This window comes from Stigmatopora nigra, chromosome 19, assembly GCF_051989575.1.
Source record: "Stigmatopora nigra isolate UIUO_SnigA chromosome 19, RoL_Snig_1.1, whole genome shotgun sequence".
Taxonomy (NCBI): domain Eukaryota; kingdom Metazoa; phylum Chordata; class Actinopteri; order Syngnathiformes; family Syngnathidae; genus Stigmatopora; species Stigmatopora nigra.
In genome coordinates, this window is record NC_135526.1 from 10,305,355 (window position 1) to 10,549,137 (window position 243,783).

At 41.5% G+C, this 243,783-nt stretch overlaps 5 protein-coding genes and 1 long non-coding RNA gene across 15 annotated transcripts; 3 read left to right on the forward strand and 3 right to left on the reverse strand.

The window, feature by feature from the left end:
• Nucleotides 1-2,750: 2,750 nt before the first annotated feature.
• On the reverse strand, nucleotides 2,751-17,247 carry rars1 (arginyl-tRNA synthetase 1). Its single transcript, XM_077740890.1, has 15 exons — nucleotides 17,072-17,247; nucleotides 12,874-13,011; nucleotides 11,205-11,393; nucleotides 10,985-11,093; nucleotides 10,496-10,596; nucleotides 10,272-10,393; nucleotides 10,071-10,191; nucleotides 9,866-9,995; nucleotides 7,175-7,279; nucleotides 6,666-6,844; nucleotides 6,475-6,584; nucleotides 3,726-3,831; nucleotides 3,311-3,483; nucleotides 2,994-3,241; nucleotides 2,751-2,906 (listed from the first exon to the last, which is right to left on the reverse strand). Exons 1-15 carry the CDS (start codon nucleotides 17,117-17,119, stop codon nucleotides 2,797-2,799), a joined length of 1,989 nt encoding a protein of 662 aa, XP_077597016.1. The 5' UTR covers nucleotides 17,120-17,247; the 3' UTR covers nucleotides 2,751-2,796.
• Nucleotides 17,248-22,809: 5,562 nt separating this feature from the next.
• Nucleotides 22,810-57,968, reverse strand: wwc1 (WW and C2 domain containing 1). The gene is made up of 22 exons (XM_077740464.1): nucleotides 57,119-57,968; nucleotides 43,334-43,443; nucleotides 40,177-40,380; nucleotides 39,952-40,028; nucleotides 39,783-39,862; nucleotides 37,258-37,387; nucleotides 34,943-35,089; nucleotides 34,808-34,878; nucleotides 34,482-34,727; nucleotides 33,012-33,101; nucleotides 31,063-31,733; nucleotides 30,774-30,885; nucleotides 30,160-30,327; nucleotides 29,867-30,059; nucleotides 29,637-29,765; nucleotides 29,496-29,542; nucleotides 27,945-28,134; nucleotides 27,683-27,853; nucleotides 27,511-27,603; nucleotides 26,536-26,766; nucleotides 26,312-26,430; nucleotides 22,810-25,563 (listed from the first exon to the last, which is right to left on the reverse strand). Exons 1-22 carry the CDS (start codon nucleotides 57,235-57,237, stop codon nucleotides 25,497-25,499), a joined length of 3,465 nt encoding a protein of 1,154 aa, XP_077596590.1. The 5' UTR covers nucleotides 57,238-57,968; the 3' UTR covers nucleotides 22,810-25,496.
• LOC144212515 (uncharacterized) lies at nucleotides 56,624-58,049 on the forward strand. The gene is made up of 2 exons (XR_013329779.1): nucleotides 56,624-57,652; nucleotides 57,711-58,049. It is a non-coding gene; the product is annotated as an uncharacterized LOC144212515 (long non-coding RNA).
• An 8,620-nt stretch (nucleotides 58,050-66,669) lies between these two features.
• LOC144212777 (pannexin-3-like) lies at nucleotides 66,670-83,174 on the forward strand. The gene is made up of 6 exons (XM_077740901.1): nucleotides 66,670-66,712; nucleotides 66,900-67,092; nucleotides 77,010-77,152; nucleotides 79,862-80,076; nucleotides 81,327-82,078; nucleotides 82,722-83,174. The coding sequence occupies exons 1-6, from the start codon at nucleotides 66,710-66,712 to the stop codon at nucleotides 82,778-82,780; spliced, it is 1,365 nt and encodes a 454-aa protein (XP_077597027.1). The 5' UTR covers nucleotides 66,670-66,709; the 3' UTR covers nucleotides 82,781-83,174.
• Nucleotides 83,175-93,326: 10,152 nt separating this feature from the next.
• On the forward strand, nucleotides 93,327-186,855 carry opcml (opioid binding protein/cell adhesion molecule-like). 4 transcript variants are annotated; one of them, XM_077740686.1, is made up of 7 exons: nucleotides 93,327-93,689; nucleotides 98,941-99,176; nucleotides 147,198-147,323; nucleotides 154,555-154,692; nucleotides 155,248-155,368; nucleotides 156,163-156,314; nucleotides 186,529-186,855. In XM_077740686.1, exons 1-7 carry the CDS (start codon nucleotides 93,532-93,534, stop codon nucleotides 186,705-186,707), a joined length of 1,110 nt encoding a protein of 369 aa, XP_077596812.1. In that variant the 5' UTR covers nucleotides 93,327-93,531; the 3' UTR covers nucleotides 186,708-186,855. The 4 variants fall into 4 exon arrangements, with proteins under 4 accessions (XP_077596812.1, XP_077596814.1, XP_077596815.1 ...); XM_077740688.1 differs by lacking the exon at nucleotides 186,529-186,855 and adding an exon at nucleotides 163,501-165,888 and having other exon boundaries at nucleotides 93,335-93,689; XM_077740689.1 differs by lacking the exon at nucleotides 186,529-186,855 and adding an exon at nucleotides 159,137-159,250 and having other exon boundaries at nucleotides 93,335-93,689.
• On the reverse strand, nucleotides 172,252-211,927 carry ntm (neurotrimin). 7 transcript variants are annotated; one of them, XM_077740685.1, is made up of 8 exons: nucleotides 211,646-211,927; nucleotides 206,984-207,216; nucleotides 204,035-204,160; nucleotides 193,465-193,593; nucleotides 190,693-190,813; nucleotides 188,761-188,912; nucleotides 174,138-174,169; nucleotides 172,252-172,828 (listed from the first exon to the last, which is right to left on the reverse strand). In XM_077740685.1, exons 2-8 carry the CDS (start codon nucleotides 207,063-207,065, stop codon nucleotides 172,727-172,729), a joined length of 744 nt encoding a protein of 247 aa, XP_077596811.1. In that variant the 5' UTR covers nucleotides 207,066-207,216; nucleotides 211,646-211,927; the 3' UTR covers nucleotides 172,252-172,726. The 7 variants fall into 7 exon arrangements, with proteins under 7 accessions (XP_077596811.1, XP_077596810.1, XP_077596808.1 ...); XM_077740684.1 differs by lacking the exon at nucleotides 211,646-211,927 and adding an exon at nucleotides 211,159-211,618; XM_077740682.1 differs by lacking the exon at nucleotides 211,646-211,927 and adding an exon at nucleotides 210,837-211,134 and having other exon boundaries at nucleotides 204,080-204,160.
• Between the last annotated feature and the right edge of the window lie 31,856 nt (nucleotides 211,928-243,783).

The window sequence follows — 243,783 nt, forward strand, 5'->3', positions numbered from 1 at the left end:
GGGCGGTCTCTGCCATGGCACCGCAAAGTGAGCAGACATGGACTGGCCGCCGGTCTGCTAGCCATCAAAGCATCTTTTTGAAACAAACATAATGAGATGTGCAATCAGCTGTATTTTATTTATGCTAAATAAAAAGATAACTGCGGAAAGAATGACAAACTCAAAGTATGAAAAAATTGAGAGAACACAACCGATTTCAAGGAGACGGCAGCAGTTTTAAAGGTAGTTTCAATGTAAAAAACAATTTAAAGTAGCACATGTATACATTTCAGGGTCAAAGCAGCATTAGAAAAAAAGAGCGAACAGGAAAAAAAAGCAGGCATTAACAAAGTTGTCAATCACTCTAGTCACCTCTGGTGTCAATTGATGACACCCACTCGTTCCTTATTTACACACATTTCAATATATTATTGGAATGGTACACAGATACTGTAATTCCCTACATCAAAAATTGCACGGACATCGTCACTATTAATAAACGGACACAGGTATTATAGCCTGTATTATTTCTTGAAACATGGAGAAATAATCACAATAGTGATTTGTTGTTGCTTCCTCAATGCAGTTTTATTCATCAATAACCGAATACCGTTATGCATCCAGTCAATACTAGTTGCACATCCCCAACATGCACATCTCATTATGATCGTTCATGGGGTGTAATTTAAACACTTCAGCATGTCACACTCTCCCCCACAAAACAAATGTTGTCTCGACATCAGTACATTCCAGGTATCTCTCCACTTGTTGGTTGTCATCCTGGACAGTCTTGTTAACTTGTCACTTCACATCCTCCTCTGTGAGCTGATAGTCATGAAAAATCCAGACAGCAAGGGCCACAGTTCAAATTACAATCCACAACTCATATGGTACACGTTTACTGGATGGAAACTGTAATCACAGTGATAGGTTCATAATTAATTACCCTTCCGATGTAATTATCAATCAATGCAGGCAGATATCTTATTTAATTGTTGACATTTAATGAAATAGATTGCATCATGGATAAGGACCTTAAGGGAAGATACAGCAAAGCAACAAGACTTCCCCGTTGTCTTCAAAGTATCCTCTCGAACAGTAATTTGCATACGGCTTTAAGGCCATAAATCAAAACAATTACAAGGTTGTTGATTAATTCAACATGCGTAAGCAAAAACAACATTTGTAACTATAATAACAAACAAGGTATTTTAACAATAACAGAACAGGAAACTAAAACCAACCCTCATTTGGATTAAAACAATCACGCCTTCATTTGACCTAACAATCATATAACAATTACATAAAGAAGCCCGAAGTGCGTCACGAGGTATGCACACTATACGAGTGTTATGGAAGTGGCAGATATCCCGAGTCCTTGCTGCCTCCCCGGAGCCTGATACTGGCTGAGAAGTAGGATAAACAATCCTTGAAAGAAGTCTGTTTAGGGACCTCGAGCACTTTTTGAACAATAGGAAGAATAATTTAACAAAGAAATGAATTACTACACATATATGTATAATAGTAATACAGAAAAAACCCAACACACAGTCTAACAGTCCATGCCAGCATGAGACCTGTCACCCTTATTGGCTCAAGTCTGTTGGAGTCCATACATAAAGGGTGGTTGAATGTAATATGGCTGCAGGTGTACTAAATAAGGGACCACTCCTGGTGCAGTATAAGCAGGTAGCAGCTGATGTGGTGACTGGGTACTGTAACAGGAGGGGACACCGAGCCGACCATAGGTCGTGCATCGTGGTGGATGTCTCTCCCTTCTTGGCCGCTTGTAAGTCAACGCTTCAGGTTCAGTCACAGCGGTTGGCGGAGATGTCTTTCATAAATGATCATCATGAGGATCTCCAACATCCAGGTTTGTTCCCTCACCAGGCAGGTCCTCCACAGATGGACCATACTCCTCCAGTTGATAGTCAGCTTCTGCTTGTAGTGGTCCGTAATTTTTCTTTCTTCTGGTGTTGCCTGAACGGGTAAATGGTCACAGGACATAAGATTTCTGTGCAGAACTCTGGAATGCCCTTTACATTTTTCTGGCCTAACTTCAGAAATTGATAGGTCAGATCCCATCTGCCTCACCACAGTGTGAACTGTATATTCCCAGCAGTCACTGAGTTTTCCAGGTCCTCCTCTTGGCGGCGGGGTTTTTATCAGGATGCGCTTTCCTGGTTGTAGCACTGAGCTTTTCACTTTGTCATGGTGTCATGGTGCTTTTTACCTCGAGTTAAATTTCAGGCAAATATTTATCTTGAGATACTAGACATATGATACATTAGTATTTAGATATACGGTCGCAACTCCCTCTTGTAATGTCTCTGCGAGTACTGGGCAGAGCGTTGCATCTTTTCAGTCTTTTTTTTTTGTTATCCTATTGAGAGGACATTTGTGTGCATATTTTTTGGAATATTTTGAAGGGAATACAAAAGCAAACTACCGTCGATAGGCTTAATTTGAAACTCAGGGCGCAAGCGGGGCAAGCAGAGCCAACCCAGCCGGAAAAAGAAAGGTACAAAAATGTAAAACTAAATTAGAGCCAGCGTTCGTTTGAGTTACGAGAAAATCGACATACCAGCTCAGTCCTGGAACAAATTAAGCTTGTATCTCGAGGTACCAATGTATTTTTATAATCTATTGCCAGCCAATATGAACTTTCCAACGGGCATAGTTTGGACATCCCTGCACTAATGCTTTAGTGTATATATTCATTCTGAGCAAATACAACTGTCGCAAAAAAAAGGATTTATGTCAAGCAGATGTTCCCATCCAGTTTTTTATTGTATATAAAATTGTATGGAGATTATGTCACATCTTCTGGACCGCATTGATGCCCAGGATGTCGAAGCCTTTTGCCATGATGGTCGCCGTAGCTTCACAGAGCAACATACGGCACATGTTGACCTTCACCACCTCACCTGCAGGACAAATATTTTTGCATGTTTGAGAAACAAAAAACCTATTTGTCAAAAGAAAAAATATACACTCTCGTCATCGTTCATTACCCGTTTGTCGGTCCTTCTCTACGCAGTAGCAGTTGTCGTAGAACTCTGTAAAGGTGGTGGCTAGCTCGTAAAGGTAGTCGCAGAGTGTGTGCAGCAGCAAGTCATCCAGAATCTTCTGCAGGATCTCGGGGAAACGCAGGATGCACTTGCCCAGCTTCCACTCCTTTTCGTGATCCAACAGCACATCGGTCGTCTCGGCCGCTTTTTTCAGCGCTGCCGCGTCTAAGTTAGCCAGACGGGCGATGGACCTAAAGGCAGGCAAGAAGGTGAGTTCGCGGTACGAATGGACGATGTACTTACGGACACGGGGCTCTTACCGAATTCGGGTGAGGGCATAGAGGAGGTATGCCGCCGTGTTGCCGCGGTCATCTAGCATTTTGTCGAAGGAAAAGACGTAGTCGTTGATGCGGTTATGCGACAGATCGGCGTACTTGATGCAGCCGAACGCCACAGAGCGTTGGGCTTTTGTCAGCTCTTCTGCCGTCAGAACCTGGACCAGAGGCCCAAATTTTGGGAGGGAAAATTGGTAAAAAAGATGCTGTTAAAAGTGAAAACTATTTATTTATTTTTTAATGACATGGCCTGATTTGTGAACACTTGTAAGTTGGCAGGCAGCACAAATATCAATGAGATGATTTTGCCTGCTTTGGTAACTTGACTCCACTTGCACAATTTCCACAATTGAGTCACTTTACACCTTTTTTTCACAGCCAAAGGAGGAGCTTTTGTCACCTTGTCTCGTTCTTTCTCCTTAAGTTTGTCCATGGATCTCTTGAGCCCCTCATCTAGCAAGTCCATCAGCCGCACAGTGTCTCCAGAGCGAGTCTTAAACTTCTTCCTGCAGAGATAACAATACAGGTTTGTTTTTCAAGTTAGCCAGTAAAACACCTCATACTCTCAACCAAGGCTTTCTCGATTCCTGACAGAAGCAGCAGATAGAATGAAATGATAGGAGCCACGTTGTAATGGCCACTTAGTGCGGAAGAGGCATGACTAACATAGCACTGATGTAAGACAGCATGTAATGACTGGCTTTCAACCGAAGTCTCGCTCTCGGCACGCTTGTAACATTGAGCTGAATTTTTGAATGATTTGTTTTGCTCATTACGTAGATCGCGATCGACCGGTCGATCTCCTTGGCACTACTGGTAGATCGCCCGAGAGTAAGGCTTCAGTACATTGCAGATTCAATATTAGGTATTTCTATATTAGCAAATATTTGGCTTCCCCTACGTTGTCACGTAGTTGCGGTTTTCTGTTGACGTTGGTGTTAATAAATTATCATATAATGTTAAAGGCCTTGTGTGCCTGTCTCCTCAGTGGCTGGTTTTTTTTTCCTGCTGTGGTAGTTGCGACTCCCTGGTACATCTTACCACCAGAGGGAGTCGTAACAGTAATTCATAAATGGAGTGTGTCATTGAAAAAATAACACGTCTACAATAAACAGGAGTTAATTAGCCATCACTTCTGTTCATTTCGGCTCTTAATGGGTCAAATGGCCTTTGAGATATTTAACAAATTGTTCATGAATCGCTCAGGGTGCGGCGCGGTCGGACCCAAAGGTATATCAAACAGTAGGGGTATATTAAATGGCGCACAAACGGGAGGGTACGATCCACTACGTACTCTGTGATGGGGTGCATTAATGTTTTGCAGACTAAAACTACTTACTGCTCAGATTAAAACAGGGTGTCTCAAAAAATTTACTCACTTTCAGAATAAAATGTACTCCCTTTTAGAATGACATGAAAACCTGTATTTATGAACATAGAGTGAAGTGAAATATCATCAAATACACAAGACAAATGCAATTGAGGAATCATGTTCGCAAATGTTCAAAGTGATGACCATTATTGTCCAGACATCGCTGATAACGCGCACCAAGGGATTCGCAAACGTCGCGAAACATGTCATTAGGAATATCACAACATTGTCTTTAAATTTCCAATTTCAATGCATCAATTGTCCTTGGTTTGTTGCCATAAACGTAGTCTTTTAAGCATCCCTACAAAAAACACTGGGGTAACACTGCACCAAGGTAAGCTCGTACGTTGCGATGGTAGTGTGTGTGTGTGGGGGGGGGGTGCTCCATCTTGCTGAAAGTAAATCTGGCCGTCATCCCCAAACATCTCTGTAATTTGTGGACAAACAAATTCCTGAAGCAAGTTGAGGTAGCTCTCACCATTGACAGTTTTGTTGAAAAAGAAAGGTCCTATGATGCCCAATGCAGATATCCCACACCACACTTACTCCTGGTAAGTTTACATGGCATTCAATTGTTACGCGAGGATTTGCAGGACACCAGTACGGGCAATTATCTCCAACCACCTTGCAGTCCGGTAATAAACCTATTTCCTATTTAAAATTGATCTCACTCTTTCTTAACCTGCTCCTGAAGTTGTATTTTCAGATCTATTAGAGACGACAGACGCGAGTAATGCAGCACAGCTCGACTGACTGACTGAAACCCAAGTGGGGTGTTCTATTGTTGGATATCTACGCTGGTCATGGATTGAAAATAATGAACACCATGTGTTTGCATATTTGCACGAGGCCGCAGTTCGATGATGGACTTTGTGGTCTGTCATCGGACCTGCGGCCGCACGTCTTGGACACTCGGGTAAAGAGAGGGGCGGAGCTGTCAACCGATCACAACCTGGAGGTGAGTTGGTCCCAATTTGGTTCGCGCCTTGACATGAGGAAATAGCGCCGGGGGACTCTCATATCTCTGGGCTTGAAGTCACCGAGGTGGTTAAAAAGCTCCTCATTGGTATGCCCGGAGTTTCCAAAGCCCCTGGGTGTTGTGGGGCTGTCTTGGGTGACACGCCTCTGCAACATTGCGTGGACATCGGGGACAGTGCCTCTGGATTGGAGACCGGGGTGTGTGTTCCAATTACGAGGGATCACACTCCTCAGCCTCCTTGGGAAGGTCTATTCTGGGGTACTGATGAGGGTCCGCCGGGATGTCGAATCTCGGATTCAGGAGGAGCAGTGTGGTTTTCATCCTGGCCGTGGCGAAGTGGATAAACTTTACACCCTCGGCATGGTCCTTGGGGCGACATGGGAGTCCCCCCTACCAGCCTTCATGTGCTTTGGGGAGGCGTTCGACCATGTCCCCCCCCGGGCAGTTTTGGGAGGGGTACTCCAGGGATATGGGGTTCTGGAACCCCTGTCATGCAGGGTCCGGTACCTTTATGACTGGTGTCAGAGTCTGGTCTACGTAGCCGGTAGTAAGTCGGCTCCGTTTCCAGTGGGGGTTGGACTGCGCATGGTTGAAGACAGGGGTGCTATCACTCAACTCAGGTTACTTATCTGGTTTTTGATAAAAGCGACATTATGTTTTCCCCTTCATCATGTTTGGCTGGTTCGACCAATCCTCAGGTGTTTTATCGTCCGAAAAATACGATATTTAAGTAAACAATGGCAGCAGCAACAATCCTGGAGCCAAACTCGGCATGAACTCCAATGTGTTTTGTCTTACTTGTCTTCACCAAGCACCACTCCAAATCCAGCATGCTCCACCCTGGTCACTTGTGGGTCATACCATCCGATCATGCGGGCGGCTGCGAACACCACCTGAAAGTGGGTACCCTAAAAAGAAAAGACAAGTAGAATGATTTTTTGTGTGTGTGATTTTTTCCCACACTGCTAGCAATTGCTCGATGACCTTACCTGTCCACTGTCCACAACGTAGATGATGATGTCGGCTTTTTCATCAACAATGCGTTGGCGCAGGGCAGCCAAGTCGGACGTGTCGTACGTGTAGCCGCCGTCTGATTTGACGATGGTAAGGGGGATGGACTGCCCAGGGGCGAAAACGATCTTGCGGCCTTCGTCCAGCTCGGTCAGGCCTGGTGAAAGACATGTACGGTAGAAATACTCAAAAGATGGAAGACATGCTAGGGAAGATACCAAATTTGCATGATTTATCTCATATGATTTTTAAAAATTGCTGACTCCAAAATTGACATTCATTTCTCTAGTTCAGATCATTTTTTGCGAGTACATTTCATTATTTTATTTTAGAATTGTCCAAAATTAGCCGAAAAATAGTTAGTTTTTTCTGCCTGGAATCTCAATCTGATTGAAAACACGGATTGTACGTTGAAAATATTGTGATAATTCAAAAAAGTAATGGATTCCAAGTTGGGGATTGTTTTTTTTTTTTTTGTTTTGGTTACCTTTATCCTCAAATTCCTTCACTACACCCATCATCAAGTCCTGGTAGAATGACTCCCCCCGCTCGATGATCTGCACATCCAGGTAGTCATAAACTTTCTGGAACTCTAAAAAGCACAACAATGTAAGGACAGCACTGGTTCCCATCCAATTGTATAGCATATACAGTGGTACCTCGACATACAATCTTAATTCGTTCCGGGAGTGAGCTCGTATGTCGTAACTCGAGCGAACGTTTCCCATTGAAATGAACTAAAAACAAATTAATTCTTTTCAACTCTGAAAAAACACCAAAAACATATTGGAATGGAAAAGATTTTTATTTGTAACAATTCGCCATAAATTGACAAAGTAACAACTAATGAGTGGTTTAATAGTACTTATCTACGGCAACACACGTAACCGAACAAAAAATTTAAATTAACATGGATTAATATATACAGACACACTCAAACATTAGTTTGATGTAACTTTACACAAACCTGAGCTCTAATTTTGTTTTAATCTTTTTTACCTTTGTTCTACGGGTTGACTCCACCTAGACGTTCAGCCAGTCTTCAAAACGGGTGCATCAAGAGTCGTTTGTTTTTGCATTCCCTTCAAAATATTTCGAAAATTACGCGAACGAATGTCATCATAACACGATAACGCGCGACCACTTGCCAGCTTGTCAGGGTGCCTCTTTTCTACAAATTCTTGCCACTTCGCTAGCATGTCTTTGATATCCTTTGTAGCCAGGATACTTTTATACCCCCGGTAGTGCCTTCTCCTCTGCCATGATGAATGTCCGCCTGGGCATTTTCTTCCAAAATAGACCAGTGTTATCACAGTTGAACACTTGTTGGGGGATATAATTTTCCTGGGTGTTAATCGAGGCAAATGTGTCAATAAATTTCACAGCGGCTTTCTAATTGGAACTTAATGCTTTCCCGTATCTAATAACTGAGTGTATTCCAGATCTTTTTTTCAAATTTTCGAACCAGCAATGACTCGCTTTAAAGGGTTCTAAAGGTGTTGAAGGCTCCCCCTTTCAGATCCTTTTTGTTATTAAATCCATGTAAAGTCCGCTGGCTTTTTCCACATATAGTTGACTCGGTTACGCTATCTCCTGCTGTTTATGTTTTAAACAAAATAAAAGAAAGCTCTCCATCTCGTCATGACTGTCACTGCGCCGGCGGGAAATTATAGTTAGTCCTTCGGAAGCCCTCTTCTCCTTAATTGCGTCCTTCTGCTTCAGGATGGTGGATATGGTTGACGTATTCCTCTTGTATTTACCAGTGCGCGTAGATATTTTTTCACACGAAAGAGATGCGGCAAAAGACCGGGCTTTCTCGCATGTCGAAATTTTTCTCGTATCTAGGGCGAATTATTTGATCAAAAATGTCATCGTATCTCGAGCATCTCGTAGTATGTCAAGGTACCACTGTATTTTGGAGAAGTAACCATTCACAAAGATGTCCAAACCTACCCCTAGGAAAATTTCATCACCAATCCAAACCCAATAAGATCCCTACAAGAAATCTGAAATGTAATTTGAAATTCTTAAACTGACAAGTTGGCGACTCGTCGCATAATACTACCACCACTGTGCTTGAGGGTAGGTATGTTGTACTTGGGATTAAAGGCTTCACCTTTTCTCCCCCAAACATATTGCTAGGCATTGTGGCCTAACAGCTCAATTTTTGTTTTGTCTGACCACAGAATTTTCCTCCAGAAGGTCTTATCTTTGTCCATGTGATAAGCAGCAAACTTCAGTCGAGCCTTAAGGTGCCGCTTTTGGAGCAAGGGCTTCATCTTATTGCACGGCAGCCTCTCAGTCCATGGAGATGCAAAACACGCTTGACTGTGGACACTGACACCTGTGTCCCAGCAGCTTCGAATTCCTGGCAGATCTGCTTTTTGGTGATTCTCGGTTGAATCTTCACCCTCCTGACCAACTTTCTCTCAGCAGCAGGTGATAGTTTGCATTTTTTCCTGATCGTGGCAGTGAATTAAACAGTGCCATAAACTTTGTAGTTACAAACAATTGTTTGCACTGTTGCTCTTTGGACCTGCAGCGGCTTTGAAATGGCTCCAAGTGACTTTCCTGACCTGTTCAAATCAAGGATTCACTTTTTCAGATCCATGCTCAGGTTCTTTGACATTCCCATTGTAGCGTTTGTGGTTGGTTGCATCCAATGAGCCCTATTTAAATGGCCTCAAAGAAGTCACCAGCTGTAGTAAATCATAATCACTCACAAGTTAAGAGGCCATGCTATGAAGCTCATTTCAAATGACAACTTTCCAAGTCACCAAAATTGCTAATTCGTGTTGCTGTGTCTTTTTTGTCCAAGCAGATTTGATCACTTTTTCTGTTAACCCATGATGAAGTCAAAAGAACCAAACTTCGTGAATGTTTTTTGTGACAAAGTAGTATCTGTTCCAATCACTTTCGGAGAAAAATCTGAGTTGTAAAAATAACTAGAAACTCAAGAGAGCCATGACATTATGTTCTTCACAAGTGTATGTAAACTTTTGACCACAACAGTAAGAATTTCCGTGTTAAAAAATGTTAACCTGATTTTTTTTACTATTGGACCAAATATTCCATGAATTGTTTAACGATATGGCAGAAGACTCCCAGAAACCTTTTTGCAAGCGAGGTCATCTCTCGTATTTCCAATGACAGTAAAAAGAATGAAAGCGTCACTCACCTTTCCTGGATACATCACAGATGAGATTCCAGGCTTTGAGAAAATCAGATTCTCTACTCTGTAGTCGGACCACGCACTGATAAGCCCGCTTCTTGAACTCTTCGTCCTCATCAAAACGTTTTTTTGATTCCTGCACGAGACCAGTGATCAGCAAGGAGGAACCTGTCGAGTCTCTGTTTATGGACTCTAAAATTCCAAGACGGACCTTGTAGAAAGCCTGCAAGTCTCCGATGGGGGGCGACACGATCAGGTAGTTTGGGAACTTGTCCTGCAGGTGCGCGATCAGCATGCCAAATTGCGTGCCCCAGTCACCGACATGGTTCAACCTGTGGAGACATCATTAAAACCGTGCTTAAGTTGCATAAGGTAAGCTATGGAGCATGATGAAGATTCCATTTTCAGCTACCTAAGCACGTCATAGCCTAGGAACTCAAAGAGTCGACACATGCTTTCCCCAATGATGGTGGAGCGCAGGTGGCCTACATGCATCTCCTTGGCAATGTTGGGGGATGAGAAGTCCACCACAACCTGAAGGAAACATGCACACAGACAGGGTAGAATCAAAGTAAAGATGGTGCAAAAAGATGATGGAATTATTACGAGGGTGGTGTTTTGGAAGAGTGGAGCTACCCTTTTCCTATAAGCAAGTGGAGGCGGTTGCACACCATTGACCAGAAGATTGCTCAAAAGCTTGGACACAAACGATTTCTTCAGGTGAATGTTGATAAAGCCTGGACAAATAAATAAATGCAACAGAAGATGTGCAATTCATTTGGCAGGGTCTGACACTGCTCTCATTGAGCTCTCCTAAGATTGAAGAAATGTGTAATGAAAGAAAGCTTCCAGTAGATGGGTACAAAACACCAATTTATGTTCCAGAAGTCTTAAATTTATTCATACTATCCTGGCTTCTAAAGATTAGAATTCCTGTTAAAAAAGAACTAATTGTCATAGAATTGCCTCTCTAAAAATGGCTGGCGTTAAAAAGGTTGCTTCTCTTGCAAAATGTCAATATATTCGAGTGGACCAAATCTATCCTCATTCTATTGTTGCCCTGCAGTTGTGAAACCCAAGGACTCATCAAAAGTAAGTGTTTGTCACAGGTGATATTTTTCATACCTGGTCCTGCAATTTCCATCTTCTGGATGAGTTTGTTTTCCGGAATGTTGTGAATAATCTTCTCTGCGATTTCTCTCGGGTTGACTTTCATGCCTTTTGCTTTAAACATCTGCCAGAGGACAGGGGATGGAAAGAGAGGCCCACTTTATTGTAGCGTTTTCCAGTTGCCAAAACTGTTCAAAGTACTCGTAATTTGAAAGTGAGGAAAAAGGTCATCTACCTGCGTCATGGCCATGACACTGTTGCACTGGTAGTCACCAAACTTTGCCTGCTGGTTGGGCGTCACGGAGAGCGGCGGACTGTCAAGCTCAGGGCAGGCGGCCTGGATAGCAGGGCGAAAAATGTCCTGCAGCCGCTGGTTGATATTCAACATGGCGGTCCCGCAGCATGGGGCTTCCTCCTGCAGAGTCTAAAAACAAATGCGGCAACTTTATGTTGGAGTTTAATTGATTTGTTTTATTTTTATGCATGTCATGGTGGCTTCAGTGATGTAAAGTCAACATCGACTGGACAATTTTAATATAATGTTATAATCAGAGCTGCCACACTCTTTCCAGAGTGAATGCAATTCACGTAAGATCGATATAAAAAGGTAAAAAAAAAGGCATAGGACAACTTAAACAACAGTTATCATGTTTTTACATTAATTGAAATTGTGTTTTTGCAAACTACTGAAAAAGTACAGCATAATGAAAATACGTTTATCTTTGTGTTTGGGTCCTTCTACGTCTGTTTTACAGTCACTAATTCCATCATTTTTAGTTCATTTCGTTTGAGTTACGAGGAAATCGACATACAAGCTCAGCCTCAGAAAGCATTAAGCTGGGATCGCGAGGTACTATTTTCACACTAGTGAAAAATACTTTGCACTACAGAGAGCATCAAAGTCAAGAACGTTCTAATCAAAAGAGATCAAATAATAACATTGGACTATTATTTGTTGATGAAAATCAAATATTTAAATATCATTTGTTGAAAACCTTATTTGGAGATGCACAATATATTTGCCAAAAAATGTTTTCACTAATACCTCTCATATGATCTTAATGTTGGTTGCCTTTGCTCAAATTGGGAAAAAAGACATTTGGACGTGGTATTTTTCCCTCCTAAACAAATTTCCGAGCTATCGGATGAAGCCTCGGTTTTTGACATTTAGAGAATCAGGATCTACTCTGACTCAACTGGCATGCAAAAATATGTAACCGCAATATCTCTAATATGAATAGCACACCTGTCAACTTATAGGTTTTTCCATATTTTATGTTTTTCTTGATCCTTTCAAATTGTGCACGCCGTTATACATTAGTATTTTTTTTCAGTACGTTTTTTTTGTAAGACCGATCTCTTACCCATTTTGGCTCTAATCTGGATCGTCTCACGGGTCAGCAAGCAATGTACCCGGACAGTCAAGGTGTCAGCGTTATACAGCGACATCTACAAAATCTTGAATTTAGTGCATACAAATGGATCACAGCCTTATTGGGAACCCCGTCCACCTTAATGGAAAATTTTAGACTTTTAAGTGCGCTCTATGTGAGTAAATATGTACTATCGCTCAGTAAGGGGAATTGCAATCATCAATAAAGGGGAGCAAATGGCCGAGGTTGACAGATATGGAATAGGAAATTTCAAACATTGTTTTTGGATCGAGGGGGTCAAATATTAATTTAAAATAAATTCTAATTTTACTTTAAATAAACATTATAGGATTGTAAAAACACTAATAAAAGTATTTACCATGTATAAGGTATAAAACATTGGATTTTAAATCCAAGAATGTTTATTGTGATTTGTGAAGCGCAATATTAAAGTTTTATTCAAGTTTTAGCATTATAAAAACTTAATGTGACATCTGAGTTTTAGAATATTGAGACTTGATTCCACCTTACCCTTTTGAGGATGTTAAGGCGATAGTGCAGCCTGCTGTTCTCCTCTCGTAGCTCATCAAGGCGACAAGAAGACGGATTTGATTTATGAGAGTTTTTTAGACATTCCAGCTCAGCAGAAAGATTCTGGATCTCGCATTCCTGGAACAAAACATTGGAATCAAATACTCATAGTAGCAGACCCATAAAAAGTATATAGAGCAATCCCTCGATTATTGCGGTTAATGTAGACCTGACATGGCTGCGATAAACGAAAAACTAGGAAGGAAGGCTAACCCAATTTTTAAAAAAAGTGCTGGGTCCTAGAAGAAGGCGGAGGACAGAGAAGTGGCTTCCGCTCGCGAGTTTCAGCGTGAATTTTCACATCTTTCTGAACTTTAAAAAAAAAAAATCCCCAAGAAAGAAATTCGAGCTATTGAAACCGTGAATGGTGAAGCCGTGATATTCGTAATTAAGCCATCTGAAGACTGTAACAGCATAAGTTATAATTCACTCCATTTAATTAAGGCCAAGAACACCTATCAAGATGAAAGAATATCAGAGTAAACAAAAACAAAATGTATACATGCAACAAGCTAATTTTATCGAACAGAGGTGACTGTCTAAAGAGGATCTTACAGAAAAAATCAAAGGCTTCAACCAGCATTTGTTAAACAGTGGATCAGAATCGGGTAAAAAAAAAAAAATAAATAAGAAAAACACGGGCATTTTTAAATTATCATTTGTTTTTATTTAAATATCTCATTTGCTGCCATCGGCGGTGAAAGACATCCTATCCATTTTAACTACGAGGAAATAAAGATCGCCATCATAGTCAAATTGGATTGCCTGATAGACATTATCGAAGAATTGTCAGTCAATGACAGCATTCCCATTTAAAAATTTATTAGTGGTTTATAACTTACCACATATTCATATTTAAGCTACTGAATAAAAAACTGTGGAACAAAGAAAATGTTCACTGAAAGCAAAGAATAGATTTTTTAAAAACAAGAAATTCACAACCGCTCAATTTTTCGCATAAAAATTTAAAGATGATTTATTCATTGTTAACAAAATGTTAAAATTAGTTTCCTACATTGATTTCAACATTTTGTTAGATTGTAACCCTTAAATTTAAGCAGATGCATTTTTAATTGACCTAGTGTTCAGGTTGTGAAGTATAACAACATTGGTTGAACTCAAGCTTCTTGTTTGGTTCATAGTCAATAATATTTTCAGAATTTTCAGCAGGCCGCAGTATGGACAACCCTGATTCAAATCACATTTGACACATTTTCCCCAGAAAGTTCTTGTGTATTTTTATTGAGATCAGAACATTAAGTTTATCCAGGGCAAGTGAACAATTTTGGGAAAAAAAATACAAAACGGCAAATAAAAGCTGCATTTAGGCCAACACAAGTTGCTCAAGTGCTCGTTCGCGCGTGTGTGGGGTCAAAGTAAGATGCCAATAAATACTGTGCCAATTTCTCAACGTGCACATAGCTTGGCCAAGTGCAGTTTCACCAAATTAATGTATGTTTTAATGGGAAGCGCACTTCCTTTTCACTGCACATCAACATTAGTACTTCAGCACACTCTGTGTTGTAAGGCTGGAAGCTATCGGTTATGATGAAATCAGGCATGAGGGTTTTCGAAGAAATCAAGATCCAACCGAGGTTGTTGTGTTTTTTTTCTTTGTATGCATGGTATGGCAATTAATAGTTTGAGCGTGGGGTAAAACCAATAAAAATGTTTCTCCATTCTAATATCCATTTTTTGTGGGGTTTTTTTCTGAGTGGGAACAAATTAATTGGTACAGTGGGACCTTGACATACGATCGTAATCCGTTCCGACACTGAGATCGTATATCGAGCTTTTAGTAACTCGAGCGAAGGACTTTATCCACGGCACTCGTAAACCAACAAATTTAAATTAACTTGGATAAATGTATACAGACACTCAACGTCTAATTTAACTTCACACTGAACTGAATTCTAATTTTGTTTTAATCTTTTTTACCTTAGTTCTACGGGTTGACCTCACCTGGATGTTTTGCAGTCTTCAAAACGAACGCATCAACAGTTTGTTTTGGCCTCCCCTTCATAATATTTTGATAATGACGCACACAAATGTCATCAAAATACTTGTAATCCAAACTTGGGAATTAGCACGCCACATAACTTGTAGGTTTTCTTTCTTGATGTTGTGTCTCTTGAAAGCACGCGGGATCTCCGGATTGTATACCAGAGGCAGCTTAATTTTACAGTCACCGCTGCTATTGGCACACAAAGCTAGAGTTAAGCGGTCCTTCGTAGGTTTATGCCCCGGTAATGCCCTTTCCTCTGCCATGATTGGATTGGATTGGATAACTTTATTCATCCCGTAATCGGGAAATTTCTTTGTTGCAATAGGAAGAGGGTGAGGATGCAGGAATAGGAAAGGCATTATACACAAATGGGTACTTAATAGTAAGTTGATAAATAAACACATGAATAAATATATAAATAGGTAACTGTGTTGGTGAGATATATATATATACATACACATACATATATATACAAGCACATCTACACTGTATCCGAATTCAGGAGGTCCTAACCCACAGCCTTTTTTGAGTTAAAGAGCCTGACGGCTGATGGGAGGAAGGATCTACGGAAGCGCTCCTTCCTGCAGTGAGGGTACCGCAGTCTACTGCTAAAGGAGCTTCGAAGGGACTCCACCGACTCGTGCAGGGGGTGGGAGGTGCTGTCCATTATGGACCTCATCCTGGTCAGCATCCTCCGCTCTCCCACTTCCTCCACAGAGTCCAAAGGACAGCCCAGAACAGAGCTGGCCCTCTTGATCAGCTTGTTCAGCCTGTTCCTGTCCCTCTCCGTGCTCCCACTTCCCCAACAGACCACTGCATAAAACACAGTAGATGCCACCACAGTGTCATAGAAGGTCCTCAACAGTGACCTGCACACACCAAAGGACCGTAGGCTCCTCAACAGGTAGAGGCGGCTCTGGCCCCTTCTGTACAGGGCATCTATGTTTGTGGACCAGTCTAGTCTACTGTTGAGGTGAACACCCAGATACTTCGAGTCCTCCACGATTTCAATGTCTTTACCCTGGATGTTCACCTGAGTGGTCTGTTGAGGTGTCCTCCGAAAGTCAACGACCATTTCCTTTGTCTTACTGGTGTTGATGTGCAGGTGGTTTTGCCTACACCAGTCGACAAAGGCTGTGATGACTCCCCTGTACTCCAGGTCGTTCCCGTCAGTCACTCGTCCAACAATGGCGGTGTCATCGGAGAATTTCTGGAGGTGGCAGGTGTCTGTATTATGTTTAAAGTCTGACGTGTAGAGGGAGAAGAGGAGTGGGGAAAGCACTGTGCCTTGTGGGGCCCCCGTGCTGCAAGTTACCACATCAGACGTACAGTCCTGGAGTCTCACATATTGTGGTCATTGTGGTCCGCCTAGCCTTCTTTAAAAAAAAAAAAAAAAAAGACCAGTTTCGTGGGTGATAATCAAGGCCAAATCGGCTTTCGAATTGGAACGTGTCTGTTTACCAAGTGTATTACAGATCTTTTTTAAAAAATTAGAACCAGCCATGACTCGCTTTAAAAGGCTCTGAAAGTGTTGAAGGTTCTCCTTTCGTTGTTATCAAATACACGAAAGAGGTGCAAAATGATAGTACCATGGCCACCTGGCTTGGTCGCATTTCGAAATTTTGATCGCATCTCGGGCGGATTATTCGATCGAAATTTTGTCAGAGCCGGGGAGAGCCACGTGTATATGGTGAAAATATGACCCAAGGCAAAACCTTGCAATTATCAACAATTTAAGATAGACCCCTGATTATTACCACTCCGGTTTAACTATTTAATAGGAAATATTTATACAGAATTGTAAATTAGGACAGTTACGTACGAATATTCGCAGAAACTTTTGTGACAGGCATTAACGTTAAAGGGAAAATTTGGAAGTCGTCAAAGCGCACACAAAAATTGAGCTTAAGCAAGTCCGACATAATACACATTGTATTTTCACGTTAAATTTAAATTTTAAGGAATCTAAAAGTACATAAGACATTTTGACTAGCATGCCACCTAACTTCAATTGTTACGATTATATAATTGACCATGCTGGTTTCTGTCAAACCTGCGACGAGCGACTTTGCCTATCGTTCGTGGACCTATTGAGCCAAATTGGAGCTACTTTTTGTCCCAGCCGGGCCTCACCTGCTTCTGCAACCGTGTCGTGTAGTTAGTTACACAGGCTCCGTCCATTTCAAAGCACTGTGTTGATGAAAGACCTCCGCAATCAGGTTTATTAGGTGTAGTCAGTCGCGTGGCTGATGAAACAAACTCATTAACAGCGGCAAAGGGGAAGCACGTGACAACATTTTCCGCTTTACTTCCGTGAAAGGGAGGAGAATCATATACGTACATTGTATCCAAATATAAGTAGACGTCTAATACTCACTTTAAACCAACAGAGACAAGCGTCATCACGTATATGCCATCTTGCGTCAGACACCTTAATTTTTGTCACTACAACTTGCCCAATTCTTGAGCGTTTTTATTTAAAACCTTGGTTTTCATAAACGTTACAGATTCAATTAATTTAATGCATAATTTGAATAATTATAACCTGCATTTAACACTATTCTGATTCATGGATATTCTGAACCGCTTTATCCTCACTAGGGTCGCGGGGGGTGCTGGAGCCTATTCCAGCTGACTTCAGGCCAGAGGTGGCCAGCCAATCACAGGGCACATGGAGACAAACAAACATTCACGCTCACACTTATACATAGGGCCAATTTAGAGTGACCAATCAACCTACTGTGCATGTCTTTGGAATGTGGGAGAAAACCATCGTACCCGAAGAAAACCCACACAGGCCCGGGGAAAACTTGCGAACTTCACACAGGTGGGGTGACCTGGATTTGAACCAAGGTCTCCCAATATGAGGCAGACGCGCTAACCACTCAACCCACCGGGCCACCAGGCAAGTTAATGTTGAATTGAACTGAATTAAATGCATTTGAATTTAATTGCGTTTATTGTCATTATAAGTATATATAATGAGATTTAAACAGTGACGGTCCGTGCATATTTTCATAGGGCCCTCAACGATTCAATCCAATCCTCAAAAACGACTTTTGGCTATAAAACCTCAACTGCACCTACAGCTGCGACATAACAAATAATCAATGCACAAAAAATGGGTAAAATCCAGTTTCTAGCAGCATTTATTGATTAAATACAAATACTGGAGCTTTTCAGACATTAAAACCGTACCAGAGGGGTGATTTCCCAGGGAAAAGACTGTGATGGACGTAAATGGTGAAACGGCAAAAAAACTAAAATGGGTTAAAATCAACTTCCTAGCAGCATTTAGTGATTAAATGCAAACACTGAAGCTTTTCAGATATCAGAACCGGACCCACAATTGAAATGTTATTTAGGAATATGTATAGCCAGATTTTACTCACCAAAAATTGTTTTTAACTGTACCATCCTACTTTCTTTCTTCCTTCTTTTCTATCGCCATCAAAGCTAATGATGAAGGTGGAGCCTGTCTTGTCATATTTCTGGCATAGTCCGTCTTGAAAATGGCTTTAAATCAACACACAAATATATTTGCTCGTGCAGATCACTCCAAATAAAGCTTGGTAGCTCTCATAGTTAGCACACTGAAAGTGGCGGACACACCCTTTTCCTGGCTGTAACAGGCTTACTAGCTTTGGAGTTGACCGCCCTTTTTTAATGATGTCCATTTTTGGGGGGAAAAGTCAGCCTGGAAAAAACTTTGTGAGAAAATCTGCAACCAAATTCATTTGTTTTCCTCTGTCTGCCATTCTGGGTGGAGTTTGCGATCTCTGGCTGGCTCACTTTTGGCCTACTAGCCAATCATAGTTGGTGAAAGTGATGACGTATCCCTCCGCCTGCAAAGTGGCCTTGGTTTCACCAAATCAAATTCTGATTGGTTAAAGCAACAGTTTTATCGATGCTTGTTTAATGTAGCAGAGCACGCACAACTGATTGTGAAGGCCTTGAGGCAGATTTCTGACCCTGGCAACAAATAATGGCTGAAATGTGATTGGTTAAATGCTTCAATATGAAAACACACACCTGGAAGCAGTACAACCAGGGGGAAAGCAATGAAAGGAAGCTAACAGACAATTTGGAATTATTTAATACGTATTGATGGACAAAATATAATATATGATCCAGATATTTCTTAGGTCAGCAGAGAAGGCCTTGAAGTCCCTGACAGCACACCACTGTCGATAAGTATGAGTTTTATTAAACTGCAAAATATGGTAGATTGTACTGTTAAATTAGTAAACTTGGTTAAGGTACCGAAATCTCTTACACTTAAAGTGCAGCCTTTATTTTGTTTACTAATGAAATAGATTAAGGTTAATCCTGTTACATTACCTACTTTAACCTAATCCAGGTATAGTCTGCAAAATGTTGATGCACCTGATCGAACGGATAATAAACCCATGCGCCGTGCGCCTCAAGCTCCCACCGCCCCTCCACATCCAGCCCACCTTCCACGTTTCCCAAATCAGCCAATCACGACTGGACCTTTGATAGTATGAGAAGAGCAACCTCCCATCTGTCGGGCCCTGGGCGCGACACTAGCTCTCGTCCACATGGTCGCTTTGATTCTGTTCTGATGAAGATTATGAAATAATGTCTGTAACTCTTGGCTAATTTGCTTATCGTTTGAAGATGTAAAAAAATCTCAACAAATGTATTTTTTTTTGTCTTTATTCTCTCAGGAGGGTGGTACTGAAACTACGTACGGTTGGGATTTCCCATTAAAACAGTACGCTATTGTTATGAACCGGCAAAAACAAGATAACTAGAATATTTCTTCAGGGACGCACCAACAAGTTGGGCCGTCCTCATGCTTTCAAAGACAAGAACAAAGCCTCTGTTTGAGCAGTGGTGGACCGTCACGCTCTGCAAGGCCTTCTCTGCTGGCATGAAAGATATCTGAATCACAAGCTGATGTTAATTACTACATTTTGTCCATGAATACTTCAAAATTGTCTGTCAGCTTCATTTTATTGCTTTTCCCCTGGTTGTGCCGTTTCCAGATATGATTTCATATTTAACCAATCACATTTCAGCCTTTGTTGCTAGGGTCAGAAATCTACCTGGGGGCCTTCACAATCTGTTCTGTGGACCTTGTAGCATAAAATAAGTATCGATAAATCTGTTGCTTTTACCAATCAGATTTCTAATTGGCGACACCAGGTCCTTCTCGCAGGCGTTGGGAAACATCAGCAAACGAGGATTGGCTAGTGATGGAGTGTACTCACCAGAGGTCTCAAACTGTATCTGTAGCACGCTGCACAAGCAAATATATTGTTGTGTTGATTTTGGTTGTTTTGTCAACCCACAACCCACACTTAATTACCACCATTTGTGTTGGATCAAGAAAACACTTAAATAGAATGTGTCAGACAAAGTGAAGTAGAAGACCAGAGCATCATGCCATGGTCCAAAAAAATCAACATGAAATGCAAAAAAACTGATGCACATCTATCAGTCTGGAATAGGTTACAAAGCTATTTATAAGGCTTTGGGGCTCAAGTGAACCACCGTCAGAGCCACTATCCACAAATGGAGAGAACTGGGAACCCTGGGAAACTTTCCCCGGCGTGGTTGGCAGGTTAAAATTGGTTCAAGAGTGCGACGACTCATCCAGGAAGACACAAAAGAACCTAGAAAATCATCAAAAGAACTGAATGCCTCAGTTACAAGTCAATTTTCATGTGCTCTACTATAAGAAAAACACTGGCCAAAGCTGGCATCCATGGCAGAGTTCCAAGGCGAAAACTATTGCTGTCCAAAAAGAATATAAAGGCTTACGTTTGCCCCAAAAAATATTGATGATCCTTCATACTCCTGGAAGAACATTCTGTGGACTGATGAGTCAAAAGTTGAACGTATGGGAAGGTGTGCGGCCCATTACATTTTGGCAAAAAAAAAAAAAAAAGTACGGCATTCCATCAAAAGAACAACAATGAAGCATGGTGGTGGTAGTGTGATGGTCTGGGGCTGCTTGTTGCCCCAGGACCAGGAACACTTGCTGTAATTGATGGAATTTTGAAGGAGAACATCCAGCCCTCAGTTTGTGTGGTCAAACTCCAGCGTTCTTGTTACATGCAGCATGACAACGATCCAAAGCACACCAGCAGGTCCACCTCTGAATGACAAAAAAAAAAAAAAAAGGATTTGGAGTGGCCAAGTCAGAGTCCAGATTTGAATCCTATCCTTAAATGCTCTGGTGTTTTGAAATGGGCTGTTCATGCTAGAAAACCCTCTGATGTTGTTGAAACAATTCTGCACAAAAGAGTGGGCCCAAATTCCTCCAAAGTGTTGTGAAAGACTCAACACAAATTATTGTAAACGCTTGATTTCAGTAATTGCTGCCAAAGGTAGCACAACTCGTTACTAGATTCAGAGGGAAATTACTTTTTCACAGAGGGCCAAGTTTGTATTTTTTTCTGCCATGGTAAATAAATATTATCATTTAGAAACTGCACTTTCTATTTCCCTGGGTTGTCACGGTGTCATACTAAAATTGGTTTGATGATCTGAAACCTTTGTGTGATAAATATGCAAAAATCAATAAAGGGGCGGGCAAATACTTTTTTTCACGACACTGTAGCCCCACCGATTAGTCATTACCTTAACATGGTGGTAGGGTTTGTGTGTCCCAATGATCCTTGGAACTATGTTGTCTGGGAACATGTGTCCCTGGTAGGGTCACCCATGGCAAACTTGACTGAGGTGAGGGACCAGACAAAGCATGACTCAGAAGACCTCTTATGATGAAAAACATAATTGGAAAACGTCTTCCTTCGGCTGGTGGCCGGCCCAAAATCAATGGGGCCCGGCACAGCCTGAAGAGGTGACGTGGGTCCCCCCTCACATGGGCTCACCACCTGTGAGAGGTGCCAAAGAGGTCGAGTGCGCCGACAGTTGGGCGGAAGCCAAAGGAGGGAACCTCGGCGATACGATCCCTGGCTGCAGAAACTAGCTTTTGGGACGTGGAATGTCACCTCTGGTCGGGAAAGAGCCTGAACTGGTGCGTGAGGTTGAGTAATTCCGGCTCAACATAGTCGGGCTCAACTCGACGCGCAGCTTGGGTTCCGGTACCACTCCCCTCGAAGCAGTTTGGACACTCTTCCACTCTGGAGTTGCCTGTGGTAAGAGGCGCCGAGTGGGTGGGGGCATACTTGTTGTACTAGTGGTGTCCTATTGTTGGATTTTTGCGCTCGTCGTGGATTGACAATAATGAACACCATGTTCAAGCATAAGGGTGTTCATACGTGCACTTTGCACCAGGACATCCTAGCCCGCATTTCGATGATCAAGGCGGCCTGGCGGCTTGAGTGGTTAGCGCATCGGCCTCGTGGTTCTGGAGTCCTGGGTTAGATCCCAGGTCAGTCCTCCAGTATGGAGTTTTCAAATTCTCCCCAGCTTGCATAGGTTTTCTCCAGGTTGTCCGGTTTGCTCCCACATTCTAAAAACATCCATGGTGGGTTGGCTGAACACTTTAAATTGCCCCTAGGTATGAGTTTGAATGTGAATAGTTGTTTGTCTTCTCTTCACCAATTCAGGGTGTCCCCTGCCTGTTGCCCAAAGTCAGCTGAGATAGGCTCCAGCACCCCCCCCCCCCCGTGACCTTTGTGAGGATAAGAACTTCAGAAAATAAATAGTGAAAATAAATGAAAATTTTAAGATTGCATTTTCTATTCCTAAAAAAACTAATTGAATTCAATTTTTCCAATAAACACAAACTGGAATTTTAAATTCAGACAAATGTTTCAAATACGTACTGTACTTACAAAAATATAAATATTGTATAAATATTGGAGGGGCCCTGTATCCTAGAAACAAACGGCTGTTAATTTTAAAACATCAGCAACAACATAACCAGACCATTCAAATATAAAGATAACATTTTATTTGTTGTGAAACTACAAAAGTTGTGTAATTTGGGCTGGTGAAAAATTTACAACTCTGGCCGACAGTACAGTGTCTGAGGATTCACTTCACAGCTTTTCGGAATATTTGAGGAGAGGGGAAAAAAAAGGAAGAAAAAGAAACAGGAAAAGTACACCCCAATCACAAAAGTGCAATAAATAAATGCTGGTTGCTTCGTAATCTCTCTCTCATACATGAAAATATACATGCGCGTGCGCACACACGCGCACGCACACACACACACACGCATACACGTAATCTCCCTCATTAGCTTTACACAAACTGATTCTTCAGTAGGGCTCTCACAAAAAACAAACATGAATTAGATCATTTGTCATGACATTGTTTGACTTCTTTTTCAACATTCGCGTGGTAAAGACTACATTCCTTCATCTTCTTGTGAAAAGAAAACCAATTGAATGGATCATGATTACATTCACTTAACAAAATGTTCACATTAAAAAAAATCCTGCCTATACATTTTTCATAAAACATCATAATCCACTCTTCTTATTTGCAGATTAGACAAAATTCTACACACCCTGGTTCAAATACCATTTTTGGTGATCTATTTAAAAAAACTAGACAAAAAAAATTAAGACGGAGAGAAACTAAGCAACTAAAATTTGGTGCCTAAGTATGCACACCCTCTTTTGTTAAGAATTGATCCACTTTCAGCAAAAGGAAAACAGCCCTAAAGCACTCTGCCATTTGTATTGTAGTATAGCTTTTTAAAGACAATTTGTGTGTTTTCTTATGGATCATGGAGATACGAAAGCACATTAGGTGAAATTTCTCGCAGTATAACACACACAAACTAATTAAAGACAACAAATATACGGACAATTGGAATGACATCAGTGCAACTGGAATCATTGCTGGCAAGATGGAGGATCTTTACAATCAGACAACATTTCGGGGTCGGTCAAGCTGCTCTGTGTAATTTGAGCATTACAGCTAATTGAAAGTATTTTTACCCAGCAAGCAGGTACTTCTGTAATTGACATTCCAGCAATAACAAAAAAAAAATACAAGGGGAGAGGATTACAAAATGAGTGAGCCCAGGTCTCTTCTCATCAGATGTTTACACTATACTGTAATTTATTCAGTCTAGTCTCTATTTATTATACATTTTAATGAGAGATCAATGTTCCATCATGATTTTTTTTTAGGAAGAAAAATAGTTTTGGTGGTCTCCCAATATACTTAGATTGCATAATTAACAACCAGGGTTTCAAATTTCTATGACATCTCAATTACTAGGAATGCATCAAATTTGAAGTGGTCCAAATGACGATTTTTTTCCGGAGTTGCAATCCTTTACTTGAGAGATTTTGTGCCCTGTTTTAAAAGCAAAAACTTGAATTATGGACATGGACGTGAAAATAAAAATAGGTATTGTAATGCCCTCTAAGTACTATTCATTTACCATTTTACACCAGAATTGATTTATCCTCAATGTATTGGTACAGCCCAGTTGCTTTTCATCAATTTTAAAATGTTGAATATTTTCAAAACATACCACCGTAACTTTTCATGGAAATTCTGCAAAAATGCCCAACACTTTGCAATTGTATTATATGATACTTTGTTGTATCCGTGTGGCCCAATGGTCCAGTTATAAATGGAAAAAAAAGTCATCCAGTTGCATCAAGTTCAATAATCAAACAGCCTATAAGGAGAAAGAGCAACGTGCGGGTGGGCTCCATTGGCTGGTGTTGACTGGCTTTCAAAATAAAATTGCAATATTCGTATTCATGCTACCCAGAAAAGGGTGTTGGTTCCAGCAAGTTGTTTTTTTTCCTCTTCAGCATTTCTACACTGGTCACATTTAATAAATGACCACGGATTATACTATAGTGAACAATAACAATTTCCTTCCTATGTGAGAGAATGTTTGTGTTGAGTCACATTGAATGCAAAAGACATGACGACAAACATCAGTGCTGTCAATAAGATACAAACATTCATCCATCTTCTATACCACGCATCCTTGTAAGGGTTACAGGTTTTGCTGGAGCCTATCCCAGCTGACTTCGGGCGAAAGGTAGACCACACCCTAGACTGGTCGCCAGTCAATTGTAGGGCATACAGAAAGACAGACAACCATCTACACTCACAATCATACCGCCACCAGTGGGAATCAATCCTGTGCCGGCCCACACCCAAGTAAGGGGAGTGAACCTCTGCACCAGTAATGCCCACAAACAGCATTTTTTAAACAATTTCTTCTGCTGGCAGGGATCAAAAATGGAAAATATTGTGTTAAAAATTATCTACTTTTAAAAAAGGATGTGTGGCTACTCACAGCAATGCATGCTGGGATTTGCAGTCCCCACCCCACCTTAAAATAAAAGAGCTTTATAACAGAAAATTCTAATATTACCGCAGTCGTCATTTGTTGCTTCAGTACCATTGCTGATTTGAATTTTGATATTTGTGTTGGAATGGTTTTAGAGGTGTGTTAGTAACAGAAAACACAAAACAAAAACCCGAGCAGTGTCTTCATTGTATGTACAAAGGCTCAACAATGCTGAGTGGTCATGATAATGTTAATTTTGTGTGTATGATATCAAATTCTTTATAGAACGTTATTATATAATTCACTTGCGTGAGGGGAATTAAGACTTTTTGAAATGCTTGGCTACACGTCATCAGCCGGCAGGTCGGGGATGGTGGTCTTGGCTCGTGTGAAGAATGCCATCTTCTCTCTGGAAATACGCAGCAGGCGAGACAGTTTGAGCAAAAGTAGGAAGGTGACGGTGAAATTTGGCACTTTAAAATAGATGCTTTCAAGAGCGATGTTTTGCTTGAATTAAAAAGACTTAACCTAACGCAGAAAAAAAAAAATAATATGTCTATATATATCTATATACATATATTTTTTAGATATATATACCTATATATCGATCTATCTATATACATATTTTTCTATATATATATATATATATATATATATATATATATATATATATATATATATATATATATATATATATATATATATATATATATATATATATATATATATATATATATATATATATATATATATATATATATATATATATATATATATATATATATATATATATATATATATATATATATATATATATATATATATATATATATATATATATATATATATATATATATATATATATATATATATATATATATATATATATATATATACATATATATATATATACATACATATATATACATATATATACATACATACATATACCTATATATATATACATATACATATATACATATAAATATATATATATACATATACATATACATATACATATATATATATATATATATATATATATATATATATATATATATAGAGAGAGAGAGAGAGAGAGAGAGAGAGAGAGAGACGTACACTTATGCATACACATATGTACATACATATATACATACATAGCCATGATACCTTACCTAAAGGTGTGCATCTCGGGCACTTCGTTACGGCTGCGGCCCCTTATCTTGTGGACGTCCTTTACAGCCGCCCTCATCATTTTCTCAATCCGCTTCTCATGGAGCTGTTCCTCATGAGTCTGCCCAGCACAATAGCAAGGTTAGTGTGTGAGCCCTGAGCGTGTGGAAAGCTGTTTGAGCATTCACTGGAATGTTCTGGTAAGAGTAGCGGAAAAGGGCTATACCTGTTTTTCAGCGTGCTTGAGAAGAAAGCAAAAGCGTTCATTTTTCCGAACCCACGCGGGAAGCTCGCGCCGACCCTGCTGCCGCGCCATCTCCAGCTGCGCATTCAGCTCACGCAGCACATGCAACTCATGAGCCAGCCGCGACTGGCGAGTGCGGGAAAGCTGCAGGTCCAGTTCGAGGTCCAGCGAAGTGCACAGCAAGCCATCCAGACCTTTCACATGCACCGGGGGCTGGAGGACAAACAACTTTAGTTTGTATGCCATCATGGATATTGTATATTTTCTTTTATGGGGAAATTGATTATTTTTTGTTACAAAATGGCAGATAAAAAGAGCTGTACATTCATTTTCTGTACTACTGATCCTCACAAGGGTCACTGAGGTGCTGGGGGCCTATCCCAGCATTGGGCAGGGGAGACCCTGAATTGGTGGTCAGAAAATCACAGAGCAGAATGTAACAGACGACCACTCCCGCTCACAATCACACTGCCACTAAGTGGGAACTGAAGTCAGGCAGAGGAACCAGGGTGTCCACACCACTATCCCGAAGTCAGGTGGGATTGGGTCCAGCAAAGCAACCCCCCACCCCCGTGAGGATAAAGTGGTTCAGAAAATGAATACAGTGATGAACACACGAACCGTATGACACAAGACCTAGGAATATGACAAGTTGTCCTATGTCCTTGGTAGGAAGTGTTTATCATGGATAGCGATTTGACATGCTCAGGCATCTCTCTCATTGTGCCTTGAATCACATATGTATAAACTATAATAGCAAAAATATTTAACATTAATTCAAATGATGAAGTAATTGCCAACTTTAAAATATATTTTCTCATAAATTTGTATCATATTTATACAACACATCAGTTTTATGAGGGATATCATATTTCTGAAGTACATATGATAGGTTGTTATCTGCTGATTTGCTGTTTTGATCGACTGATTGTAAGTTGGGTTAGTTCTGTTGTGTACCTTCTTCATCCGCATGCTACGTCTCTCTGAGGCGTTTCGCACAAACGGAGACTTCCTGGATAGTGTGGAGCTGTCGCTGTCACTACGGTTGATCTGTCAAAAAGGCAGATGAATAAGCGCAGCCGTGCATTAGCCCCAAATGGTAATGTTGGCTTAGTGAATTGCTTTTTACCCTGCAAATATACTGGCTCTGCGGTCCTGGTGAGAATGTCTTGGAGCGAATGATGGCATTGCCCCTCATGAAGGTATGCTGCTGTGGCAGTTTGGCACGTCGTTCTTTGGGCCTAACCACTGAGTGGTGACTGGATGGAGATAAGCCTTCCACACTGGTCTCCTTGTTGACCTTAGCCAAGCACAAACATAGCGAGTTGCTCAAATAAAATATAGGTAGCTGATTGTTCAAAAGTAACTGTATTTCTCTCCTTTTTTTTTACCATTTCTTTAATAGGGTCTTGGAGAGGGATGTCTGTCTCCCTCTCCTCATCATCTTCATCTTCTCGCTGCTCCTCCTCTGCCTCCCATTGGGCAGCGTCAGCATAGAACAAGTCTCCTTTCTCCAAGGGCTCTGTCGCCGAAGTACAAAGTTCTTCCTCACCGTTATGCTGCTCCAGCAGACCACCACGCCTGAGAGTGATGGCCACACATAGTTAGCGAAAAAAAGAACGCACAGCGAATAAGACAAACTGCACAAAAACATTAGCAAATTTATATATGATAATGGTATCTTAAATGCGAACTTCAATTACTTAAAGGAGACAGATCCCCCTACTTGAAATATTTACATGATCTATATAATCCTTTCTCTTTTTGCTATACCCATCTATCTATTAGTGATGGGTCCAGCGACTCAGACGCGCCAGTGTGTGCACTGAGCTCCTTCGGAAAACCCTGTGTCGGTGCGCGTGCCGCTTTAAGAAAGTCACGTGACCAATGACAGAACTGTGTCGACACGGCAGTCGTACAAACTGTGTTTATAAAGCAGCGCATCTGTCAATAGGATGTAGGCGCGAAACGAGCATCGAGTTATTAACGCCTTCAAAGCAGGAGAAATTGCGACGAAGAAGGGAATTAAAAACACATTTTTAATTTACGGAACAATAAAATGTGAATGCAAAGATGTAAATGATGGAATTGGATACAATAAGTCATCGAATCAGTGTCTGTTGAGTCTGTCAACTGTTTCCTGTGGGGACTTTAAGTCATCCAGGTGTCAGTATTCAGCAACGCAGTATGTCAATGTCGAAACAATGTGATGCCTCACAAACCCATCACTAGCGTCTGTCTATTATGTACTATATTGCCCTGACTTGACTTAATTAATGTCTTCGGTGTTTTGGAAATTAAATCAGCCTTAAGTATGTTCCAGAACAAGCTAAACAGCATTCCGAAAATACTTTTCTGAGAATTTCATCACGCCAAACCCATTTCTCTGATTGCTGTTCTCTTCACATCCACTTTCATGAATAAATAAGAAATGTTTACTGCAGAAATGCCCAATATAGTATTGACAATGATATGCATAAAAGTCACCACCCATGGGTATGGATGATGGTGTAGCACAAAGTCAACAGTGCATTGGAAAATTCATATCAAAAGGTATAATTATTTACATTTAGTTTCTTATCCTTTCTTGGCTTGGCTTCTCAACAATTGCCGGCATCTTTGTTAGCTACTTTACAACACAAGACAAAGTGATGGCCCAGGGGCCAGATCCGGCCTGCCAAAATTTGGCCCAAGAAAGTAAACCAAAATGTGACAAAAAATAATTTAGAAATATTTGTTTTCCTCTTTTAGTATAAGTAAAAAAGAATCTGACAGAATTTGAAAGTCATATAAGCCATAGAGTAGACATTACATTCCCCTGTGTTTAGTAAGTATGAAATATTTGATTAGACTTTCAAAATGAACTTCAGTTTTTACTGGTTTGCTTATTTGTTAATGAAAAATGCAAGCCAAAATAACAGTTCTAATGGGAAGAAACTCACAATGCTTCAACGTCATCCATAAGTCTGTTGCTCCTGGCTGCTGTGGTCTGTAATATAAAATATTTGTTTTAAAAATTTCATCACTGCACTTCATTAATTTCTTTTTTTTGTAGCCTCTACAAGGCTTGTGTGAACTCCTACCCTGTCCAAACCACTAGCTGCAGAAAGGTCCTTGTTCCTGATTTTAATCTCAGGCATCCGCATATTGTACCACTTGGTTCTTCTTTCTTCTGAAAAGCTGAATTCAGCCAGGCTGATCTGAGCTCCGGCCTGTCGGGTGAAGGGCGAGTAAGAAAAGTTGTCTCACTGAAAATCTAACAAAGCTTACCGTGAGTATAAAAGCAAGCTATTGTAGAATACAACTTACTTACCAGACATTGTTCATGGGCCGATTTGGTGGTATAGCACATGTCCACCCTAAGTGTCTTCTGCCGCAGTGCGCTGAGTGACAACTGTACGCCGAATACTTCATTGAAGTCCATAACGTCCAGTGGCAGGTAGCCACAAGTTCGGAAAAGGCAGCGTGTTGTCTCCACGCAAGGAAGCACAGCCATGCGAACATGCCTGCGTATAACATTACGATTTAGTTTTGCCACTATATTGGGAAATAATCGCGAAGAGTCGGATTAACAGGTGTTCCCTGCAATGACGACAGTGTTCGTACAATTTCTGATCAGCCGGGGGACAGAGCGAGTTGCAGTTGGACATACGCAGGACGGACACTGTAAAGCGCTGGTCTCGGGGCTCATAGCGGAAGCCGATCTGCACTTGAGTGCAGCTCGAGTGTAGCCTATCCTCATCTGTTGCCAGGAGGTCTAAAGGAAGTCCAGGCCTGAAGAATGACACACGCAACATACTTAAATCATCCCGACACGATAAACAACTGCCAACCATCTGTTCATTCTTGGGCTAAAATTCTTTATACTCAAGTGAAACTCATTTATGGGTTTCTCACCTCTTCAATGTGAATTTCTTTGGCTGGTGCAACTTTACTCAGTTGTATCTTGTTGTCCAAAAATTACAGTATGCTAGATTACTTATATACCATGGCTGGCAGTAATTTAGTCAATCAGATATATTGTGAAATGGGCTTTCTTTTAGCTTGTATGTAAATACAAATAATGGTTCTCTGGTGTACCTTTGTACACATAAGGTGAGAAATGAACCCCTCAAAACTGTATATTTTTGGCAATCCTAACTATAAAAACACTCCCATTTCAACAAGGAAAATATTATGGTGTGAAAATGCTGTATGTGTCTCATCGTTGGTATTGGTACCTGCCCTCAGAAGGTTCGTACACACCACTATCCCCAGCGACAGATTCGTCAGAGACAGCTGAGATGACGCCCATCTTTTTCGGCCCTACTGCCGTCACTTGCATCTCTGCTGCTAAAAGCATGAAAGAATGCGGTTGATTGACTGTGCTAAGAGATGCTTTTGATAGGCTTGTTTCAAGCATGGGCGAGGGGTAAAACTACATATTACAATGGCCGTTTCAATCTTTAGTAAGGTGGCTTTAGAACATATCTTCACTATAAACAAAGTTTCACTGGACAAGAACTTTACCTTTCACTTCCTCCACCAGCCCACCATTTTGTTTCTGTTTCTCTTCCAGCCCAGCCGGGATGCTGCGCACCTCCCGCCGCTGCTCTTGGGAGTCCAGCCTGAGGTCCAGCTCTGTTAGTCTGCTCTGGAGCTCAAGATCCAAGCTCAACCCGCCAGGCCCCACTTGACCAGTAAAGGCTTCCCCGGACATGAAGGCAACATCTGAAACCAGCGGTGAGCATGGAGGCGAGAGCGAAGAAAGCGACGAACGTGGTGATAAAGAGCCCATAGAGCGAGGGGTCTCTGAAAGTCTGAAAGTTTGAATTCTGGCTTGTCCAACCTCCCCTACAATGACTCCTCCCACACATTTGTCAGCGTTCACACCCAGCAGCTTTGTCGGGCCTTCAGGCCTGTCAGTATGCCTCACGTCGCCACCTGTCACGACTTCATGTTCATGTATGGTGGTGATGGAGTTGGAGGGACGGAAGCCCATCTGGCCGCCATCCTGTAGGAGGCTATCCAGCTTATTTTGGAAGTCCGGGTCGGTCAGTTCCGGCTGCTCCAAGTAGATGTCGGTGAAACTGAGGGAGGAGGTGGAGCCAAGGCTGGAGGTGGTGGCCAGGGAACCGTGGCTTGACGTCAGTGAGCCTCGACTGCTGCCGGAGGAACACGAGAGTGTACTGGCGGACAAGCTGGAAGAGATGCACAATAAGAACATCTGTAAATGTAAGAACATCTTAACTATAATCCTTATAAAGCGTGATTTATGGGTGCGCTGGTGTGTGAGTGGGTACTCGGACGTTTGGTCAAAAGATGTTTGGTCGACGGATGTTTGGTCGACCAAACGTCCGGTAACGCAATGTGGAGTTGAAATTCTATGGTGGCCAGAAACGACTGTCGGATCATAATAGACGAGTGATTGCATTTCTTCACCTTTTTTCTACCAGCGAGTTTCTAGGTGCTCCCCGAACACTTTTTTTTCTGTCGTGATGGGAGTTATAAAACATCTACCCATACATAAATCACGGTTTATTTATTCTATGATCCTTCTATTCTATAAAGCGTGACATATGGATGGATGCGTTTGTGCGTGTGCACCTAGAAACCACATTGGAGGGTTTATTCTTAGTCATTTCCACTTTAAGTTAGTTGCATGAACCACGCAAGAGCATCGCTAGTTTTATTTTCGTCATATTTTCTCACTTTGGTTAACAATGTTTTACCAAAAATAAACATTGCTTAAATAGGTAAAATTAGTCAGCCTTTCTTTTGAAATTGACCGTCAGTTTTCCTTACTTTTTCCTAAAAGGCGTACTCATGCTTCTGTATATATATAATACATTCCTTTCTTGAATACTTTACATACGTTTGTACTGTCACTTTTCAGCACCTCATCTTATTTTCCGAACCGCTTTTATCCTAATTGGGGTTGCGGGGGTGCTGGAGCCTATCCCAGCTGACTCCAGGCAAGGGGCAGGGGACACCTGATTCAGGGGAGAACATGCAAACTCCACAGAGAGGACCCACCTGGAATCAAACCCTCGACCACAAAACTGTGAGGCTGATGCGCTAACCACTGTTGAATTTATTAACATTAGTGGTTAGGATGGGTGCATATTATCCACAAGGAGCACTCTCCAGTACCCCTTCCAAAGATTCCAAAAAGGGTGGGTACACTGAACTGCTGTTATATTTTACTCAATATTATAGTAGTATTATCTTGAGTGGAGTTTCTATGTTCTCCCAGTGATTGTTTATTATCAGGACCCTGATTTCCACTAACAATACAAATATATACATTGTATGTTTAATGAAAAGTGTTTCAAAAATATTTCTGGAATGTATTCCTAATGGATCGCTGTTAAAACTGTGGAAAATACTGACCTGGCTAATTTGTTTCTTTTTCCCTTATCAATGCTGATGTGAGTGTGTTATTTGTTTTGTGGGTGAATTCCCTCAGAAGAACCCACCTTTTAAGCTGAGTTTGTAATGATGTGGCCAGTCGCACCATCTCCTCCAGCTCCTTGACTAGCATGTTCCTCTTGCAGTGGAGTCTCAGCCTAGGAGTAAAAATAATAATAATAATTTACAAAAATGTTTAAGGACATTTTCTCCCATTTCATTTCCAACAAGGACTTTTATGCAAAATGTCCAAGTGATGGTGTCATTTGAAATCAACCAAGTGTTTTTGTTTGGAGGAAGGTGGGCATTGGCAGCTGGTCACATGATCTAGTTTTTTTTATTAAAGGAAACAAGCCAAAGAAAACCAAGGACAACAGCAGTGGATCGTGGCTTTTGTTCAAACCGATCCACTACCGACAATTTAACCAATAAGGTGTCTTCTAAAATAAGCATCACCTAACTGTAATCAATGGATTACACTTGACAAGGGTATATATCCACTTGTGACATTTGGAATGAAAACCTTCATCCACTGTGGCCCTTTGAGGACCGGTTTGACACCCCTGGTTTTAAAAAACAGACATGGGTTGGCTAGACAATCAGAAACAGCTGGGCCACACAAGAGGCAGCAAGCAGCAGATATACCAGGAGTGGGGAAAGGACACGTGAACTCAATGGACAATCACAGAGAAAACAAAACTAAACCAATCCCAGACCACACTTCTTTTAATTTATGTTTTTAACCTTCCATTTTCAATTTACATATAGTCCTGCGGGCTGCAATTGGCCCCTGGGTGCAAAGTTATAGAGCCCTATTCGTATGGTGGATTGTAATTAAAACATTTAATATAAAAATCCTAATTTATGCAGGAAAGTGTTAAATCACAATTTCACTGCTCAAACTGTGTACAAGGTTAAAATGGGTTAAAATAGAAGAAGGGTTCAGGGTCCAGCATAGTCTGCAATTTGTGATAAGGATTGCTGACGTTTGACGTCATGCGTGGTCAAAGGACGTTTGGTTTTCAAAATGACCGTTTTTATGTGTTCTGTTCTTGTTTTGCATCTGCGACAGAAAGTGCAAATGTTTGCATTGTTTCGTTTTTATGTGTTCTGTTCTTGTGTTGCATCTGCGACAGAAAGTGCAAATGTTTGCATTGTTTCGGTGGGGAACTTGTTTTCCAAAATTAAATTCACAGCATGTTGCGCCACTAAGTGTACACAGTGCTCACAACTACAATTCAGCTTATTTCTCAGTAGAGTCGTAACTGCTGGGGCTTAAAACCGGTTTCCTAGCAACACACATTCTCCTCGGAGACAGTACTTTTTAAAATCATTTCTTTACGGGGGTTGTAAAAACATTATTATTTTATAAATAAGAAATTAGTTTGTCTTCACACTGCTCTTCTTTGTCCAACCTGAAGGTGCTTTAAAAGCGGCAAGTGCTTTACTAGTTTATTTCCAATGGGTACATTAATAGTTCAATCATGGTAAAGTCATTGTCACTTAAAAATTACGACCAAATTATGAGGGCTCCCCACCTTTCGGTCAAAGCCTTGCTCTGGTTGTCCCTGGCAGCTTGCAAATCAGTCTCCAGGCGCTTCTTCTCTGTCTCCAGCTTCTCTGCGTCATTGGGTTCGAGGCGTTGGCGTGGCCTCACATACTGCAACTCCTTCAGTAGCTCTTCCTTCTCGCTAATGAGGATGAGGCGGTCCCGCTCGGGGTCCAGCAGGCCCGGCCAGGCCTCACTGTCCAACTTGGCAATCTGTACCTCGATGGTGGCAATCCTGATAGGTGTGAAGACAATTAGAATAAGGGGCTGCAGTGATCAAACCACAAAAAATACATTAAAAAGCCTGACATATACCTTTGTTTGGCCTCCTCGTATTTCAGACTCATACGGACTTTTTCTGCCAGTTTATTGGAAATGCTCGTGGGCTGCGTACAAGCGGAAAGCAACTTTACTAACGCCTTTTTCTCGTCGTTTCTGTTGCCGACTCACCTCGGCGGGGATGTCAGTCTGGGATCCGGCGTCACAGTAGCGCCGAGGTATGGAGAGTTCCGAGTTAGTCAACGATGGACTGCTGCCCCACAGATCCTGCTGTGAGCCTGAGTCCAGCTGGAAAGCATCCTTCAGAACTGCCAGTTTCTGTGTGGCAAGGGTAATAGATACAAAAATGTTCCAAATCATAATTTTCTAATGGTGTACATAACGCCAGACCACGTCTTGACTCACAAACCCGATTTTTTGTCAGATTTCTTTTAGTTAGACTGGTATGACCATTTTGGCCATTACTACCTTACCTAAAGTGACACAAATGCAAAATCCCTCATGACCAATGTTCCTTCTGAGCTGTGCGTGTGCGCAATTGCGCAGTACTCTTGTCTTCTCTGCGCAGCAACAATCAAATGGCGCGCAGTAAATAAAATCCAAACGTTTTTTTTTTTTTACCCCTTTCCCCATGATGTCGCTGTTTACGCGCCAGCCAGTGGCAGTAACTCTGTCCACTCTTATGTTTTTCGTGTTTTACAGCCCTTCTATCAAGCGGTGAAATCGGGTGAGAACTGTCTAAAACTACTGTGTGTGTGTGTGGTTATGTGCGTGCGTGCGTGTCTAGAATGTGCTATCGTTTGTCTTCAACCTACACAATGGACTACTAATGGAAATTAGCCCTCGGCTACAATCTTACATATATGTTTATTAACATGAATATATTTATGTTCATTAATATGTGCTATCCCTTATTAAATAAATCAAAGCAAAATCATGGAAAGGTATTGCATATAAATGGAAACTTGACTATCTCAAGTGACACGTTCAGCAGAAAAGTCATTTGAATAAGAATGAGAGGTTAAAAGGACAGATGTGTAAAATAAGGTAAAATTTAAGTCGGATTTGTGCATATTCTAATAACATTTATGAAGATGTTTTATTCATAGATATTTCTTCATTCATTTTCTGAACCGCTTTATCCACTTTATCACTCGCAGGGGGTGCTGGAGCCTATCCCTGCTGACTTTGGGCCAGGGGCAGGGGCACATGGAGACGGACAGCCACACTCAGACCCATACCTACGGGCAATTTTAGAGTGTCCAATCAGCCTACAATGCATATTTTTGGGATGTGGGAGGAAAACGGAACTAAAAGAAATAACACGCAGGCCCAGGGAGAACATACAAATTCAACACCGGTGGACCGACGTGGATTTGAACCCAAGACCCCAGAGCTGTGAGGCCGACGCGCGAACCACTCATTCGCCGGGCCGCCCATTCATAGATATTAATCATTACATTTTATTATTACTAAATCATGTGTAATAGACATGCACCTGCTTATGGCAGGTGTGATACTGGTGTGTGCCCATAGCGAGCAATGATGATGTTGCTCACATTGGTACTCAGTGTGCTCAGGGAGGCTGTCTTTGTGCCCAGACAAACAAAAAATAGAGGGAATATTGCTCATGACTACAGAATGAAGAATAATTCCGAACATAGTCATTGCGTTCAGAAACATTCACTAATTCCCGAATCTCTATAGCAGGGGTGCCAAACTCATTTTTTGTCACGGGCCACATTGTAGTTTGGATTTCAACCAGGGGCTGTTATGTCTTCCCAATACATCTATATTCTTTATTTGGATTTGATCATTAAACAGAAAGTCAGCACTCATCATTTACTTTCTCGGGCCACAGAAAATGAGGCCACCACTTTGACATCTGTGGGCTATAGTGATTTTGAACATACTACCTACCGTATTCCCTCAAATATTTCAGCTTCAACTATCGCGGTTTCACTACATCGTGTTTTTTTTCCGGGGGAAATTTTTATTGTAAATTCATAAAAATGTGAAAATCCACGATGAAACTCGCAGGCGGAAGCCATTCCCCTGTCCTCCGCTTGCTACTAGAACTCAGCACTGAGTATGCCCCCTCACCCCCTTCAAAATCCGTATAATTTTAGTACTATTAAACACATCAGTAATATTAAACCACTAGTTATGTGTTGCTTTGTGAATAGATGGCAAATTAGAACAAATAAAAATGTTTTTCTAATCCAATATCCTGTTTTTGGTGTGTTTTTTTCAGTGGGGTGGTACAAATTAATTTGGTTTGAGTTCATTTCTATGGGAAACGTTCGTTTGAGTTACGAGAAAATCGACATACGAGCTCAGTCTGGGAATGCATTAAGCTCGTATCTCGAGGTACCACCGTACACTATTGAGTAAAATATATAGACTACCGGATCAATATTTGTATAGTAAGTAAAAGATGAAAAACAGAGCCTGAGTGAGGCATTATTGTAACAGTGATTTTCCACCTGTATAAGGTCTTGTTTCTCCTTCTCGCCGGTGCTGATGGCATCTCGGATAGAGCGCACCTCGCTGAGGATGGCTTGTGCCTCTTGCAGCTTGAAACCATATGGGCAATTGGACACTTTCTGGTCAATCCTGACAAGCACAACATTTAATTTTATACTTATATATAACACTGCGCTTCGGTAATTGTATAATGACAGAAAATGAATGAATGAAATATGTTTAAGCTTAGTAATTAAAAATAATAATAAATAAAAACAGGTCTTTGACTTTGTTTTCAATAGAAAATGTTAAACAAAAAAATATTACATTTAATAAGTAAAATTTAAATGTATAACAAGAATACAAAGGAAATATATATATATATATATATGTATATGTATATGTATATGCATATGCATATGCATATATATATATATATATATATATATATATATATATATATATATATATATATATATATATATATATATATATATATATATATATATATATATATATATATATATATATATATATATATATATATATATATATATATATATATATATATATATATATATATATATATATATATATATATATATATATATATATATATATATATATATATATATATATATATATATATATATACATACATACATACATACATACACACACAATCACAAAAAATACAATAATAATTGTTAATTAGTTAGTTAGTAATATTGAAATAAAGTACAATTGAGAGGCTCAAAAAAGGATTTGGACAAATTTGGGTGACCAATCTCTCTAAATGATGGACCAACTGTCAAAACAGTTGTTGATTTATTTGATAATAAACTAGACATTGATTACTCGATTAATTGCGACAGATCTAGATGGCAGACATACTGGTCCTCTAAAAGAAACCAAATGAAACCAAAAATGACTGACACTCCTTAATTAAGAGATGGAGAAATGTTCAGCACTACGGCATACAGCCTCCAGAGGCTGCCGACAAGGTATTAATGAAGTCATGCACGTGTCACACTAACAGGTCATTCTACATTCTTCAAGGAAGGAGAGAGAGAGCACAACATACATGGAGAATGAGGAAGTGAAAGGCGGGGAAAGAAGCCTCTAATCCTCTCTTATGTGCTTCTCAAACAAGGCAGTGCGGGAAGAGTGTCATTGCCAGTTTCAAACAAATGCGCATTAGTGTAATATTTAATGAGGAGTGTGTAGGACTTGTATGAAATTAAATCATACAACATTCTATCTGACTTCAAACATTTAGTTGACCTGGGAAAGTTTCTCAAAAGAATGATTATAAATAAAAAATGTGTTTATTTAAGAATGACATCCCTTAATTCCTTCATTCTTCCTTCTCTCTTGTGTTTATGAACTATTTTTTCTGGCTTGCCACCATCACCGCTTGTGTTAAACACCCCATAACCAGAGTATTTCTGTTTGAATGTTTTAAATTTTATTTATTTTGTTTTACCAACATTTTATTCTCCAATAATCTTTTTTCATTGCGGGGCAGTGTGACTTTGCCCAAGTGTCCTTGAGGGAGATACTGAACCCTGTGTTTCTCCTGATACCGTGTCATCAGTTGATAAATAACGACTGTTAAAGTGCTTTGGGAAAGTATAAAAGCGCAAGTCTATATACCATTTATTCATTAAAAATACCTCCATTATCAATTTTGAAAAATTATAAATGTAATTGAGGGCTTGGGCCCATATATGTGAAAATAACATTTTGGGTCACTAGTATCTTAAAATTTTGGTAAATGGTCTGTATGCAAAATTTTGAACAAGTCTCATATGAGCCTGTAATATTGATTTTTTTTTTAAAACTCAAAAGATGAGTCACTACTCTGTGGCTGATATTTCAACAAACATGTTTCCCACACATTTTTTTCAAGACGCCCAAAAATTTCAAAACACACCGAGTATTTGGCCAAATCTTATCAGGAAGCTAGTGGCCGCATTACAGCCCTAAGCCTATTTTGTATTTGCGCAAGTGGCGATAGGTCGCCAAGCGCCGTCTGGTGACTGTAACAGGAGAGGGATGGTGGGAGGTGGAGTCATGAAGGAATGTTGTTCGACTACTCAGCTACTCATTAATCCTCCTGTGACACTCTCAATTGCGAGAGCAGGTAGCAGAAATTCGTCTTGTGTCAACTAGGATTTGACAGCTAATTTGCCAGAGAATAAGAATCACATTTCTAAAATTAACTCATTATGGCGACATTGTTGTTATGAGAGAAAGAATGCCTCTGCCTCCATCACCTTGACTGCTGCAACTTGAATTTGTAGTCCAGTTATTCTCCTCAGCTGGTGTTTTTATAGAAACACTCATGTTTAATGACAGTAAGGAATGTACGATAAATGCTGAGGCAACAACTGAGGCGATAAGGAAACATTTCCTGCTTAGCCTAAATGATGTTTGTACTAATGTCTTAGTCACCGGAGGGAATCTACACTTTATCAAGTATTTGAAAAAATGGCATTGAGAAAAATGGTTCAATAAAACCAACAAAAGTAGTAAATATTACTCTTTGAGGGTCTCGAAGCCTTGTTCTTTGTATTGTAGCTCTTGCTTCATACAGGCCAGGTCCCGCTTTAGTTTGTTGACCTGAGAAACACACAAGAAACAAAAAAGGGATACTGCAGTTATATAATTTCAAAGTGATTCTTAAAATAACGTTTGGGACTTTCTCCTACCCGACTTTTGGCTGTGGCTATTTCTGCTTTGAGGATGTCCGGGTCGTACTTGCTGGAACTGGACGTTCTGGAATTCACTGGAATGATAAGAGTCGCAAAAATATGTAAAGAACAATTCTGTAGTTTGATAGAGACTAAAAACTGGAATTGACTATTCAAAGGGTGTATGAAAGAATCTCAGTTGACCAAAATGAGTTTTAGTCATTCATTTGAAACAACACTCACAACTGGTCTGTGATGAGGACTTGTCCCGCCAGCTGTTGTTGAGCTGCAGGTACTCTTGTTGAGCGAGATGGAGCCTCTGCTCTTTCACCTGGTAGATTTCCTTCTGGGCACTGAGGGCGTCACGGGCCACGGCCAAGTACTCCCGCAGCATCGCCTCCTGTTCCCGCTGCCACTGGGACCGGGGGTCCTCCAGCTGGGTACTTTCTGGGAGAAAGAGTTTAAAATCAGATCAAATATTAGCTGGCGGAAAAATTCATTGTAAATATACAGTGGGGCAAATCAGTATTTAGTGAACCAACAATTGTGCAAGTTATCCTACTTGAAATGATTAGAGAGGCCTGTAATTGTCAACATGGGTAAACTTCAACCATGAGTAAGAATGTGGGAAAAAAAACAGAAAATCCCATGTTTTGATTTTTAAAGAATTTATTTCCAAGTTAGATTGGAAAATAAGTATTTGGTCACCTTCTAACAAGCAAGATTTCTGGCTGTCAAAGAGGTCTAACTTCTTCTCACGAGGTCTCCACTTGTTACGTGCATTAATAGAATGTTTTAACTCATTATCGGTATAAAAGACACCTGTCCACAACCTCAGTCTCTCACACTCCAAACTCCAGAATGGCCAACACCAAAGAGCTGTCAAAGAACATCAGAGACAGAATTGTAGACCCGCAACAGGCTGGAAGACTGAATCAGGAATGGGTAAAACGCTTAGTGTAAAGAAATCAACTGTGGGAGCAATTATTAGAAAATGCAAGACATACAAGACCACTGAAAATCTCCCTCGATCTGGGGATCCATGCAAGTTTTCACCCTTTGGAGTCAAAATGATAACAAGAACAGTGACCAAAAATCCCAGAACCACACGGGGGACCTAGTGAATGATCTACAGAGGGCTGGGAACACAGTAACAAAGGCTACGACCAGTAACACAATTTGCCGCCAGGGACTAAAATCCTGCACTGCCAGACGTGTCCCCCTGCTGAAGCCAGTACACATCCAGACCCGTCTGTGGTTCGCTAGAGAGCATTGGGATGATCCAGAAGAGGACTGGGAGTATGTGTTATGGTCAGATGAAACCAAAATAGAACTTTTTGGTAGAAACACAGGTTTTCATGTTTGAAGGAGAAAGAATACAGAATTGCATCTGAAGAACACCATGCCCACTGTGAAGAATGGGGGTGGAAACATCATGCTTTTGGGGGTTGTTTTTTGCAAAGGGACCAGCACGACTGACCTGTGTAAAGGAAAGAATGAATGGGGCCACGTATCGAGAGATTTTGAGTGAAAATCTCCTTCCATCAGAAAAGACATTGAAAATTTTCCATCAGAAAAGACATTGAAAATGAGACTTGGCTGGGACTTTCAGCATGACAATGATCCCAAAGACAGACAGCCAGGGCAACGAAGGAGTGGCTTTGTAAAAGCATTTCAAGGTGCTGGAGTCGCCTAGCCAGTCTGCAGAACTCAACCTCATGGAAAATATGTGGAGGGAGTGGAAAGTCTGTGTTGCCCAACGACAAACCCCAAAACATCACTACTCTTGAGGGGATCTGCATAGAGGAATGGGCCAAAATACCAGCAACAGTGTGTGAAAAGCTTGTGAAGAGTTACAGAAAACGTTTAGCGTCCGTTACTGCCAACAAACAAACAAAGTATTGAGATTAACTTTTGATATTGACCAAATACTTATTCTCCATCTTGATTTGCAAATAAATTCTATAAAAATCATTTTTGTATGAGAGCTTCTTCAATTTGCCTGGGGCGACCTCGGGATCGTAACATGTCACCGAGTCCTCGTTCCGGAGACTGTTTACTGGAAGATAGGACTGACCTTTACACCAGAATGCAGACCTGGCAGGATGCTTAAACTAATGCAGTGTGATCGCCATCCAAATACCATCATGGTTACTCGCATATTTTCGTAAATCGTGACGCTCTTTTCACTTGATTATGGAATTGTTTTGCCGAATGGAGGCTTGTTTGTTTAATTTCCAATGGAGTTGTTTTTGAGTTCCGACTTTAATTGATATTATTGAATACCTGATATGCGATGATTGTTACAGGAGTTGTTTTTGCGAGAAAGCCAGTTGGCCGTGGCATGAGAGCCTGTTTATCATTGTAGCGCACTGTCTTTTTTTGCTGCATATCTTTCATGTATAACAGATATCTATGAGCACTGAACGATTTATTCAGACGAGTTTCTCCTACGAATTTTTAAATATGGGCATATAGCGGACGCAAGAGGCTGCTCATAAGAACATCATGGGCACCCGTCTTTCTCCCGGCAACTCTTTTTTATCAGTGTTGTCTTTTGCCCGTTAGTCACTGCAGGATGGTGCTTGCTTGGCAATACGAGAGGATTACTACTTCCCGGGGAAGTTGGCAAGTGGTGATCCTATTGTGAGGACATTTGAGTGCATAACTTTTGGAATATTTTGAAGGGAAGACAAAAGAAAACAACACTCGATAAGTCAGGGTGGAGGCTGGGCAAACAGAGAGAAGAAAGTTTTTTTTTTATTTACTTGCTTTAAAACAAAATTGAAATTAAGTTGAGTGTAAGGTTAAATCAAACTTATTTTTGAGTGTCTCTGTATTGTAATCCAAGTTCATATAAATGTGTTTGTTATGTTACGAGCATGTTGCCATGCAAAAAGTCTCTCTAATTTTAGTACTATGGTGAATTAGAACAAATCGAAATGTTTTTTCATTCCAATATCCTGTTTTTGGTGTTTTTTTCGGAGGGTTAGAATGAATGAATTTTTTTGTTCATTTCTATGGGAAACGTTGATTTGAGATACAAGTAAATTGACATATGAGGTCAGTCCCGGAACACATTAGGCTCGTGTATCAAAGTGCCACTTTAATTTTCCCTCATTTTTGTGTTTCATCAAGTTTCATAAAAAATTGGGACACTTTGACCAATTTTAAATGGTTCGGTTGGTTGTTGTGTGAGGACTATGGAATGAATTAGAGGATTTACATATAGTCTCTACTTACGAAATTTTCAAGTTACGAAAAACGTTTTGGAACCAATTTATTTCGTAAGTAGAGATACGACTGTATTTATTTATGTATAATGCAAATTAACGACAGAAGGCATCTATAATAAAAAAACATTAACATTGATAAAAGTGTCTGTGCTTTTAGGACTCACTTGTATTGTGGTCGACATAGTATGCCCCAACCACAGGGTCAAACACCTCCTCCCAACCGACTGGTAGCTCATCTCCGATACAGTCGGCAAACGTCAGAGGCTTCGTATTTCTGTGGTGGAGAAATAGAAAACAGTATTTGTTGCTTTAACCTGTATGGACAAGATATGTAATAAGAATATTTTCAAAATATAACTAGGGCAACCAGTGTTTTTTCATTCATTCCTTCATTTTCTGAACAGAGGAGACAGACAACCAAACACACTCACTTATACCTTAGGGCAATTTAGAGTGTTCAACCAGCCTACCAGGCATGTTTTTAAAATGTGGGAAGAAACCGGAGTACGCAAAGAAAACCCACACAAGCTCTCAAGCACTTTAAATCAATTGGAGATTTAATGTTGTCAATTAGTTAATTTTTGGGGCAAGTGAAAATGTGATGCCCCTGATGTGGATGCCAGGTCTTCATGACGTTGTGTTTTAAAAAGAACCAAATATAATCACTTCCACTATAAAGGGTTGGAACTAGTACCAAGTGTTAAAAAATAATAATAATTTGACTTCCTTGTGCTCATTGCACTTTTAAACCCCCAAAACACTCTCAATACTCACCCCCAAAACACTCTCAATACTCAAATAAACAGAACATTAGACCTATATAGAGGAAATGCCTAACATGAATGACAACAGAATGTGGGTGGGAACACTTGGAAAATGGACTGAAGCCATACATCGAACTCAATTTAACAGCGTGGAGAAACAGCTTTGTGAACAGCTTGGGAGTGATGAATGTCGGATGGCCACCAACACAGTAGTACAAAGACGGGTAGGCAGCGCTGCATATGTTACGTGGCGATTTGGAATGGATTGACGATGGCTGGGCAAAAGTGCCGGCGAGCACTATATTTTGAGCTTAATGTCATGCCTCCCACATGCTCTAAAAACATGTAAACATCTTATACACTGAAATCATTGGCCATTCACTGATGGTTGTGCCTACCCTTCCTTAATCAATCTTGACTAGCTATTTTTTGCTATAGTTCACATTTATTGCTTTAGTTTTCGAACAAGTTTTGAAAAACATGCATGGGAGACAAAAAAAGTAGAGGGTGAAACGATCGAGGTCCCTTCTGCAAACCACAATAGGAGGAAACCGACCCGCGGCATTCCTCGAGAACTACCAATGCATCGCTTGGAGGTAACTAGGGCAACCGTCGGCCTTCCAGCCAGTCAGCGCAGTCGTGTTTGTGTGTGTGTCTGTGAGTGAGTGTGTGTGTATGGGGTGGGGGGGTTTCCCATTTCTGTTTTGATGCAACATTTGTTTCTTTACTATTTGTCAAAATTGTGTTTTTCTAATGATGAAATATGGACATAAGCAAAGTCCAAGAGAAAACGCTATTCATTTTTAAAAGTGAAAATGACTCGTGTATAGCTGTGCCTGTACACATTAAATGGACTGTCTAACAAAAGGCAATGTTTGAGGCAATTTAAGTCTTATATTCTAACTAGTTTATTTTGTCTCCTAAAATGTCCTTTAGTCACCAAAGTAAAATGTAAAAATCAGTCGTAAATTTTTTTTTAGGATGTTTAATTATTAATGTCAAAAGTGGTTAGTCGGCATCAAGTATGAACAGATTGCTTTTAAAGCCAGTTATACTCTTTGGAGCATGGCTAAGAGTTATTGCTTGGTTGAATGGCTTTCCAAGCCAACATTCAACTAACAATTTCAAGTACGTCAAGTACTGCTTCAATGAAGGGGACAAAAAGGAGAGGAAGAGTCAACAATGCTTCTTCAGGTGTTTAGTGAATGGGAAGGGTCACATCACGTGTTTCAAAATATTTGGTCAACAAAATTATTCTGACAAAATACAATTCCACAAGTGGGTGTTTCTATGCGCATTCCCATGACGCACCTCCTGAACTGCGCCAGTTAAGAGTGAGAAAATAGTCAAATTTGTTACTTGAAAGTACAAGAAGAAGGTGACCCAAGAAAAAACAGTAAGTCTTGATAGAAAGTAAACTGCATCCTTTTCACTGATGAATAATAGGAAAAAAAGGGGCCAGGATGAGACCCCTTCACCCTCAGCTTGGCTCTAAATTTAGTTTCCTGACAGGGCGACACAGAAACTGCTGCCAATGGTTGGTTGGCCCGACACGTCCCTGTTCTTTAATTCTCCATTTTCACACTATCACCCTCTGAATCCTGTCCTCTAATGGCTGGAGGGGCAGTGCTGACAGCCGACCCGTACTTGGGGCTCTCCATTGCCTTGTGAGTGAAGGCCAGCTGGTTGCAGCAGCCAGGTCACCATCTCTCTATTAATCGCTCAATAGCCACCTGTCATCATCCTCACATGCTCCACTGATTCACAGTTTGGTTGTACCAAATTAAATCTCCAATCATCTGGCCTCTTGGCAGGCTCCATTTCTTATATCTATAATAATATTGAAAGTGTTGTTCAATAGTATCCAGGATACATCTGTGTGGTAGAACATAACGTATTATGCGGTTTATAATGCCCCCCTCCCCGCCATTTAATATGCCCAGGTATATTAAACGGCAGGGGTATATTAAATGGTGCACAAACGGGAAGCTACCATCCACTACGCACGTGACGAGGTGCATCAACATTTTGCAGTCGATACCTGTATTAGGTTAAAGTAGGTAATGTAACAGGATTAACCTTAATCTATTTCATTAGTAAACAAAATAAAGGCTGCACTTTAAGTGTAAGAGATTTAACCAAGTTTACTAATTTAACAGTACAATCTACCATATTTTGCAGTTTAATAAAACTCGTACTCATCGACAGTGGTGTGCTGTCAGGGACTTCAAGGCCTTCTCTGCTGACCTAAGATATATCTGAATCATATATTATATTTTGTCCCTCAATACTTATTAAATAATTCCAAATTATCTGTTAGTTTCATTTCATTGCTTCCTCATGGTTGCACTGCTTCCAGGTGTGTTTTCATATTGAAGCGTTTAACCAATAACATTTCAGCCATTATTTGTTGCCAGGGTCAGAAATCTGCCTCAAGACCTTAACAATCAGTTTGCAGGCTCTGCTGCATTAAGCAAGCGTCAATAAGACTGTTGCTTTAACCAATCAGAATTCGATTTGGTGACATCAAGGCCTTCTCGCAGGCATAGGAATATGCCATTGCCTTCTCGCAGGCATAGGAATACGTCATTGCCTTCTCGCAGTCGTAGGGAAATGTCATCGCTTTCACCAACTATTATTGGCTAGTAATATAGCAGGCGGACCAAAGCCAAAGTGAGGCAGCCAGAGATCGCAAACTGCACCCACAATGGCCGACGGAAGAAAACAAATGGATTTGGTTGCAGATTTGCTCACAAAGCCATTTTCCAGACTAACTTTTCCAGAAAAAAATGGACATCATTAAGCAAGGGCGGTCAAATCCAAAGCTAACAAGCCTGTTACAGCCAAGGAAAAGGGTGTTAAAGAATTTTTTTAATAATGCTGCTCTTTGTGTACAGGTATTTGAGTCATTTTTACAAAAAATAAAGAAAGAAAGGGGGAATTCAGAAGGACCTTTTAGAGCAGGGGTGCCTTTTTGACAAAGAGAGCCATAAACAATAAATATTTTCAATTACTCCTAAGAGCCACACAGAATTTAAAAGTAAAAATACATGAAATCATGTGCAATTCTAAGTCATTTCACAACTTTTGAAGAAAAAAAGTCTGAATTTTTTTTTAGAACATTTTTACGCTGTTGCTAATCAATGAGTAAGCATACAGAAGAGTGTAATGAAGAAAATTATGATGAAAAAGGTGCTATAGATAGTGTCAGTGCCACAGTGTTTCTCCTATTCGTATGTTCGGGTCTCAGATCCCTCACTAGCGGTTCCCGTATTTTACTCACCAGAGAGCCATATATACACCCATCAAAAAGAGTCACATGTGGCTCCCAAGCCACAGGTTCCCGACCCCTGATTTAGTGGGTCGGCTTGCCTTTATCTCATGATCGTTCATTTTGGGTGTCATTGTCTTTTTGCGTTCATGCTCCTTGTTAGCCTCTGTTGCTAATGATGGTAAAAACACCTTCCTCAGTATCCTCTTCTTCTGAGCGTTGGTCTAGACCAGTGATTTTCAAACTTTTTTGGCCACCGCCCCCTTCACCGCCGGGCCAAAATGCCAACGCCCCCCTCTTTACCCCTTTCCAACGAACGAAGCTTAAATAAATAGAAGACAGGCGCCTCAGATATTATTCGCTAATTTCGTTTCTTTTAATAGACCAATGCGCAGTTCACCTCGAATCATAAAAATTGATAGCTGATGCATTAAGCCGGTCGCTGTGCGCATACGTCTGTGGTTAAGCGTTGCCGGCGCGCTATTGTGTGCTCCTCTGCGGCTGACTGGATGGTGGTGGTTTCCCCAGTCGCCTGCATCGACGATAAACTCGCGACAATTCGTGATATACGGTATATGCGCGCTGCTCGTGAGCGCTCGAGCAGACAACGTTTCTTGTTTCAATAAAGCTTGTTTTTTGTCGACTTTTTATTACAGACAATCAATTTTTCCAGTCTTTCTACAAACACCAACGTCACATTTTACTGTAATTGCTCCATCGCCCCCTTCACTATTTCAACGCCCCCCATTCGCCTGTTTATTCGTCAGCGCCCCCCTGAAAGTTCACACCACCCCCCGGGGGGCGGTACCGCCCACTTTGAAAACCACTGGTCTAGACTCTAGAACTAGCGTCCACATTGCAACAGCGCTCCCGTCCTGTGTGGTCGGGTGGTGTAATTGCAGTTTAAAATTATCACATTTTATCGAAAGCTTTTATTATTATTGGTGACAAAAAAATAATCACAACAATTATTAATTATCATAAGAATTTTATCGCCCAGCTGTAGTTTGCAGTCATAAAATGGAGTAACAACTAATAGTATGTCACGCAAGAAGATTTAGGAAAGTGATATTTAGCAATATGCTATACTTGACGATTATATGAAAAATACTCTCCAATCGGTGCAGATTGACTATAAGCAAGTTTGAAAACTTCTCATTGAATGGCATCAGAAAGTGAAGCGTCACCAAACTTTTGGTTGATTCTGTTTATGAGTCACAAAGAAGCTAGGAAGCTCCTCCCGTAAATGTTTCAATGAAAATGCGCACAGGACCAGTTTCCTGATCACATGATGGTCTCCTTGTTTTTAACACAAAAGGAAAGAACTAAATATATTCCATAATGACTTTGCAAAATACCACTTTGCATGCCCCAACGCAAACAACGCTGTGGCCGGGCCTTGCCGTACAAATGCAAACTGACACACGGCGCGATGTAGTGCAATGGGTGCCCGGACGTTTGGTCGCTGGTCTTTTGGTCGCCGGTCTTTTGGTCCCCTTTGGTCGGCGGTCTTTTGGTCCCCGTTGGTCGCCGTTAGGGTTAGTGTTGTCAAATATACTTAAATATTAAACCCTAACCCTGACCCTAACAGCGACGATTGGGGTCCAAAAGAGTGGCGACCTAACGTCCGGTCACGAGTGCAATAGTGCCGAGGCTGAGCTGAATAGCTGAACCCTGACTCAGGTGGTGACGGTGTGGGGAAAAATGTTCGTACTGGGTTGAGTCCAAATCCCTTGTATCAATGTTAGAGAAAAACATCTATGCACAAATTGCATTCTGTCCACATTTAAAAAAATAAAAATAAAAGAAAAAGAAAAGAATATCAGACGACAAGCTCATACGCGACGACTACGCCTTATCTGGCTGACAACATTCCTGTGCCCTGATGACATGTGTTCAGTGCGTCACTGCAGGCTGAATGGATGATATTGCACGCTGAAGAATGTATTTAAGGCAAAGTGTGCAGGCAGAGCTAACTTGACAGGGTTTCTTCAAAACAAACACTTTTTTCCATTCCAAAATGTAACCAAAATTCTCAGTCTTCAATAAACCGGTGTCAAAATTATGTCCGCTTTGCCGGCAAAAAGTCAAGACTCGTTCCCGCTAAGGCTTGAATTTCACCAAGTGTACCCTTTGTCACTGATTCTGTGTATAACTTTTATGGAATATCTAGGCACAGCAGGTGTTGAGGGAATCAGGTATGGGGGCCGTGTTTTTTGCAGATGATGTGGTTTCTGTTGGCTTTATCAAGAAGCCACACTTTTCAACTCTCTGGTGCAGTTTGCAGCAGAGTGTAATGCGGCCGGTATGAGGGTCAGTACCTTCAAATCTGAGACCATCTCTGAGTTAAAAGTCCTTTCCTAAGTCAAGGAATTGAAATATTTTGAGCTCTTGTTTACGAGTGGGGGGCAAATTCAACGTTCACATGGGTCCTTTGTGGTAAAGGAGGAGCTGAACTGAAAGGTGAAGCTCCATTTACGGTCAATGTTCGTGGTTACCTTCACCTATGGTCACAAGCTGTGGGTCGTGAACAAAAGAACAAGATCTCAGATAAAAACGGCTAAAATGAGCACTCTCAATATACAGTAGTGGCTATCAGACAGTGAATGTCAGTAGAGCTGGTAATCCTTCGCATCGAGAGAACCAAATAAGGTGGTGCGGACATCTAATTTGGATGCGTCCCGGACACCTCCCTGAATAAGTGTACCGATAAACTCAGAGGAGGTTTCCGCATTAACCTATGACACGCTGGGGTCATTATGCCAACTGACTGTCATTTGATTGCCCACCTGACAAGGGGAGGACCTTTTTACAATTTTATGTTTTGCTCCAAGGGAGGACACTTGTCTGGCGGCATTCTAAAGCCAATGACGACCAGCACTACTGGTCGGTGCAGTTTAAAGAGAAGAAACAATGCTAGTAATCTAAAATATTCAATCACAAAAAATTTTGTTAGAGTTGGCCACTTGGTTACCTTCAAGTTACAGGATTGTTATTTACTGTACATTTCCCCTCATACAATGTTATACTGTGAGCTGTGGTTGATATCAGACACATTTAAACAGTTACAAAAGAGAAGTTAGTTTTAAAGTATTTTGGGCTACACAGAAAAGCAAAAAACCAGAATAACCCAAAGGCAAAAGATGTATTTTATTCAAGGTTACAAAATTAAAATTTTAGATTATAAGGTTAAAGTTGTTATTTTGGGGGTTTTCTCCAGGTACTCCAGTTTTCTCCTTCATTCCAAAAACATGCATACTCGGCTGGTTTGTCTTCGGTATGAGATTGTGCGTGTACATAAAAGGCGACCCAATAGAAGTAGGGACAAGTGTCGCTACACTGTAGTTTACATTAAAGGAAATTCGCCAAAACGTCAAAAAGCAAGGGATCAGCAGAAATAAATTGTGAAGCTTTCGTTTAACTTTGTTATTGTTGTTTTTTTTTAAATAATGGTTAAATAAGTTTTCCACAAATAACCTCCTTACTTGCCTCTATGAATAAGTTCATTTGAAATAAATACAGATATAAAGATCATACTATACTATACATACTATACTATATCACACTTGTTTCCATCGTGGCGGAGTGCTAACAAGTCTGAATATGTCAGTTAAGGGGTCTTGCCTGGGATGGCGGACCTGTGGAGAAGCACTATGCAATTTCGTCATACGCAGCTGAGGGTATGATGACTACTAAGCTTTTTGTCAAGTCAATGATGACGACAATGCCTATGTCTGATATATAATAAAAATAAAAAAATCCCTTGAGCACAAAGAGATGAAAAACCATTCATGGGAGTACCCGAAGAAAACCCACGCAAGCCCGCTTCCGGTTGGAACAGGTAAATGCCAAACTGGGATCGAACCCTCAACCCCAGAACTGTGTGGTCAATGTGCTAACCACTCACATGCCTGCTGTTGTAGATAATATATTTAACCCAAAAAACTCAACATCAATTAAATTACAAACATTTTCCCTTATCAAAAGAAACTACTGTAACTAAATATCTGAGCCTATGACGGTATTTTCTTCAAAAGTGAAATCTTGTTTGCGGTTATACCGGGGGAATTAAATGTGGAAGCCGTGGCAAGTATAAAGATGTGTTTAAGCTTTGTCAGTTATATATTATATATAACAGTCTGTGGTGCCTCATCCTGAACTTTGAACCTTGATCGGGGAATGAATCGGACGCTTGGCTGGCGAGTGCTAGTCAACCCTTCATACTGTGTGTTTCAGTAATATGTAGCAGTGCTGCCAACCCCAGTCGACCCCATTTCAGGAGTACCCTTGTCGCATTTCCTGAGTATTTCCGGAGTGAATGTGATTGCGATGGTATGAATTTTGTGGCATTTAAATTGGAAATTTGGTGGTACTTTACCGAAATGGTTGCTCAAAAAAAAAACTCATTGGGAATTTTTGGGGGGGATTTCCAGAGATTAGGGAGGTTCTCCAGAGTCCCGGAGTTTGCGTTACATTTTCAGAGAATCTCCTGAAATCCCGGAGTAGTTGGCAGCCCTGCTGTAGGCATGCGTGCATGAGAGCGAGTGAGTGAGCAAGCGAGTGTGTGAATGTGAAGGATATGTTCCAAAAAATGAAAAAGCGTGAAGATCAGCAGGATGCCACGATGGCCAGACGTAAGTAGATGTCTTGGTAGCAATTACCATGTCAGCACATCCCAATACAGTGGTACCTCGAGATACGAGCTCAATTCGTTCCGGGACTGAGCTCGAATGTTGATATTCTCGTAACTCAAATAAACGTTTCCCATTGAAATGAACTAAAAACAACTTAATTAGTTCCAACAGTCTGAAAAAACACCAAAAACAGGATATCAGATTGGAAAAATGTTTTATTTGTTCTAATTTGCCATCTAGTAATAATGTATCAAATGACTAGTGGTTTAATAGTATACGAAGATGTGTTTAAAATAACTAAAATTAGACTTATTTCGCGGAGGGTAGAGAGAGCGACAGAAAGGGAGGCGAGCGGGGGAGACTTTTTGCACCGGTGAATCGTAATATAACAAACTAATTTAAATCAACTTGAATTACGATGCATTGACACTCAAAAATAAATTTAATCTAACCTTACACTAAACTTAATTCAAACTTTGTTTTACATTTTTATACCTATCTTCTCCCGGCCGGGTTTACTCTGTTTGCCCCGCCTCCAACCTGAGTTTCAGATGCAACTTATCGATAATAATTTGTTTTTGTATTCCGTTCAAAATATTTCCCGAAAATTATGCACACTTATATCCTCACAAAAGAGATTTAGACATTAGAAGCGAATTGGTCGCCACAACATATTAAACTTCTGGTAAGAAAATTGTAATTTAATTGTTCGTTAAAAAGCATCAGGTTATCATCAAGATAGACTTATTTCTTTTTTCAAATTGAATAATTTGATATTTTGCATTTACAAAGACAGGCATACTAACTTCCTTATGGTAATGACCCTAATAATGCGCTTTTGCTTCACATAGTATCTCAGAAATACCACGTGCAATGATTTTTCTTATGTTCCCTTCAAAGTAACACATTGGTACTCTATTAAAACCATGAATATGGAGGTGACATTGTGACTCAGGGGGGCGGCTTTTACGCGAGAAATTGTAGAACTCAACAAAAGGGTGTGGCTTATACGAGGGGGGGCTTATATGCGAGTAAATACGGTAACAAATTGTATTCAAACACAATTTAGCAGATTGGATTGTTGTAAATAATTTGGTTGTAATTGCATGTTTTTGTGTGTGACTGTCTGTTTTGACAGGGTCACTCACTGCGTGGTGCGGCTGTTTGACTCCGTTTGAAACGTTTGCTCTTTGTGACTAAATTGTTCGCCACCCTTGTCATAAGGCAAATAGTTATAACACTAAGACGGTTGGACATTATAGCGGCGGAACATATTGATTGAATTACATCTGTTAAATTGTAATTGTTTTTTTTTAAATGTGCCCTCATCAATCAATTAATTGTCAACTCTTGATGATGAAATTAAGCAACAATTGATTTGAAATATTATTGGTTATTTAGAGCCCGCGATGGTACAGTGGATCAGAAGCCTGACTGCTGCATGGACAGTTTGGGTTCAACTCCCACTCGGTGGAGGTGTGATTGTGTGTTTTTTGTTTCATTATGTGTCCTGCGCTTGGCTGGAGACCAATTTGAGGTGTCGCCCACCTCCTGCCTGGTGTAAGCTCCAGCACCCCCCACAACCCCTGTTTGGACAAGTGGTACAGATGAATAATGAATAATTGTTTAATCCTGACTCCCAATAAGAAATGTAACATAATTTATGCTGTATTTCATTAAATCATGGCGGTCCGGTGGAGCGAGTGGTCAGCGCGTCGGCCTCACAGCTCTGGGATCTTGGGTTCAAATCCAGGATTGGTCCACCTGCGTGGAGTTTGCATGTTTCCAAAAAACATGCATGTTAGGCTGATTGGACACTATAAATTGCCCCTAGGTATGGATGTGAGTGTGCATGGTTGTCCATCTCCTTGTGCCCTGCGGTCGGCTGGCCACCGATTTAGATGTCTCCGCCTCTGGCCCGGAGTCAGCTGGGATGGGCTCCAGCACCCCCCACGGCCCTAATGAGCGGTTCAGTTTGAAACAATCCCTTCTGTGGAATAACTTCGGGGTGTGCAATAACACTGCAATATCTTAGATTGTGCAATATTTTAGAATTACTTTGCCCAAGCGTGACTTTTTAGATTACTTACATATGTTTTTACTGGGAAAAACACACTTTGTGGAGTAGCACCACCAATTTCGCTGTGTATAATGACAATAATGGCTTTTTTATTTGATTTGAAAATGAGACTTCATGTAATCAGACTTGTTTACTTCATTCATTCATCGTTTCAGCTGTGTATCTTCACGAGGTACATGGGGGCAGTGTTCTCGTTACCTCTGCGTCCTGCGTCTGATACGCACAGCTTTTCTTCCAGACGCACAATTTCAAGTAATGTGCTTTTTTCGGACGCAAAGAAATTTGTATCAAAAAAAAAACCAAAACACATATATCCGATAGCAAACCAATTTATTCCACATAATCTTTGCGAAATAATTCTCGCGAGACTAGCAGACACTAGCAGACGAAGGAGAGAAAGCGATAGCAAGAGTTTCGTAATAGTGTAAGAAAGATAAAAAATGTTTCAGAAAAAGCAAAACAGTCTGGATAGTTATTTCGCAGTTAAAAATACAACTAGTAAGAAAAGAACTGCAGAAGATTCGATCGATGATCATGAAGCAAAACGGGGGAAGCAAGGAAAAATACGCACATTTCAAAAGACTTTTGGCTGCAAAGAGAGGAGGATCTACGAGCTGAAAGACTAGTACAATGATAAATAAACCCTAACCCTAAACCATATAATAAATAAATTAAATCTGAATGTTTATATATCGTTGTTTATGTTTTATTTGCATCCGTAGTATGTTGGGACTCGTGACAAGTTTCCTGGGACGCACAGTTTTCAGACAAGCGAATCCCTGGGACTCGCAGTGTGCCAATTGTAAAATTATCACTGTGGGGGTTCTGAAACCTACCCTATCTAACTATGGGCAGTCATTTGCAAACATCTGCTTTAACTTTGGGAAAACAAAACTAATAACTTACAGATAATATCAAATATTTTAAAGAAAGGATTGAAATTTTAAAATGTTTCTCTGTAAATAATTGATTAATGCTGCTAGTTCAGAAGGATTCCATTCATCTCACCTTTAATTCCATTAACACATCATCGATCATTCACTGCCAATCTCCCCAGTGGCATCACACAATAAAGAATTAAAAAATGACTTCAAAATGCTAATGTTCACGCAATGAAAAAAACATCAGCTCTTTGAACTTGACCATGAGACCAGAATCCAGCAAAAACCATCAGCCCTGACCAAAACCCCCTCGCCTTTTGAGCGAGTCGTGAAACAGCCCAATGATCGTGTACTGGAAATCCACCACAAGCGTCTAAAGTTCTAGACACGAGGCATGAATGGGACTTAGGTGACAAAGTCTGAGTGGTCTTAAGTAAGTGTTAAGAATAAATTGGAAACCAGGCCTCCTCGCTATGGGGTGGTTTTGTACATTCATCACTGTGCACTAAGCCTATTACCAATACCTGACTTAATATTTGCAAGGGAACAGAAAATATCTCAATTCTGTTCTGCGCAGAAAACACAAGAATGAAGGTTTGCCCACCGCTCAAAAGAATGAAGAAACCATAAGCGTTGCAAAAATTGCGTCCAATATCAATAATTAAAACTATCGTTGCACAGATACCAAATGTTTAAATGTAAATGTCAGAAAGTACTACAGTGGTACCTCGACATATGAGCACCCCAACATACGAGTATTTTGAGATCCGAGAACATTTTTGAGCAAATAATTATCTCTAAATACGAGAACATTTTTAAGATATGAGAAAGCCTATCGGACTGAAGTTGACAAACTTGTAAACACACGATCCGGGGGTGGAGCGAGCGGACAAATCCCGCGGCGGCGAAAATTTCGCCGCCTAAACGTCCGGTCGGCGAACAATCCGGACGCCCAAACCTCCGGACAGCAAGCTGTCCGGCGCTTAAACGTCAGTCGCCCAAATGTCTTTCGACGAAGCGACAGAGTACCCTCTCTCTCTCTACCCTCTGCCAAATCCATCTAATTTTAGTTCTATTAAACACATTTTAGTAATATTAAACCACGAGTTAAACGTTACTTTGTTCAAAGATGGCGAATTAGAAAAAATAAAACCTTTTATTCCAATTCAATATCCTGTTTTTGGTGTTTTTTTCAGGGTGTTGGAACGTATTAATTTGTTTTTAGTTCATTTCAATGGGAAATGTTCGTTCGAGTTAAGAGAATATCAACATACGTGCTCAGTCCCGGAACTAATTAAGCTTGTATCTCGAGGTACCACTGTTTAGTCAGGAAATTAAGTTTTATGAACTGACATTGACAAGAGCATCTGTAAACATTTGTAGCTTTGTTAGGAGAAAAGTAGGGTAGTGATATTGTTCGAGTCTCGTACACTTCAGATTGTGTAATTTGTAATTTACAAATTACACCAATTTCCGAATAAAATGTAGATGTGTTGCTCTGTGTGTAAAAAGTGAATTGGGAGCTTCTAATTATTCTCTGGCTAAAGTTCTCTTGAGTTTTCTGGCTTCTCCAGCCAACACTCACATAAACTACCCAATCATACAACCTTCAAATGTTCCTCTTGTTCAAGATTCCCATGTTTATTGAGAACATGTGCAGAAATTATGTATTTTATTGACAAATTTGCCACTCGTTAAATCGTCCAAACCACAAAATATTCATCGTTATGAAGATTTTCACCTTCTTCTAGCGAGAAGTTAAACAAATTCAATTTTAAAATCCTGTATTATTCAGTGTAATAAATTGACCGCATTTTTGTTTGGAATTCCTTATTTTCTTCATTTCAAAGCCTCCTTTGAAATCATTGTTTATTATGATTCTTTGCTGTGATGGAGAACATAATGGTATTTTTTTAATAGGGAGTATATTTTTATTGAGGGCGTCCTCCCACATTCCAAAAACATACGTGGTAGGCTGATTTGACACCCTAAAATGCCCCTAGGTATGGGTGTGAGTGTGCATGGTTGTCTCTCTTTTTGTGCCGTGCGATTGGCTGGCCACCGATTCAGGGTTTCTGTCCCCTGCCTATGGCCAAGAGACAGCTGGGATTGGCTCCAGCACCCCCCGCGACCCTAATGGGAATAACGTGGTTACGAAAATGAGATGAAATTTTCAGTGAATGTTGCAATTTTCCTTTTCTGATTAGCAACGGGTCCTCCTTTTTTGTGTTGTGGAAATGGCCACCGTAGATTACGACATCAAATGATTTAGTATTAAATATGTAGCCATGCCATGTGGGCACCATCGACCTACTTTACCTGTCTCTGGGATCGATCCAACTGGTGTTATGGTTGATGTGATCAATGTAATAGACTTTGCCGTCAAAGTCTCTAGCTTCTTCCCATCCGTCGGGTAGTGGCAACTCCGTCCTCGGCATGTCAGCCGAGTCTCCATGTAATGAACTCCCTGCTACTACTTAAAATCCCATCGAGTGGAAACGATCGCTTTTCTTGGTCATCATCGTCTTTGTCATCAACGGTGCTGATGGTTATTCCCAACTAGTGGCCTTTTGGCTCACCAAAGCCATCGTGATAGTAATAATACCGTCGTACTCCAAGCAAAAAAACACAGATGAACAATTCCTATAAGTGACGCAGGCGGTAAAGCGGTCCCATCAGGCTGCACATGATTTCTCCAATGTCGCCATGTTTTAACGTTCCAACAAGTTGAGGGCAACTTTGATTGCCAAATTGCTGCGTCCTGTACTGGGATCCCCTCCCGTTAAAAGGGGACGCTTACGGGGGGCTCGCCTTCAACGTCTAAAAGCCACACGGCGAATTGCCGAGGCGAAGGTAAGAGAAGACTCGCGAAATGTGGGTTTAAACTGTTTCGTCGTCTTCTTGCCCACAGGACAGATCACCACCATGTTCGACCGAGGTCCGAGAAGGAACCGACGGGAGCCCGCCAGACAACCGAACGAGGCATAGAAAGAGCAGAAGTCCAAAAGGCAGGAGGCGTCGGTACCCAAATAAATTTTAAATTCAGCAATTTAAAAAATCGTCTTTCGTGGTAGAGGACGGAAAAGGATTCGAAATATGTGATGGACCTGGTGGATGAAGTGCTCGCACAGTTCCTAGGGACTTCACTTGTCGTCTACCGGGCAATGTAAAGTCAAAATATTTGTGTAGCGACTATGGAGCTTCACTGTGGTTCCGGTTTCAAAATAAAACCTGATATGAATTATAACAACTGAGATTATTCATGTTTCAATCAAATATTATAACGTATTGCTCTCATAAATAAATCGTAAGGTTGCCATATGATTGTGTTATTTAAAGCCAAAGAAATGCTTTGGATACCAGGACGGTATAGTACTATGGAAATCCTGTGGCATCCTCAAGCGGCCAATTGACGCACTTACATGAACTATTCAGATGGATGGTGATCTTTCAAACTGTATTTTTCAGAAAAACTTATTCGTGGGCGACCAGGTGAAGGCTCTGAGGACCCGGATTCGAATCCAGGTCACGTCCATATGTGTGGAGTTTGCATGTTCCCAAGCCTGCATGGGTTGCCTCCGGTTTCCTCCTCTATTCCAAAACATGCTCAGTAGGCTGATTGGTCACTCTAAATTGCCCCTAGTTATAGGTGTCAGTGTGAATGGTGGTCCATCTCCTTGCCCTGCGATTGGCTGGCCACCGATTCAGGGTTTCCCCTGCCTGTGGGCCGGTCAGCTGGGATCCAGTTTGACAAAATTTAATGGTTAATATCTGTGAATAAAACATCTTAATACATGTCAATAGAATAAGCACAAATTTTACTTATTCAAGTCTGGCCTACTTATGTCTCATTCTCATTCAAATGACTTTTCTGCTGAATGTGTCACTTTAGAAAGTAAAGTTTCCATTTATATGCAATATTTTTCTAATGGAAAACTTGCTTCCAACTTTAGTTTTGCTGCATGTTTTGCAGAGGAGACCCTTTTCACCTAATTTCACCGCTTGTTCATCTATTTGCACATACTCCGACAGCCATTCCATCTTAAAATAACTGCATTTCATTTTTACTTTGGCTTGTTGAGGGACTCTGCCAGAGCCCGTTCATGAAAAAGGCTAGGAAGCAGCTCCACCAAACCGTTAGCTATATAATAACCCACAAAACACTGGCACCTAAGCATAACGTATAATTAACCCAGCCAATAAATGTCGTTAACTTCTTTTTTTATTTTTACAATTCAGGTTGCATTTTATTTTGTGCTCCATATGTTTGCTGTGCGCGGAGAACATGAGAGTAGGGCGCAATTACGCACATGCGCAGCTTAGAGGACACATTGGTTGAAATGTATGTGGTCACCTATCAGTCCTAGAGACAGACAACCTTTCATACGCACACCGCTATGGAGTGGGAATCGAAACTACACTGACCTTACCCCAGTCAGGCGAAAAAGCCACTGCTCCACATCGTAACTGTGGTCAAAGGAGCCATCCTTTCTATTTGCAAAGTCAAGCCTGTCATGTTTTGTTGCCAACAGTTGTTTTTGGTGGTTGGGTGGGGGGCTTGTTTCCTCTGTGTGTGTTGTCCCCGTGATTACGAATGTGTTTCACCTGCTGTGTCTTTCCGGCGCGCCCCTTCTCTTTTAAGCCATGTGTGTGGGTTAAGGTCGTCTTGTCCACCGTTGTCAATGTATATCAAGCCTATGTCTTTGTGAGTCAGCGTGCGATTATTTACTTACGTGTCTAGTGGTAGTGTTAACTAAGTTTGTTCTGTAAGATTAAAGGACAAATGATAGACAAAACACATATTGGTCTCAGTGATCACTTATGACTGGTTTATTTGGGAAAATGGCATGCTTATGTTATAATCTGACTCCAATATTAAAAATTTCCCAGTGGGCATTAACTTAAACATTTGTTGGGGTAAATTTTTTACAGTTACGACACTTCTCTTTGAACTATAGGAACAGGATATTTGGACACATGTAAGGAAAAGCTTTTACAATGTTTTGTCTCCCTTTGAACAGATTTTACAACTGTCAGAACACAGGAGAAATTGTTTTTCACTGAAAACCAGAGCCATATACTATAGTCACCCATTGCTGTGAAGAATCTGCCATCTATCTGACCATAAATGATCAGATAGAAGCAATCACTTTGATCAGTAAGCATGAATATGACGCAAACGGGAATGAATATTTTGAATATATAACAAACCGCCTGTTTACACATAAAACTGTGAAAACACTAGCAGTGGCGGGGCTTGCATTTCACACCTAGGCCTTCAGTGTTACAATCGGGGATGGAGGACCCCAAAGCAGGCAAAGGCAGCAGGTCTGGATGTGGAACTTTCTGTTAATTGAAAGCGTCCAAAAGACGGGCAAAGGCACAAAAGGGAGTAGCATAGGCGAGCCGTTAGTGGTGGCAGGAAGGTTACAATGTGTGGGAGCGAGATTGTGGTCCATGGTCTGTGGTCGTGGGGCTACGCGTGGTTGGGATCCTGGGAACAAAACAAGAGGTCAGAGGTCAGAGATCAGAGATCAGTAGAAGCAAGCAAGGAGCCCTTAGGAGAGCACGTGAAGGTACTTAACAGTAAAGTGATCAAGACAATCCAGCAGCGTGGTCATTATCTCGCTGGCTTTAAATACTCCTCATGGGCTGATGAAACACACCTGGAAGTGCTTGAGTCATTGGGGTTGGAACTGTGATTGGATGGCAGGCACAACCGGCCACCAGTCTGGTCCGGGGCCTGACATTCAGTAGTGCTATGTCTAAATCGATCCAACCCTCAATAACTATTTTAAGGCTATAAAACCTTAAGCCACATGAAAAACATCAATAATAACTTCATAAAATTGAAATATTATTCAGGAACATAGCCACATTTTACCAAAAATCTTTTTTATTTGTATTTGAAATCCATCCTCCTTTCTTTTCTCAAGAAGATTTCCATTACTCTGTTGTACAGATAATCTGTGCGTTTCAGTTCCATCATGTTATTTCCTATCGCCATCAAAGCTAATGCTGAAAGTTGAGTCGGTTCTATCGTATTTCTGGTACAAATTTTTACCCGATTTAGAGCTGAAAATGTCCATTCCCGATTGTGACAGGCTTGCTAGCATTGGAGTTGCCTGACCTTTCTTAATGATGACCAGCTTTTCTTGAAAAGTCCGTTTTGAAAATGACTTTGACATTAAATATGAAACCAAATCCATTTCTTCTCCTCTTTTGGCCATTGTGGGTTGACAAAACCACTATAAAATAAACACAACCATATATTTGTTTTTGCAGCTTGCTACAGATACAGCCCCTGTATATTAACCGTGAATGTGTTCTTACTTGGGCGGCAGACACCACAGCACTTGTCAAGGAAGCGCAGCATAGGCTATATTTCCTGAGAGTACTGTGGAAGGAGAAACTAAACACCAACCAGTTGGTGATCTTCTATGGATTATCCACTGTGAGCATGCTGACCTGTGCTGTGTCAGTGTGCCATTCAAGCCATAAAGAAGCTGACAGGGCTGCAGAGGGTGATCAACACAGCCCTAAAGATCATCATCTATCCCTCTATCTACCATATCGAGCATCTACAAATCCGAGTTCCAAGGAGGGGCAGTGTTTTTGGTGTTTTTGGCAAGACGTTGTGGCGAGGTAATGAGGAATTAGGACCAAATCACAGAGGATGAGTAGTGCTTAACTTAGGCAGGATCTTAGAAAATAAAAAATAATTAGAAATCACAAAACCAAACCTGACAATGGGAGATACAGGAAACAACCAGGATGTCATCTATTGGTTCAATGCCAGCTATGCCCGCGAGAGGTCTGTGCTTTTTGCGTTGGTAGATCTCCGGTGCTACCAAAACACTGAATAGCAGCTTGAGTCACCTCATGCGGCCCCAGGGCGTCCAAAACCTCGTTAAGCGACTGCTTTCCTCATCAAGTCTGCACTGTAGGAAAGCGTCGCAGGTATCAACCAATGTAAATATTTGAGCCTTGGTTAGCTTGTACAGTACATCTTCAAGCGTTGGCATGTGATAGTGAGACCTCAGTAATGCTCGGTTTAAGGCAGGGGTGTCAAACTCCCTTTGGTCTGCGGGCCGAATACAGCTTAATTTGAGATCAAGTGGGCTGGACCAGTAAATTCATTGCAAAATTACATAGAACTAACAATAAGCCCACTTTTTTCCTTTTATTAGTCACTAATACTAATAATTAGTGCACAGAATGAGTCAATTATCAAAATGTTTATTAAAAGAATGTTCCTTTTACATTATGAACAAAATATTATGAACAAGAGAATAACATAATTTTTTTCTTTATAGGACTAGGTGTTAAATATCCCTAATGTTCAGCACATCAATTGACAGAGATTGGAGATAACGTCTTACATGGGGTGGGATTTGGCTAGGATCACGCGGTGCCACCTGCACGCCACATCATCAGTTGTTTGCCCCACACGTCATTGGGTGTTTCAGCCACTTATAACAAGACACCCTCTGCAGAGGTTGGCCCACCACAGGATGATCAGCCCCAGGTGTGTGGCGCAAGGTGGAACCACGCGGTCATACCCCAAATCCCTCCGAACCATAGCTCCCTTTCAGGCCTTCAAGAAGATGGACAAGGTCTGTGTCGGTGGACTCATGTCCGTTGGTGGATCCGCGCTTGGTTGAGCTTCGTCTGGGGTTCTGATACCCTGTGAACTGTGGTGAGTGTCCCGCCACTGGGCTTCACTCGACTTATTTGTCCTACCTCTGAGGAAGTAGTGGTCAATGCGAGGCCCCTCGCTAAGCTCTTCCAGGCACTTTTTCCTGCCCTGGTGGATCTTGAGACCCCTCTCTGATGTAACCTTTTCCCGGCCACAGATGCAGCTTTGTATCTTGTGTCCTGCCAGTGCTGTTACTCCGTCAACTGTTGTGCTGATCATCTGATTCGTTGTCGTTTCCTTTGCAAGGTTCGTTACCGTGTGGTCCGCTGATGAGTCATCTTCCGCCCCCGCTCTCGCAGACTCCAGGGGTGTTTTTCCTTTAGAAATCTTCAAAGCAATAATTGGGTGGATCCAAGACACTGTGTAGTGAAAGGCTCCTGCCAGCAAGGGTAGCTAACCCTTGCCAGCCCCGTTGGGGTCTATTCCCTCCTGCCAGCAGTCTCTTCAGGCCGTCACCAGGTCTTTCCCAGGTTGTCAGCTGCCCTTTCGCAGCGGTCACTGGTTTTGACACCAGACATCAGATTTCTTTATAGGACTAGGTGTTAAATATCCCTAATGTTCAGCACATCAATTGACAGAGATTGGAGATAACGTTCTTATTTATAAGAACATAAATAAATGTCAATTCATGTTGTCGGCACGTACTAAAACACTGCGCCACCTGGCGGCTAATACAAGAACTACATTTTTAAAAGAAAATTCATATTTTTTTTATACAATGCAGCTTTCTTCCCCGGGCCGTACCAAACCACCAGACGGGCCGGATCCGGCCCACGGGCCGTATGTTTGACACCACTGGTTTAAGGGTTTAGGGTCGATACACAGTCTTATTTTTCCGGTTTTGCGACTGTTACCCTATTACTTATCCATGCAGTAGGTTTGCTCACTGGTGCGACATTGCCTGCTCTGATGTGTCTGTCTAGTTCATCCTTGACCCTCTCCCTTAATGCTACAAGAACATTCCGAGGTGCGCACTGTACTGGGGGTACATTTGGATCGACCTCAAAGTGTATTTCACCTGGCACTGACTCCACAAGGTCATTGAAGATGTCAGCATACTTGTATAGCAGCTGCTCTTTAGTGAGGGGCATGCCTTCTCCTCCCTCTACTTTTTTCAGTTCCTCGGGTATTGTGAATATCAATAGGCCCAGGCGCGCACATGTGGCCCCAGCGAGGAGGGGCTCTTGGTGCGTTTCCACCACCTCAAAGACCAGCTCTTGCTTTTCTCCTTTAATGACGCATTCTGTATGGAATCTCCCTTGTGATAGCATAGTTTCCCCGGAGTAAAGTCTTCGCCTGGTTAAGCTTGGGTGTAGGGCTGTACCCGGCGACAATTTCTCTTTTGTCCTACTGCTCATGATGTTAGGAATGGCACCGGTGTGTAGCTGTCATGGGTGTCTTTTCTTGTTCAATCGCAGGTGCACAAACCATTTCCTACCTTTTGAATTCACTGTGCTGATGCATTCTGTGTCCATAAACATATTATCCACATATCCGTCTTCATCTCCATCTTCATCTCTGCCCTCTCACTCTACAGCTTCCAGCACATTTACTTTCTTGGTCCTGTTAACCGCCTGGCATACCTTGGCAAAATGATTTGCGACACCACATGCCCGACAGACTTGCAACCCCGAGCACGAAAAACCCAGCAACCCTAACAGGCAGAGAGCATCGTAAAAGACAAAATACATCCTGGCTTCCACCACTTCAATCTGACGCCCTCTGGCAGGCACTAGATCCCTCTGGCAGGCACTAGATGGTCACAACAGCCAAGACAAAGAGTCTCAAGGACAGTTTCTTCCCAAGAGGCATACCCATTTTCAGTTCGAGTTCTGCACCTAGATGGACCTAGTAAACTTATTTTGGACTAAAACTCCACGTGGTGAAGCGTTAAATTCATTATACTTGTATAATGACAATAAAAACCATTCCAACATTTCAACCTCCTGCCTTCTGGCACGCGCAATAGGGCCATAATAGCCAAGACAAACAGACTTAAGGACAGTTTCTTCCTAAGAGCCATCACAATACTTAACCTGAGTTCTGCACCTGCACTTTAGTCATTTTGTACCTACCGTATTTTCACATCTCGAAAACGCACCATGTGATACGATCTCATTTGCGAGTATATTTTCAGTTTTTTTTGTTAATACATTGGACCGATAGGCTATTGTATGTTATACTAGCTGCTAATGTATGTTATACTAGCTGCTAGTGTATGTTATACTAGCTGCTGGTGTATGTTATGCTATACGCTAGCATATGTTACACTATCTGCTAGCATATGTTACGCTATCCGCTAGCATATGTTACGCTATCCGCTAGCATTTGTTACGCTATCCGCTAGCATATGTAAGGCAAGCGTATGTTAGGCTTGGCATAGTGTGATTTTTTTAAGACTGCACGAGCAAAACTAAAATTGATAATGCTTTATCTTGGTCAAAAGGTACACTCTGATATAAAGAGTTCGGCGTTTAACATCCTAGGCTCCACTGTCAGTCAGAGTTGTGTATTCCAGGAAGTTGATTCCAGCTTAAGCTCGAACAACAGTGCTGGCCGAAACCTGAGCCAAGTCAGCCACAATCAATTGTAACTCTCGACATGCATCACTCCCAAGCCTTTGATTCTCCTCGCTGTTATATCGCCTTCGACAATTCATTCCAAATCATCACGTAACTCGTGCGACGCTGCCTGCCCGAATTACAATGGTCGCCATCCGTTGGAAATCCATTAGCAAAGCTGTTAAATTGTGTTCGATCCATGGCTTCAGACGATTTCCCAAGCGTTCACCAATATTCTGTTGTCATTCACATCAGGTATTTCCTCTGTGTAGCTCTAATATGCCGTTTCTTTGAATATTGAGAGTTTTTTTTGAAGGTTAAAAGAGCTGCGAGCCCACGGAAGTCAAATGCCTAGCCACTACTCTGGGATGTTTTGAATTGATTTACCGTAATGCTTGTAGTCCGCGGGGAGGCTATTTTTAGGGTGAACATCCGCTGGGTTTATCGCAATAAATAGCGTGCTGGCACAAAATGAAACCAGTCACTCAAGCGGTCAGGGCCATAGAAAAATTTACTTTAGTGCACAAACAAAACGCTCCGACTGTTTGGGCGCATCGAGCATTTTAAAGAAAATTTTAGACGGTTAAATGCGCCCTATAGGTGTGAAAACACGGTACTTGTAAATCTGATCACTTATTCATGTGACACATGACTATGTTGACTAATACTTAATTATTATGTTGACTACGTATTCATCTATTACTTTACTTTTTCTTTATTGATTATTAATTTATCACTACTATTTTTTTATTATCTATCTGTTTGTTTATTTGTTGTTGAGAGGCCACATACACTTTCTTGTCGTTTTTGCATCGTTATCCATTCAAGATAAAATTACAGTGTTAGGTTATTCCTTCATTTTTTGAATTGCTTATCCTCACAGTGGTTGTAGGGGGTGCTGGAACATATCCTGTTAACCGAGCTGAGTACACCCTGAATTGGTGGCCAGTCAATCACAAGACATGACGAGACGGTTAACTATTCGCGCTCACGCTCATACCTCGGTGCAATTCAGGGTGTCCATCTGGCTGATGGATGAATGTATGAATGCATGTTTTGAAGATGTTGGAAACTGAAGTACCAGGAGAAATCTCACGCAAGCCTGGGGAGAACATACAAACCCCACACCTTGAGGACTCACTTGAGATTGAGCCTTTGACCCTAGAACTGTGAGGCTAAGGCGCAAACCAGCCCTCCACCTGGCTGAGATGTTACATTACATACTGAATAAAACATGTTCTTCAACGTTCAGCAATAAGTGATCGGAAGAGATTTTGCTCTTAACAATATTAATAATGTCTCACAAATGACATATATAACCAACTGGTCTTCACTCACTCATTTAGAATAAGACCGAACCAACATCCTTAACAGGGTGGAATGGCCAGATAATCATCTGCATTAACAGATAATTGTATAGCTTGGTGTAATCTAGGAGAGGTCTGCTGGGATAAGTGCCATCTGGGTGGTTCTCTGGTACCAAATGTGCTCCCTGTAATTTGCGTCGGATTGTGCTAAGTCTAGTTCATGGGAAATCCAACCTCTAATTTAGGGAAACACGCCCAGAATACTTAAAGGCACAACTTTCCAAAGTGCCTGCTTTGCATCTACTACTTTCTATAAGCACCACCGGAGTAAGCTGAAAGACATATGGTAAGTGTTTGTTTTTCCTAAACCTAGCATGCGTGTGGAAAAAAAATCTTGGATATCTTGTAACACATACAAAATACCAATTTGTGTTATATAGAATATGAGTGATGTATCAAGTTTCTTAAAAAAAGACTAATAATCAACATTAACAACACCTAAATATCGTGATTGGACTACATGTTTGAAACAGGCGTTCAAAATGTCCATTGCCAAGGAAGCGGCAAAGGCCATGCTATCTGATGCCTTATTGCCGGACAATGCTGCACTAAACCGAATCAACCATCTTGAGTTGGAACTTCCCCTGGACAGGATCATCAAATTTGTATCTGTTGGCCTCCCACTGTTGCTCGTCTGCATGGCCTTTACACGCGAGGTGTCCCTCGGTAAGACACGCACCCATAAACACGCACAACCACACTGAATATATATACACACACACACGCACTCGCACACACACACACACACATATATATATATATATATATATATATATATATATATATATATATATATATATATATATATATATATATATATATATATATATATATATATATATATATATATATATATATATATATATATATATATATATATATATATATATATATATATATATATATATATATATATATATATATATATATATATATATATATATATATATATATATATATATATATATATATATATATATATATATATATATATATATATATATATATATATATATATATATATATATATATATATATATATATATATATATATATATATATATATATATATATATATATATATATATATATATATATATATATATATATATATATATATATATATATATATATATATATATATATATATATATATATATATATATATATATATATATATATATATATATATATATATATATATATATATATATATATATATATATATATATATATATATATATATATATATATATATATATATATATATATATATATATATATATATATATATATATATATATATATATATATATATTTATGTATTTATTTTTTCTTCTGAAAAAACGAGTCCAAATTAGAAAATTGGCCGCGGTGCATCCAAATGGGCGTAAATTTGCCAACTATCGGTGAATACCGCATTGAAATGGGACTTACGGTCTCGTCTCCATTGCACCCATATATATGTGACTATCATAAAGTAAAACAAAAATAGCAAAAACTGCGTTGGCGTGAAAACCTAGGATTTGGCAAAACATGCTGAAAAAACTGAAATCGCAACATCTAGCAAAAAATAGGAAACAAAAAATACAATACATATACAGGCAAGAATTTGAAGGAAACAAAGCAAAAATCCAAAAAGAGCAAATGGGGAAAGATGTACTAAAATATCGAATTCCCGTAATGCGCCGCAGGTGTTTTATGGTTCTGCCTATCCAGCTAAGTTAGATGCTGTGACGCTTGTGTGTATAAGCAGTAGAGAAAAATAATTAATTAATTAATTAATGATTCAGAATGATTCAATTCAACACATTTCAAATGATAACAAATACATTTGATTTTTCATCTTTCAATAACACACATTGTGTGTTTTAGCAAAGCCAGAATATTTTACAAAATGCTTTCGGTCTACTCTGTTCTTTTTCACTGCTGAATTTTCAGGGTCTTGTGATTCTTGTGCGGATGGGGCTTCTACGATTTGTAATTATACTTGACTTTCCCTAAGCCACATCACATAAACAACGCCCACCAACATGTCATTCTATAATTATACTTCACTCGGACACAGAAACTAGGGAGGTAACATGCCAAGACTGCACCCAACCTATACTGACTGAGCCTCGCAAACGGAAACATAGGGCTTCTATTTTTGAAATGTTGATTCTACATCTGCACACTGGGAGCACACTCTCTCTAATTAAATCTTGCAACTACCACTAGTGTTGCTCAATAAAGGCAAATAGTGCACTGTCTTCATTCAATACGGTTGTAATTTCAACACAATTTTCAATAATAATTGAGCATACTTATTGTGATAGTAATCTTTATTATTTATTAATAGGGTTAGCGCAGGTGTGGGCAAAATTTTCAGCCCGGGGGCACAAGATACGATACATATAAAAGACTGCATCTGTTAACAGTACATATGAAACATGAACAGAAAAAAGGACTAAAGTATTAACATCATCATCACTCATCATTAAAGTAAAAAGTATAAAATACAAAGTAAAGTAAAAAGGAAAATATTAAGAAACATTAAAATGTAACTTAAAATAAAGATAGAGGTGCTGTAAAACATGAAAAACAAATAAGAGTGGACAGAGCTACTGCCACTGACTTCCGCGTGACTGCGCGATCTTGGGAAAAAATAAACACATTTCAAAAAATTAAAAAAACATTATTTGGACAACGTCGGCGGGCTGGATTAAAAAGCCTAGCAGGCCGCATGTGGCCCGCGGGCCGTAGTTTGCCCATGATTAGCGTTACCCCACATCAGGGGATGCCCGGACATTTCGACGACGGGCAATTAGCCGCTGGACACTTCGTCGCTAGACAGTTTGTCGACTGGACATTTCGTCGACCGGACATTTCGTCGACCGGACATTTCGTCGACGGGCAGTTCGTCGAACGGACATGTCGCCGGACAATATGTCGAATGGATATTTAGTCGAGTGTTTTTATTTTGAACGGTTGCTTTCTCGCATACGATTGTTTTGTTGCATAACTAATTTGTTGAAAGCAATCAACCAGGTAATCTCTCTCTCTCAAAATTATAATCACCCTAAATTTAACCACTAACATTAACCACTAACCTTAATCACTATCCCCTAACCCTTATCCTAACCACTAACCCAGGGGTGGCCAACCAGTCAGAGACCAAGAGCCACATTTTTTACTGTGGTACCGCAAAGAGCCACATTTTTTACTGTGTTACCGCAAAGAGCCACATCATACACATACCTTTGCTCAGCCAGATTTATTGTAAATGTCACACACCAGCATAGTAATGACATAAATTGACTCCTACAGCACTAACAGCACAGGCCAGTCATTATCAACAATGAACATTGTGTGCATTGTCTCACACAGACAAACTCTCAGTTCAACCAAGTCCACAAACAAAAATATAATAATTTACAATAGCGTTTTTCTTTTGCTATGCATGTTACTTAGTGGGACTTCTGGCATAAAATTAGAGCCTATTTTTGCGCAACATTCGCTCCTTGTGAGCTCTCATTTATTATGAATGGCTTTTAAGTAGCGCGCCCACCACGTGGTGTACGCCTCACTCTCCTATTGGCTGCTCCCGGCTGAGCACTCTCGCCTTGGTCTGCCTCGCAGGGGGTGTGGCTTTTTCAGCCGACGCTCGATCTTTGGGATACTTTGTGTGTGCGCGACGCTGTTCATTGTCGCTTCTGGTTCACGGGAGCTCTCCCACTCTGTTAAAAACGTTTACTTAAATGACCTTGCTCCTACTGGGAAACTTTGAGGTATTTTCATCCCGAGCACATGCGCATTGGACGAAAATACCGTATTGAACTCAAGCGAAGCGCACACGCAAATAAAAATAAAACACAAATACAAACTTTGATATGGACGTAAGAGCCGCATGAAACCGGGCAAAGAGCCGCATGCGGCTCGCGAGCCGCGGGTTGGCCACCCCTGCACTAACCTTAACCACTATCCCCTAACCCTTATCCTAACCTCAACCACTATCCCCTAATCCTAACCACTAACCTTAACCAGTAGCACTTAGCCCGCGACAAATAGTCCGTCGACGAAATGTCCGGCGACGATATATCTGTTTGACGAACTGTCTGTTTGACGAACTGTCTGTTTGACGAACTGCCTGTTTGACGAACTGTCTGTTTGACGAACTGTCTTTTTGACGAACTGTCTGTCTGGCGACGAAGTGTCCGGGCGATGAATTGTCCGTTGATGAAATGTCCAGTCACGCATCAGAGTGCTCAATACGTAGATCGCAATTTATCAGTCAATCAGGATCAGAAAAGATAGGTACTTACCTTGTTTAACGAACACCTTTTGGCTTTTCAATAACACATTTCATTTATTAATTATTCATTTATTACTGTAATTAGCACCAAATATCTTACATAGCTACCAAATCATTTGATGTATTGGCACCAAATTTAAAGAAAAGATAGGTATTGATATAATGACCTTCCCTGATGAACACCTTTTAGTTTTTAAATAATTAATTTATTACTATTATAATCCTTATAAAGCGTGACTTATGGGTGTGTGAGTGTCTGTGTGTGTGTGTTTGTATATTAAGATTCTCTCGCTATGTTTGTCCAAACCGTGCAACGTGGAGAGTTGAATTTTTGGTACGAACCGATTACGAAAAAGATTCTAGAACTAATTGATTTCCTATGTAGAGTTACGAATATATATACATAGAGGGTAATGGTAAACAGGTGGAAACAATCAGGGATGAACCACACCATGGTGTGAGAGCCTCATAGTGTAATTCCATGAGCATTAAATGTACTGTCTGGAAATACCTACAATGACTTTAACACCTTTGAGCTATAATCCTGATAAAGCGTGATTTATGTATGTATGTATGTGTGTGTGTTAAGATTTACTCGCTAAGTTTGTCCAAACCATGCATCGTACATCAAGTTTTTTCATCGAGTTGAAATGTTTTAGGTGGCCAGAAACGCCTGTCAGATCCTAGTAGACAAGGGAATTAATCTCTTCGCCTTCTCTAAGTGTGTAAACTCAAGCTTTTATTTGTAAAACCTGAAAGCAAAGTTGATGTATGAATCGTTGTTTTTACATGATATCCCTTAATGTATACTCGGCAAGACACAATGCTGCTTGCCCCGCTGACCCAATTAAGTTGTAAGGTATTATGACTTTCTGCGTCATTTTCAAACGTTGTTTTTGGAACAATTTCCGCCAGCGAGTTTCCAGGTGCACACACACACTAATCCACCCACCAACCCAAACATCCATCCATAACTTATGCTTTATCAGGATTATAGTAGAAAAGATAAAGCATGATTTATGGATGGGTGGTTGCTGATTTTAACATTCTCACGCTACGTTTGTCCAAACCGTGCATCGTAGCGAGTGGATTTTTTTTTAATGGCGGCCAGAAACGAATGTCAGAGTCGAATAGATGAGTGATTGAATTTCGTTACCTCCTCTAAGTGTGTAAACTCAAGCTTTGAGTATTTGCAAGGATTATCGATGAGTATGCCTGACAAGAAATATGTTAACTTGCTACACTCCTGTGTTAGTTTTAAGCATTACACTGCAGATTTGAAAAATCCATACCTACCTCAGTGCACACTGCAGTGCTTCCGCTTAGTCATTTCCGCTTGAAGTCAGTTGCATGAACTACGCAACAGCACCACTATTTTCTGAGTTTTTATTTTCGTCATATTTTCACTTTAGTTTACAATGTCATAACAAAAAACACCCAAGCATTGCTTAAATCAGTAAAATTCATCCTTTCTTTTGGCTATTGACCGTCAGTTTTCCTTACTTTTTCCTAAAATACATACTCCTGCTTCTGTATACCTGTAATAATTGTCTACATATTTGCTGTGCTATGCATACACCTGAAATTTTCCTTAACATTGCTTAAATCGGTAAAATTTGTCATCCTTTCTTTTGAAATTGACCGTCAGTTTTCCTTACTTTTTCCTTAAAATACATACTCCTGCTTCTGTATACCTGTAGTTATTGTCTACATGTTTGCTGTGCTATGCATATACCTGAAATGTTCCTTTCTGATCCAACCCATTTTTCAAAAGAGCGCAACAACAGTCTTCTGGCTCTAAACAAGCAGGTTTGTTACCTCTATTTTAAGGCAATTTTTTTAAGACTATTAAAGGACTCACAGGAACCCTGTTTGAAATAGAATGACAATATGTAAAAGCAAGAAGAGAGAGTGACTTTTAAAATGTATTTATTGATAAACTGCCCCCTTGCTTGTTTAAAATCAAAAGACAATTGTTGCTCTATTAAAAAAATCCCTTTTGAAAAATGGGTGTTAAACAAATAAAAGATTGAATTTACACACTTAGAGAAGGTGAAGAAATGCAAATGTCTATTAGGATCCGACAGACATTTCTGGCCACCATAAAACATTTACAAGTCTCTACGTTGCACGTTTTGGACAAATACAGCGAAATAATCTTAACATACACACCCACACCCATTCATAAATCACATAATAATCATCATAATATCTATAAGGATTATGATATTAATCATTACATTTTATTATTACTAAATCATTTATGTGTAGTAGCACCTGCTTATGGCAGGTGTGATACTGGTGCGTGCCCATAGCGAGCAATGATGATGTTGCTCGCACTGGTACTCAGTGTGCTCAGGGGGGTTTTCTTTCTGCCCAGACAAAGAAAAAATGAGAGGGAACATTGTTCACCAGCATTTTCACCAAGGCACTTAGAATTTCACATAAGTCTTGTAGTGTTTTTTCTCACATAGCTCCAGGCAAATGGCCTCAACTTTAAACGCAAGGATAAAATAAAAATACAAAATATATACATTGGCAGCATGTAAATACTTGTATTTAGAAATATGTCCAGCGGGGGGCAGTACTATTGGACCGGTCTTTCCTCTCACATATCCTAAACTTCATCCAACGTATGTTATTTGTAATTTCTTGTGTGAACTGTGTGTGAAAAAATTAAAGTGTTTAATTTATTATTTTATTAAACAAACAAAAGCACGACTCAAAATCGCAGGCTAGTGTGTTGTGTGTGTACATATACTGTACTTGTGCCCCTTTGTGTGTTTGCATGGCCATGCATGTAGTGGATGTTTTTCATGTTTACCATTCCTTTCAGTTTTAGTCGTCTTGAGTGACAAATGGATCACAAAACTAAGTCACTGAACTAAAGCTGAAAGGAATGGTAAACATGCAAAACATCCCCTAAAGGCATGCTCATGCAAACACACAAAGGCGCTAAGAATCTTAATCCAAAAATTAATCTCAACGCTTTCAATGCTGGTGAAAAATTTCTGTAGTAGGATTTCTGCTATTTTCTACTATGTCTTCTGTTCTGAATGCCCTTGTTATTTCTAAATGAATTTTATCTGTATATGGCCCGCGGGTCGAGTTTGAAAAACATGTACACACCCGTTTCGGCACAACGTCCGGTCGGCTGGCTATCCGGTCGGCTAATTATCCGTTCGGCTAACTATCCTTTCGGCCAAACGCCCACTCGGCGTCTCCTTAACGTTTCAAATGTGACCACCCTTTTACAGTGCAAAAGTAGCGCCACATAGTGCTAGTGCTTCTTCTTTACACTGCCGGTTGAGCACCACCGTTGGTCCAGTCTGTTTCCTGTTGAGAAGCACAGTCTCCTTCTGCTGATCCAAATTCAGTGCGTTTTCTTAAAGATTTCCCTTTTTATGCAGTCAGCCAGATTAGCCTTGTCATCCAGTTCCAATCGTGCAGTGAATAATGGGGTTTTGTATGGTCTATTAAATAGATTTCCATATGTTGTTAACGAGATATGGAATCTTCTGTCCATCCAGCCAATTATTTTCTCAACACAATTTGGGTGCCATTATCACTAAAAATCAATGTTTCTTTGAAATTTCAAATTATGCACCGATATACCGAGCATAGGTTAAGCATGCTCTGCAACCAATTTAACCTTATAAGTTGTGTAGTGGCACCGTGCCCAGCTACCTTCCCCCTGTCAAAAAATAGGACTTCCCATGACTCAAACTAGGTAAACTGAAGTCCCAATTTGTTTTTGTTTTTTTTCTTTGTTTTTCCTCAGTGCTCCCAAATTTCCCATTCCAAAGAGCAGATTGTTTGTTTCTCCACATTAAGGTTCAAATGCGAAGTACTACTGCTGCATTTCCGTCAAAAATTTCCTTTGGCAATTTTTTTCTTTCTTTTTGTTTTTGTACCTATCTGCCGCGCCATCCCCAAAAGGTTTACTGGTGATTTCAGATTTGTAGCAGTAGTCTTGAAAGTAAAGTTTTAAAACATTAAAGTATGGAATATAATATATAAAGTAAAGTAACAAGTAAAATCTTAAGAGAAAATAAAATGTAAAAATAAAGGATAAAAAAGCTGTAAAAAGCTGCAAAAACACAGAATACGAGTGAAGGTATAGGGAGCTACAGCAACAAGCACCTATGATGATAAGAATATATTGATAAGACTTACCAGTGCTGTGTACGCCTACTTCCCCAGAAATGACAGGATTTTTTTGCAAACAAAAGACCAGTGGTTTAGTTAGCCTTAATAATACTTCCTTTGTGAAAAAAATGAAAAAGAAAATGTTAAAGAGATAGAAACTACCTAAGCAATTGAGTCTGAATCGATTGCCACGCTAAGTCGCACAAGACGAATCATTCATCCAAATTTGTAACTCGGATGATTCACAATGCATTCGTCTCACTGAATGTTTTCAGTTTACAGTGCAGTTCAATTAAGATGACAGGAGCCCTAGTGATGGGGGGAGTTTCGAGGGATTTAAATTGGAAATTTGGTACTTTTCTGAAATGGTTGCTTAAAAAAATGTAAGTAAACATTTTTTGGGAAGTCCGGAGTTTAGGGAGGCTGTCTGGAGTCCCGAAATTAGCATTTCCGGAGAAACTCCTGAAATAACGAGTTGTTGGCAGCCCTGAACTAAGGATATAAAGTATAAAATAATACAAGACACCAACTTCTAACTTGTAAGAGGTTTCAGAAGATTGTCAGGCAAACATGGCAGTAAGCAACGACAAGCCAAACAATACTCCGACAATCCACTAATTGTGGCAGGTGTTCTTAAATCCAGGATGCACCGATCTGCCGCAGCTGTGTTGAACTGCCCCTTCTCTTTTGGGCTAAATAGTTGATGAAAAGAGAGTAATTGTAAGTTACAGAACATGACAGACAGACCACTTACAAGATCAAAGAAACTGGGCCATATTATACCGACTTGCTCCGGAGTCAAAGGACAGACTATAAAATCTTTGCTGGTCTGCTGAATTATTATTGACCTCAGACCAGAATCCCATTTCAACAGGTTTGCCAAGAACCAAGCATAGTTAGCCGGCATTCAGTTATTATGGTTACCTCTGGAGTAAAATACCTAATGATCCGAGGTTTTCTCAGACAATCATCTCCTTTAAATCAGGAGCTACTGTTCACTCCATCCATTTAATAACTGTCCATATTTTTTTTAAATACCCAATGATATGAGTTTTTTTAAACCATATTTCCTGGACTAATTGTTACAACTGTCATACTGATTTAACATGACCTTTGTGTTTTGATGACGATTTCTTATTTGTGTTTGGATTATTTTCATTCAACATTTTCAATTTCCGTAATTTCACTTATAGGGTGCCCTTAAGTCTATAACTTTCTCTAAAAGGAAAGGACCGCCCAATCATTCGGTGTGCCCTGTTTTGGGCTAAATTCAACATTTTGTATGACCCTGACCATTTGACTAACTGGTTTCATTTCTTGCCGACACGGTACTTATTGCGATCAGCCCAGCCGATGATCACCCTAAAAATAGCATCCACGGGTATTTCAAGCATTACGGTAAATCAATTTAAACATCCCAGCGGCAAGGCACTTAAGTTCCATGTGATCGTAACGCTTTTAACTCTCCATACAAAGATGACGGGCAGGCAGCATCGCATGAGTTACCTGGCGATTTGGAATGGATTGTTGATGCTTGGGCCAAAGTGCAGGCGGGCAATGTAGTTTGAGCTTTCGTCAAAGCTGCAATCATTATTACTAAACCCCAGGCGACAACTCTGACCCCGACAATGAGATGGAACCCAGCATTGTTGGCAAACTTGCCCACTTGGCTGAGCTTCTTATGACGGAGACGGAAGATGAGGACTTGGACAAACTTGTAGATGTTTGATCACTTTGACGAATACATTACATATTACGTCAATGAAACAAAATCAAACTCAGTTTTGTTCATGTTGCCTTTTTAAAAACATACACTAGCATGCATGCTAACGTGTGTGTCATGCTACCACAGTGAATCATTTGAAATGAAACACCTTTTGTTTGGCAAAAAAACAGAAAATACACCCGCAACTGAGATGCCGCCCTTTCAGGCGGTGCATCGTATAGTTGTGGAAATACGGTACCCTGTTTTGAATTGTGCAATGGAAATACATTTTCCTAGCTTTGCCTAATGTATTTACTTAAGTATCTTATACAGTTCAGTGTTGCTTGAAAGCAATTCATCAACATATAATCAAAGTTATTTTCAAATTCACCATAATAGCATAACATGTTACTAATCATTTTGCTCTTTCTGTAGGCCCGCAAATTAGCTGTTTTCCTCCCAGCAATTTCACAATGAAACAGGCCAGTTATGTGGATACATATTGCTGGGACTCTCTCATCCACTATGAGTTTGATAGCGATGGAAACTTTGAGGAGCGCTCCCTTTGGGTACACAAAGTGAGAGAAATTCATTTGATTTGGTTATGCCTGTTGTAGAAGTTTATACTTAGTATAAAAAAGGGACTGTTATGTAAAAAAATTCTAAACATGTATTGGTTGTACAAGTTGTTTGACCCTGAAAAAAAGCTTTTCTTACGGAACAATCAAAAACTAACCAAAAAGTATTACACAAGCACAACTCATGATGGATTTTAGTGTCCTTTATTGATAATTAAATGTTTAAAGGACCTTCAACTGTTTTATCAATTTGGCCTGCTTTTATTACATTGACCCATGCATAGCCAGAACTTCTTTCTATTTATGTTGCACCACTTTATCTCTTCTATTACGCATGTCCTGTAAATTATGGAATATACTGCCACAAGAAGTTTAAGATGACTCAAATAATTACTGAATTAAAAGAGGCTCACGATTCACACACCAGATTAGTTTTTTAATCAATATATATATATTTTTAGGGTTTTATTCATGAACTATAAAGTTTGTTTAGAATTGCTCTGAAGAAAGAAACTACAGTAATACCTTGATATACGAGAACAACATACGAGAAATTTGAGATACTACGACGAAAATTCAGAGCAAATTTTTGCCGAGATATGAGACGAATTTGACATTCGAGCATACGATGCGGCCACTGGTGGTCCTTTTCAAGCTGCGCAGTGAAATTAATGACGAGAGAAAGGGACTGCTTTTAATATGGATAAAGGAGAAACAGTTAGCGGAATCTACGAGGAATTGGAAGTAAAGCAAGCTGCTGAGAAAGGGGAGTCGTGGCTGGTTCGATAAGTTTAAAAAACAGACTGGGATACACTCGGTTGTGAGGCATGCGAAAGCAACGGTTCCGACTCGAAAGCCGCGCGGAATACATTAAAACCTTTGCCTCGGTTATGACACAACAAATGTGTGGTTTCGTAAGTAAAGTTCACATACCGTAAAACCTCTATTTGAGCGGCACCTCTAATAAAATGGCACTTTGGTGGAAGAATTGAAAAATAGAATGGCACCGCTAATTGAATGTCACACAGTAGAGGTTTTTCTCAACCTGAGAAGGTGATCAGATGACCAGCGCCTTCTTGTCTGGGATTGATACTCTTGACACATTCGCGATGCCACAGAGAAGCAATTGAAGAAGCTCCATATTGATGTGGCCGTGATTCCAGGAGGCTGCACCAAATTTATACAGGCCCCCGAGGTCTACTGGAACGCTCCATTCAAGGCCGGAGTCCGACTGTTCTACAAGAACTAGATGTTGCACGGCGAGAAGAGCTACACCAAATTCGGCAACATGCGAGCATCAACAATGGAAGTTTATTTAAAATTGATTTTCGATTTTTAGGATCGCCTGCCGAAGATCTTGATGATCTAATCATCTGACTGACCAATGCTCTCGACGGCTCGAAGGATTGCCAGATACATTGTTTCTGGTCATACGGCCGATTCAGACTGGTTTGCAACTTCTCCAGCAAGCGCGAGCCAATGCTGGCGACGATGAACGTGAACTTACTCAGACACTCGTTGCTGATGCAGAAAGTGATGTGAATGACGAGGACAGCTACAATAGCGACGATGATTTTCACCAGTGAATTTGTAATTTCTTACCAGTAATTGCCTTGTATTTGTGCCTTTTGTCAAATAAATATGTATGTTACCAGGTTTCACTTTTCATCCATAAAATTCACCGTATATAAAAATTCTGACAAGCTAGTCGAAAAATAGAGTGGCACCCTCTAATTGAACGGCACCTCTAATTGAATGGCACTACGGAGGAAAGTTTGAAAATTAGAATGGCATCCCATTGAAATAGAGGTCACAAAAGTGTAGCAAAATGAACATGTTACAGGCTCTCTCTGCTTTTAGCCGCTACCGTCTGTCTCGGAGGTAGGAATTTGCAGAGCTGCCAACTTCTCTAGAACTTCAGGAGTTTACTCTGGACAAGTAATGCAAAATCCGGGACCCCTGACAACCTACCTAAACTCCGGAAACCCCCAAAAATCTCACCTACATTATTTTTGCTGAAAAGTGCCAAATTTCCAATTTAAATGCCTCAAAATTCACACCATCGCTACTGCTTCCGCCATCTTACGCATTTCATTCAACTGCACGACAAACCGGATGAATTCGGTAACTTGAGTGCATTATGAATCCTCCGAGCATGATAATAAGAGTTTGATTTAAATTGTCCATTTTTTGTGTGTGTACATTTTTTATCGAATTTGCACAAATCTCATTCACCCCTGATGGAAACAAAACCCATGAAATGGGACAAGGGTACTCCTGAAATGGGGTCGACAGAGGTTGGCAGCTCTGAACTCCATACATACGATACACACGTATCTCAAGGTATTACTGTATTGTCAATGCTATGGCTGCCCACCATTTTTTTGTCCTCTAACACAGTCGTCCCCACCCTTTTTCTCACCGCGGACCGGTAAATCTCTTTCCATTTTCATACGGACCGGCTAATAGGGAGGATGACAACTTAAGACAAAATTGTGCAGGGTGCACGAACGACGTACACGACGGCACAAAAAAAGGCCCAACCACAATAGCAATTATTTATTATTATTATAAAAACTTTTCTTATTTCAAGTAGGAGGGTGAGATTAAAAGTTAATGTTTATTTCTCTGACAGACTGGCACCAGGTGACTCGCGGACCGGCGGTCTGGGACCGCTGTTCTAACATGTTCTATGTCACTTTTTTTCAGATGTTTCCTTATTCTCTACTGGCAATGGCAGTTTTAATGTATCTGCCAGCTCTCATCTGGCGGCATCTAGTTGTTCCTTCTTTGGGCTCAGATTTGCTCTTCATTATTGATGAGCTAGACAAGTCATACAATCGCTCAATTCGATTGGCTCAGCGCATACTGGATATGCGCCAGAATACCAACAACCCATTAACATTTCAGGCAGAGCTGCAGAGGTAAAAAATACAAAAAAAAACTTCCACTTTCACTTCACTTTATTAATTTGTTCATATAGAAACAAAACATGAAACAAAATAAGGACCCTGTTTTCCATCTTTATTTGGAAGATCTTTAGATTGCCTCCCAGATTTCTTATTTAATGAGACTCAGTTTATCGCTCATTATAGGCCAGTCAAGGGGTTAGGGTTAGGGTTATCATTCAACCATGTATCTAAGAACATAATTTTGAGCATCATGGCAGAGTAATGCTTTCGGAAAGAAGAACGCCAAGATCGTTAACCAAAATAGGGAATCGAAGAAGCATTATAATTAGTGGAATGCAATGAAATATTACAGATCCGATAAAATATGTTATCTAGTAGTTGAAAATATATTAAATAATGGAGAAAATCCTGTCGGCCAGGATTATTAGTTGTAGTAGTAGCAAGTAGGGTTCATTTTATTCACTTGAGTCATGAAATAAAGAATAATTCCTACACAGGTTGCAATTTGTTTTGAGTTTATTAGACTTCAGAGATATTGAAAAAAAATTGTACTGGCTGATATCACAAAAGCATTAAATCTCAGATGCCCTCATGGGGTGGTGGTGCAAAAATCAAAAACTCTGCATGCCTCCTCCAGGTGGTCTTTTCATGACCATCTGAAGTGATTATGCCGTCCTTTCCAGGTGGCGGCGACTTTTGTTTTATTTGACCATTTATATCATTTGCTGTGACAAGTAAAGATGTGTTGAGACTAAATATAGCTCAACTGTCTGCCTCAGGTCATGGTCTAGATACTGTCTGAGGTCTGTGAAGATATATTTCTCCTGACCCCTTTTGATTCAATGTGCAAGATAATTTTTAATTTTTTTACAATCAATTTTCTTTTTTTTTAAATAGATTACACATATGCATTCTTAATTTTCATGGATGCCCCTATGTCCTTGTTATTATATTACTTACTTCATTAAGTATGTCATCATTTATGTTAAGCATTTGAATAGTTTGCCTCAAAAGAATTGGAGATTAAAAAATAAATGAATCACTCAGTAATTAACCAAGTAAGCAAAATCAGCAGTGTATTCTGTTCTGGTCAAATTTATTCGATATCATTTAGTAAGGTTTCCGAAAATAAGAATACATGCTCAGGTTCGTGTGGTAGGCAGTTTCTTCAAATTGAATATAGAAAATGTTTGTTTTCATATGCAGCTGAACATGACTGTGTAAGATGGTGCTCACATTCTTCTATTTTTGTTCCTGTGCAGAGCAAAGAGGAAGCGATACTTTGAATACCCTCTACTGGAGAGATACATGCAGTGCAAGCAAAATTCATACTTCCTTGTGAGCATGCTATTCCTGCGTGGCTTCCTCCTGCTGACCTTCATGACGGCTGCCTGTCTTTATCTTGCCTACTTCCACTTGTCAGCCTTCCTGCAGGATGAGTTCAACTGTTTTTTGCGTGGTGGGATGCTACGGGATCAGAAATGGATTCCCGAGCTGGTTCAGTGTAAAATGATTGGCCAATTGATCTTTCAAGTGATAAGTGTGGCTAATGGTGCCATCTATGTTCTATTGGCCCCAATTGTTCTCTTTAGTATCCTTAGGCTGTTTGTGTGGGACACCACATTCATATCTGTATATGAGGTCCTTCCAGCACTGGCTGTCCTAAACAAACACAGGCCAGGATGCTCTCTAAATGATCTCAATGTGCTTCTTCTCTTCCTGCGTGTCAATGTTGCACACCTAAAGTCATATGGGAAAGTTAGGGCTTTATGCTCTCTGGCACCACCAATGGTTGGTAAAACTACAGCAGGACAAGGACTGAACGCAATGCTAAACCAAGAAGAGCTTGAAGAACAGAATGAGGCCAGAATGGAGTTGGCAGAAGAGATGATGGACACAAAAGAGGAGGGGAAGTTCAGTCTTGTGGATCTCATGACTATACTGGGAGCGGCACAGGGAAGAGTTGTAAACTGCAATGAACAGAGGCCAATGGTGGAGGAGAATATGAGTTTTGGTACCGTAACACTGATTTACACCCTTAAATGTATTCTACTAGTGTCTATTTTCATGTACATAATTTGGGATGCACAGAAAATTTTTAACTAACCATGAAAACAATTCTGTATTTTGAAAACATATTCAAGTAATATAAGTGATTTTATGACGGATCGCTCATCTGCAAAAATTGTCCTGTATTTTTCTGCTTAATTATTTTCCCCAGGCCCGGTGGATGAGTGGTTAGCGCGTCGGCCTCACAGTGGGAGATTGCATGTTCTCCCTGGGCCTGAATGGGTTTTCTCTGGGTACTCCGGTTTCCTCCCACGTTCCAAAGACATGCATGGTAGGCTGATTGGACACTATAAAATTGCCCCTTAGTATGAGTGTGAGCGTGAATGGTTGTTTGTTTCCTTGTGCCCTGCGATTGGCTGGCCACCAATTCAGGGTGTCCCCGCCTCTGGCCCAAAGTCAGCTGGGTTGGCTCCAGCATCCCCCGTGAACCTTGTGAGGATAAACGGTTCAGAAAATGAGATGAGAGATTGTTTTCCTCAATACAAACAAAAATACAAAATTTGATAAAAAGTGAATGCCACTGGTGCATGAGAAGAGATAGATTTGTAGTAATTCCCAGTCCTAACTACCTCTTTGTCTTTTCGCAGAATCTAACCTCCATGGGTATCAAGAGTTGAAGGAGACCCCACCATTTAGTCATTACTAGGCCTCATAGGGAGAATGTGAAAAGGAGTTGGATTAAATTAAACATTGACAAATCATGTTTTCATTTTGCTCAGCTACTATTAACTACCAAACACACAAAAAACTGATCATATTTCAGATCTGATTGCATTTCACAGAAGAGTTATGTCAGTTGGATATCATAAATGTCTTTAAAATCTTTGTTGCTTTCATGCCATAATTTTGAAAAAAAAATTTAGACTCAATTCTGTATTTATATTATTCTCATTGAACAAAACTGAGTCTTGTATTGTGTTTGAAGGGGTGCAATAGATGGCGATGTACACACTTCGCGGCTTCAACCTTCATGGCTATTCTACATGGCTGATTTTTTTCTTATGTATAACAAAAAATATTCATAAAATTGTAAAAATCCATGCTGGAACTGTGCTTTTTTCTCTGAATTGTGTGGCTAGCATCCAAGAAGAGGAATTTGACTGCAGAAGAAGAATTATGCGACATACATTATTAAGGGCTGAGGAGTACAAGAGCTTGCCCTCTCCTGTTTTGTTGTTAGTTTACTATCGTGCACATTTCCACATCCAACGGCGAGCCTTTTCCAACTTTGTTTGAATTTGGAATCATCGTTTAAAATGCCTCCTTCGTGTGGAAAAATATGTCAATATGTCAGAAAAGTGGAGAGACGGCGAGCTGAGGCTGGCATGAAGCACCGCCGCCTCCTCGTTGCAGAGCCGCGAAATGGCTGAAAAGTGGAGGTACAGTACGACGTGGCCGGCCCGGGCTGGCGCCACCTTCCTGTTGCAGAAACACAACATCGCTGAAAAGCAGAACTACAGCGAGCCGGGTTGGAGCGAGTGTCCTCACAGCTCCGGAGTCGGTTATTTGGAGTTATCTAAAGAAAAATGGAATACCATCCTGCTGCGATCTGATTAGCTAACCAAACAAAACAACCATAGCCATGGAGATCGTAATAGACCTGGAGAAAGTCACCCCTCTGAGATCGGACCAAGCCAGGAGAATGATTGATGTGATCCAATAGTCCAAAGAAATTTTCCTCAACAAAGAACTTGAGCAAAGAGGGACACGTCCCTTGCGGAGATGAGGGGCACAAAGAAAAGCTTTTCTTCTGCAAAACATTATAAGCCTTGAAATTAAATAACAAGTGGAGTGTCGTTGAAAGGCTGGGAGCCTGCAAAAAGTGCCTATAGTCTCACGAAGAAGAAAACAAATGCAAGGACACTCACTTATGTAGAAAACAGAATTGCAAGAGTGACCATCACTACTTCCTGTGCCAGAAAGGAAACAATAAAAATACTGGAGAAGACACGAGACAAAGACCCACCGTGGGGAGGCACAAATTGACAGAAGAACAACAGCAATTTGTGTCTAAACTGTCCCGCCATGTGGCTGAAGAATTCAAGAGAGTCTTTGCCAATGTTTCGGCAAGCTCACTCTGCACCGACAAGTCTGCAGAAACATAGCAGAGTGCATGGGAAAAACTCCCAGTGATCCTTGTGCTCCTCGAAGTTACAACCAATGCAGGTCAGAAGATTGGAATGCTGATGGATTTTGCTTTTGACCAAAATTACATTAACCACAGTGCTGCCAAGAGACTCAACCTCAGAACTGAGAAGATCACTCGATTTTTCCATGGCGTTGGGACCTTGAGTACAAAAAAAGTATCAACTTGGAGTGAAAATTGAGATGCCCGAAGGTACTGAAAGAGCCCATCAACCCACTGTTATGGTTTGGAAGAAATAGCCAAAGTACAGGAACTATCAAACCTTAAGAACTGAAAAGGTATTTTCCAAATGTCAGTTTAGTGGCCCTGCAGACCAAAGCAGTCCGAAACACCCATCGATCATCGGGAAGGACACCCGCACCACAGAGGTGAAAGTGACCTAGTCTTATGGAACGGACCACTGGGAAAAACTGTCGGTGGTACGCACCCAGACCTCTTTGAGGCAGGTCACACATCCATAACACACTTTGCACGATCCATAAGAGCCACAGCTTTGAAATACCAAGAACTCAGAGTAACAGAGGGATTCAGAGCCGATAGAAGTACTGTTACAGACAAAGAATTTCTCAACTGGTGGAAATGGGACAGTATTGGAGCAGCTTGCGGACCAAAGTCCGGAGGATGCAGATGTGGCAACTGTAAGCCAGGAGGTAAGGAGATGACACAGAGAGAGGAACGAGAGCTGGAGATCATCATAAAAGAACTCACCTATGTCAACACTGATGATCACATCAGCAAACCACACTGGGATACAAAATGACCATGGATTGAAGATCAAACACGCATCAAAGTCAGACTCGTTGAGTCTCTGAGGCAAAACTTACACCAATTGACCAGAAGGGAGAACCAGTAAAAGCTGAAATGTGTGGTGTTGTCTATGTGGCCCGCCTCAGAGGATTCATCGAGAAGCACAGTCAAATGGAGATTGTAAAATGGCTAGAGAGTCAAACTGTTATGGGAGCAATCCCAAGAGTCAGCTGTGGGTATCAAACTTTCTTCGCAAACACATGTAAAGAAATTCAGAAGACCACATACCCTGATGGCGGTTGGTGGATTCAGGGAGACATCAATGTAGCGGACATCCTAACAAAAGGTGCAGCGCAAGAGGATCTCCAAGAGGGCTCAGCATGGCAGGATGGACCTCGAGTCCTAAACTTGCCTGTAGAAGAGTGGCCATAGAAGTCCACCAGTAAAGTTGATGCCTGTGCCGGGGAAGGAGTTGAACTCCAAAGAAAATCCTTCAAAGCAGTACAGACCAGATCGCAGACGAAAAGAAGTACAGTGGTACTTCGACTTACGATCGTAATCCGTTCCGAGACTGTGATCAGATGACAAGTCCTCCACCAAGCCGAGCTCCAGTCTACTCCGTCCACTCCCAATATCTAGCCGTCCCTGATCTCACATTGCAATCGACTTAATCACAGACCTTCCTAAATCCCTAGGTAACACCGTCATACTAACCATAGTTAACCCTTGTAAGATAATATTGTAAGATAAAATCGCTTGGCAATTGTTTGTTCATATTGTATTAGTTTTTGTAAGTATCAAAACATCATTGCCATAAGAAACTTGCTCCAAGTTTGGTCGTTTACATGAAGACCTCACACTGATTAACTGGACTTCGCCCAAAGTATGGCCGTTGCCATGGAGACTTGCCACTGATAAATCAGCCTTCGCCCAAAGTTGGCCCGTTGCCATGGAAACCTGGCACTGATTAATCCGACTTTGCCCAGAGTTTGGTCGTTGTCATAGAAACCATACTATGCTCTGTTTTGCCTATATAAAGACGAACTCACTGTTCATCCGAGAGAGAGTTGCAGGAACATCACGCTGAACAGCACTCCACTGTTAGAGCTCTCACTCTCCACTTTGCAGTTTGGTAATAAACCTTTTTCCTATTAAATTGATCTAACTCTTTCTTAACCTGCTCCTAAAGTGTATTTCAGATCTATCAGACCAGTTTTCCAAAGCTGCCCACTTTATCGCCCTCCGCAAATCTTCAGCCTAGGAGACGGTCGCCCTCCTTATGCAACATGTTTTCCACCTGCATGGAATCCCGGCCGACATTGTCTCTGACCGGGGTCCACAATTCACCTTTAACGTCTGGTCTGCCTTCTGTTCAGCCCTTAATATGACAGCAAGCCTCGCCTCGGGTTATCATCCGCAGACTAATGGTCAGTGTGAGCGCACAAATCAGCAATTGGAGGCAGCGATTTGCTCCGCCACCCATGCTAACCCAACCATCTGGAGCAACCAGCTGCCCTGGATTGAGTATGCCCACAACTCCCACCCTAACTCTTTCTCCAACCTGCCCCCTTCCGAGTGTTCCCTAGGCTATCAACCACCCTTGTTTCTTTCCCTGGAGGCAGATATTGCCATGCCCTCTGTCCAGGCACACCTGACTAGATGTGGCCGTACCTTGCATTCCAACTAATCTCCGACGCTACTCCCTTCTGTGCCTTGCCCTTCTCTTGGACGACTCTAATAATGATTAGTTATCCAGACTTGCTGCCCTTGCCTGCTTCGGGGTCCACCATCCCCAATCGTAACAAATGGTGCACGTAAAAAAAGAGCTAGTAACAAAAGTAGCATGATCGAGTTTGCGATTGAACTAAAGAAAGGACATTCATGGCCAGAAAATTACAAAAAAACACGTCACAGTATCTATGCGGAATAATAAGGTAAAACATAAAACCAGCACAACCGAGTCGGCAAAAAAAGTAAGACATGCAAAGTACTAAAATAATCACAAGGAGAGATACACTGGTGCACCGACATACGAGCACACCGACATACCGAGCATTTCGAAATTCGAGCAAAATTTCGAGCAAATAATTACTTCTACATACGAGACAAATGAGACATGAGAGGCGTTTTATGACTTCTATGTCTTTTTTGCCGCATCTCCTTCATGTATTACAGATATCTATGAGCACTGGGTGGAGCATTGCATTTTATTCAGTGTTTTTTTTTCCATCACTAAGCGTGAATGGCGTAGCAATCCCTAGTACGAGGAGTATATATTATTTGGCAAGTGATCATGCGTTATCCTATTATGAACACATTTGTGTGCATCATTTTCAGAATATTTTGAAGGGAATACAAAAGCAAACAGTCCACCGATAGTGAAAGTCAGGGTCGAGGCGGGGCAAACAGCCAACCGGGATAACAAAAGGTATAAAAATGTAAAACATAATTAGAATTAAGTGTAGTCTAAGGTTAGATTAAACTTATTTTTGAGTGTCTGCATCGTAATCCAAGTTCATTTAAATTTAATTATGTTACAATTCACCGGTGCAAAAAGTCTCCCCCGTTCAGCCCCCGACCCGCCTCTCTGTCTCTTTCTATACCCTCCGCAAAATCCGTCTAATTTTAGTTCTATTAAACACATTTTAGTAATATTAACCCCAGTGGCGGTCCGAGCATTTTCTCGTAGCGCCTTTAACGAATCAATCCAACCCTCAAAAACTAATTTATGGCTATAAAACCTCTAGGCGATTGATGCTCGTGGGAGCGCCTGGTGGAAGAGTTGATTTTAGGGTTGGTGGTCCACGGTGTGGGGCTGAAAAGTACCGTTTGTCATAAACAATGACCTTTGTGACAAAGCATATTTCCTCCCGCCAGGACAACAGACAATGTTCTTTCAAGTGCACTTTGAAAAACATTCCATGTTACTCCATTCTTAGGGAAAATATGCTCATCCTAAACCAATTATTTTATCTACAATTCACCTGATTTTTTTTTGATGAATGCCATGAATTTTCTCATGCTGCTATCGCGTTGTAAATTTCACATCTGATGTCGTTAACAGCCAAATAACTCAATACCTACTATATACTTTGTAAACCACCTCATATGATGTCTACTTAAGACAAGAGTCATTTCCCATAGCTCCCTGTTACCAAAACCAAAATCTACAACAATTAAATTAGAGAAATCAACCTTTTGTTAGGCAATTCCTAATTACAATCTTTAATGTTTTAAAAACCTTATTGTCACCAATATACCATAATATTGTAAATTTTGTCATCCTGGCCTTTTCTTTAACCAGCCAACCTCCTGGATTAAAGTATTTTGAACAATCAAAATATTCAGAAATAGTATTAATATTATTTTATCCTCCAAAAGCTAGTTTCCTTTAACTAAGAGCCCTTTGAAATCCACAATTGCTCAAAAATGACTGTTTTGGTCTATTCCCAAATCCAAAGCTTTTTACCAAATCAACCTTTTACTAAACAGATTTTCTATCCTCTTCATATACATTTCTGTTTAAAACCCAAAAAATGAATGCGAAAGCATTCGCATAACCTTGCATTTCTTGCAGACCATGTATTGTTCTTATTCTGAAAAGTCCAAACAGAAAACGCCATAAGCCGCTAACTATGACCTCCACTCTTGCTGCGAAAGCAGCATTGTTATCTTATGTTTACAAACCAGCGAGTCAACAACGTCGCCTCTTTTTCCCTGTGCCCAAATACAACGCTTTTTAGAGAAGACAACCATTAAACAGTCAAATTAACCCCTCTTCCGATATTCAATTACATCACAATATTCTTCCAAGACCCCATATATCCAGAATATGTATGCTGCAAGCACAATGGCAAAAACCCATTTTCTGCCCTCAAGTTTGCTTCAGCACCCCCAAAGCCAATTATTGTTATTATAATGTCTTCACGAAAGGGATCACACAATTTTAGTCGTTTACACGGTCCGAACGCTCCCGAAAGCCCAACACAGTTAAATCGTCTGCCCCGCGGCCCACATGTTTCACTCCCATCTAATCAGCAGCCGCTGCACCAGAACGCTTCTCCCGCAGTCGACACATTATTTGGCAAGTCTACAGCATAATAAAAACACAGGTGACATTCCCTGCTAAACATTTAAATGATCATTTTGTATATATTCTTTTGTCTTTTTAAACACCATCTTCCCGCTAGCGGACGGGATCAAAAACCAAGCTGCAATAAGCCATCACATTGCTGTAAATTGACAGTACATATAGGTTATATTAACAAAGCACCACCAGCACTTAGAAATAACCATTCTAATTGTTGTTATACAAGCCCAAGCATCACAAAAAAAACCCCAATTTAATTGTAATCACAAAACGTCATACCTGGATTAACCAAATCAAATACCAGTGTCCCCATTAATTTTCTAGCTCCCTTTATTTTTGTTAAACTTCCTCCGCGCCCGTCACCTATCTCGGTAAATATTTTCCCCGTCAGCCGAGGAGGCCCCGCTATTTTTCCTTACCAAACAGTACTTTCCCGCCGCCACGGTCTTAAATATATCCCCGTTATCCGAGGGAGCCCCCACTATTTTCCCAAAATAGTATTTTTAACTTCTCCCCGGTCTTATTTTGCCATTAGTGTCTGTGGAACAAGCTGTTACACTTTTATCCATTCACATATTATTTATATATGTATATTACCTCTATGCATTAGTGCATATATTATTTATGCATTTTTAAGCTGGCCAGCAAACCCATATTTATATATCCATAAATATAGCTGTGTAATATTTTTAAAGCGCTTTGTCTTTCCAATTTTTTTTTCCCAATCCTTACAAGTTAGACGTATTTTTTGGATCGTCATCCAAACCCGCCTTACAACACGTGTTTCCCATATTTTACTTTTTTGTAGTGAGTTCGTGTGCCTCACACAGTTAACTTTGTTATATTTATTATTATTATTATTATCACCCCTTCGACTGTATTTCCTAGGCTTATCTTAATTTTACTGCAGAAACCACACAAACACCATACAACATTTACAATATATTCGTGCCTACCCTTGAGACACAGGACACTTTCCAGCCCCAACATTGTACCTCCAGTACAATATATTCGTGCCTACCCCTGAGACACAGGACACTTTCCAGCAAAGTGCCCCAAACCGTACCTGCCATTGACTAGTATAAACAAAGGGTTTTTGTCGCCGTCACCCAGGACGCGAAAACCAGCCCACAATGGACCTCACATTCAATGTCCCTTTAACGCATTTGGAAACACCGTCACAACATGCAGACATTAATGTGGACTTACCCGAGATCCATCAGATGTCTCCCTCCAGCAGGAAAAGTCTTCAACCGCCGAGAATCCAGGCGCCCCCGTCAAAACCTCCGTCCCACCAAGGGTTTTGAAGACGCCGTGCGCACGGTCACTTACCAGATGTCGAACAGCAGCGCCTGGGTTCTCGCTCCGGTATATTGACCTCCATGGCTCCAAAGGACCAAAATGTTAGGTTCATTAATAATTACCTTCGTCCGTAATTATCAATAACTGCAGGCAGACATCTTATTCAATTATTGACATTTAATTCAATAGAAATGGATAACAACAGGTAAAACCTCCGAAGGGGAGAGTTTCAGCAAGTTCCTCTTAAAACTTCCGAACGTCTCCCCGAATAGACGTTCTCGTACGACTCTTATTGCCATGAATCAAAACAATTTACAGAGTTGTCGCCGCTCTTTGGTCGCCGCTCTTTGGTCGCCGCTCTTTGGTCGCCGCTCTTTGGTCGCCGCTCTTTGGTCGCCGCTCTTTGGTCGCCGCTCTTTGGTCGCCGTTAGGGTTATGGTTGTCAAATGTACTTAGATATTAAACACTAACCTAACCCTAACCTTACCCCTAACCCTAACCTTAACCTTAACCCTAACAGCGACCAAAAGACCGGCGACCAATGGCGACGAAAAAACTAGAGACCAAACGTCCGGTCACGCCCTTTCTTAATGATGTCCATTTTTTCTGGAAAAGTCCATCTGGAAAATAGCTTTGTGAGCAAATCTGAAACCAAATCTATTTGTTTTCCTCTGTCGGCCATTGTGGGCGGAGTTTGCGATTTCTGGCTGGCTCACTTTGGCTTTGGTCTACCTACTAGCCACTCATAGTTGGTGAAATCGATGACGTGTCCCTATGCCTGCGAAATCACCTTGGTGTCACCAAATGGAATTCTGATTGGTTAAAGCAACAGTCTTATCGACGTTAGTTTAATGCAGCAGAGCCCACAGAATTGATTGTGAAGGCCTTGAGGCAGACATCAGAATGAGACATTCGATGCACAATTGTGAGAATGTCTTTGATATATTAGCGATTGGTTGGCCACCGATTCAGAGTGTCCCTCGCCACTGGCCTGACATCACCTGGGATAGGCTCAAGTACCCCGTGTGACCCTAATTAAGATAAGCGGTTCAGAAAATGAATGAATATTATAACCAGCTTAAATCACACATCACACATCAAGTATGGCGCCGTTCCAGCGGGAGCCGGTGGGAGTAACTCTGTACACTCCTATGTTTTTCATGTTTTACAGCCCTTCTATCTTTATTTAAATAAAATTGTAATATTTCTTAATACATTCCATTTTACTTTACTTTGTACTTTATACTTTTTACATTAATGTTTTTACAACTTTCCTTGTTCTCTTAGCCTGGCTTCTTTCGGCTACTTCTTTTTTGGAACCAGCCAGCCATGCCTACACTGTCACATACATGGGACTAGCTGTTACAATACGCAGCACAAGGAGCAACACCTCGGTGCCGGCGGAGTTTCGGAGCTGGACAAAAATGCCGGGAGAAGAGGCAATGCTTCTGACCAACCATTCCATTGTGGGATAGGATGGAAGCGCTGTCGGCGTTTACCAGCAACGGATTCGAGGAGTTCTGCCCTGCTGCTGTTTTCTTTAGCTTCAGACTACTGAGGAACTTTAAGGATAAGCTTGGAAGAGCGACTCTGCATATTTTCAACCTCGGTCACAGTCTGCAGAAGTTCCCCATCTCGTGGAAGACGTTCTGTGTGTGGTTCCAGTTTTTGTCCAACTTTACAACGTCTTTTTGAGTCCGATTTAGCTACCGAAACCAAAATGGCGCAGTTTAAGCGGCAGCCAGTGGCCGCGGTAGTTCTGTCCACTCTTGGTCGTTTTGTGCTTTTGCTGCTTTTATGTCTTAATGTTTTGATGATTCCATTTACTTTGATTTGCTTTGTACTTTGTGCTTTTGCTTTGCTATTCTGTCTAATCAACCTCTTGCTACTGCCACAATGTAATTTCCCGAATACGGGATGAATAAAGTTATCCAATCAAAATGACCATCTGTATATGAGCCAGCTATGGACACACCCAATGCACGGTTGAAGAGTTACAATAATTTTCAACCAATTATTTTTCGAAGACCCTTGTTTAGACTGCGGTGTACTTTTTAGAAGCAATGGTTTAATTGATTCAGATAAAAATTGTTGTGACTGCCATGGATACAGGTAACCTACTACAGTGTTCCCTCGCTACTTCGCGCTTCAGCTACCGCGGACTCAGAGCTTCGTGGATTTTTTTCAGGAAAACCCCATTAACCGCGATAACCGAGGGAACACTGTATACACCTCCAGGTGCTACATGATAATTTAAAAAAATGCAAGAGAAAGGCTTGTAAAATGTGTCTGGAGTGCTTTTTAAATAGAGAAGGCGAGGGTGCAATAATTCTTATCAAAAATGAAGAAGCTACAGAGGAGAGTAGTTGTCAGGCTTTACAAAATTAAGAGTGTTTTTTTTTGTGTCAACACTGTCACGCAGGTAGGTAAAAAGAGTCACATAGGGATGCTATGCTTTGCAGATGCATATTTGTGAATGCATCCATCCATTTGATGCTGATCCCAATTTGAAGCTAATGAGGTGGAGTTCATGTCTAGGGTAAAACTTCTATCATCTGGGCGGCTTGATGGGTGAGTGGTTAGCTGGTCGCAGTTCTCGGGTCCTAAATTGAAATCCAGGTCGGTCCTATTGCGTAAAGATTGCATCTTCTTCCCACATTCCAAAAACATGCATGTTAGGCTGGTTTGACACTAAATTCCCCTAGCTATCAGTGTGAATGGTTGTCCGTCTCCTCGTGCCCTGCGATCGGCTGACCACCTATTCAGGGAGTCCACCGTCTCCGGCCCAACGTCGGAGCACCCCCTGCGACTCTTGTGAGGATAAAGCAGAAAATTAATGAATTAATCTGCTTCTGTTTTCTCTTGTCCGAATTCGCAAATCAGATTCCTCGAGCAACCGGCGAGCTCCTCCTCTTCGCCTACTCGCGGTGTTTCATAACAACCCCGTTTACTTGGAGAGAGAGGATAGCTCTGACGCCAATTCTAGCAGGCATCTTCCTTCTTGTATGAGGAGTGGAATTTGCGCTGTCCAAACATCCCAAAAGGAGTAACCGGATAATTTAAGTTATTTTGGACTGAAATTCTGGAAGTTGCAGAGTCACAAGAAAAAAACATGGGGATTTGTGACTATTTGAAGGTGAATGGGAAATGCCTCGTCCTCCTCGCACTTAAATTGTTATTATTTGTGCCTGCTGGAGTTCCGATCAGAAGCGGTGATTCTGTTTTTAAGAGCAGCATTACAGTGCGACAAGGGGACAACGCCGTGTTAAAGTAAGCGAATCGAAGCTATTATCCAAATCGTTATAATGATCGCCTGCGTCGTGGATGTGATGCCACAGAATGTGCAAGCTATGACAGCAATCCGTACTCGTTTAGAGTAAGAAATGACATATACAACGTAAACCAATTCACCTTACGTGTTTGATATTCATGTTAGCGTTACGTTCACCTGAAAACTTCGGGCACAACGGACAAAACTCGATGATTAGAGAACCCCCATCCTCCGCTCTTGTTCATTGCCCTTGAATGTTATTGATCAATTGGTTAATGGCTTGGTGTGGATGCAGTGAGCTGAGACGCACACTTGCGTCAGCGCGGATGGTGTTGATATATATTTGTGTTTGCTTTTGTGTCTGTTTGTGTGTGTGCGTGTATGTGCGTGTGTGTACCCTCGTGTGTGCGTGTACGTGTGCGCGTGTGTGCGTGTTTGTGTTTACGCGCATGTTAAACACTTTTTTTTTAATTCAAAAGGAGAGTTACAAGTAATGGCAGCAGTTTTTTATGTATGTGATATCCTGATTTCCCATGGGTACTCTGTTACTCTAACCATAGTATTGGAAAAAATATTTTATCTATCATTTGCTATGTCCTGTGACAGCAATTCATTGTTACCACTGTCTAATATGGAATGCCTCTCATGTATTTATTGTTATGTAGCATTGTCAAAAAAAAAGATACACTGTACATTCAGTTTGAAGAAATCTACACATCACAGTCAAAAGGCCAGGTGTTTTTGATATAATTATAATATAAATTTGTAATAAGCTATAGAACAAGAGGATTTCAATTTGAACTCTTCGTACATCCCCTCAACTTTAAGTTTCTGTAATACTCCAGTTTCACATTTGAAGAAATCACAAATGTATGGAGACACCAATAGACATTTTGATTATTTTCCTTTCAATAAACAGAGGAATTAATTAACTGTGTTTTTATGAATTTGTATCAGAACTCTTCATAAAAGTGGAATATTGAAATACCTTTCATACACAATTCTGAAGTGGAAGTATTTACAAAAATATCAACCATGGAGGCGGCCCGGCAGCTTGAGTGGTTAGCACGTCTAATCTAGGTTCGTCCATCGGTGTGGAGTTTGCACGTTCTCCGGGTACTCCGGTTTCCTCCCACATTCCAAAAACATGCATGGTAGGCTGATTGGCCACTCTAAATTGCCCCTAGGTATGGGTGTGAGAGTAAATGATTGTCCTTCTTGTGCCCTGCGATAGGTTGGCAACCGATTTAGGGTGTCCGCCACCTCTGCCCCTAAGTCAGCTGGGGTAGGCTCCAGCACCCCTTGTGACCCTAGTTAGGATAAAGCGGTTCAGAAAATGAATGATAGAATGAATAAACAATGGAGGACATTGTGAGTGAACCATTGCTATTTTGGTGTTTGACAGGGTAAAGTGAGTTAAGTTATAAATGATTGCATATGTGAGGTAAAACTAGTTTTGGGATAGATGTTTATCAGTCTTCGATTATTGATGATGAAGGGTATGGATCTGTATTCGAATTTTTTATGTCTGGGCTCATAGAGCTGAAACGCGGGAAGATCTTCAGGCATTTCAGTAAAGTTGGCTTGAAGATAACAACAACTGACCTGTCTGATTATTTCCCCCTGTGTTTTAAAGGCAAATAAATAGCTAATTCAGGGGTACAACATGTGCATGAATGTGCGAATCCCGGTTCATTGATATGTATGCAACGCCAATTACCCCACCTTAGGCCGCCATTACGCAGTGTATAGTGTCTATGACGGTTATAGTAAGGAATTTATGTTGTCGATATTTTATCGTTTACCCTGTTGACTAGTTGAGAATGACTTCTCAAATTTGTAAAAAGAATGATAACACGAGAAAAAACTGAAGAAAATCCACACAGCAAAATTAATGTTAAATGGTCTCCCACAGTGTTGTATTTTAACAGATCCTCACTTTTTATAGCTACCCACTTTTCACAGTCATATCAACATTTCTAAAATGTTTTGGACTGTGAATGATTATATTTTGACAAACAATTTTAGTAAACTTTAACGAAGTAAGAATAGTTCATTTTCACTTCACTAGTACACAACTGTTCTTAGAAATTGTTAGGAATGGTTTGTTATTGTTTTTTCCATTGCTTTCTCCCTGTGTTCTGATGTTCATTTCCCTACTCTTATTCGTCCCTCCTGCCTCGCCGTTGCGCGTCATTTAGAATGAAGTCCTCTTTTGTCTATTTTAAACCCTACTCTTTATTATGTAATTTGTCGGATTGTCTGCTTTAGTTTCCTTGCCATGTGTCTGTGTTACTTCGTTCCTCGATTCTCGGTGTTTTCCCTAGTCAGGTTTGGTTTTGTGATTTGATTTCTACGTCTATTATTATAATAATGAGAATAACAATAATAATAATAATAATTATTATTATCGTTATTATTATTATTGTTTTCTAAGATCCAGTCTAAGTTATTAACGTTTTTGTATCAGCACTACTTCCTTCGTCCTCCCCTGCTTCCCTGCGTTTGGGTCCTGTTCTTTATAACCTCGCCTCGACGTCTCCCCAAAGACGTAACAGACATTTATGTTCCTGTTTAGGCTTTCAAAACCAGTAAATTCCTACATCTGTTATTTTATTTTGAAATATTTACGGAAGCTCTACTTCTAGGCTTGACAATTTCCCTACACTCTACTGGACTCTGATTGGCTGTCTCACAACAACCCTCCATGTTTCTTTGACCACCGTTGTCTGCTTTAACCTATGCTTGGAAGAAGCTGTGGCCGAGTGCTTCCTGTTTTTTTTTTTCAACGTCATTTGTCGTTTGGGCTTGAAATTTTGCTTGGAGGAAGCTATGGCCGCCAAGGGCAAATGTACAAGAGAAGTGTAGTGGCATTGTCTTGCATTGCATGGAGATTTAGCCAAGAGGTCCGTAGAGGGGTCCAAAGCAACGGTAGAAGCGTGGTCAAGGTCATGGGAACAAGGTCAGAGATCAAGTGAGGCAGACAAGGAGATAGTGCGATCAGGCACTTAACAATGAACTGATTAAGATGATCCAGTAACTTAAATAGTCTTTGATGTCTGATGAGCCGCACCTGCCTTTGCGTAACCCATCAGCTCCTGGACTTGTGATTTCGTCACAGGAGCCACCACCCACCTGTCATGCCATGGGCCTGACAGTACCCCACCCTCTGTGTGGGCCACCTGGCACGTGACATAGGGCATCCGGATGGGTCTGACAGAAATCACAAATGAAGAACTAGCAGAGGATCTGATAGGTCGAGATCCAGATGTGCGGTCGACGAGGTACATAAAACGTCCAGAAGCCACTCCACCTTGAATGCTGCCACCCCATCGATCATTAGCGGAGGAAGTGGTAGTGGGATGGGAGGAGGATAACAGGCTCATCTTGACCCGTTTGACCTGGGAAACTTGAAAGGAGGAGTGGGTGCAGTGCGCTGTCTGGAGCTTGAGGCGTGCGCACATGGGATTACCACCCGTTCAATTCCGTAGGGGCCAAGGAAGCTGGGGGGGGGGGGGGGGCAGCTTCAAGGATTCAGTCATAAGAGGGCGGTCTCGGGAGGATAGCCATACCACATAGGTCGGTGCCGAGAAACGGCGGCGATTTGCCTGTCTCCAAGTGCGGGTGGAGGAGCGTTGTAACACAACGCGAGCTTGGTCCCAGACACATGCCCATTTAGTAAAATGTGCCTGGACGGATGGCACAGCAATCTCTGCCTCCAGGGATGGAAACAAGGGAGGTTGATACCCAAGGGAACATTCTTACGGGGACAGAATAGATTGAACATTAGGGAGCCAATTGTGGGTGTATTCGATCCAAGGCAGCTGGTCACTCCAGGTGGTCTTTTGGGCTTGGGTGGTGCAGCGAAGTGCTGATTCCAGCTGTTGGTTAATAAACATTGACCGTTTGCTTGAGGGTGGTTTCCAGAGGAGAGGCTCACTGCGATGTCCAGCACTGAGCAGAAAGCAGACCAGACATTGGAGGTGTATGGGGGACCCTAGCCTGAGACAATGTCGGTGCGAATTCCATGTAGACGGAACACATGCTGCACAAGTAAATCTGCAGTCTGGGGCTGAAGGCAGCTTTCGGATTGCGACAAAGTGTGCAGCTTTGGAAAAGGGGTCAACTATAGTCAGAATGACTGTTTCCCCGGGACCTAGGGGGACCTGTGACGAAGGTCGACAGAAATGTGAAACAAGGGGGGGATAGGAATCAGTGGTCGGAAGTATACCAGGAGTCGGCTTGGTGGAGGTTATGCTGCGGTAACACATGTAGCAGGCAGATACAAACAAGCACAAATCCTCCTTCATTGTCGGCCACCAGAAGCATTGGCGCAACACTGCCAGTGTGCAGGTGATTCCAGGGTGGCAGGTCAGGCGTGAGGTGTGGGCCTATTCCAGCACCCTGGAACGCACCGAGCTCAGAACATAAATATTGCTCTGTATCTTGTCTCGGGTCTGGCCCTGCTCTTTGGGCACAAAGGACCTCAGCCACCAGGTCAATCCTCATAGTTGCTGCTAAACATGAGGGCAGCAAGATGGTCATGGGCCCCACCCTTAGAGTTCATGGATTAGAAGATGTGGGATAGAGCATCAGGTTTCTAGAACCAGCGACATAAGACATGGCCTCCCTAAAGTCCAGAAATCCAGAGAAATTGCCACTTACATTTTTTTTACTATTTTGGAAAAGTACGACATTTCCAATTTAAATGCATAGAAATTCACACCATTGCTACAGCTTCTGCCATCTTTATTCAACTGCACTGTAAACAGGAAGAATTCGGTAACTCGAGTGCACCGTGAATCATCCGAGTTACAAGTTCTGACAAATGATTCGTCTTGTGCAACTTAACAGTGCAATTTTCATTGTTTTTTAAAAAAGGGAAGTAAGTATTATTAAGGCACACGCCCAATATGAGAATTAATGAATTTAAATGCTTGAACACAAAATTACTGTTACATAAAACAATGAATTACTTTAATGCATTAGCCTGAGGCTTTTCTGTGTTGGTAGAAAGTGGCTAAATGAAACACAACACTACTAGCACTTACCATGTTTACCATGTAGGTTTTCAATCAAGACTTTTGAAATTCAAAACTTAAATTACATATACATATTTAAATTGGACGGAAAATATATAATTCATAAATGAACGATTAAATTCACAATTTTATTTATGAATGCTAAAATTTGGGATTTATTTTCTATGGGTATCATGTGTACTACTTGTCTTTATTTATTGTTTTACAGATGCAGTGTGGACAGTAAAGTGTCAAGAGTGGCATGGCTCAATCGGACCACTATTCTTTATGCAGGGAATGAGAAATGGTCTCTGGACCCTCGGGTTTCTCTGTTGTACAATACAGCTGTCACAGAATACAGTATTGAGATCCAAAATGTTGATGTGCATGATGAGGGGCCCTATGCATGCTCCATCGCCACAAATAAGATACCAAAATCAACTAAAGTCCAGCTCATTGTTCAAGGTAAACAAAATAAAATATATTAGCGCTTAGTGTGACCAAAAGTTCTCAGATAAATCTGAAAGAGATCTTTCCTGTAGGTAGTGGTTTTTGATTGTTATGGCTTTTTTGTCGATGGGTCAAGTTTAAGTTAAACACAATAGAGTGTATTACCGCTGATATACAGTATTTGGGTATATACAGCTGTACCTTTACTTAGGAATACTTATTTATATATATATATATATATATATATATATATATATATATATATATATATATATATATATATATATATATATATATATATATATATATATATATATATATATATATATATATATATATATATATATATATATATATATATATATATATATATATATATATATATATATATATATATATATATATATATATATATATATATATATATATATATATATATATATATATATATATATATATATATATATATATATATATATATATATATATATATATATATATATATATATATATATATATATATATATATATATATATATATATATATATATATATATATATATATATATATATATATATATATATATATATATATATATATATATATATATATATATATATATATATATATATATATATATATATATATATATATATATATATATATATATATATATATATATATATATATATATATATATATATATATATATATATATAAAATATTCAGCATATGAATATTAATATTGTTCAAAGATACCAAAAAGCGTCAAAGTTACGAAATATAGTATTAAAATATAAATACACTTCCTGTATCCAGTATCCTTTTTCAATTGTCGTGGTTGAGATGTTTTCCTATTGGCTAGCCTCTCATTTGCTAGCAGGAATCTGCGTCTCTGTGATGTCTGAACCGAGTTTAGCAAGCCTTACGCGGACGAGAAAGAGCAAGCTTGTGCGGGGTGGCGGCCATTGCTCACCGGTAAGCACAAAGGCAGCCCGAAATTATAATACAGTACTTTTAATGGGTTAATAAAAACTGTTCTTACCTTTTCTATCTTTATTTGTATATATATTTCATGTAGAGCTGCGCGATATGACAAAAAATGTTATCACAATAAAAAAATATCAGTCGATATCGATAATTATCACAATCATTACATTATCTTTTTTTGTTTAAAATTTTAAATTTCAAACTTTTGTGAGTTAGTGAAAAAAATACTTTCCTCCTAATTCAAATATAAAAGTAACTATGTTACCTTACTTTATAAGAAAAGAGAATGTGAAATATGTTGATGTTAAAAAAGTATTTTTGTTCTGTTGTGCAATAAATATAAGACAACTCGAATATAAACTCAGAATAAAACCTGCAGTAATTTTGACAGCCATCTTTATTTTTATAAATTTGCCTTCAAACCAAAAGTTGCTGTGCAATATGAACTAAATAAAATAATCATTACCATTGGCAAGCAGACTGTTTTCAGCCTCACAAAAAGTGTAAATTAACTCACACGTGGCCAAAAGTTGGAGGAAATTAACCCATTTCTACCTGTTTGAAATATTTTTAACATTTTCAGGACATGTATATAAAATGGCGAAACAACTTTCAAAAAGGCTGCCTCTTTTTGGACGCACAATCCACTCGCCTGTGTGACATCATACCATTCAAAATTCAAGCAAAGGCCTGCCATCTTTGTTTTTTTCCACCCCATGTCCAGTACTTTGGAAGCGCTAGCACTGAGCAAAGTATAATGTGCGACAATAAGTAAAACTTCTTCATTCACCTAAGATTGCAATGATATATTAAGTAGTGTCGGGCCGTCAGGGCCTTCAAGGCTTTCTCTGCTGGCCTAAGAAATATCTGAATCATAATCATATTTTGTCCATCAATACTGGAATAATAATTCCAAATTGTCTGTTAGCTTCCTTTCATTGCTTTTCCCCCTGGTTGCACTGCTTTCAGATGTGTGTTTTCATATTGAAACATTTAATCAATCACATTTCAGCCATTATTTGTTGCTAGGGTCAGAAATCTGCCTCAAGGCCTTCACAATCAATCACAATTCGATTTGGTGACACGAAAGCCATTTCGCAGGCATAGGGATACGCGATTGCCTTCACCAACTATGATTGGCTAGTAGGCGGGACAAAGTGAGCCAGCCAGAGATCGCAAACTCCACCCACAATGGCCGACGGAGGAAAACGAATGGATTTGGTTGCAGATTTGCTCACAAAGCTATTTTCCAGACTGACTTTTCCAGAAAAAAATGGACATCAATAGGAAAGGGCGGTCAACTCCGAAGCTATCAACCCTGTTACAGCCGGGAAAAGGGTGTGTCCGCCACTTTTAGTGTGCTAACTGAGAGAGCTACCAAACTGTATTTGGAGCCAGCTGCACAAGCAAATATATTGTTGTGCTGAATTGAAGCCATTTTCAAGACGGACTATGCCAGAAGTACGACAGGACAGCCTCAACTTTTATCGTTTGCTTCGATGGCGATAAAAAAGAAGGAAGAAAGAAAGGAGGATGGATATTGTGTACAGTTAAAAAGGATTTTTGGTGAGTAAAATTTGGCTATTTTCCTAAATAATATTTCAATAGTGGGCCCGTTTTGATATATAAAAAGCTCCAGTGTTTGTATTTAATCACTAAATGCTGCTAGTGTTGTACCCGTGATTTTCCACGGGGTAGCAGTATTTTGCCTTTAAAAGACGGGTGAAATAATCAGACAGGTCCTTTGTGTCAGGAGTGGCGGGATTGCCTTTCCTGGCATGACGTCACGATGACTAACAGCTGTCACTGATTACGTGATTGGATTGTTTTTGGTATTTAAGCATTATGATTTTCTGTGGACGCTGTTGGATCATCTGGTTAAGTTCTGGTTTCGTTTCCTGTTAATCCTCGTAGTAATTGCTGTTTCCATTGACGCCACGGCGCATGTACTTTTCGTTTGTAATGAGTGGTCAAGCCAAGTTGTTTAAGTTATGTTACCCCGTTTATTAAATCAACCTACAAGAGCTACAGATCTGCCTCACCTTTCCATTTACTTCGGCGACTCTGCATCTGGGTTCAACTTCTCCTCCGATCGCGTCGCATTACGCGGCGAGATCGTAACACTTTGTTGTATTTCAAACCAACTTTAGTTATATCAAAGCAATTCACACAAAACATAATATACAAACACTCAAATATATACATAGTAACATATTAACAACCCGTTATAATCCAAACAATGTACTTGTTGCTAAAACGATTATAACTTATGAGTATAGAAACTTGTTACCTTTTGTTCCGGCCGTCATATTTTGCATACTTATTATGCTACCGTTATAACGGCGGCCGAAAGTAGCCTGCTGTAAACAATGCACCCGAGACTCGCACATTCACGCACACAAAAAAGTAAACAACCAGCGGCCGAAGGTAGCTTGTTTTAAACAATACCCGAGACTCGCACATTTACGCGCACACATGAAAAAGTAAATAACCAGCGGTCGAAGGTAGCTTGCTGTAAACAATACCCGAGACTCGCACATTTACGCGCACACATAAAAAAAGTAAACAAGCATCACTAAGCATTACGTTCTTTCTCACATGCTACTTATTGCCTCTTGCACATCTCACACTCAATCGATATTCAAAACAAAGCAACATACCTTTAAAAGACGGGTGAAATAATCAGACAGGTCCTTTGTTGTATTTCAAACCAACTTAGAGAAATGTCTGAATAGCCCGTTATTATACTATACCAAGGTCTATGACCATTGGGTAATCGCTGTGTGACTTGCGCGTGCACATTACGTCATCGCCGCGTGTTTAACGCATGCTAAGCGGCATGAGTCCCTTTTTAACTTAACACCTGCACTCATGTATAACATCACCTACTTCACCCTGTCACACTCTCCCCCACAAAAACAAATGTCGTCCCGACATTAATATGCTCCCAAACATTTCCATGTTGGTGAGCCGATGCTCATTAAAGTCCAGGCGGCACGGGCCACAGTTCAAATATAATCCACAACTCGTACAGTCCACGTTTTACTGGATGGCACAGTAATCACAGTCCATAACAGTCCATAACAGTCCATAACAGTTCATAACAGTCCATGACAGTCCATGACCGCATCATGCACGTCGTCCTTGTAGGTTCAAGCTTGTTGGAGTCCAAACAAAAAAGGTGGCTGCAGGTAATATGGATGCAGGTGTACTAACCAAGGGGCCACTCCTGGTGCAGGGTAAACAGTTAGCCGCTCCTGCGGTGACTGTGTACTATAACAGGAGGGGATTCCAAGATGGTCATAGGTCGTACGTCGTGGTGGGTGTCTCTCCCTTCTCGGCCGTTCAGCAGTCAGCGCCTCAGGTTCCGTCACGGCGGTTGGCGGGGAAGTCTCTGATAACTGCTCATCACTAGGACCTTCAAGAGGAGGGTTTGCTCCCTCACCAGGCAGGTCCTCCAGCTGATGGTCCTCTTCTACTTGTACTGGTCCGGAAGCAGGGCCCCTCACTTCGTGTGTCTGGTCCACAGGCAGTGGCCTGTGGTCCGGCTCCATCTCTTGTGTACCTCTCTCATTTAGCTGGCGTAGCTCATAGTGGAAGTCATCTTCCTCATCGCTTTCTTTGTCTGACTCCTGATGAGATGCCGGCTGCTGTTTCTTTCTCGGCGTCCTCGTGCCGATTTTCCCTTCTTCTGGTGTTATCTCAACGGGCAAATGGTCACAAGACATTAGTAGATTTCTGTGCAGAACTCTGGAACGATCTTTACCTCTTTCTGGCCTAACTTCATAAATTGGTAGGTCAGATCCCATTTGCTTCACCACTGTGTGAACTGTATCTTCCCAGAAGTCACGGAGTTTCCCAGGTCCTCCTCTTGGTGTCAGGTTTTTTATCAGGACGCGTTCTCCTGGTTGTAACACAGAACTCCTTACTTTAGTGTCATAGTGCTTTTTACCTTTTTCTGCCGCTTTCCGTGCGTTCTCGGTGGCAATGGTGTACGCCTCCTCCATCCCTCGTCTCCATTTCTCCACATAGTCCTGCTGTCCATCTGTATCGGACCTGTTGCACAGTCCAAAGAGCATGTCCACTGGGAGCCTCGGCGATCTCCCGAACAGTAGATAAAATGGTGAATAACCTGTCACATCACAACGGGTACAGTTGTAAGCATGCACAAGTTTGTTCAAAGACTCCTTCCAATTCGATTTCTGTGTCTCAGTCAGTGTTCTGAGCATCTGCAGTAATGTTCTGTTCATTCGTTCCACTTGACCATTACCCATCGGGTGATACGGTGTTGTCCTTGACCCAGCCATACCACTGAGTTTCTTCAGCTGGGTGAACAACTGGTTTTCAAATTCTCTTCCCTGATCATGGTGGATACGTACGGGGAACCCAAACTTCAGAGCAAAGTCATTGAAGATAAGGTTTGCAGCAGCTTTTCCTGACTTGGTGGTGGTGGCATATGCTTGGACAAAACGTGTAAAGTGGTCAACTATGACGAGGATATATTCATATCTGCCTTTACATCTATCAAGATGAAGAAAGTCAATGCAGACCAGCTCAAAGGGTTGTGTTGTCACCATATTCGTCAATGGCGCTCTCTGTTCCTGGCATGGTTTCTTTTGTTTGAGACAATGGCAGGTTTTCGTCACATAATGTTCAATATCAGACTGCATATACGGCCAGAAGAAACGGTCACGCACAAGGGATACTGTGCGGTCGACGCCCTGGTGCCCCATGTTAATATGCAACTCTTGCATGACTGTTCCTCGATATTGTTCTGGCAGGACCATCTGGTTACGGGTCGTTGTGGTTCTGAACAGAACCCCGTCACTGTCTATTATCAGTTTCTCCCACTGCCTGAGCAAGCATTTTGTCTTTGGGCAGAGCGCCTTCAATTCCTCAGCCGATGGCTTACCACCTGACCGCTTATAATTCAACACCGGACGAATGACCAGGTCCAATTGTTGTGCTTTCCTTATCTCTTCTTTTGGCACAGGGTTGATTGACGCAGCAGCTGTCGCCTCTACATCTGTGACTGAACAACAGATTTGAAATGAAGGCGGCATCAAAGGGAATACTTCCTGTGCCCTGACTGCTTGGATCGTGGCAACGATAGCATCGGGTGTTATGATCTTGTAAATGGCCCCAAAGCAGGCGAGATAGATGTCCAGTTCTTTGTTCACCTTTATTGATACGTGCTCAATTCAACTATATACAATTCGTGTCCTGGTGGTACTCCTGGCTGTCCCTTCTTCCTTTTACCAGTCTGTCTCTTGCCGTAGTTCAAATCCAATCCTGTCGATGTCCTGGGTAGTTCTCCTCCAATCCGGGTCGATTATCCTTTGGTTTCTTGATCTCCTTGCGGTCTCAGACTAGGTAGTTCCTGGGCGAGAAAAGGGCAATTAATCAACATAGAACAATGGCCTGTACCAGGGGTTGCTTCAGCGAGCGAGCTGAGATTACGATCCGGCAGCTGGTTGGGTATCCGGTGGCCTTATATCCAGGCAGAACCTTGATTGTCTCCACCTGGCGCCACTCCGCTCGTTGGAGCTGCGCCAGTGATTGGTCGGTCTGGAACACCCCGCCACCAGTCACGTCTGAGGCCTGACATTACCTCCCCCTCTACGCGGGCCACTTGGCCCGCCACGAGGGGCCCCCGGGTGGTCACGGTGGAAATCCTCAATCAGTTCCCGGCATAGGATGTGGCGGGCAGGGACCCAGCTCCGCTCCTCGGGACCGTAGCCCTTCCAGTCGACGAGGTAATGCAAGCCACGGCCCCGGCTGCGAGCGTCCACCAGCCTCTCCACCAAATATGCCGGGCCTCCATCGACCATTAGTGGAGGGGGTGGAGGGGGATTGGGTGGGTTCAAGGAACTCGAGGCTACCGGTTTAATCTGAGATACATGGAAAGTGGGGTGGATACGGAGGGATGGTGGGAGCTTTAAACGCACTGCGCAAGGGTTGATTATCCGCTCAATCTTATACGGCCCCACGAAGCGGGGAGACAGCTTCCGGGACTCTGTCTTAATGGGAAGATCGCGGGTGGACAACCATACCTTCTGGCCAACAACATAGGTGGGTGCTGGGGCACGACGGCGGTTTGCCTGCTTCTGGGCAAGTTTTGAGGAGCGCAGCAGTGCAGCCCGGGCCTTCTCCCATATAAGGCTACATCTGGTCATGTGTGCCTGGACGGAGGGAACTGCAATCTCTGCCTCCAGCGAAGGAAAACAGGGGGGTTGGTATCCTAGTGAACACATGAAGGGAGACAGGTTAGAGGAAGCGTTGGGGTGGAAGTTGTGCGCATACTCGATCCATGGTAGCTGTTCGCTCCAGGTGGTAGGATCGGCATGAGTGGCGCAGCGGATAGCCGCCTCCAGTTGTTGGTTAGTCCGCTCACATTGGCCATTAGATTGAGGGTGGTAACCTGAGGAGAGGCTAGGGGTGATCTTTAACGCAGCACAAAAAGTCGACCAAACATGCGACGTGAATTGTGGCCCCCGGTCGGAGACCACGTCGGCAGGAATTCCATGTAAGCGGACAACGTGTTTTACAAGGAGCTTGGCAGTTTCCAGGGCTGAAGGTAACTTGGGTAGGGGGATGAAATGGGCTGCTTTGGAAAAACGATCGACCACTGTGAGAATAACGGTGTTACCCTGGGACTTAGGGAGGCCTGTGACGAAATCGACCGCAATATGGGACCAGGGACGGCTGGGGATCTGGAGAGGGAGAAGATAACCCGAGCTTGGCTTATTAGAGGTCTTATTACGTGCACATACTTCGCAGGCCAATACGAAGGATCTTGTGTCCGCTCTCAATGTTGGCCACCAGAAGCGTTGGCGCAACACCGCCTGTGTGCGGGCAACCCCCGGGTGGCAGGTAAGCCGTGAGGTGTGGGCCCATTCCAATATCCTTGGACGCATTGGTGTGGGAACAAACAATTTCTTTCGATTACCTCTCCTAGGGTCCGGCTCCACATCCTATTTCCATACTGGCCAGAATGCGGGAGGAGGGTAAAATTGTCGGGGACTCTCTCCTCGAGTCAGGGGACTGAAAAACGCGGGACAGGGCATCTGACTTCCCGTTCTTGGAGCCAGGAATATAAGTCAGGGTAAAATCAAACCTATTGAAAAACATGGACCATCTAGCCTGGCGAGGGTTTAACCTTCGGGCCGACCTGAGGTATTCCAAGTTCTTATGATCAGTCAGCACCACGAAGGGTAAACTAGCCCCTTCAAGGTGGTGTCTCCATTCCTCTAGGGCCAATTTAACGGCGAGCAGTTCCCTGTCCCCAATGCCGTAATTACGTTCGGCTGGGGACAACCTACGGGAAAAAAAAGCGCAGGGGTGTACCTTCCCATCTGCTTGCCCGCGCTGGGAGAGGACGGCACCGACGCCTACCTCTGAGGCGTCAACCTCTAACTGAAACTGTAACTTAGGATCTGGGTGGGCGAGGACGGGGGCGGTAGTAAAACGGGATTTTAGGTCACAAAAAGCCGCCTCTGCTGCCTCCGACCAACAGAACGGGAGCTTTGTGGAAGTTAGCGTCGTGAGGGGTGCAGCGACCCTGCTATAATTTCTAATGAAGCGTCGATAGAAATTAGCGAACCCCAAAAAACGTTGTAACTCCCTTCTACCCTTTGGCCTGGGCCACTGGGTCACCGCCTCCACCTTACTGGTGTCCATCCGCATCTCCCCGGCAGCCACCACAAACCCGAGAAAGGTAGTCTCCGAGACGTGGAACTCGCATTTTTCTGCTTTGACGAAAAGGCGGTTCTCCAACAAACGTTGCAGCACTAAGCGTACGTGCTGCACGTGCTCCTCCAGGCTGTTGGAGAATATCAAAATGTCGTCCAGATAAGCGAAAACAAAACGATCAAGCGTGTCCCAGAGGACATCATTTATCAATGATTGGAACACTCCCGGGGCATTACGGAGTCCAAAGGGCATGACCAAATATTCAAAATGGCCCTGGGGGGTGGAAAAGGCCGTCTTCCACTCATCCCCCTCCCGAACCCGGACCAAATGATAAGCGTTTCGAAGGTCCAACCTGGTGAAGATGCAAGAACCCTGCAGCAGGGTAAAAACGGAGTCCATGAGTGGCAGCGGGTAATTCCTTTTAACCGTGATTTGGTTTGAGGCACGGTAATCAATGCAGGGATGCAGTGACCCATCTTTTTTGTCCACAAAGAAAAACCCTGCCCCAACGGGGGAGGAGGACGGGCGGATCTGTCCCGATGCTAATGCCCCGGAGATGTAATCCTCCAGGGCCTTCCTCTCCGGCCGGGAGATGTTATAAATCCGGCGTCGAGGAAGTGAAGCACCGGGTAATAGGTCTATCGCACAGTCGTAAGGCCGATGCGGAGGAAGCACGGAGGCTTGGTCCTTTGAAAACGCTAGTGAGAGGTCCCGATAAGAATCAGGCACTGCCGATAAATCCGGTGGTTCAATCTGGGGTGGCGGTAACGGGGGCAATTGGGCTGCCTGGAGGCAGTTTGTATGACATGATGGACTCCAGGACACCACCTTGGGAACCTCCCAGTCGATTCTTGGGTTGTGCCGTTTTAGCCAAGGAAGACCCAGCACAATAGCCGCCTCCGGGCAGTCCAAGACGTAGAAGCATGCCTTCTCCTGATGGTTACCGGACAAGCGCAGTAGAACGGGGTCGGTGCGTTGTTCCACTTTGCCAATGGTACGCCCATCCAGTGCAGTAATCTTAAGAGGCTTCTCGATAGTCCGGGTTCCAATTCCTAGTTCTGCAATCAATGAGCGGTCGATGAAACTCTCGTCCGCACCGCAGTCGACAAAGGCTGTGGTGTCATGAGTTCTTCCCCCCCAGGAAAGGGAGGCTGGCAGGATACAACGATGGGAGGACTCCCCAATGGCCTGGCTCACCATGACCTGCCTAACTAATGGTGAGCCCTCCCTTTTTACCGGGCGGACCGGGCATGACCGCGAGATGTGGCCTCCCTGGCCGCAATAGTAACACAGCGAATACTGGCGGCGTCGTGAGCGTTCCTCCTCCGACAAACCAGCACGTCCTATTTGCATAGGCTCTGACGTCGTCACAGGAGGGGTTGGCGTCGTTGTTGCGGGGGAACCCGGACGCGAGCGTCGAAGACCAACCCCGGCGCCCCTCCATGAATCGCCCCGTCGCTGCTCCTGTTGTCTCTGTAGTTGGCCGTCGATCCGTATGGCCAACTCCACGAGCTCTTTTAGGGAACCTGGTTGATCTCGGATTGCCAACTCCTCCCTCATAACCACATTTAGTCCCTTCCGGAATATGTGCCGGAGGGCACTATCATTAAACGTGCTCTCGGGGGCCAGGATTTGAAACTCCACGGCATATTTAGCGACGCTCCTGGACCCTTGCCTACAGGCTTCTAAACGATCAGCTGCCTCCCGGTCGCCCACCGGGTGATCGAAAATCCTACACATCTCATTTGTAAACAGTTCGTAGGACGAGCATATGTGTGAGCCCTGATTCCATACCATGTTCGCCCATGCCAGGGCTTCACCGCGAAGACACCCGATCAGGTAAGCTATTTTGGATTCGTCAGAGGGGTATGAGCGGTATTCCAGTTGGAACACCAGCCGGCATTGAAATAGAAAATGACGGCATGCGCCCAGATCCCCACTGTAAGGGGCGGGAGGGGAAGCCTTGGGCTGGTGGTATGGCAATATCTGAGTTACCTCGGGAGCCACTGTGTAGGGCTGTGCCCCCGGAGAGGACGGCAAAGGCGTCTGTTGAGCCTGTAAGGCTCTTATTTGCTGCGCCATGTTTGACATCTCGGCACAGAGGTACTCCATCATTCTGGTTCGCTGGTCCGTACCTCCTGTAGCTAGGTTGTTCGACGCTCCATCTGCGCCCGCGGGATCCATGCTTCTTATGGCCGGATCGTACTGTTATGATCTTGTAAATGGCCCCAAAGCAGGCGAGATAGATGTCCAGTTCTTTGTTCACCTTTATTGATACGTGCTCAATTCAACTATATACAATTCGTGTCCTGGTGGTACTCCTGGCTGTCCCTTCTTCCTTTTACCAGTCTGTCTCTTGCCGTAGTTCAAATCCAATCCTGTCGATGTCCTGGGTAGTTCTCCTCCAATCCGGGTCGATTATCCTTTGGTTTCTTGATCTCCTTGCGGTCTCAGACTAGGTAGTTCCTGGGCGAGAAAAGGGCAATGAATCAACATAGAACAATGGCCTGTACCAGGGGTTGCTTCAGCGAGCGAGCTGAGATTACGATCCGGCAGCTGGTTGGGTATCCGGTGGCCTTATATCCAGGCAGAACCTTGATTGTCTCCACCTGGCGCCACTCCGCTCGTTGGAGCTGCGCCAGTGATTGGTCGGTCTGGAACACCCCGCCACCAGTCACGTCTGAGGCCTGACATCGGGTGGCAGTTCCTCAGAACATTCTTTCATCAAAGCCTCAACATCCAGCGGCATCCTTGACAAAGCATCAGCATCTTTGTTTTCCCTCCCTGGCCTATATTTTATTGTGAAGTGGAAATTGGCCAGTTCTGCCACCCACCTAGAAGTGGTTGCATTTAGCTTTGCAGTGGAAAGAATGTATGTGAGTGGGTTGTTGTCGCTATATACTGTGAATGCTGTGGCATAGTACAGATAATCTCGAAACTTGTCAGTGATCGCCCATTTTAGGGCCAAAAATTCCAGTTTCCCAGAGTGCAAGTGATAATTCTTTTCAGCTGCTGTCAATGTGCGGGAGCCGTAGGCAATGATTCTAAGTTTACCATCCTGTTTCTGACATAACACTGCACCTAACCCTTGGTGTGAGGCATCAGTATGTACGATGAAGGACTGGGTAAAATCTGGGAACCCTAATACTGGTGGACGGAGCAGACATTCAATCAATTGTTCAAGCGCCTGCTGGTGCTCATCAGTCCACACGATCGGCTTGTTCGACGGAACGACATGGCTTGGTTTCTTTGTCTTTGTTTTGTTTCGGGCATCACTTTGGTCCATTTTCAGAAGGTCATACAGACAACTCGCTCTTCGGGAAAAGTCTTTTATATATTGTCTATAATAAGTCAGAAGACCAAGCATCTTTCTGAGTTGACCCACAGTGTGTGGTTTGACGTCTTTCAGTGATCGAACAGCTTCAAAATCTGCAGGATCTATTCTACTTCCCTCTGCCGAGACGATTCGACCCAAGTAGCGAACCTCAGCTTTGAAAAGATTGCACTTGCTGGGTTTTAGTTTTATCCCATACTCTCTGAGGCGACACAACACTCGTCTCACATTTTCTACATGCCCTTCAAAAGTCTTGCTGAACACCAGCGTGTCATCCAAGTAAGGGATGCATATGTTGTCCCGGAGTCCTTCCAGGCATTCTTCCATGCAACGCTGAAACGATGCAGGAGCGTTCATGAGACCAAAAGGGATACGTATCCACTCATATAGTCCCCAGGAGGTAACAAAAGCAGTCATTGCTCGGCATTCCTCAGACACAAATCCCTGGTGATAGGCCTTCCCCTGGTCGAGGAGGGAAAACCAAGAGTTTCCGCCCAAGCTGTCCATGATGTCTTGGACTCTGGGGATCGGCTGCCGATCGGGATGTGTCTTTCTATTTAAATCTGTAGTCTACACATAAACGAAGGGTTCCATCTTTTTTTCTGACACACACGACTGGCGAGGAGTATGATGAGTTTGACTTTCTCACCCAGCCTTGTGATATTAAGTCATGGAGATACCCCTTCATCTCTTGGTACAATGGTCGGGGCACCGACATATATGAACGCTTGACTGGCTCAGTGTCTTTGAGTGAGATAGTCATTTGTAATCTGTCAATGCGGCCAATGTCATTGTCTGAGGTGGAGAAGGAGTGACACTCTTCTCTCAGCATTCGTTTGACTATTTGTCTTTGCTTCTCTGTCAAGTGACTTACATCTACATGTGGGTCCCATTGTTCACCTGTCTTGAATGGGGTGTGAGTGCTGGTATGGTTCACTGCAATTGATGCTGGGGTTGGTTCAAAAATTTCAGCAGGAAGTATAGTCAAAACGCTTTGTACTGTGCCAATTACAGTGCGCCCGGGTAAGATAATATCATGGCCCGTTGGATTCGAGACATCAACTTTGATTACAGGGGAAAACCCTTTTCTTATTCTGACCAAGGTGTCGTTGAACTCAAAACCATCTGGCCACTGGGAATTCGCATCTGGTTGGAACAGAACACTTGTGCCCTCTTTAAAAGGTGTGGCAGCTACCCGACACTCAACTTGAATAATGGTGTGTTTGGGTACCAAGACCCTGTTCTTCTTAGTTCTCACCACATATTGGTCTCTCTGTTCCGCACTGACGGCCTGAATCAAAGTCTTCACCTCGTTTCTTTTAAGACTGGGGAAAGCACTACTCACAGCAAGGTGCTGTTGATGTACTTCAGTCTGTGCCAGAATATGTTCAATGACATTAAAACCAATAATGGGATGGGACAGATGATGCCCGCTGGTTACCAGCATTGGGATAATCAATGGTTCTTCTCTGTTTTCCATTGAGACTAGATGGAATGTTGTCTCCACCCACCCAATAAAAGGCATCTCAATCCCATTTGCTGCAATCAATGTCAGGTCTGCAGATGTTTCTAATATTTCTGACACATTTCTCAGTCGCACGTCAGGTAAATATTCATCTTTCCACCTTTCATCAATGATTGAAACTTGTGAGCCTGTGTCCCATAATGCTTGTAGTTGGTGACCATTTATGTAACACTGCACTAGACATTGCCTTCCAACTAGAGAGGTAATTTTATGTTGATGACCTATTATTGCCGGGGGTGATCGGTTGGGAATGCCTTTATCTCTGCGGGGAAGTTCCCCCCGGTCACTATGTGGGAATCGTTGGAACCTTTCTCTCTTCATGGTTGACCCTCGTCCCGCAGGGGCAACCATTAGTTGTTTAAAGGGGCTTCTCTTTGTGGCCTGACAACTTGGCTTTTACAGCCAGCTTGGAAATGTTCTTCGCTTCCACACCGATAGCAATGTGTGCACGGAACATCTCGCCCTTCTTGCTGGCAGACAAAACACCTCCTCGGGACATAGGCGGGACGGCCTGTGTTCCAGTGAGGTGTTGGGGGCTGGTTGTAATAATTTTGTCGGACCGTAGGTGCCTGGGGGTCCATCACTGGTCTCCTGACAGAGGGCGGGGGGTAGGACTGATGCTGGAACCGAGTCTGTTGTAACGCCTCTTTAATCTGAGCGACATCGGCACTGAGACCTTCAAGAGGCGCGAAACGGTTATGCAGTTTGGCAAGCTCCGCTTTTACTTCCGGAGACATTTTAGCTTTTTCTTCGGCAGGCCGATTAGAAGGTCGCAGGTCTTCCGACTGTACCTGGTTCACTTGTCTCCCTGCCTGTGGGGTACTAAGCTTCTTTTTATTTTTTCTTTCTTCTTCATTAGCGCAGGCTATGTTTAACCTGTCCAATAATAGTTCATCGGACGTTTTGCAGTCCAATAAGAGAGGCTGCATATCCATGCGTATATTGTCGCTCTGAAGCCCAGTGAGTATTGTGTGTAAACACATACGCTGTACTAGGCTTGGGTCGTACTGAAGCCCCGATTCTGCCTCACGGGATGCAAACAATACTTTCTGTCTCAGACCCAACACTCGCATGAAAAAACTTTGCGGGGTCTCCCTGATCTGCTGTGCTTCCGAAGTTAACTGTTTGTAAAGGTCGGTAGCACTCCTCTCCTGAAAATGAGCACGGAGGACGCACTTGAGTGTGGGCAGGGTAAGATTAGCTTTTTCTTCCAGATAGTTTCTGAGTTGTAGACCAGGGGAGATAGCTCTGATCACAGCGTCAACAATTTCCACGTCCTGGTACCCCCTACTCGTTCCCTTTTCAATTTGGTGAACCAGACTGGAGAACGTCAGCTTGTCCTTTTGGCCTGGTTCACCTATTTGACCCGCAATCTTAAAATCTTTCCGCCAGTATGAGCTTGGCGGGTACTGGGGAGGCACGTCCCTTTGAATGTCCCCCGCGGCGGGTAGCTGGGGCAAAGATCCTGGCTTCCCATTTTCAGCCCCTTTGCCTTCATACCTCATCTCATCTATTTTCTCCTTCAATTTTAACAACTCAGACATACCTTGATCCTCGTCTTTGAGTTCGCTCCTTTCCAGGTGGTTATTGATGTGACACAACAATTTGAATTGTGATATGCGTTTCGGACTCCCTATGTTAAGGTAATCACATATTTCTAACAGGTCATTAACTGTTAGCTTGTGCAACATTTCTTCTACCTCTAGGCGTACTTGCTCCCGTTCCATTTTCTCAACACTGTAGGAGTTTGGTTTATGATGCAAAAGTGAACACTGAACTGGCACGTTTTTACCGTCTCTCTGATGATCTCTACTGGCCTCAGATGACGAGTACTCTGCCAACTTCACGTTCCTTTTAACAGCAACACCTCTTCTCACTGTCTTGATCCTGGTTGTGGTTTAGGTTTTGCTGGCTCAGCATTCAGTACTCAGGTTGTAAATACTGGTCATCTAAGCAGCAATCCCAGCGGTGCCTCCAAAAATGTTGTACCCGTGATTTTCCACGGGGTAGCAGTATTTCGCCTTTAAAAGACGGGTGAAATAATCAGACAGGTCCTTTGTTGTATTTCAAACCAACTTTAGTTATATCAAAGCAATTCACACAAAACATAATATACAAACACTCAAATATATACATAGTAACATATTAACAACCCGTTATAATCCAAACAATGTACTTGTTGCTAAAACGATTATAACTTATGAGTATAGAAACTTGTTACCTTTTGTTCCGGCCGTCATATTTTGCATACTTATTATGCTACCGTTATAACGGCGGCCGAAAGTAGCCTGCTGTAAACAATGCACCCGAGACTCGCACATTCACGCACACAAAAAAGTAAACAACCAGCGGCCGAAGGTAGCTTGTTTTAAACAATACCCGAGACTCGCACATTTACGCGCACACATGAAAAAGTAAATAACCAGCGGTCGAAGGTAGCTTGCTGTAAACAATACCCGAGACTCGCACATTTACGCGCACACATAAAAAAAGTAAACAAGCATCACTAAGCATTACGTTCTTTCTCACATGCTACTTATTGCCTCTTGCACATCTCACACTCAATCGATATTCAAAACAAAGCAACATACCTTTAAAAGACGGGTGAAATAATCAGACAGGTCCTTTGTTGTATTTCAAACCAACTTAGAGAAATGTCTGAATAGCCCGTTATTATACTATACCAAGGTCTATGACCATTGGGTAATCGCTGTGTGACTTGCGCGTGCCCATTACGTCATCGCCGCGTGTTTAACGCATGCTAAGCGGCATGAGTCCCTTTTTAACTTAACACCTGCACTCATGTATAACATCACCTACTTCACCCTGTCACACTAGGAAGTGAATTTTACCCAATTTTAGTGCATTTTTTTCCGTTTCGCCATTGACGTCCATCGCTGCCTTTTTCCGGGGAAATCACCCCCTGGACTGGTTGTAATGTCTCAAAAGCTCCAGTATTTGTATTCATTCAATAAATGCTGCTTGGAAGTGGATTTTACCCCATTTTAGTGCATTTTAGTGCATTTTTGCCGATTTGCGTATGGACGTATATGGACGTATCAACAACGTTCATCGCAGTTCTTTTTCCCGGGGGAATGATCCTCCAAGCCTTGTTCTGATTTCAAAAAAGCTCCAGTATTGGTATTAAATCAATAACTGCTGTTTTCGGCTGGCTTTTACCCCATTTTTGGGCAATGTTTGCCTGTACGCCATTGACGTTCATTGCTGTCTTCCCGGGAAAAGCACCCCCTGGCCCGGTTGTAATAGCTGAAAAGCTCCACTATTTGTATTTAATCATTAAATGCTGCTAGGTAGTGGATTTTACCCCATTTTTGTGCTTTGAATTATTAATATTTTTTTATGTGTCTCAGCTGTAACTGCAGTAGAAGTTTTATAGCCATAAAATAGTTTTTGAGGGTTGGATTGATTCGTTGAAGGCGCTAAGAGAAAATGCACAGACCGCCACTGATATTAAGATATGGTCCACGTAGGTGTCTTCTATCAAGATGTGTATTCTATACAAAATCTGCAAATTAAGTGAAGTTTAGTTTCCTTCATGGCTAGCATCCAAAAGGTCTACTATCAATGTTGCAATTTTATCATCTGGGTTATCTCCCCATGGTAATCGACATAAATGTACCACATTTACTCGCATAGGAGCCGCTTTTGTCGGACAAATAAATTATGACTGAATCAAGGATAAGGCTTAAATGCGCATAAAAACATGAAATGCACGAAACTGCAAGTTGACGACGATAACACAACATGACAAAAAATGGCGCCTTCGCGACGTCACAACGCAAAACAATGCAGCAATATACAATCATTTATTTCAAAATTTAGAAAAATATAAACAGATAAAATGCTGAACAAAATGTATTTTTACGCCAATGAATATGATTTAAGGAAAACATCAACCGTATCTTGCTCACTGCTTGCTTGGGGCATGGCCATCTTGGTGTAGTTCAGTGCTTCTCAAATAGTGGGGCACGCCCCCCTGGGCGGGGCGTGGTGCGATACCTGGCGGGGCGCATGTAACCCTGGGGAACAGGATTTTATTTGGCCGTACTAGTATAAAGTGTAATTGCGCATCCACTACAGTAGCTGGCAGTGGCGCTCTCATTTATTTTTTATTTCAGGCATTGATGCACTTAAAATCTTTTCTGTTGCAGACTTAAAACAAGATTTAATAAAGTTATTCTTTGTAAGTTTGACTATATTTCTTTCTTTTTTTCCCTTTTCTTTAATGTTAATAAGGATAACATGTACTTATAACAATTTTATAAAATGATTTTATTTATAGTCCCGGTGGGAAGTGGGGGGGGGGGGGGGGGGGGGCGCGAATAGTTTTCTTCTTGCTAGGGGGGGCCTAACAGAAAATAATTGAGAAGCACTGGTGTAGTTAAACATGGTCGGACTGGCCAGACAAGAGTACACTTACTTGTGTCTGCTATTGCTCGCTTGGGACGTTGCTATCTTACCGTACGTGCTCACATTCATTACTCCCAAACTGTTCGCCTTACATCTGCAGCGATTTCTTTTTTACTTAATAAAGGTTTTAGTTTGATTTATTTAATTGGGTACAGGATATATTAATTAACATATATATTAATGTTAATGAACATATATTTGTAAATATGTAAGATAATAGCCGAGGGCTAATGTCCATCTTTAGTTCCATGCTTAGTTTGAAGATAAACACGACATGGCAGACACACCCACCCACCCACACCCACCCAAAGCCACCCACAAACCCATCCACCCACCCACCCACACCCACCCACACCCACCCACAATCACTCACGCCCACCCACACAACATAAAATAAAATAAAACATCCACCCCACCCACCCTGCCAACCCACCCAAAAGTAAATTTTTCTGGGCATTAGGAAGCGCGGACCGACACAAAATTTTGCATGTGTTTTTGATGGGGCCCATATTGCTTTGGGTTTCGTGGGTGGGTGTTGCCTCACAGCACTGTGGATGCCCCTTCATTTCTTCCTACAAGCCTCTCTGCGGACAAACAAATTTGCCAGTCTGAGCTGCATCGAGTCGGGACTTGGCCCCAATTTCGACTTGTCCGGTCTCTGACATGTGTGTTGACTCCTGCTTTCAGTCCTAGATATGATTGTTTCTTTAACTCTAATGTCATGGTCCAATTGGCCTCATTCTATGACTACCTGCAGTGTATGATTGTCAGATATGTTTAAAATCTAGCTCTCCAAGAAGATTTGCCAGGCAGCAAACAATATGTTTCTTAATTTTTCTTTGCAACCGAAGTCAGGCACGTGAACCACTACACTATCAGGTGGCTGGGAAACAGTGAAAACTTATGGCATCTGAGTCTGAACCAAGTCAACGGCAACATTTTACTGTCATCCAGCGATCGGGTGAGGTTGTTCAACTGTACCCCCTCAAATGAGCTCTTTATCCCTTTGTCACTTACCATACAATAATATAGTGTTGCCTTGAGATACAAACATAACCTTACCCTGCAGCAATACACTGAAGTTCCGGGAACAGGAAGCGAGACTGGTAATGCAGTCTGTGAACACCAAGAAGGCTTCTGGCCCAGATGGAGTACCTGGGAAGGTGCTCAAAGCCTGTGCTGACCAGCTAGCTGGAGTCTTCACAAAAATTTTCAATTGTTCCCTGCAACAATCCATCATCCCACCCTGCCTCAAATCTGCCACCATTATCCCTGTCCCCAAAAAGCCAACCATTGACAGCATGAATGATTATAGGCCTGTTGCACTCATGCCTGTGATCATGAAGTGCTTTGAAAAGTTGGTAGCCCGCCAAATTAGGAATACAATTCCTCCCTCAGTTGACCCTCACCAGTTTGCTTATAGAGCAAACAGGTCCACTAAGGATGCTATCGCCACTGCTCTACATACAGCACTGAGCCACGTGGAACACCGTGAAAATTACGTGAAAATACTTTTCATTGACTATAGCTCAGCCTTTAACACCATAAAACTGGACATTCTGACTGACAAACTCTCCCATCTTGGACTATCCTCTTCCATCTACTGCTGGATAAAGAACTTCTTGACCAACTGACCACAAAATGTTAGAGTTGGTCCCTACCTCTCTTCCTCCATTACATTGGGCACTGGCCTTCCTCAAGGCTGTCTTCTTCTGTACTTCCTGTACACATACGACCGTACACCAACCCACCAGTCTAACTCCATCATCAAATTTGCTGATGACACCACTGTGGTCATCTCAGGAGGGGATGAGTCGGCCTATTGAGCTGAGGTCAACAAACTGTCTTCGTGGTGCTCAGTGAACAATCTCACACTGAACACCACAAAAACTAAAGAAATAATCCTGGACTTTCGCAAACACAGCACAGATCTGGCCCCACTCCTGATCAATGGAGTATGTGTAGACAGGGTCCAGTCCTTTATTTACCTGGGGGTCCACATCACGGACAAGCTCTCATGGTCTACAAACATCACGGGAGTGGTGAAGAAGGCGCAGAAACGACTTCATTTCCTCAGAGTACTTAGGAGGAACAACTTGGATACCAAGTTTCTGATGACCTTCTATCGAACCACTGTAGAGAGCATCCTGGCACACTGCATCACAGTGTGGTACGCTGGAAGCATGGCGGTAGACGAAAAGGCCATGCAGAAAGGGATAAACACTTCCCAGGTGATCGTCGGCTGCTCTCTGCCCTCACTCGAAGACATTGCCAGCCCTCGTTACCCCAGCAGAGCCAGAAATATTATAGGGGACCCATACCACCCTGGTCACAGTCTGTTCCAGCTGCTGCCCTCTCGCAGATGCTATAGGTCCAACAAAGCACGGACAAATAGACTTAAGGACAGTTTTTTCCCCCCAAAATTTGCGGTAACACAACACACATTCCCTCCTGAGGTAATATGAATAGATGTTTGGGTGGTGATCGCCCTCCTACTGGTTGACAGAAGGGAAGTGAATGACAGTGAGAGGTAAGTGACCCGCTCGGAGGAGGGTGATGCGTGGTATCGAATGCCAAATTACGAGTTCGTAACTATCACTTATTTAGGTCTTTTGCCGAGTAAACGCACCTTATGGAGAAGCACTATAAATTTTGTCATGCAGTTTCTGGGTGTGATGACAAGAAGTCTTTTTGTTGTTGATGATGACGACAAGGCCTGTGTCCGATTATTATTATATTATTATTATTATTAAAGCGTTCCGGGACTGAACTTGTATATCAATTTACTAGTATCCCAAATCAACTTTTCCAATAGAAATGAATGAACTAAATACACAATAATTTGTTCCAACACTGAAAAAACACAAAAAATGGCATTGGAATGGAAAAGCAATTTGTATTAATTTGTCATCTATTAACAGAGTAACAAATAACTAGTGGTTATGACATTTAATAGTACTAAAATTAGACTAATTTCACAGAGGGGAGAGAGAGAGTGACAGAGAGAGGGAGAGAGAGAAACTCTTTGCATGGCAACGCGCTCGTAGCATAACATAAACAAATTCGGATTTCGATACTGAAACTAAAAAAATCTGTTTAATCTAACTTTACACTAAACTTAATTAAAATTCCTCTCGGGTTTGCCCCCCCTCCACCCTGATTCTCAGCTGGAGTTTTTATAAGAAACTATCAAGAGTCGTTTGCGTTTGTCTTCCCTTCAAAATATTCCGAAAATGATGCACACAAATGTCCTCACAATAAGATAACGCACGACCACTTGCCAACTTGCCCGGTATGTCGTACTCCACTCGTAATGGCAAGCAAGCTCCGCCACACGTACACAATTGTTGTTCCCTTTATTCTGTACTGACAAACGGGCGGAAAAAAAACCCAAAAATGCAACACCCAACACTTGTAGAGACATTTACACGAGGGAGTTGAGGCAAAAAAAAGACAGTCCCCATGCTGTTCTCATGAGCAGCCTCTTGCGTCCGCTGTATACTCGTATATCAAAATGTGTCTTGTATCTCAAGGTAAATATTTGCTCGAAATTTTACTTGTATCTCAAATTGCTCATATATCGTGACATTCGTATGTCAAAGTACAGTGGTACCTCGACATACGAGAACCTCGACATACGAGAACCTCGACATACGAGTATCTCGAGAATCTCGAGATACAAGTAAAATTTCGAGATGCGAGGAAGCCAGGTGGCCAAGACATGAGAGGCTGTTTATCATTGTAGCCCACTGTCTTTTTGCCACATCTCTTTTGTGTATAAAATATATCTACGAGCACTAGGCGGAGCGTTGCAAATTCCCGTGTCTCCCCCCAATCCAAAATCCTGCGTGGTGTTTTTTTCAGAGGATTGGAACAAATTAATTTGTTTTTAGTTCATTTGAATTTTGATGAATCGCCCATGCGTGTATTCACTCAACAAAATTATTTGACCGTACAGTGGTACTTCGTGAGACGGGCTTAATTCGTTCCGGGACTTAGCTCGTAAATTAATATTCTCGTAACCCGAGCGAACGTTTCCCATTGAAATGAACTAAAAACAAATTAATTTGTTGCAACCCTCTGAAAAAACACCAAAAACAGGATGTTGGATTCGAAAAAACATTTTTATTTGTTCTAATTTGCCACCTATTAATAAGGTGACCAATAACTAGTGGTTTAATAGTACTTAAATTACGATATAAAATATGATGCGGACACTAAATAAATGTAATCTAACCTTACACAAAATTTTATTCTAATTTTGTTTAACATTTTTATACGTTCCTTCTTCTGGTTGACTCTATTTGCCCCGCCTCCGACCTGACTTTCAGATGCAATCTATCGAGTGCTGTTGGCTTTTGTCTTAGCTTCACAATATTCAAAAAATGATGCACACAAATGTCCTCAAAATAGGATAACACACAAGCACGGGAAGTAGTACTCCTCTTGTATTAGCGAACAAGCTCTGCCATTCGCACTGATTAACGGGGGAAAAAACTCTGAAAAAATGCAACGCTCCGCCCAGTGCTCGTAGAGACATTAGACGAGGGAGTTGCGACCAGAAGGAGAGTGCCCATTATGTTCTTAGGAGCAGCCTGTCGCGTCCGCTGTTATGCTCTTATATAAAAATTTGTCTCGTATCCCAAGATAATTAATTGTTCAAAATTTTACTTCTGTCAGGGCACTCGTTTGTCGAGGTATTACTGTAGAAAAAATATTTTCTGTAAGTCCACTTTAATTTGGAACATATTAAAAAAGATTTGGTTTCCATTTGAAGTGAAAAACAAATGATTAAAAGACATTTTCTTTTACTAAGAAAAAAAAAACAAATAAACATGTTTTTGATCTTTAAAAAAAATTAATATTTAGGGCTTTTGATCCCATTTTTTAATCAGATGTTTTAAAAATATCTAAATATTAGATCTAAAATACCCGGCCCACATGAAATTGAGTTGACGTTAATGCAGCCCGCGAACCAACCCGAGTTTGACATAAAAACCCAACGCAAGTTATACTCACTCCTTCTAAGAGTCTTTTGAAATCAACTATCTTGTTCTGTTCCCAATCTTTTAAAGCCAAATTAAGCATTCAATCAATCAAATTTTTATAACTGATTGCGGTAACTTGAAAGATATTCTCACGTAGAATTTGAAAAATGCGACAGTAACCACAAGAAACTTCAATACCTGTAGACCATGTTTTGCTCTTTTTCTGAAATGTTCAACAGAAGCGCGCTCTTAGCCGCTAACTGTGAACATTAGACTTTTTACACACACTGTGATAGGTTCACCAATAAGTATTCCCAAATTCACCTTTCAATAAAGGAGGCATATGAAATCATATCCTTTTATCCTTGCAAGGAGAGAACCGATCAATCCGCGTCTCCGGTCAGATGATTCTGAAGACTCCGATGTCTCTTTTACTAATATATTCATAAGATTTAATAACATGCATCACAGAAGTCTAAACATCATTCAGATTCATAACAAATTGTCTCAGTTCTCAAAACTATTTTAGGTCTGTCGAATCTTCCCAAGAAAATTTTGATGTGAACCATCTTGAGAAGCCCCACTTCCCAAAATAACCCACAGTTCCCAAGAGCTCCTTTTGTGAGCCATCTTCAGAAGCCGATGCTTCCCAAAACAATTTACCGTGCTCTTGAACCAGTCTCGAGGAGTCCAGGTGTGAAAGGGGAGTGACCTCAAAAGTTGTTTTGGTTAACTTTGGAGCGAGCATTTATCTTGCAAGAGATGTATTAAAATGCCTTGCATTAATGTCAATACACTTCATTGCAAGCACATATATATAGTGATTATATTTCAAGCTAATTTCTACTAACGATAAACCTAACACTGCTTATCTGTCATAAATTTCTTGATGTTGTGCTCTGTTTACAAATGCCTCCGCAGCTAGGTATCATGTTTGAAATGTCACCTTTTAGCTGTGAGTATTGCATTTTAGAGCAGACAGTACCATAATCTAATAACAATGCTGCAGACACAACTTTATTCAATATCAAACACATTATTCTACACGCACAAGGTTGCTTCAGCAATGTCTAGAGCCAATTGACAATATTTCACGGAAGCTATGCACTAATGTTTTTTTTGAGAATTTCTTAAAGACTGCTTTTTAATTCCTGACACCCACATATTTGACTTCCACAGACAATTTACTAAATTTGTGCTTGCGTCTTCAAATCAGATGATCACCCCACTGAATTAACATACAGACACATTTAAAATATAATTCACCACACTATTCCACTAGACGCCAACTAATCCGATGCTTGGACACACGCCTAAAAATAATCTAACCCACAAGTGTCAAAGGGCAGGCCCGGGGGTCAAATCTGGCCCGCTGCATCATTTTGTGCGGCCAGAGAAAGTAAATCATGAGTTTCTATTTTAGGATGGAATTCAAATGATGATAGATGTACATTACATTTCCTGATTTTCCCCTTTTTCAAAATCGATCATTTAATTTTTTAGTCCAATATTTTTTTGTGTTTTTAGTTTAAAAAGAATTTTGTAAAATCTAAAAATAAATATATAGATATGTTACGACTCCCCCTTGGTGGTAAGAGGTACCAGGGTGTCGCAAGTACCACAGCAGAAAAATTGACAGCTCTAACAAGATGTTTTCTGTTTTCCACTTTAATATTGAACATAATTAAAAAAAATGTTTCCATTTGAAACGAAATGATTAAAAGAAATTTTACATTAGAATGAAAAAAGGACATAAATATTGCTTTAGATCCAAAAAAACGGACTATTTAGGGCTTTTAAACCAATTAAAAAGAAAATAAATATTACATCTAAAATTGTCCGGCCCACATGAAATGGCGTTGACATTAAAGCGCTCGCGAACCAACCCGAATTTGACTCCCTTCATCGAACCCAACTCACACAACACATTGTGTCGGTTTATCTGCCGTAATGCCAATATAAACAATATTCACAGCTAAAAAGAGTTTCCGCATATAGATAAATTTGTAAAGAATTATGTACTTCCGTCATACATTTCACTCCTTTGTCTAGTAATTTTTAACCTTTTCTCATAATGCACAGACTTAAGCATGATAAAAGAGAAACAACAATAATGATAGCGGGACACACTCCAGGCCGTTTGCTAGCAACAATAAATACACATAACTGATAGGTTCATTAATAATTACCCTTCTTTGTAATTATCAATAACTGCAGGCAGACATCTTATTCAATTATTGACATTTAATTAAATAGATTGGATCACAGATAAGAACCTTAAGGGAGATCTTCAAAAGTATCCTCTCGAACCGTATTTCGCGTACAGCTTTAAGGCATTTTGGATAAAAACAATCACGCCTTCATTTGACCTAACAATCATATAACAATTACATAAAGATATCCGAATCTGTTGTTAGACCTTGGCGTCTCTTTGCCTTGGATAAGTCCATGTGAGAGTTGACTAGGCGGCAGTTTATGACCTCGAGCCGAACAATAGAAAGACTTTTAATCATTTAACAAAGAAATGAATTACTACACATATATGTATAATAGTAATACAGAATAAACTCAACAATAACTTACACATTAGATCACATAACTTACACATTAGATCACAGCTGTGAGAACACAGAAAAAGGAGAGAGGGGAAAAAAACAATAACAAAAAATATGAAGACTCAGAACTGTCACATACAAATTTGAGTGTAGCTAATTCAAACAACCAGAATAAGTTATGTCTGACTCTTTTCCCTATTGAACCCCCCATTTTTCTTTTTGTCTTATTAAAACTACCTTTATCAATTATTTATTATTATTTTAATCTCTTTTGATCTGAATTTATTTTTAACTGCAGGTATACCTTTTTCCTAATGTTATTATCCTCATTTAGTTGAATTTTGGCATCCACAAATTTAAGCATTACAACCTCAAGGTGGACTAGTTCTCTACAAATTTTCGATACTGGATCAGGGTTGCAATTTCCCCATTCTTTTGTTTTTCCTCAGGTTATCAACACATTCATTACAACTATGCACCAACGAATGGGCACATTCACCTGGACTAACCGGAGATGTCTTCGACTCTTTTAGATAAGGTACCCAGTTGTTGAGCCGAAGTCCAGCCCATAAACTGCCGTGGCCATGGTCTTTCCAGATATCGCCTCATCCGCTGGGTCCCTCGGCATATTGACTTCTCTGCTCGAAAGACTAATAGATACAATACATGTTAGGGTCGCCAACAGACAAAATTAACTACTGTATTTACTCACATATAAGCTGCCCGTGCGTATGCCAACAGACAAAATTAACTACCGGATTTACTCGCATATAAGCTGCCCGGTGCATATAAGCCACACCTGAATATTGCCTTGAAATTTTTCAATTTTACAAATTCTAGCAAATAAGCTGCTCCCTGATTCCCAATTCTCACCTGTTTTTAATAGGGAGTTTAAATGTGTTACTTTGAAGGGAACATTTTAAGAAAAAACATTACATGTGTACTTCTGAGATACTGTATGAATCAAAGGCACATTATTAGGGTCAATATCATAAGTTAATATTAGTGTCATTGTAAATGCAGAATAACAAATAATTTAATTTGAAAAAAGAAATGTCTTTCTTAATGAGAAACTGATGCTTTCTGATTACAGAAATTACAATTTTCTTACTAGAACTGATGTTGTAGCAGCCATATTGCTTAGGATGGCAAAATATGTCAATTCCCTCTATGGTTCATATTTCTCCAAAGGTTGTCACTTCCGAACAAGAAATACAACAAAAAACAATCAAAGTGCAATTTTGTTTTATTTTAAAATGAAGGCTACTCGCGTCTGGCCAGTCAGAGCACGTTTAACTCGGTTTAGATGGCAGCACCCTAGGTCAGATGGCTGCTCCGGGACCTAGGTAAGAAGGCTGTGACCCGAGCAAGCTGTGACGGGAACGTGAGTTTTTTCATGTTTTATGCAAGATACATACTTTTTTCCTTGAATTTCCTTCATAGACATCAAAATGAATTTTGTTTAACGTTTTATCTGTTTATCTTTTCTCAATTTTGAAAAAAATACCATATAGGCCACATTCGCTTGCATCGGTTTGTCATGACGTCATCACGTCATGGCGCAGTCAACTTGCAATTTCATGGATATTATGTTTTTATGCGCATATAAGCCGTACAGTCAATTCAGTCATAATTTTTTTTGTCCGACAAAAGTGGCTTATATGCGAGTAAAATTTGTTCAATGTCAATAAACCAAGAGGACTGTTGAGACAAGATGAAGGGTTCACTTACCAAGCTCTTTTCTATTCACTTACAAAAATCTTTTCTATTCACTTACCAAAATGTTTTCTGTTCAATTACCAAAATCTTTTCTATTCACTTACAAAATCTTTTCTATTTACTTACAAAATATGTTTTATTCACCTACAAAATCTTTTCTATTCACTTACCAAAATTGAAATCAATATGATTGCTTTTGCCTGATATCCAAGATTACAAACTAACCAGCATCAAATTCATGGTCATTGTTCCAGAAGTGACCCCTCAAACAAACAGCATCTTTTACAGCGCGTATTGCTATGCTTGACGCCTTAATTATTCTTTGCCTTTCAATTGGCAAAGACACTCACACACACATGCACGAGTTTAGCAACTTCCGCGCCGACGGTATCTTAAACTCTTATTCGAGTATTGTTATATTTTAATAGATATATTTATTATTTTCTTCTGTTCTCATATCGGCCGCATAACATTTATCTCAAACACAACACTGGCGGGTTCACTGAACCCACAAATTGTTAGGCGCAGACCAGGATTGATAGTACGTTTCCTCCTTATGCCTTTTTCGGTGGTCGTACCTTCTATTCTACCGACGCGCTAAACCCAAAAGATCATTCAAACAGAGGTTGCAATTAACCTGCAGCCGCCGAACTCATCCAACCAGTTCAGACTTGTATTACCTTCCTGACCGAAAAGCACTCGAGTTTCTTCCATCAGAAGAACAGCTCGGAACAACGGCTGCGGGTTGACTGCCCTCTCATCCTTCCTTCCAATGAAATTCCAATCAGCTGTTTGACAGCTTTGACTTGAGTCCTTTTCATACAAAATACAAGTAGACTTTTGGTCTTCGTGCGAGTGAGGTTTCACCTACTATTTTTCAAATTAGAGGTCCTTTTTTTCCTGGGAGGTTCAGAACCACAGCATTGATACCAGCCACTCCCACATACACCGTATGGCCAATCAAATGGTAAGAAATCTTACCTCTTTTTCCAGCTGTGGGTTTCGCAATTAGGGTGCGCGGTGAGTAGCCAGCCGGTGACGCCTTCCCTTTTGGCATCCTGCCTGTCAGGTTTAAGACCATATACATTGAATAATATCGGAGCAGAGGAAACACACAGCCAGTCGTGATGAGAATTTAAACCACTTCATATGAAGGAGGACGCCAGAATAGCCAGAGCAGAAAGATAGTCTATCTTCCTGAATGACCGTTTGGAATTCCTGGCGACTCCCTACAAACAACCTGGTTTTATTAGAGACAAGTCATAAAAATGGGAGGCGTTAATACAAATGAAGGAGGTGGAATGCAAAAGGTGTAGTGCACATTTTAACCAATAGGTGTAAGTTAAATTCTATTCTAGTAACTTAATACATCATAGTGAAAAGGGTGCAAGACTAAATATAAGAATACAAATATATTTCACATTTCCCCCCTGAAGTTACTTTGAAAGAATTTTCATTTTCATCAATCTATATCCCTCCTCTGCAGGTTTTAGAAAACAAATATCTTCAATAGTCACTCAACAGGGTATGGAAAATAACAAAATCACTTGTGAAGGCAAAGGTGAAAAATGTGAGGTAATTCAAGGTTATCTAAGAAAATTCCTCTGCGTCCCTCTTTATGAGCGAACACAGTTTTGAAGTTAAGACATGTACAATTACCCGGAGGACTCGACATACCGGCACTCGTAAAATGATGGGAGAATCTTCATCACGGCATGCCACACGGTGATACTGTATGTCGCTGTAAGCTACCAGCGTGTGCTGGTTAGGTTTTTGAATCATAACTTTCATACCAAGGATTACACACATTGAAAAGATACAGTATAGAAGTAAAACCGCAAGAAAGGGAGTTGCAAATTTAATCTGAATAGAGAACCATGATCCGGTTGGTAACCACGACCACAGTGATACCCAATTACGGCTGAGTGATCTTGGGCCATGGTGTTGGCTAAGATTTTCATTTCAGCTATGGCACGAGTTATGTTACCTTTGTTACCGGTTCCATCTTGGATGAAGGTGCAACAGTGCTCTCCAACTATGGCACACTCACCTCCATCCTTGGCTGTTATCAAATCTAGGACCGTCCGGTCTTGCAACTCCATTTCTCTAAGGGCTTTTAATTCATCTGCTATACCTTGTAGGGCTTTAAAAGTTTGGTTAATGAACACTCATGTAACAATTCAATGTCCAAGTTGGGAAGTTAGTGACAGAATGATTTTCTGGGGGGGGGGGGGGGGGGGGGGGGGGGTCCACAACATATGGTCACCAGGAACATCACTGCCCCAGATTGAATCACGTGGTTTGAATTCCACTGACTTTGATCTTATATATCTTACTGTTATGTTCACTCCCCTTCAAAGGAATGCATTTTGGACCACCTGCATCACTGCAGATGTGCTAAATGTGACACCTAGACCCAGTGAATTCAGGATATCAGGATACCTGTGGAAATGGGTATACGGCTACACACATAACAACTTTCATTCACACCAGTTAGTCTTTGTCTGAAATACCATGAAATGATACCACATATTTTCTTCAAAGTGGTTATTTGGATTGCTCTTTTCATACCACTTCACTTTCCTCTGTGACAGCAGCACGGCATTGTCTCGTTTTTCGACTCGAATCTCTGGGGGTGGGGCGTTCAGCCACACTCAGGCTGCCACTGATAGTACAGTCACAGTGATGGGGGTGGCAACTGATTTCATTTTGGCTTCTGCGTGAGGGTGTAAAAACTATGAGAGGTCAAGGTTAGGTGAAAGGTGCTCGTGGCAGGTGAGTAGACGTCAGATAATTTTTTCACGGACAAGGGTTTTGGGACCGCCCGATTTCCAGTCTACTCAGAGTCACCGTTGTCTCGAACTACTTTGATTTGGGATTGGTCAATCCACGTCGACCTCTCAGCAATCTTTACTGCGGTGGGGGTGGTGAGTTAAACCACGAAGGGGCCTTCCCAACGTGGCGAGGACTTTCTATTTATGACTCAAATCAGGCTATGGTCACCAGACTTCACCACCTCCTGCAGGATAGACAAAAAGATCACGGCAGCTTACATGTTCTTTGGACAAGTTTATCGGTTTCTTGGTCTTATTGTACCATTTGTTCGCTCTTCAAGTCCCACGCTCTTTTGGACGTTGCACTTGTTGTTGTTATTGTTGTTGTTAGGCCATCCAAGCGTCTAGGGGTTACCCTCAGTCACATTAGTTCATCCGGGGGCTAGCTGAAGGTGTGTAGCAGTCGAATTCGAAGGCGGCGACGGGCGGCCTCTCAGGAGACACCTCGTGAAGGTTCCAACTTTGTCTCCCCGTTGCACCTGCTTGGGCCTGAGGCTATCCCGCACACCCTCTGCAAAAAATTAAACAGTTCCTACAAAAAAAATTTAAAGTAGGTATTTAGACCTCTGGGACATGGAACACATGCTCTGCCATGTGCATCTTCCCCCCTGTTGAGACATGGCTCCTTCCATGGCTCAATTTTGGAATATTTTTTGGTAGGCCCGCTAGGCCTTTAGCTGTGAATAGGCTGACTGTTCTGCTTCTTCATGTATCTATGCATCTTTTCTTTCTATGGTGCAGTGTTTTTAAATCAATTGACACAGTTTTTAGATCGACTCAGTTTTTGTTGTTGTGTATGCTGTTTGGTGTTTTTTTGCTGCTGCTTTAGCTGCTGTATTCTGTCGTTGTCTTCAGCGTGTGCTTAACATTTTCTTACCGCTATGTGGTTGGGCTTAAAATCCCAATGAACAAAAATCATAACAATCTTACTTAATTTCTAACTATATGCCTTATCAGTCAAAAGTAGATATGCTAGCTGTTATTCTATTGTGATCGTTGCTTCCTTGTTAAGATCAAAACCTATATTTGATTTTTCCTTTCCTGCAATTACACCAATTAACTAATCATGCTAAAAATATGAAAATACAAAGAGCAAACCAGGCTGCTTTCTCCTCAGGAAAACAGCTTTCCCGCTCTCTGCAACAGTGACATTCACATCAATTAATATCCAGAAACAAATGTAAACATTTATAATTCTGAAAAGAATTGAACCCACTAAACTGTAACCACCCCTTGTTTATCAGGCTAAAGAGTATTGCGTTGCACATTAAACTCAATGGTTTCAAATTCTGAAATATCCCAAACTAGTAGTCTTTTTATCAAATGTAACATTCCATTGTCTTTGGAGTTTGCCAATCATCTCCTTTAAATTTTTCTTAATCATCATTTTCCAATAGTCTGGCATAAAATCCAAATTTAGTTACATATCTATCCATTGTAGTCTGTCTTCTCTCTAATTGTTTACTTTTAAAAATCTGTAAGAAGGTTTGTTCTCAATTGAAACGCTTTCACTTTTTATGGAGACAATAAAACCAATATAAAAGTTCCTTATGGTTTATGGCATTGCTCCTCGAGCAATAATCTTTCCAATCAATATTGGATGCTTTCCATTACGTCTGATCTCGTCAATAAGCTTATCTTACCTGTCTCCTCAAACGTTTCAACTGAAAGAACCTCCTTACAGTGCAAAGGTGTATCTGCATCCTCCGCTATTTTCATGTCTGCTGTTTGGTCAGCAAGAGTTGTACGGACGTTCTCATTTTGCGTTGCTCGTGCGTCTTCTCCATGTTTCCTGTTGAAAAACACAGTCTTCTTCTGCTAACTCAAAATTAGTGCGTTTCTTTAAAGTTTTTCTTTTATACAGATAGCCAGATTAGAGTCATCCTTCAGCTCCAATCGTGTAGTGAATAATGGTGTTTGGTATGGTAACGAAATATGGAACATTTTGTCAATTCAGTCAATTAATCCGTTAACACAATTTGGATGCCATTATCCCTATAAATCAATGGTACTTTGGAATTTCATATGACGCACTGTTTTTGTTTTTTCATTTCAGTGCTTTGCATTGCAGATTTGTTCCTCCAATTCAATGCATTATCATCAAAAAAAATTCTTTGGACTAAACAATTTTCCTTGATTTTTCATCGCCATCCAAAAAGGCTTATTGGCGATTTCAGAAATTGATTTCAAATTTCCAATCCTTCGCTGCCATCCCTGAAAAGGGCTTATTGGCGGTTTCAGATAGTGTTTCCAATTTGCTAAATCCTTTTCCACCTTGATATCTAAGGGATCAATTATATCTTCTTGGATGGCCAATCAAAAACACAAAAAGACAAACAACCATTCACGCTCACACGCATTCATAATCAGACATCAGTGGTCTGCATTTTTTTTTTATCACTAGTGGAAAGCGCCATCCCTGAAAAGGGCTTATTGGCAGCTAACCACCTTTTGCTGTCCTATCAGCACTAATCATTCTCAAAAGAACTAGGTTAATGGCATTTGATTGACATCAATTGTTTGAAGCCTATGCAATCCGTTATATTCTAATAGTCATTAATATGACTTGTGCTAAAGCATATCTCATCTGTTGATAGGCGAGCGAGACACATCATTCCGTGCACTGAATGATCTATGATGCTCACATAATCCCAGAGAAATCATGCTTTTCTTAAATTAATTATTTTATCTAAACTTTTATCTAAACTTTTCCTAATAATTTGGATCAATGCCAATTCTGCATTGTTTTCTTCTCATTTGATATCATTAATAATTTGGATGAATGCCATTTCTGTCTCCTCTGCCTCTAAATTCTTATCTCCCTCTGCTCTTGTTGATGCGAGGTAACCTGAGACGTCTTGTCTGGCATTCCAGGAGACCCCCCCCCCCCCCCGTGCCTGGTACGAGAGGGGGGATAGGAGGAGGCCTGGCATCAATCAAACCTGTCATGCTGGCGAGTTTTGGGATGGGTTAGGGAAAGAAGGCTTTTTTTTCACCCCATTTGGCCGCCATTTTTCCTTTGTCCTCGGCTCAGCCATTTTTTCTTCACATGTGCTTTGCCCTTTTCTCCCCCCACCCTTTGTCTTTATTCTTCCTCCACTCTTTCATATATGTGCAATTATTCTGGAAAATGCTTCAGCATAAACTTCATGTTAGTTGAGAGTTCTTTGCTGTTTGTTAAACCCATTTTTGCAACTTTTCTTTTGTTTGAAGTATTTTTGAACTTTTTCCAAACAATGGTCAAATGTTACTCTATTAATATATTTCTTTAGGATTTTTTAGGGACGTCCCAACCAATTTATTATATTTTTAATAACGTTATTATCCTATTTATCCGTCTACGTCGACTTTATAACCGTTATTCTTTTATTTCGCAAGGCCTGCGCGCGTCACGGCGTACTTCCGTTTTTATTATATCTCTATATAATGATTACTTTTTATTTAGCGTTTTTTACTCATCGGGTGCATTATTTTTGGAAGGTTTCCCTTATTTTGAACAATCTGTGAAATCCTTTTAACAAAAGGGGGACTCTTACTCCCGCCTTAAAGTAAACGTCACGTCACCGACGTACTTCATGGAAATACTCAGTTGGCCGACCAAGCATTCATCCGTGCATACCTTACGTTTTTATTTTAATTTTAACGACATACGTAATCCTCACATGTATGCATCCCTTATCTCCCACTATTGGAGCATTTTTCTTCGACTCGTTCGAATGGAAAAACGGGATTTCACCAGCCTTGTTATATATAAATTTTAAATGCACTTACCGTCTGTCTGTCTCCTCTTTTCTCCGGCCGGGTTCCTTTATTCAAACGGGCCGCGATCGACCGAAATGCCCCCTCTTTCAAGGTAAGAGGGCTGACGTCAGTAATTCTTGGCCTTCAGTCCACCGCGGTCCGAAAAATTCAGAAATGAATCTCCGGGGTTTTCGGCACCAGAAAATGTCAGGTTTAAGACCATATACATTGAATAATATCGGAGCAGAGGAAACACACAGCCAGTCGTGATGAGAATTTAAACCACTTCATATGAAGGAGGACGCCAGAATAGCCAGAGCAGAAAGATAGTCTATCTTCCTGAATGACCGTTTGGAATTCCTGGCGACTCCCTACAAACAACCTGGTTTTATTAGAGACAAGTCATAAAAATGGGAGGCGTTAATACAAATGAAGGAGGTGGAATGCAAAAGGTGTAGTGCACATTTTAACCAATAGGTGTAAGTTAAATTCTATTCTAGTAACTTAATACATCAAAGTGAAAAGGGTGCAAGACTAAATATAAGAATACAAATATATTTCACACTGCCGACAACAACAATTGTAGGATTGGAAAAATGCACAACACGCTCTGGTCGCAGTCAGGAAGCAAGACCTACTTTATTAAAAAACTCGTCTTTTAAAGTGAAGGATATCCGCCGTCCTTCGCAATCACCTTTGATGCCTGAGCACGGTATAGTGAGAACGTGAAGGACATCTCCCCTCTTTCGTCATCGTTTCAGCAATGTCTGATATCCTTAAGGCCAGCCTGACCCTGGCTCATGAACACATGTTGCCACAGTAGGTGTTATCTAGACCAACAGGCACCTCAATATTCCACAATACACACAAAAAAGACACACACCACCAAAATCCCAACATAACGTGACAGGAAGTGTGTAGCAAGAAAATATTGTGGAGTTAGTGGATGTGAAACGTGTGCTCCATGCAGTCCACCCCAGGAAAGCCACAGCACAAGATGGAATACCAAGATAAGTACTTAAGGCATGTGCTGATCAACGAATACCAGCCTTCACAGACATGTTGGACTTTTCACTACTTTACTTGTGTAATGACTATTTATTTGTCTGTTTGTTTATTGATGTCATTTGTGCACTTTATGGTGAAAGCTTTAAATCTTATTATACTTTTATAATGACAATAAAAGTATTCAATTCAATTTGATTTAATTCAATTCAAAAAAATTCAATTCAAACAAATTCAATTCAAACTAATTCAATTCATACAAATTCAATTCATACAAATTCAATTCAAACAAATTCAGTTCAAACAAATTCAGTTCAAACAAATTCAGTTCAAACAAATTTAATTCAAACAAATTCAATTCAAACAAATTCAATTCAAACACATTCAATTCAAACAAATTCAATTCAAACAATTTCAATTAAAACAAATTCAATTCAAACAAATTCAATTCAAACAAATTCTATTCAAACAAATTCTATTCAAACAAATTCTATTCAAACAAATTCTATTCAAACAAATTCTATTCAAACAAATTCTATTCAAACAAATTCTATTCAAACAAATTCTATTCAAACAAATTCGATTCAAACAAATTCGATTCAAACAAATTCGATTCAAACAAATTCAATTCAAACAAATTCAATTCAAACAAATTCAATTCAAACAAATTCAATTCAAACAAATTCATTTCAAACAAGTTCAATTCAAACAAATTCAATTCAAACAAATTCAATTCAAACTAATTCAATTCAAACAAATTCAATTCAAACAAATTCAATTCAAACTAATTCAATTCAAACAAATTCAATTCAAACAAATTCAATTCAAACAAATTCAATTCAAATAAATTCAATTCAAACAAATTCAATTTAAACAAATTCAATTCAAACAAATTCAATTCAAACAAATCAATTAAATTCAAATCAAGATACTGCTCACAAATTAAAGTAACTTTTTTCCTTCACCACTTCACACCTTCAACATTTGCAACTTCAGTACATTATAGTTTTTTATCAAGTATTAATAAAAAACATAAAAATGTCAAAATTCTCGCTGAAACTTGCAAGCAGAAAAGGGATAAAAAAATGGTGGAAATCAGAACACTGCATCTTTTTCAGTGCTGAATTGTGTGGCGCTTAGCCCTGAAGAAGAAGGAATATTTCACTGCAGAAAAAGAATGATGCTTGAAATAATATAAAGGGCCTTGACTAGGGGTGGGAAAATTTTTCGGCCCGGGGGCCACATTGACTTTAAAAATTTGACAGATGGGCCTGGTCAGCACAAGATACGATACAAATAAAAAAATGTATCCGTTAACACTACATATGAAACATAAACAGAAAAAAGGGCTAAAGTATTAACATACTCATTACTCATCATAAAAGTATAAAGTACAAAGTAAAGTGAAAAGGAATGTATTAAGAAATAATGTAATTTAAAAAAAGATCGAGGGGCTGTAAAACATGAAAAACAAATAAGAGTGGACAGAGCTACTGCCACTGGCTTCCGTGTGATGGTGCCATCTTGGGGGAAAAAAAGATATATTTGGAAACGTCGGCGGGCCGGATTAAAAAGACTATTGGGCCGTGTGGGTTTGTAGTTTGCCCATTTCTGGCCTAGACAGACAACATCATGCCTTCTCCTGTTTTGTTGCCAGTGAGTTAGAGAAAGACTATGTCAAGCCCATTCCAGTTTTGTTTGGATTTTGAGTCACCGTTGAAAATGCCTCCTAAGCGTCCTGGCATCCAATGGGCCCAAGAAAAAACGAGACATGATGACAGTGATTGAAAAAGGAACCTTGCTACCTATGATAAACACATAGCATGCCAATGTTGCATAAATGAATCTACCGTGCCTTATACCGAGAAAGAAGGGAACATTCGGGCAAACAGCAACGATATCCTTTTCCAAGGACACCAAGCAAGTGGTAACCACTAGGAATAAAATATGAACCCGCATTGTGAGGGATTTTCACTGTAGATATGGCCGTGAAGCTGGTATGATGAGAACATGTCAGCACACTGCCCGGGAAAACCACACATTCTGGAAAAAAAATGATGACAATTATACTGCCTTCAAAGTTTTTTTCAACATGACAGGTTTGGTGGTGTTCTGGGGAGGCATATCCATAGACCTCTATTGCCCAAGAAATGGCTTCATGCGGCAAGAGTATGCAGGATGAATAAATTGAAACAATTTAATGGCCTTCCCAATCCCCAGACTCAAACCGAATAGAACACCTGTGGGACATTATGTTTCAGTCTATTGGGTTCCACCAAGCTGCTCCTCCAACTGTAAAACAGCTCAGGGATGCCTTCACACAGATCTGGGAGGAATATGCTACAAGATACCATCTGTCGTCTCATTAGGAGCACACTGCAAAGTTATCAAGCATGCAGACAAGCTAGTAAGGGCCACACAAGATATACTGAAAATCATATTGAGTTACAGAAATTCCTTTTTTTTTTTTTAAAGAAGTGGACTAGCGTAGCGCATCTTCATTTCACCCTGGTTTAATTGTGTACATAATTGAGTGCTCTTAAGGCTCGAAAACATTTATTTGCATTCAAAGACTTGACATCGTTCCCAAGACGCTGTCGTGATTTGTATAGATATTGGATTGAATTGGATAACTTTATTCATCCCGTATTCGGGAAATTTCTTTGTTGCAGTAGGAAGAGAGTGAGGATGCAGGAATAGGAAAGGCCTTTAACACAAATAGGTAGTTAATAGTAAGTCAATAAATAAATACATGAATAAATATATAAATAAGTAACCGTGTTGCTGAGATATACATATTTCATACACATACATATATATAGAAGCACTTGTATACTATATGAGAATTCAGTAGGTCCTAACCCACAGCCTTTTTTGGTTAAAGAGCCTGACAGCTGATGGGAGGAAGGATCTGCGGAAGCGCTCCTTCCTGCAGTGAGGGTACCGCAGTCTACTGCTAAAAGTGCTTCGAAGGGACTCCACCGACTCGTGCAGGGGGTGGGAGGTGCTGTCCATGATGGACCTCATCCTGGTCAGCATCCTCAGCTCTCCCACTTCCTCCACATAGTCCAAAGGACAGCCCAGAACAGAGCTGGCCCTCCTGATCAGCTTGTTCAGCCTGTTCCTGTCCCTCTCCGTGCTCCCACTTCCCCAACAGACCACTGCATAAAACATGGTAGTTGCCACCACAGTGTCATAGAAGGTCCTCAACAGTGACCTGTACACTCCAAAGGACCGTAGGCTCCTCAACAGGTAGAGGCGGCTCTGGCCCCTTCTGTACAGGGCATCTATGTTTGTGGACCAGTCTAGTTTTCTGTTGAGGTGGACACCCAGGTACTTCAAATTCTCCACGATTTCAATGTTTTTACCCTGGATGTTCACCTGAGTGGTCTGTTGAGGTGTCCTCCGAAAGTCAACGACCATTTCCTTTGTCTTACTGGTGTTGATGTTCAGGTGGTTTTGCCTACACCAGTCGACAAAGGCTGTGATGACTCCCCTGTACTCCAGGTCGTTCCCGTCAGTCACTCGTCCAACAATGGCGGTGTCATCGGAGAATTTCTGGAGGTTGCAGGTGTCTGTATTATGTTTAAAGTCTGACGTGTAGAGGGAGAAGAGGAGTGGGGAAAGCACTGTGCCTTGTGGGGCCCCCGTACTGCAAGTTACCACATCAGACGTACAGTCCTGGAGTCTCCCATATTGTGGTCTGTCGGTGAGGAAGTCGATGATCCATGCGGCTAGGTGGTTCCTTAATCCAGCCACCTCCAGTTTCCCTCTCAGATGGACCGGCTGAATGGTGTTGAATGCACTGGAGAGGTCAAAAAACATCATTCTCACCTTGCTTCCCGGGTTCTCCAGGTATGAAAGAGACCTGTGTATCAGGTAGGTGGTAGCATCTTCCACACCAATGCCTAGACGATAGGCGAACTGCAGATGGTCCAGCTCTGCATTCATCAGGGGGCTCAGGTGGTTGAGGATGATCCTCTCCAGTGTCTTGATCAGGTGAGAGGTTAGTGCTACCGGCCTGAAGTGGTTTGGCTCCCTGGGGTTCGCAGTCTTTGGGACTGGGACCACGCAGGAAGTTTTCCACAAGTTGGGGACCTTCTGCAGACTGAGGCTGAGGTTGAAAATATGCAGAATCACTGTGCCAAGCTGATCCGCACACTCTCTCAGTAGTCTGGAGCTGAGGCCGTCCGGACCGGTAGCCTTCCTTGCCTCGATCTTCTTTAGTTGTTTTGTCACCTGATCGACAGTGATGCAAAGACCGGTGGAAAAGGGGGAGGAAGAGGGGGAGGAAGAGGAGAACAAGGGGGTAGAGTTGCTTCTGGTCTGGGGGGTCAGGGGAGCAGGGGCAGGGCTGAATCTGTTAAAGAACTGATTCAGTCCATTGGCCCACTCCCCGTCTCTGGACTCCGGGCCTCTCCCACTGTTGCCTCCATGGCCCGAGATAGTCCTCAAGCTCCTCCAGACCTCTTTGGTGTTGCCTCTTTGGAGTTGATTCTCTAGCCTCCTCCTGTAGCTGGTCTTTCCCCTCCTTATCTCTCTCTTCAGCTCCTTCTGGACCATTTTGAGACTCTCCTTCTCCCCAGACCTAAAAGCCCTCTTCTTCTTGTTCAGGAGGGCCCTTAGATCCCTGGTGACCCACGGCTTATCGTTGGAGTAACAACAGACCTTCTTGAAGGGTACGGTGTTCTCCACACAGAAGTTGATGTAATCTGTGATGCAGTGGGTCAAGCTGTCGATGTCTTCCCCATGTGATTTGCACAGCACCTCCCAGTCGGTTGTCTCGAAACAGTCCCTCAGTACCATGCTGGTCTCCTTGGTCCATCTTTGTATGATCCTCGTGGTAGGTTTTATTTTCCTCACCATAGGGATGTAGGTGGGGATCAGATGGACCAGGTTGTGGTCTGAGCGGCCCAGTGGGGGAAGGGGGACTGAGCTGTATGCCTCCTTTGTGTTGGCATACAGCTGGTCCAGAGTTTTTTGTTCCCTTGTGCAGCACTTCACGTACTGAGTGAAGGTGGGGAGAGTCGAAGTCAAGGGAGCATGGTTAAAATCACCAGAGATAAGAAGGAGAGGCTGTGGAGCAGCTCACGAGCCACTGCCGCATCGGCCGAAGGAGGTATATACACAGTTATTATGATGACGTGCGAGAACTCCCGGGGGATGTAAAACGGCCTGATGCTAACAGCTAAGAGCTCGATATCTCAAGTGCAAAATTGCTCCTTCACAGTAATATGCCCAGGACTGCACCATCTACTGTTAATAAAGACAGCTAGTCCCCCACCTTTCTTCCTACCGCACTCGTCAGCGTCCCTGTCCGCCCTCACCAGCTGAAAGCCATCCAAGGAGATGAGAGAGTCTGGTATTCGCTCATTCAGCCAGGTCTCCGTGAAGCAGATAATGCAGGTGCTCCGATATTGTCCTAATTGTTTGGTCAGCGCCGTTAGCTCTTCCATCTCGTTGGGGAGAGATATTGCGTTCCCCATAATAATAGATGGAATGCTGGGTCCGAAGCGTCATTTTTTCTCCTGACATTTTCGTCCGGCTCTGCATCCTTTTCTCTTCCTCTTTAACTCAGCAGGGAGTTGCGTAGCGCTAACAGTTGATCCTTCGTGTAAAGCAGCGTAGGCATGGCTGGGTGCGTCAAAATAGTGTCCAAAATTTTGAAATTTGAATTTGAAAAGATGGACTAAACTAGTAGATCAAAGACTGCCTCTCGCACAGCTTGAGTCTTGGAGTAGAGTCTTGAAAGTAAAGTCCCAAAACATTAAAGTATCGAATATAATATATAAAGTGAAGTAACAGGTAAAGTCTTAAGAGACAATAAAAACATAAAATAAAGGATAAAAATCCATAAAAAAAGCTGTACAAACACAGAATTCGAGTGAGGGTTTAGGGAGCTATTCAACAAGCAGCCGCTTTGAACGGCGCCCTATAATGATATCCAACTTCATACTGGGATCTGATATATCTAATGTCTTTTGTTAAAGTGCTCCATTCATTTTTGTGAGCAGTGTTATATTTCATTGCATCATTTACTTTTTAGATGGGTGAGTGGTTAGCACGTCGGCCTCACAATGGGAAAACTAATCAAATCAAGGTCCGTCCACCTGTGTAGAGTTTGCATGTTCGCTCTGGGTCTGCGTGGGGTTTTTTCTGGGTACTCTGGTTTCCTCCCAGATTCCAAAAACATGCATGGTAGGCTTATTGGAGACTCTATATTGCCCCTCGGTATGAGTGTGAGCTTGAATGGTTATTTGTCTCCTTGTGCCCTGCAACTGGCTGGCCACCAATTCAGGATGTCCCCCACCTCTGGCCCGGAGTCAGCTGGGATACGCCTCAGCCAATGATCCCCCGACTCTGGTGAGGATAAAGTGGTTCGTAAAATGAGATGAGATTTACTTTTTATCATTACGTAATTTTTCATTATTAATTTATTTTGTGGCTGGACGTTTGGTCGCTGGTCTTTTGGTCGCTATTAAACTCTCTCTCTCTCTCTTAGATAATAAACTCTTTCTCTTAGATATTAAACTCATGAATATAATTTTGAGCGCTGGTTTCAACAGTGAACTCTCTGTCACCATATGACCGGCGACCAAAAGACCGGCGACCAAAAGACTGGAGACCAAATGTCCGAGCACCCATTCATCTTCCATACTGCACATCATCGAAATAGTTGCGGGGGTTGTGGAAGCCTAGCCCAGCTGACTTCGGGTGAAAGGCAGACTTCACCCTAGTATTGTCGCCAGTTAGCCGTTGTGCACACAAAGAGACTGTTACGACTCCCCCTGGGGTATGATATACCAGAGAGTCGCAACTATCACAGCAGACAGGTTCGGTCAAAGATGAGTTCGGACACACACTGCAAGTAGCCTTCAGTTATTTTTATTTACAATAAAGTCAACAAAACAGACTACGGGATAACATAGGGGAAGCACGAGATATTAAAGTGGCACCCTCAAATAAACACGGTAAAACCCCCTCCCAGACAGGTGTCCAAATGAACACCCACAAAAATACAGGAAATAAGACCGAAGGATGCCACTGTTAAACTGATGTAATATAATCTAGACAGGGGAATAACTGTGTCTAAATGCACAAACTATATGTATACCCATGGGTGTCTAAACTTATCTCAAGTCCCCCTATGCAACCCAAAATCATTAACACCACATACAAAATATAACATGGAGTAACGTACTCACAAGCCTGCAACTCAGCAAGGCAAGGGCCAGGGCAAGAAGGAAAGGTAAAAGGCAAGGGCTAAACTGACAACTGAAAAGGCTTTAAATAAGGGCAGGAGGGATGATTGGGGAATTAATTACAGCTGTGTTTGGCCTGGGCAGGGCTCTGTCACAGGGGTGGAGCCAGAGCTGGAGATAACACCTCCTACTGGTGTGTCCAGGCTGCCAGCCGTAACACCTCCCCCCTCAAGAGTCAACCTGTTGACGAAACCGAACCACCAACCTGCCCCAATCAATCAATACACTCCTGTTAAAACTCTCCTAAACTTGAGATAGGGCATTGTCCGGTGGGCGTCCGCGCCAGCCGATGACAAGGCGTGGCCGATCTGGCGGGCGTCCATGCCAGCCAGAAACGAGACGAGGAAGAGGTCGGTCCGGCGGGCGTCCGCGCCAGCCGATGACAATGCGTGGCCGGTCTGGCGGGCGTCCGCGCCGGCCGGTGATGAGCCGTGGCCGATCTGGCGGGCGTCCATGCCAGCCAGAAATGAGACGAGGAAGAGGTCGGTCCGGCGGGCGTCCGCGCCAGCCGATGACAATGCCTGGCCGGTCTGGCGGGCGTCCGTGCCGGCCGGTGATGAGCCGTGGCCGATCTGGCGGGCGTCCATGCCAGCCAGAAACGAGACGAGGAAGAGGTCGGTCCGGCGGGCGTCCGCGCCGGTCCTTTAAGTCTTGGCCAAGCCCCCTTCCTTTAGGAGACACTAGAATTTTAGAACGGTCAGGCACCTTACCCTGGTTGTTCGGAGGGTCGCCAACTCCCTCGTCCAGGGGTGCCAGAGCTTTGCCGCTCTTGCAGTCGCCGGCACCATCATCCAGGGGCGCCGGAGCATTGCTACCACTTCTGGGCGGGCAGTCGCTGGCCAGAACGGTGCTTGGCAGAACAGTGCTAGAAAGAACTGTGCCTGGAAGGCCGGCCGGCACCGGAAGCCTGGTTAGTGGCTTCGGCACGGGTGCGACTGGCGGCCCCAGTGGCGACAGGAGTACTTTGCGTGGCCTCGGCACCGAAACTTGGGGTGCTTTCTGCAGGCTGATCCTCGCGGCGGGCATTTTCTTCATGCATTGTGCTATTTTATTTCTTTCTTTTTCGAATGCGTTTTCCTTTTCAAGCCACTCTTGCTCCAATTTTTCCCTTTCTAACAGTTCTTTTTCTTTTCGCTCTGCTTTCAAGGCCTTTTCTCTTTCTAGTCGATCTTGCTCTAAGGCCTTTTCTCTTTCTAGTCGATCTTGCTCCAAGGCTTTTTCTTTCTCTTGCCTCTTAAATTTCAAAACTCTTTCTTTCTCAAGCCGTTCTTGCTCAAGACGTGCTTTCTCTAAACGTGCAAACTCCAAAGCTTTTTCTCTCGCAAGCCATTCTTGCTCCACACGTGCTTTCTCTACACGCTCTAACTCCAAAGCTTTTTCTTTTGCAAGCCATTCTTGAGCTACACGTGCTTTCTCTACACGCTCAAGCTCCAAAGCTTTTTTTTTCTCAAGCCATTCTTGAGCTACACGTGCTTTCTCTACACGCTCAAGCTCCAAAGCTTTTTCTTTCTCATGGCCAAACTCAGCCACGGCCTGTCCAGGCTTTAATTTGTGATTTCTGAACTTTTGGCGGTACGCCTCAGGCACCAGTTCGTAAACGCGCAACACTGCTCTATTTACCTTATCATATACCAACCTGTCTTCTATCGACAGTGTACTTAAAGCTTCAAGGCCTTTCCCTGACAGTTTCCTTTGTAAGACTAGAGCCCAGCCCTCTTCTGGCCATTTATTGGACAGTGCTATCCGTTCAAACGCACCAAACCACGCCTCAACGTTCGTCTCACTGAAAGGCTGTACAAGCGGAAGGCTTTCACTAACTTTAAACCCCCTACTTTCTACCATATTAGAACTCTTTGAGAGTTCAATGTCCAGCCTTTTCCTTTTTAGTTCAATCTCAAACTCCATTTTCTTGAGGGCCAGCTGATGAGCATACTCCCTTTCCCTAGCCTCATATTGCATACGTAATATCTTTAGAGCAATGGGGGCATTTTCCCCAATAGATACAGCACCATATCCCTCTGGTTTTCCTTTTAAACGAGCCCTGGGATTTATAACTAGAGCCTTTACATTCAAGGTGACACCATCCCTGCCTACCTCATCTTTCTCCATCTAGACAGGGGCCCTTGCCTTCACCGGCCTGCTGCACATGCAGTCCGTACCACCAATGACCAAACCGCTGCTGTGATAACAGATCTTAATGATCTCCCGGACGAGCCCCCACTTGTTACGACTCCCCCTGGGGTATGATATACCAGAGAGTCGCAACTATCACAGCAGACAGGTTCGGTCAAAGATGAGTTTGGACACACTGCAAGTAGCCTTCAGTTATTTTTATTTACAATAAAGTCAACAAAACAGACTACGGGATAACATAGGGGAAGCACGAGATATTAAAGTGGCACCCTCAAATAAACACGGTAAAACCCCCTCCCAGACAGGTGTCCAAATGAACACCCACAAAAATACAGGAAATAAGACCGAAGGATGCCACTGTTAAACTGATGTAATATAATCTAGACAGGGGAATAACTGTGTCTAAATGCACAAACTATATGTATACCCATGGGTGTCTAAACTTATCTCAAGTCCCCCTATGCAACCCAAAATCATTAACACCACATACAAAATATAACATGGAGTAACGTACTCACAAGCCTGCAACTCAGCAAGGCAAGGGCCAGGGCAAGAAGGAAAGGTAAAAGGCAAGGGCTAAACTGACAACTGAAAAGGCTTTAAATAAGGGCAGGAGGGATGATTGGGGAATTAATTACAGCTGTGTTTGGCCTGGGCAGGGCTCTGTCACAGGGGTGGAGCCAGAGCTGGAGATAACACCTCCTACTGGTGTGTCCAGGCTGCCAGCCGTAACAGAGACAAACAACCATCCGCACTCACAGTCATACTGCCACCAGCGGGAATTGTGCCCGAGCCTGACCGCACTGTAGTCAGGCGAGTTAACCTCTACACCAAGAGACAGCTATTACTTAATATTTGTTTCTTAATTCAATCGTGTGTTGCACTTTTGTTACATCATACATATAATAAAACCAGCTGAATTACATGAAGTTGATTATTTATAAAAAGTTCCTATAGAAACTCGGGCATAACTGGTAGACATTAAATCTTAGTTCATTACTGTTTGAAGAGTTGTCAAATCTATATTTTACTAATGATCCTAATGAAGGTAGTCTGTCAGATGTAACACAAGCTACTGAATTTGTCACCTCATGTCGTGCTAATTAACTCCCAAACCATCATGGTATTTTTAACCTCCTTGTCAGGTTCGCCATTAGACATTCCCTAATTCACACACAAACAAAATCCCGGATTTTCACTTGCAAGTAGAATGGCCGTTGAGACTGCTTCTTAACTGCATTCTGACCTTGTAAACTCTTCTGTTGCTTTTTTAAAAATTCGGTGGCCCTAATTAGATGGATGTCTCAAAGGGAGGGGTGGAAAATGCAAGTGAGACATCTGTGTGTTTATTTATGTGTCCATGTGAATTGAGCCTGGTACCTGTTTACAATAGTCAAAACAGATGAGGACTGAAGCGTCAGTGTGTAGAACTGGGCAAAATGACAAACATTGTTATCACGATAAAAATAAAAAATAAATTAGTTGGTATCGATAATTATCACAATGACCAGAAATTTTGAAAGGCTGTTTAGTATTTTGCCCGACGTGCCACTAATACTTCATTAGTGGTAATGTAAATCCATGTTTTTCTCAGAAGTTCTGCATAATTTCCTTTGTTAAGTGATGCAGCGCTTTTATTGTGTCCCCGAAATGAAAGTTTACACAGTCCACCAAGCTTTTTACGATTTCCCTATTTTTCTTTACCTTTTGTTGTGGCGCTTCTATTCCCTGCGCACTTGCTCGCTGAACTATAACTCCACTCGGGTTTCCCCAAAGGTTTTGGAAAGAACCTTTGCTTGTTTGTGTCAGGCAGTGCTTTGGTGTTTCGTTGCTGCTTTGGTTAAACAATTCCAATTTGCAAATCCAGTGTTGCTCCAAACACCATGTTGATCGATGGCAAATAACAAGCACTCCCAACCATAAAATTTGCAGTGTTCCTCGGAGCCTGTGAGTCAGGGGTAGCACTCGTAGTTAGTGAACAGAAAATGGCGGACACACCCTTTCCCGGCTGTGACAGGCTTGCTAGCTTCGGAATTGACCGCCCTTTCTTAATGATGTTCATTTTCTCAGGAAAAGTCCATCTGGAAAATGGCTTTGTTGGCAAATAGGCAACCGAATCCATTTGTTTTCCTCCGTCGGCCATTGTGTATGGAGTTCTCTCGCTCTGGCTTGCCCACTCTGGCCCTTCTACTCTATAACTAGCCAATCATAGTTGGTGAAAGCGATGATGTATCCCTACGCCTGCGAGAAGGCAATGACGTATCCCTACGCCTGCAAGAAGGCCTTGGTGTCACCAAATCAAATTCCGACTGGTTAAAGCAACAGTCTTATCGACGCTTGTTTAATGCAGCAGAGCTTGCAGAACTGATTGGGAAGGCCTTTAGGCAGATTTCTGACCGTGACAGCAAATAATGGCTGAAATGTGATTGGTTAAATGTTTCAATATGAAAACACAAATCTGGAAGCAGTGCAACCAGGGTAAAAGCAATGAAAGGAAGCTGACAGACAATTTGGAATTATTTAATAAGTATTGATGGACAAAATATAAATAACATCAGTCTGTGATTCAGATATTTCTTCGGCCAGCAGGGAAGGCCCAGAGTTTTAGATTTTTCAGTGTTTTCAAATCATTACATAAAATGGGGAAACTTTGATCAAGTAAGAAAATATTACATGCTGTCCTCAAATGACGACAGTGGTTTAAGGATATTTTCAATAAAGCGGGTCTTTGTGCATAGGTATTTAATAGGCATTTAAAAAAAATAAAAAATAAACGCTAGAGAATTCACTTGGATCTTTTAATGGGTCGCCTTGGTGTTGTCCTGCATCCTTTTGTGGTTTTTTGGGCCGTGTTAGTCTTATTGTGAAAATGCTCCATGTAAGCCTCTATTGCTAATATGCTAAAAACACATTTCCTCATCATCCTCTTCTCCGGGGCGTTGGTCTTGAATTAGTGTTCCTCTCGCAACAGCGATCACATTCTCAGTGGTGACTGGTGCTGTAATTGCAGTTTTCAAATTATGGATTTTTTAACTAAACTTTTTAATATTACTGTTGACAAAAATTAATGCATTAATTCATTTTCCATACCGCCCATCCTCAAAAAGGTTGCGGGTGTTGCCAGAGCCTAACTCAACCGTCTTCCAAAAGACAGACTACACTCTAGACTGGTTGCTAGTTAGCTGGAAGGCACACAGAGAGACAGACAACCACTAACTCACACTGCCCCCGAGTGGGAATCGAACCCAACTGCCCACTCCAAAGTCGGGCAGAAGAACCACTACACGATTGGGTGGTTTGACAAAAATTATTTCACAAAAATGTTCGTTATCATTTCATCGCCCAGCTCTATAAGCAAGACTCTTGGAGTGTCTATGGCAGGTTCCCAATACTCCAATGGATCCGGGCTCCACTTTGTCTAAAATGAGTAAAGGTTTCAGGAGCAAAGCTTCATCTCAGGCAAATGTATAACAAAATGAAATAAAATCCCTGACACGGGTAATATTGTTTTTTAATACTCTTTGTAGCCACCTCGTGGGGTAGAAGGTCACTCGCCTGACTTTGGTGCGTGCTGGCGAGGGCTCAATTCCCCCTGTTGACAGTATGACTGTGAGTGCGTAAGGCCATTTATCTCTCTCTCTGCCGTATGACTGACTGGCAAGCAGTCTAGGGTGTAGTCTGCCTTTTGCTGGAAGACAGCAGGGTTAGGCTCTGGCAACACCATAACCCTCTCGAGGATGGGTGGTATGGAAGATGAATACTCTTGGTTCAAGTACCATAATCATAGTACAACTTATTAATCATGATTTACTATTTGTCTTCTTAGTTCCAGCCAGGATCGCAAATATATCGAAGGACATCACAGTAAATGAAGGCAACAATGTGAACCTTATGTGCTCAGCAATGGGCCGACCAGAAGCAAGCATCATGTGGAGGTACCACTCTCCAAAAGGTAAGATTTGTTTCTCATAAATTTTGATACAGCAATTCTTTCATAATGTTCCCTCACCATCTTTGGTGATAGTTAGAAATATATGGTACAATAGAGATCTTTAAAATCTTTTGCTAAAGGTATTTTTGATCTTTTAGTCTAGGTATATACAGTAGTACCACTATTTACAAAATCAATTGGTTCCAGAAATGGTTTCATAACTTGGATTTTTCATAAGTAAAGGCATATTTTACACAGAATTAGCATAATTAATTTCATAATGCTTGACAATCTCCCTAAACTTCATAATTTCTATAACTTATAAAAGTATACCAATTTCATATTGTATCTAGAAATGGTTCCAAAAAAGAGAAAAAAAGATTGGAAAATCATATCTCAAGGCATTGAAATTAATTATTATTGACATCTGACATGGGGTGGAATTGCGAGTGGCAGCTGAGGAAATGTTTGGAAACGCACATAAACCCACAATTTATTAATTTAAGATTATGTTACTAACACTCAGAATAAATCAAGAAGCATCTCCATGACGAACAAGGTTCGAAGGCTTACAAATTAGGAACTCACGGGCGTTCGGAGCTGATCAGCCATAATCCTGGAAAAAGATGAAAAATTACCCACGAAGGGGGGCTTTTGATAAGATGGTCTCCTCCGGTGACAACTACACCCTGCACCTGGAGCACGCCGTTTCAGGTTGTGCTGGTGCCAAACTCCTGTTGGAGTCGCTAACTCGCACACAGCCCCAGGCTGGAACTAGCATTAGCTTACAGTGTCTTCACCTTGTTTCTGTAGAAGAAGCTTTCATTTAGCATTTGGGAGCTCAGGGAGGTGTTGGGAGAGCCAAAGGAAATGCAACTTTAGCACAACAATTTAAACCAAAAACATACTGAAAACAGGAAGTGTTTATACTTTTTAGGGGATCTTTGATTTCGGTTGACATTTTGTGACTCGGGACAAATGGTTTTCCATTAAAGCCTAGTATTTATAGCCCGAGTATTTTGTATGTTAAAGCATTTGTAAGTAGAGGTACCACTATATATAGGAAAATTGTCAGGATTGGCTGGATTGCCTCTCCAGGCATGACGTCACAATTATTATCAGCTGTGGCTAATTACGTGATTAGATTATTTTTGGTATTTAAGCATTATGGTTTTCTGTGAACGCTGTCGGATCGTTCTGGTTTCGTTTCCTGTTTTTCCTCGTAGTCATTGCCGTTTCCATTGACGCCACGCCGCATGTTCTTTTCGTTAGTAATGAGTGATCAAGCCAAGTTGTTTATGTAATGTTACCCCGTTTATTAAATCAACCTACAAGAGCAACAGATCTGCCTCCCCTTTTCCATTTACTTCGGCGACTCTGCATCTGGGTTCAACTTCCCCTCCGATCACGTCGCACTACGCGGCGCGATCATAACAAAAATGAAATCTTCCAAAGATCTTTCATAAGTGTTACAGTCGAGACCTTGGAATAGTTCTGTAAATACCTGACGACATTTTACAATGAGCTTACTTGTGATGTCACAAAGTCTTTGTATATGTCTTAGCAACTTTTGTCACTTACTGTAATAATCGGAAATAGGCTTTGTCATCATCATTGCTCTATAAGCAAACTGGTGAGGGTCAACTGAGGGAGGGATTGTATTCCTGATATGGCGACCAAAGCCATTCATATTGTAATTTCATTATGATTAACTTGTTGAATAACTGACAAGCCTAGATAAGACCTGAGCTATACAGTAGTGTGACAGGCTAAAGTGTGTAAGCTATTAATGATAGCGTGTGACATGCTAAAGTGTTTAAGTTATTAATGATTGCATGTGTGATGTAAAACTAGTTTTGGATTGGATGGTTATCAGTGTTTGATTATCGATGCCTTCATCCAAATAGCAAGAGTAATGTATCTGTATCAGAATTCGATTATTCATGTCTCAGTGCACATAGGTTAAGACACGGCAGATTTTGAGTCATTACAGTAAAAGTTGGTTCAAGACAACACAACTGATCACCCTGTGATTATTTTTTCCTGTGTTTCAAGGTATGCTGTTTGTTGTAGAGGCCGATTAAGTGTGTGGTTTGCAAGATACAATGTTTAGCATGTGAGAAAGAAGATAATGTTTAGTAATGTTTGTTTACTTTTGATGTGTGTGCGTGAATGTGCGAGTCTCGGGTGGAGCATATGTAATAGCAAGCTACCCTCGGCCGCCATTATAGTGAGCATTATAATGTGCAGTGTATGACGGTCGTAGCAAAAAAAGCTATGCTATTGAAATTTCATTGTATGCCCTGCTGAATAGCTAAGGACTTCTCTAACTTGGAAAATCAAGAGGTAACAAAAGGTTCCACAAGTCACAAGTTATGACCGTTAATGGAACAAGTACATTGTTTTGGGTTCTAACGGGTTGTTAATATACATACATACATACATACATATATATATATATATATATATATATATATATATATATATATATATATATATATATATATATATATATATATATATATATATATATATATATATATATATATATATATATATATATATATATATATATATATATATATATATATATATATATATATATATATATATATATATATATATATATAGATAGATATAGATATAGATATAGATATAGATATAGATATAGATATAGATATAGATATAGATATAGATATAGATATAGATATATACACATACATATATATATATATACATATATATATATACATACACACATACATACACACATACATACACACATACATACACACATACATACACACACACACATACACACATACATACACACACACACACATACACACACACATACACACACACACATACACACACACATACACACACACACATACACACACACATACACACACACATACACACACACATACACACACACATACACACACACATACACACACATACACACACACATACACACACACATACACACACACATACACACACACATACACACACACATACACACATACACACACATACACACACACACACATACATACATATATATATAAATATGGGTGTAATTGTGTATTATGTTTTTTTGTGTGAGTGATTACAAAAAGTTGGTTCAAGACAAAACAACTGAATTATTATGAATTATGATTATTTCTCTCTGCGTTTAAAGCAATATGAAAATGCGGGGTGCAACAGTAGCTTAGACTGGAAGTGCTTAGCAGAACGGGATAACTGCAAAAAATACAAGGCCCACACCAACACAGAACTTTGATGTTATGCTTAGGCCAGAATTAACTATACGTTGTGTATTAATTGGCTCCTGGCATCAGAGTAGTATATCGCTACCATTTACAACACTTAAAATGTCAATGTTTTTATATTATACAGTGTTCCCTCAGTTATCGCGGTAAATGGGGACCGGGACCAAACGCGATAAGTGAATTTCCGCGAAGTAGGGATTCCCATTCAAAATTGCTTAATTTGAATTTAATTCAATCTTTTATTTTATTATTATTTTCTTACCCCCTGTATACAGTACACCATAAAGAATACGGGTAGAGAGAGTGAAATTCATGTTATAACAAAAAACCTGTAAAATATGTTGTTTCAATGTAATATTTGTATTTTCTTTCCCAAAAAAATCTGCGAAGCTCTGAGTCCGCGGTAGCTGAACCGCGAAGTAGCGAGGGAACACTGTAAAGGCATCCACACGCAATTTGTATTCCCAGTTCACATCATGTTACCTTTTGTGTCACATGTGCAACCAGTATCTTCACACGAGCATTGTCAAAAGCCACAAGGGTAGCAAAAGATTCTTCGCATGAATACATCCCTAATGGAATGTTATTAATTATCATCAAGCAGAACTATCAGGGCTGATGCAAAACAAACGAGCAAATTACACTCCTACTCTCATTTATCGCAAAATTACTGTACTCCATGCTAAAATTCAAAAGTTTAGAGTTGCCCAAAAAATGTTGTTCTTCAGTCACACGTTTATTAAACTATTTACAAATAAAAATAATAAAATATTCTAAGGAGGCTCATATCAATTTCGTAATACGCAGCTGGGTATAATGACAATTAGGCTTTTGTCAAGTCAATGATGATGACAAAGCCTATGTCTCATTTTTTTGTGTGACAAATAATAGAGGTTATCTAAAATAATTTCTCCCTGAAGCTTTGTTTTTGTCAAAGATTACTTCATTTGTAGCAATTACTGCATTGCAGGCTTTTGAATTCTAGCTTCTATGTGCGAGTGATTAGTGAGAGGGCCTCTCAGGTCTGGGGTCGAGGGTTTGATTCCAGGTCGGTCCTCACTGTGCAGAGTTTGCATGTTCTCCCCGGCTTATGAGGTCTTTGTCCAGGTACTCCAGTTACCTTCCACGTCCCAAAAAGCATGTTGAACAAGTTTTAATGTGATTGTTTGCATAGTGTTCCTTGAGATGTTTAAAACTTGCAGAATCTTTTTTTGTATCCAAATCGGGCTTTAAACTTCTCCACAACAGTTTCTCGGACTCCCCTGGTGTGTTCCTTGGTCTTCATGATGCTTTTTGTAGAACACAGTGAAGCTGCATTCAAGAGGAGAAATGTTTATTCACAGATGATTATATTTCTCATCATTAGTCATCATTGGATGATTCAGTTATCCCCACTGAACTTCTGGAGTGAGTTTGCTGTACTGAAAGTAAAGAGGGAGAATAATATTGTATAAACCACTTTTCAGTTTTTTATTTATTCAAAAAGCATAAGGTCGTTATGTTCGCCGTGGCTGCAGAGTCGAGCAGAACTCAGGAGCAGGAAACAGGGTACAAAAAGGGAGTGCTAGTCCACAAAGTTAGGTTTAATGAAAATAAATTACAACAAACTTAAAAATTTTAACAAAGAAACTAACTCACGCAAACCGAAAAAAAAGTGACATAAGCAAAGAGAAAAAATACTCACTGGGAGATGCACACTAACACGGGGTTTAAATACACAGGGAAGGGTTAATGATAACAATAAACACCAGGGTCACACAAGGGAAGGGGAGCTAGAAAAGATAAAGCAGGTGAAACTCATGCAATCACGTAGACAGGGCACACAAGGTTACAACCAACTACCAAAACCCTAGCAATAAATGACAATACGGATCATAGATGTCCCAATTGAAACTAGTGTTCAAGAAAACAATGGGCTGCAAGGGGCAAAAGGCAAGCACAACGAGCACAGTGGAAAATATGCTGGATGTCCGTCAAAAAATCCCTTAGTCAGGCGGTCGTCCCGGCCGGCCTGAAGGAAGCGGCAGGCCGGCCGGGACGACCCTCGGATGGGCGGGCCCGCCACTTCCTTCAGGCCGGCCAGGACGACCGCCTGACTAAGGGATTCATTGGCGGAATATAATTGCATATTATCCTAAGATTGGCTGGACTTCTGTCAATCACTGAATTACACAACAAAATCTTACCGAAAAAAAAGTTGTTTGTAGTGCATACACTGCGCAGGATATATTTTCTTGTGTGCTGAGAGAACGCGACCAGTGCACAATTGTGGAGTTGCGCAGCTTAGAGGGAACATTGCCGCTGGGTCCATCATTGGTATATTGGTATTATGTTATGCCAAACCCAGGAGGAGGAACGAAAAGGTAGTGCTGGTGCACAAACTTAAAAACACAACAGAAAAAACCTTACAATCTTAAAACTAGGAAAAAGTTAACAAAGAAACAGACTCAAAGGGGAAGAACAAAGATGCACACCAACCAAAAAGCCACATAACCAAGGATACCCACACAGACAGGTTGTTGATGACGATAACAAACCCGTGAGTTCATCCTCGTGTCCACAGTCTGCGCTCGCAGCAAGACAACTACGGACTGCTACATGGGGTGCCCATCCCGAGTCGTCCTTGGTTGCCTATCGCCCTGGATTTTTTCACCAGCCCCCTTAGATCCAAAGGAAACAGTGCTATCCTCTCAACGGTCAATAGGTTCTCCCCGGTACTCGCACGTTTCGTCAAAAGACATTTGGTCCCCGGACGGGGCGTCCACCGGACGTTTCGGAGAACGGACGGGGCGTCGACCGGATGTTTCGGAGAACAGACGGGCCGTCGACCGGACGATTCGGAGTACGGACGGGCCGTCGACCGGACGTTTGGTCGCCAGGTTCGCTCCCTCTTAGGAGAGGGAGAGAGACAGAGTTTACTGTTGACTCGCTCCCTAAATTATAATCATGAGAGAGAGAGAGTGAGTTTGTAATTTCATTGACAATGTAGGAGCATTAATAATCAATATCTAAATATCGCTCGCTCCCGGCAGATCTATTGGCGTGTGTGTAAATTGCTATTCAGGATTCGCTCTCTAGCTCCCGGCAGAGCAGAGTTTACTGTTGAAAGTGAGCAACCAGGTAATCTCTCGCTCTCAAAATTATAATCATTAGAGCGAGAGAGAGAGAGAGAGAGAGAGAGAGAGAGAGAGAGAGAGAGAGAGTGAGTTTGCAATTGCACTGACAATGTAAGAGCTTTAATAATTAATATCTTAATTAAGATTATTATTAGTTGCTCAAACTCCGAGTCAAGGTGTGGGAGGGGAGAGTTTTATTTATTGGTGATTCTGTTTAGTGCTTTGTAGTCCTTTTCCATGTAGAAAAACCCTGGTCCTACCAAGGAAGAGGACAGGCGGGTTATGCTGGGGCCTGTATTGCCTCCGCTTTTGGAAATCCAAAAACATTGTACTATAATATATTCTAAGTCACTCAATCTTAGCATCTAAATTTGAGGCACTTATGAATTTTTGAATGGTGGAGGATAATAATAGAGTACAATACGGTATATTTGAAAAATGACGTGTGGTTATTTCCTGATATGTGGAATAACAGAACAGAGGTGTCGCTATTGATGGCCTAAATGAGGAAATGTACTGCATGTGGCTCAACAGATTAACATAATTTGTATATATAGTTGTTCATGACGGGGCCAACTTCACAGAGGTAGGAGACAACTGGTGAAGAGGGAGTGGTCCAGCTGGCATAAAATAGTAGCTTAGCTTGTGATTGCTTGCACTTGTCATTCCCAGGCCCGTCTGAAATTGGACGCATCACAGAAAGGACTCAGGGAGGAGAGGCAGGGGCCCTGAGCATTTTGGAGATACTTAATTATTCTTGCTTTAGTTGCAATGATAATGATTGTCATAAACCATTTTAAGGTCAGTGGTAAAAGTTATTTGTCTAATGCTATGTCCACCTCCTTCTTTTTGCAGGCACTCATACATTTGTAACTGAAGGAGAGCACCTGAAAATAGCTGCCATCACCAAAGATCATTCTGGATCTTATGAATGCATTGCTTCCAATGATATCTCAGCCCCTGATGTTAGGACGGTGCAGGTCGCAGTCCATTGTAAGAATTCAATTTATCCTTTTAGTGTTTTGTGTGGTGGTTTCATAAAAAAATGGTGAATCAATACAAAAAGTTTTGTAGATGATCGCATATCATGTGCAATTATATAATGAGACTTACAGATAGGGTTATTGGTAATACTTACACAAGAAATATATTTGCTGAAGTTCCTGCCACTCAACCACGCACAAAAAGTACTGCCAGATTTATTATTCTTTGTCCTGTCTTTTGTGCTTACTTTTTTCCTTTCAAGGTAAAAAAACAAACACTTCCACTGCTATCCTTTCCTTTACACACAGAAAACATTACTTGTGTATTTCTAAATGCTTCTAAACTGTGTATTCACATTGTAACACAACATTCGTTCATCTTTACAGCAGTATAAATTAAAATAAATAAATGATGTTCTTTGAAATGGGCGAAAACTTAAAATCTGACAAAAAAGCTAATCTTGTATGGTTCATGAAATTGTCTTTACTGCATACAATAAACACGGTTTTATCAAAATATTTTCATTTTTAATCTAATCAGAAAATTGTTTAAATATATTTTTAGATGTTCCCTTAATCTCTAAAGCATGGGGAACTGGAACTGCTGTTGGACAAAAAGGAGTTCTCCAATGTGAAGCATCGGCTGTACCTCAGGCACATTTTGAATGGTACAAAGAAGATCACAGGCAAGTTTTCTACATCATCTATCCTAGATGAAATCAGATTGCAGTTTCCTCTACCAGGTTGGAAAAAAATACTATGTACTATTGCAAAATACTATGCAGTCTGTTTTCTATGTCTCCCTCCATTAACACACCTGTATGAAATAATCCGGACGGGTATTAAGCTTCTGGGCAGCTTGTTGATGAGTTGATCATTTGATTAGGGTATGGTAGAGGGGGGAGATATGGAAAATAGACTGGATAGGGGCTCTCGAGGACCAGACTTGCCCACCCCTGCTCTACATAGATTGCGACTTTCGTCATCCATCTCAGTTCAAAATAATTGCAAAACTCATTTTAAAATAACTGTGCAAAAAAGTAAAAGTAAAGCATTAGGAAATTAAGAAAGGTCACATTAAATATATTTGTTAAGAATCACACATTTTTCTTCCTCAATGAACATTGACCATACCCCCTAATATTGCTATTTTTGGTGCATTTTACAGGAATTGACAACAATTGTCTATTTCAATTTAAGAGATTTTATTGATAGAAATTAACGCAGTATTTAGTATACTAGCGCATTTACTTCGCACATAGTGCCACCCACCCAGTAATAGCAATATTGCCACACATTTAATGTGTCTTGATCAGATGCCACTGAATTGTGATTTCGTATAACGTATCCACACTTGAAACAGACACAGAAATACAGAGAGTCAAAGAAAAACATTTTGATGAGTCAGTCTGCTTTAACCTCGTATTATTCAAAGGAAACCGTTTTTTTGTTTGTGAAGATTTTGATGTCTTTCTTTTAGGCTTTTGGATGGAATAAATGGGATTAAAATCGAGAATCAAGGCAAAACGTCAACGCTAATCTTTTCGAATGTTTCGGAAGAAGACTATGGGAACTACACATGTGTTGCTGTGAACACCATGGGCATTACTAATACCAGCATAGTTTTTTATGGTGAGTTTAATTGGTTGTTTTATACCACAGTTAAATCTCATCACTATGCCACCCGTCAGAACTGAGCAAAAGTGGCATAGTAACAAAGGTTTTTAAAAATGGTTTTATTGTAAAAAAGAAATGGCCTTATTTTCTCATGTATCCATCAGCTCAGTCCAATATGATTTGACTCACCCTCAATTGGATCACAAAAAGGAAAAAGAGGAATGGAATGGCAATATTTAATCTACAGGGTGTCTAAAAAAAAATTACTCACTTTTAGAATGACCAGAAAACCTTTATTTATGAACATAGAGTGAAGTGAAATAGCATCGAATACATGAGACAAATGTAATTGAAGAATCATGTTCGCAAATGTTCAAAGTGATGACCATTATTGTCCAGACAACGCTGATAATGCGCACTAAGGGATTCTCAAACGTCGCGAAACATGTCATTAGGAATATCACGTCATTGTCTTTCAATTTCCAATTTCAATGCATCAATTGTCCTTGGTTTGTTGCCATAAACGTAGTCTTTTAAGTATCCCCACAAAAAAAGTCCATGGGTGTTAGGTCTGGGGAACGTGCGGGGTATTCAGTGGGGGCCCTTCGTCCATTCCATCTGTCGGGTAACACTGCATCGAGGTAAACTCGTACGTTGCGATGGTAGTTGGGGGAGGGGGTGCTCCATCTTGCTGAAAGTAAATCTCGCCGTTATCACCAAACATCTCTGTAATTTGTGGACAAACAAATTCCTGAAGCAATTACTGAAGCCATGGCATGAAATCAACTTAGTTTCCATTTGACCGGCGACCAAACGTCCGAGCACCATGGATTGTTGCAGGGAACAATTGAAGATCTTTGTGAAAACACCAGTCAGATTGTCAGCACTGGCTTCGAGCAAAAACCTGTATCTGTTTATTAGCAATGACGTTGTCCGTGCAGTTTTTGATGTAGGAAAGTACTGTGTCCGTGTAGTCCTGGAGGTTTTGCTGTTCAAAAAGTTCCCAAATTGAAATTCAGTTCAAGATGGCGGCGCGCTCAGGCGCAGCGGCTCATTGCTCTCCAGTTCGTTCGTTGAAAGGCAAGACACCCAATTTCACAACTTACTACGGACTGACCTTCGATATCACTAAGAACATCCGGAGACCTCCGGGATCTCCGAGGATATCCAACCCACCCAAAGTACGCCGTAGACGCCGAAGAGAAAGTAGGCAGGGGAGCGGATGCCGGGCGGCCATTGCGGCTAAGCTAAGCTACGACAACAACCACTCCGAGCCCCGATTCCTAGTATCTTTTTGATAAACGCCCGATCCTTTACCCACAATTTTTGGCGTGGATCTGCCTTCTACAGGCGAACTGAGGGAGGGTAAGTAAGAAGACAGTGAGAGGTAGGTGATACATTTTATTCTTGTTAGCATCGGTGAGGCAACTTGCAGTCGCCGGATTGATGGCGCTCAAGAGGTGATGCGATGTTTCCATCGTGGCGGAGTGCTAACAAGTCTGAATATGCCAGTTAAAAGGTCTTGCCTGAGATGGCGGACCTGTGGAGAAGCACTATACAATTTCGTCATACGCAGCTGAGGGTATGATGACTACTAGGCTTTTTGTCAAGTCAATGATAACGACAATGCCTATGTCTGATTAATGGAAATGGTGCGGGAAAAACAGAGATGCATCTGAGAAAGGGCCTCCTCGGGCCATGTTTTTATTATCTTTGTTTGTGGCCTTGTTAGCCTTTGGAGTGGGTTGTATGCAGGGGTGAGGGACAGGCAGAGATGGTCTGATCCACCCAGGTGAAGGAGGTTTGCAGGTTTGCGTGAGCTGCGCTGAAGAGAGCCGTATCGCCGGATGTGAAGGCTGCATCTTGGGCTCGGAGGAGTTATCAGACCTGACTGGACCTGCCTGATTAAAATATCCTGCAATTATGTGCGCGGCAATGGGGATTTTTTTCTGGTCATTGTTTATTGTGTCCACTAGTAGGGAGAGAGCGGTACTTACCTTAGCGTCCTGGGATGCATACAGCAGGGATGATAACAATGGCTATCTCTCTGGGCAGAAAAAACTGTCTGCACCTCACCGAGATTCTATGTCTTGGTGCTTAACCATAACAGTGCTATTGTTACATCATCCCCCATTCGCATATTGGTATTTGTGGGTTTAGCCACATCTCTAGTCTCTGTGATTAATAGCATGGAGCATTCAAGAATGTAGCGATTTGCAGCGAACTCTAATTGCAAATCGTCCATTTTGTTTACAATGGATGTGACGTGTGAGAGGTACATGCTGGGCTGCAGAGTTTTAAGTGGTTGTTTCCTGAGTTTACACAACCGGCCCACTCGACAGCCTCACTTCTGTTTTCTTTCCCGACACCTTTTCTTTTGCCGACCAGACCCGATTATAAACCCCAGAGCCGCCTCTAGTGTCGTGATCTCCTCTGGAATGCTATGTTCTCGGTGAAAGTTGATAGAAAACTTAATTCGCTGCTGGTAATGGATGTTTAATAAGTGTAAACAGATATAGCTAAATTTAAAGTCCGGTTTTGATGAACAACTTGTGACATCACACACAAAACACGTGATGAAACGTGATCAACCATTTATTTCACCAGCTCTGTCTTCCTGCTCACCTTCCCTCATGTCACGCAGGTGTTTCAATTGTCGGTGGCCCCTGTTGCTGTATTTAAACCCCGTGTTTTCGTCAACCCATGCTGGAGTATTGTTTGCGATTTTCTGCGTTATGTTGGTGTCCGTCTTCCCTTGGCGTTTTCCGCTCGTACGTTTTTTTTGTTTTCCTTCCTGGTTATCATTTGCCTTTTTCCCCTGCTTTTTGTTTCTAAAGCTTCATTTTTGTCAACCAACTAAACCGCACTCCGTTGTGTCTGCCTGATTACCTGGATTCATGACAGTACACAGTACACCACAGCAAACGGAGATGATAAATATGGAAAACACGCAGTAACTCATATCTATTAACTAATGTAAGTACATTGATAATTTAAATTTTACTCAGAAATTTAAGGAAATACAGTATGTCAAGGTGTGATTTTTAATCTCAAGGTTTTATGATATATTTTTTCCCAATATTAAATGAACCTCCTACAGTTATGCCAAACAATGTTGTGCTCACACAAACTTTAAGTTAAACTTGAAATTAAAGCCGTCATATCCGAGAAGCCTTCAGTCTACACCAACCGAGCCAGCCTGACAGCCTTATCAACGGCAGAGTGATGTATTTCGTTAGGCGTGAAACCCTCATAGTCTTGAGTGATTTTCTTTGGCCACAATTTCCTCCAGCTGGAGATGAGTGTCTGTTCTTTCATGTCCTTTAGGGCATTTTGAATGTTAGTCAGACACGTGGCTATGTTGTAGTCCTTTTGTCAGGTTTAAGACCATATACCAGGGGTGGCCAACCAGTCAGAGACCAAGAGCCACATTTTTTACCGTGTTACCGCAAAGAGCCACATTTTTTACTGTGTTACCGCAAAGAGCCACATCACACAGATTTATTGTAAATGTCACACACCAGCATAGTAATGACATAAATTGACTCCTACAGTACTAACAGCACAGGCCAGTCATTATCAACAATGAACATTGTGTGTGCACTGTCTCACACAGACAAACTCTCAGTTCAACCAAGTCCACAAACAAAAATATAATAATTTACAATAGCGTTTTTCTTTTTCTATGCATGTTACTTAGTGGGACTTCTGTCATAAAATCAGCGCCTATTTTTGCGCAACATTCGCTCCTTGTGAGCTGTCATTTATTATGAATGGCTTTTCGCTAGTTAAAAGCCATTCATAATAAATGACAGCTCACAAGGAGCGAATGTTGCGCAAAAATAGGCGCTGATTTTATGACAGAAGTCCCACTAAGTAACATGCATAGAAAAAGAAAAACGCTATTGTAAATTATTATATTTTTGTTTGTGGACTTGGTTGAACTGAAAGTTTGTCTGTGTGAGACAGTGCACACACAATGTTCATGCGAGGCAGACCAAGGCGAGAGTGCTCAGCCGGGAGCAGCCAATAGGAGAGCGAGGTGTACACCCACGTGGTGGGCGAACTAGCGCGCCCACCACGTGGGTGTACACCTCGCTCTCCTATTGGCTGCTCCCGGCTGAGCACTCTCGCCTTGGTCTGCCTCGCAGGGGGTGTGGCTTTTTCAGCCGACGCTCGATCTTTGGGATACTTTTTGTGTGCGCGACGCCGTTCATTGTCGCTTCTGGTTCACGGGAGCTCTCCCACTCTGTTAAAAACGTTTACTCAAATGACCTTGCTCCTACTGGGAAACTTTGAGGTATTTTCATCCCGAGCACATGCGCATTGGACGAAAATACCGTATTGAACTCAAGCGAAGCGCACACGCAAAAAAAAATAAAACACAAATACAAACTTTGATATGGACGTAAGAGCCGCATGAAACCGGGCAAAGAGCCGCATGCGGCTCGCGAGCCGCGGGTTGGCCACCCCTGCCATATACATTCAATAATATCGGAGCAGAGGAAACACACAGCCAGTCGTGATGAGAATTTAACTCACTTCATATGAAGGAGGAAGCCAGAATAGCCAGTGCAGGAAAATGTGTCTATCTTCCCGAATGACCGTTTGGAATTCCTGGCAACTCCCCACAGACAAACTGGTTTTATTAACACAGGATCATGTGACAGAGACAAACTTAAGGCGGGAAGGTGAACAAAGAAATGGGGGTGTTGTGATAGATAACACCCCCCCTAACTAAAAGGAGTCGTGATGGGAGTTATCACAAGGTTGTGCAAAATTCTATTCCAGTGACTACACTATATAAACCAAAAGACATAATAATAATAAGCATAAAATACATTCATACTTCACACCTTCCAATAAGATTTCATGCTGAAGGTCTCGTCGGGCTCTTCAATGGAGGAGATGAGACCCTCCATTGTCGACCTGGTGTAGAGGGCTTTGGAGGCCCTAATAACCCCCTGATCCATGGGCTGTATAAGGGAAGTGGTATTGGGGGGAAGGAACTCCACCTGCACCCCTTCATGGTGCCAATTAGCTGCATGACCTCTTGCACAGTCCATGAGGAAAACTACTTTGAAGGGCAGTCCCTTTTCAGCCAGGTAAAGCTTTACCTGTGGTATTAAAGAGTTAAAGAACCAATAAAGTGTGAGGGCCTTGGTGATCCATTCCTTTTGTTGGACATCCAGTAGACTGGCAGTAAGGCTCTGTTCTTGGATCAGGCCGGGCTTCAGCATGAATCCTGCTGCATTGCCACACCAAAACAGAGTCACTCGATCCTTGTGGGCTTTGAAACCTGTCTTCTGAAGTTCGTCCTTGAAAAGAAATGTTCGGGACGGCATCCTCTTCCAGTAAAGTCCTGTTTCATCCATGTTGAAGACTTGCTCCGGGACATAGCCATTTTCTTCTATCATTCCCGGAAACACATCCTCAACATAACGCCTCGCTGCTGCTCCGTCTGCAGAGCCTGCATCTCCATGCAACGACACATTTTTTAGTCGAACTCGCCGCTTAAACCTCTCAAGCCAGCCCTCGTCGTCGCCGTCGTCTTTTTCCTCGTCTTGAACGTTGTCGTCGTCGTCACCACCCTCAGGCACCATAGCATTAAACAAAGATTTAGCCTTACTTCGGATTAAGTTTCCGTCCAGGCTGATTTTCTTCGCTCTACAATCAGGGATCCAAATAATCAGTGCATTTTCCATTCGCACCATGGCCTTATTATGGGTGTTCACAACCCTTTTGGCATCTTTCGTGAAAGATGTTGCAGCAGTTTTGCGGATGTTCTTCTCCTCCTTCTTTATGTACCGCACCGTGGATTCATTAAGGCCACATTGTCGAGCTACGCTCGCGTAGCTATTTCCTGCTCTCAACCTGTCCCATAAACTCCCTTTTTCGATAATTGTCAACATCTTTTGCTTTTTCTTCGGCTCACTCGATGCACCAAAGGATGGAGAGCGTTTGGGAGGCATCACAAAGGGCTTCACAAAACGTTTACGCTTAGCTTTAGCTTGGCGAGAAGTGTGCTATATGCTAGCACGAGATAAGCGTGGACTGAAAATGGGCATCGGGAGAAGCTTGGGCTTCCGTGGTGAATGGGCCAATGGGGAGTCGAGTATTCAGTGAGCATTCAGCTGGCCAATCAGCTTGCGTTTATGCCCGTGATGCCCAGTGATGCTTTGCGCATACGTGCATTCTTTGTGTTTGAATTTTTTTGTAAAATGATGCAATTACTAATTCTAATTGAATATTTTGTTTCCACATCTTGTAAAATGATGTAATTTCTAATTTTAATTTAATATCTTTAAAAAAGTTTTTAATTTCCTGAAAAAAATCTTCGAAGCTCTGAGTCCGCGGTAGCTGAAGCGCGAAGTAGCAAGGGAACACTGTATCTCAAATTTGTCTCGTATCTCAGGACAAAAATTTGCTCTGAATTTTCCTATTTTCTCAAATTTCTCGTATGTTGGCAGACTCGTATGTCAAGGTATTACTGTATATTTTTAAGCCCATGTCCACGGGTCGGCAACTTTTGCCATGCCGACCCAGCCTTCACGTGGCCGGTCTACTTGCCGAAAGACATTTAGCTGACTGACATCTGGCCGACAGCCAACTCACCGAAAGACCATCTGGCCGAAAGTAGAATTAGCCGAACGACTATCTGGCCGACCGACTATCTAGCCAAAGAACATTTAGCCGACGCGCTCGCCCCGCCCCCGGTCGTGTGTGTGTACAAGCTTTTCAACCTCAGCCCGCGGGCCATATACAGGCCGTTACTGATAACAACATTCATTTAGAATAACAAGTTACAGATAATAGCATTCATTTAGAATAACAAGTTACAGATAACAACATTCATTTAGAATAACAAGTTACAGATAACAACATTCATTTAGAATAACAAGTTACAGATAACAACATTCATTTAGAATAACAAGTGCAAGATAACAACATTCATTTAGAATAATAAGTTACAGATAACAACATTCCTTTAGAATAAAAGGGCATTTATTTGCGGCCAAACAAAGTAATCATAACAGTAAAAAAGTAGTTATAACAGTTGATACTCTAATTTACACCAGCATAGAAAACATTGAGATTAATCTTTGAATTAAGGTTGTCGGGAAATCATTTTGAATATATATTTCCTAAAATAATGGGAAACTATTTAGAATTAAAATTTTGTTCTTATTTGAATCGGCAGAACACTTCAACCTGATGAACAAATAATATTGCTGCAATTGGGTCATCACGCCACCTTGTTTTACGGATTGGCTCCTCCTCCAAGGCCAAATGACACTTTGGCCTCAAACTTCACCCGAGGAACATAAAGCCATTGGTGGGCCATCAACAAAATAGCTCTTTTATCAAAGGGCAGGGGTCTCAACAAGAAGTTTAAAATGTTCCTTTCGTCATACGGCCATGAAATTTGGCACGCATTTTTCCCGATACCCCATCAAACACGTGATGTGTCTTATATACAAATCGTACAAAAAGTAGCTCAACAGTGCCACTTTCAATGTTTAAAAATGGCTTCTCTACTGTTTTTTCAAAATAGAGCTAGAAACTTTGGTGAGACGATAGTCAGTGGAAAACTGCACAAAAAGTCTTTTGTACTCATGTCCCAAAAAAGCAGGAAGACTGCCATTTTGGATCGAAGTAGGAAAAAAATGAAAAAAATGCGCGCATTTGGCTGTACATTTGAACCAACCCGCCCTATGCACTTTTACATATCCACCTAAAATTTAATGGGCCTATTCCTAGATTTTAATGATCAAAATGTATCGACGTATGTATTAGGTTCATTAATAATTACCTTCGTCCGTAATTATCAATAACTGCAGGCAGACATCTTATTCAATTATTGACATTTAATTAAATAGAAATGGATAACAACAGGTAAAAGCCTCCGAAGGGGAGAGTCAGCAAGTGTCACCTTACAACTTCCGAACGTCTCCCCGAATAGACGTTCTCGTACGACTCTTATTGTCATGAATCAAAACAATTTACAGAGTTGTTGATCATTCCATCACGGAAGAGTAAAAACAACATCTGGGACTACAATAACAATCAAAGTATTTTACCAATAACAAAAACAGGAGACTAGACCTAACAACATTTAGATTAGAGTAATTATACAACTTCCTTGACCTAAGAATCATATAATATAATCATAATCATACACTGGTTACATACAGAAAAACCCGAAGTGCACGGTTACATAACGATAACAACATTCTTGTTATTGGCCGAATAGCCCTGGCCTCGTCACCAAGGGCCCACCAAATCTCAAGGACCCAGATTGGGTGGATTGTTTGTATAACCATCCTGGAACAGGCCGTCCAGGTTAAAGATGACTTGGCAATACTCGTGACCTCAACACTTTGAAAATAGAAAGAGAATGATTTAACAAAGAAATGAATTAATACAAATATATTTATAATAGTAATACAGAATAAACCCAACAGTATGTTTCAAGCCTCTCCTCACAAATGAGCGATTTAACCATGCTCCACGCCAGGTCGAACTCTTGTCCGACTTAGTTGGGTCTGTTCAGTACTGCTTGCAGCCCTAGTTATCTATTGCATTTTGTGTTCTGGGTTTTTTTCATGACTTGGTCACACTGTTTTGGTTGTACTGTATTGGCCTGAGTATAAGATGACCCTGGTTATAAAAAAAACTCCTCTTTTTCCTGAATCAATTTTTGATATTCAAATTTCATACAGAAAATAATTACAGTACATCTAATACAAATAATTACAACCATATATTTGAGAGCAAGAGCATTTTATATTGCTTCATTCAAATCATGAAAAAACTATCACATCTTAATATCTGAACATTCCAATATGTAAAGTAAATTTCAATCACATTTGTAAATGTATGGCTTCTGATTTTTGTAAATTTAAATTAAATGTGTTCTTGTAAATTAACCAATCTACAGTGATAAAACAACAAAATAGCAATAACTGCATTAACCAGCAGTGTTCAGCATTCACCTAAAAGATATCTGGCGTCATCTAGCGTTGTGAATGTGTATATTATCTAAAGCCTGAATCTAAGACGAGCTAGCCATTTTCAGTCTTATTTCAAGGCAAAAAATAACCCACTATGTTATATTCGGACCAATACGGTCAATATTGCAATACTTTTGATTTTTATGCTTTCTGGCCTTTCGTGCCTACTCCTTGGTTTATTTGACAACTTGGCCGTGGTGTATTTTGTTGTGTTTTGTTGTCTTTTTCTCTTGTGCTCCCTTTGGTTAACACATTTTATGATGATTATGATTTTTTTTATTTTATATATATTTTTATGTTCAAGAACTTTTAATTGTGACTCCAAAGTATTTTTAACAATAGGGTGTATGTCACCTTATACATTTTTTTTCCGATTATATTGTTATTTACTTTAACTTTATGGTTGCCAATAATCATGTGTTGGACTATACTAATGATGATTTGTTGAACATATTTATGTTGTGAGCTACCACATATATGATACAAAATTATAGAGTTTAACCGAATATCACATGGAAGAGTAATGATCTTGAAACATTTTTTGGGGAATCACTCATTGATGTAAGACTTTCTTCACTCAGGACCTGGCGCAATTTATGATGTCACTGGATCAGCTGGTTTGCCCCAATGGTCAATGTGCTACTTGCTGGTGATGACAATGTACTACCGTTTGTTGAAATTTTAAGTTTTTAATTTGAATCTACAAGCTTCTGGCTTTGCCCAGGAACAGACTGTGTGCCCTGGAAGACAAATACAAGAAAAAGGGCACCAGTGGTTTCCTTTCATTTTAATTCCCTCAATCCTCTTTTCTTAATTTCCATTTAAGTTTTTTCTATGTAGAATGTGCAGCATTGAATGAAGAAAAAAGTCTGACTCCGCTAAAATAATTTAGTGCTCTTGAAAGCACCAAATTTGTGTATCCCCATAACTTTTGTATTTGGAAAGGAAAAAAATAAATAAATGTAACCGTGGATGGTTGACTCTTTCTTGATTTCTCTTATTGTGTAATTTCTACGCGTAAAATACTTGTTTTTTTAAGTGAATAATAAATGTGAAATTGATTCTCCAGTCAAATCTAATTTTATTTTTAGTTTTATCCAAAACTGATAAGACACTATAATAAGCAAAATGCAACACAAAGCTTATAAGCAATTATCATGCAATTCCGACTACTGATTGTAGTCTACAGTCTAGTTCAGACATGGGCCACATCCAGCCCGCAAGGCTTTTTAATCTGGCCCGGCGACGCTGTCCAAATAATACTTATAATTTTTTTCTCCCAAGATGGCGCAATCACACGGGAGCCATTGGCAGTAGCTCTGTCCACTCTTATTTGTTTTTCGTGTTTTACAGCACCCCTATCTTTTTTTTTAAATTACATTTTAATATTTCTGAATTCATTCCTTTTTACTTTACTTTTTACTTTATACTTTTTACTTTAATGATAAGTGATGAGTATGTTAATACTTTAGTCCTTTTTTTCTGTTTATGTTTCATATGTACTGTTAACGGATGCAGTTTTTTATATGTACCATATCTTGTGCTGACCCGGCCCATCTGTCAAATTTTTAAAGTGAATGTGGCCCCCGGGCCGAAAAGTTTGCCCATCCCTGGTCTAGTTTGTTGGCGAGTCACCTCAACAACAAACTAGACTGGTTCACAAACATAGATGTCCTGTACAAGAGAAGATGATATTCACCATAGACAGTATTTCCTTACCCCTGCATGAATGTCGTGTCCCTCCGCAGCTCCTTCAGCAATAGACTGCTGCACCCTCAGGCTCTTCAACCTAAAGATGTCTAAATGCTAACACCATCTGTGTCCACTTTTACCTCTGTCATTATGCACTGCAATGTTCACTGTATGTGTGGATATATATATCATCTCATTTTCTGAACCGCTTTATCCTCACTAAGGTCACTGGAGCCTATCTCAGCTGACTTCGGGCAAGAGGCGGGGGACACCCCAAATTGGTGGCCAGCCAATTGCAGGGCACAAGGAGACAAACAATTCCCGCCCACATTCCCGCCCACACTAATACCTAGGAGCAATTTAAAATGTCCAACCAGCCTACCATGCATATCTTTGGAATATGGAAAGAAACTGGAGTACCCAGAGAAAACCCACGCAGTCCCAGGAAGATTTTTGCTAGGGCAATGCTTGCTGCTTCCTCCTCGTCTGCCTTCTCGTTTTATTCCCACGTATCGTTGAGTGTTCCATTAACTTTATGCCCCTCAACCACTTGGTTGGTACATCGACCTCACAGTTCTGAGATCGACTATTGAATCCCGGGTGGGTCCCATGGTGACCACTTCTTTTAATTTGCACTGGTAATTTTCTTGGAAAGCATGATGATAAAACAGAAGCAGCTTCTTTATCCACATTCAGGCAAAAAACACTGTCAGAACTCTGTGACAATAAAACGGCGGTCACAAGTACGTACATAAGAAAAAATCTTGAAACATAGTGTTGTTGTGAGACGGCGAATGAGAGCCCTGCAGGGTGTAGGGAGGCTTTAAAGAGAGAATCAATGCCTCCGTTCCAATATTTCCAAATAAAATAACGAATAAGGAATACATGTACTTTTTGGGGCTTTTCGTAACTTGGATATTTTGCCTATCTGGAGGCACTCATTTGCATATACAGTCACTACTAATTACAAAATTCATTGGTTCCAGAACTTTATCCATAAGTGGAAAATTTCGTAAGGAGAGGTGTACTTCATATGTAAATTATCTAATCTGTTCCACGGTCCTCACACAACTACCAACTAAACCCTTTAAAAAGTGCCTAAATTTTGTATGAAAGATGGTAGTCTTAAAAGCATACACAATCTATCCATGTTGAAACACATTGGAACAAGAGGAAGGGTATGAGAGAGAGAGAGAGAGAGAGAGAGAGAGAGAGAGAGAGAGAGCGAGAGAGAGAGAGAGAGAGAGAGAGAACAAACATTAACATTTTATCATTTCTTTGGAATTTAATCTTTCATTCGTTTTATTAGTTCTTACCTGTCTGCATTTCACTTGCCCTTCTTAAGTGCTAGTTTACGGAAATTTTGAAAAAGAACAAAAAAACTGTTCAAAGACGATTGCCTTTGACACATTTTAATAATGTTTCTATAATGCAATAGATCACACGACTCGTGAGACATTTTTCGGATGATGTATTTTTTTCGATGAATACAGAAAGTCCGTGAAATACCTCCAGCATGTCTTTGATTTTTTTGCTGTTGCAATGGTCGCTGCTTCCTCCTGGACTGCCTTCTCAGTGTTTACCCATAAAACACTGAGGTTACCCATATTGTCGAGTGTTCCATTAACTCTAAAGAGTTTTATGCCCCCTTGACCAACTTGTCATCCACGCTGACCACTTCTTTTCATTAGCACTGGTAATTTTCTTGGAAGGCATGATGATTTTAGGAGGTTATAGGCTCAGTTCTACCTACCAATTACAACATCTTCCAAGTCAAATTCAAATCTTGTGATTCACCACCGAACCAAAACTTTAATTTCACACAGCACATTCAATATAAAAACCAACAAATTCACAACACAGTAAATATAAAAACACATCAGAAAATTCACATTACCCTTCCAATAAAAAAAAACTGAACAAAACAGTCGACTCTTTGGATATACAGTGTTCCCTCGCTTATTATTTTTAAAAAAAGAAATTACCCCCCTGTATACAGTACACCATATAGAATACGGGTAGAGAGAGTGAAATTCATGTTATGACCAAAAAAACTAAAATATGTTGTTTCAATGTAAGATTTTTTTTTTTTTTTTTAATTTCCCAAAAAAATCTGCGAAGCTCTGAGTCCGCGATAGCTGACCTGCGAAGTAGCAGTAGTAAGTTTCACAGTGCCCAAACATTCCAATCTGGAAAAGTCTCATAAGCACACACACATGCAACCTTCGTGCAAGGAAACTTCACAGAACATTATGTCGGTTAGTCTGCAGTCATGTTAAAATATATCAATGTCAACTGAAGAGATCATTCAAAGAACAGTTGGTCTCGAGAGAACTTTGACATTACTTTTATTCAAAGTTTCTGCTTTTGGGCTAGGTAATTTTGAGGAATGAGCAGATATGGTCGCAATGATCGAAAAACCATAGTATTTTTTTTGTACCTAAACAAAAATACAAGTACACAAGTACAATTATCAAGAAGTGTATTTATTAAAGTTTATTTATTAAATATGGGGGTGTGGGTGTGTGTGTGGGTGGGTGTGGGTGGGTTAGTGTGGGTGGATGTGTGTGTGTGTGTGTGTGTGTGTGTATGTGTACATCAATTCCCTGTGGGTGGTGGAAATTCTCTGTTGGTTGGAGAAAAAGTTTCATATACCATTCCCTGTGGGTGGGGGAAATTCTCTGTTGGTTAAAGAAAAAGTTTCATATACCATTCCCTTTGGATGGGGGAAATTATCTGTCCCCCGCCAAGGAACTTCAAAGAAGTGTTAAAATAGAGTAAAGCCTGGGACACAACGGGGTGAGAGTGAGAGAAAATTTTGCCGAAAGGGACAACCAAGGAAGAGTCCACCCCCACAACTCATAAGACCTAACACTACTGGTGGAAACAGTCCTGACACATGGCTCCCAACATCAAGCTATGACAAAATCAGGGCCACAAAATCAGGGCCACAAAACAGGAACCAGGTGAAGGAGTTCATAAATTCAGAGCAAGATTTGAAAAAGTGTTCAAAACCCACAATGGGATCATGGAAGACCAAAAGGACCAAGGGGTGTACCAAGCCCAACTGAAACAAGTGTTCCTGGAAGGGCTCCAGCCCCTAATCAAAGGGTTTGTGCAGAAGTACTGTGTCACATACCGAATCATGCAAATGAATCAACGAATGGAGTGGGTGATTCATGCTGAGGAGAGACACCGCCAAAAACAGACAAGCGCAGGAGTCAATACTCTGACTCAAGCCATTGAGGCATTGGTCACCCAAGGGTCATCAGAAGTATTCTACCAACAAGGACGTGAAAGAGAAAGAGGCAGAGGAGGACCCGGCCCACCAAGAAAAGCAAAAGACACTTTTAAAACACTCCACGTTTCTTCAGTCCCAGTGAAACTATACCTATCATAAACCAATAATTCTATCTAAACCAGCCAGGTACAGTTTACCTAATAATTTGGACGAATGCCATGAATTTTCTCATGCCATTTCTGCATTGTTAATTTCATGTCTGATATAATTAACGACCAAAAAGCTCTTAATACCTAAGATATAATTCGCCAATCACCTCCTATGATATTCACTCAAGATAAGATGAGCTATTTTCTGTAGTTTTTCAATTGTGATCACCTACAATAAACAAAACTACAATAATTAAATTAGAGAAACCAACCTTCTACCAGACATTTCCTAGTTACACATTTTTTTGTTTAATAAAGGAGCCACACATTTTCACCAAAAATTTGCCATAATATTGTAAATTTTCCCATTCCATTTTCCATAACCAGCCAATCTCCTATGTTAAAGTATTTTAAACAATCTAACCATTCAAAACACTATTAATATTCTTTTATCCTCGAAAAATTAATTAAACTACTTAATTTAGACCCATTTGAAATTCACAAATTGCTCAAAAATGGCTTTTTTGCTCTATTCCCAAATCCAAAGCTTTTTCCAAATCAATCTTTTACGAAACAGATTTTCTATCACCTTAAAATATACTGTTGGGTTTATTCTGTAATACATACTATTATATATATGTGTGAATTTAATAATGTCCTTGTTAAATCATTCTTCCAATTGTTCGAAGAGTGCTCGGGGTCGTCATCTAGTTCTCTCACAAGAACTGTTTATCTGACATCTCACCCAGTCTTGGGCTCCGAGGACTGTTTATCTAGGTTTGCAGCAAGGAGTCGCCAAGGACTCGGGCTACCAACAGATACGGATATCTGCCACTTCCAGCAACACTCGCATAGTGTTCATACATTGTGATGCACTTCGGGCTTCTTTATGTAATTGTTATGTAATTGTTATGTAATTGTTATGTCAAATGAAGTCGTGATTGTTTTAATCCAAATGAAGGCGTGATTGTTTTAATCCAAATGAAGTTTGTTTTTAGTTTCCTCTTTTGTTATTTTTAAAATACCTTGATTGTTATTAGAGTTACAGATGTTGATTTTGCTTACGCATGTTGGATTAATCAATAACCTTGTAATTGTTTTGATTTATGGCTTTAAAGCTGTACGAGAATTACTGTTCGGGGAAATACTTTGGGGATCAGGGGGAAGTCTTGACACTTTGAGGTATCTACCCTTATAAGGTCATTATCAGTGATGCCTATCCATTTAATTAAATGTAAATAATTGAATAAGATGTCTGCCTGCAGTGATTGATAATTATATCGGAAGGATAATTATTTATGAACCTATCATATACCTCTGTTTAAAACTAATGGCTGCTACCCTGACTGGTACGGCTTTCGTGTCTAGCTAGACACCCCTTGTCCGGCTCACGCCAGGTTCCCCTGGTAAACCTGGTGTCCGCTACTCTGCACAAACTTACTCTCGGCCATCGACTGCGCACAAGGTCAGCAGGACACAAGGAGAAAGACAACCATTCACACGCACACTCATACTCTGGAGAAATTTTTCTCCATGGTATTTTCATAATTTGCTGCAGGCTGATTAAAAAGCCTGCCATAATGATGTTTATTTTGCTTGGAATTGAGATACAGCTCCGTGAAACGTGGGGATTAGCAGTAAAGAAAATGAATGAATGAAGGAAATTCAGGCGTAGAATGAAAGGCAACATTTATACAAATGGCATCTTTAATAAATTGACTAAATTGTTTGTGCTGTTTTTGATTTATTATATGCTGGGATTAAGAGAGCCTTATTTTTTTTCATATAGGAAAACAGCAAACTATCTGTCGTTTTATTGCTATGGGTATTTCACAGAAACACTACCAGTCTTTAAGTGAATGAAATATAACTTTACTTGAAAGCATTTTCGGAGGCAACATTGTAAGCAAAAGTAAAAGGGAACCACTAAAGCAGGGTAAAAATGTGGGCTGTTGCCTAATACTAAAAACTTAAATACAATGCACATGTGAATAAAATTATAATATTTACATAAGAAAACAGAAGAACACTTCTGATAGGGTGAGGGAGTATTGCGATACACATTTAATATTTTACATTTAAAACAAAAGAAAATTGTAAGCACACTCTTGAGCCGGCTGACCCAGCACCATTACATGTCTCAATTGTCTCTAATTAATCTTCAGATATGAAAGATTCCCTTTACACACTTTAAGTATTAAGACTTTTCTTTAATATAAATACAAAATAAAGTTTAATTTATTAAAAAATACATTGAAACGGCAACGGCCGAAACGATGACAATAAACTTTCATACATAGATTTAGAAAAATGCTGTTGAACTCATTCCTCTTAAAATTTGAAACAAAAAGAACAAAGAAACGATAGAAACAAGGCAGGTGTCGAGCTGCACACCCAATGTGGAGCAATTGCCATCCTGGACTGCTCTCGGTCCTGAAAGGCACACAGGACAAACAATGAGTCTCTTTATTTCCCATTAAATATCTGTTTGCAATTCCATTTAAGTTGTGCTAATATACAATAGACAATATTGTTCGTAGACTTTTTCGGCCACTCTTCATTGTGCAGTTTAGGTCTTGAGGATCATTCTGTCACACAGAACCCTCTTGGGGTTCTATTGAAGCTGCATTTCTTGTTATAATATCTGCAACATTGATATCTCCCTGGATCACTACCAGTCATCAGAGGATGTAGGCTTCTGAATTTCTCCAACTCTGTTTTCAAAGCAAATTTGATATCCATAACTGTCTCTTTAGATTGCTCCCAACACAGTTTGATTGTCCATATATATATATATCCATTTATATATATATATATATATATATATATATATATATATATATATATATATATATATATATATATATATATATATATATATATATATGTATATGTATATGTATATGTGTATGTGTATGTGTATGTGTATGTGTATGTGTATGTGTATGTGTATGTGTATGTGTATGTGTATGTGTATGTGTATGTGTATGTGTATGTGTATGTGTATGTGTATGTGTATGTGTATGTGTATGTGTATGTGTATGTGTATGTGTATGTGTATGTGTATGTGTATGTGTATGTGTATGTGTATGTGTATGTGTATGTGTATGTGTATGTGTATGTGTATGTGTATGTGTATGTGTATGTGTATGTGTATGTGTATGTGTATGTGTATGTGTATGTGTATGTGTATGTGTATGTGTATGTGTATGTGTATGTGTATGTGTATGTGTATGTGTATGTGTATGTGTATGTGTATGTGTATGTGTATGTGTATGTGTATGTGTATGTGTATGTGTATGTGTATGTGTATGTGTATGTGTATGTGTATGTGTATGTGTATGTGTATGTGTATGTGTATGTGTATGTGTATGTGTATGTGTATGTGTATGTGTATGTGTATGTATATATATATATATATATATATATATATATATATATATATATATATATATATATATATATATATATATATATATATATATATATATATATATATATATATATATATATATATATATATATATATATATATATATATATATATATATATATATATATATATATATATATATATATATATATATATATATATATATATATATATATATATATATATATATATATACACACATATATACAGACTAAGAACACCCCCAAAAAACACCACCACAAAAACACACATTGCAGTGTATTATGCAAACAACAAACATTAGGATTTTTAAAAACAATGAATACTTACAGTGAAAAGAGAGCATGCAAAATAAAAAAAGACTGTCACACAGAGGCCAAGCAAATTGAAAAACAAATGGAGGAAGTTAACACCAAAAACTCAACTTATTCATAAATAATATTAAGCACATTATCCATGTCGCCAATTAAGAGTGTGGGTTGTTGCATTATTAAGTCATACATAATCAAATCACATATTTTGTCAGTGTATTATTTATTTATTTATTCATTCCTTCATTCATTCATTCATTTATTCTCTGAACTGCTTATCCTACCAAGGGTCATTAAGGGTGCTGGAGCCTATACCAGGTGACTACGAACACATTACAGGGGGCACCCTAAATCGCTGGCTACAAGGAGACGGAAATCCTTTCACCCTTACACTCATACCTTTGGGCAATTTAAAGGGAGGAAACCGGTAAAAAACCCACGCAAGCAGGGAGAGAACATGCAACATCATGGCTGCAACTAGGTATTCTGTGCAGCTATGAACAGAATTGGTGACATACGGCATCCCTGGTGGAGTCAAAACAGAGCCGACTTACTGCTGGTTATGCGGACCAAACTCTTACATCGGTCATGGAGGAACCGGACCCCATGTATCAGGGGTTCCGGAACCCCATACTCAAAGAGTGCACCCGACAATACTCCCCAGGGGACACGGTCAAATGCCTTCTCCATGTCCACAAAGCACATGTAGACTGGTTGGGCGATTTCCAGCAAACCCTCACAAAACGTTGGGGTCTGCCGGGCTTCACTGGTATCCACCCTCACCATCGGATCCAACTCATCACCAGGTGGTGATCTGTTGACAGCTCCACCCCTCTTTTTACTTGAGTGTCCAAGATATGCGGCCGCAAGTCTGATGACACGACCACAAAGTCAATCATCAAACTGTGGTCTTATGGTCTCCTGGTGCCAAGTGCACACATTCTCATGCTTGAAAATGGTGTTCAATATTGTCAATCCATGGCGCGTGCCGAAATCCAACAATAGATCACCACTTGGGTAGCAATCAAGGGGGCCGTTCCTCCCAATCACGCTCCTCCAGGTCTCACTGTCATTGCCCACATGAGCATTGAAGTCCTTCGCCAGAACGAAGGAGAACCCCGAAGGAGCCCTCTCCAGCTTCCCTTCCCATTACTTCAAAAAGGGTGTGTACGCTGAACAGCCATTTGGTACATATGCTTAAACAACGGTCAAGTCTTATACCCCCACCCAAAAACAGAGGGATGCTAGCCTCTTGACCACTGGGGTGAACCCCAATGTACAGGCACTGAGCCAGGGTGCAACAAGTAGGCCCACCCCCGCTCGACCCCTCTATCCATTAGCAACTCCAGAGTGGAAGGGTGTTCAACCCCCATCGAGAGGAGTGGTACCAGAACCCAAGCTGTGCGTAGAGGTGAGCGCGACTACAGCTAGCTGGAATATCTCGACCTCACCCACTAGCTCAGGCTCTTTCCCCACCAGAGATGTGACATTCCACGTCCCAAGACCCAGTTTCTGAAGCTTAAGCGTTGCTCGTTTAAAAAGATGGCAACAATTTGTCATATTTACCATCACACATTTTGTCAAGTATTGTGTGAAAGTTTTAGAGTAGCGGCCTGTGGGTGTAGAGGTTCACCTCCTCTGTGTGCCCTATGTCTGATTGGTGACCAGTGTAAGGTGTAGTCTGCCTTTCGCCCAAAGTCAGCTTGGATAGGCTACAGCAACCCCCACAATCCATACGAGGATTCATGGTACTGATGATGAATGAATGAAAAAGCTTTAGTCAAGTTTTTGCTCTTTTACAAAAATATTTAGCAACTTCCGTATTAATTTCTAAATAAGTGGAAAATCTAAATAGTAAAGTATTGCTATTTTTGTCGAAAATATGTATGCAAATATATGTATGTATGCACCAACCAAAAATATATTAATTGATTTATTAAGCCATTAAAAATATTAAGAAATGCAGACATTCTCCAATGGGGTGGAATTGTGAGTGACAGTTGAGTAAACAGTACACAGGCACGTAAACAAACAACTTTAACCACTTGAAATTATGTTATGCGCACTATAAAAACCTACACGATGAATAAGGATCAAAGGCACAAGCTGGGCTGGATCCACTGTCGGCCTACAGCGCATTAACCTCAGTTCCAGTATAATGGAGATGCAGATTACTTATAGCCAATGGGACCAGTGAGATGTTGGGTGATAGAAAATGAGAAAGCAACTCTATCATTCGTCATTAGAGGTACAATGTGTGTGCGTGTGCGTGTGTATCATACATACACACCAATATACAGTAGTACCTCTCCTTATGAACATCTCGACATACCAAAAATTCAGATTACGAAAGGCCTCTTTTTTTCTAGAGACATTTATCAAACGCGAGGTCTAAAAAATTCAAACACCCCCAAAACGTAAATGCACTTGGTACAACCTCCCAACATTCTGTTATATTCTCCCAACACCTTGCCGACTGTCATTGGGTATTTCCAAACAACCCCATGGCCCCATTGGGAGGGAGCTGCGTGTCCAAGAAAATGTTCTTGTGCGTTCAATCCTCAATCATCATGGAGTCCCGAGACATTCTTTGTTTTTCATCCTGGGCCTTATGAAAATTATTCGTTGGTGCATTGAAAAAATTAACATAAGAGTCAATCATTGTTGAATAAATATTTCATCAAACATAACATAATTTTAAGTTGTTACGTTGTGTATTTAAGAGTGTACGTATATTTTCTCATATATATGTATATACCGTATTTTCACGACTAGAAGGCGCACATAAAAGTCTTAAATTTTCTCCAGAATAAACAGGGTGCCTTACAATCCAGTGTGCTTTATATATGGACCAATACTAAAATTGTTATCACAATAAAATAAAATAAATCAGTCGATAGGACAACTATGGCAAGCAGCCCCAGACTCTACTATTTTTCCTTAGATAAAGTACTGCACAGTGACTGCTGGGATATAGAGTTCTTAATACACCCAGTTCTTCAATACACCCATTATGACGATGAGCACACTAATTTAGTGCTCCCTGTCATTTTGGCTGTATTTACAAAAGAAATCCTGCCGCGAGATGTTGGCGTCAACAGAGCATTCAAAGCTGGACTGCGAACTATATTAACTCGGAGCTTGCCGTCATTCCCGGAGGCTTGAGAACTACAACCGCTGGACATCAACCGGGCTTTCAAAGCAAAGTTGTTAGCAGCACGGGAGGAGTGGAGAGGGGACCTGGCGTTTTGGAAGACTCATTTGGGCAATTGTTTAATAAGGACATCGAAAATGGGGACTTTGATCGTTTTGTGGGTGATAATGACATGACTACATTGTAATATGGTTAAATAAAGTACAACCGAACTCATTCTTGCTTCTGTTGCCCTTTTAAAAACGTGTTTTTAGCATGCGGGTGTAGCGTGCATTTGGTGCATGTCGCACCAAATTAGTGTGTTTGCCGTTGAAGTACAGTCTTCCCTCGCTTATCGCGGTTGATGGGGACCGGGACCACCCGCGATAAGTGAATTTCCGCGAAGTAGGGATTCCCCTTCAAAAATGCTTAATTTGAATTTACAGTGTTCCCTCGCTATTTCGCGCTTCAGCTATTGCGGACTCAGAGCTTCGCAGATTTTTTTTAGGAAAAAATAAAAATAAAAAGTTTAAAGATATTAAGTTAAAATTAGAAATGACATCATTTTACAAGAGGTGGAAACAAAATATTCAATAAGAATTAGTAATTGCATCAGAGAAATGGTCAATAACATGGTGAGAGTTCAGGAATCGCATTGATGACGTCATGGCTGTTTATTTGTTGTTGTTGTTGTAGAGGCAGCGCCCAGGTGACCCTAACATAGGGTACGCCTGGCTAGCGCTAGCACCTTCGACGGCTCAGTCACCAGCACGTCCAGGGGGGGTGAGGCGACACCGAAGATCTGGAGGCGGAGGGAAGAAAGGCCGGGGCAACGCTGGAGCCAATGTTCAAGGTCTTGCGTCTCTTCCCGGCAGAGGGGGCAGGTTGGGTCGAGGGTGGGGTTGAGAAGGTGACGGTAAGCTCTCAGGCTTGGGTGGTGGCCCGAGCGGAGGCGGGCGATGAGAACCGCGTCGCTCCGGTTCTTCACGCGCGCACAGTCTAGGCGCCAGTTATATTTTGGGTCGACGACCGCTGCGCGATGATCCGGTCTAGGTGGATTGTCGCGAATTAGTCGTCTGATGGCTGCCTTGGCTGGGGCGAATGAGATTGGTCGTGGCTCGTCGACCTTGGAGGAGGCGGCTTCCTTCGCTAGGGCGTCTGCCATCTCGTTCCCAGGCAACCCGCAGTGACCTGGGGTCCACAGGAGGGCTGTCCGAGCCCTGCGCTGGTTCAGCAGACGACGGATTTCGCCGGTGTCGGCCGAGTGGCTGGCGATGGCAGTCAGTAGTGATTGACTGTCCGAGCACACTGCGACGTCACCAGCTATGTCCGTGTCAGTTAGCCATTGCAGGGCCATCGTCATGGCCGCCTTCTCTTCCTCGAAGGAGGACGTGAAAGGGCCCCCACGCATCGGCTTTGAGTGCGTGGTGATTGGGTCTGCCGGATCTCCAGTGGTGACGATCATTGCCACCCCGCCGGCCCTTGTTCCATCGGTAGCAGAGCCGTCGGTGTAGATGGTGACCTCTGGTGCGACTGCACGGATGGCGGAGATGGCACGTTCCCGAAGGACTGGCAGGGGATTGAGTTTTGTGGCACTCCCAAGGGTTGCAGAGACCGTCCAGAGGTCGGTGTCGTTCACCCATGGGCACTCGATGGGGGGCGGGAGGACCTCTCGTTGGTTGGACAGGGCGGGGGGGAGGGCGGACATAATTCCCGACGCGGTCTTGCGCCAGCTGGAACGCTGGAGACGGTGCACGACTGTCTTAGTAGCAAGTTCGTGCCGAGGGTGATCAGGAGGAAGGCGGAGGGCTTTTTCAAAGGAGATGGCTGCTAGTTGGTTATAGTTGCCGCAGCATCACGGGTAGTGCCTGAGCAGGACCGGTGGTAGGGGGCTCTGCAGACTCGACAGGTGAGGGGCTGGGTCGTCTTGGCGATGGTACGCTGGCAGCCGGTGCATTTCACTTTGTGCTGGGAGTCAGACAGGGGTTGGACTGCAAGGCCGGCCGCAGCGCGGCCGGCGACTGTCTCGATTCGGGGCCTGTGCAGTGGGCATCTCCATGGAGACGCCTCGGGGGTGTCTCCACGGCAGCGCCTTCCGCGGTGGGTCATCGCTCCACAGCTGGTTTCCGCGCATGCAAGGAAGCGGATCCCAGTCTTGAATGCCTTGTTGCAGGAGCAACAAATCCGCCCTCCCGAAGGGGGAGGGCCGGGAGGTTGGCCTCCGTGGGCCACGCACCTCCAAGGGCCGGTCTGCAACCGCCGGGAGAGGCCGCTGCAGGCCGACTGTTTGTGGCATAGGGCGGGGCAGGAAGGGGCGGAGCAATGGAGCGGAGGTTGGCCGCGACGGATCGGACGGTGGCAGTGGTGGCAATCTCCGTCAGGTCCCGGGTTCGTTTCGACATCTCCGGCAAGGAGGAGGAGGCGGGAGGCCAGTGCCGGATACCAGGCCCCCCATCTCAAAAAGGTGAGGGGGGGAGACTCCAGGGTCTCGGTGGCGCCAGCTCCCTGACCGGGCCGATGGTCCGAGTCGTGGGGTGCGCGCCTGACGAAGCACATTCGCCCAGAGGTCTGGTTGAATGGAAGGGGCCACGAAGAGGCTGTGCTTGTTCCCTTCCCATGGCTGTTTACAGGCGCATCTTCACCGCCCAAAAAAACAATGTTCACAACTCCCAATAACGATGTTTCTTACGTGCAAAAAAACTGCAGAAGATCCTCCATACGGACTACTATGATGTTTTTGCTTGGTGGTGCTTTTGTGCACGTGTTAGACGTTTCTTTAAGCATTTTTGAAGGGGCACCCCTACTTTGCGGAAATGCACTTATTGCGGGGGGTCCCGGTCCCTATTAACCGCAATAAGTGAGGGAACACTGTAATTCCATTTTTTTAATTTTTTTATTATTTTTATTATTATTTTTTTAAATTTACCCCTGTATACAGTACATTATATAAAATACGTAGAGAGAGTGAAATTCATGTTATAACAAAAAAAAACTGTAAAATATGTTGTTTCAATGTAATATTTGTATTTTCTTTTCTAAAAAAAATCCGCGAAGCTCTGAGTCCGCGATAGCTGAACCACGAAGTAGCGGGGGAACACTATATATTGATACTATTAGTGCAAAGTTATCACAGCCATCAACCTGCGTGTATAGACAAAAGGACGATACATCCCAGCAGTCACTGCGCACCAGAAATAGCATCTGGGACTGCTTCCGTAGACAACGCTGTTTCATAAATAATATATATATGCCATGTCTGACTGTGTCTAAAAGAACGGTGCGTCCTGCGTGTGTGTAAAATACACAAATGCTACTCGTTATTGACACAGCGTCTAAAAATACGATGCGCAGAGTAGTCGTGCAAATAGGGTATATTTTTTAACATAGGGATACAAAATTTGGAAGGTCAATAACAAACTGCACAAAATAGTCCTGGCACCCAAGTCCAAAACCCAACAGGAAGTCAGCCATCCTGGCTCAAATTTGGAAAAATAAGCAATTTTTTGTCAGGAGTGGCTTGATTGCCACTCCTGGCATGATGTCATTATTATTATCAGCCGCGGCTAATTACGTGATTAGGTTTTTTTATGCTATTTAAGCATTATGGTTTTTGTTGAACGCTGTCGGATCGTCTGGTTTCATTCCCTGTGTTTCCTCGTAGTCATGCCGTTCACATTGACGCCACGCCACGCTGCATGTTTCTTTTCGTTTGTAATAAGTGATCAAGCTAAGTTGTTTATGTTATGTTACCCAGTTTATTAAATCAAGCATCAAGAGCAACATATCTGCCTCCCCTTTTCCATTTGCTTCGGCGATTCCGCACCTGGGTTCACTTTCCCCCCCGATCGCGTCGCACTACGCGACGCGATCGTAACAGCACGATCTGACCATCATGGACCCAGCGGAGCGCCACACACGCTCGCGCCGACGCGCTCGGCGACGCCAACCATCCACCTCGAAGACACCGGACTGCTTGGAGTGTATAAGAAACCCCTCAGAATCGTTTAGGAGTTTTGTAATGAACACACCGTGGTGCGGGGCTCTCAGGCACATCATTGCTGGGGATGAGTCTCAGCTGGTAGGAGAGTTAGATCCGCAGCTTACTCCTACGCCCCACCACTGCTATGCACGTCGCCCTGGGAAGCCCTTACAGTTTAATCATGTTGCCAAGGTGCGTACAACCACCAGAAACCGCCCAAGTTATCTTATGCCTATAACCAGCGGAATTGGTTCACCATGGAGGGAGCCTGAAGATTCTGGTGAGGAGGACGTCGTTGAGGAAATTGATTTTTTCGCTGGCGTTTCGGAATCCGATGATGAATTCTTCGACCAATTCGGACCCCGAGACCTTCCTCTGGAGGATTACCCCTATTTTCCCCCGACAATTCCTACTCCAAATACCCCGACCAGCAAATACAGAGTGGGCTGAGCACCTATTATGGGACACCATGTAATGGCGGGGGTGCTGTGCAATCCTCCCAGAGGAGGCGCCGAGCGGCACGCCGTAGAGCGAAGCGAAAGGAGTGCCTGGACACGCTAACCACTGTCCAAGTTACGCACCCGACCACTTCTGTCCAAGCTCCTCGGCCGACCACGTCTGTCCAAGCTCCTCGGCCGACCACGTCCGTCCAAGCTCCTCACCCGACCTCGACCACGCTCTTCCAAGTACCCGAAGTTACTCGGCCGATCACGCTGAACCAGCATCTCCTAGAAACTATGCCGCCCTCACCGTTCCAAGTGGCCAAAGTTACTCGGCCGATCACGCCTTTCCAAGTGCCCGAAGTTACTCGGCCGATCACGCTTTTCCAAGTGCCCGAAGTTACTCGGCCGATCACGCCGATTCAAGTGCCCCAAGCTCCTGTGCCAAGGCCACGCAAAGTACTTCCGTTGCCACTGAGGTCACCAGTCGCACCCGTACCGAAGCCACGGACCAGGTTTCTGGTGACGGACGGCCATTCAAGCACCGCTCTCCCAAGCACCGCTCTCCCAAGCACCGCTCTCCCAAGCACCGCTCTCCCAAGCACCGCTCTCCCAAGCACCGCTCTCCCAAGCACCGCTCTCCCAAGCACCGCTCTCCCAAGCACCGCTCTCCCAAGCACCGCTCTCCCAAGCACCGCTCTCCCAAGCACCGCTCTCCCAAGCACCGCTCTCCCAAGCACCGCTCTCCCAAGCACCGCTCTCCCAAGCACCGCTCTCCCAAGCACCGCTCTCCCAAGCACCGCTCTCCCAAGCACCGCTCTCCCAAGCACCGCTCTCCCAAGCACCGCTCTGTCCAGCGCCTGCCCGTCCAGCGCCTGCCCGCCCAGAAGTGGCGACGATGCTCCGGCGCCCCTGGAAGACGGGGCCGGCGACTTCGAGAGTGGTAATTCGCCGGAGTCCCTCGAAGAAGGGGCTGGCGACGTTGAGAGTGGCAATTCGCCGTTGCCCCTGGAGGACGGGGCCGGTGACGTCAAGAGTGGTAATTCACCGGAGTCCCTGGAAGAAGGGGCTGGCGACGTCGAGAGTGGCAATTCGCCGTTGCCCCTGAAGGATGGGGCCGGTGATGTCAAGAGTGGTAATTCGCCGGTGCCCCTGGAGGAAGAAGCCGGTGACGTCGAAAGTGGCAATTCGCCGGAGTCCCTGGAAGAAGGGGCTGGCGACGTCGAGAGTGCCAATTCGCCGTTGCCCCTGGAGGATGGGGCCGGTGACGTCAAGAGTGGTAATTCGCCGGTGCCCCTGGAGGAAGAAGCCGGTGACGTCGAGAATGGCAATTCGCCGGAGTCCCTGGAAGAAGGGGCCGGCGACGTCGAGAGTGGCAATTCGCCGGAGTCCCTGGAAGACGGGGCCGGCGACTTTGAGAGTGGTAATTCGCCGGAGTCCCTCGAAGAAGGGGCTGGCGACGTTGAAAGTGGCAATTCGCCGTTGCCCCTGGAGGACGGGGCCGGTGACGTCAAGAGTGGTAATTCGCCGGAGTCCCTGGAAGATGGGGCTGGCGACGTCGAGAGTGCCAATTCGCCGGTGCCCCTGGAGGAAGAAGCCGGTGACGTCGAGAGTGGCAATTCGCCGGAGCCCCTGGAAGAAGAGGCTGGCGACGTCAAGAGTAGCAATTCGCCGGAGTCCCTGGAAGAAGGAGCTGGCGACGTCGAGAGTGGCAATTCGCCGGAGTCCCTGGAAGAAGGGGCTGGCGACGTCGAGAGTGCCAATTCGCCGTTGCCCCTGGAGGATGGGGCCGGTGACGTCAAGAGTGGTAATTCGCCGGTGCCCCTGGAGGAAGAAGCCGGTGACGTCGAGAATGGCAATTCGCCGGAGTCCCTGGAAGAAGGGGCCGGCGACGTCGAGAGTGGCAATTCGCCGGAGTCCCTGGAAGAAGGGGCTGGCGACGTCGAGAGTGGCAATTCGCCGGAGTCCCTGGAAGAAGGGGCTGGCGACGTCGAGAGTGCCAATTCGCCGTAGCCCCTGGAGGACGGGGCCGGCAACGTCCAGATAAGCAATGCTCCGGTTTCCCGGGAGGAGAGAGTTGTCCATCCCCCGAGCAAACAGGGTAAGGTGCCCGACCGTACTAAACTTCTAATATCTCCTAAAGGCAGGCAGTTTGGCCAAGACTTAAAGGACCAGCTGGGACGCCTGCCGGACCGACCACTGCCTCGTCTCGTTTCTGGCTGGCACGGATGCCCGCCAGACCTGCCCTTGCCTCGTCTCGTATCCGGCCGGCGCGGACGCCCGCCGGACCGACCACTGCCTCGTCACGTTCTTGACCGGCGCGGACGCCCGCCGGGTCAACCACAGCCTCGTCTCGTTTCTGGCCGGCGCGGACGCCCGCCGGACCGACCACTGCCTCGTCTCGTTTCTGGCCGGCGCGGACGCCCGCCGGATCGACCACAGCCTCGTCTTGTTTCTGGCCGGCGCAGACGCCCGCCGGATCGACCACTGCCTCGTCACGTTCTTGGCCGACGCGGACGCCCGCCAGACTTGCCACTGCCTCGTCTTGTTTCTGGCCGGCGCGGACGCCCGTCGGATCGACCACTGCCTCGTCACGTTCTTGGCGGACGCCCGCCAGACTTGCCACTGCCCCGTCTCGTTTCTGGCCGGCGCGGACGCCCGCCAGACCTGCCACTGACTCGTCTCGTTTATGGCCGGCACGGACGCCCGCCGGACCGACCACTGCCTCGTCTCGTTTCTGGCCGGCGCGGACGCCCGCCGGATCGACCACAGCCTCGTCTTGTTTCTGGCCGGCGCAGACGCCCGCCGGATCGACCACTGCCTCGTCACGTTCTTGGCCGACGCGGACGCCCGCCAGACTTGCCACTGCCTCGTCTTGTTTCTGGCCGGCGCGGACGCCCGTCGGATCGACCACTGCCTCGTCACGTTCTTGGCGGACGCCCGCCAGACTTGCCCTGCCCCGTCTCGTTTCTGGCCGGCGCGGACGCCCGCCAGACCTGCCACTGACTCGTCTCGTTTATGGCCGGCACGGACGCCCGCCGGATCGACCTCTCCTTCGTCTGTTCTTGGGTTGGTGTGGACGACCACCGGACTATTCCAGGTCTCCCACCCGCCCCCCCTGCTTGTTTTTGGTTCTCATGTTAGAATTGACCTTGGGACGTCTAGGATCCGTCCCTTAGAGGGGATGTACTGTCAGGAGTGGCTTGATTGCCACTCCTGGCATGATGTCATTATTATTATCAGCCACGGCTAATTACGTGATTAAGTTTTTTTTATGCTATTTAAGCATTATGGTTTTTGTTGAATGCTGTCGGATCGTCTGGTTTCATTCCCTGTGTTTCCTCGTAGTCATGCCGTTCACATTGACGCCACGCTGCATGTTTCTTTTCGTTTGTATTAAGTGATCAAGCTAAGTTGTGTATGTTATGTTACCCCGTTTATTAAATCAAGCATCAAGAGCAACATATCTGCCTCCCCTTTTCCATTTGCTTCGGCGACTCCGCACCTGGGTTCACCCCCCCCCCCCCCCCCCCCGACAACGCGGCGCGATCGTAACAAGTTTTAACCTATTTTGGCCATTTCGAGGGTGGGCAAACTCGTCTTAGGGACTTTCACCAATGGGCCTCACAATTGGTGTGTGTTCATGAGGCTTGGGAGATCTAAAGTTATCAAAACTGATTAGTTTTCACCAATGGGGTAATGGCCTGTAGAGGGGGTTACATTTCAACATGGTTTAGGAAACGTGCCAAACTCATTAAATCGTTAACTCCCACAGACAATGTTCGATTGGGATGATATTTTAAAGGTTTGACAAAAGCCCCACCCTCAACATGGCAGCATTAAACTGTTTCTAATAAGATCTAGTGCCACCTGGTGATAGCAAAAATAATTTTGTTCTCAGGGTTTGGTGGCCTCAAATCTTAACGTGAGGAGCCCTAAGACTTGGGTCTCGGTGGGGAATTGTCAAAATAACTTTTAGGGGAAAGAGAAATGGTCTCAAAAGGAAGACGAAAAATACCTTCACCATGTTAACCCTAACTTTGAAGTGCTATAACTTGGCTGCACATTAATATGCACCAAACTTACTGTACTGTACTTGTACCTTAAACAGTCCTAAGGTGCTCTTTTGCGAAAACTTAACACCACCAACTAGTGGTGAGGAAAAAGTAATGTTTTTCTCTTTTTCCTGTCTCGTTACTGCTAGTTTAGGGATTTTGACCCGATTTTTATTCTTTATGTTCAGAAGACGTTACTATATATCGAACACTCCCAAGGCCTATGTTTAACTATTAAGATCATTGCTCAGACTGATAATTGTTAGATTTGTCTTCATTCTGTTGGAGGGTGTCACTGAACAGCCCCTTGAATTTTTTCATTCATGTTTTGAATTGCCATCACTCAGCTGTATTTCAAGATGTCGACGCTAAACTTCCCGTGCTTGTGGGAAGTCACACGCTCAATACGCATGTAGGGGTTATTTGAAACAACCCTTGAGCTCCAACTATTGTCAACAAAAATCACTATTTTGACTTAGGCACATCAGGTTGTCAACGATTGGGTAATATCCCTTAAATGTGGATTATTGTAGACACAAGACTTTACTCAAGGTATGATTTGAGCCCCAATGTCAACCGATCCTCGCATCTTTCCACGTCGTCGCTTGTCGGCCATTTTAAGAACAGGCCCATTCGCTCCTATTAATAAAGTCAATAGAATTGGTTCTTTGAAAGGACAATAAATTGCTTGATTTAAAATCAAATGTGTACGTCTATATGTTGGGTTTATTCTGTATTACTATTATAAATATATTTGTATTAAGTCATTTCTTTGTTAAATCATTCTCTTATTATTCTCAAAGTGTTGCAAGGTCATGAACTGCCGCCCAGTCCACTCTCACATGGACTTCTCCAAGGATTGTTGCTACATCCACATACCCAGTATCGGGCTGAGAGGGTTGTTGATCGGGCAAGGACTGGATATCTGCCATTTCCAGCAACGGAGCCCATAACAAAGATATTGTTTCTGCCACGTCCATAACACTCGTGACGCACTTCGGGTTTTCTTTATGTAATTATTATATGATTCTTAGGTCAAGGAAGGCATAATTGTTCTAATCTAAATGTTGTTTAGGTCTAGTCTCCTGTTTTTGTCATTGGTAAAATACTTTGATTGTTATTGTAGTCCCAGATGTTGTTTTTACTCATACGTGATGTAATGATCAACAACTCTGTAAATTGTTTTGATTCATGGCAATAAGAGACGTACGAAAACGTCTATTCGGGGAGACGTTCGGAAGTTGTAAGCAGAACTTGCTGAAACTCTCCCCTTCGGAGGTTTTACCTATTGTTATCCATTTCTATTTAATTAAATGTCAATAATTGAATAAGATGTCTGCCTGCAGTTATTGATAATTACGGACGAAGGTAATTATTAATGAACCTAACACTATATCAAAGTCAGAGATGCAGCATTTTTGGTATACTTCATAACAAATATCAGCATCCAGTCAGAATCGTAGCCACATCAATTTGCAATTAAAAACCAATCAGTTAATAGTAATTTAGTGGAGTCACTCATTGCCCCCGAGAACTCATCTGTTGCAGGATGTCTCCCTATTTGTTATGAAGAATCAACATGACATTTGAGTTGTTATGGTCAACATAGGAACCGTTTCGTGCGTAGTGTTTAGACACGAGCACATTTTGTACTTGCACATGACCAAATGTTAATGTGTTTGTCCTGTCAAGCGAGTTTTTGCTTTTTGATTTTCTTTAATAAAGAATACGTGAATTTCCTTTGCCGTCTTTAATTGAGGTTAAGGTTCGTGGTTAAGGTTAGGTGAAGTGTACAGCGATGAATTCTCCGTTGACTAAGTGTCCGGTCGACGAACTGTCCGGTCGACGAACTGTCCGGTCGACGAACTGTCCGGTCGACGAACTGTCTGGCGACGAAGCAACCGTTCGACGAACCGTCTGGCGACGAAGTGTCTGTCGAAGAAATGTCTGGGTACCCGAAAATACCAGCCTCAGTGTGTGAAAAGCTTGTCAAGAGTTATAGAAAATGTTGGCCTCAGTTATTGCCAACAAAGGGTACATAACAAAGTATTGAGATGATTGGTATTGACCAAATACTTTTTACTTATTTTCCACCATGATTTGCAAATAAATTCTTTAAAAACCACAATGTGACTTTTTGGTTTTTTTTTCCCCACATTCTGTCTCTCATGGTTGACGTTTACCCATGTTGACAATTACAGGCCTTTCTAATCTTTTCAGGTAGGATAACTTGCACAATGGGTGATTGACTAAATACAGTGTTCCCTCGCTTATCGCGGTTAATGGGGACAGGGACCACCCGCGATAAGTGCATTTCCGCGAAGTAGGGATTCCCCTTCCAAAATGCTTAATTTGAATTGAATTCCAATTTTTTTTAATTTTTTAATTTTTTTACCCCCCTGTATACAGTACACCATATAGAATACAGGTAGAGAGAGTGAAATTCATGTTATAACAAAAAAACTGTAAAATATGTTGTCTCAATGTAATATTTGTATTTTTTTTTCCCCCAAAAAAATCCGCGAAGCTCTGCGTCCGCGTTAACTGAAGCGCGAAGTAGCGGGGGAACACTGTACTTATAATTTGCCCCACTATATATAAATTCCTCACAGCACTGATTGTTCAGGCGATGTTACGTGATCATCTGCAGCCAGTTATGGTAAAGCGGGGCATGTTACCGTGAATAGACATGATGTACCCGGAGGAAAGCCACACAAGCTTGTAGAGAGCATGCAAACTCCACACCGGTGGACGTGACCTTGATTTGAACCGAGGACCCCAGAGCAGTGACGCTGACGTGCTATCCACTCACTTCAACGGGCCTCCCCAATTAAAATTGTTAGTTATTTCTCTTACATTTGTTTTCAGAGGGTAAAGCTCTTATACTACTATCATTATTATGTTGCTGTATTAAGTGGTATACAGTGCCCGTGATTTTACTCAGCAGTTTCCAGTATACAAATAAATTCAAAGATTTGACTCAAGTGTTCTATCAATGTTGCACGGTGATGCAAATGCAAGATACGTGTCCTTACCATACATTACAATGCTTGTATTAGAGCTCCCAAGTTTGTTGATGGCAACACAGGTGTAGTTACCATAGTCACCATAAGACACATTAAAGAATGTAAGTTTGGACAGGGATCCAGTGTTCACAATCTCCATGCCGTCAAAGCCATTGAGGAATCTGATGATAGAAACAAATTATTTGGTAAATATGCAAATTCAAAAATCTTTTAACATTATTAGCATTTTTTATTGAGATGTTTTGCTCTCAGAGTATTTTCTTTGCTTTGCCTTAAGCTATGTTTTGTCTCCTCTTTCTGAGCCTCTTTCCACATTTATTTCATCATAATAAAATGATGGAATAAATCAAATATAGCAATTGTGGTTATCAACACTGCATACTCACAAAATACCGTGTTCAAGATTTGTACGCAACCCACAGTACACTGATCAAAAAACATGATGGGGGGAAAAAAGTGCAAATATGGATGCAAATTTTAAACTATTTGTACCAGCATATGGGAGAAGAGGATATTGGGTGTGCATTGGGTGAGGGGATAAATTATAGGCACCTTATACAGTATATCACAAAAGAGAGTTCTGTAATCCTTTGCCACTTAGCACCTTCATCATTTGCGGCTTCAGTACCTCACTTTAATTATCCATAGAATCAACAAAAAGTTCATAAAATGTCACTCTGAAACTCGCAAGCAGAAGAGAGGAGTTGAAAAATGGCAAAAGTCTTCTTTGGCGCTGGATTGGGTGGCGCTCAGTGCCAAAGAACAATTTCTCCGCAGAAGAATGATGCACCGAATATTAGAAAAAGGACAAATCTTGCTTTCTCTTGTTTTGCTATGTGTCAATTTACCATTCGCCGAGCCTTTTACAGCTTTGTCTGGATTTTGAATCATCATTTAGAATAATTTCTGGAGCCCTTACCGTCTCCACATTGCGGAGACTTAGGCTGAAAGGCGGAGGGACAGTGAGCTGAGTTGAGCAGACAGCGACACGGTACGTCGAGGAAGAGTTCCCTAACATAACTGAAGTTTTTAACGTGGATGAAACTGCCCATTTTGGAAGAGAATGCCTTCCTGCACATTCTTATTTAAAGATTAATTGAAAGTGCCAGGGTTCACACGGATCGGCTGACGCTCTTTAAGTGTACATAAACTGCTGGCTTCATGGTATTGCCAGCTTAAATCTATACAACCTCCTCATCCTTTAAAAAGCAAGAAAAATGTGAAGCTGTACCTCACTAAAAGGGGGCTGGACTGTGCTGGAGGACTTGGACTAAAACTCCCATTAAACAGTTTTTTTTTATCTATATCAAGCAGAGAGGAACTATTTTCAGTGTTACTACAGTATTGAAACTTTACATTTTTTATATATATAGACTATATTTAGATAAAAATACACTACTAGAGCTTTTTCATATGCTTAGCTGTAAAATTTAATAAATCCACTTCTACATAATGGTACTTGCGTTCTTTTATTTCTGTATAGGCGTGAAAACATGTATTATGTATTTATGTACATGGCATTTTAGTAATCATATCCTCCTTCGTCCCCCAAGCCAGAGGGTCGGCCGAATTGATCAAACCAGCTAAGGACATTTGGATGTTCCTTTTACACAAAAACCCACCCACTAATTTTCAAAATAATGCCCATTTTTGCTCATTGAAACATAGTTGAAAAACGGGAGTCAGATTATCAGAGGTTGTCTATTCTCTTGCAAACAAAGGATATTTTTATTGGAAAATAAATTCTGTAGAACAGAAAAAGAACACGTGGCGTTGTGAGTGGGGGTCAAAAAGGAATAAACGCAAAAAGTTTAGAAAACTAATAGAAATTCAGTAGGCTCACATCGCGTTCTACTGAATTGAATAGCTGCTCGATTGTGGGATGAAGGTTTTATAAAAATAATTGTTTGCCCTTTTTAGACTTGAACAAAAATTCAATACCTTCGGTCACCTTTATACCACTCAAAATCTGCCCCGGGCACTGCATCAGCCTCACATTCCAGCACTCCTCTTTGTCCCAAGGTAACACCAATATCTCTTCCGTCATACACAGTTGGAGCATCTTATGACAAGATAGTCAAAATGGAAAGTAGAGGTTAACAACATTGTATGTATATGTAAAGTATGATTTCGATGAACTCTTTTCACAAGATGTGACACTACACAGGCTTTCTCTTGGGGTGATTAAAAGATTTGATTATTTCACTCTATTCAACTTTCTCTCTTAACGAGAGATTTTTAATGCATTATGTAGTGTTTATACGCTCTAAACTACATTTGGTTAGATATTTTCTCTTAAAAATGTTCCTATTTTCCCATTTTTATTGATGTTTATTTTATATGTCAGGATTGGACTCGAGGCAGGACTCAGACGGTATGGGGGGACAAAAATTATAACACAGGATCAAAATGGCAAACAAACTTAGGCCTGTGGCAGTGTCTGTGATCAAGCCTCGGGTGACACGTAAGCGGAAGAAGACAATCTGGCACAATGAGAACACAGAATATTTATTCACAAAAGGTAATGAGCCACAGGTGGAAACAATAGGTAATCATTGCTGAAAAGGGAAGGGCAAATGTCCTAAAATCAGGAAAGGTCATAATCAGGTTATATAATTTGGAATTATGCCACTCTTGTGTCTGTGAGTGCATGAATAATCAAGCCTTTGTGGCAGTTGTGGGATAGACTGGCCAACTGGCTTAATAATGGTTTGTTCGTGTCTAGCCATGTGGCGAAATTGGTTTTACAATTGTTTGTTAAGACAGTGGAATGAAGGATAGGCTAACTAGCTGGCCTTGCAATTGTTTGTTCACATCATGAAATATAAGATAGGCTGGCTAACAGGGTTTGCAATTGTTTGCTTGTATTGTGAGATGTGGCCAACTCGCTTTGTAACTGTTCGAATCGCGCAAAATAAGATAGTCTGTGGCTTTGTGTGACCTATAAAAATATCGTGTTTGAATACAACTTAGCCCTGCAAATGTCTAACCATATTAGCCCAAAGTTTTGTATACATAAACTGTCCTACATCGCTGTCTTAGAAATATTACCCTGTCTCCCTATATAAAGACTGACCCACTGTTCATTCGGGGAGAGAGTTGCGAGGACGACAGACTGTGAGCGTGTTCGCAGCTGTTTGAGCTAAACCTATTTCCTATTAAATTGATCTCACTCTTTCTTAAAATGTTCCTGAAGTGGTATTTTCCGATCTATCAGCAGTGACCGGATAAAACACGTCATTATTCACTGTTAGCTAAGAAAACGTACATTATTTACCTATAAAACACCTTTGTTTTTCAAAGTCAGGCAGGCTATCCAGGTGCTTGGATAGTTAATTGCCATTTAGAGAGCCCACTAAATGAAATGAGTGACAACCATTTCCTTGTCATTGCTAAACTGTGAGTACAGATAACTAAACTGTGGCTACTGTTTAGTTTATATTACTAATAACTTGTGGGTGCAGTTTACTACATCAGAACACAAATGACCTCCAAAGTAGCCTGTCATTTGGGGGCCTCACGTACCCAATTTACGGACATTTTTAGCCCGAAACAGAATCAAAACTTATGCCAGAAATACAACAGCACATACTCAACTGCATTAGCTTTGATGGCGAAAAAAAAATAACTTGTTGATGGACCTGAAACGCACGTGTAATCTGTACGACGGAGTAATTGAAATCTTCTTGAGGAAAGAAAATAGGATGGATTTTGTGTTTAAATAAAAAAGATTTTTGGTGAGTAAAATATGTCTATTTTCCAAAATAATATTTCATTTTTTTAGTTTATTAGTGATTAGTTTTTGTGTCACAGTTGTAGCTGCACTAAAGGTTTTATAGCCACAAAATAATGAGGGTTGGACTGATTCAAACACAGCACTACTGAAAGTCCAGGTGTGAAATGCCACTGGTATATGAATGTTTGGCGTGGGAGTGTTTGCTTTCATTACCTTGTGTGTCCTGTTCAGTAAGAGTTTTTTGTGTGCCTTTTGTCGATGTGCGTTCTTTACCCCTTTATTTTCGCACTTTGAGCTTTTGTAAATTTTTTTGCAGTGTTGCACTAACAATTTTCGGCGCCTTTTTTCTCTATTTTCTGGGTTGAACTTGGCCGCGCAGCCGACTCATAATATTAGTTTCAAGGCAAATTTATAAAAATAAAGACGTCTATCAACAATTGCTGCAGGTTTTATTTTTTTACTTTTCATAGATAGGAAGATGTCTTATTTTATTGGACAATAGAACATTAAAAATAATTTTTAAAATCAGATTTTATATATTTTTTTCTTATAAAGTAAGGGTGTGTAGGTATGTAAGTGTCATCATTTATCTTCACCCTGCACAAGGGACTAAAGATGGAAATTAGCCCTCGGCTACAATCTTTCATATTTACACTGTGTTCATAAGCATGAATGTGTTTTTTTTTCTCAAATCAATCAAAGTCAAACTTTCATAATTGAATAAGGAGGAAAGTAATTTATTCATTGACAGAAGTTTGAAGTTTCAAATTTGAAAGAAAAAGTTGTGATAGTTATCGTAATAATAATTATCGATATCGACTGGTAACAACTTTTGTCAAATCCTCCCACTCTATTGGCATCCCATGAATTGGTTTGAAGGCGAAGACTTACAACTTAATAAAACAGAGGAAAGGACTTTTGTTCAAAGTTACAAGTATATCTAAGGAACGGTTGATGGAATAAACCAGTGAACTCACAGTTGACGGTAATATCTACAGTTTTGACATCTGTGTCAATTTCGTTGACCGCTGTGCATTCATATGTTCCTGCTCTGTTTCTGGTGATCGAAGGGATTTGTAGGTACTTATCATCTGTGGCAAGGCCCCCTAAAACACAAGGTATACAAGAGAAGAGATGGAATAGTACAGTCATGCCTTGAGATACGTGCTTAATGTGTTCCGGGACTGAGCTTGTATGTCAATTTACTTGTATCTCAAATCAACATTTCCCATATAAATGAACTAAATACAAAATACATCTTTCCTACCTTCTGAAAAAAAACAGGATATTGCAATGGAAAAAAATATATTTATTGTTTGTACAAGTAACAATAGTGGAGTTAGAATAAAGTGCCATTACAAAACTACAGTTTGCATGCTCTCCCCAGGCCTCCATCGGTATTTTTCTGGGTAAACGGGTCCCACATCTCAAAAGCATGCAGAGTCCGCTGGTTGAACACTCTGGATTGCCTCGAGGTATGAGTGTGATGGTGAATACTCGTGTGTCACTTTGTGCCCAGTGATTGGCTGGCCACTGATTCAGGGTGTCCACCGCCTGGGGCCCATAGTTGGCTAGGACAGACTCCGGCACCCCCTTTTTAAGATCGGGCTTCAGAAAATGAATGAATACCAGATTTTACCAAAAGTTTTGTCGAAAATCTAATTGAGTCAACCAATTCACAATTACTGATTCATTGGGAGCAAAAACATGCAGTTCCACTTACATTTTTTTTCCCAGAAAACGTTTTGTCACACAGATTTTTCGTAAGTAGAGTCACATTTTGAATGTTCATTCATTCATTATGTTCGACATCGGTTATCATTTCCGGGCTCTGTATCCCTTTAAAAATGTATAAAAGTATACTTATATTTTGTATGAAATAGGTGTGAAACACAACGAGAAAAAAATATGTATTCATTCATTATTTTCCTAAACCCCTTAGCCTCATAAGTTTCGCGGGGTGGGGTACTAGACTCTATCCCAGCTGTTTGGCCACAATGCCCAGCAATATGTTTAGAGGACAAAAGGTGAAGCCTTTAAGCCCAAGTACACCATGCCTACCGTCAAGCGGTGGTTGTATTATGCTGTGGGGCTGTTTTTCTGCCAATGGAACTGGTGCGTTACAGAGAGTAAATGGGATAATGAAGAAGGAGGATTACCTTCAAAATGTTCAAGATGACCTAAAGTAATCAGCCCAAAAAAATGGGTCTTGGGGCAGTTGGGTGTTCCAACAGGAGAAAGACCCCAAACACATCAAAAGTAGTAATGGAATGGCTAAATCAGGCAAGAATTAAGATTTTCGAATGGCCTTCCCAAAGTCCTGACTTAAACCCTATTGACAACTTGTGGACAATGTTGAAGAAACAAGTCAGTGTCGGAAAGCCATCAAACTTAACTGAACTGCACCAATTCTGTCCAAAGGAGTGGTCAGATTCATGACGTTTCGTCGACAGACACTTGGTCGACGGACACTTGGTCGACGGACACTTGGTCGACGGACACTTGGTCGACGGACACTTGGTCGACGGACACTTGGTCGACGGACACTTGGTCGACGGACACTTGGTCGACGGACACTTGGTCGACGGACACTTGGTCGACGGACACTTGGTCGACGGACACTTGGTCGACGGACACTTGGTCGACGGACACTTGGTCGACGGACACTTGGTCGACGGACACTTGGTCGACGGACACTTGGTCGACGGACACTTGGTCGACGGACACTTGGTCGACGGACACTTGGTCGACGGACACTTGGTCGACGGACACTTGGTCGACGGACACTTGGTCGACGGACACTTGGTCGACGGACACTTGGTCGACGGACACTTGGTCGACGGACACTTGGTCGACGGACACTTGGTCGACGGACACTTGGTCGACGGACACTTGGTCGACGGACACTTGGTCGACGGACACTTGGTCGACGGACACTTGGTCGACGGACACTTGGTCGACGGACACTTGGTCGACGGACACTTGGTCGACGGACACTTGGTCGACGGACACTTGGTCGACGGACACTTGGTCGACGGACACTTGGTCGACGGACACTTGGTCGACGGACACTTGGTCGACGGACACTTGGTCGACAGACTCTTGGTCGACGGACACTGTCAGGCCTCCGACTAGAATGGTGGCTGGGTGTGCCAGTCAACCTCCGACTAGAATGGTGGCTGGGTGTGCCAGTCAACCAATCACAAGCCCAGCCCCTAACGAGCGAAGTGGCGCCAGGTGGAGGCCACCAGAAACTTGACCATGTGCTGGATCGTCTTGTCAGCTAGCTGAAAAGTACTTTCTCATATACAGTGAACCCTCGCGACTTCGCGTTCCACTTATCGCTGCCTGCAGAGCTTCGCAGATTTTTTTCAGGAAAAAAAAAAAAATTAAAGATAAAAAAAAAAAAAATTAAAGATATTAAATTTAAATTCTAAATTACATCGTCCTACATGGTGTGGAAACAAAATATTCAATTAGAATTAGTAATTTCATCATTTTATAAATTTTAAAACACAAAAAATGCACGTATGCGCAAAGCATCATGGGGGATCACGGCCGCGTCACTTCCGCATCCCGGCGTTTCACTTCCGCATCACGGCGTTTCACTTCCGCATCACGGGCATAAACGCAAGCTGATTGGCCAGCTGAATGTACTCGACTCCCCATTGGCCCATTCACCACGGAAACCCAAGCTTCTCCCGATGCCCATTCTCAGTCCACGCTTATCTCGTACTGTACGGGACGCTTGAGTTAAGCTCAAAAGTTTTGTGAAGTCTTTCGTGATGCCTCCCAAACGCTCTTCATCCCCTGGTGCTTCTAGTGAGCCGAAGAAAAAGCGGAAGATGTTGACAATCGCCGAAAAAGTGAGTTTATTGGACAGGTTGAAAGCAGGAAGTAGTTTACAAGCGCATCCTCACCGACAAAAAAAAACACGTTCCCAACTCCCCATAACAATGTTTTTTACGCGCCGCCAAAGAACTGCAGAAGATCCATCCTGACTGTATGATGTTTTTGAATTTCTGAGTTTTCTGAATAAAAGTTTACATTTGCAGTGATTTTTTGTATGCACTAACATAACACCTGCATTCTAATGTGGAATAAAACACCTGAATGAACAGCATATTAGCCTGGTGCTGGTTTTGGTCACGTGTTATACGTTTCTATAAGCGTTTTTTTTTTTTTTTTAATGGCGCCCGGCTACTTCGCGGTTTCGCCCTTCTGCGGGGGTGTCCCGGTCCCCATTAACCGCGATAAGCGAGGGTTCACTGTACCCTATTGTTCATGTTTAGATCAAGGACCTTTTTTGTGCCCAGGAATTCGAACACGTCAAGCCCATTGACCCAAGAACGGAAAGGACCACGCCAAGCCCATTGACCCAAGAACGGAAAAGTACCACGTCAAGCCCATTGACCCAAGAACGGAAAGGACCACGCACCAAGTATACAAACCAGGACTAGGGACAGGACACAGACAGGACTACGGATCAAGGATACAAGTTCCAAGACTACGCCACCGAAACAGAAACCGCCATTGTTGCAGACCAAGCGTATACCAAATAAAGGTTCTCTGAAAAGTACGACGTATATTTCCTCGCCTGCTTTGGGGCCCAACCCAGATCATAACAGTACGATCCGGCCAACATGGACCCCGGGGGCGCAGGTGGAGCGTCTAACAACTCAACTGCAGGAGGTACGGACCAGCACTCCAGAGCCATAGAGTACCTCTGAGCCGAGATGTCAAACATGGCGCAGTCATTAAGATCCTTACAGGCCCAACATACACCCTTGCCGCACTCTCCGGGGGCACAGCCCTCCACAGTCGCTCCCGAGGCAACTCAGATATCGCCACACCACGAGCCTAAGGCTTCCCCTCCCGCCCCTTACAGTGGGGATCTGGGCGCATGCAGTCATTTTCTAGTTCAATGCAAGCTGGTGTTCGAACTGAAATACCGCTCATACGCCTCTGACCGATCCAAAATAGCTTACCTGATCGGGTGTCTTCGTGGTGAAGCTCTGGCCTGGGCAAGCACAGAATGGAGACGGGGCTCGCACATATGCACGTCCTACGAACTGTTTACCAAGGAGATGTGCAGGATTTTCGATCACCCGGTGGGCGGCCAGGAGGCAGCCGGGCGCTTGAGAGGCTTGAGGCAGGGAGCCAGGAGCGTCGCTAAGTATTCGGTGGAGTTTCACGTCCTGCCTGCCGAGAGCGGGTTTAATGATTGTGCCCTCCGGGACGCATTCCTAGGGGGGCTAAATGTGGCTATGAGGGAGGAGCTGGCCATCCGAGATCAGCCAGGTTCCCTCGAAGCGCTCGTGGAGTTGGCCATACGGATCGACGGCCAACTACAGAGGCAACAGGAGCTGCGGCGGGGCGCTTTAGGCGCAGGCCCCGGTGTTGGGCTTCGACGCTTGCCTCCGGGTTCCCCCGCAGCAACGACGCCACCCCCTCCTGTGATGACGTCAGAGCCTATGCAAATAGGACGCGCTGGGGTGTCGGAGGAGGAACGCTTACGACGCCGCCAGTACTCTCTGTGTTTCTATTGCGGCGAGGGAGGCCACATCTCGCGGTCATGCCCTGTCCGCCCGGTAAAAGGGAAGGCTCACCATTAGTTAGGCAGGTCATGGTGAGCCTGGCCATTGGGGGATCCTCCCATCGTTGTATCCTGTCAGCCTCCATTTCCTGGAGGGGAAGAATTCATGACACCACGGCCTTGGTCGACTGCGGTGCGGACGAGAGCTTCATCGACCGCTCCGTGGTTGCAGAACTAGGAATTGGGACCCGGACTACCGAGAGGCCCCTTAAGATTACTGCACTAGACGGGAGTACCATTGGCAGAGTGGAACAACGCACCGACCCCGTTCTACTCCGCTTGTCCGGAAACCATCAGGAGAAGGCATGTTTCTACGTCTTGGACTGCCCGGAGGCGACTATTGTGCTGGGCCTCCCCTGGCTAAGACAGCACAACCCGGTGATCGACTGGGAGGGCCCCAAGGTGGTGTCCTGGAGTCCTGCATGCCATACCAACTGCCTCCAGGCAGCCCATTTGCCCCCGTTGCCGCCACCCCAGATTGACCCACCGGACTTATCGTCGGTGCCTGAATGTTATCGGGACCTCTCACTGGTGTTTTCGAAGGACCAAGCCTCCGCGCTCCCTCCGCATCGGCCCTATGACTGTGCGATAGACATATTGCCCGGTACTTCACTTCCTCGACGCCGGATCTATAACATCTCCAGGCCGGAGAGGAAGGAACTGGAGGACTACATCTCCGGGGCGTTAGCATCTGGGCAGATTCGCCCTTCCTCCTCCACCGTCGGGGCAGGTTTTTTTTTTGTGGAGAAGAAAGATGGCTCACTGCGGCCCTGCATTGATTACCGTGCTTTAAACGAAATCACGGTTAAGAATAATTACCCGCTGCCACTCATGGACTCCGCTTTTGCCCTGCTGCAGGGTTCTTGCATTTTCACTAAGTTGGACCTCCGAAATGCGTATCATCTGGTCCGGGTTCGGGAGGGGGATGAGTGGAAGACGGCTTTTTCCACCCCCCCAGGGCCATTTTGAATATTTGGTCATGCCTTTTGGTCTTCGCAATGCCCCGGGAGTGTTCCAATCACTGATAAATGATTTCCTCCGGGACATGCTTGACCGTTTTGTTTTCGTTTATCTTGACGACATTTTGATATTTTCCAACAGCCTGGAGGAGCACGTGGAGCACGTGCGCTTAGTGCTGCAACGCCTTTTGGAGAACCACCTCTTTGCCAAAGCTGAGAAATGTGAATTCCACGTCTTGGAGACCACCTTTCTGGGGTTTGTGGTGGCTGCCGGGGAAATGCGGATGGACACCAGTAAGGTGGAGGCGGTGACCCAGTGGCCCAGGCCAAAGGATAGACGGGAGTTACAACGTTTTTTGGGGTTCGCTAATTTTTTATCGACGCTTCATTAGAAATTATAGCCGAGTCGCTGCCTTCCTCACAACGCTAACTTCCACAAAACTCCCGTTCTGTTGGTCAGAGGCGGCAGAGGCGGCGTTTTGTGACCTCAATTCCCGTTTTACTACCGGCCGCGTCCTCGCCCACCCTGATCCCAAGTTACAGTTTCAGTTAGAGGTTGACGCCTCAGAGGTGGGCGTCGGTGCCGTCCTCTCCCAGCGCGGGCAAGCGGATGGGAAAGTGCACCCCTGCGCTTTCTTTTCCCGTAGGTTGTCCCCAGCCGAACGTAATTACGGCATTGGGGACAGGGAGCTGCTCGCCGTTAAGTTGGCCTTAGAGGAATGGAGACACCACCTGGAAGGGGCTAGCTTACCATTCGTGGTGCTGACTGATCATAAGAACTTGGAGTACCTCAGGTCGGCCCGGAGGTTAAACCACGGAGCCTAGGAGAGGTGAGCAAAGCAACTTGTTCGTTCCCACACCAATGCGTCCAAAGATATTGGAATGGGCCCACACCTCACGGCTTACCTGCCACCCGGGGGTTACCCGCACACAGGCGGTGTTGCGCCAACGCTTCTGGTGGCCAACATTGAGGGCGGACACAAGTTCCTTCGTAGCGGCCTGCCAAGTATCTGCACGTAATAAATCCTCAAATAAGACAAGCTCGGGGTATCTCCTCCCCCTTCAGATTCCCAGCCATCCCTGGTCCCATATTGCGGTCAATTTCGTCACGGGCCTCCCCAAGTCCCAGGGCAACACCGTCATTCTCACGGTTGTCGATCGTTTTTCCAAAGCAGCCCATTTCATTCCCCTACCCAAACTACCTTCAGCCCTGGAAACTGCCAAGCTCCTTGTAAAACATGTTGTCCGCTTACATGGAATTCCTTCCGACGTGGTCTCCGACCGGGGGCCACAATTCACGTCGCATGTCTGGTCTGCTTTTTGTGCTGCATTAAAGATCACCCCTAGCCTCTCCTCAGGTTACCACCCTCAATCTAATGGCCTATGTGAGCGGACTAACCAACAACTGGAGGCGGCGATCCGCTGCGCCACTCATGCCGATCCTACCACCTGGAGTAAACAGCGACCCTGGATCGAGTACGTGCACAACTTCCACCCCAACGCCTCCTCTAAACTGTCCTCCTTCATGTGCTCCCTAGGTTACCAACCCCCCTGTTTCCCTTCCCTGGAGGCAGAGATTGCTGTGCCCTCCGTCCAGGCGCACATGACCAGATGTAGCCGTACATGGGAGAAGGCCCGGGCGGCACTTCAGCGCGCTTCAAACCTTGCCCAGAAGCAGGCAAACCGCCGTCGTGCCCCAGCACCCACCTACGTTGTCGGCCAGGAGGTATGGTTGTCCACCCGCGATCTTCCCCTTAAGACGGAGTCCCGGAAGCTGTCTCCCCGCTTCGTGGGGCCGTACAAGATTGAGCGGATAATAAACCCCTGCGCGGTGCGCTTAAAGCTCCCACCATCCCTCCGCATCCACCCCACCTTCCACGTATCTCAGATTAAACCAGTAACCCCGAGTTCCTCGAACCCCCCCCCCCAACCCCCCTCCACCCCCCGCAACCCCCCTCCAATAATGATCGATGGGGGCCCGGCATATTTGGTGGAGCGGCTGGTGGACGTTCGCCGCCGGGGCCGTGGCTTGCACTACCTGGTAGACTGGAAGGGTTACGGTCCCGTGGAGCTAAGCTGGGTGCCTGCCCGCCACATCCTTTGCCGGGAACTGATAAAGGACTTCCACCGTGACCACCCGGGGGCCCTTCGCAGCGGGCCAAGTGGCCCGCGTAGAGGGGGAGGCACTGTCAGGCCTCCGACTAGACTGGTGGCTGGGTGTGCCAGTCAACTAATCACAAGCCCAGCCCCTAACGAGCGGAGTGGCGCCAGGTGGAATCAACAATCAACAATCAACCAGGAAATAAGGCCACCAGAAACTTGACCATGTGCCGGATCGTCTTGTCAGCTTGCCTGAAAGTACTTTCTTGTATACCCTATTGTTCATGTTTAGATCAACGACCTTTTTTCTGCCCTGGAATTCGAACACGCCAAGCCCATTGACCCAAGAACGAAAAAGGACCACGCCAAGCCCATTGACCCAAGAACGGAAAGGACCACGCCAAGCCCATTGACCCAAGAACGGAAAGGACCACGCGCCATGTATACAAACCAGGATTACGGACAGGACACGGACAGGACTACGGATCAAGGATACAAGTTCCAAGACTACGCCACCGAAACAGAAACCGCCATTGTTGCAGACCAAGCGTATACCAAATAAATTTTCTCTGAAAAGTACGACGTATATTTCCCCGCCTGCTTTGGGGCCCAACCCAGATCATAAGAGACACTTGGTCAACGGACACTTGGTCGACGTCCCCAGTCGTTTCGTCGAAGGGACCTTTGGGTGCCGGACAGTTCGCCGAACAGACATTTCATCGCCAGACATTTCATCACCGGACATTTCATCGCCGGACATTTCGTCAACGGACAATTTGTTGCCGGATTTGCTCGCTTTCAAAATTATAATCATGAGAGAGTTTACTGTTGAAAGTGATAAACCAGGTAATCTCTCGCTCTCAAAATTATAATCATGCGAGATTGTGTTTGTCATTGCATTGACAATGTCAGAGCATTAATATCTAAATATCTAATATCAAAATTATCAATAAATTGCATATTATTGGCGTGTGTGTACATGTTTTTCAATTTGTGTTCCTGGGTGAACCCTTATAGACGTCCGATTCATGTTGACTTTGAGGTGCAAATGCTATTTTTGTTATTAGAGCTCCATCTAGTGGATATATAACTCAATGTTCTGATATGGTATTAATATTGTATTCAAATAAAATGAATACAAACACTCGAGGGTTGATTCTTTTTCATACCAATTATTTCATGCATATCATGACAGTGATAGATCCCCAATTCAAACTGGAAAGACTTGCTGTGAGTACTCATTTATCAGGATTGAGATAATGGAGTTTCATCTGCACCTCACAGTCAATATGAATCAAATGTGAATATGAATCGGACGTCTACTGCCGTCAATGGCAGCTGATTGGTTAAATGAGTGCTGAGTACTCTGCACCTCACAGTCCAAATGAGTCGGACATCTATCACCGTCAATGGCAGCTGATGGATTAAAAGAGTGCTCTATAAGGGTAAAAAATATTATAATACAGTGTACCAGAGGCTTATATATATATATATATATATATATATATATATATATATATATATATATATATATATATATATATATATATATATATATATATATATATATATATATATATATATATATATATATATATATATATATATATATATATATATATATATATATATATATATATATATATATATATATATATATATATATATATATATATATATATATATATATATATATATATATATATATATATATATATATATATATATATATATATATATATATATATATATATATATATATATATATATATATATATATATATATATATATATATATATATATTGGTCGTGAAAATACGATAGTTGTAGAGTTAGAATTAGTTAACAGTGATTTTGACTTTCTATGATTTGATTTGTTAAGCCAGGTAATATTTCAATCTCCAAACAAGACAAGTTCATTTCTTGTGTCTCATTTCCTAAATAGAGCCCAAAGCTCCACATAAAATGCATTAGAGGCTGATGATCTATACATAACAGTGTTTTGACATTTGTAGAGTGTAAGATATGCTGACTCACTCTTTGCAATTGCTGGTTAGTATTGCATCAGTTTGGTGCGAGTTATAAAAACAGTCGAGTAATGTTAAGACAACAGCTCTGCAGTTATTTGGGCGTGTCATCTGTTATCTTCCTTGTACAGCACACCATGTTTTTTACATCTAAATGGAGGCTCAAACTTTGTTTGGAGAGAGTTGCAAAGGAACAGACTTGCGTTCATGTTGTTCGAGCTCTCCCCATTCTGCAGTCTGGTAAATAAACTAAATTTTGGAAATTGGTCACCCTCTTTCTTAACCTGCTCCTGAAGTTGTTTTACAGAAATCCAAAATAGAGATAGAGATATTTTAAGATTGATAAATTTAAGGTTGTGTGCGCAAACCCATTCTATCTGTTTACAGTTTGTGTTTCATGTTTAGTAGATGGTTACATGAAAGTCATGGCAAGGGAAACCTTGATGAATATGTTTTCCTGATGTTTCATGAGGTTTCAGAAAAGGTTCTATTACTTCTCTGCTTGGTTAGGTATATGATATCATTATACATTGAAATTTTGTGTGGAAATGTAGTTCACATTCCCTAGAAAAAAATAACTATTTAGCTTTTTATGCATCTGTCATAATCTCCCATACTTCAAAAAATAAGAAAAATTGTGGGATTATTCTGTGATAACAAAAAATGAATGCATTCGCACAAAGTGGGCAATGGCCATTATTCACTGGCTGTCTTTTTCTGTCATTCTGATAATTCCTGCCACGTTCATACTAGGCTAAAATGAAGTGATAAAAAATTAAGGGTGAGTGGGAAATCAATTACTGGGCCCAAGCAAGAATCAGGTAACGTTGATACAGCAGAAAACAGTCAAACATATGCAGTCTACCTGAGGATGAGATGAGTTTCCAGGTAATAGATGGCTCCGGCTTACCATTGGCTTGACACAACATGGTGACATTCGTACCCTCATTAACTACAATGTCTCTTGTCATATTGATGATTTCTGGTGGAGCTGTGAGAGAAATGTACAGGAATGTACAAGTTTCAGCCTTATTTTTTAACTGGCAAGTGTGACTTTATACTGTATTATGTACAGTGGTACCTCTACTTTCAATAGAAATTCATTAAACTTAGATTTTTCACAAGTAGCGACACATTTTACATTTAAAGTTTTAATTTGTTCCAACCGCTCTAATATCCCCGATACTATCTCCAAAACCCTTTAAAAATGATAAAAGCACAGGAGTAATCACGATTGGCCCGGTGGAGTGAGTGGTTAGCGCGTTGGCCTCACAGCTCTGGGGTCCTGGGTTCAAATCCAGTACATGGCCACCTGCGTGGCTTTCCTCCAGGTTCTCCGGTTTTCTCAAACATTCCAAAAACATGCATGGTAGGCTGAATGGACACTCTAAATTGCCCCTAGGTATGGATGTGAGTGTACATGGTTGTCCGTCCCATTGTGCCCAGTGATCGTCGGGCTAATGATTCAGGGTGTCCCCGGCCTCTGGCTCGGAGTCAGCTGGGATAGGCTCCAGCACCCACCGCGACCCTAATGAGGATAAAGTGATTCAGAAAATGAGATGAGACAAGGATAATTCTACTTGCAAATGATTCTACATTCATGATTTTCATGTTAAAAAAATGTTGTTAGATTTCTGTGCTCGCCTGTTCCACCTGCTTGGGCGTGTCTTTTAATACTTTAATACATAGCTTTTATGTGATGTGCCTTGGCGCACCACGTGGCTGATTGGTTGTAAGGTAGGAGAACTTTCCACATCATTTTCGGAAGAATTTCTGTGCAATATGAATTGTATTCTTATATTTAATATTGCACCCTTCTGCACCCTCATGAATTTAAAGTTACTAGAATAGTATGTTATTTACACCTAATGGTTAAAACGTGCACTACACCTTTTGTTGTGACCACCTCCTTTCCCTGTTCATTTGTTCCCACCTAAAGTTTGTCTCCGACTACCTCTAATGAAATTTCCCTGACCGATGAGACGTCGTATTTGGCGGGAGAGTTCCAGATTGACGTGGGCTGCGTCAGCCCCCCCCCCCCCCACACACACACACACACACACACACTTCTTAGGAGGAGGGGGGGCTAGACAAGGGAACAAAGCAGCGAGCGGTCTGCGGCCATTTTGAGAAGCGTTCAGAGGAGCCTCCCCCAGATAACCTCCATCGTCCGGGAGTCAAAAACTACTACGTGCTTTAGTTGAGGATCCTGCCATAACAATTTACACCAGCGAGTTTACAGGTGCTTCCCCGGAAAACTTTTTCTGGCGTGACAATGGTGCTGGCTGGGCTGATACAATTTAGTTGTAAAGTAAAATGCCTTTCCACGTCATTTACAAACGTAATTTTCGGAAGAATTTCTGCCAGCGAGTTTATAGGTGCACACACACACCCAACCACTCATCCATCCATAAATCACGCTTTATAAGGATTGTAGAATAGATCAAGCATGATTAATGGGTGGTTGGATGTTTTATATTATCATTCTCACGCTACGTTACATTTGACCAAACCAGTCGTCATAGAGAGTTGAAATTATTTTATGGTAGCCAGAAACGGAAGTTGGATCTTATTTGACAAGTGATTGACTTTCTTTACCTTCTCTCAGAGTGTAAACTCAAGCTTTGAGCATTTGCACGGATTATCGATGAGTATACTTTAGCAGAAATATTTCAACTTGCCACTCTCTTCTGGTAGTTTTAACACCCTGTGCAGATTTGAAAAATCCATACCTTCTTTAGTTCACACTGAAGTGCTTCCACTTTGTCATTTCCGCTTGAAGTTAGTTGCATGAACTGCGCAACAGAACCACTACTTTGTGAGTTTTTATATTTATCATATTTTTGGTTGGTTTACTCCAGCGCTTCTCGAATAGTGGGGCGCGCCCCCTGGGGGGGGGGGTGATACCTGGGGGGGCGCGTGTAACCCTGGGGAACAGGATATTATTTGGCCGTACTTGTATAAAGTGTAATTGCGCATCCACTACAGTAGCTGGTAGTGGCGCTCTCATTTATTTTTTATTTCAGGCATTGATGCACTTAAAATCGTTTCTGTTGCAGACTTAAAACAAGATTTTATAAAGTTATTCTTTGTAAGTTTGACTATATTTCTTTCTTTTTTTCCTTTTCTTTAATGTTAAGAAGAATAAAATGTTGTACTTATAACAATTTTATAAAATGATTTTATTTTTAGTCACGGTGGGAAGTGGGGGGGGGGGGGGGCACGAAGAGTTTTCTTCTTGCTAGGGGGGGCCTAACAGAAAATAATTCAGAAGCACTGGTTTACTCTAACCTTTCACCAACACCCAAACATTGCTTAAATAAGTAAAATTCGTCAGCTTTTCTTTTGAAATTGAGTCAGTTTTCCTTACTTTTTCCTAAAGGGCCTACGTATACATATAAATAGAAATATAAATATAAATATATATATATATATATATATATATATATATATATATATATATATATATATATATATATATATATATATATATATATATATATATATATATATATATATATATATATATATATATATATATATATATATATATATATATATATATATATATATATATATAGATAGATATATATATAGATATAGATATAGATATAGATATAGATATATATATATATATATATATATATATATATATATATATATATATATATATATATATATATATATATATATATATATATATATATATATATATATATATATATATATTCGTCTATTTGTGTAAGCAGAAGCATATTGTCAAATAAACACACGGGCAGATCGGAATAGAAGGGATCTTCAGATCTTTTGTTACCTTGAACTATGACGTGCACTATATTGGTTGTAGGTTCCCTATTGGTCTGTACAGCACAGACATACGGCCCCTCATCTGTCATGTCCACGTTTTCAATCTTGATGGTAAACTCCTCTTGAGTTAGTGTCACCAAATTCACTCTTGGATCCACGGACCATTTTTCTTCTCCAGCATAAAGTATGCTTGACCGATTTAGCCATGCTGTGTGTGTCACAATTCCCTCCTGTGCACACCTACAACATAATAAAAGGAAGTTATAGCGTGCATGTTTTGTTTGTAATGTAGTTTTAACTGGTGAATATAAATTACAACCTAGTAAGGATAAAGCAGTTCGGAAAATGAGATGAGATAACATTTTTATTTAAAAAAAGGACATTTCATGATGTCGTCCATAATTTTAATCTGGGCTCCTTAATTTAAACGCACAACTATCCCAGCGGCCGAATGTGACAGTCTGACGGTGTGGCCATGAATTTCACAACAGAAGAGAAAACATTTGAGACAATTTGTGGTATTGAATCATTCATTCATTCAGTTTATATACCACTTCTCCTCACAAAGGTCACGGGGGTGCTGGAGCCTATCCCAGCCAACTATGGAGCCCAGGCAGAGGACACCCTGTAATGTTTGCCTGCCAATTGAAGGGCACAGTTATGTATCAGTTTGAAAAAAAGAAAACAATAAAAGAAATTCCCCCCTTATCTATGCACCCTTGTTATAATGAGGCTTTTTTTTAATTCAAGCTGCCAAGGTGCTCTTGAATTTAGTTTTGACATTATTTTTCATCATCATGGATGTAATTTTATCACATTTGCATGACAAAAAGTGCCCAGAATTGAACTTTAGTTCAATGAGGTCATTTTTTTTGTGGATGTTGGCAATGAATGGCGATTCCACATCACATGGAGGGAGTGAACCGCAGACTAGGCAAGGACACCGACCTTCTGTGGCACACAACCAAAAAGTGTGCCCATAGCAGGCTGGATGGTGACCCACAGCGTGTGACAAAGACAAGAACTGGTCATGTGACAAAATAATTGTGCTAAAATGCAGCAAATGTAAATATATAGATTTAAATAATAATTTAATTTTATACAGTAAAATTAATTTAAAAATAGATCCAAAAGCTGGGACACTTGAATACCTTCTCCAAGATAAAAAAAAAAAATAGATTGGTTTGGCAAACTCTGCTGCGGATGCAGAGGTGGTCCACTGTTCCATGGCGTGATGCGATTTGCTGAGGCACAAGAAAGTATCGACGACAATGCAGATAACTTGGATGAAGATGTGTTACAATATTTATTCAACATAAAACATGTAAAATGATAGCACGAAAAAAAGAAGTAAGAACGAGGGTCCGTGACCATAAGATCAACGGGATCTGACAAAAAGCCAGGTGTAACTGAAGCGATGAGAATGGTGTTACAAGAGAAGGGTACAAAAATAGCAAAAACTAGCCACCCAATCCCTACATAAGGGAGGGGATGCAAAAAAACAATTATGGCAAGTGCAAAATCAAAAAACAGTCAAACGCACATCTGGAAAGGAATACCAGAATAATAGGGCATGAGATCTTAAAATGGCGAACTATAAGGCAGTATCAGTACATCCTTCTCTTGACTGGCCTGTGTTTAAATGGTGTGCTAATGAGAAGGAATGCAGGTGCTCCCCACCCTCTGCTTCAGACGCTTGGACTCTGTAGTGGAAACAGCAAAGAGATGTGGAACACTGTATATAACCTAAAGGATGGAAAAAGGGTGAGACTCACACTCTTAGAGTTGATCACCCTCTCCACTTCGAAAGGCCCAATAAAACGGGTGTGTTGTGTGTGTGTGTACTCCACACAAGAAATATGGCCATAGTAGGAAGATGGCAGCTGATAGCAGAGGCACCAAAAAGCTGCAGCTAGGTCTTGGTTGGCATGTTTGTTCTGCCAATCGGCCTGAGGGTGTTAACCCAATAACAAACTAGACATTGCCCTAATTGATGTGCCCTGTCGGACATCAGGGTGGTGGTTTCTAGAGCAGAAATGAGTTTTGGGTGCCTAATGAAGCGGGCCATCTTTTAGAACCTATGGGAGGCAGTCAACACCACCATCTTTCCCCAGAACATGGGTTAGACTGGAGACAAAATCCAGTGGGTTGTGTGACTTTGGTGGAAAGGAACAGTCAGTGGATGCAGGAGGACAGAGCAACCCAGAACAAAATCACGGAATGTCCTTGTACATTCCCAGCCACCAGAACTTCAGGGATTCCAGAAATTAGGTACGAGAGACCCCAATATCACAAGCTAATTAGGAGGCATATCCCAATTTTAGAACCTCCATTCGGTGTTGCAGTGCAAATGCAGCTTTGGTGGATTTTTTTTTAGCCAATATGCAAACCGATGCGGGTTGTTGATGAGGGGAAGAAGGTTCATGTTTTTTCATCAAAGTCAGTGTTGAAGTACAACTTTGACTAGATTTTCCAGAGCCAATTCCTAAGTGTATTGTGAGAAAAATCCACCCGTCAAGAGAAAATAATTTGAAATAAATCACAATACAAGAACACAGAAAAAAATAACATTTTAACATATAATTTTTAACAATTATATTGTCAAATTTAAAAGTGTACATGCAAAACATAAATTTATTGTACTCCACAGCTTCATGAATTTTAAAATCCTGGTTCAGTGATATTTTTATTTTAACATTTGAACAAAGAAACTGGTGTTCAAAATTGAATGCACGGTCACACAAGTTTAACTGTAAAAAAATGATAAAAATAACTTATTCACACATCTACTAAAGTAAAAGTATTAATAAAGAATGACACTCCAACTCAATTCACAAGTGTATTTTTTCCTCAGAATGTTACTATAAAAAAATTATAATGGAGGGATTGTAATGCGTTACTACCCACCTCGGCACAAGGTTTGAACTTGGACTTCTGTCCAATATTAACCACTCAGTGCCTTATTGCTTATACAGATTTTTCCCCAAAAATCCCTCTTTGCAAGTGATACTCTTAGGAATTAGTTTGGTTACGTTTTGTTGGGTTTTTCCCCTGTATGACATGTCCTTGTGAATGCCCATTGAGTTCATCTGCCTCTGACTGAGGTGTTTCTGATTGTCATGTCAACCCATGTGTGTCTATTAAAACAATGTGCATCTGTTAGTTTCACATGCTTTTTAGATTTTTGGACCTGGTTAGAGCAACATTTTTTCTTTATTTATAATTACTGTGAGATGAGATGAGAATGAGATGCTATGATGGCTGAGTTATCTATTTTTTTTTGTATTTATGGTATGTGGGGAAATACACAGTGGAATTAAATAATATGTCTACTAGTAATAGTTTAGTTGGGGGAGGCTAACAGTTTTATAGTAGATAAAACTGAAATAAGAAGCAAGAGATGCAGTTGTAGATAGAGCCATCATTTGTGGAATTTCACATTTTCAATTCTTTAAATATTTTTCAGTCAAGACAATACATTCTCAAGGACCATTGTTGGTTTAGTCAGTCAGTTTATGCATATGGTGAGGTTATTTTAAAGGTTTCTGACAGCATTTGAAAGCAGCTTAAATCCCTTTTCTATCCATTAAGCCTCTGAGGGTAGAGAGAAGGAAAGAGGTCTGGACTGGCAGGATTGGTGTCCTATCTTTTTCTGTGTATATGCAATACTGAAACTGTGGGATTCATATCACCAATATATGCAATATAATCCTCTGTATACATATATACAATTATTCAAAAAGTTAAATGCATTCTGAAGAAATTTCAGGGAGCAACATTATTAAGATAGAGACACTATTTTACCTATACATCAACTCATCCTACTGCTGGAGGGAATTATTTTGAAAAATGCTACTCACTTAAGAAAGACTGTCTCCCCTTGTTTAACGGTAGTATTGTCCCGGAAATATTTGTCAGATTGAAAAACACCTTGACTGCGCACAGGCAAGCCTGTAGGCACGAGAATAATAATCTTCAAAGAAAGAAGAGCTGTGCACTTGAAAAAGATGAGAAAATGTCCACAGATAGACATTTTCTCCTGCTTTTTAAAGCATGAAAAATCGTCCCATGAGAACAAGGGGTTCATGGTCACACTGTAAACAGGCTACTGGAGATTATTCCTCCCCTCCCCTCCCCATTGATTGGTTTTAATCCAAATCTTGTCAGAATAGTAATCCTTACCCATCGTGCTGTCTTTCTTTGGAGCTACAGTATCTTTACTGTAGAACGTGCAGATACTAACATGAAATTGTGTGTGTATGTGTGTATGGGTGTGTAATTTCCCGAATGCGGGATGAATAAAGTTATCCAATCCAATGAATAAATATATAAATAATTAAGCGTGTTGCTGAAATGTCCCCCAATCGATTTACGATCGTAATCCGTTCCGAGACTGTGATCGTATGACAAGCATATCGTAACTCAAGCGGACGTTTCCCAGTGAAATGAATTGAAAACAAATTAATTCGTTCCAACCCCCTTAAAAATATATCCATATATGACGCTTTATGAGGATTATAGAATAGATAACGCGTGATTTATGGATGAAGGGTGTTTCATAACTTCCGTCACGACAGAAAAGAAAGTGTTACAGGGAGTTCCAAGAAAATCGCAGGTGGAAATTCTTCTGAAAATTACGTTTTGTAAATGACGTGGAAAGGCGTCGTACCTTAGAACTTAATCGGGTCAGTGCAGCCAGCAGCATCGTGTCTCGCCGAGTCTTTCCGTAATGACAGGGAAAAGTGTTTCGGGGAGCACCGGGAAACTCGTGGAAAGGCGTTATAAATTACGACCAATCGGCCATGCGGTAAGTTTAGGGCACATCATGTAATAACAATGATTCATACATCCACTCTGCTTTTAGCTTTGACAAATTGAGTTTACACACTTAGAGAAGGTGAACAAATTCAATCACTCGTCTATTAGGCTCGACAGCCGTTTCTGGCCACCATTAACATACACACCCATAGATCACGCTTTATAAGGATTATAGATAAAACCTCAGTCATTGGCAAAATGTGCTCCCCCACACCGGTAACATGCAACTGAATTTTGTGACTTAGTCATCTTTTCCCTAGACCAGTGCTTCTCAATTATTTTCTTTTAGCCCCCCCCCCCCCCCCCCCCCCACTTCCCACCGTGACTATAAATAAAATCATTTTATAAAAGCGTTACAGGTTCAACATGTGAAATGTTGCACTCTCACAAACATAACAGAAGTAACAATGAGAACGCCACTGCTAGCTACTGTTGTGGATGCGCAATTACACTTTATACTAGTACGGCCAAATAAAATCCTGTTCCCCAGGGTTACTGATCTCCGGGCTTCCAGGTCTTCTTCTGCAGAAGTGAGACGTATATCTAGTCAAAACAAATGAAGGTTTGAAAGCCACAACGCGTTTCTAATCTTATTTGATTAGTCCACTCAAACCACTCCACGGCGTGTTGACACGGCGTGCATTACACTATAACAATGACGTGGGGAAACTGGCAAACTCTTGAGTTTCCGGAGTACATCCTTAATGTGACACAATCACAATCTACAACAACCCCCATTCCTTTTTTTAAACCTCCACAGATTGTCTCAGCCGTATTCTTATATTTTCCGGATGGTTCTGTGTAATCACATTACAGATTTCACAGTGCAAATTTATTTTTTTAAATGTATTTGGAACGGCAAACAAGCACCAGCTTGGTACTTAAATATTGCTATCATCCTCTTAGCAGCCTCCCTGCCTCGTTTAGATTTTTTCCCCACATGTTGTCCCCATTCATTAATTTTGTGGGACATCCAATTATTGGTCTTTTCCGTTTGTTGTATTTTACCTGTCTGATTGCAACGGTTTTTATTGTGTTACTTATTATTTGTTAAATGACGTTTTATTAAATATTCATATTTCATACATCGTTGTAATTTATGTTGCTTTCTTTTGCCATATACGTTTATACATTTTATTGCTTGTATCATAAGTGTTTGTGTTGCCAAAATATTTCAGTTGCTTCCATTTACAATACATTTTGTACAGTTATTTTTGGTCACATCGTTGTAAAGTTGTGGATGTCAATTATGAGTGTATGCACCGATTTGTGTTAGTGTGCCTGCTTAGTTAAAAGACGGCAATAGATGAAAGTACCGGGTCATAACTCCAATCGGATCTTCAGTAAAGTAGGTTACAACAAAGATGCCTGACTAAGGAGATTGTCGAGTGAAGCACATTACAGATGTCTTATCTCTTGTCTCTATTTTAACCCTAATTGGTCTGTCTGCGTTTTTAGGTAAGAATCTATAGCTTTTCTTTTTGTAGTTACTATGCTAAAAATATATTTTTTTAAATTAATTTTCTCTCAACCACAAAAATTTATTTGTTAAGCAATAAAACATTGAACAAATTAATCTAAAGAATATTAAACTAAAAACATGAAAATAATCAAAACGTTAAAATTGAACAGAAACATGTTAGCAAATTTATCATAATAACTGGTTATATAGTTCTGTAAAGCTGATACGCCCAACATGCCCCTTGATTCTATTAAGTTTATTTAGTATTTACTCTATACACATGAAAAATAGAAAATAAAAAAAAGGGCAGAGGTGTCAGTTTTGCCATTTAGACAGTTTATAAAAAAACATGTAAAAATACAACGGGATGCTCATTTCTTCTGACGAGAATGCCAATATTGTTCTGGGGTCAACAAGCTGAAACATTGCTTTCTATTCTTTTTGGCATCCCTAAGTTAGACAGCGTCCAATAAGTCTAAGAGGAGGGGTGAGCCAAGTAGCTGGACGTTTGTATTGTTGGTTGTCTATGACTTTGTGTATCATGGGTTTAACCTGTTTGTATTACATGCAACAACAAGGCACGCCAAAAAATGGTTTATCAAATACATCTAGGTTATATCAGTATAATCACTATTCAAATTTGTTAAAAACAAGTCTCGATTCCAAAAGTAGGATTTTGCTTGGCCAGTGGTTTGCAATATCTTGGTAACCCCTCTGCTTTCATAAACAGTCCTTGCTTGCATGTTCTTCAAACTTTTCCAGTCACAAGAATTTTGATCGAAGTGGTCTTCATCTATCGTCGACATGTCCGTGACCCCATTGTAACCCATTTACTTGTGCAAAAGCTATACGATGCAAAAACATTCTTCGTTGCTGGCAGAAACTGATGAATGAATTGATAAGTGATATAGTTTTATCCATAAACCCCACAAGATGCATTTAAACGTACTATACTGTACACTAGAGGGCAATCTTGTTATTTGATTGGTATAGTGCCAAGCTTATCTCATTTATCTTTCACATGGGCCAAGGCCTCAGCAACCAAACTGAGGCCTATTTATTTTATTTGATATGTGAGAAACACAGCTAACAATCATTGAAGTCAAACAAAATAAATGTCAGATTTTTTTGTAAAAATATAACACTTGGGCTGCCCGGTGAATAAAACATGTAAAACATAAGACAAAATATGCAGGGTAGAGAGATAAACCTCTTAATTTCCCCAAAATGAGTGCAAGCATGGATGATTTTCTTTCTCCTTGTGCCCTGCAATTGGCTGGGACCCAATTCAGGGTGGTCCCTGCCTGGTACCTGAAGTCAGCCGAGATAGGCTCCAGCACCCCCAAGACCCTTGTGTAGATAAGCAGTAAACAAAATGAATGAATAATTACACTTGTCCTGTTGATGGCTGCAGGAAGCTTGAGCCTGTCCTACTGTCTCCAGGTGACTACACTCTAGACTTTTTACCAGTCAGTCACAAAGCACATACAGAGAGGGCAAATATTGACACTCAGAGTCACAAAGTCAGGTGAATTTCTATTGAATAGTAAAAATTATATTTGTGGAACTACACAATCTTGAAATAAAATACATCTGCAACAAAGTGAATTTCTCAAGTGTGGGATGAGAAAAGTTTAATCTAAAAAACTAGCCACAGAATTCCAATATATTTTCTCTAAAATTAAACACTATTTCCGTACAAAATGTACCGTAACTTCAGCACTTAAACAACACCTGACTATAAACCCGATATGTCCTTAGTATAGGATATTTACCTAGAGATATGTTAGACAGAAACTTTTTCATTGATAAAAATATATATTTTTCAACCAAATAAAAATCAGCATGCAATACCTGTCAACCTCGGTCAATTGCTCCCCTTATTATTGATTCGAATTCCCCTTATCAAGCAATAAAAAAACTATATAAATGCAACGTGCCATGTATTTACGCACATAGGGCGCACTTAAAAGAGACTCCAAAGTGGACAGGGTGCCCAAACAAAATGCACTAAATACAAATTCTGTAGATTTCGCTCTATAACACTGACAGCTTGACTGTCTGGGTACATTGCTTGCTGACACACTATATTTATATTGTGAAAAGGCGGACGTGTGAAAGAGAAATGCCCATGTTATGCTTAAAGCACGACAATATTAGCAGTCAACGATGATGTTTTCGTCTGCTATCAGTGACGAGACGATCCGCAATAAAGACGAAATGTCAGGCCCAGGACCAGACTGGCGGCTGGTTGTGCCTGCCACCCAATCACAGGCCCAGCCCCTAATGACTCAATTGCTTCTAGGTGTTATTCATCAGCGAGTGATGAGTATTTAAAGCCACCGACCGACCTCTTGTTTTGTTCCCAGGATCCCGACCACGCTCAGCCCCACGACCATGGACCACAATCTCGCTCTCACCCATTGTAACCTACGCGCTGGACTCCACTACGTACTCCTCGGGAATCGACCGTTCTGCCACGACTAATGACTCGCCGATGCTACTCCCTTTTCTGCCTCTGCCTGTCTTTTGTTCGCTTTCAATAAACAAAGTTCTACATCTAGACTTGGTGCCTTTGCCTACTTTGGGATCCTCTGTCCCTGATCGTAAAACGGAATTGGTAAAACAAGATCGGTTTTACAAAAAAAAATACTTTAAAAAAATCCTGTACAAAAGCTGTTATATGACATATCCAATTTGAAATGATCAAATTACGTATAACTATGGGAAAAACGTATAAGGTGACAGGAATGGCATACAGAAAGCGTCCTCCGTTTTCACATGTAGCAGCCTGTCTGGAGTCACCATCAGTACTACCAGTGGTGTGCCGTCACGGCCTTCAGGGTCTTCTCTGCTGGCCTTAGATGTATCCTAATCACAGACTGATGTTAATTATATTTTTTCCATGAATACTTATTAAATTATTAAAAAAATGTCTGTCAGCTTCCTTTCATTGCTTTCGCCCTGGTTGCACTGCTTCGAGATGTGTGTTTTCATATTGAAGCCTTTAATCAATGACATTTCAGCCATTATTTGTTCCCAGTGTCAGAAATCTGCCTTCAGGCCTTCACAATCTGTTCCGCGGGCTGTGCTGCATATAACAAGCGTTGATAAAGCTGTTGCTTTAACCAATCAGATTTCGAGGGGGCGACACCATGGCCTTCTTGCAGGCGTAGGGATAGGCCATCGCTTCCACAAAATATGATTGGCTAGTGATAGAGAAGGCGGGCCAAAGGCAGAGTGAGCGAGCCAGAGCTCGCAAACTCCAAACACAATGGCCGACAGAGGAAAACAAATGGATTTGTTTGCAGATTTGCTGACAAATCCACTTTTCAGACTGACTTTTTGTTGGGTCTGAAGTTACAGATCCCCAAACTTATCAACCGTCCACAAAGGAAAAATGAGGCATGAGACGGTGTTATGTTTTAAAGCAGCCGCGCTTGGAGTGGTCGGAGGCGCGAGTCAGTGACTCGCGCTCGGCTTCGTGGAACTCTCTCCCTTCCCAAGTCGCGCTTTTATGAAGTTTCAGCATTGATATCATGAAAAAGGTACAACAGTCACTGAGCCGTGTTAAAGACATAGATTATGATAATTGACAGGATGTTCTTTGTCATAGAGAATTTGTATGTCACGAAACCTTGCACATAATCTTTCAATCCGTGTCACGGTTAAATGTCATAGGGACCTTCAATCCATATCACAATCATCAGTGTCACCACCATCATAGGTGTCACTGTTCGGCTGCAAATTTGTCATAGAGCAATGCATCTTTGTAATAGGGAATATGTATGTCCTTTGAAATGCACATGTTATTGTGACTCTTGTTTTACGGAACTTCACATTTTTCCAGAAAAAAATGGACATCATTAAGAAAGGGCATCAAATCTGAATCGACCAAGCCTTTGCAACCGGAAAAAGAGTTTGTCTGCCACTTTCAGTCCGCTAAGTACGTGTGATACCCTGGTTCACGGGCGCTGAGCAACATTGCAAATTGTAATGCTGAGAGTGCTTGTTATTTGCCACCGATCGACATGATGTATGGATTTGCAAATTTGACTTGTTTAACCAAAGCAGCAACGAGACACTAAAGCTCTGCCGGACACGACACAAGACTTTTGGGGAAATCCAAGTGGAGTTACAGTTCAGCTAGGAAGTGCGCAGGGAAATGGAGCGCCACAGCAAAAGAGTAAAGAAAAATAGGGAAATCTTAAAAAGTTTGATAGACTGTTATTTTTTTCGGGCAAGCAAGAACATTTATTTTGGGAACACGATGAAAGGGCCGCATCCCCAAACAAAGGGAATTATGCGGAACCTCTTTCTCTCATTGCTGAGAGAAACATGGATTTACATTACCACCTGTCCACTAATAAAGTGTGGCATCTCGGGCAGAATACAAAACGACCTGATCACTGCAATTCCTGAAGTGATGAAGGAAGAGATTAGAAGGGAAATTTTAAAAAGTACTGTTTGTCTCTGTAATGGTGGAAGAGACAACAGACCTGAGTGCAGCACAGCTTGCACTGGTTCTGCGTAATGTCACGAAGTTTCGGGAATACCACAAAACTTTCCCACATACAGCTTTCTCCAGCTCAACGCAAAGCCACGGAACACTTTTCAATCTGCCTCGGCTAAGAACAGAACTGATTGTAATGTGCGGCCATGGATGATTTTGCAGGAAAACCTCCTGCAGAAAAATCTGAGTGACAGAATGGGGCTGCTCTACACATTAGTGTGTTTGGCAGTGACCATGCCCGTGTCCACTGCTTTTGTCGAACGGACATTTTCAGCCCTAAATAGAATAAAAATTTATGTTAGAAATACAACAGGACAGACTCGACTTTCAGCATTAGCTTTGACGGCGATAGAAAAGTATCTCCAACTGACCTGAAACGCACGGGTCATCTGTACAACAGAGTAATTGAAATAGAGCTCAAGGAGGAGCAATATTATTTCTGAGACCTAATATAGAATATATAATGATGCACGAAAGGAAGGTCCCAACAAAAGTCAAAAGAACAGCTAACAAATGTACCACTGTGCTGTGATTTGAAGATTTGTCAGTAATTCAAGTCTGTTCAATGACAGACAGTTCTTGCTCATCCTCATGCCAGTGTCTACTGCCAGTATTGCCTCTCCCTGCAAAGCATAATTCTATTAATCATTCCAATTTCCCTGTGGGTAGTGTTTTTTTCCATCATGAAATGCCTGATGAAATCTTTAGACACTGGGTATTAGAAAACAATCCCAACAAATAGCTGATCCTGTTAACCAGTCACAAGCTGTGCTGAGGCATTGCTCAGCTCTAATTTAAAAGGGACTGAGGTGATAATGTGATGTGTCATCCTTTGGTGGGTGTGCATTAACAGCACCAGCCTTTAGGGCAATTGATGAAATCAGCTTCTTTCAGCAAGAAGAGAATAGAGAAGGACGCAGGGGCACTTGGATTGGAGAGTGAAAGAACATTGACTGGCAAACTGCAGAGCCACACCAGCCCTTAATTCATTACTTATCGTAATGGGAAAGGTTTAATGCAACTAAGTTTATGATGATGTGCATTTCACTCGCTGTCTTTTTTTTAAATTTTTTTTTACAGTTTTCTGCAACTACTAGTTATAAGGCTGTGTTCAGATTAATTATGTTCATGGCACATTGCATTGTCTTCACATTTTGTGAGGAGGTTTTACATTTGTGATTTTTTTTTCATTTTTAAAAGGAAGCATCTTAAATTTACATTTAATATGGCATTATATTATTAAATATAATTATATTTAATATGTTGCGTGTCTCTTGGCCAGCCGATACCCAAAGGGCTTGATTCAGCATGGCGACATGTAAGATTCCAGCCACGACAGGCACCAACTATCTTGGAGCCGCAGTCCCGGTCAGTCGCCTCGGCAATATAGGCAAGAAATATGCTCCACTTGGACTTCTCGGAACATAAAGGAAGCTCTGCTGGAGTTTTCCTGATTTGGGACTCCCCCTGGCGTTCCTAGCAGAATCTCACAATGAATTTGGGTCTGCAGGCACACCTCTTCCCCCACCATTGGAGCCAATTCACCACCAGGTGTTGACCAGTTGACATCTCTGCGTCTCTCTTCACCCAGGGTCCAAGACATCTGGACGTAATTCTGACGACACGACTACAAAGTCAATCATCCAACTGTGGTCTATGACATATGTAAAAAAGGTGCATAATTATGAAGCAAATGAGTATGTTGACCACATCATCCTTTTTATGCACGTTGTCGTACTAATGTATGGGCTCAAAATCCCACTACCAATTAAGCATAACAGGTGATGTGCTTCTCTGTAACGAGAAGGGGTGTGATCTAATGATCTCAACACCCTGTATTGGGTGTGCATAATTATTAGGAAACTTCCTTTTCTTCGGCAAAATGGATCAGGAAAAGGACTTGACATGCTCCGGAAAGTAAAAAAATCTTGACATATCTTGCAGAGGAATGCATAACTTATAATGGCGACCCGGCGGCTGGGTGGTTGGCATGTCGCCTCGTGCGTCTGAGGCCCTGGGTTCAAATCCAGGTTGGTCCACCTGTGAGGAATCGGCATTTTCTCTGGGTGGCTTTTGTCTAAGTACCCCCGTTTCCTCCCAAATTTATGGTTGCCCCTAAAATTGAGTGTGAGCATGAATGTTTTTTTTTTTGTCTCCTCGTGCCCTGCGATTGGCTGTCCACCAATTCAGAGTGTCTCCCGCCTTGTGCCTGAAGTCAGCTGAGATAGGCTCCAGCACTCCTGGGGCCATAGTGAGGCAGTTGAGAAAATAAATGAATAAATGAATGAATGAAGAAAATTTTCTGTCTCTTAATTTTTGAAGGTCAAACAGTGTCGTTCGTTTTTTAGCAGTAGCATCAACCTGACAAGATTGGATTGGATAACTTTATTCATCCTGTATTCGGGAAATGTCATGATGGCTCAGATATTGATAAGGTTAAGGAACTACAAATTTTTCCCTCACTGACTTAATGGTTAAAGAGGTACATATTTATTTATTTATTATTATTATTTATTTATTATTTAGAGGTACATATTTATTTATTGTTTCTTTCTTGTTGGATTTGAGACTAGAATGATCTTCGGGAGCTTTCACATCCTCTCACATACAGGTTGTGTATTTTCAGCAGCTGAATAGGACATTTTTTACGTCTGTATTTCGTTCCAGTGTAGTTCCAACCACTTATAAATGGCTGCAGCAACACAATACTGATTCATTGATTTTCATTGAAATTCACTCATGTACAGAGAAACTTGGCTTTCTTGCCGTGGTTAAAAAACAAAGAAAAAGAAAAATTTAGATAACTATGGATGTTTTTTTGCATTCACAACATAATAAAAATGAAAGAAGGTTGGGTTTGAAGACAGATGTTGAATTTTTGACTTATCTGAGTTATGACCAAGAGAAACGAATATAAACAGGTTTGAATAATGGCAGGCAAAGTGTGAGGCAAACAAGACAGGTGTATAACGTACGTTTCACAGGAAATGGGTAATTATGCCTAAATATGCCGTGTGAGTCAATTCCAGTGATGTCTGGCAGGTACATATTTACAGTAATATTTACAACTCATTTTTTTCAATGTTCAATTAATATGTATAGCATTGCTGTTAATATAAATAATGCAGTTAATATATGTCACTGATTGTTGTAAGCAGCATATAAAGGTCAACTATGGTAAACTGAGTATGTCAGGGATGTTCAAATTTCCAGAATATGTTAAGGGCCACCGACAGAGCTCAGCAATTGTTTATGCTGATACACCATGGATTAGACCAGACATGGGCAAACTACGGCCCGTGAGGCGTTTTAATCCGGCCCGCCGACATTGTCCAAATAATGTTTTTTTAATTTTTATGTCTTTATTAATTTTTTTCCCAAGATGGCGCCGTCACATGGAGGCCAGTGGCAGTAGCTCTGTCCACTCTTATTTGTTTTTCATGTCTTACAGCCTCTCTATCTTTTTTAAATTACATTTTAATATTTCTTAATACATTCTTTTTTACTTTACTTTGTACGTTATACTTTTTACCTTAAATGATGAGTGATGTGTATAATAATACATTAGTCTATTTTTCTGTTTATGTTTCATATTTACTGTTAACGGATGCAGTTTTTTATATGTATCGTATCTTGTGCTGACCCGGCCCATCTGTCAAATTTTTAAAGTCAATGTGGCCCCCGGGCCTAAAAGTTTGCTCACCCCTGCATTGGACTCTATCAACATGTATGGAAGCAACAGGGAAATGGGATTAAAACCCACTTTCGATTCATGCTAAACCTTACTGTGGACATGACAAATTCATAAGAACCTAACTAAGGAAACGAACAGAGGAGAGGGATTAAAATGTTATTGTCGTGCGATTTAGTACTAATAATTCATTGCGATCTACATAATTGGTACACCTGGCGTATATTATCTGATGTGCCCTTTGCATCAATTTGTTTTAAATATTGAATTTCTGTTGACATTTAAAATAAGCATGAGATCCAATATTATGCTTGTATTTATTTATTTGGACTGCCATGACAAATATGAGAATTGTTAACTTGAGAACAAAATGTTTTGACAACTTGGTTGAAATGTTTATGATTGACAATAGAGGTGCATTTTACATTCTAGTTTGAGGGAGGTCTTGAATACATAGTGAAAAATCAGTAATGTTTTCCTTGACTTTCTACATATAAACAGTTTTTGTTGGATAGTGACTACATTAAAATTTCTACCATGAAGTGTAAATGAGAATGGAAGTCCATATTCTTAAAACCATGCGATGCATGATAATGTTGTTTACACATCCCAAATAAAGGTTGGATCTAATTTTGGAGACAGTTCACAGAGAATTGGAGCAAAATAGAGAGAGACCTTGGACTTAATATTAATACATAGACACATTGTTAACGGTAACTCTCACAGCCTACAGATTCCTCCATCTTCTTCATTGTACATGGTGACACCTTATTTACCTATGAGAGGCATCTTTAAAATAGGCAATTGTTTCTCCATTATAGAAAGCCCCTTTCCGAATACCGACTCAAACAGGCAAGTTTTTAAATGTAAAATTGAAAGCAATATACAAGGGTCTTGCCCTCAATTTGTACACATATTCTTCTGCATTTACAAAGAATATAGCAGTCTAAGGTTTGGGTTGTCTCTTCTTTGGCTTTTCACAACTGAGAAAGGCAACAGCTGTTCATTTCATCCTGGCAGCACCTTTGTTGACCCCATTTCTCTCTATGCGGTGGCTGAAACAGTACAGAAATTAGCTGTATTAGTGCTGCAGGTCTAGATGTGATTCTGACCATATTCCATCCATTATGTTGGGCCCTCTGTCTGATTAGCCCCAACACACTCTCTAACATGCCAAATCACTGCTTCGCTTCCATATGATCCTTCACTCTCCAATATGCCAGAACAGTAACTTCCAAGTGGATACTGTACGTGGAAAGCAACATAGATTACATATGTGGTTAATTGACAAAATATATTTTAACATTTGCAAGTTTTCTGAAAATAGTATTTTAAAATAGTGTCCAAAGAGCTGTTACTCGTAACTCTGTGATAACGATTTTCCTTCTTCCTTATTTAAACTCTTGACAAATGGAATAAGTAATTAATTTTTTCAATACTATTCATTCCTTTCGGATTTTACTATTCAGATGTACCTAAGGAAAACAGTCCATCTGATTGAAAGATTTTGGCACATAACTTCTTGCCGCTCATGCCATTACAGACACCACACAATACCTGGAATTGACTCTGGCCATCCACAATGAAAGCAGGAAACTCAGACCCCTGAGCTGATACACGGTATTGTAACCAAAATATCGAAATTCCAAATAATGATGCTAAATAAATTAATTAACTCATTCTTTCATCTTCCATACTGTGCATCCTGGAAAGGGTTGCAGGGGTTGCTAGAGCCTAACCCAGCTGACTTTGGGCGGAAGGCAGACTACACCCTAGACTGGTTGCCCATCAGCCGTCGGACACACACAGAAAGAAAGGACCATCCGCACTCACAATCATACCGCCACCAGCGGGAATTAAGGCCCATGCGTGCCCGCATTGAAGTCAAGCGTGTGAACTTCTACACCACGAGGCAGCGAAATTCATTTATAATAATTTAAACGTAATTAAGGTGAAAATTTTGCAACATATCAACTAGTGAATATATGTTTAAATTTGTAAATACTAAAACTAGTTTATCATCTTAATATTAATAATTTTGATATAATACAAATGTGCCAACTTTCAGGAATTTCTGGAGTTTAGCCGGACAAGTAATACAAACTCCGGGACTCCTGACAACTTCCCTAAACTCCGGAAACCCCCAAAAATGTAACCTAAGTTTTTAATTAAAGCAACCATTTTGGGAAAGTACCACATTCCTATTTAAATGCTCAGAATTTTTCACCATTGCTATGGCTTTCGTATACTGTAAGGGCTGCTTGGTTTTATGCTTTCCCCCCTGGTGTCCTGTCTAAGTAATTGCCCATTTTTTTCAGCTGTCGTTTCTCCGCCCCTGGTGTATTCCCAGCCCGCTCTCTCGTGTGCTTCCCAGGTGTCCCTAATTGTCTCATCAACCCATATCAGTCTATTTAAACCCTACTGAGTGTTATGTCATTTGTCGGATCGTGTGCTTTCATTTGTTTGTCCATGTTTCCTTGTTACCTCGATCCATGTTCCATGTGCCTCTTCCCTCACTTTCCAGTATCTCCCTTTGTCAGGTTTGTTTTTTATTTGATTTCTCAGTCTTTGTCATTTTCTAACATCCTGCCGAAGTTATTGAAGTTTTCATTTGAGCACCACTTCCCTCGTCCTCGCCTTCTTCCCTGAGTTTGGGTCCTATTCCTCATATCCTCGCTTCGACGTTTTGCCTAATACATAACGGAACGATTCGACCACTGATGCACGTGCCGAAACTCAGTGCCAGCACCAGTCATCCAGTTCCCACTCCCACAAAATATTGCCCCCTTCCCGCACTCCCTCTCTACTGGCTAATCCCCCAACTAGGAGATAATCTCACCTTGGACATCTGAATTCAGACTCCGAGTACTATTTTTCTCAACGGAGTGAGAATCTTCAGCCTCCATCGCCCCCTGTTGATCGCCCTGACTATCTGGATTTGGACTCAGACTTTTATGAATACGAGGACAGTCCAGTTGATTTATGGGGTTTGGAGTCCGACTCGGACTGAGATCACCTCAGCTGATTTGGACTCCAATACCCCCGAGAGTCTAGATGGTGCTGTCTTCCCCGACGAACCTATCTTTTTCTCCGATGACTCTGACCAGGATTCCTCCTGTCGGCTGGCCCTCTACAATTCTACAACCGCCTTCCCGGAGGAGACGATGACCGCCGCGGCTCAGGGAGAAGAGGAAGGAGTGACTGGACGCTCGAGCCCCCAAAATAGGCTCCTTGCTCGACTTTGACCGTCCAATCTCCTCCCTCAAACTCGACCGTCCAAGCTCCTCGCTCAACCTCACCCGTCCAAGTTCCTCGCTCGACCTCGCCCTTCCAAGCTCCACGCTCGACCTGGTCTGTCCAAGCTCCTCGCTTGACCTCGCCCCTCTAAGCTCCTTGCTCAACCTCGCCCCTCCAAGTTCCTCGCAGCGCATATCTAACAGGCACCACACCTGGTACGAAGGGTGCCAGGAGTGAGTGGAACATGGGGGTAAGGAGGACCTGAGGAAATTGGTTTGACCTGGAAGACATGGAAGATACGATGGATGCAGAAATGTCCATAAATGCTGAGGTTTATAGCTGTGGGAATTCACACTTTGATGGACTAGATCATTGTCAAGAGTGCTGTTGTGTTTGCCATCGTAGTGATATCAGCAGAGATGTGTACACCCAGGAATTTCAAAGTCTCCACTTGCTCCACACAATGTACAGGGGGGATGGAGCTGCCTTGTTCCGTCGGAAGTCCAGGATGAGTTCTCTGGTTTTGGAGGCGATCAGCGCCAAGTTGTTAAGAGCACACCACCCACTGAGTCTAAGGACCTCATCTGTCTAGGCCGCCTCGTTCTCTTCTGTGATCATTACGACCACCGTTGTATCGTCCACAAATTTCACAATGATATCCTCAGGGTGCGTGGATCTGCAGTCGTGTGTTTAGAGTGAGTACAGTAGTGGACTCAACATACAGCCTTGGGGCGAGCCGGTGCTGAGCGTTCAGGGGGTGAGAAGTAGCGACCGAGATTTTCGTGCTGAGGTCGGTTGACCAGAAAGTCCTTATTTCAGGAGTGGGTGGGAGCCCCGGGTTGGCAAACTTAGGTTTGAGAATGTCTGGTCCTATGGTGTTAAAGGCTTAGCTGTAGTCAATGAAGAGCATTCTGACATAGTTCCTTCTTTTCTTTAGGTGGCTCAGTGCAGCATGGAGGGCGGGGATATTGCAATTTTAGTGAATTTATCCGGCCAATATGCAAACTGATATGGGTCATGAATGAGGGGAAGACAGGCTTTTATATATTTTTTTTTAATTAAAAAAATCATACAAAGACATCATCATTGACTTGACAAAAGCCTAATTTTCATCATACCCAGCTGCGTATGACGAAATTGGTAAATGTGTTTCAGTACCAATTTATCAAATATTTTGTGATGCTTGGTCTGAGATTTGCTTATCAGTAGTCGCCCAGATTGTTTGCGGGTGACTTCTTGGGTACTGGGATGATTGTGACCGATTTTAGGTAAGCTGGGGCTGAGGCTTGTTCTAGTGAAAGGTTGAACATGTTTGTGAAGACTGGTGGTAGTTGGTCAGCACATGCCTTCAGGAGATGAGCCGAGCTCGGCCGAGTGATTCTGATTGCAGCAAAAATTCGCAACCGGTAAACTTTGGCCTCGGAAATTTTTGTAGTTAATATAGACACAGCATAGTTGGGGATAATTTTGATACTTTTTGTCATTTTTGTGCATCTTGGGGCCAAAGAGAGAGAGAGTTTTAAAGGGAAAGAGAAGAGTAAAAGTTGAAGGACAACTAGTGAATTTTTATTGAATATAATTATTCTTCATTTTGTACACTGTAAGTGTTTTTAATTTTGTACTCAGGGATTTTGTGAAATAATTGAGAAAACATTAACAACACATTATTGAAGTTTCAATGGTCAATTCTCTTTATACGCAAGGGAAAAGGAAAACAATTGTTTATAATAAAAACACCAGTGCCTCATGCTGTGGTCACACGTTACCGTGACTAGGCTACACAACCTTATGGTCAGATAAAGACAGGAATTTTGATCACGGTGAGTTCATGGTGAGCGAATTCAAATATGGCACAATCTTATACCGTATTCTCACGACTAAACGGCACATCATATTTTTAGCTGCAGCGTCAATAACTAGTGGTATTTCTGTACAGTGTTCCCTCGGTTATCGCAGTTAATGGGGACCGGGACCACCCGCGATAAGTGAATTCCCTCGAAGTAGGGATTCCCCTTCAAAAATGCTTAATTTGAATTTAATTCCAATATATATATATATATATATATATATATATATATATATATATATATATATATATATATATATATATATATATATATATATATATATATATATATATATATATATATATATATATATATATATATATATATATATATATATATATATATATATATATATATATATATATATATATATATATATATATTGGAATTAAATTCAAATTAAGCATTTTTAGATAGGGCAAATTAAGCATTTTATATATATATATATATATATATATATATATATATATATATATATATATATATATATATATATATATATGTATATATATATATTTTTTTAATTTACCCCCCTGTATACACTACACCATATAGAATACGGTTAGAGAGAGTGAAATTCATGTTATAACAAAAAAAACTGTAAAATATGTTGTTTCAATGTAATATTTGTATTTTTTTTTCCAAAAAAATCTGCGAAGCTCTGAGTCCGCGGTAGCTGAACCGTGAAGTAGCGAGGGAACACTGTATTTTACAAACACAAAGGTAGCACCGTTTTCATAGACACAGCCAGGCATGGCAATACAAAACACGCTACAGCCACAGGCTAAAAACACATTTTTAAAAAGGTAACGGAAGCAAAATTGATTTTGGTTGAATTTTATTTATCCATTTTACAATGTACTCACGTCATCAGTAGCTACCGTAACTAGCCCGGCGCTGCCTGCCACCCTTCGTAAAGCTGTGTTGATGTCGATGTATACAGGTGTTGGGTTTATTCTGGATTACTATTATAATAGTTATATTAAATCATTTCTTTATTAAATCTTTCTCTTTCTATTCTCTGTATTAATTCATTTCTTTGTTAAATCATTCTCTTTCTATTTTCAAGTGTTGCGAGGTCACGAGTAATGCCAAGTCATCTTTAACCTGGACGGCCTGTTCCAGGATGGTTATACAAACAATCCACCCAATCTGGGTCCTTGAGATTTGGTGGGCCCTTGGTGACGAGGCCAGGGCTATTCGGCCAATAACAAGAATGTTGTTATCGTTATGTAACCGTGCTTTTCTGTATGTAACCATTATATGATTATGATTATATTATATGATTCTTAGGTCAAGGAAGTTGTATAATTACTCTAATCTAAATGTGTTAGGTCTAGTCTCCTGTTTTTGTTATTGGTAAAATACTTTGATTGTTATTGTAGTCCCAGATGTTGTTTTTACTCATACGTGATGGAATGATCAACAACTCTGTAACTTGTTTTGATTCATGACCATAAGAGTGGGACGAAAACGTCTATTCGAGGAGACGTTCGGAAGTTGTAAGGTGACACTTGCTGTAACGCTCCCCTTCGGAGGCTTTTATCTGTTGTATCCATTTCTATTTAATTAAATGTCAATAATTGAATAAGATGTCTTCCTGCAGTTATTGATAATTACGGACGAAGGTAATTATTAATGAACCTAACATTTTGGTCCTTCTGAGCCATGGAGGTCAATATACCGGAGCGAGAACCCAGGCGCTGCTGTTCGACATCTGGTAAGTGACCGTGCGCACGGCGTCTTCAAAACCCTTGGTGGGCCGGAGTTTTCGACGGGGGCGCCTGGATTCTCGGCGGTTGAAGACTTTTCCTGCTGGAGGGAGACATCTGATGGATCTCGGGTAAGTCCACATTAATGTCTGCATGTTGTGACGGTGTTTCCAAATGCGTTAAAGGGACATTGTATGTGAGGTCCATTGTGGGCTGGTTTCACGTCCTGGGTGACGGCGACAAAACCCTGTGTTTATACTAGTTGTTACGGCTGGCAGCCTGGACACACACTATGTAGGTGTGTGCTTATCTGCAGCTCTGGCTCCACCCCTGTGACAGAGCCCTGCCCAGGCCAACAAGGCTGTAATTAATTCCCCAATCATCCCTCCTGCCCTTATTTAAAGCCTTTTCAGTTGTCAGTTCTTCCCCTTGCTTCTTGCCCTGGCCCTTGCCCTGGCCTTTGCCCTTGTCCTTGATGCCTTGCTGAGTTGCAGGCTTGTGAGTATGTTACTCCCTGTTATATTTTGTATGTGTTGTTAATGATTTTGGGTTGCATAGGGGGACTTGAGATAAGTTTAGACACCCATGGGTATACATATAGTTTGTGCATTTAGACACAGTTATTCCCCTGTCTAGATTATATTATATCAGTTTAACAGTGGCATCCTTCGGTCTTATTTCCTGTATTTTGTGGGTGTTCATTTGAACACCTGTCTGGGAGGGGGTTTTACCGTGTTTATTTGAGGGTGCCACTTTAATATCTCGTGCTTCCCCTATGTTATCCCGTAGTCTGTTTTATTGACTTTATTGTAAATAAAAATAACTGAAGGCTACTTGCAATGTGTGTCCGAATTCATCTTTGACCGAACCTGTCTGCTGTGATAGTTGCGACTCCCTGGTATATCATACCCCAGGGGGAGTCGTAACACTAGTCAATGGCAGGTACGGTGGGGCACTTTGCTGGAAAGTGTCCTGTGTCTCAGGGGTAGGCACGAATGTATTGTACTGGAGGTACAATGTTGGGGCTGGAAAGTGTCCTGTGTCTCAGGGGTAGGCACGAATGTATTGTACTGGAGGTACAATGTTGGGGCTGGAAAGTGTCCTGTGTCTCAAGGGTAGGCACGAATATGTTGTAAATGTTGTATGGTGTTTGTGTGGTTTCTGCAGTAAAATTAAGATAAGCCTAGGAAATACAGTCGAAAGGGGTTATAATATTAATAATAAATATAATAAAGTTAACTGTGTGAGGCACACGAACTCACTACAAAAAAGTAAAATATGGGAAACACGTGTTGTAAGGCGGGTTTGGATGACGATCCAAAAAATACGTCTAACTTGTAAGGATTGGAAAAAATTGGAAAGACAAAGCGCTTTAAAAATATTACACAGCTATATTTATGGATAAGTAAATATGGGTTTGCTGGCCAGCTTAAAATGCATAAAATGCAGGATAATATATGCACTAATGCATAGAGGTAATATACATATATAAATAATATGTGAGTGGATAAAAGTGTAACAGCTTGTTCCACAGACACTAATGGCAAAATAAGGCCGGGGAGAAGTTAAAAATACTATTTTGGGAAAATAGTGGGGGTTCCCTCGGATAACGGGGATATATTTAAGACCGTGGCGGCGGGAAAGTACTGTTTGGTAAGGAAAATTAGCGGGGCCTCCTCGGCTGACGGGGAAAATATTTACCGAGCTAGGTGACGGGCGCGGAGGAAGTTTAACAAAAATAAAGGGAGCTAGAAAATTAACAATCCATTCGCAAATAGTAGCTGGTGTTAGTAGCCCGGCGCTGCCTGCCACCCTTCGTAAAGCTGTGTTGATGCCGATGTCCAGCGAAGCTAGGCGTAACTAGCCCGGCACTGCCTGCCACCCTTCGTAAAGCTACGTTGATATCGATGTATACATGCCACTATCCATTCGCAAATAGTAGCAAGCTAGTAGCTAGTGGAACTTTTCCAACGCTGCTTTCCATGCTTCATCAATCTGTGTACAGGCCACAATCCATTGGGTGTATTGGCAAAATAACTAAATATCCCAGCAATCACTGCGGAGTACTTTTACTACAGGAAAATAGTAGTCGAGGGCTGCTTGCCGTAGTTGTGAGAGCTGTAGATGGTGTACCCTATCGACTGATTTATTTTATTTCATCGTGATAACAATTTTAGTATTGGATTGGATCCTAGGTATTTTTTTATGACTAAAAACGGATTAAACTAACTACCACTGTTCCTAATGGGAACAAAATGATTTTGGTTCTCAAACAATTCAGTTTTCAATCCCACAACTCACATTATGGAATAGAGGGGAGAATTTTGCTCAGGGCTCTTCAAACAGTCCTCGAGGGCCACTGAGGATTCTTGGCAACACGGACTTTTAACTTCCTCCATGGATTTTTTTATGGGGTTGAGATCTGGAGAGTGGCTAGGCCACTCCACGACCTTGAAATGCTTCTTGCGAAGCCACTCCTTTGTTGCCCTTGCTGTGTTTGGAATTACTGTCATGCTGAAAGACTCAGCCATGTCTCATCTTTAATGTCCTTGTTGATGGAAGGAGATTTTCACTCAAAATCACTCGACATATAGCCCCATTCATTCTTTCCTTTACACAGATCAGTTGTCCTAGTCCCTTTGCAGAAAAATAGCCCCAAAGCAAAATGTTTACACCCCATGCTTCCCAGTGGGTATGGTGTTCCTCGGGTGCAATTCAGAATTCTTTCCCCTCCAAACACGAGAACTTGCGTTTCTACAAAAAAAAGTTCTATTTTAGTTTCATCTAACCATAACCCATTCTCCATTCCTCTTCTGGGTCATCCAAATACTCTCTACTGCTTTGAGTCCCTGGCGGCGGATTGTTTTACTGATAGTAGCCTTTGTTACTGTGGTGCCAGCTCTTTGTTGGTCATTCAACAGGTCCCCCCGTGTGGTTCTGGAATTTTCACTCACCGTTCTTGTTATCATTTTGAAGCCATGGGTTCAGATCTTGCATGAAGCCCCAGATCGAGGGAGATTATCAGCCGTCTTGTATGTCTTCCATTTTCTAATAATTGCTCCCATAATTTTTACCTATTGCAGATTCGGTCTTTGCAGCCTGGTGCAGGTCTACAATTTTGTCTCTTGTGTCCTTCAACAGTTCTTTGGTCTTGGCCATATTGGAGTTTGGAGTGTGAGAGACAGAGGTTGTGGACATGTCTTTTATACCGATAATGAGTTAAAACAGATTCGATTGATACAGATAACGAGTGGAGACCTTGTTAGACCTTGTTAGAAGAAATTAAACCTCGTCACAGGAAGTTAGAACTCTTTGACAGCCATAAATCTTGCTTGTTTGTTGGTGACCAAATACTTATTTTCCACTCTAATTTGGAAAAAAATCTTAAAAAATCAAACAATGTGATTTTCTGTTTTTTCCCCACATTCTGCACCTATTGTTTGAGGTTCACCGATGTTGACAATTTCAGGCCTCTCTAATCTTTTCAAGTTGAGAACTTTTGATGGTTGACTGAATACTTATTTACCCCACTGTATATGTTCATTAACATGTGCTGTCCCTTTAAAAAAAATCAAACTCAAAATATTATTTAAGACTGGAGGACACTTGTATGCATACCCTAGTCCCGTTTCTCTGCTGTATGCCATAGGGGATCAGTATTTTATTTGTTATTTCAACAGTCCCCTGGTCGTTTGTTGAGTCAGAACGTAACCAGCATAGGTGCAATTAAACTCCATCATCTTGTATGCATGAACTAAGCTAAATCTGGTCAACTCTTCTTGGGCAAACATTGCAACATCTAGCAGATATGAATGGGCTTTTGTCCTGAAGATACGCATATACACGCGTTTCCTGCGTAAGGTTGACAAACTATAATAAGAATCCCATTAATGTTATTTAATGACTGGACTATCTACCCCTGCCTTTGCGCCATATCTAAATAAAACTTGATTGTTCTGACTAGACTGAATGGAAGCAAATGTGTACGCGAGCAGCGATCACCCTATCTAAAATCTCGCAAAACTTCCAAATGTATCTTGATAACTGCTACCTGTTCATTTTTTTAATAATTTTTTTCCACTGGCTGCCAGGCTGGGGAAAAAATCAACCCCAAAAATAAAATAATGTGTAAAACAAAACAAAAAATGAAAAATTAAAAATAAAAAAATAGAAAAACAAAGAAAAAGATTTCAACAAAGAACCACAGAAAATGAATTAATTTGGAAAACATTTTCAAAATATAATGAATTAAAAAAAACACCACAAAAATGAATTAATTTGAAAACGGACAGGGCTTTTTAAAATTTTAAGATGAATGCAATAAGGTTCCGTAAAACACAACAAAAATCAGTCAATCTACTTTGCAGAATTAAAAAAGTAGCTAATGCAGGGTGTCCCTAATCCACTCAGTCTTTTAAGAGTCACCTGCTCTGACAAATGGGTCCTTTGAAAGGAGTCTAATGTGTTTTTAAATTATTTTATTGACAGGAGGGGACAGCCACTCCAGGTACCCATACAAACTGACTTAACATGCTGTGCAAGGGTCAATTTGGCCTCCATTTACCATTTCCTCATTCATTATCTGCATTTTAAACCATACTGGGAACATCATCCTTTCAAAGCGCTTACAATTTTTGGTGTTTGCTTTTATTTAAGAGGTAGGTGGAATTGATTTTTTTAGGTGTTTGTGCGTTATCGTATGTTGTTACTTTGTAGTTACGCTTTTCTATATAACAGGTAATGTTTTACATTTTTACATCAATCTATAATGTACTTCATATGAAATGATTTGCCATAAAGTATGTTCAAAAATTTTCTTCAGAACCAAGCAATTTAGTGGCTTTGTAATTTGTACACTCCACTGTAGCGTGAGAGCTTATCAAAGATGACTTTGGGCGAAAGGCGGACTATACCCTAGACTGGTCACAAGTCAGTTGTAGGTTACATTTTGAGACAGAAAACTGTTTGCATACACAACTACACATTACCAGAGAGCTGGAATCAAACTCACACTGCGTGCAAGTCAGGTGAAAGAACCACAGGACCATCAAGGGATTAACATAATAAAGACCATCATAAAATAGTTATAAAATACTAATAAGAGTCAGCAACATTAGTTGTACTAATTTCCACATGTTCAAACTAGGTCTGAGAGGAGTATGCTGGTGTAAGATGTGTGAGTGTGTACGCAATATGTAGTGGTAATACCAGTGTCACGACAAATGAGTATAAATGAGTTCACATCCTACTTTCTGCTAAATGATCACTTATCCTGGCACCAACAGTTTTATATACCAGAATATGTCTACTGGCACCGAGTCAATCATTTACAAACTCAGACACACTGAGGATATAACTGCTGTCCGGGAATCATCGGACATATTTGACGCCACCCTGTCATTTCCAGGTGAGCATGCATTAGCAGTCAATAGTAACAAACAATAATAATAATTACAAATTAGCAGCAATCATCGATGTCTTGATGACACCCCGTGAGGAAGGGCTAAAACTTTTATAATCTTTCATGATGCCTAATGGACCTTGCATGATAAGATTTTTGTTATGCTGAAAATACACATGTGCACCGTTTTCAAGTACTCAGGTCTTTTTCCTGTACAATTTAAGATTTTAGGAAACAGGTGACTGAATACTGAAACAGTGATGTAGTTCATAGTCACCACAGCTTGAACATGTACAAGCTAAGGCAGCAAAGTCCTGAAAAAACTTGGCATTTTCTAATGCTTTCTTTGGAAAGGAAAACTACCAATTGGTTAAAAAAAGTAAAAATAATTCATAACATTGTATCACTTGTGCACATAAAAATGATAGTTTCTCGCATTGGTATATTGATGCAAATGATTCTCTGCTGTTTCCTACAATATCTATTCTTATTTTACATTGCTCTGATTTTTTTTATCGTAGATCTCAATTGGATAGTCTCACTCCCACAACATTTGGCATTAGTTCATTGGATAGATCTTTACATGCAAAATGGCTTAACATGTTCTCCTACTATTTCATTCATTCATTTATTTTCTGAACCGCTTTATCCTCACGAGGGTTTTGCGGGGGGTGCTAGACCTTATCCTAGCAGACCTCAGGGACAATTTGAACAGGGTCAAGGTGGCAGAGGAGTTCCGAGGCAAAGAAGATGAGAAAAGGGACATGCCTGTTTTCTGATGAGCTGAGAGCGGCTGGGTAAGGCTGGTAGAAGAATACGTACAGTCAAATGTTGGAGTAACAATTTTCCCCTTTTCCCCTTTGTGCTGTAAGCGCTATTTCAATGCCCTCAGAGAAGTCATCAGCTGTAGTCACTCATAATCACTCACGACTCTCTAAATCACCAAAATTGCTAATTCGTGTGGCTGTGTATATTTTTGACCCAGCAAATTTGATCACTTTCTGTTAACCCATAATAAAGTCATAAAAGAACCAAACTAAAAGAACAAAATGTCTCTCTCTCTCTCTCTCTCTCTCTCTCTCTCTCTCTCTCTATATATATATATATATATATATATATATATATATATATATATATATATATATATATATATATATATATATATATATATATATATATATATATATATATATATATATATATATATATATATATATATATATATATATATATAATATATATATATATATATATATATATATATATATATATATATATATATATATATATATATATATATATATATATATATATATATATATATATATACACATATATATATATATATATATATATATATATATATATATATATATATATATATATATATATATATATATATATATATATATATATATATATATATATATATATATACATACATATATATATCCTCATTAGAGTCACGATGGTTGCTGGAGCCAATCCCAGCTGATAGAGATAGACAGATTATGAGTAGAGAAAGACAGACTTGGTTGGAAGATAAGAAAGCTATGTGAATGATTATCCATGTAACATTGGTTTGTTTCCACTCCAAAATACAGGAAGTGGTTTAATGTGTCAATGGGAGCATTTGTTTTTTCAGACCTTTCTCCTGCATGGATCCCTGCTGTAGAGAGTAAAGGTATAAGCCCTTCTTTTGTGAATATCTTCCCTGTGGATTAAATGGCTTTCACTGGTCTATTATCCTTTGCTTTCTGTCAACATAAGTAACGTTTCACATTTTCTTCCCATGGCCTCAACAAACGAACCTACAGTTTTCTCTTTTTCTTCTTGCTCACTTTTAGGGAGTAAATGACTAGCAAAAACTCAATTAGCAATGTCCCACCCAACAGGGAGGCTGATACACTACTTGCTTATCTGGTATCAGAGATCAAGCCACCGTAAGCGAAGTAAGAGGAAGCAGGAGAAAAGAGTAAATGAAGTGGTGAGCGAAGGGGGTGGGGGGTAGCATCTGCTCCCATACAGATTTGCTTAATTGGGTTTGACTCTCACAATTACAGGGTAATAATGGTCTTTTCAGCCTATCCACATTGCTGTGAAAGGCAGTTGCTACAAACACACCCATGTCCTGTCAGATGGTTTGCAGTAAAGAGAGAGAGCAATAAGGAGGTTTGGCGATGGACTTTGGGTAAGCAGCGGTTATTGAGTCTTTGATAGGACTACGGGAGGCCGGGGCAGCAACAATAACTGAATTAATGGGCAAGGCACGATGAGAATGTCAGCTCAGCATGGGGCTCCTGTGGCCTTTGAGCTGCCTTCTGACGCTTCTGTGATTGTGCTCTCCACAACACTGTGAAAAGGCTTGACCTCTTGGTGGACTTGGTCTTGAATTTATTTTTCAAGTGGTGTTCATAGAGCAATATTCTAGAATTGCTGAATGTGTCAAAAACATTCTTTAAGTCATGGCAGAGCAAAGTTGTAAAGCACAATTTTCCACAAGATAGATTAAACTCACATCAAAATCAGCAAGGCATAATTGAAAAAAAGTAATGTAAATACACAAAGACAAATGACAATGAAAAATACAAATCCAATGTTAAAGAAGCATATTTGAAAACTACATGTGGCAGAAGTCAACAGATAAGTCTTTAAGTTGGGGGTATGTTTTAGTTGTTGTTAAAATGTCATCTTAAGCGTTGTGTCAATCTCTTTCCTATGCCTTTTGTCTTCTTCACCCGTTTTCTTTTAATTACATCATTTTTCACAACTTTTTGGTCATGGATCTGCACATTACTTTTGTAAAAAAATGTTTAAAAACACATGTAGCATTTTACATCAGTTCCACTCAACTGTATCCTTGTTGTACCCTGCACAGTGTCCACCACCCTATTCTTTGACCCCTCTCCCAAACCCCCAAGGAAAAAACCTAGCAGAGGAATGAGACCTCCTCCTGAAGTCTAAGGAGGTGGTTACTAATTGGGCCTCACAGATGGACGTGCTAAACACTGTTGTTCATACGAAAGCCAGGAAGCCAACTGCAGTTTGAGGAACATTTTTTCATTGGGCAGCAGCAAATTGTGAAAGTAATATGAAATATAGCTCACACAAGAATTTGAATTCCGTCTGCCAACCCTTTCTTTCAACTGTTCAAGTTGTGAAAAATCAAACAAAATCAAACATCCATAAAAAGTAAATGCATGTCCAGTGCCTGATATTTTTTAAAATTGAATCAGAAAAATTACAATGGCTTTCCGGGGAAGCCCGGCAGTTTAGTGGTTAGAATGTCGACCTCACAATTCTGGGGTCCTGGATTCGAATCCGGGTCAGACACTTTAAATTGCCCCAAGGTATGTGTGGGTGTGAATGGTTGTCCATCTCCTCCTCTGGTTAGTTTCTGAATCGTGTGCCTTTAACTCTCATACAGCAGGGAGATATTTCTTGAGTTTTTCTGTGTGCGTAATTGAATTTAAAATTGTGTTCTCGTGTACGCAGGGCCAGGAAAATATATATTTTCGCATATAAGCCGCCTTTGTCAGGCAAAGAATGATGACTGAATCGAGGGTATGGCTTATATGCGCATAAAAACATGACAGGCACAAAACCGCAAGTTGACGACATGATGACGCCACGACAAAATGAGGGTGACGTCATGATGCAATGGCGCCGTGACGTCATGACGGTATGGCGCTAGACATTCCAGCCGATTTGGCCATTTATTTTAAAATAAAGAAAAGATGAACAGATAAAACACAAAAAAAATGTATTTTGATATCGATTAATATAAATCAAGGAAAAAATAAACTGTATCTTGCAAAAAAAGTGAAAAAACACATGGAGGTCACTGCTCGCTCGAGGAACGGCCATCCTATTGTAGTTAAACGTGCTCTGATTGGCCAGACGTAAGTACACTTGTGTCTGCTATTGTTTGCTCAAGGCGCCGCCATCTTACCGTAGTTAAATGTTGTCTCACCGTAGCATTTACCTGTCAGCACATTACAATAGCTAAGGTCTTGTGATCGTTAAAATATAAACCTTTTTATCTACGTAATATGTATGCTATTATTGCGTCCAGAGACTTGGTGAACACTACGAATACCGCTATGTGGATATTTCCTGGTTGTCCTTACGTTACTTCCAATTTGTCTACATGCAGACTACAACCCCCTTTTGGAAGACAAAAATGATTGTACAGTTCTGATTATGAAATAAAACTAAATTCAGTTTTGATTTTTTTAAATGTTATTTCTTGTTCAAAATGACAACTAGTGGAGTAATATGAACCATCGAAAGAATTGAGATATTTTGACATAAGAAGCCATAAGGAAACCAGCTCTACATCAATGTGTGTGTGCATGGAGGGTGTGTGTGTATATATGTATGTACATATAGATATAACTATTTTGTGTAAGACGCTTATTAGTTAATTTATATTTCAGTCTTCAATGTCTTTTCCTGTGTCTGTGTTTTCACTTTATTGCTACTGCAACAAAGTGATTTTCCCTGGTACAGGATGAATAAGGATTAATCTAATCTAATCTCATCGACCTATGAAAAATCCACGTTTTAGTAATCACTTCTGCATCCAATTAATTTATCAATAAAGTACCAGTGTATTCAGGTTACGAAAAGCCTCAATGGGGAAATTTGTCTCAGGATAAGAAAGAAATTCAAAGTTATGGAACGCAAAATAAAAAAAAAAATTAAACATCCTCTTGTAGTATCCGATATTTTATTTTAAAATTTGACACGATGGAGTTGTTCTTCCATTAGCTATTAACGGTGTACCTTTATCTTCATCCGGTTATTTGACGTCAGGCCAGTCTCCCCAGCCACTTTATCCAGCTCTTCTGGGAGGATCCGTGCCAGAAGTCAACATGTCCTGGATTGGCCTCGGCGCCTCCTTCCGGTGAACATGCCCAGAACACCATAGGCATCCTAATCAAATGAATATAAATGTACTTTTACGTGTAATGATTATTTATTTCCAAAGTGAGAAAAACAGCAATAATTGTATTAAATGTAGTATTGGGAGCCGCCTGCTGGAGGTGTGGTTACCACGTCAGCTTCACTGGGTTGAAGGTGGGTCCTTACTGTGTGGAATTTGCATGTTCTCCCCGGGCTAGTAGTCTCCTTGTGCCCTTTGATCGGCTGGCCATCAACCGTGTTTTTCACACTATTGTCATATCCCAACACCTCTGTTAAAGTGGTTGGATCAGAACTTCATTTAATGACAAACTCTCTCTCTCATTATTATAATTTTGAGAGCAAAAGATGACCTGGTTGATGGCTTTCAACAGTAAACTCTCTCTTTCTTTCATGATAATAATTTTGAGAGCGAGCGAATCCGGCGACGAATTGTCCATTCGACGAAATGTGCAGCGGCGAATCCGGCGACAGATTGTCCGTCGACGCAATGTCCGGCGACAAAAAGTGTGTTCGACGAACTGTCCGGCGACCAAACCTCCGTTTGACAAAACGTCCGAGGACGAAGTGTCCGGCAACCAAACCTCCGTTCGACAAAACGTCCGAGGATGAAGTGTTCGGCGACCAAACCTCCGTTCGACAAAACGTCCGGTCACGCTCCCGATGTGAGTAATTATGTGCCGCGCTGTGTTTTTACATTTTTTATCACCTAATTAGACGAATTGAAATCATTAATAATGGGAGCAATTGGCCAAGGTTGACAAGTACGCCATTATGAGGAAGTGTTACAGAAATTGATTGAATGATGAAATATTCTTTACCTAAGAATTTTGTGGTTGCAACATGTCCCAAAAAGCTGAAATCAGTTCCTTAGGAAAAGGAGCGTGCCAAGTTTACGTATAAAATAAAGTTTCCATATGTGAACAGGTGTGGGACAAAATAGATGAACAGTTTGAGGACAATGTTCCATCAGCCTACAATTGCAAAATGTTAAGGTATAACATCGGTAGAAATCATTGTGCGTAAGCAACAAACTAACAAGAAAAATATGTTATTGGCCTTTAAATGGTACTCCATCAGGAACAGGAATGCTACTGTAAAGGGCATTACAAAATGGGCTCAGTAATACTTAGAGAAACAAAAAGTCGGTGAGCAGTCTACCTTGCCCAGTGCTGTGAAATGTGGTATTGTGGCTTGCACGAGTGTGTGGCATGGCAAGGTTGCAGTTCTGTGGTATAATCAAGTTTTTGAGAAACTCATGCTGCCATCCAAGCAAGATGTTTTCCATGGCTTTCCCCCTGCATATTTCAACTTATGCCAACACATTTTTTACCTGTTATAACTGTGGCTTCATAGTAAAAGAGTGCAGTTACTATACTGGCCTGCCTCCACTCTCAATGAAGATTTAATCAATTTAATAACTATTTGCTAGTTCTGAAACTTAGAAATCATGGAGGAGTTTGAAATTTTCACCACAGGTGCATGTCTACTGTGAGGGGAAATCTAAAAAGAAACATCCAGAAATCATGATGTATGATTTTTAAATATTATCTTTTTCTATTATACAGCTACAAATAAGTATTTGAACACCTGAGAAAATTACAAAGGTCAAACGTTTCCTGTAGTTTTTCACGAGGTTTACACATACTGCCGGAGGGATTTTGAGTTTGATTTATTTAATAAAGGGACAATACTTATTAATTAACATATACATATTCAATTTGCTGATACCTCCACACAGGTATTCTCTAGATCAGTCAAGTTTCTGGGCTGTCGCTGAGAAACCCAGAGTCTAAGCTCTCTCCAAAGGTTTTCAATTGGCGTTAGGTCTGGAGACTGGTTAGCCACACCAGAACCTTGATAGGCCTCTTACGGAACCGCTCCTTGGTTTTCTTGGCTGTGAGCTTCAGATCATTGTCATGTTTTAAGACCCAGCCAAAACCAATTTTCAATGCTCTGACTGAGGGAACGAGGTTAATCTCCAAAATCCCACAATTCATGGCCCCGCTCATCCTCTCCTTAATACAGTGCAGTCGTCCTGACCTTTGTGCAGATCAAAGTAATGAGCTGGGTGAAGAATGTGAAAAGAATAAAGAACATCTGGTGTCAGTCATGATTATTTATAATGTTGGGCCCATTTTGACACTTCAGAATCAAGTCACAGAAACAGCCAAAGGAATACAAGCTACACACTACAAAATGGCTTTTACTCTGATATGCAGTAATTTGCGGCAGAAAATGACAAAAAACAAGTTGAAATTACATATAAAGTCAAGTTTGGTGAGGGAGAAAATGGAAAAATTTAGAGCTATGTGCCACTCTAATGGATACCCTTGTAGCTGAGAGAAAATGGGGCCCAATAATGTGTCCTTAATGTCTGCCAGCACTGTTTCTGAAAACGTATCAAAAGAAATGTCCCTTGCCATTTCTGAAAGCAATCACTTAATGGGATAGGTAAATGGAAAGAAAAAAAAAACATGCACTATCTATTTCTGGGCTCTATGGATAGATTGACTCTCTGGCTTTATAAACAAGAAGAAATAGTACAATGCAGAGAAAAACAAGCTACAAACAATAAAAAGAAAAAATCCTTTTAAAATTCATTCAGCCACAGCGCAAGCCCACAATCTCTCACCCTTAAGTGCAGACACTGACAGGAATTTCAATTATTTCATTAGAGAGAGAAAATAAACAGACTTAAGTGTTTTGATTTCAGCAGTCTTTCATAGATCAATCTAATGTGTGCTCACATTGGAAATCAACGAAGATTGAGGGAGAGTGAGTGAAGTAGAGTCTTCCTAAATCGTGCAATTAAAATGGTAAATTAGTTTCTTGATATATTCATTTAAGTAGTTAAGTGGAGAGGTTTTTCTACTGCAACTGTCTCATGGGTGAGTGAGGAGAGGCAGTACCATCCACAAGATGGATGGGAATTGTCATTCATTTACTGAGAAAACCCTGAAAGCACTTGCTGCAAAAATTTGCCATTCGAGGTTTGAAAACACAATGCAGAACAGTTGCTTTAACCATTTATGAAGAGTATGTTTCAAAAATAAAAATTTAGAAGCATTTGGTATGCTAATGTAAATTATTTTAGAAGCCCATTAAAGTTGTTGTTTCTTTGTCCTTTATAAATGGCACAGCTGGCAATGGGTAAAATGGGAATTTATTAAATGTTACATACTCTAGATACTAAATGAATATAGGTCATTCATTGATGCCACGTGACTATTTTTATATAAAAGTTTAATAGTGGTGACTAATACTATTTAATTATTTTGCGTCGATAAGAATTGGATTCTATGTAATAGTTGTATACTAGACTTGTTGGCCTCTGCTGTAAAAATGTAGTACAGTAACATGGAATTAATGCAATTTTTCAATGGACAACATTTTACTGAACTATTGAGTAAAAAAAGAAGTTTAACATTGACAATGTTCAAATTTCAAAATTATGGGGTTACTGACATTTGGATCCCTCCACTTTTTCATAATTCCTGTGAAATTCCCTGCTTGCAGGAGGGTAAAGTTATGTAATTAAAGGTGCAGTACACTCGTGGTGAAGAGGAATACAATGTTTGAGGTCGGCCTGTCAATGGAGTGGTTAGTACATCGGCCTAACAGTCCTTGGGTTGAGGGTTCGATTCCAAGGTGGTCCCTAACTGTGTGGACTTTGACTGTTCTTCTGGGTTTGCGTGGTATTTTTTCAGGTACTCCGCTTTCCAGATACATTCCAGAAACATGCAGTGTAGGCTAGTTAAACACACTCAATTGCCCCGAGGTATGAGTGTGAGCGTGATAGTTGTCCGTTTCCTTGTGCCCTGGTATTAGCTGGCCAGCAAGTCAGGTTGTCCCCAGCTTGGTGCCTGTAGTTAGCTCGGATAGGCCCGAGCACCCCTGGCAACTCCTGTGAGGATAAGCAGTTCAGGAAATGGATGAATGTTTTATTGAGTACAAGCAGGGTGGCCCGGCTCCGCTCATAAATTGAGGTATGTCTGTATATGCAAATGAACAAGTGAGTGTCACTAACTGCATGTCCTATAGAAAGGAAATGAGTTGAGAACAAAAGGTGTGATCCTCCATTCCCTATTTCAACAGTCAGGAACAAAGCCGACATTCTTTTTGTCCCCAAGATGGCGCCGCTCAAGTGGCAGCCGGTAGTGGTCGCTCCGTCTGCTCCTGCTCGTTTTGTGTTTTAACTGCTTTTCTGTCTTTTCATTGCATTCTGGTATTTTTTTACCTAGGTCTACAATGTTTTGAATTAGTAATAAAAAATAAGTACACAGCTCCTGCTAGCGACTGTAAACAAACAGCAGCTTGACCACCCCGATGGAGTCTTTATTGTCGCTGGTGACTTCAACAAAGCATGTTTAAAGACTGTTCTGCCTAAGTGTATCCAGTACGTAGAGTGTCAAACCAGAGGGGATAAAACTCTGGACCATATTTATTCTAATACCAAACATGCTTATAGAGCAACACCCCTCCCTCACCTTGCTGGATCAGACCATCTCTGCTTGTCCCTCAACCCCTCAGACACCCCTCTCCGGAGGCTAACAAGGTCACAAATAAACATAATAAAAACATGGCCCGAGGACGCCCTTTCTCAGCAGCAGGACTGTTTTGCCCGCACCATTTGGGAATTTTTTGAACACCACAACCTCCAGGACTACACGGACACTGTACTGTCCTACATCAAAAACTGCACAGACAATGTCACTGTTTATCAACGGATACGGGTCTTTCCTGACCAAAAACCCTGAATGACTAATGAGACACCGCCTTCAGGTCAGGGGACAAGGTACAATATAGCGCTGCCAGAGCAGAGCTGAAAATAGGCATTCAAAAGGCCAAGGCAGCATGTACAAGGAAATAACCCAAAGAAGATGAGGCGGGGAATACGACATATTACCAATTACAATGACAATAATGTGTCTGTTAACGCAGATGCCTCACTAGCAGAGGAACTGAACAGTTTGTTTACCCACTTTGAGATTGACAAATCAGACCCAGGCTCAACACATCCACCACCACCATGAAGCATTACACTGGAGCTTCAGGAACATGAAGTGAGACAGGTACTGCAGACTTTGAACACCAGGAAGGTTGCTGGTCCTGACGGAGTACCTGGGAAGGTGATCAAAGCCTGTGCTAACCAGCTGAGTGGTGTTTTCACAAAGATCTTCAATTTATCCCTGCAACA

What these genes read in the sequence shown, in the direction of transcription:
- LOC144212777 (XM_077740901.1), top strand. An exon ending in GCTCCCTTTGGGTACACAAA is followed by an intron (nt 77,153 to 79,861) that starts GTGAGAGAAATT and finishes ACTTTTTTTCAG; the next exon opens with ATGTTTCCTTATTCTCTACT. An exon ending in GGAGGAGAATATGAGTTTTG is followed by an intron (nt 82,079 to 82,721) that starts GTACCGTAACAC and finishes GTCTTTTCGCAG; the next exon opens with AATCTAACCTCCATGGGTAT.
- ntm (XM_077740679.1), bottom strand. Translation starts at nt 211,063, where the DNA reads ATGAACCCCTTGTTCTCATGGGACGATTTTTCATGCTTTAAAAAGCAG. An exon ending in GGGGAGACAGTCTTTCTTAA is followed by an intron (nt 207,217 to 210,836) that starts GTGAGTAGCATT and finishes ATTATGTTGTAG; the next exon opens with GTGTGCACAGGAGGGAATTG. An exon ending in TACAAGCATTGTAATGTATG is followed by an intron (nt 174,170 to 188,760) that starts GTAAGGACACGT and finishes TCTGTGTGACAG; the next exon opens with TCTTTTTTTATTTTGCATGC.
- rars1 (XM_077740890.1), bottom strand. Translation starts at nt 17,119, where the DNA reads ATGGACGGAGCCTGTGTAACTAACTACACGACACGGTTGCAGAAGCAG. An exon ending in GTGTCATGGCCATGACGCAG is followed by an intron (nt 11,094 to 11,204) that starts GTAGATGACCTT and finishes GTCCTCTGGCAG; the next exon opens with ATGTTTAAAGCAAAAGGCAT. An exon ending in CTAGGCTATGACGTGCTTAG is followed by an intron (nt 10,192 to 10,271) that starts GTAGCTGAAAAT and finishes ATGTCTCCACAG; the next exon opens with GTTGAACCATGTCGGTGACT.
- opcml (XM_077740686.1), top strand. Translation starts at nt 93,532, where the DNA reads ATGGGGATTTGTGACTATTTGAAGGTGAATGGGAAATGCCTCGTCCTC. An exon ending in GGTGCAGGTCGCAGTCCATT is followed by an intron (nt 154,693 to 155,247) that starts GTAAGAATTCAA and finishes ATATATTTTTAG; the next exon opens with ATGTTCCCTTAATCTCTAAA. An exon ending in TGGTACAAAGAAGATCACAG is followed by an intron (nt 155,369 to 156,162) that starts GCAAGTTTTCTA and finishes TCTTTCTTTTAG; the next exon opens with GCTTTTGGATGGAATAAATG.
- wwc1 (XM_077740464.1), bottom strand. Translation starts at nt 57,237, where the DNA reads ATGCCGAGGACGGAGTTGCCACTACCCGACGGATGGGAAGAAGCTAGA. An exon ending in TAGCCACAGCCAAAAGTCGG is followed by an intron (nt 39,863 to 39,951) that starts GTAGGAGAAAGT and finishes TGTGTTTCTCAG; the next exon opens with GTCAACAAACTAAAGCGGGA. An exon ending in AGCAAGGCTTTGACCGAAAG is followed by an intron (nt 33,102 to 34,481) that starts GTGGGGAGCCCT and finishes TTTTACTCCTAG; the next exon opens with GCTGAGACTCCACTGCAAGA.